The sequence below is a fragment of the Arvicanthis niloticus genome, chromosome 19 (assembly GCF_011762505.2).
Source record: "Arvicanthis niloticus isolate mArvNil1 chromosome 19, mArvNil1.pat.X, whole genome shotgun sequence".
NCBI lineage: Eukaryota > Metazoa > Chordata > Mammalia > Rodentia > Muridae > Arvicanthis > Arvicanthis niloticus.
In genome coordinates, this window is record NC_047676.1 from 11246425 (window position 1) to 11513529 (window position 267105).

Below are 267105 nucleotides of genomic sequence, written 5' to 3' on the forward strand. Positions count from 1 at the left end.
GTCAAGGACAAGGGACTGTGGAAGGGGCCCATAGAACTTTAAAATAATATGTTCATGAAATAAAAAAAAAGGAAGGTGTATCATTATACACCACAAATTCACTTAATCATGTTCTTTTAATTTACATTTTTTAAAATTTGGATGCCAAGAAACTTTCTGCTGAGTATCTATGGCACTCTACAACTAGGCATACTTATGCATAGGTGAAAGGGAAGGATCCACTTACTGGCATATGGCATGATCCTGATCAGGTATTTAATATGGGGAAGAGGGCATATTTGTGGGGTTTCTTTTCTGCAGGATGCTGAAGGAGCATGGTGGCTGCCAGAGTGATTGGTGAGACATGCTGATGCTGGAACAAAGAAGGATGCTACCTGTGAGCTTGATGAATGCCCAGACAATGGTGACTGAGAAGCTGTATTGGACACATGTTCCTGACATGCTTACCTATACCCCAAATGAGACAAGCTGTCCTGCCTCAAGTTTTTAAACCTTGTGGAACAGAGAATCAAAAAGAGAAGTTATAATGACTCCTGTATTTTTCTTAAATATGTCCAGTTCTTAAATATGTCAGTTAATCTGAATTCAGATTCAGTCATAGACTGGTTTAGAAATCAATCCAGTATTGGAAATAACAGTCTTCATTTGGAAGGCTGGTTCTGGACATTTTTGGACATATTGGGCATTCAGAGACATATTTGGAAGTTAGATGAAGTTCTCTATGATGTTACACTAGAAAGAGATAAAGTTGGGACAGGATCTGGATTTCAAACAACTTACATGTGTTAAGGCTCTTTCAATTGTCAAGTTAAAATTACTTTTGTTTCTTCTACAATACTTAATGTAAGTCGTATTGACTTTACACTCTCTGATTGTGTTAGTGTGTTAAATGCCAGCATGTCTCTTACAGAGGTCTATCAACCAGCTTTTGAATTATTGCCCTAAATATCACAGAACCTTGGTATTCTGAAAAAAAAAAATAAGCTTGCAAATGCTGGAAGAAGCCAGGCTTTAAGCAGAAGCAAGAAGGTAGTAGGCTTGATTATTGCTGGCATAAAAACTTTAATTACATTCATCGATAGCACCAAAGCTTCTGCAATTGCTTTGACACAAAAAGTTAAGGCAGCTACTTCGGTAGATCATTTAGCAAAAAATGTTACTAATGTGTTGAATATACAAGAGGATTTAGATAAGTATTTGAAAGAATGGATAGATGCCCTTTATCCTATTCAAATTATTGGAAGGAGGCTCAGAGTTTAAGAGTAAGGAGCTATCTCGAGTGTCATGCCAAATAAGATTGAATTCCTGTTAGTTCCAAAATTTACAAGGGCAGTCATTATAATTAGGAAAAAGTTTAAAGACACTTGTAGTATATTTGGCATAAGTCTAACACCTCTCTGGATGTTTTAACTTTGCATAATGAGCTTATGAATTTAAAGAATGCTGCTCTGCTGAGCATTGATGCAGCAGATACTGCTGATAAAATTACCCATGGCCTGAGGTCAATATTTCTGTTTTAATCAAGCTTCAAGATTAGCATATATAGCTTGATCTTGCTAGCCCTTTTTGTTCTGGGAATACTTTTATTCCTGCCCATCATGTTAAAGCTTGTCTTTAATATCAACATGTTAAACATGTTAACAGCCAAAGTACATGGCTTGGAACTGAAAATGGACCCCCAGATAGAGTTATTTAATTAACAGGCTGGCAAGCCAAGGATGGGTAAGATTCTTCATAGAGCCTTACCAACCTAAGACAGAAGTGCATTGCCTTTGATAATGCATATTCCATGACAGGTAAGAAAGGCATTGTTAGAAACAACCTAAGACAGGCTCAGTGTTGTTATGAAACAAACAAAAAATGCAGTAGAAGCAGAGAGCTTTTGAGGTTGCTTGGCAAGAATCTGACATGGGCCAAGGAGAATGAAATGGGCTTCAAGCAGGAATCTGACATTAGGCTAGAACAAAGAAGTAATTTCAGGCAGGAATCTAAATCTTCAGCTAGAACAAGAAATTAGGCTTCAGACATGAAAATGACTTTGGGCTAGGACAGAGAAGTAGGCTCAGATATTGTGGTTATCTTGATAAGTCCTTAGAAACAGTGATCACAAGAGTGTTCACAGAATTTTGCTTATTGCCTTTTTTGTTCTTTGACTAGTTGTGTTTATTTTATTTCTTGTTCCTTGACTATTTGCATCTATTGTATTGCTAGTCCCTCAGCCTAGAACTGACCTTAAGACTTGCATATAATTAAAATGACATAAGAGCAAAAAGGAGGAGGGGGAATGGGATAGGTGAATTTTAGGGAGGGGAAATGAGGAAAGACAATGATATCTAAAATGTAAATAAATAAAATATCCAATAAAATAAATAATAGTTACATTCTATCAGAGGGAGGCCAAGGCAGGAGCTCAGAGTAGAAACTTGGAGGCAATAACTGAAGCAGAGCCCATGCTTCCTGGCTTGCTTTTCACAGCTGGCTCAGTTTCATTTATAACCCAGTCTCAGCAGCTCAGAAGTGGAACTGCCCACAATGGGCTAGGCTCTACCACATTAATCATTACTAAAAGAAAGAACTTATATAGGAATGTCTGCCCGCCAATCAGATGGAGGCATTTTTCTCAATGAAGGTTTCATCTACAGAAATACATCTAGCTTGTGTCTGATCAACAAAGAGCCACCAGCACAGGCAGCAAGAGAGAAGTTCCAGCACTTGTGAGTTTGAGCTGTTTCCATTTTGCCTTGAGATCAAACTTCAGATATAACCTTCTCAAACCTATCATTCCATCTGTCTTAGTTACATTTTTATTGCTGTGATAAGGCACTATGACCAGGACAACTTGCAGAAAAGTTTATTGGGGGCTTACAGTCCACAACCCCTTACTCCTGTGTCCTTCATGTGTTATGTCCAGATTTCTGTGTCCCCAAAGACCACCAGAAGTCCAAATCTGTATGCAAAAGCAAAGAGCCTTTATTTGAGCTTAAGCTCAGACCCCCAGACTCCAACAAAGCAGTGGATTTGTGTTGAGAACACTTTGCCTCAATTAGGCGGAATGGGAGTTTGAGCTGGAGTCTCCAACCTGGCCGTTGCCTTAATTGGTCAGGGGTATCTTGGCACACAGGGACAAATCAGTGATAACTTCAAACAGCTTGAGCAGTTTTTACCTATAACCTCTGGAATTTTAAGCACTTTCCCTCGATTGCCTGATTGGCTTGGGCCCAGGACAGTTTCTTCCAGGAATTGTTTGTAGTATTTCTATTAATCAGAGTTCAAACGGAGGACAAGCAGGCTCAAGATGGAGTCAGCTTACAAACTGGAGTTTCTCCCATCACCTGTGTTTCTCATTCCTCACGTGACTCTAAGCCCAGAACCATGTGGCTTATGCTGCCATGTGGGATAAAAATAGATCCCCTCTTTGAATTACATTCACATAGGCTTTCATTTGTTGTTGCTCTTTAGGAATAGACAATTCCTTAGATAATCTATTAGAACCCCCTCCTTTTTTTTTTTTTTTTTACAGGTTACAGGCCTAGCTTGTAACCTGTCCTGCAGGTTATTTCTTTATTCCATTTTGCATCAGACCTCTCTTATTTCTTTCACACAAGCCTTGGTTCCACCATTATGGTTTTTGATGCTCTTCTTCTCCACAAATTGTGCATTTTTCCCTGCTCACTCTTTTTATTACAGATCTGCAGAAGCATGGTTACTAACAACCAAGGGAGAAAGTCAACATTGGGTTTTCTTTAAAAACTACTCTGCAAGTGAAATTAGTAAAACATTTCAATTCAGACTCTGGTAGATTCTGAGAACTAAGGAAGAAAGCAACCACATTCTCTGCCAAAATGTCACAAGAATTGTATCTTGTCTGGTTGCTAGAATTATTCCCTTCTGAAACTTCTTCAGCTGGGCCTCTATAGTCTATATGGTTCTCAGCATTACTATCTTCCTAGCTCCTTCTTGAGTGCTCTATTAAGGCCTGCTTATAGCATTAAACCACTTTCCCAGTCCAGACTCCCAAAGTCTACACATTCCTCACAAACAAAAACAAAACACAATGCAGTCAGGCTTGTCATAGCAACAGCCCATTCCACAGTTCCAACATCTGTCCTAGTTACTTCCCTATCATTTTGACAAGATACCATAATCAAGGCAGCTTACAGAGGCAAGAGTTTATTGGAGACTTACAGTTTCAGAAAGTTAGAGTCTGTGACCATTGTAGTGGGGAACATGGCAACAGGCAGACAGGCATTATACTACAGCAGTAACTGAGAGCTTATATCATGATTCAAAAACAGGAAACAAAAAATTAGTTGTTAATAGCTTGGACTTTTGAAACCTACCCCCAGAGACATACCTCCTCCATTTTATACTGCATCTTAGATTGTCAGTAGACGCAGCCATTTTTCTCTCCCTCAGAATATTGATCAACTTCCCATCAGCAGGAAAAGATGGGATGAAACCAGAGTGGCCAAGCAGAAAGGGGTCTTGTGCTTCATCCTGGCTTCATGGCTACCTGGTTTGTTTCTAACATTTTATAATTGTATCATGTCCTTTTCTATTTGTGTCTCTGGAACTTGCAAACCTATGCTAACAGGTTGTGCCACAAAGCTATATGGATTACAAATTTTCAAATTTGATAGACTAGTTCTGACAGCATATTTTCTAAGTTTTCAATCACAATTACTCTCTTTCAAGGAAAACAATAAGCAATCACAATTCAGCCATTTACTAACAATCTTTTATTAATTTACATCACATTCTAATTTTTATCATCTGCTCTTAAAAATGAGAAAAAATCAGCAATAATTCTTAAAGATAGACTGACATATTAATCCATGCAAGAGAAGTGATTTAAACAGGAGCAGTATCACCTATGACCAGTAGGAGTCACACTAACTAAACAGGCATAATGAGCACAAAGTAATGATGCTGATCACAGACCTGTATGTGGTGGGAGCAGACACCCTCCCCACCCACTGTACACAGAAAACCCATTACCTCAGAAGAAACTGCAGCTCATAATCAGACCTACCGCTGAACCGCAACTCTAATCATAATGCCGATTGCATTTTCTGGTCAATACATAGTAAACGAAGCAAGGGTCATTTGTAACTGAAACTTAAAACAAAATAAATGAAGAATTTCCTAGTTAATAAAAAGCCCCTTTGGGTTCCCTCACACACCTTGTAGAGCTTTGATCATCCCTATTCTTCTTCTGGCTACTACATTTTAAATTCTTGTTTTTAGTTTCTTAGATTGTTATTTGATTTTTGTCCACATTCAAACTCATTTTATAGCTGTAATAGCAGAGAGATCAATATGTTGTAGATGGTATCTTCGCTCATTCGTATGCTTGTCATTTCTTTGGATGAACTCTCCAATACCACATTTCATAGTTGTCTAATACCTCCTGGTTTCTGTTAGCATAGCTCTACAGTTGAGCATTTGGAGCAGGTTCATTTATTTCCTTTATTAAATACAACTTTATATATAAAATTTGCCTTTAATGTGTTAACCCCCTTGGTATAGAGCAATAAGGAGCTAAGCCAGTGGATGTTGTGTGTGTGTGTGTGTGTGTGTGTGTGTGTGTGTGTTTCTTTCTCTGTTTAAATTCTATTACAGTAAGATTGGACCAACTTACATTGTTCTAATAACGTGTGAGTGCATCAGTGGTACAGACTGCACACTTTTTGTAAGACATCAGTCATGATCTTCTTACTAATTATAAGTAACACTGAATGTTGCTCTACGTGTCTACACTCCAAGTTCACCTGAGTTGCCTAGTTACAATCTTAATCCAGCTTCTGTTTCCTGTTGTTTTGTAAAATTAATTTGCTGCTTGAAGCCTTGAATATAAGTCTCCTGACCTGGCCAAAAAGCAAAGGTAACGGAAACAAAATGCACACAAGCTTCCCATGTTACTTTAAAGAACCTAGCTGCTACCAGAACCACATTAACAGACAAGCAATTCCTTGGAGGCCAAAGCATCCATTTAATATAGACTTCAGATAGAAAGAAAAAGAAAACAGATTATCAGAGATTTGACGCCCACAATTCATTAGGAGGTTGTTAACTATGGTTTTAAATCATAAGTATTTTTTTAAAACAAATGCAGGAGTTAATCATCAATAACAAAACATGTAAAATGCAGCTGAGGTTCAAAGGAAATGTATGGGGCTGTGTCACCTCATTCATTGTGCACAACAGTCTGATTTATGCATGCCCAGCACTGACAGAGAAACAAAGATTAAAATACTTTGGATCCTGTGTTTCTGTTACTTGACATCACAAAGAAGGGCAACTCCACGGAGAACCCAGTGTTCAGGGGCCTGGGCTGTCTTGAGGTCCACAGCAGCAATGTAGTTCAAGTCGGTTCGAACTGGCTTCTTGTAGATGGGACAGCAGTACAACCGAGGATCTCTTGAGGCTACAAAACACAATTTATAGCAGAAAGGAATTTGATTCATTTCTAAGTGAAGCATCTCAGAACACAAGCCAAGTCTATATATTCTGGAGGTCATTCCAAGGATGGATAAGGCTGAGAGATGCAGAACTACCTTCTGAGACTAGGATCCCTGCATGTGGCAGGCCCTATCACATCAGCTGTAGCAAGCATTCAGCTTCATGTTGGTCTTGCTAGCCCCTTACCTATGACCTCAACAGCAATGTCTACTTACATTCTTCCCCTTTCACACCACATATGAATTCGGCATTCCTTTCTACTCATTCCCCTTGACCTCTATTCCTTGGGTCTTATACACCCACTTTCTCTTTCTTCACCATGCTTTTAAATCAGTAAGTGGTTGTCAAACAAATGCAAAGGGTCAGTCACCAATGACAAAAGAAGACAAATCCAACTAAGCAGCCAAGGGAGGAAGCATGTGGGACTTGCATTTGGCACAAGGATCCATCGACTTTTGGTTGTATTGTACAACCTTTATTTCATATTCATTTGTTATTCATAATCTCATTTGCAACCTTCTGTACTGTAGCTTTCATCACTTTTAAATCACAGGAAAGGGAATATCCCCAGCCAAACAAAGTGTTATGAATTTCCTTTATAAGCAAAGTACTAAACATAGCTGAAAAACAGCCATGGCCATGAGATTCAATTCTCCCTTGAGGATTGGGAAACAAAGAAACGGCACAGTCTGAGATTCAGTTCTTCTTTGTAGAGTACAGAGGTAATGCAATTTCCAAAGTCAACTATGCAGCCTTAGTGTCTATCTAGCCCTCAAAGATCCCCCTATAAATCACCCACAAGCTCTTTCCCTCCAGCTTTGGACACCCTGTGCTCACAGACAGAGCCAAGTCTGAAGAGCATGAAACCTACACAAGTTGTGTAGGCCCTCTTTAATAAAATGTGTGAAAATTTACAAATATTAATTAAACCTAGGAGCAGCCTGGGAAATCACATTCCGTTAGCACCTTATGAAGTCCGCTCTGCCTACAGCAGTTTACCTTCATGTCTGTCTAATGTCCATCTCAGAAAGTAGTGTGTTCTTCTATGTTCTCTTTGAGACTGTAACACCTTTAAGAACAAAAGTCTCACCCACACGAATCCCTGCAGTACTCTGGAAAGCATGTGGAGCACTATGTATGACCCTTGTAACTGCTGAGGGAGAGCCACACTTCACTAAAAGTGAAACTTGACTTACTGCATTAGTTTAATGCAGCTGGGCACTGGAGTAGTTCAGATTTTAGTAACAAATTACAAAAGCAAACTAAAATCTTATTTAACTGAATATAACCTTCATCCAGCTATCTACATGTTTTAAAATAGCCATTATAAATTATCTCAAAAAGTTTTTTCATATTATATTTATAGTATATCTTGACATAAAATAAATATTCTGAAGTACTGACTTGGAACAGAGGTTATTCTACCCTGAGTGAATATATGGGGGCGTTTAAGTTTAGCATAACTATGGACTTGCCTAGTATGTAGTGAGTGGATGCTGGGAATGTTGCAAACAACCTATAATTCAGAGAATAACAAACTACAATGGAGTTATCCAAAGCAAAAGTATACATGGTGTCCAACCTGAAAGACCTTGTGCTACAAGAACAGATCACAGTTACTACAGTACTTAACAGCTCTCTGTGGACTTGATATCATTAAAGTTATCATCAAAAATAAACAACAATATGATATCTAATAACTCTCAAATGTAGATGTTCCTCCTTCAGTTATTCTTAGGATATTGCTAGCAACAATAGTTGAGAAAATATGTAAAATGCCATCTCTCTCCCTCCCTCTCTCCCTCCCTCTCTCTCTCTCTCTCTCTCTCTCTCTCTCTCTCTCTCTCTCTCTCTGTGTGTGTGTGTGTGCGTGTGCATGTGCATGTGCGTGTGTGTGTGTGTGTGTGTGTGTGAAATTCTGATCAAGTAAATGGCTGGTAATGAAACACAGAATATTAACTAAACTGATATATTTAAATCCTTTAATTCTAAAACGTACAAGCTTCCACAAAACACACAACTAATTGTTCTTGTTGTAAATTTGATTAACAGTCATTTTATAAACCTTGAAGTAAGCTATTAGAGTCTTACCTCTTAGTCTAATGATGATTATAACAATTATACCTTGTACAATATTTGACTACTTGGATTTTAATTCCAAAATAAATTGGAATTATAGAATCCTTTCAGTAAGCAGAGGAAAACGGTTCTCTGAAATGTTTATTCAGTTTTTATTTATTTTTAATTGATTCTCAACTGAAGATGCTCACGCCAAGTCACAGCACGTAGCAAACATCTGAGACAGGATTAGAAGTCACCTCAAACATAATTTCATGGTGAAAATCCTACTACAAAACAGATTGTACGTGCCCAATACCCTGCTTAAACAAGTAACGTTGAAGATAAGTGTTCAGCTACATATGTTTCAAGCCTTAGGGTTCCGGAAAACAGATTGTGGGGGATGAAAACTTGTGGACTCCGCACTGAGGATCATAAATATCTTAATAAATTGTCTTGGAGAAATTCTGCTTTCTAGCCCCTCAACTCCCTTATCTATCCCATGCATTCATTCACATATACTACATATGTTTCTGCCGATACCCAAAGTAACCAGCTTCCCAGTTCTTAAGCATTTCCTTTCCTTTTACCCCATAAGTGTCACTCTTTTCATCTTAAAATCCTGTGATTTCAAATGATAATGATACATCCAAGATACAGTCACCAAAGGTAGACACTGATGTGGATGGCAGGAAGTGCATGCTGACAAGAGCCTGATATAGCTGTCTCCTTAGAGGTCTGCCAGAGGCTGACACATTCAGAGGCAGATGCTCACAGCTAACCACTGATCTGATCAAGGATTTCCCAATGGAGAAGTTAGAGAGAAGACTGAAGGAGCAGAAAGGATTTGTGGCCCCATGAGGAAAGCAACAATACCAACCAACCGGAGCTCCCAGAGTCTAAACCACCAGCCTGGGAGCACATACGGAGGGATCCATGACTCCATCTGTACATGAAGGGGACGTTGGCCTTGTTGGGTATAGGTGGGAGAGGAGATTCTTGTCCCATGAAGGATGAACACTGAGTGTGGCGGGGGGGGGGGGGGGATTATTGGGTGGGGAGGTGGGAGTTTAGTGGTAGGTGGGGACACATCTTCATAGAAGCATGAGGAGGGGGGATGGGATAAGAGGTTCCTGGGTGGTGGGGGGAAGGGGGGGTTAGGGGATAAAATCTGAAATGTAAATATAATATCCAATAAAACATAAACTAAATATAAAATAAACATAAACATAAAATAAAAATAAAATGATAATGATAGTAATACTAATAAAATTATTTCATTTTGCAGCTTCTGAATGGTCAACATGGTCAGTTCAGTTATGTAAATAACTCTGTTGTTGATACTGTTATTAACGAAGACCCTTTTCTTGCATTATATATTAGAAAGCTCAAGCCTAAGGAAGTCAGATATTTCTCCAAGATTGTAAAACCTTAAGAATCAAACTTAGACAGAAGGCCCACAGCTAATTAGGCTCTGAATCTTTGCAAAACTTAGCATGGGCCATATGGCTGACTCTTGGTCTTGTGCCATGTATGGATGACTTTAGTCTTGTGCCATGTATGGCTGATTCTTGATCTTGTTCCATGTACGGCTGACTCCTGGTCTTGTTCCATGTATGGCTAATTACTGGTCTTGTTCCATGTGTGGCTGGCTTTGGTCTTGTGCCATGTATGGTTGACTTTAGTTTTGTGCCGTGTATGACTGACTCCTGGCCTTTTCTCCAGGATATGATAATGAAGTAAACACTCCAGTTCAACTTGTAGCATATTCCAAAGCAAATGGTCAGCATTTGCATGCCTCCCACAGTGGCACTGCTGTTTGGTAGCATCAGTCACACATGGCACAAGACCAAAGCCAGCTAGCTGTACATGGAATAAGACCAGAAGTCAGCCATACATGGAATAAGACCAGGAGTCAGCCATTGATGACACAAGACCAAAGTCAGCAATACACAAAACAAGACTAAGGGTCAGCCATACATAGCACAAGACCAGGAGTCAGCCGTACATGAAATAAGACCAGAAGTCAACCATGCATAGCTTAAGACCAAAGCCAGCCATCAGCAAACCTAGCAACCTGAAACTTCAAGATCTGTTGTGAAGTTTAAATAAGTTTAAATATATGTGAATGTCCACTAAAATATAGTACTTGATGTCATACATGCCATTTGTTTTTTCAAGTCTCCCTTCAACACATACGCTTACATATGCATGTGCACATATTCTCATGCTCACACATGCACGCACACATGCATAAATACATGCATGCATACATATTCTTATGTTCACACAAGCATGAACGCATACAACACACACATGCACATATTTATGCAAACACATAATACACATATTCACATGCATGCACACACATGTATGCATGCATATTCTCATGCTCACTCATGTATACACACACATGCATGCACACACATACATGCACACATATATATGCATACACACAAATCAATGCATGCATATGCAGGTGCACACACATACAGGCACATTCATGCACACAAACGCATGCAAACACCTTCATGCTTACAAATGCATGTCTGCAGACATAGACATACGCACAATTTTACTTTTCACTAAGAAATTCTCCCCAGACTGATGTTCCCCATTTCCTTTATGGAGTTCTAGATTTGCAAGTTAGAAGTGGATTAAGTACTGTGGTGCTCCAGGAGTCAGGAAGTTGCCTCTCAGCTGCCTTATGTAGCTTGCCCTACCTCACAGATACCTCCACAGTCTTCGATGAGAGCAGGTCAAGGCACGCTGGTGAGAAATACATTTATCAGCATAAAATAACCTCCTAAGTTTCAGGAATGCTGAAACCTCTCTCATACCCTATAGTGGGTGATATTTAAATCTCCAACCCAAATAGGACCTATCAATGAAAACATGACTCAGTTATTATGAATATAATCTGTAAGCCTAGATTGGGCAGATACCCCTATACTACTCTGTTCCCCTTCTATGAGACCTTTCTACCTCCTTTATCCCAGGCGTCTTCTCTCTCTTCTCTCCCCAGCCTTTATTTCGCCACCTCCCCTTCCTCTGCCCAATCACTGGCTCCAGCCTTTATTTTACAAATTAAGATGGGCAGAAGGTTCACTAGAAATTATCTGTGTAATGACACACACCTCCTTTGCAGCCCTTCACAGAAAAGGGGAATTAGTATCAAAATACAAGGCTGGGGCTATCCACAACAACACCCTGCTGAGTGTTCAGAGGAGCAGGGCCATAATCCCACAATCATTCCAACCCCTCTGTCCCCTCCAGCTCTTTTTAGCTACAGCCCTGAAGTTTGTTTAAACACAGGATTCTGTCAAGACAACCCATTCTATAGAGTGGCATATTTTCTCCTGTATTCTCAAAGGAAGTTAGAAAGAGGCAGGTAGAAAATCTAGATTTTTGTTTGTACATAGTTTTCCCATTTTTGAGAATCACATAAAACTTTAGTGTTTTCCTGTGATGTCCACACGATAAACATGAACTGTCTAATTTAAAGATACGCCATTCCCATATTTTAGTGTTAAAACAAATATCCAGATATTTTCCTTTTGAAAATAAATAAATCAGCCCTGTTTCTGTACTTCAGTAACAACTTTATCTTGAAGTGATAAAATCACCTTCCTTATTAATGCAAAATTTACTAACTGAGATTTTTCATTTTAAAGTTCTACATTTGGGGTGTCATTTAGCCATTAACGACGCCACGCTTCTGTATCTCAATTAGAACCATATTTAGTTACCAGAATGAAATGAAATGAAATGAAATGAAATGAAATGAAATGAAATGAAATGTTGAGCATGAAGGCAGCAACCACAGTGTTAACTTTTCCATTAGCAAATATCAGTCTCTTCAACCACAAAGAAAAACAAGCTTCTACCAACATCGGCTAAAACCAAGAAAGGATAAAGAACTAAATTGTATTTCTACTTTCCATGCCCTGAAAGGGATCTTCTCCCTTCTGCTTCTTTTGTCACCCAGCCCTTGCCTGCTGCTGCTGAGTCTCGGCACTGACTAGCTCAGCAGGATGGATACAGCTTTCCTATATAAATATGTCATTAAATAATAAAAAAAAAATGCCCCCATGATGAAATTATGACTGTATTGTGGACATGCTGATAGGTTCAATGCAGAATTGCCTCGGACTTTTACAGCCTGGTCACAAGGAAAGAAAAGCAACACCCAGCTCACTGTAGGAAGGTAGTCTCTTTATTGTACGTGGAACACATTTTCACAACACGTTGCCTAAATATGATGATAGGATGAGGCAAATTTTCAAGGAAATACTTTGGGTAAAAGGAATGTGTCATTAGTAATTCTATAAAATAACTCCTGCCTCAGTTGCATCTTGGCTCAGCCCTTCCAGTCATAAGGAAGTTCAGCCACAAAATTTAGAGCAACACCTGTGCCAAGCCGTGTGCTGGTAGCCCACACCTCCAGCACTGGACTCCGCTCCTCCCTGTGGGTGCCTTCTCTTTCATGCTTTCAGATCCAATTCTCCCCAAGGAAATCCACAGCTACGTTCACAGGAACTCTCCAAGCTAAACTCTTTCTAGAAAACTTCATACAATTCATGATACCCAGCATAGATCTGAGGCTGCTTGATACATACCACAAATTAAAAAGGAAAGCTGGACTTAATTATAAGTTTTTTCTTTAATATTGTCATCATTGTTACAGTTATAGCTTAAACATTAAAGAACAACTGTACTGAATGTCTCCATGGCTCCTCCATATCAGGCTTTTAAACACTTGTGTACAGACTTTATGTCTTAGAATGGCCTTCTTCTTCTTCTTCTTCTTCTTCTTCTTCTTCTTCTTCTTCTTCTTCTTCTTCTTCTTCTTCTTCTTCTTCTTCTTCTTCTCCTTCTCCTTCTCCTTCTCCTTCTCCTTCTCCTCCTCCTCCTCCTCCTCCTCCTCCTCCTCCTCCTCTTCCCCCTCCTCCTCCTCACCTTTTCTTCTTATATAGCATCTCTAGTCAAAGAAAAAGATTTGCACTGAGATCTCCAAGATCATTCCAAACTCCACAGTCTTAACTCTGGATCTTAATTCAGAGTTCAGACAGTGGAGAACTGAGCTTTCTTGTATCTGAAAATACGAAGGTGCTGAAGGTCCCCGGGTACTGTTCTTCTTCACCCTCCTGGCCACTGCAAGAAATCATGCTATGATCCTGCTGTCCTTGGTTTTGATTTGACAACCAGCAATTATGTGTGGGATTATATTTCTTTTACCTTATACCAGCCCTCTGTAATCAGAGTTACATTATTGATAGGTCACAATGCGCTAGAATGGTGACATATACTGAAACACAACAGGGATGTGGCACAGCTGGGATTATGTTTCTCTCTCTCAACCCTGGCATAACTCCACCGAAAGCAACGCAGGCAGTTCTTGGAACACACACACACCAGGAACATTCTCTGGTATGGACCACAGCTGTCTAGTCTGTGACTTCATTTCTCTGCACTTCTGGAGCTTAGTTTGAGGAATTCTACCACCCAGGCCCACCATGGTGACTTGAATGACCAACTGCCCCATAAAGACATATATTCAAACACTTGGTCCCTGGTTTGATGGTGCTGTTTATGGAGGTTATGGAGCCTGGAAGAGGTAGAACCTTGATAAGTGTGTCACTGGGGGTTGGCCACAAGCATTTATGGACTGTATCTATTCATGAAGAGAGAGAACCCTAAATGAGTATCTCTCTCTGCCTCTCTCTCTTTCTCTGACTCTTTGTCTTTCTGTTTCTGTCTGTCTGTCTATCTCCCTCACTCCTGGACACACTGACACCGGCACATGCTCTCTGACACTGTACATTTTCTCTTACACCTGCACATGCTCACTGTCACTTCTTAGTCATCATCTCATTTAAAGCCATCAGTGCAGACTAACAGGTGATGAGCTCCTTTGAGAGATGTCAGGTTAGCTTCCTGCAAAGCTCTCAGAATATCACATTTATTATCAAGCAATCAATATATAATCCTGTTTATGTGTATTTCTGTTTGATAGCACCTTCTTAATGTATTCTGCTGATCCATTAACATTCAGTATCACCAGCACTATAACTTTCACCTAAAGGAAGCCTATCTAATATATACATTGTCTCCATAAATTATGTAATAGGGACTTCCTATCCTTAGGTAAATTTTCTTTAAGTACTATACTGGGGAGGAGTAATATTAAACAGAAAAATAAATTATGTAATATATATTATTGTATATAATATTTTCTGTCATGCTTCTATATACTTTATATAACATATATAAATGTATGCATTATATGTGTATTTATGTTATATATATTAGATATATAGAAAGAAGCATAATAGAAAACAGATCATGTAAATGGCATCTGTTTATAGTATAACAGCTCAAACCAGGAGGCAGAGCATCCCTGTATTCAGCCTCCTCATAGTCAAGGTGTTTATTAGGCAGCTCCAATATTGTGCTTCAATGTGCACACCTAGGGATGATTGCAAACACTGACATCAGTACTATGGATAAATCTTAATATAAACACCAAATATGCAAGTAACAAGACCTGATGGCATTTGCTTCTTGTATCTACCACAGTCTTTCAAATTAATCCACAGAAATGGTCATCCTGTCTGGTCTTTGCTGTTACAACATTACCTACAGAGTGACATTTGGCAGATGGCAAGAATCAGGTAGACAGTCACTGAATGACTGAGCAAGCTCATGCTATTTTCCCTCTACCAAGAAGAATCTTTCTTCAGCTCCGAGCCACACTTTTTCTTGTCCACATTCTGAGAATCAGCCTAACCTAAGCTCTCACTCATACTTGCTTCCCTTCTGTTTCAACACATATACATCGTAATGTTTTTCCAATTATATTGTAGTATTAATTATGACTGATTTTGTTCACTAGACTGTGTGTCCTTATGAGCAATATCTGGTTCATAATTGTCTTTGTCTACTAGCCTGTATGCTTGTAGCTAATATATGTTAAACAAGTTGTAAGCGTTTGCTTAGAAATATTTAGGTGCTGCAGAGAAAGCTAAGCACTTGCTCTTCTTGCAGAGACCGTGATTTCTCTCCTAGTACACACATGGCAATTTACAACCATCTATAACCTAGTCATAGGGCCCCCAGACCCCTTCTCTGGCTTCTGTGGATACCAGGCATGCGTGCAATGCAAAAATATACATAAAGACAAAACATTCATGCACATAAATAAATATTAAAAATTAAATAAGTATTTAACCCAGGTCTAGTGTAATGGGCCTCTATCTGAGAGTCTCAGAGGATAGATTTGGGTGGCTGGAACAGGAGGATTGCAAGTTTAAGATCAACCTTTACCTTGTACATGAGAGGTTCTGAATTCAATCACTAACACACACATACAGACACACATACACACACACACACAGAGAGAGAGAGAGAGAGAAAGAGAGAGAGAGAGAGAGAGAGAGAGAGAGAGAGAGAGAGAGAGAGAGAGAAGAAAAATGTAGTTCACAACCTTTTCTTCCTGAGCCAAGTTTCCCAGTGTGATACTTACCCATGGGATCAGAGTACCATCAAATTTTAAACATATGCTATCTCTTCCTTTACTTATTCAAAGAAAAATGCACTTATATCAGTAAAGCACTTCCTTCTGGAGAACCATCATCATGCCTGTCTCTGGAGCTTATAATTCATGCTTGCAAACAAACCCAGAAGACAGCTGGATGAGTGTAACCACCGCCTCCTGAAAATGGGAAACCTCAGTGGGAAACACTCGATTTTCATGTTTTTAGATTTCTGAACTAGAACTTTGATAATGTAGAGCAAATGAGTGTTCCATCAAAACAATATTATATCTATTGGATTTTATAGGAACCCAGCATTTTACATTTAGCTATATGATTAGGCCAAATACCTTCAGATGTCTATTTATATTTCACATCCTGACTCAAACCCACAAATTAGCAGTGCTACACTTCTTGGTGAGTCCTGTGTACAAATGTGGAAATATGGAGATGCAGCTCCCATGCAGGATCAACTAAGGACTGGTAAAAGGTGCAAGGAGGGGCTGGAATGCAGCCCTTGAGAAGAAAATGTTTTTCTTACTTGGCCTGAGTTATGCTCTGCTTTGATCTGGTTTTGTGGAAGCGGCTCTCAAAGACTCTGAGTTATGATAAGTATTGGGGTGATTTGTTAATTAAATGTTTTAAGATGAAGCATTTGTTTAGTCTTGCCTATATTCCTGGTATTATGGGAATAAAGATTTTATGATTTTAGCTTGCCAAAGGGAACTTGAGGGAACGAATGTTTTTATCTATATAAGGCTTAATGAAGTTTGCGGCAGAATGCGGTTGTTTCTGCCTTTGCTCTGCATCCCCTGTGTCCCGGGTTCTTTCATGACCAATACCCAGGGTCCCCAACGCACAAGACGTTGAGATACAAATTAATTGATTACTTTAATTAATTAAAAATAAAAAAATAACAACAAACAAACAGAAAACTATATTACTTGCCTCACTCCCTCCTCCTGTCCATTCCCCAACACCAGGCCAGGTTCAACAGCTCATGATATTCAGTTCTTGTTCTTTTTGTACCATAGTTATCTTATACTTCTTCCCTCTGTGTATTTCTTTCTGATCTCATTGGTGGAACTATATTTATCATGCATATGCTATCTGCTTTACCAGGGAGACAAGAATTTACTATTGTCTGTATAATAGCACCCAAGAAAAGGTCTGGAGATCAGTAGGTATTCATTAATCAGAGGTATGAATATGGAGTTGGTTGATACAGTAAAGCCATTATTGCCTGATAGCAAAATAATGAGACTTGGTATTTATAACATCAGTCAACCCTGTAATACCGACCCTTTTTGAAGATGCAACACAACTTACTATTGTTTTCTGCAAAAATCCTTATGACAGGCATCAGCTCGAAAAGCACTTTCGGTTTGGATTCAATGAGTTTCATGTTCCTTTTGTCCCAGCCAGCACCCTCAAGATATAAGCCATAAACATAGACCCCTTCTGTCGGAGGGGCAGAAATGTCGTCCTTCATAAATTTGGTGACTTCATTGCAAAGAACCATATTGTCCAAAGCCCATCCTTTGTTGGCTCGAGTTATTTCCTATTCAAGTGAACAAAAATACATAGGGAATAATTACAAGCTTTTCTTAACAGGAAGAGTAAAATGAAGATCAAGTTATTCCAAATGATCCCCAATCAAAGGAACTAGGGTAATATTTAAAGATTAAAAGATTCTCTCATTTAGAAATAAAAGCTCATGTTCTAATTCAACTATTTGTACTTTAAAGGGGGAACTATAAAATCAAATCAACATAGAAATAAATAAATAATAATAAATAAATGCTTGCAGCCTGGGAATAAGTAGCTATGTTTATCATCACAACAAGGTAAATGCTAGTACCAAACAGAGGTAGTCATTCTCTATCTTATTATATTCTTTAAAGCTATCAGGAAATAAGGGAAGATTATAGCAAGAAATCACAGTAGCACAATGAGTCCCAGTCAGAGCTATTACCTGTCTCATTGCAGTTAAGAATCCCTGGGGATTAAAGAAACCTGTCATCCAAAAGCAGTGGGGTCTGCCATTGGAAACCCAGGAGGTGAACTGGCAGTTTCTTTCTAGAAGTTCAGTAAACCAGAAGCCCAGGGTACTAGAAACCCATGATGCCTGAAACACATAACATTAAAAACAAGCCTTCAATCGAGGTTCAATTCAGCCCTGTAAACTGAGCTCAGTCAGAAAAACAAAGAAGCAACAACGTCATTGTTACAATGCAACTGTCCTTTCAGTCTTGAATTTCCACTGAGCTCTGACCCGTTAACTTTTCAGATTACTCTTTTTCCTTCACATTAATGATGTGAAGGTAAGTGAATGATGCAAATTCACAGAGCAGTGAAACATGACACTACAGCCACCCTCCACCTGCGGATATATTCACCACCAATTCTGAAGAATTTGAAGGCATCTATAAAAGAAAATTCAACAGGCTTCCGTCATGATCAGGCTACAAACAATAGATGCTGTATAAGACAATTTTTATTTATATAAGTAAACTAATGGCATCATCAAGATAGGTCCACACTTTAAAATGCATTCTGTGTGCAATGCATCATGGGAACCATTCTCTGTTTATCTTAATGAGGTAAACAACAGTTGTTCCCTTGAGTAGGTGCCCCATTAAAGAGCAGAAAGGGAGACCTAGTTTCCTTTACCACCCGCAACTCATTTGTGCTCTCCACAGCTAACTCCCCCCCTCCCCGAATTCACTTGAGTAATTTCCTTTATGACAACGGGCATGGATGTCATTAAGGCGGCAGGAGCAGCACCGTGGGGAAGAATCTGCAAATCATAGGTTATAACATTTCACTGTAATTGCAACATTTTCAGTAGGAATAAATGTCGTAATCAACCTGGGTAGGAATCCCACTTGAATTTCAAATATCATTACAATTAATTTTCCTATATTGCAAGAGTCTCTGCAATTCCACAGACTGATAGTAACATTAATAGAAGAAAAACTGCATAAAATGATCATAATTTAAGAATTAGGTAGCCCATTCTATCCCACCTTTATGGGTGTGTTAGGTAAAAAAAAAAAAAAAAATAAGTGCTAAAATCACATTTGGTCTCAGAAAAAAAGGAATACTATATGAGTGGCTGCTGCCTGCAAAGACTTGTCCTGCTCCAGAGCTTCTCTGGGGCTGGCAGGGCTGAATGAGAGAGCTTAGAGGAAACAAATATGAAAGAGCAGTGACTTGGAAGACTCTCCATCTGTTCACAGTGAGAAGGGGAAATTCAAAAGGGAAATGCTCCAGGCTTTACACTGAATTTGTGAAAGCTGAGAAAGAAGGAGAGGGGTTCCAGTCAATGCTAATTCAGTGTTCCTAGGTCATGTGACTCAAGTAATGCATAGTGACATCATCAAATAAGGTGGAAAACACACAAGAAGTCCTAGTTACCACACATTGGTCAAGATCTGAGGAAAGATTCATGAGGCTCAACTCGGAGAAGCCTTGTGAATGGGAGGGGTGTGTGTGTGTGTGTGTGTGTGTGTGTGTGTGTGTGTGTGTGTGTGTGCAGGTATGCTTATACACATGTACATACTTTCAAAAACCAGAGAAGGAAAGTAGAGTGTCTTGGTTTATTACTCTCCACTCTCCAACTTCCTACCCAAACAAGCTCCCTTGCTGAACTGTGAGCCTGCTGTCTCTCAGGATCTGCCTGTCTACATCCCCTAGTGTTGAGGTTACAGGCATGTGAAGCCATGCATGACTTTTAGCATGAGTGCTAGAGATTTGAACTCCGGTTCTTGTGCTTGTTTAGCAAGCACAATTACTTAGTAATAAAACCTCTGTCCTAAACATGTCTTTCCCAAGACACTTCCTGTTCTAATCCTGTCAAGATACTTTTCTATTTTGCTAAAGAATGTAAAGCACCCCAAAAATTCCTTCTCTAAATTATATCTCTGTCTGCTTCCTTCCTCTACCTTCTCACTCTGGCCCAATCCTCAACAATCTTGCTGTGCCAGTCCAGTCTACTTCATCTTCAGCATCCAGTACCATGAACAGAGAGGATACCGCTGGATCCTCCACCTCTTCCCTAACCATTGCCTCCCCACTCTCTGTACACTGAAGTAAGTCTCCTGCAGGACAGACTGCTGCTTTTGCAGTCTGCTATCTTCCTTGCACACCACAGCCCTCAGAACCAGGGCTGTGCCAGATCCCCTTGTACTTTTTGTTATCTGCTCTCCACTTGGAATCATGTTTTCCTTGGAGTCTTATGGCTACACATACCGTCTTACCCATCCTGGTTTCTGTGACTTAATGATGATCCCCTGGTACTCATGTTGACTTGTAATTATGCTGTGGATTGCTGTCTGTTTTTTCTGCCCTGTACCCTGTGCCTGTACTCAGGTGAGGTCAGGTGAAATATTAGTTAGATAAGGCTAGAGCCTGTGATTGGGCAGTGGAAGGGAAGGCAGAGCTAATAGTTTTAGAGAGGGGACAGAGAGAGAGAGACAGAGACAGGAGACACAGAGAGAGACAGACAGAGAAGAAGGAAACGAAGAAGAGAGGAAGAGGGGGAGGAAAGGAGGAGGGAGAGGGAAGAAGGAGGGGAGGCAGAGGGGCACTAGGACAGGGACTGGGATGGGGACAGAGACAGAGAAGGGAAAGACAAGATGGTACCTGAAAGAGAGGATGATGAGCCAGAACCAAGTGGTCCTAGGAGCCACAAATAACTGGGGATTTCTTAGATAGACAATTGAGTAATGCAGGGCACATTTTTCCAATCTAGGTATGCATCTATATCACTTGAGTTTTGAGTTCTTTGTGTGGACATTTGGGGGGTTGAGGATTTACTGTTATAAATCTGGCTGGTAAATTACAAGCCTCTGGAGTTTTCATTTTATGGGGCTAAGGGATTAGAGCCAGCAGCAGCCAGTTTAGGCAGGGTAGGTACAGGGTGCAGATGACTTGAGAAGTGTGAACGGTTCTGCAGCAGCTAATGGGGGAACCTGGGCAGACCGATGCTTGGGGATCCTCATGGGTTGGGGAGACTGCTGTTGTCGGTGCCTATCCAGCCATAGTGTGGATTTTTTCTATAATTAAACGCTACACACTTATACTGAGCAACTCAAACATTCAGAAGGCAATGGTGCTGACAGTATTGAGAGTGCTGGAGGTAGAAGCAGGGCAGTTGATTGTTGTGGCCACACTGGAGGAGGAAGTGGTGCTGGTGGTGGTGGCCACAGTAGGGGTAGTAGAAGCAAAAGTGTGGAGATTATAGTGGAAGTGATGCTGGAAATGAGTTGATGGAAAAACCGGCACTCATTAGTGATGGTCCAGCTTTGATAATAACAACCTCAAGCACGTACACGGTACTGGCCACATGCCACAAAATCTTACGAGCACTTTGAATCCATCTAATTCATTTAATCCTGGCAGAACTGCTAGGGTTCTACATGCCTGAAATTTCTTGATTGCCTAAGAGCTCCTTCCACATAACTCTCCTGATACTGCTCCATCTTTACTCTCATACTCACAAAGTAAAAAGACCGATTCGGACAAAGAGTGTTTCAAACATAGGTTATCAAACAACTCATGTGCTTTCTATGCTTTCTGGACTCCCAAACGGTTAGGTGGGGTCCATGGCTTACATACTGATTCAAGGACTGTGAGAACAAGATATGGGACACCACCTGACTAGGACGTCTACACCTAGTCTTCCTTGCCCAATCCATCTGCTCTCTGCTATGATAACTTCAGAGTCCATCTGTCCCAGGTGGTATAGCTTTCAGATGGCAGAGTCTCCACTAGATTCTCACAGGGTAATTTGGTGGAGCAAAGGACCCACTCAACCTCTGAGATACATACCAAAGTGAGTAACTGAGACAGCAGTATCTCCTAAGCTATCGGGAAATATGTTTCAATAGGTCATATATGGGCAGCAGCTTTTAGGAATATCACTGCACTTTCAGGAAATATACAGATTCTTATTAGGGAGCCTAGCTCTTCCTGTCTCATTAGGACTAACCTGTCTATAGGAAACACACAGTTTGCTCAATAGTTTTTAGATTAGCAGATTGCAGCGCTGTTTGTAGATCAACCTGTCTAATTTTCAGTTCTATCTTAAGAAACTCTCTTGTCAGCAAATATCATGCAACTTCTCAAACAGTGGCCTTTTCAGCAAATGTTCTACAATCTAGTTACTCTGTGTTGACCTCTTTTCTGAAACCAGGTAGAAAAAAAAGCTAAATATTTAACCTCCAAAAGCTGATCTATACCATCCTCAAAACTCTCTTTCCACATTCCATCCTCCAACCATAACTTGTCATTTACAGAATCTGTGCAACGTGAGGTGATGATTCTCACCCCTAGAGTTATAGAATATCTAGCAAAAACCTCAGGACCAAGCATGAGAAACCCTCTTTCAGGTTCATGGTCAGAGGAGTTCAACAGACCCCTAAAACAACACAGGGTACGCCTTTGCACTTGGATGTCTCCTGGAATTCAAAGTTAACGGTTTATTGCTGAAGACATGATGCACTTTTAATGCAGGACTTGAAGTAATGGATCAGAACCTGATCTGGAAGCCGTGGTCTGAGGACTAACTCTTGTGCAAGCTGCCAAGGGAAGAGTAACACTCAGTAGTCCTACCCAGCTTAAGACCTATGAACTACAACAACGACTGGGCTGACATTTCTAGAATGGTAAGATAGTAGCACATCCATCTTGGGGTGACCAACAGCTGCCTAATTGAATTTAAGGCCTGATCAGCAGGAATAAAATCATGTGATGCTATAAAGTAAGCCAGCTTACCTGAAGAGGACATCGACCTGTGAAGAAAACTTACTGCTGTCATAGTGTAAGTCCCTAAAAAATATAACTTCATTGTAAAAACCTATTCTTATAGCCATGGATTAGACTATATAGAAGTTTCTTTTTTGCTAAAAAATAAAAGACCATTACAGCCCTAGCTGATCGAAATGCAGAAAACAAAGCCATGGGATGCTCATCCCAAATTTGGTACATCTACAAGACAATTCCTGCATCTAAGGCTCTGAGAACATCACAGAAGATGGGAGTAGAATGATTGGAAGAGACAGAGGACCAGGAAGTCTGCCGTAAGATTGCTCCTTCTAGCTACGACAGAGCAGCTGTACCCATCAAGTCTCAAAAACATGGCTGCCTAAACAAGACGTGCACAACTTCAACAACAGTTAATATCCCAACTTACACGAAGAAATCTCATGCGGCTGCACTCCTAGATGAAGAACTGTAAGCGGTTAACAACTGCTGAGAAAAAGACAGTAAGTCCTTCCAAGAGATGAGCCCATGGTTGGTAATATAACATCTAGTGGTCAGTCTTGGAAACATATACATTAGGCAACATTGCCAGACTCAACAGACTATATTTTTATAGTTATTCATTTGTGTGTATATGTGATACCAATGGCTAAGGAAGAGGTATCAGGGAATAGGTGTGGGTGCATAGGAAGAGCAGAAGGGAAGAGTATGAAAGAACATGATGTCATTATATTTTAATTAAATTTTAAAATAATCAATAAGGGGAGAGATGGCCCAGTGATTAATAGCACTTGGTGCTCTTGCAGAGAACCTGGGTTCAGTTCCTAGTGCCCACATTTGGTGGCTTACAATTGACTCTAACTCCATATCAAGGGGATGTAATGTTCTATTGTGACTCTGGGGGCACTTGTATGTGTGTGAACCATCTATTTACACTTAAGACACATATCCACATGAATTAAATGATTTTAAATAGAATTTTGAAGACAGGAGAATCACTACTAAGCATCACTAAGCATGAGAACTATGTAACTCTTTGGTACAATTATAGCTGCTGACACAGTAAGAGCAGGACTGTATTTACCTTTTTCCACCTAGCAGGGATTCTGGCATCAAACATGCAATCCAGAGCATCTCGTAGATTTTCGCTCATGATAATGGTGCCATCGACAGCTAGTTTCAGCTCAGTCAGGGTGCTACGGACAAGGCTGAGTACCCTCTGCATCCTGTCAATCTCCTGCCTGAGGAAAATGTTCATGGGCTGGAATGGTCCCATCTTCTGCAATCTCTCCTTCACCTTCCATGGAGACATTCAAAGTACACAATAGGAATTAGATAGATAGTATAGGATTGTGCTCAGGGGCATCTAAATAAGCTCTGCTTTTTACAATGCCATAAATAATGTTTTTAGGGGTTTTTTTTTTTTTTTGATAGAAAAAAGTCAATATAAGAAAACAAATATCTTGTATATGACCAGGCCAACTTTTTGAAACATATGTGAAAGAACAGGAGTCATTAATTCAAAGAAGCATGCAAAATGTATATAGCTACAAGTACTCTATCAAATGAGCTTACTGGGAATTATTTATCCTCTGCCAACATGACATACATGTGAGTACATGCAGGCAGCATGTACCTGGACACAACCACTCTGCTGCTTGTCTCAAATAACTAGACATTCGTTTTTAAAGCACTCTGTTTTCCTCCATAAGCACAGATACCTATTCATTCTTTTCTATTTTAAAGATATTTATTAAGAAACTTCTGTATAGCAAACTATGTGTTAGGCTGGACTATTTTATGCTGGAGTGATTCTAACAAAATCTGCAAAAATAAAGAAAGAAAGAAGAAAGAAAGAAAGAAAGAAAGAAAGAAAGAAAGAAAGAAAGAAAGAAACTCTTCAAAAATCTAATTTTTATGTTCTGTTACATAATTATTCTATTCTAGATATTTTAATTGCTTCAGAAATATTTTAACCTCTAGTAGATGTAATGACCTCTCTTCCAACACTGTAATGAAGAAGGCTTATGAAGGCTGATAACAGTATTGATTTTCTCCAAGCGAGTGATCAGAGATTCTGCCAGGGAAATTATTCTCTTAACAAGGGGCCCTTGAGCTCAGTATTAGTAGATAAAACAGTCTGCTTGGTAAGAATAACAGGATGTGGAAGCGATTTGTGTGTTGCTAGGAGCTGTGTCATGAGTTTCTTAGACCATATGGAAAATAAGTCAGTTTTATCAGAGATTTATAAATCATATCACAGGAAATTTCTCAAGACATGCATTAAATGCTAAAACGTTAACTTTTGTAATCATAAATTGCTTAGAAGCTATTTATATACTAAAAGGATCAATTTTTAAAGTTAGTTATATGAAAAACCAGCAGAGAGGTAACATTGGAAAATGCAGCCTCTGTGATTGATAGAGGAGCAGGCCAGCCATTGACCTAAGTGATGAGAAAGTTGTTTTATGGGTTTTGTTTATGTGTTTGTTGCTTGCTTAAGTTTTTTATTTTTATTGGGGGAGATTACAAGGGTAAAGGGCAGATATGGAAAGACTAGAAAATGAGTGGTATTGGGGTGCATGATGTGAAATCCCCAAAGAGTCAATTAAAAAATAGGTGTAAAAAATGCAGCCTCCATACAATTAAAAAGGCCTGCATTGTAAGGTATGCACTATGTCACACACAGACACACACACACACACAGACACACACACACTCACACGCGCATGCAAACATACACATCTAAACACTGGTCCTTTACTCTGACAATACAGTGGTTTCATTTAAACCATGGCATTATGAAGTACCTCAAGGAAAGCTCTATAATCCAGCTAGACAAGTATCAGTTAGTAATAAGCACTGACATCCATGTCAGTTTCTCTGGCTTTTCTTTGGTGGCTCGTCTAGGATGTCCCTTGGTTCTGGGTGTTCATCTCTCACATTTTGTCCTACTTCTTTCTCCCTTACTCCCCATTGACAGCCAAGACTGAAATGTGAATCTCATGGACTCACTTCAAAGGGACTATAATCTTCTGGAAGCTTCTCCAGCATATCATCAGCAAGACGGGCCACCACAGCCTCCCGTGTCTCGTCCCCTCCACCAGAGCTGTCCTTGGGCTGGATGCCCAGAATAGTGTCCAGCACATCCTTGGCCAACTTGCTCTGGTAAGTAATGTCAGCATTGGGGTGGAGCCCAAACACCTCTGGGCTGTCATAGGCAGGCAAGCTCTGAGATAAATAAATAAATAAATAAATCATACATCACTAGCATATACATCAACTAAACTATGGAGTCAGAAAATATAAATGTTTTAATTAAGATAACCACTCAACTTACGTCTCACTTGCGACTGACTACAAACCCCCAAACCCCAATAACTTATCCACATACCCAAAATGAAAACTTGTAACATGAAAAAAACACAAAACAGACTAAAGCAAAATTTTAACTGGAGACTCCACCTTCTTATATGACATATGAGACAAAAATGGGATTTTTTGACTAGTCAAATTTTTGACCAACTAAAATTATTTAAAATAAAATTGTATAATTAATGGCTATTGTATTGCTACAAATAGCAGGAAATGAGAGTTTTTCGGAAGCATAGCTCAAATAAGACTGAGGGCAGAAACTGTTCTATCCTAGGGGGGAAAATGGAGACAGGGAAAAGGGACATATTCAAAATGTATCAGAGATTAGAGTGACAGAGACTGAGACATAGCTGGAGCAGAGCAATCAAGCAGGGAGTTTCTGCAGCCACTGGTAAAGAGAAAATGTATCTACAAATTGACAATTATTTCCACGTGTGAATCTCATCCTTTACTTGATTATCCTATTACTAGTCTCCCTCCCTTCCTCTGACTTCTGTTATTCCCTTCATACACCTTCTGATGAGCAATCTCTATCTCATTGAAAATGGGGTCTATATTTAGAAATACAGGTAAAGGTATCTATAAATTTATAATGTGTCAGACACTTCTCCATTCATTGCTAATGAGTTAAAGACACATACACTACAGGAAGGCAAATGTTATTTGTAGGTTTGAATTAATAATATCACCGAGGTGGTAATATGTGATAAACCCATTGAATTTATATACCAAAACCCATAAATAGACTGATAAATGCATCCCTTCAGGCTACTAGGCTTTAGTTTGTTTATGCAGAGATAAATCTGAGATAGAGACGAAAGCAACTGCTGAATCATGATCTAATACTTTCCAAGGTACAAAGATGGAATGCAGATGTCTTCAACATCAGATAGCTTTCCTTACATATTTACATATGTACATATATGTATATACACATATATATATATACACACATACATATATATATACATATATATATATATATATCAAAATATACATTACTCCATCTTAGAGTAACACTCCTCAGCCAGAGACAGTTTTTCCACCAAGGATCATTTGGTAACACCTAGAGACATTTATTGGCATTAAAATCTGGAAGAGGATATGCTAGCATTTAGTAGATAGAGGCCATGGGCCATGCAAGACATCCTGCATGCACAAGAGAGAGTAGCCTGGCCGTAAATGCCAATGCTGCTGGAGTTAAGAAATTCTGTCTTAAACAAGGCAGGTTCATGGATGCTGTACCTATACACAGCCTTAGGCCTGGGTTAAGGATGAGTGTCAAGGACTAACCATCTGGGTTAAATATAGAATAGACTGAGTCCAGAATCTTCCCTTGCTTCACAAGTGTAGTAGCTGAAGTCCCATGGGCAGAGAAATCCACATGACTTATGCAGATTCCCCTCCCGACATCCGCCCAATCTGTCACCTCACCAAAGAAATTCCACCCACAAGCCATTAAAACATAAAGAATATGCAAAAGACAGTCACACAAGACTCATTCTCAGAGCAAAACTAGCATGATAATCAAGAGGTGGCAAATATATAAAAAAAAAAAGCAGAAGTTTTTGCTTACTCCATCATTACAATTAATTTTAAAAGCAGTATGAGCAGTGTAAATAAGTCTTATAAGGGTCAAAGAGCTGCAAAGATTTGTTCTAGGGTCAAGATGCCAAAACAAACAAACCTGGATGTACTGAAGATAGCCATCCACTGTAGTGCATTTTGGAATGTTGTATCCTTGGTAAAAGGTGAAATCTGGTCCAAACATGTTTTCACTGAACCAAACCTTTGCAAATGTGTTCAGCAACCTCTTATCGTAGTCATCAGTGACTCTGCCTCCATACTGAATTTCTCCTATCATGTAGCGGACAGTGGTCCAGGATACCCCCTGGGAGCATAAAACAGTTGTGCATCATCACGTGTTCACCATCAATGCCCGCAATACAGTCATTCTTCAGTAATTTCAAGATACAATGCAAAAAAAAATGATAATAATCAAACAAGCTGAAGTGAAGTGTTCCTCTAAGGTCATGTTCATTATTTCAAATAGATTCTTGTGAGCAATTCATGTGTTCACACTTCAATGTTTTTAAAGTTTACTTTTAACCATTTATTTCTATTTTTAAATTATGTATAGGCATATGTCTTGATTGCAGGGTGTACATGTATGAGTACAGGTATTGGAGGAGTCCAGGAAAGGGTGTAGTCTTCTGGAGCTGGAGTTATGGGCAGTTATGAGTCACCTGATGTGGGTACTAGGAACTGAACTTGGATCTATTGCAAGAACAGTGTGTTTATAACAACTAAGTCATCTTGTCAGTCCCTAAAATTTTATCTTTTGAAAATACTTAGAAAAAAAATCAAAGGTCATCTAAACTCTTGCTTTTATTTTCAGAGTTTTCTTCTCCTCCACCCCTCACCCCATCCCCACCACTGGTCATTTGAGGCTGCCTTATGAACTGTAACAAATAAATTGATAATAAATACACTTCCTTTTTTATTCCTAACATCTAGAAGCGATTATGACCCAAGTGGACTTAAAAAAAAAGACCCTACCACCTTATCAAATTCTCATATGATTAGTCCCATTGTGTGAAGCTGGCCACATCTGTGTTCAGTACATGTCATGGTGTGAAGTAATAGGCAGAACCGTACCTTCTTGATATCCATATCATCCAGGTGGTTTTGAATGAACTGCACCGTGGCATTGAAGTCTGCTTGGTTAAATTCGTAGGGGATATTCCACCCTAGGGGACCAAACTTGCGCCTTTCCTGGACAGTAGAGTGTAGGAAGGCCACTGCATACAGCATGGGCTTCCACTGGGCCCCCACACTCACATCCAGTAGGTCCTGGCTCACACCTGTCATGGTCAGGGAAGAACGTAGTCATCTCTCATGCATTTCCCTTTGTTATTCCTTTTATAAAGAACCATTCCAACAAGTCACAGTTATTTTGTACTACTTTTCTTCCAATTATTTTGTAATTATCATTTGAATTTGGGCTGATTAGAGATCATTTATCTTTGAAGCATCTCTTAAAAGCCTAGGTCATGAGGACAGCTTAATAACATAAGACAACTTCTTACCAATACACCATGAGAGTACAAAGATAAAATAGAGATAAAAGAAAAATGGCTATAAAGTGAATGCTATTATTATCATTATGAATTATATGAATTAATATTAACTATATTAATATCTGAGGTATGTACTAGGAGTGTACACTTAACTTAAAATTAGTTAAAATAATGTATGCAAAAGTTTATTTCAGCCTAAGTGCATGCCTTAAGTAATTATCAAACATTATTAAATTGTATTATGCACATCAATTTCTATTATCTTTCAAGATTTATTATCCCATTATCTTATAAATTGGCAGAATTTGACTCTTAGTAGAAACTCCCTTAAGCGTATATGTAGTTTTTAATTGGAATATAACCATGTTGTTGTTGTTAAATATTTTCCAACAATTTTATCCTTCTATATAGCTTTTATTGAACCTACTATGTAACTCATGATTCAGCTGGACAGTAGTGGCATACACCTTTAATTCCAGCACTTGAGAGGCAGAGGCAGGTGAATTTTTGAGTTCAAGGCCAGCCTGGTCTACAGAGTGAGTTCCAGGAAAGCCAGGACTATACAAAGAAACCCTGTCTTGAAAAGAAAAAAAAAAATTGTAACTCATGATTCTCCTGCCCGCCTGCCACATGGTCCATATTCCATCACTGTTCCACTGTTAACTTAGCTGATGCTATGACGTACAGATCGGGCCACACTTTTAACTCAAACCTTCCTTTTGGAAGAGGCTGTACTACTACACTAATTCATGTGTAGACAGAGACCACAAACAAGGAAGCTGTCAATATATGATGTTAAAATAGAAAGGACGGTGTCTGGCACAAGCACAGTAGTACAATATTGAAAACAAAGAAAAATTGAAGGTAGAAAATTGTTGACTTAATTCACATCATTTGGCTCTATCAGGTAAAGGATGAACATGATCTGCTAATTCTGCTTTTAGAGTTTCTTTAAGAAAACAGTATTGTGCAAATCCTGCAGACTCAGAAGCATCCCTCAGCTTACCACCATATGTCCTTCTCAGGCCTGCCCGGAGGCCCTGAGGTGGCTCATTGGCAAACTTGATGGACATCTGAAGGAGAGTGATGGGGAACTGCTTGTGAACCTCAGTGGTAATCCACAGACGAAAAGTGTCATGCACAGTTTCCGCTTCTGTAATTACGTCCATTAGTTCATCCAGGAAGTCAAGTCCCAGGTGGCAGTTCTGTAGAAGTGCCCATCCCCCCTAAGAAACACCAGCAACAGATGGAAGTTAGCTTAGTTCCTTTCACCTGGCGATCTCAGTACAACTACCCTTAGAAATTAAATCATTAAATTTTAAAACAGAAGTATAATAACCACTTTAAATTAATCTAGGCCAACTCTAAGAGTTCACTAGTCCTTCCTGGAGATTAACAATGCAATTGTAAGTATTGTATACATTTGCCTCACAGCACACCGTCATGCCAATAGACATAATGATTCTTTAGAATGGTCTTGGCAAGACCCAAAGTAAAAAACAGAAAGAGGTAATACAACTTACAAGTAGAGCTAAGCTTAGTATTTTAAGTCATGAACCCAAAGACCAAGACAGTGAGACAATATTAATGACATGTACACAGATTCTGGAAAACTGAATCTTAAGCTGCACTTGGAGTATCCTGGGATGAAATGTACTTCTGGGAGTGGTCAAGAATGGTACACAGACCAAAAAAGCAAGACACTTGGCCTAGACTGAGAGGAGGGGGTAATCAGAGAAAAGGTTGTCTATCCTGTAGCATGTCCCCTTCTGTCCAAGAAAAGATGAGAGACTGAGTCTCTAGCAGGCAAACAAGACAGGGCCTAGACTGAAGAATCTGCACCTCAGGTGTGAAACAACCCCACTGAAAATACTTAAAAGAAAGTTACCTACAATATTTTGACAGTTGTTCCCACCCTTCTATAGTCTCAGAATAATGTTAACCAGACATATACCCTCTATGAAAGAAACTTCTCTTTGAATCTAATTAATTTAAAAACAAGACCCTTAGAATGCTCACTCTTAATGTTCATGCAAATTATTCTATAACTGTTAAGGAGACTTTTTTTTTTACGTATAGCAACCCAGGCAAATTTGTAGATTATGAAATAATTTCTCAAATGTCTCATCTATGAGATGCTTTAAATAAAATCATCTACAGCATCCGTAACACAATCTCAAGGTGCATTTTGGATCTAGACATTCAGACTTACATTTGCCATGGTCTGGTGCAACAGCTTCCTCGCATGGACCTCCTGGCCCTGGCCCATGGACACATAGCGTGTTTCTATTTTTAGTCTCTTCCCCAAAGCAATGATGGAATCTGTGGGGTCAGAGCCCATGGACAGGAGGCAGATGAGTGGTGTTCGTGGGTCAGATTCCTCCCATGTCTTTTCCAAGTCCAGAATAACTCCCTCTGCATAGCTTTCTCCCATGGAGTCCGTGATGTACTTGCGAGCCTGCCAAAAGTAGTACAAATCAACAAAAAGATTGTAAGCTCCTTCATGTATTACAATAAAGTGTGACTTCTGCGAGTTAGCTCAAAGATGTCCATCTGAACTGCCACAGAAACAGGACAGAGGTCTCTGTTCCTGGTATTTGTTGTTTAATTATATTTCAAAGCTATACTCACAAAAGCTGTGTTACTTGCTAGACAAAATTATATAGTTAGAACTTTAGACTCTACGCTGAATGACCCTGAGTCTCATTACAACACATTATGGCTTCTTTCTGTCCACAAAAGATTTGGAAGCTTTATTATTTAGGATGTTAACCCTAATTCCACATAGTTCAATAGTACAATGAGATGTAAGGAGTATTTACCAAATAGATAATCTTTGAATAACTGTTTATTATATTTATCAGATAATGAAATAACTAATTAGTTAATTCATTTTTAAAAGATTTACCTGATAATCTGTCTGCTCATAATTTCCATTATCCCTTTCCATGGGGGAGAAGGGGAATCTGTCTTTCTTCTATTAATCTTGTTTGAAATTTTAATGAAATTTTTGTTTATAAGATCAATATTTAACTTCATATTCTTCATTTAAAAAATGCCTGGTACTCTTTTTCTAAAAAGGTCAAAGAGTAATTTTTTTTTCAAATACCAAATAGTGTGTGTGACCCTTTATTCTCTCCCTCACAATAACTGGGATGCTCCTCTCAAAATAAACATTATCCTCCAATTCCATTGTCTTCTCCCAACTCAAGTTTGTAACATCCACAGGTTCCCATAGGGAGATTCCCCAGATCAGTCTTTCTCACTAAATAGGCAGAACCCAACTGTGAGCACATTAACTTAATCTCCATAAAAGGCAGTGATGAGCCTACTCAATCCTATCCCTAGAGGAGTGCACAGGGCACTTGCATTGCTCTGAGACTTCAGACAGACCTAAGCTGTGAGAATTACCAGTGTGAATGGTGACCAGCTTCCCAGGATAAGCTCGCAGACCTGAGCTGCAAAGTCATTCTGAGGAACGACAACCAAGATGTTAATGATGAAAAGAGAGTTACAGAAATCAAAAACAGGATACCTTCAAATAAAAGATGGCTTAATAAGCCCACCAGCTCCTGGGTACAGGTCATGACAAGGGAGCCTGGTGGCCTTTGAAAACATCTGGCATCTTCATAATAGAAGTGAGTGGCAGCTGAGACAATACAATTGAATACCCAGAATGCTCTACTTTGGGATTTTCCTTCTGAATAACGTTATCCCTCTCACAAGAAACTGAAATATGGTGTGAAAGAGTCATCTTCTGCATGGTGGTAAGGAGACAATAGGTTCACACTCCCCAAACTCACAGATGAGCATTGAGAAAGCATTGGACTATGGGACTATGGATCTTCTCTCCAGCATCTTAGTTCCAACCCTTCCCTATTACAAAGCATAATGTCCAGTTTACCACCAATGCAAGGTTTAAAATATGCTGATTTGGTACAGTGCACAGTCGTCTTGCTTTAACAACTATCTCTAAATGACATTGGGAAGAGACAGCTTGCCTTGTTTATTAGGGCACTGCGAAGTTTCTTGTCAGATCCCTGCTTCACTAGAGCTAGACCAATGGTAATAAAATAACCAGTCAGGACTTGTGTCTTTCGGTCCTAGAAATGATCACCCATTCAGACCCTCCACCCTTTGTGAACTTTAGTAGTTGAGAGATGTTCTGAAGATATGACATTCCATCCAGTTCAGTTTGAGATATGCCATATATCTTTCACAATGTTTTCTAAATTGGCAAGATCCAGTATGAGAGTCTCTAACTTTATTCTAAATGCCCACATTTTTTTCTGCATCTTTCTGTCAATTATTTTAAAAGTTTGCTTATCATGTCCACTGATATCATCAAAACTCTCCTCTATGTATACATTCAGGGTCACTAAACAGCTGCAGTCAGGAAGTAATTCAAAGACTGGGCATTTCACAGTTGCAGTTGCTGCTCAACCACAGGGATCAGCCATTACTGCAGCTCCTTACAATGTGCCTCAGATACATGCAAAGCTCAAATGTTTTCTATTTTAAGATAGTGGGGTACTCAATAACCCCCAAAACCTCCACACAAATCCATATGGACCCAATACAGTGCCATACAAGTCATTACAGTACAGTTGGGGTCAGAGGGCAAATCACTGAAGTTTCTTGGGTATATGGTCTCTGTTGAAATTATTTGACCCATCCATTGAGTCACAGAAGCAACTCAGTATAATGCATAAACAAAAAAGATAACTTCACAGCCTAATTTGACCAATCTACAATGTGCATTTGTAATGAAATCCTATAAATGTATAAAATCATTTGATAATTAAGATGAAATCACACTTTGATATGACTAATTTTTACATCATAAAATATAATTCTTCCTGTTGTTTTCTGGTATGAAGACTGTGTAAGTTATGTTTCAGTCACAAACTATCTGAGGCACAGTGATCAATTTTGTTGGGGAGGCCAAGACATCCTTTTATAACTACTTGATAAACAAAGCTATTTTACTTAGAATGGAAATTGTGATGGATTTTTAAAAATAAAATTCTTGTTCCTAGGAAAGAGATGTATTCTTGGGATCGCAGCCACGGTTTCTAATTGGCTTCAAGGCCAGAGGTTCCAGTTCATTGTGTGATGTAAGTTCATTGTGTGATGTAAGACAAAACTACAGCATGTGTGAGGAAAAACAGATATCCTTACCTCCATAACTTCAGTCAAACATATGAATTATCATATTGGACAAACAGGCATAACTGAGTCTCCCTGTGCCCATAAATCTCCATCTTGCAAAAGGTATAAAACTTGGTTTGCAGCCTCCTCCTTTGTCTAAGGATGTATGTCAGATGGCTTTACAGAGCAGTGACAGAATGACCCTGCCTTTGGGACTGGTACTTCACCTCAGGATTAGACATAGAATGACCCAGTAATAGTAAATAAACCACATCCTCCAGTGGATTGCAACAACAAAACCAATTAATATCTCAGAAATACACCAGAGCTTGCATGCTAACAAAGAAGCAATTAAGCTGAAGCATAGAAGCAGAAGAAAGTCATTCACTCAGTGAACACATGTGCAGGAATTTTGGAGCAAACAAAAATAAGTTGTCTTGTGTGCATGGAGGACATCCAGTATAATTTGTGTAAGTGACAATTTGGGGCAGGCCAACCCAGCTTCTGCATCGCCTGCCAACCCATAAAACCTTAACACCTCATTGGCACAAGTAAATATACAGGCTACATTCTTCACAGGTGAGACTGTCCAAGTCCAAAGAAGATTTTGTTCCATCTGGTCTCAATTTAACAGGCTCAAGTTTTGAGTAGGAGTGGGGAAACGAATTCAGAAGTCACCTCGTATGAACTGACCTTCCTTTGTGGCGTGTTTTCTTTTAGACATCACTGTCTATGTAGCATTGGATAGCCCCTAACAGTGCAGTATTCTTGTAGCCAACCCACGTGACAGCCCCTGCTGTGGACCATCCCACTAGACAAAATTAAAAACATCGTTTGTAACCTTAACTGATAGGGAATGGGGACCAAGTGAATCCACTTTGTAGAGCTGATCGAGCAATAAATTTTAAAAGGACTCACACAGATACAAATTCCAGAGGGTATGATATATTTCCAGAGGACCATCTAGATTTTATTTCCAGGGGGTATGATATATTTCCAGAGGACCATCTAGATTTTATTTAGGAATTGAGTGTTTTTGTAAGGGCCGTGGGAATCACCGAAAGACTTGGAAAGCTGATAATGGAATGTCTTTGCCATTTATTTTTAAAAGGATGCATCAGAGTGCAGAAGATACCCAAAAAAAAACAAAGTTGTAGATAGCAAAAAAGTCATGCTGGTGGCCCACCTGAGGATGACAGAGCCTTACAAAGATGGAAATGTTATAGAACAATCTTGGGCCTTCATTTTAACTTTGACACTAAGTGGTTTCTGGGGCAAAAGAGGAAGGGAGGTAAGGAGGCAAGAATAGATAAACAACGAGCTGTACCTATACTTTCCCTCCCATACCACCTTGAAAAAGGCAACTATTCGACCATTCATTAGGGCAGAGTCAAAATAATAAAGTTGAAAGGGGAAAGTGAGTAGCAGGGTGACCTCAATGCCTTACATGGCCAAAGTTGTTTTTCTTCTTTTAATAAGCCTTTGGAACTAGCTGTTCCTTTGATTCGTGGTACCTTAGACAAGTTGGGGGTAGTTACCTTGCACATTCTGTAACACCCGCTACAGACACTAAGGTGAATTGCAGAGTCCAGCAGATTTTGCTCTAATGATTGCTTTATGAAAGCAATTAAGAAGCAACCTGTGCTGAATTTTAAACATTCAGTTGTGAAAGCAAGACCCATGCCTTTTCAGTGGGTGAATACTACGATGTAAGACCAGAATATAAAAAAGTCTTGGAGAGAGAAGCTTTAGGGAGAAGGACTTCACATTAAATAAGCATGTGCGGAATTCAGTTTTAGGAAAGCCTGATCCCTCTACCTAGAGCTGTGGCGTTATGAGCCATGTCTGTCCTGCTAGGTGGCTCTCTCTCTTCTGCTTCTATGGGTTTCTTCGCTTATACAAAAGCTGATTTACAGCTAAGAAAATAGAGCAGCTATATCATTTCTGAGTTATTATAAAAGATACATGAGAATAATACATTAGTTTATGTTATTCTTACATGTCAAGCTCAGAATCATGATTTTCTCATTTGCTTTTGTTTTACCGCTAGGACCAAAAGGGTGTAATAAATCCTTAGGGAAGTATGCACTCAGTACTTCATTTGCTGTTTGTGTCTCCATTTATCACATTTGTTACTAGAAAATTGCTTAGAAGACCACAAGGAAATTCTGGTTGAGAATCACATTCAAAATACTTCTTTAAATTTAAAGGAAAATTCTCCTTTAGAACTTTCTCTGTTGCTTCCTTTGAATACATACTTTACCTGAGCAATGGTTCTATCGGGACACCAGGACCTAATAAGAAGGAGGCGTCTGAAACAGTCAAGAGATTTATCGTAGGCATTAGGAAGGGGTTCCTCTTCTGGATTTTCTTTGTCAAACCAGATTCTCCACATTTTTTCATTCCTTGATATCTGAAAACACCATGGGTTAAGAAGCGTGTCATGTACTACAAAAGTCATTCAGTGATTTTTCACGGACATTTTCCATCAAGCTTTCTAACCGTTCTAGGCATGTATAAGCTATATGCTTTCACTATTTTTAAGCTTTATATTCTAGGAACAAAATGTCTGACTATAGGTCACAGATAACTTATTCCCAAATCAGTCTAGGTTAGCACCAGTCTACAGCTAGCTGCCAAGGGAGGAAGAGTCCTGAAATACTTGATTTCACCTCTGCCTTTACAGTAATAAATTTATAAGAAAAGAAAAATCAATGGAGCCTCATTTTCATTATCTTGAGGAAGTCTGATTTGCTCCATAAAAATCCTCTTATAATCTGGCCTCATTCATTCATGTTTCCTCATTTCCTAGGACCACTCTTGACACAAAGGAAGACCCTTAATACATATTTGTTATTGAATAAACAGGTTTGAGATCAATATTCTATGGATCTAAAGTAATTTGAGATATTACATTTAATATCATCATCACACAAATAACCAGACACCTACTTTTTGTAGGCAACGCACATAGAGCACTGCCCTCTGGAGTCTAGATACCAATAGGGCACCAGCCTTACAGAGGCAAGAACATCAAAAGCTTCAAACCAATAACATCTATAAATTAACAGAGTCTTATATCTTCTGACAATCCATTTGATGAAAGCCTCAAGGCTTCCTGGTTTAGTCAAAGAAAGAATTCCCTGGGTTTGCATTTAGAAATCATCATGTAAGAATAAATATTAATCTGTTTCATGATGTATGACACATTCAGTTGCATGACGGGGCAGGATTTCAGACATGATACACTCTCTAAAAGGCAGCAATCTCTGACCAGAATGATCCAGGAATGATTCCTGGGTGTATCCTGATAGAGTACTAGACTACATTAATAACTAAAAATGAGTTATTTTACCTAAAACAATTGATTATACCAAAATTGTTGGTTAGTAATAACAAACACCAGTTATGAGCCCGGGGGCTCAACTTCTATGATTCCAGTATGTACATAGATCGTGGGCAACTAAATGGTTTAAAGAGCAGTAAAATATATAGATAAAGACACAAATGTTAGCATCAGTTTCGGACCTGCTGTTACTAGGAGTAACAGCAGAGGAAGAGGAAAGAGAGACAAAGACCAGGAAGGGACATTTAGTAGGAAAAGCTGTTTACATTTCTATTTAATCTCTAAAGAGAGCACACATGTATAATTATGTGTATAGTTATTCTATCTAATTGGAGTTATAACAGTCTTCCTGTGTATAGACTTCCTGTGTATTACAGACTCATATACAGACCTTCATTGATGATAGTGATACTTAGGCTGAAACAATTCCTATTAAACTTCCTAGACACAATGCTTCCCGAATAACTGGCCTTCGGTGGGAGCTGATGCTTCCAAACTGTGGATAAGCTGCAGGAAGGCTAAACATTAAACGCATGCAATACACTCTAAGACTGAGGGAGGGTGTGTGAAGCACAAACAAACACTGTAGCAATGGGTCTGAAAGCTGTTCACCATGACGGTAGCTTAAGTATACTCAAAGAACATGTTACCTGATCCAGGATGTCTGAAAACTGTTTAAGTTTGCTAAGTTCCACCAAATTCAGCCAAGTCATGTCTAGGATCCATTTGGATGGTTTAGGAGGACAGGCTTTAAGATCCAGTGAGGCACCACCTATAAAATTAAATATATAAAGTTGCTACCTTTATTGTTGCTTTAAAATAATTTGAACTCCCACAGACTAAACCGTCAACCAAAGAATATACAAGGGTGAGGGACTGTAGTGCCCACTCGTGGGGGCGGGTCCTGTTGGCTGTGTTGTGGTTCCTGCGTGTCTGCCACAGCTCAGGGAGGGAGAAGCGTGGGAATTTGACTGAGTGGCTCCACACGGTGCCGGGCAGACACTAGGCTGTGAGAAGCTGCCTAGCTCCTCCCGGGTGTGGAGGTCTCAGCCTGAAGTCCCCGCGGGGCAGAGCTTCTGGTTTGGAGGTCTCCTGGCTGAAGCAGCTGACCGGGAGACTAGTGGTCTCTGTCCTTGGGCTTTCAGACGCCGTTGGGAGCCGAAGAACGGAGATGGAGGGCATATGGTCTGGACTGGCCCACAGCCGAGAGGAAGAGAGAGAGAGAGAGAGAGAGAGAGAGAGAGAGAGAGAGAGAGAGAGAGAGAGAGAGAGAGAGAGAAAGAGAGAGAGAGACTCCAGCAGCACCTCGAAGGGTGGAGACTCTTGGTTACCCACTTGCTTGGCTGGGTCGGCTAGCTTGGTTGAGTTGGCAGGGCTCTGTGGTGGGAAGGTAGAGAAGTCTTCTAGCGGGAAATTAAGCAGTGGCTCAGTAGTCAAAGGCCTTATCCATGGTTCCCTATGGTGGGGCCCCAAAGACATGAGAAAGTCCATGGTTTTAAAAGGTTTATTGTCGTGGCGGAAAATAGATGAAGCTATACAACCCGCCCTCCCACCCCTGTTTCTCAGGGCTGGCCTGACTTATAGGGAGGAAGGAAGGTCCGGGAGAGGAATGTTTAATTGGCTATGCCCTCTGGCCTTTAGGCATCTCATTAATATGGCGATCTCTTGAGTCTCTGAGGCCTGTAGTCACACCCTCTACCTGGGCTAGGTGACACAAACCTCTCTTTGGGAGGAGCTGTAGTGGCATTGCCCTACGTGACTTGTGTACTGTGAGGAAGGACCAGCTGTCAAGATAAAGCTGATGGCCTACTAGCAAAAGGCAGGAAACAGAAGGTGTGGACTTTGGTAGTGAGACAAGAACTCTGGGAAGTCAGGAGCTAGAGATTCACCCTGGGCTCTGAGGAAATCAGGCACATGAAACTGAGGAGAGGTTACCAGCCTTGTGGCAGACATAGAAGAGTTTAAGTGGGTTACATAAGTCCTGAGCTCATCTAGGAACAAGCCAACGCTTATGACCTATGCATTTATTTATAAATAAATAAGCCTCCGAGGCACTATTCAGAAACTGGAGCATGAGTGGAAAAGCCCAAGGTTACATTAAAATTCTTTGTTTTACAGAGCAAGGTATAAACAAATAATGCTGGAGACATTTATTGAACCATGCTCTACTTAATCTAGACACCATGTACTATTAAATTGTATCCCTGTGCCAGATCGATCTTAGTTCATCTATAATAAGGTAAATGGGGCCTGGAAGCTATTTGAATGGAAATATTAGCTCACAAAGTGAAAACAGCTGGTTGTAATGCCAAGGAGAAGTTAAAGACCTAATGATAATAGCAATAAATGCTTCGCCAATTGCCATGACAACTGCCCATTTCCCAGCAAATTGGGAAAAATAAGGTACTTGCCAGTGAGTTAACACAAAACTATTCTTGGAGATGAGTGAGTGAGCCTCGTGGGTTGAAGCATTGTTCAATGTTTAGTATTGGGCAAATAAGCCGTGACTACCTTGGCTGCTCCAAAAATATACAATTAAGCACAAAAAATAATTGTATGTTGAGAGAAAAAAATGATTTTAATAACATGATCACAGATTAAATAAATTCTTTAATCAACAGCTGAGAAAGAAAAATTTTCAGAATAAGTACTCAGATGATCCAGGATTACGTTTTTATCTTCATTCCTTGAAACTTTGCCTTGGAGGAAAAAGCAAATGTCAATTTTTTTTTTATCCTAATACTTTTCTTTAAAATGAAAGATGTTCATAATTAAAACGTACCAGTTATTCCATTCTACCATAAAATTCAACAGTTAAGGAAAGTTTAAAACATCACAAAAGCTAAGTCATCTTAGAGATGAATATAAAGCAGTAATGGACGAGTGTTACATTTTGTCCCAGGCTGTTTGTGCTGCTATAATAGACTAACTTTGCTGGGTCAAAGTCTCCTTGAAAATTATAGAAATTACTTTGTCACAGCTCTTGATTTGGGGGAACTCTAAGATAACGACATCAGTAGAGACAGTGTCTGGTAAGGGTCCGCCACTTTCTGGTTAAAAGGGCTCATTATTCTTTATTCACACCTTAATTTTAAGTAATGGCGTGTTTAGTCTCTTACCTACTGCAAAAGAATCTTCTATGATGAAGGGAGAGAGTCTAATGATGGCTATCAATGTAAGTATTTAGGGTACAATTTATTTCTATGTCCATTCATTGGCAATTGAGTCGGCTCACTTTGGATGTATTCTGTAATAGACTACCCGCATATCACAATATGGCCCTACACTCAGGTAGCACTAAGTGGACCCCGTGGATTTAAAAAGAGTAGTTGAAGTTGGGAGGGTAAACTAATGGGGGCTTATATGGGAGAAGTTGGAGAAGGAAGATAGATTTGATATTGAAAAAAAAAAAACAGATTTGTGTGTGATACAATGTGTTGTGCTGTGCTGTGCTGGCTAGTTTTGTGTCAATTCAGAAAACCCATTCATAAAATCAGGCTGTAAAGCAAGACGGAAGAGCATTTTCTTTTTTTTTTTTTATTGGACATTTTATTTACATTTCAGATGTTATCCCCTTACTCCATTCCCCCCACCCAGGAACCCCTTATCCCATCCCCCCTCCTCCTGCTACCATGAGGATGTGTCCCCACCCACCCCCACTCCCACCTCCCCACACTCTAATTCCCCCACACTCGGCATCCAGCCTTCATGGGACCAAGGACTCCTCTCCCACCTATGCCTGACAAGGCCATCCTCCCTACATATACAGCTGGAGCCATGGGTCCATCCCTATGTGCTCCCAGGCTGGTGGTTTAGACCCTGGGTGCTCTGGTTGGTTGGTATTGTTGCTCTCCTCATGGGGCCACAAACCCTTTCAGCTCCTCCAGCTCCTTGTAAATCCTCCATTGGGAACCCCTAATTAGTGATTGATGTGGGAGGTCTCAGTCAATTTTGAGTGGGGTTGTTCCTGGTCTGGTAGTCCTAGCTTCTTTAAGAAAGAATGACAAAGCCATGGGAAACAAGCCAGTAAGCAGCATTCTCCCGAAGCCTCTACATCAGCTCCTGCCTACAGGTTCCTAGCCTCATGGCTTTCCTTTGATGGTGAACAATGATATGAAAGTATAAGCCAAATAAATCCTTTTCTCTTAAAGTTACTTTTTTTCGTGGTGTTTTCTAACAGCAATAGTAACCCTAACAAAGATGCAAACAATAAAAAAGAAAGAAAGAAATACATCAGCAAAGCAAATGAAAGTGCTCCTATGCTGTTCTATTGAGAAGATCTGTGTTAAGATTAAAATATATCAAAGACCTCAAAAAATGGAAAAAAGGGAAAGAAGTACATTATAATAAACATAACTAAGAAAGTAAAAGTTCTCTGCAATTAATGAAGATTGTAGGAACTCCAATAGTTCAGAAAATAAAATGAAAAATTCAGAAAAAAGATAGCATAATTAAGTATGCAAATCAAAAACTCATCAAGCCAAAAGAAAAACGACGGAATGAAAGAAAAAATCTTTGCAAGCTAGACATTAGAAAATTAATATGTAGACTATAGAAAGAGCCCAAAATTTAAATACCAAAAAAATTAAACAATCCAATCAATGAATGTGATGACAAACAATTCTGAAAAAGAATAAGAAGCAACAGCAACAGAAGAAGGAGGAGGGAGACGGAAGGAGGAGGGGGAGGAAGAAGAGAATGAGAGTGAAAATGAGAACGAGAACAAGAACAAGAACACGAACAAATGGCTAATGAGCAAATGAAATGTGTTCAACATCCTTAGGTGTCGAGGAAATATGAACTAGAACTATTGAGACTCAGTTACCACAGTCAGATGAGCTGCCATTAAGAAAATAAACAATGACAAGAACTGGCAAGGATGCACTCAGACATTGCTAGTCGGAATACAAATTACTCAAACCACTGTGAAAACGGTATTGAGTTTACTCAAAAAATAAATAAGTAAATAAATAAATAAATAAACAAACAAGTTACTGTTTATCTCAGCTAGTGCATTCTTGGGTAGATAACTAGAGGCCTCTAAGTTACCATGTCACATAAATACTTTCATGATGTATTGTAGCTCTATCCATAACCCAATTATGAACTAATCTAGGAGCCCTTCAATAAATGAAGACTACCACAAACACACACACACACACACACACACACACTCACATCACATCACATCACATACACATTACTCACAATGGGATTTTTTCTTCAGCCATTAAAATAAAATTATGTTGGTTGCAAGAAAATTGATTCAACTGGAGATCACATTTAGTGAAAGAAGTCAGATTCAGACTAATACCACATTTTACCTTCTTTGTCAATCACAGACATTTATATAAACATATAAAACCATGCACACACATATGTTAAGAAAGTAGAAGTAAAATTGAGAAAATGAAGGGGACTAGGAGTGAGGGAGAAATAGGAGGATACGCGGATAAATAAGAATGAAGTATATGACATACTTGTATGAAAGTATTTTTATGTGGCTGGGGAAATAGCTCAGTAACACTAGAGCAGTTGTCTATAATTATGAGATACTAAGTTCAATCCCCAGTACAAAAAGGAAAAAAGTCTTCCTGAAACCCATTTCTATGTACAGTATATGCATACCATTTAAAAAATATTTGACTACGGTCTGTGTCTTTTGGCTTTCTATTCAACTGTATATGCTAGTGAGCCAAAGGTCTACCTGTGATCAATGCTTCAATAAATACACAATAAAAAATCAATGTAATGGCTGCTGAATCACCTCAACCACCCAGCTTCCGAGACCCTGCCAACTTTGCTTTGTCTTCATCTCATTCCCATGATCCCACGGAAATCCCTTATGTCACCTTGCTCCCTTAGCACTCCTTCTGTAAATGTTTCACTGCTATTTCAAATCTTTAATCAGGTGCCAGTCGCTAATTGATATCTACTCAACTCAAGAATCAATTATATATACAATTTAAAGCTTTACACTATCATTGTAGCTCATACCCTATACCCATCCATGCCCTCCCTCATAAGTATTAGTTGTCCAACTTGTCAGGATGTGGAATCATGTAAGCGACAGACCTACACACACAGCCATGGTGGGGAGACATTTAGCCCCTGAACATACTTTTGAAAGACTATGTTGCTTAGGTTAAGAGAGATGGGCAGACAGACACTGAAAGTGGGGGTGGGGCACTATCCTCTGGGTGTGGATCTTGCATGGAATAAAAAAGAGCAAGTGACTGAGCACAAGCCTCCTATAGCCCTGATTTCTGGCTGTGGATGCGATATGAGTTGTTCCCTCAACTTCCTACAGCCCTAATTTCCTACCATGATGGACTGCATCTCAAATCGTGTGCCAAATGAGCCCTTTCTCCCTTGAGATTTATTCTGTGGGCTGGAAGGGCGAGGGTAGGTCAGGAAATTCTATCATAGCAAAATAATAGTACAACACTCATTCCCGTCCCCTAACACTTTCCCAGCTTCTCACATAGGACGTATTTTACTTGGTTCATTATTTTTTTCTATACCTTCCCCTCAAAACTCAGGCACTCTGCAAGTGGTTTGGTTCAATAAAATGTCTGTTCCGTACCCTGAGACATAGTACATTTCCAACGAATAGTCATTGTTCAATAAGTGATCAAATGAAATGTCTCGTGTAAGTAAATAAAAAATGAAATGCAAAGAAACTACTACAACTTAAAAAGTAAAATAAAGGTTGTGCAAAGAGCATTCGGAGCCCCTGCGATGTGTATAGCACTTTCTACTGACCTTTAATGAGGGTGAGAAACTCCTCATGCTTGACTAGGCTCCTCTGGATGTCAATCTTCAGTGTGAGCAACAAAGTGAACAGAAATTTGTGCTCCTCATAGAGGCCTCGGACAGCATACCTGAAAACCTCGTAGGTCATGTGCTCAATGATATTAGCAATCCTCTTGCTTGTGATTGGGCTCCTGACAGACCTGAGGAAGAGACCGTTTAAGACACGCTTATCCCGCTGCCCTTTTCACTTGTCTATAAACACAGTATCTCTGGTGGAGAATAAGTAACTTGGAGAGCTAATTTTTACTTTAACACATCAAGAGAGCACTCCTAAATCTAAACTAACAAGAATTCCCTCAACATGAAGCAACATAACAAAATACCTCGCTGTTGTCTAAATCAGTTTTACCCACAGGCCATTATTATCCACAACAATGTCTTGGAAAATTTCCCATTTAGCAGAACACATGAAGCCAAAAAAAAAAAAAAATCAAATCGATGGATGAAGGGCTGGCATAGCCTCCTCTGGGCATTTGATGACACGTTTGATGATTTGTTAACATGCTGATAACTACACTAATCTCAGACTTAAGAAAGGAAAATACTCTTACTGACAAGCAAAAGGGAAATTCTAATATCGTCCTCATCCACAGATAAAGAATTCAGCTCGGCTTCCTAGGGACAGGTATACCTGGCTAAGGAAAGGTCAAACAGGCCCAGAAACTGACGAAGCGAAGTCTGATACATCTCATTAACCAGACGCATCTCTGTGATGAGGAAGTAAAGGATGCTTCCCCGTGTAGCAACTGAAAGACAAAGAGCAGGGAGGCATGTAGCACAAGAATCAAAAGTAAGTGAGCTGTGCAAACACATCACCCCAATTTATTACTCAAAACACCTTTTTTTTTTTGCCTCATCAATAACTGCCTACTAACAATGAGCTCTATAGCAATGCTTACTATTTAATCTTCATTTATAAGTTTTGCATAGTTTACCAAACGCTACTAGTGAAACCAAGACAGTTCTCATTTTAGAATCACTACACTCCTTTAACATGTATAGTTTTTCTGTGTTTTATCAGAATGGAAAGAAAGGTTATTTTAAAGGTTTTTGTATTGAACACTCAGCAAAGGATCCAGTTGGTCACACAGAACCTTACTCTGAAGCTCATGGAGAGCAAGCCGAACATTTGCCTCAAGCTTTCATACAAGACATCACAAAGATGATGCCTCTGACTGTCCATCACACCATGAAATGGTCTCAACTCTTTTTCCCGGAAAATTAATAGTGAAAAGGATAGCAAACTGAATATTTGACACGTCTTAGATAACCAAGGAACACCTGTTTATTACATGGTCAGCTGAAGACAGCCAGATAAACACAACACCTTGTTGCTACATAATATAGAACTAATGCAAAGTCCATAATACTAATGTCTCAGGATTTATTATTTTATACCAGTATTTTAATCTTTCACTTTGAAATAAATTCATGAGCATCTTAAAGCATTTTCCAATTACTATAGATAGTACCAAAAGTTTACACCATTGCATTATATTTCTATTTCTAATTTACTAAACTTTTCAAAATAAATGGCAGAAATTATGATTGGCCACCCCTCCCCATTGCACAGTAATTGCATATAATGTAATGTAATGTAAAATGCATTGTACACTGTATAATGTCCCTGCTTTAATTGGTTGCTCTAATTCTCATCTCTGCCTGACTCTATTTTCTTGTGACATTTGTCTTTCATTACCAGACTCACCAGGTCGGTACTCCTCCCGGGCTGAGTTAATTTGAATTTCTGTCTCTCCAGAAATTTCCAGCTTCTGTGTCACCTCCTCAGCTGTCTTTTTTGTGTTGCTCAGCACAATGATAAGGCTCTCATCTTCTACCAGGGACCCTTGAGTGCTCGTCAAGCGATAAAGCAAATTATCTTCGAGCTCCTTCATTCTTCTTTTGTTTGCCGTTACATCCTCCAAGAGGTGAGTTCGTTCCTTCTCCAGTTCCTGTTAATTTACATAAATATATTCTCATTATAAGTGATCCTATTTTGAGGTCATTCCTTGTCGTAATAATTATTTCTTTCACACATAATTATTATTTCATACATAATTATTGCTTTCAGCTTCTTTGAAAGAGATCCACTGATTCAGCGAGATTGTCTCTCACCTGTAGACTGAAATGGTTCTCTCTTTTCTGAACAACAGCTCTCTGTGATCAGTCAAGTAACCTAACCTCTCACCGCAGGTAAAAATTAAAAAATACAAACAGTCCATCATGATAGCATGCACCTGTAATCCCAGGACTCAGGATGCTGAGGCGGAAAAATTACAGGTTCAAGGCCAACTTGGACTACATATCAAGCATCTTTCTGAAAAACATACAAAGATAATTTTCTTTTGAATTGAAAACATTTCATGGCCTGAAAATGTAACATTCTCTCCCAGATACTTGTATTTTTGGGACTGGGATGTTTGAACGATCAACATGTTTGCCTAAAATGCATGAAGGCCTGGGCCAAATGTCCACATCACCAAAAACCAGTTGTGGGTGAACATTATAGTCCCAGCACTCAGTAGTTGAGACAAGGGATCCACAGGTCAAGTCTTCCTCAGTTCCACAGTGACTTTGAAGCCAGCCGGTGACACTTAAAACCATATACATATACATATACATATACATATACATATACATATACATATACATATACATATTCGGGGACCATCATGAAGAGTACGCAGAAATATTACAAGACCCAGAGGGGCAGGGTCTAAAGTAAGACAGTAACTTCTGGATATGTTATGACACTTGGACCCATGAACTCCCAGAAGCTATAGTTGCTAGCCTAAGATCTGGGCAAGATCAAGCCAGTCCACATTCACATTCTAGCATGGAATGAGAGGGTCTTCATGAAACTCCAATCCTAGTGGAGAAGCCATATGAGATTTGATGGCTTCTGGGGAAGGAAGGGTCAATTTTCCTTTAGGATGTAGTTGGTCATGCCCCAGTGGATGACCCAGTATCAGGAGTACATGGGAAGCACAAGTTGAATTCATGAATTATTAAAATTTAAAAAGAGAAAAACACAAATTTGGAGGTGGGGTGGACCTGGAGGAGTTAGGGGAAGAAAATGATCAAAATACATTTCATAGAATTCTCAAAGAATTAATTATATATTATATATTAATTATAGTTGTTATATAATATATAGCATAGTTTTGTATCTTCTCTGAGATATAAATCTTACAGTTCAGGAGGTGAACAAAGATTTGGGCAATGACTATCAATGGTGGTCCTGTCCTTAGGAGCTCAGAGGCAGCACTGAGGAGATGACACAGGAGTGTGAAGCTCAGAGGAGAAAGAACAGCAGAGAAAACAGACTGACTCTAAAGAAAACTGTGCATGAAAGAGAGGTACTAATGTGAAAGACTTTGACGTTAAAGAAATTAATCAAACATGAAAAAGACCATCAGTAAGTTCTCCTTGTAATTTGTAAAAGAATCATGCATTCCTCTGAGTTTACTTGAAAAGCTTTCTAAATATAGTGGCAATTGACAATGTGACTAGATGTAACAGTGTATGAGTCCACATCACTGCAATTTTGGGAAACACAATCTTGAATGTGAGTTCAGCAACAAAATTACATGACGGGCTTTCTTGAGTCTGAATGTGACTTCCTGTAGCTTTACTCAAGTCTACACTATGCACTGCTCAGATTTCTAGAAAAGTGTAAAAAAAAAAAAAAAAAAAAAAAAAAGGTCATTACCCAAGTGGGTATGCAGGATACCCACAGCACATTTCCAAATTCTACTCCCTGTTGAAGAGGCTTAAGTCTGTGTGGCAATGAATCATTTGAAATAATAGGGCATAATGGAAGTACTAGTTAATTACTGGATGAGGTTACCTGTCTGTTAAGATCCAGTGCTCAAACAAGCCTCAGGAGAGAGAAGCCAGGCAGACTTAGAAAAGTGTCTTATTAACCAATATCCAAGCCCCTTCAGTTTTATGGGTAATATAATTCTTCATTCTAAGGAAGCATCTTATGACTGTGAGAAAAGAAACCCATAGCCAGTCTGCAAACTGCGCCTTCATTTGACTGCCATCAATATGCTAATCACTCAGCTGGGGATGTACTTCAGTTAATTAAGTAGCACTTCCTTACTACATACAATACCATGGCTTTGATCTTCTGCACTGAAAATAAAATAAACATGGTGAATGGATGACAGACAGACAGACAGATGATAGATTAGAAAGATCATACATACATACATACATACATACATACAGTAGGTAGATAGATGATGATAGTGATATAACAATAACTATTGGTAGCATGTACATAGATTATGCATAGATAGATAGTTGATAGGCCGACAGAGTAAACATAGATAATATATAGACAGACAAATATGTATGATACAAAGATGTATATAATAGGTACTGACAACTGCCAAGCTGTGTTTCAGATTTCCAGGAGCTCCTCATTCTATAACCTTGGGACTTCAAATAAATGATTTCTATTTAGCACTGTCAGCAAACTGGAGCGTAATCTGTCTGAAGCTCAAGCTCAGCCTTCCTCATCCCAGCAGGTGGAACTACATACTTCCAACTTCTCAAGCTAAAGTTTTTGAGTACTTTATTTTATATGGTGTGGGGGGAGGGGGGTTGTGTGTAGGTGACTGTGCCACTCACTGTCTGCATGTAGAGATCAGACGAAAATTCAGTGGGGTTGGTTCTTTTCTTCCATCTTTAAATGGATTTTAAGGACTGAACAGAGGATCTCCAGACTTACACACCAATCGCTTTCACCCACTGGATCAATCATTTCCCTGTCCCCAGAGTACTTCCTTTTCCCAAACTTCACAATAACTTCATGATCAAATTCTATCATCTCTGTGTCAGAATCCTATCTTTCTCACTGTCACCATTTTGGTCCAATCTCCCATTTTCACTTCTCCTCTGAATTACAAGCTGTAAGCAGGTTTTCCTGTACCTCTTCTTATCCCTATAACCTGTTCCAGTGTAACAGTCAGAATGACAACCCTAAAACATTAAAATGTGGTTTGTATCCAATAAATCCTTCACAGGCTTATCTCTGGGGCACTTGGTCCCTAACTTAGAAGGCTGTAGCATTTTAGGAGGTGAGGCCTGACTATTGAAAGTAGGTCACTAAGGATGGGTCTATGAAGGTTTCTGCCATAACGCTTTGCCATCTAGCCTACCACCATATGGATAAACCATCATTGCATACCTGCTGATATAGACTGGGCCATTTCATTTTGCCTTTCCCAACCTTGTTGAAAGTGTAATCCAGAATAAACCCTTCTTCATTCAGTTGTTCCTGCCAGGTAGTTGGTCCTAGCAATGAATACAGCTCTTCCCCAAAATCCTCCAGTACCAATCATGCCACACAGATTCTGAGATCTGTCTCATTAAATGAGACATAATCTGTTAATAATAAATGATCTGTTTCACAAAATGGTCTCTTTTCCAATTACTACAAGGACCACATTTTCTATTATTTTCCTTATACAACAGATACTTCCTACATCAAAAGTTTCCACTCACCCCTGGCACATTAGAATCAAATTGGAAGCTTAGTTAGCAGGCTTGGAGCAGGGTTGAGAAACTGGGATTCTAGTGTATTCCCAGACAATGTGGCAATGCTGCTTTGAACGTGAGATTCTGAGCCCTGTTACATCAAACACAGCAGTCCTTTCTTCTCTTGAGACCTCTTCACTGACTAGTGATTTACCAGGTATATTCTTCCTCTATAAAGTTCATTGTCTTCTCCAAGTCTTTCTTAGATGTGCCTTCTCAGTGAGGTCCACTACCTGCCCTGGATGTGCAGCCCACCTGAATCTCCATCTCTCCATTTTGCCATGCTTTGCATATTTTTAGAACATATAACACCTTCCACCAAACATGAATATTTTTACTATTTATTCTCTTAGGACAGTTGGAAGTTTGACTGTTGTTGTTGTTGTTGTTTGGTTTGTCATGGTATGTTTTGGTCATCTAGTAACATCTGATTATTCTTACAGTGATGCCTGGTACCTCGTGTGCACTCAACTAATAATATGGAACAAACGGCCTAGTGCTGTGCCTCTAACAAGCAAACTGAAATGGAAAGTGAACCAGAAAATCCAATCTCAGTGCCAGGGATACAAACAAGAACATTCCCTTTCTACAAAACCCAAAGTCAAAAATAAGGGCTGTGGTGACAAAAAGGCATGCATAAAAAAAAGCAAACATCAAACACCACTCACTCCACTTTATGTTCTAGCCCATGAGTCCTTACTGGTTGAGTGGTTTTGCTGGGCAGGGGCCCCAAATTCTGAAGCTCATGACTGAAGCCCGGTGAGACAGTCACCAGGTCAGTATAGAAAATAAATCAATCTTAGAGTAAAGGAACAGTTCAGAACTTGTACATGTCTACCAGTTTTGAATTTGCTGAGCTGTAGTCACTCAAGAAAAACGTGCTCTTCCCAACATCTCTGCCATCTGTCGTGCCACATTTGGAGCCTTCCTAGTCATTACTTTAATTCATTTATTCACTACATGAGAATTTCAAATTTGAGGAAATGTAGAGATTAGTATAAGCAAGTGACCTTTACTGGATGTTATACACTGCTTTCCATCCACAGTTTTCCTAAGGTCCCACGCTTTATGGCTACACTAGGAAATAAAGTGATAATAAATAGTAACACATCGAAATATATATATTTCACATGGTATGGCCTCTGATCTCCTAGGAGTAAGTGCTGTGAAGTCTTCATCTGTAGCATGTGCAGAAATAAATGTAAAAAGGCAAAAAGAATGTTACATTTAGCATCATAAAGACATATACTTAGATAGTTATCTACATAACACTGGCCATGCTATAAAGTTCCACAAGCCTTAAGATTTTCATCTGTAAAATGGACATGAAAATATCACATAAGTGAACAGTGAAGCTAAGAGAGGGATTACATGGCTGCTCAAATTATCTCTCTGCTTCTCTTAGAAATACATATATTTCTAGGAGAAATAACAAGTACACTATTTCTTAATAAGCAGAATAGTTCACAAAAATGTTTATCCAATAAATGGATGATTGATGGATGGATGGATGGATGGATGAATAGATGGATAGATGGAAGAAATGTCATTCTATCTACATATCTATTTAAATATCTATGTTTTCCAAAAATATTCTCTCTGATGAGAGAAGGGTTTATGACAAAATTGTTTTGATTTCCTTTAGGGCAGCACATTATTTGAAAAATATTATCTTCTTGTAGATTGAAATTCTATAATTCTGTGTCCACAAAGTACATAAACATGGCTGGTTCAAATGTAGTGACTTAGCTTACAGGAAATGACTGAGGGAAAAAAACATGTCATCTCAGATCCCCTTATTCACCACCCAAACTAAAAATAACTCAATCATATTAGAAGGCTCAAAGATACAGTGAGAAGAGTAGATGTTGGGGAAAAGATAAAAACAAAACTCCTTGAGAAAAATAACACTGTTAAAATGTGAGTCGTGGGAGAGAGCTTAGTCAGTAAAGTGCTTGCTTGAGTTCAATCTTCAGCATCCACACTAAAATGCCAGGTGGGGTGGAGGTGGAATGTCTGTAATCCCAACACGAAGAAGCTGCAGACAAGAGGATTCTAGGGCCAGCCAGCCTTACCTAGTTGATAAGTACCAAGCCAAGGGGAGACTGTGCAAACCAAGGTGAATGGTGCCTGAGAAAGAACAATGGAGTTTGATCACACACACACACACACACACACACACACACACACACACACACACACAGGGGAGAGAGAGAGGGGGGGGGAGGGAGGGAGGGAGGGAGAACACACAGGTCTTTTCTTCCCTTATTAGACTTTACTTTGAGAAAGTTAAAATAACTGTAATTATTATGGTGTGCTGGGGAAGATAATTCTTTTGTATTATAAAAAAATAATAATAAATGAAGCTGCTGTGCTATTCTGCCCCCAATGTTTGGAAGGGTTGTTTATTTTGAGTGTGTGACTTGATAATGAGGAGTTAGTAAGGGAATAAGTTCTTCAATTTTCCCAAGGAGACAGGAAACACTGGCACTGGATCCATACTGATTTTGTAAGGCTGGATGAAAGTCTTTTTAAGTCTTTCTAAAATCACCCTTGATACTGCTGCAATCCTCTCTGGCCACCAAAGCTGGATGCTGGTGTTTTTATGTTGGTTTTATTTTGTTTTGTTTTGCTGCAACCAGCATCATCCAGACCAAATCATTTTTTTCAGAGTAATTGTATTCATGTCAGTACAATATATATATATATATATATATATATATATATATATATATATATATATATATATAGCGCCAATCACATTATGCTATCTGCCACAAATGCTACTCATCACTGTAAAGCCAAGGCTACAGGTGACATCAGAGCCTAGTTGTTGTGATGGATGCTGGCCTAAAAGACTGTCCAAATTTCATGTGCTCAACAATACATTCTGCTGATCAAAACCTCAGTCCTTGCTAAGGTAATAAGGTGGCTCTGCTGCATCTCTCAAATTATTTCCATATGCTTTAAGTCGGGCCTAGAACATGAAAGGTACACAGTGAAGGTTGCCATTTCCTCAACAGCAACTCTGCCAGAATGTACACTGGCTCTTGCCACAATGAGGTCAATCACCCATATGAACTTACAAAGCTGGTTTAATGGCTCCTCAAACAAGTTCTGAGTTCATGACTGTGATTCATACGCTGCAATTAAAAACACAGAGGATATGGGGGAGGAGAGATGGAAGGAGAAAGAGACAGATATTTTCCCTTTCCCTTTCAGTGGTAGAGCTCAGAAGAGCAAGCCTGATACAGCATGAAGAAAGCATATAGACAGGAGGAGTTGCAGATTCAAAGAATTTGCCCATAGTCTTAACCTAATAAATCTTCGGGTCAGCACAGAAGGGGCCATAAAGCAAAATAACCTTATTGCTATCGAGCCCATGAGAAAGTCGATAGCAACTTCAGCCTCACCATGGTAGTGGTCTCATTAAAACCTCCCGTATCTCATTGCTTAAGCTTCACACATTCTCCAGGGGGAGTGCTGATTCAGAAAAGGGAAGTTTATAAATTATTGGTTATTTTTCCCTCTGAACACTAAGCTAGCTATCTCAAAATACAGTAGCAAAGGAAGTAGACACTGAGCTATGATTCCAGGGCTTCATTAAATAAGTGGCTGTCATGGCTACCTTGAACCGTCACCTTAACACTGCTTACAGTCATCTGAGAGGACAGCCTTAGTCCAAGAATTGCATAGATCAGACTGGCCCACGGGTATATTTAGGGGGAACTGTCTTGATTGCTAATTGATTTGGGAGGGCACAACCACTGTGGGTATTACTATCCCCAGGCAGGGTAGTCCTGAACTGTATAACAAAACCTAGCTGAGTATTAGCTGGCCTGGAAGCCATCAAGCTGCATGGTCCTGAATGTATTTATAATATTCATTATATTTATAATGTCTGTGCATTCATGCTTTGCCATCACTAAATAGTGGACTATGGCTCTAGAATTCTCAGCTGAGAGGACACCTTTCTTCCCTCACTTCTTTCCATCAGAGTCAAGAGTACTTATCACAGCAACAAGGATCAACCCAGAAGACGAGATGCCAGAGGCTACATGAGTTCTTCTTGATTTTCTTCTGGATTTATTTAACTGTGTGGAAAGAGCATGTGTCACGCACACGCATGCAGGTCATAGAACAACTTGCAGGAGTTGGTTCTGAGCTTCTATCATGTGTGTATTCAGGACATGCTCAGGTCAATATGCCTGACGGCAGAGGAATTTACGTTAACCCATCTCACCCACCAAAGTTCTAAAGGTTTACACCAGAGCCATGGAGCACACATGGAACTCTTAGGTAACAGGGAAGGAGGAGCTAGAGAGATGGCTCAGTAGCTGAGAGCATGTTGCTCTTGCAGCGGACCCAGGTTTAGATCCCTGAGTTCATGTTGGGTAATAACAACTGCCTGTAATTTGGTTATAGGAGATCTGACCCCCCTCTTCTGGTTCTGTAGGCATCTATATGCATGAATACATATAAATGCACAGAGGCACACTTATGTGGTCACACACTCACGTAAACAAAAAGCAAATAAATAAAAAGCTGAAGGTCATGTGTGGTCTAAGCACAAAGTTTATATCTTATATGCTATGAAACATCATAAGCAAATGAAAACAGGGAAGAAAACTGAAGGTCAGCAGGTAACTGGAATTCATAGCTTTTCATAAAAATAAAACAGTTGAAGAACAGAATAAACACAGAATAAAAACTATAACAGCAGTTACGTTGTCAGTAACTTTTATGAAAACATATTGCACTGGGGAGTTGATTGTGTCTGCAACACAAGTGTGGAGACCTGAGCTTGGAGCTCAAGAATTCATGGACAAATACGAGGCATTGCAACATGTGTCGACAACCCTGGCACAGGGAGGTAGTGGCTGGGGACAGAGGTGACGGGGGGGGGGGGGTGCACTTAGGAACAGGTGAATCACTGAAGCTGACTGGCTGGCCAGAAAACCTGAAGTGACCAGCTTCAAGCTTAATGAGAGGTCACATCTTAAAAAATACGGAGCTGGAAAGGTGGCTTTGCAGTTAAGAGCAGCACCTGTTGTTCTTGTAGAGGACCCACCCAGGTCTAATTCCTAGCACCCAAGTGGCAGTGTGCAACCATCTATAACTCCAGTTACAAGGGATCCAGTACCTTCTTCAGGCCTCCACAGGCACCAAAACATGCATGAGGGGTACAGATACAAATACAGGGAAAATAAATTAATAATAATAATAATAATAGTTATTGATTTATATACAACCTTAATACTAATAACATAATGATAATGATGATAAATTTGAAATTACAGTACCCATTTAGCAGTACCCAATGTCTATCTCTGGCCTCTACACATACTTACACATATATGAACATGCACACCCACAGACCACAGCATATATGTGTATATATATATATATATATATATATATATATATGAATTCATGTGTAAATAATTGACTAGCATGTTCCTCTTCATGGAAAAGAACTTTAGATTCCAGATTAATGGCTCCTAAAGCAATTTCAATGTTACAACTAAGATTCAGGACTCAGGAAAACCATGAGGGATAAAGGAATAATCAATAATAAATCAATCCCATGGCAATGTTCATACTATTTTTTATCAGCAAAATACAGTGCACTGCAGCGATGGGAGTCTGCCTTGGTTACCCCACCTGCTTCTCCGTGAGGATGACTCTACCCAGTAACTGGTCCTCCAGGCCTTTCAAGGTCACAGTGAAGTCAATGATGGAGGTCCGAGCACTTATCTCTGGGGTATAGGCTGGATTCGGCAGCTTGGTGGTGATGTAAAGTTTAAAGCCATCCATGACATCCACTTCTTTGTCGCCGACCTTCACCTTTTTTATAAAAAGAAAGTTAGACAGAGGGAGAGATGCACCTGGGTCTTTTTCATATTGGATCAATTATTGTTTTGAGCAATTTGTAACTGGATATAATTTATATATTAAGACATAAAAAGAAATTGTCACTAGGTACTCACAGAGCTTCAAGACACTGGGATATGAGAGAAGATTCGGGGAAGATAGGAGAGGCAAAGGGAAAGAGAAAGAGGGGGAAGCTAAGAGTTCGAAGCATACCATGTAATTGATACAGAATTTGTTGTCAAAAGTATAATGACTAAACCCAGAAGCTAAGAAAAAGCGAACCCACTGAAAATGATGAGGGGGCACCCGCATACTGAGGTTTGAGAAGTCACACAAACAAGACCCAAAATAGCAGGAGAGAGCAGGATGGGGGTCCTGGTTTACAGCAGTCACTGAATGGCGCTAAGAAGAGGATTTAAACACACATGGATTTGTGTGTCTTGAATTTCTCACCAGTGCCACAACTTAGTACCAAGGATTTCATAAGTGTGCCCTTAACTGGACAGAAGGAAGGTGGGACATGAAGGGTCTTAAGCTTTTCAACAGTCAAAGATCAAAATCGAATCCGTTTCTTTGCTACAGAAGTAAGAGAGATAAGCATGACAGGGTTCCTAATCCATCAATAATTTAGCCTCTCTTCAGAAGAGCAGAAAAACATCTCCCCACAATTGGCTCCACTTGCAGCCTCTTGAAAGCTCTGTCTCCCCTACCAGGATGCACAATTACTACATACTGGCACCAATGCATTTAACATACCTTAAAAGTAGATCCTGTTTTAATAAAGTTTTTTTCCAAAACGTTGTCCAGAGCAGGATCTAATTCCTCCCCAACATCTTCGATGAGCAAGGGCCTTCCAAGGGAAAGGCTGTCCTCCAGGTGGTTTCTAAAGTACTTATGGTTTAGAGATGTGATCTAATGGGATGGAATCATCAGGTTATTTTGGATAGACAGCCTCATGATGGGATACACACTAATATCATGTGACCTCTAAACACTCTACTATAGGAAACAACTTAGAAATCCTGGATTTGCAGCCGTGCTAAGTGATATGGTGCAGAAAATACACTGTTTCCATTCTATTTTTAACAGACAAGTCACCTACCATGTAACATGGGAAGGTAGTATGGAATAGCCCTGCTTCTCCCTGCCCTCCACCATCCCTGTTGGTGAACAACTATAAGTCTGTATGTAAGCACTGCACAAATAGAGTGATCTCCTTCTTCCGACTAAAAGAAAGCTGTGAACTTAATAGATGATCTCTGACTCACTACCATAGTAGTACATGTGCCCCAAAACACAAACAATAAGGCTATGGAAAATATTTTTGTTATTATATATAAGCTTACATGTCTATTTAGGATTCCAAACAAAACATGTAAGATCTTCAAATATTTCTCCTTTTTTGTGGGGAGGAAGATGAGGGGGCTCTATATAAAAAAATATATAATTTGATGTATATAAATGTACATGAACAGAAATCACCTGGAGTTCATTTTGGCTTTCTTTATTCCTAATCCAGATCTTGCCTTGCGTCTGAGGATCGATTAACAAAGGATAGCGTGATGCTTTTGTGACAATGATTCCGTTCTGGATGGACAGGTCGTCGTTTGGAAGGCCTTGTAGGTTCCATTCGCTGATAGTAGGAGCATCAATCAGCATCTCGCTGAGATTTAGATCATTCCCAAACGGGATTTCACGGGCTTTCATTTCCTTCTTCCAATCATGTAACAGCAGATCCCGAAACTCTTGGTTAAATGGACCGGAATATGATAGAAAAGCCGTTGCCAGCAACACATCCCCTAAAGTGGAGAGCAAGCACCCCTAAAATATTTTGTGACTCTCCAGGCAATTGCATAACTCACTAAAATTAAAAGGGAAGTGTGAATCAACAACCACTCTTTTGAAGTCTACAGTCAACCATTAAGCACAGGCTGCCGACTTTGATCAATAAGAGTGAGTTTGATTGACTGTTGAACAGACTCGAAATCTCCTATCAGAAGTGAAATATCGGGTCATCATAACTTTGTTGTAAAAGAGTGACCTCTAGCTCAAAAAAAATGTAACTTTAAAAACCAGACAAGTCAGAGCTGTCATCAAAGTGTCTGTGATCAATATCCCATACTTTTAGAAGTGTTTAAAAGTGAGCTAAAAGAGGTTTGAAGGTCACTGACCCATGAAATCAGGACACGTGTGTACCAGACAATTACCCACCTCGTTGAAATGCTTGTAGACACACAAACACACGTATATGAATTTGAAAATAAGCAAGGGCTATTTGATTCAAGCTTAGGGCCTCTGACTCCATTACAGTCACCACACCGTCTCGTTAATGAAAGAGTTTACAGACCTACGAGTCGTTTAGTTTGTGCAGCAAACTCTTTACTTTGTTCCGTCCATCGCTCCTTTTCACCTGCCAAACCGCTGATGAGCGTGGACGCTGTCTGCATCTTATTCCTGCACCGATCGGCGTCTTCAAGCAAGGTCTGAAGAAGGCCAAAACAAGAAGGAACCCTTTCCTCAGACAAAAGAGCAGCTACTCATTCAACTGTGTGACTTCAAAGCATGCGTCGTCTGCCTTCCTTGACACATGGAAGGCCTGTATGTCTGTGCTCGCTCTGTCTTGTCTCTGCTTCTCTGCCCAGCGCCTTGAGCCCAGCAACCAAACCCTCCCCAGTATTAGTACCAGGAAAATGATGGACATTTCTGTCACTCATTAGTAAGATCACACGTGACAGTATCATGTAATACAACATATGTAAAGAATGACAATTCTTAAGAAAATATAATTAGGAGTATCTCTCAGGTCAAACCCTGCTGTCTCCAATGTGTCACCTAAGGACACATCACATTTCACATCAGAAGCTTAAGTTTTCTTCACCTCTTTGGACGCCAAGGATCCTGCAGAAATCTTAGCCTGGTATAACTTACCATATATTTCTTAGCTGTTCCTTGAGACAGCAAAAGGACTTGAAAGCAGACTTCCATACATTATGGCCACTCCAAACCTAATTCCATCCCCAATTTATGGTGCTGGTGACAGAACCCAGGGTCTTAAGCATGCTGGACCTCAGGCATGCTGGACCTCAGGCATGCTGGACCTCAGGCATGCTGGACATGCATGTTGCTGAACTATACTCCCAGCCCCTAAGACTTTTCATCTTCTATGTAGATGTTTAAGAGACGACTTCCAGTTCTACGTGTAAATGTATAGGAAATAAAGTAAGTAATAAAGAGGTGGACATCAGTGGATGTCTATCTGTAACAAGCAGATACTGCACATTTTTATAAGACACGTTCAATGGGAATAGCTATAATGTTATGGAAAGTTTAAACTGTTTCAATACGTTTTTAGTGGGAGTACTTAAACCTCCATTTAAATTATCACACGGTACTGACACAAATACTCTAGACTGATCAAAAACGATCTTGCAATTTTTCTGCCCCAAAAATATTGAGATATTTTATTAAATTAAAAACTTAGATAATAAAACAGTATTACTAAGCATTCTGCTTTTAAATGGGCTTAAAGTATATGTAATGTTATATATCATGTGTTCAGATATAAGAGCAAGGCAAGGCATTATTCATATTCCTCTCCAGGATTTCAGAAATACATTTTCTATAATGAATATATTGCTTTTGTAAGAATAACACAATACAGTGCCTTGGGAAAAAAAAAGATACTTAATCCAATCTGTTCTCATCTTCCTTCTGGAGTTTTGTCTTCCTTTAGTCAATAAAAAATAACCAAAAACCTTCTTCTATGTTATATCCCCAACATATATGTCTATTTGCTTCATCCCAACAATAGGGATACCAGCTGTATGGTATTTGATTTAAAATAATTTATTTTTTTCTCTTTTTTTAATGGATATTATATTTACATTTCAGATTTTATCCCCTTACTCCATTCCCCCACCACCCAGGAACCTCCTATCCCATCCCCCTCCTCCTGTTTCTATGAGGATGTGCCCTCACCTAGCCCCCCACTCCCACCTCCCTACCCTCGAATCCCCTCCCCCCACACACTCAGTTCAAACAAAGTTTTCAATGAAAAGATATTCTTAGTTGCATTTTGTCAGATTTCCTCATCCTTCCTTATATCCAGCCGATTAAGGAAACGGTTAGGCCCGACTTCCCTGTCTTTGTTCTCTGGGTTCGCAAGTTCCTCAGGTGATTGCACTATAGGCAAAGAGCGGTTGATGCTTACGGGACATAGAGAGAAGTAGATAGGTCTGGTTGGAGGTTGGGTATAAAACACCCTGGTCCAACTCTGAGGTCTGGTCTCTGTTAACTGGGCAGTAAGCCAGCTAACTCTTCAGAAAGCCAGAGAGGTTGGACCCTAAAACAAGACACTATGCTCTTTGTGGACAGTGGTCAGGACTTTCTGAAGAGGCCGTGCAGACCTCGGTTACAACAACTGCACACCAGAACAACTTTGGGAGATCCACAAGCACTTTTTGGCTTCATCCAGCCCTGGGGATGAAGAAAGTGGAACAAAAACTACTGAAAATAATAATGTTCATAAGTTGATGTCAGTAGGCTCATGGCGAGTGTGTTCTCAACCTAAAGAAATCTGAAATTTGTTGAAAATAAAGTTTTCAAGCTATGGTCATATGTTTACAATAGCGGTTCTCTGTGTTCCTTTACCTAAACTAATAAAATAATAATGAAGTAATAATCCTTATCTAAACTAATAAACAGATGCTCCAGGACAGCAATGACAAAGAGGACGAGCAACTGCACACCTGCTAAACTTTAAACACAATAACAACAGATAAGAATGTCTTATTCAGGAGTGCTTCTGGATACAAATGAATATCCAGAAAGACAGAAATTAATACTCTTTCCTCCTGCTTTTTTTTTAAATTTTATTTGTTTGTTTGTTTTATCTCTATGAGAACACTGTGGCTGACTTCAGACACACCAAAAGAGGGCTTCAAATCCCATTACAGATGGTTGTGAGCCACCATGTGGTTGGTGGAAATTAAACTCAGAACCTCTAGAAGAGCAGCCAGTGCTCTTAACCACTGAGTAATAATCTCTCCAGCCCTCCTCCTGCTTTTTAAAGTGGACTCTGTAGTTGCAGTGTTAATTTTCTCTTTATGTACGTGAACCCCCTGAGTAGCAATACGCAAGGCCATGCAGGTGCTGCTGGCTTACTCTTGCAGAGCATCCTGAGAGTCTCACACAGCTCTCGGGGGGACTTTGATCTTCAAGAGATGCACTGTGTATTCTGCCTGCCAAGAAACTGCAGAGTCACAAGCAGGTGTCTTAATCTGGACAGGGGACACTTGCATAAAATATTTAAAGAAAGATTCAATATGGCTCTTATATGCCAAATAAAATACAGAGTTAATCAGATATAAATGAGGTGGGGCTAAAAGCTTATATAATCTGGTGTGCAGAGTACTGTAAATATCTACTATCTGTGGCTTTCTGCTACTATGAAATATAAAAGTATTTAAAATAGTGAGAAAATCATTAAAATGCTTTTTATGACTTAGAAACTCCGATGTTTTTTTTCTCTGCAATCTCTTCAGGCATTTTTACCTGCATGTTAATTTACAGATGTCTGCTGAGTCCAATCTGGCCTCCTTTCACCTTAAGACTATAAGTACTGGTAACCTGAGCACTCGAGCCACCTATGCAAGTAAGGAACCCTGAAGCTTTATCTGCATGCACTCTAGATTAAATCCACTTTGATTTTAGAAGGAAAGAGTTCCCCAGGAGAACTGGGATTTGTATAATTTATGACAAGTCTGTAAGCCTAGATGCTAGCCAGTATGAAATCCTTTCCCCACACCTTTCTCTGTGTGTCTCTCTCTGCCACTCTCCCTCTGTGTGCATGTGCGTGTTCATGTGCGTGTGTGTGTGTGAGAGAGAGAGAGAGTTGAAAATTTGTAAACAATCACTGTGCATCACTTCTACTGTCAACTACATGCATGTAACAAAGAGACCTTAAGTAAACATCAAAATTTCGAAGTCCTGCCCAGGCTGTGACAGATCAGCTTAAAGCCAGAACTCTCCTTTGACATTTCCATGCTTTGGCTGCTTTATGAAAAGTAAAACGATTTGCTCCACAAACTTATTAAACTGTTTGAAAGATTAAATGTAATGATGTAAGAAGAGATGACTTCAGATGCACTGGTGTCCTCACTATCCTCACGCATAGAGTGACTTGAATAGTTATCCCCAGAGCCAGCTTCTGCCTGAGTGGACCATCCTGACACTTACTTATCAATGGCTGAACAAAAATATCAACCAACCAGACCCCCTAGAGCTCCCAGGGACTAAACCACCAACCAAGGAGTACACATGGAGGGACCCATGGCTCCAGCTGCATATGTAGCAGAGGATGGACTTTTCGGGCATCAATGGGAGGAGAGACCCTTCGTCCTGTGAAGGCTCGATGCCCCAATATAGGGGAATGACAGGGTGGTAAGGTGGGAGTGGGTGGGCGGGTTAGATGAGTACCCTCATAGAACCATGGGGAGATAGGAGGGGATAGGGGGTTTGTGGAGGGGAAACTGGGGAAGGGGATAACATTTGAAATGTAAATAAAGAAAATATCCAATAATAAAGAAAAGAAAAAAAGAAAAGAAAATCAAGGCCTTCGCGAAGGATCAGGATGGTGTGCTGTATGTGCATTATAAAACTCACTGAAATCTTGCAGGAAACCAACCCTTCAAAGAAAGATGTGACAGGAATGAAAACTCACGAGAACAACAGAATGTGTAGGCATCCCTCCTGTGCCGAGTGTTGCTTACCTGCTTTTCAGTCATGGCCTGTTCATACTCTGCCTGCACCACATCAAGCTCTGCTTGCTTGTCATCCAGCTCAGCTTGGGCTTTCTGCAGGTCCTGCATGGCCAGGACATGACGATTCTCTTGAACTATCAAGTTGGCCTGCAGGGAACATAGGGTGAGGAAGAAGCAGAGGGCCCCCAAGCACCCCCAGTTTAGATGGTGGGGGTTCCACCATGGTACACGCTTACAGCTGTGCTTTGTTCTACCTCTGTAATCACCTCAAACTGCATTAACCCAAGCCCAAATATTAACGTCAATTTTTATCCATGCTTGTAAGCATAAAATTATAAATCATTAGAATAGCAGTCAGCAAATTTAATTTCTGTACAATTCTAGACAAAATATCTAAAAAAAAAAAAAAAAAAAAAAAAAAAAAAAAAAAAAAAAAAAAAAAAAAAAAAAAAAAACTATTTTAGGCTACAGAGGCCAAATGCAAAATAAAAGCTTTTAAAGATTTATTAAAAAGAAAATTCATAAGCCAACTCTATAGATGACAGGCTAGACTTGCCCTTCAGTAGCAGCTGAAATATAAACCTCAGAGAAAAATTTTCATTGTTCTCTCTTTCTGGGGGGGGGGGGGTTGTTTAATGATTCCAGTTTTCTATTCTTAAAATAAATACAACAAAACAAAAAGTATACATTATTGCGTTTACCTGGAAAATATAAAAAGAGTGCCATACACTTCACATGACCAATCTTGAGCTTGCTGGAATCTCCAATGATCGGTCTCCATAATGTCGACAAGCATGACATCAATTATTTGCTCTGAAATTCTCTGACTTTGAATGAGTCTTTGATGCTTTACACTGTTCTGGAAACCTAAGACTTGCTGTCTAAATCCTGCACTATCCCCTTAATACTCTTCATTATTTCATCATACTTATTAAGTTTATTGGGTAGCTAATAATTATAAGTCTTGGCTTATAGTTGGGAAAGATCAAGTGTAAAAATCAAGCCACAAAAAAAAAATGATTGTTAAGACATGAATATTAAGGCTTGTGTTTTTAAAATGTACTCACCTCTCTGTTTTCTAAAGACTGGGTGTCTTTGTAGTAGTGATGGCCAATATAGAACTAACACTCATAAATTCAGCTACTTGGGGAAATGTAAGGTTAGGCTCAAAATCACATTTAATTACAAATAGCTGACATTTTTGCCTGAGGTGCAACAAATGGAAAGAGAAGGCTCTACCTTCCTTCTTCAAAGACCAGAATTTTCTGGCACCGTTATCTATGCCTTAACCCTGTCTCATTCTTAGTATTCCTTTCCTTAAGATTTTAGACATTGTTGGAGAACATTCTGTGCCTCAATTTTCTGTTTTATGTTTAAATAACTCACAAAAGACTCAGTGTCTTCAAGATTAATCAAATCGTGCTTAAAAGCCCCTGTAATTTTGGAGCCATGTTATAAAGACGAAAGAAACATCTTGGTCTCCATCGTTCAGAACCTCCCTCTCTTATGGGTCTGAGGACAGATACACTGACTGCCAAAGCTCCTGAGTTGTACAAAGACCAACTGACCCAGCAGTTCTCCCAGGCACAGGTCACAGGGCTCACCCTAGGATGCCTACCTTCAGAGGGAGCACCTCCTTGTTTATAGAAAAAAAGGAAGCCATAGCTTTGGTCCAGGAACAAAGACCAGCTACATTCCCACAAACGCGCTTGGCCGTCTCGATGTTGTAGTCAGCCATTTCAAAGTAAGGACTCAAAAATTCTATCACTTCTTCATTGATCGTGTCTTTGGGGAACTGCTGTAGAAGAAAAAATGTGAAATCATGTCAAAATACTGATTTTGTCAGGCATATCTAAGCGCACATTTTGTTTTCAATGTAACTGAAGCTAGTAAGCATACAAGGCTAAACAAATGGTTTGAGTTTGGGTAGTTTGTTTTTGTTTGTTTGTCAGTGTCTCAGGATGTTGGGTGAAAGTCTTAAAGCTGAAAGCGCAGTGTGGAATCATTGCAAAAGAAGTCTACCAGCATGCACTCTGTCCCTGGAGCAGACACCTGCCCTGGTTAAATACACTGGGATCCAGCAAAAGAGTAACATATTTAGGTGATGAACACTATTACAGTAATTAGAATTTCAAACGCGATAAGAAAAAACTTCTCTTCATTAATCCTAAATACGTGAATTATAAACCCATAATATCAACAATGAAAAAACAAACACACACAGCTATTTTCAGGCTAAGGACATATAGATTTAACATTTATCAGCAACTAAATGCTTAATAGATTCAGACAGAAGTTCTATTAAACTTACATGAAATGTGAGAGTAATAACTTGGACATTGCACCTTGAGAATGATGAATTAATTTTTAATCATAGAGCTTTCACAAATATGAAAGAATGATTATCTCCTGGAGAAATACAATTTTAAGACACAGCAGAAATGGATTTAGAATGCCTCCCTGCTCCAGGAAGGAAAGTCCAGCCACGATGAAATTGAATGCTTAAAAAAAAAATGTTTTCTCTTCTAAAAGGGTGATTATTTTCCAAGTATAAATAAATCTAGCAACTGGCAATTGCATGGAATAAACCCTCACAGACCATGTATGGCAGAGTAGAATACCCTTGCATTCAGACCTTGCTTGTCACAACTTTCTTTCATGAGACTTAGAAAAAGGTGGAGACAGAGATCTTGTAAGCAGTGAATGTCCATCAAACACACAAGGGGAATGTAGATTCATTCACAAGGAATGCACTCAAAGTCCAACTGCACTATCGCCTGGTCTTGTAACTACAAGTCAACGACCTACTGATTTCACAGGCTACTCATCTCTGTAGCAGAGAGAAGGCACCTTACGATGTCATAGCCTCAGCCATCACAGAAATGATCCTGAATTGAAAACTGAAGGAAAGATGGTGCTGAAGGTGTGGCTTGGAGAATGGGCATAAAGTAGGTATTTCCAATTAGTTGTCTCAAGATCTAAATCTGGAAGATAAGACAGTAAAACTTCTGGAAGGAAATGTGAGAGGATTTATTCTTCCTCAGAGGGAGCCAAGATCTAAATGGAACACAGAAAGTGCTATTAAGGAGAATATCAATAAAGAGTCCTACACTAAAATTAAGAACCCCAGGTTAACAAAAGACAGCAGTAATAAAGTGAACAAGCCAGGAAGTGGCCAAAGATATTTGTAGCATTAGTAAAGTATTTGAAATCCAACAGACAAAGTTTAACAATGGGCTGGAGAGATGGCTCAGTGCTAAAGAGTACACATGGCTCCTGCAAAGGACCCATGTTCTTCACACCCACAAGGTGGCTCAGCCATTGGGGAGTCCAGGTCCAGGATCCTGACTTCCTATTGCAGCATCTGTAGGTATCAAACACACTCATGCAAGCAAACACTCATAGGCATAAAATGAAAATGAGTAAATCTTTAAAACAGGTTTTAGCAGAAGGGGGCAAAAATATTGTAAGAGAAAAAAAATCAGAGTTTCCAGTGAGATCATGTCTCCTAGGAATGCCAGAAACTACACTAGACAAAGTTTCATGACCCACATGACTTGCCCAAATGCAAGCTGAACAAAGAAGATACCAATACACACCAAAGTGGCCAAGGGAAACTCCATAAGGTCCTAACGCTACACAAAAGAGCTAAGGAATGCTGTGAATGAGAGAAACAGTCTCTCCCAGGGAAAAGTAAACTAATTTGTTATCCAGTACCTAATGGTCCGCCTTGAAAACACATATATTGGTAACAGTATACAAACTGAACAGGTTGTGTTTACATATTTAGTATTACAAATGTATGTTCATATGCACATATAACAGTTGCTAAAAATGAAGACCATGAATTTTAAAGAGAACAAAGAGGGGTGTATGAGAGGGGATCAGAGGAGGAAAGCATGAACAGGAAAGATGATGTAATTATAAGCTCAAAAACTAAAAGAAATAATTACAGAGAGGGAGGGGCCCAAATAAGCACTTAACATAAAAATTTCTGAAAGGTTTACAAATGCACCCAAAGATTTCAGCATCGTTAGCTGTCACTGAAATGCAAATTAAGCCCATAACAAAGGGAACTCCTTCTATCTCACACAAGGACACTGAAAAGCAGAAAACAGTGGAGCTATGTGGTGAGCTCTGTAAGTCTTCTGTTGAGTACTGACGGAACAAAAAAAACAAAAAACAAACAAACAAAAAAACAAACCTCTTTCCTACAGTCTACAAAACTTGGAAAATATGTATAATCTATGTCTCAGAAATCTGACTCCTACAAATATGGCCAACAGAAATGCATGTGTGCAGTCCCCAAAGGTCCTGTATGTCAGGACAACAGATTCATTTGTAATAGTCAAAACTTAGTGACAACCCAAAAACTCCTTCAACGGCCCAGTAGATGAACGGAAGTATTCACATGATTCACTCTGGGGTTGATTCAATGATATCATGGAAATGATGGAAAATATTCAGAAAATCTAAACGCTAGTTGTTATGTGGCTATTTAAGGCTGGTTGCATTCACTCACAATTAAATATGTGTATTTAAAAATAAAGGCAACCTGTGGTCGAAACTCAGTTTCTTCTGGCTTTGCCAGGTTTCCTATCACCTCCACTTTGTAGGTCTTTGGTACCAACTGCTCCTGTGTGGTGTAATTCTACAGGACGCCATGCCGTCTGCGTTTCCCAGACCTGCATCCCCAGCATCACCCTTAGAGCTTGAAACTGGTCTTCCTGGACAAAGTGTGTGCAAACACTGAAACCAATGTCCTTGCTCTCTTATTCTTTTTTCTTACTGTCTTCCTCAAGACAAAGCCTAATTATTATATACTTACCACATGGCACTGCCCAATCATACACTGGGAAGCTACAACTGAAAATGAATGCAAGGTGACCTTTTACCACAATAAGAATAAATCTCATCTAGACAGTGAATGAAGGGCAAAGCAAGACCTCATTCCGTGTGATTTCATGTGATCATTTCCAAGCAAGCAATGGTGATGAACGAGAGGAGAGAATAACATTGACTTCATGTGAGGAAACTGACGCGCTTTAAGCTTGGAAGAAACTCTAAATCCATTTTTCTGCTTTCGGTGATGATTAATATGTGTATACATATCCATTAAGTAGGACTCTTAAAATTTGAACATTACATATACAGCAGAATTACAAATTTACGAATGACTTCTCCAATAGTACTATTGTCAACATCAAATTGTAAATGTGAGCACAGGCAGTGGATTATGGGTATCCATAGACCCCTCCAAATAAACCAAGAATATTCACGAGAAATATCATGTCTGTACTGAACACATACAGAATTCTCTCTCAGCATTATCCCCTAAATGATATAGTGTGACAAACTGGACGTGACGGCACGTGCTTGTGATCCCAGACCTTGAGAGTCTGAAGCAGATGACTCATGAGCTCAGGTAGGATATATAGTGAGGCCATCTAATGAGAACAAAACAGATAACGACCAGGCAGCATTTACACGGTGTTGGCATCGTAAATAATCTAGCAGTCATTTACAGCATACAGGAGGATATTCAAGGATATACATAAAGCCTGTGTGACTTTACATAAGGAACCTGAGCATTCTTGCATCTCTGCATCCACTGGGAGTCCTGAAAATACTGAGGCTAACCTTATCCGATTTTATATGCAGGTAGTACATCCATCTATGTAATCTCATTAGAATGGCTTTGCCAACTTTTATTGGAGTTTGCCTGTCAACATAGCTGAAAATGGCCAGGAAAGTTCTACCACTCGTGTCTTATGTTTGAAAGAGAAAACTCTACTACAAAAGAGTACTCGCATGCATTTCCAAAATCATATATGCAGAATTAAATTATTTTTAGACTTGAATTCTATTAAAAGGCTCAGCTATGACAGACAACTGGGTCTCTTCTTAGTCCATTTCTATCGAAAGACCAACCTGTAGGTTCTGGAGAAAGTTTCCTGCAGTCATCAGTTTCAAAGATTCCTGCCAGGAAGGCACGGTGCAGCTTTTGTCCAGGTCAATTTTCACTGCATTGACCCTCCTCTGAAACAGCAGCAGCACGCAGTCCATGATCCGCATGATGAGGTGGGGGGGTCGGCCCAGGGTGCGCACGGTGGCGATGTCGGAGGGCTTGATGGTCTGTGGGATGGAGCATCGAGCTCAGATAAGAAAATGGAGACAAACTTTCGCATCAAATGCTGGTGTTTCAACAGAAGACAGACAGCACTTTCAAATTAAGAGTCATAAGGTGCATTCCACATTCAAGCCCAAAGAAATGAATGTCCTGCAAAGTCAAAATTGTTTACAATTCTCTTCATTTTTATTTTTTTGACTAGCTTACAAAACCTGCAAGTTTCCTGCTTGTTTTTTAAAATACTTTATTTTCCATTATGTAACAGGAGTTCTGTGTGCATATTGAGTGCAGGTGTCGGTGAAGCTTACAGCATCAGATTCCTCTAGGGCTGGAGACACACACAGTTCTGATCTACCCAACAGTGTGCTAGCAACCAAACCTGAGCCTTCAGCAAGAATGGTACATGCTTTGAGCTGCTAAACAGTCCTCTTCAGCAAGCTCATCACAGGTTCCTTAATGGTGTTTTCACACATACTTAGCTTTGGCTGGCCCTTGTCATTCTTAGCACCCTCCTCCCAATTTTCCTGCCCCCCTTTTTGAATACTTATACCCCCAAGAGTCTTCCATTTTCATATCACACATATCCCAACACCCTCTCCACTTTCTCCCCTTAAAACTTGGTTTTATAATGCATGGAACTGGAGGTTTTTATATGTAGTGAGACACCTCTGTCTCAGAAAGACATACACTGCATGTTCTCTCTCGCATGCAGATCCTAGTTTCCTTTATATGTGTGCACTTGTGTGAGGTTAGGTGAGGATAGAGGGCATATTTTTACAGTTTTAAGGAGCAGCAAGAGGAGAGAAATGTTGGTGAGGAGATATGGAACTGTGACATCCCTAAAACTGTACAGACTTCTTTGTGTTTAAAAAAAAAAAAAAGTAGTCTAAAACAAAATACTCAGCACTTAAGTAGTTATCAGGGTTTGAAATGAGGAAAACTACTGTATTCACAGGGCCTTTTTGCTCATTAGCTATGTAGGTCAAGAATCTGCCTCTCTCTAAAGCAACTGAGACTGTCACAGTGGACTGACACCAGAGGGTAGCCTTGGGGCTGACAGATTGAATAATTAGAGGTTTCTTAGCTGGGAACTGACCTTTAAATGAAGAGAGTTGGGCACTTCGAATTTCACACAGCTCTCAGGAAGGCTGTATTCCAATTCTAGCACAGATATTCTTCTGCAGCAAATTACTTAATAATCAGCCTCTTCTAGTTGGTAGAATTTTCTCAGCTGAACTTTTTATGAAGTCAGTATTGGAGAAAGATGAGTCTAATGCAGGCATACTTTTAGGACAAACAGTGCATGACCCTGTGCATCTGTGTCTTAAAGCCTTCTTTCTTATCTGCAACCCCTGTCAGAGGATGACCGTTCTCTGAGATGGAGTGCACACTCACATCCAATTTAATGATTTGATGTGAAGAGCTGCGTTTCAACCTACCAGTGTTTCTGAAAGCTAGGAGGCTAGAGAAGATAATTGGAGGTGACTAACTGGAAATGCCAGAGCCTTATTTGAGATGTGTAACTTCTGAGGAAGGATGGAAAGAGAGCAACAACCAGTGGGAAACTAGGATTAAGTTACACTTGCATAAAAATGCATCAATTACATATGTTGACAGTTGTGTGCTTATGTCAGGCACATGACTAAAGGAGCTGGTGCTGATACTGTATATAGAGACCAATTTGTTTCTGGTAACTATTGGATTCCATTCTCTGAGTCTGCAGTTACATGAGCCTGTGTAAGACCTTATACACCATGGCAATATAACAGTTCCTTACCATTTGAACACACTTTATTTTTGTTGCCATCTAGTTAAAGTCTGATTAAACATTCAAGTGGAAAGGGACACATTCTTCTTTTGATAATTTATCTATTTATTTTATGTGTATGAATACCTCCTGTATGTATGTGAACTGCTTCCATACCTAATTCTGACAGAGGACAGAAAAGGAAGTTAGTTCCCCAGAACTAAAATTATGGATAGTTATGAGCCACTGTGTGGGTCTTAGACATGAACTGGGTGATCCAACACCAAGATCTCTAAACCACTGAGCTACCCTTTCAGTCCCATGCGACATATTCTTTGTTATGGACTCTTCTCAGATTGGCATAACCTGATGATGCACTGTTAGGGTCTAGCTGCATCTAGACTTCTCTTAGAACAGACTGACTGTTCCACTTTTCAAGATCTCAGAAACACAAAGACACTGTACTATACACATAGGATAGATAAAGAAAATTATAAAATTTTCTTTTATGCACGGTCTTGTGGCTTGGAAGCTTAAGTGTCCTTCAAAAATCCAAGATTGGTCCCCCAGGAAGATACTATTAGAATATGAAGGAGCCTTTGGGAGGTAGAACAAAGGACAAAGCCATTATTGAGTCCTGTCCTTTTGAAGGGGATACTGGAACTTCAGTTCCCCTCCTCCGCTTTTGCTTCTTGGTCATAAAGCGAGCACTTGTGTGCCATGTGCCCCGGCCACATTATGCTGCCAGACTCAAAGCACTAAATGTGTAAGTTAAAACAGGCCTAGTCTCTTCATACAGGAATTATATCCAGGATTTTGTTATACTAACATGAAGTTTACAAACACCTCAGCACCTCACCTCTGCTCCCACATATGCCTACAGCAAGGGTTATATGATGCCCAGGATTTTAGCTGTGGAGAACTGCAATTTAGAAAAATACTAGAAATATCCTACAATGTAAGCAGATGATGCTAACACTTAACTCTTATTGAAATGCTGTCCTTCTTTTTAAAAGCAGTACCCGAGAAGCCTTATGCTATACTTCTATGATTACAGGTATCCTAAATTCAATGGTTTTAAAAGTTCTTGCTCAGTGCCCTTGTCTTTCTCTGTTGATCAAAAACTCTCAGTATAGCCAACATGACAAAATTGTGGGAGAGGAAGGTCTACATATCCACAGATCTCAAGGGCTAATGATGCAGGAGAGCTTGAAATATAGAGGAGGATAGCTTAGCCAGAGCATGGAGAGCCTATCAAATGTGTATAGTATAGAAAGTCAAGGAGAAGAGAAGGCAATATATTCATTATCTCAATACACAGGAAATGCATGTAACTTTAGTTATTGTTGTTTGTGATCCTGGGGACTAAACCCAAACCTCACATATGCCAAGCAAGGGCTCTACCACTGAGTGGTCTATTCCACTGGGTCAAAAATGCCTAAAGGAAAAAAAAAATGAAACAAAATCTAAAGAGTTGGATTAAAAAAGACTTGGAAATTTCTCAGACATCATGCTAAGGAAGTGGTAAGAGAACATAATCTCATTATCAAACTTTGATTCATGCCCAAATGGGGTCAAATAACCTGCATTAGCAGTGGGCACACAGCGTAATTGTTTTTATTTCATCCATTTCTAAGCCAAGGATCAATAGCCTAAGGGAATAAATGAATAAGAATGAATTAAAGATAATCTTTAAAAGAGAATCCTGCATCGATCCCTCAAGACTGACCTACCTACCATAGAAGTCAGGGTCTAGCTCACAGAACATATTACATTTCTCAAAATACCACTTGCTTTGATATGTTATCAGTTCTGTTAAGGCCACACGGTTGCCATGACCATGTTAGAAGTCACTCTACCTCTGTCATTAAGGGACTGCATTAAATCAGCAGTCTTCATTTGGATGACTCACAAACAGACTCAGAGGAAGCTTCATCTCGTAGACTGCTCACGTCAAAGTCCTCAGTGTGTCCAGAAACATTTTGGAAACTTCACTCAACTTTCCCACTGACACACAGACTATTAATGAAAAGGTTGAAGTAGCAAACCCGAGACTCTTGGCTGCTGTTCTGTGACAGGGCTCATTATTTCTTAACAATGAGCACAAGATGTTAATCTGTCTGTGTGAGATCTATGGGGCTGATAGTCCCTGAAGACACAGCTAAACCAGAGGCTAGAGCTCTGGTCCAGTCTACGTCACTTCCCTGTGAGCACCTGCCACTTCGCGCACATTCACCTGGAGTGCTGCTTCTGCTTCTTCTAGGGCTGGCTTTGCCGCCTCTAGTTTCTCTTCTGCGATGGCTTTGTCCTTAGAGATGCTGTCTACAATGGCCTGTGCTTTGTCCTTCACCTTCTGTACCTCGGCCTTGACCTTCTCGGCAGCCTGTGCTTTCATTGTGACTTCTTTCAAGACCTAATGAATAGAAAGGAAAATATCTCGTCAGGCTGTGCAGGCAACACGTGTTTCTCGCCTTGGTATGTTGATTTTTGTCTACTTTACTCAGTTTTCATACAGACAGTAGTTTACTATAACAGAGACAGAACTCAGTGGCCATCCACCTACCGCGTCAGCTTTCTCATTGGCCACCTGCAGTTCCTTTTCCTTTATTGCCAGTTCTTTGCTCAGGGCTGCAACCGATTCTGAAGCTTCTTTTAGCTTTTCCAATCCAGTATTCATTCTGGAGTTGAAAAATCCATACAAGAAATGTTAAAAAAAAAAAAATTGTGGCAAATGCCCTTGTTTTCAAGTGTCACTTCACTAGGAAGTACAGCAAGGTCATACTTAAAGAATGAGAATAAATAAAAGTCAAACCTAAGACGGCCTGGCCTAGGAGGTCTGTGGAGGTTTAGTTCCAACTGACAGGTGCATGTTCTTCGTCAATGATATATAGAAAGTGAATGTAGAAAGACATGAGCACAGCATGAGAAGCCACTGAAATCTACAGCACATCACCCAGGGCCTAATAGCAACACTCTCAACATACTCAAACTTCATTTTGGTAGAAGAAAAATAACGTGGGTTTTTTTTTTTTTCAAAACAATCCAATGAAATTAAAAGAAGATTTGAACTCAAGAAACAAAATAAAATTTGAACTAGAACAGATGTGAACTAGTTACCTGCATAGACCTAAAATAATATTCTATAGAAGATGAGAGGCCTTAGAGCCATTGAATAACCAACCTATGAACCCCTTACATGCAATTTAGTCTCCTACCCAGGGATCCCTTGCATGGCTATCATGGCTACTTCTGGTTACTTTATGGCAGAAAATGTGAATGTTGGAGAAAATATGGAGCAAAGGGGTGATGTTTGGGTCCAAACCTCAGTAACAGGGTATTCACTTTGCAGTGATCACAATCATTAGCCAGACCCGTCTACCCTGGTCACACAGAGGATTGGAATTTAAGGCTAAGAGAAGGTGGAGCGGGGTATCTGTATTCTCACCTCACTTCCACATCTATTATATAATTATTATATGTCAATCAATATCATAAAAATTGACAGTCCATATAAGACACCAGGAAATTTTATCATATCAGACAACAATCAAACTCCCCGGAGTCCAGGAAAGTCCTCTATATGGCACTTGAAGAAGATTCCCAACCTCAGCACTGATGGCATTTGGGCTGAATGATTCTTTGTGTAGAGTTGCCCAGACCTCTGTTCTATGGCGATACAATACTATAAAAATATTTCTTACATTCTAAGAGACTGGAACTTTTTCTCAACCCCACATATACCTTGGGGACACTTAAGACTGACTACTGTATAGTCTGCCTATTTGTTTAGCCCACCTTTAAGAAAAAAATCGAACAATAAAGTCTACTTGCCTTGGACTTTGCATTTAATCAATGTTTACAATCTAAGCTAGCGCATAGCTTTAATCCTTTTTTTTATTAAGTTATTTATTTACTTTACAGCTTGATCACAGCTTACTCTCCCTCCTCTCCTCCCTGTCCCTCCCTATTTTCTCCATTCACCCCCTCCTCCCCTTCTCAGAAAAGGGGAGACTTCCCATAGATATCAGCCAGCCTTGGCATATCAAGTTGCAGTAACATTAGGTGCGTCCCTTCTATTGAGGGTACACGAGGCAGCCCAGTTATCGGAAAGGGATCCACATGCAGATGACGTAGTCAGAGACAGCCCCTGCTCCTGCTTCATGCTCGACCCAGCTCCACAGCTGTTACATCTGTGCAGAGGGCCTAGGTCCATCCAATGTATGGTCTCAGGTTGGCAGTTCAGTCTCTGTGAGCACCTACAGGCCCAGGTTAATTGATTCTGTAGATTTTCTTTTGGTGTCCTTGACAACTCTGGCTTCTTCAATGAAATGCACTTTTCAATGCTCCCTGATCCAAAGAGGTACCTGTATATCTATGTTATGGTAACAAATGCTGAAAACAGATAATGTTTTAAAGGCAATACTAAATGATACTCACCGTAAATGCCGGAAACAGCACACAGATAATTGACAGTGTTTATTTGTTTATCTGTGTCAATTGTAGTCGGTTGTGGTCAGTGATTTAATACTTTGTAAAATCCTGTTAAAGATTTCTACACAAGGACCTCTTGTTCTTTGCCCCATTTAATTCTCTCTGCTATTCAATAAATAAAGAGAAAAAGCCCTTTCTTAGGGACAGATGTGGACACTGGGAAAGACAAGAAAGCAGAAGACACCACCCAGGCAAGTGTAGATTGAAACTCACACAACACATAGATTATAGACAAAAGAGACAATGAAGCCATGCGGAGAGAAGTTGAGAATGCAAATCTGAGTTCACTTTTGGCCCAACTACTCCAAGGGGAAGTGCTTTGACTTCTTTGCTTTGTGCAAGACTAATGAATTTTTGGTACCCTGAGGTTATTAAAGATGCATTTGAATTGATGTGGGTTTGGTGGTACATGTGGGGAATGTGTTTAAACTGATGCAGTGTCCTTAAGATAACCAGGAGTGTTGGCCCCATGCTACCCGCTACCTTAACTTGAGAACCCCATTGTGACAGCCATCAGTGTTTCTGGTCATTTCAAATCATATCCAACCAACAATTTGTCTCTGGAATGAGAGCCAGTGCCTCACCATGACTTTTCTTTGACCTTGACACTCACCTGTTGGCCAGGCTCTGCACTTCCACATGTTTTTCTTCGTAGATGAATTTATAGCCCTGAATGAAGGAGAGGTATGATTTGGGCGTCACGTGAGTAGAGCGTCGGAACCTCTGGAAGTAATCAGCACATTTCTCAGCTACCCCATCCTGAAAGGAGCCCATGCACTGGACCAGTTCCTTCTTGATCTCCACAGTGCAGTCAATGGTATAGGATGAGAGGAAGTGTTCCGACACTGGGAAGAATAAAGACGACACTGTGTGAAACAGGTGCACCAACGGCGTGTTCAAAGTTGTCTGACTGTTGTTTCCTAGGCCCACATGCAATCTTTGTTGCCCCAGGGAGGAAGATCTCTAGGTACTTTCGGCAGTTTTATTGTCCCTTTTATATTTAATGCCTTAAAAACTTTAGACTTAGCGTGATTCCCCATTTTCTGTAGCTTGGGTAGAGAAGTCTCTTCTGGGTATCGGCAGAGTCCAATGGCAGCCGGCTAGCCAGGTTTATGGGTTACATAAGAACGAATTGATGCAGGGTGGTGGTGGCGCATGCCTTTAATCCCAGCACTTGGGAGGCAGAGGCAGGCGGATTTCCGAGTTCCAGACCAGCCTGGTCTACAGAGTTAGTTCCAGGACAGCCAGGGCTACACAGAGAAACCCTGTTTTGAAAAACCAAAAAAAAACAAAAAACAAAAAAAAAAAACCCGAATTGCTACAGATAACCGAGCCAGCAGTGCCCATGAGTCACTCAGACTCATTCTTTTGTTAACTATGACTGGTCATCCCTTTAATTCACATTGACTGGGCCATTTCTCATGCAGAAATGTCGTCACTACAATTGACTTGTTGTTGATGTTTTTTTGTTTTGTTTTGTTGTTGTTTTGCGTGGGAGGGGGTTGTTCTTTTGGGTTTGCTTTTGTTTTTGTTTTGTTATGTTTTGTTTTATAAATGCTAGTCATCTTACTCTCAAAAGCAGTGAGTGACTGGCTATTTGTGATCAGGCCTTATTTACAGCATCCCTTAGAGACGTTTGGGTAAAAATCTAGTAGAGACTCTTACCTTGTCCACAAGTCTAACAGTGAATCAACTATAAGACACATTTTCCATTATAAAAAACAAGCCAGTTCTGGGAATGATGGCATTCATCTTTAATCCCAGTGCTGAGGAAACAGAGGCAGGCAGATCTCTTGAGTTCAGGATCAGTTAGATCAGTTAGGTCTACATACGAGCTATTGTACACTATAGTACAATCCCATGTCTCAAACAAACAAAAAGCATGGGCCATAAAGCAAGATCAAATCTATTGCCACACATACACTGTGTCAACACTGAAATGGATGAGGGAGAAATATAAAACCCAGTCTTAACTCCATACATGTTTTAAAGATTATATATAATGTATATTTTAAATTAATATAAGCGTTTTGAGTATCTTATAAGAAATAGCATATGTGCACAAGGCTCAAAAATAGAAACAGGACTAGCAGAAATAAGATAGAAAAAAATCTAATAAGCTAGAGACTGACAATGAGTGAATTAAGTTCTCAGTGGAAGACAACAGAGACCATTCACCGAACTGCTTGAAAACAAAACGTACTAAATAGTAAAAGGTAATAAATTAAAATATCTGTGATTTGTATTTCCCAAATAAGTTAATCAGGGACTGTAAGGAACAGCTCAAATTTCAATATCCTTATAAGTTTAAATCTGGACACTAGAAACATGAAGAATTCATACCTATGAAAGAATTCTTACTTACTTATTTCTGCTATGTTAGGCAGGAAAGTGGGGGCTCGCCTGTAATAGATAATTGTCCTATCACTGAGCTACACCTTCAGACACTCCTGGAAATTGTTTACAGGTATTAGCCAGAATAGATGGAACATTTATTGTGTGACAGGTATAACTCAAACTGCCCTAGTTGGCATTATGGGATGGTTTCCGGGACTTTGCCATTATCTTCAAACTTCTTTATACTCATTATGTAATGAATGCATTTGAATGAACCAAATCTCTTGGTGAAAACATATACTGAAAAATATGCTTTATGTCATAAAACACTTGAAATCTTTAAATGCTCCCCAAAGCTGCCTGGTGGCTGGGCACTGAAGACTGCATGCCAGGGAGTTATCCTGAGGGGATGTATACTGATCTGTGTTATTTAATTTTTCCTGTTCTGGAGGTGTCAGTAAAATAAAAATGTAAGTCCTTAGAATTCATCTCATTTTATTTATTTTTTATTTTAGAAGGGACTAACAGACAAGTGGCTACATAAATGAAAGGTAAGCTTACTGATGTTTCTGTTCCCATAACATAAATAATAATAAACATCCATTGGTGTTGGCCAGGGTGTAGATAAGTGGGGGGACACTAGGTGGCAGGAGCTAGTTCTAGGTTTAATCATAAGTGTGTTCACCTTAAGCCATGGAAAGGGAGGGAGGAATAATAAGTCTTTTAATGAGATGATGTACTTCTTTTTCCCAGAATTCTCAGCCCTAGTGCACAGCAGCTCACTGGGTGACAAACAAGCAGCTCCGTAAGTCTGCCTAGTCTTCTTTTCTTTCTATCTCTTTTCTTTGAGTCTTTTTATTAATTAATTATTATATTTATTTACATGCCAAATGCTTTCCCCCACTCCAGTCCCTTCTATCTCTTTTCTATGCACACTTTCCCAGACACTCTGGGCTTCCCCAACATCCTCGAATTTGACCTCCATGACAGCTTGACCAACATGAGATTTTACCTTTTCTCCTGCACTCTCCTCTTCTATGCAGCTCCTGAGATATATAGCTTGCCTGTCCTGGGTTTGTGTTTTCTTTTAATATCTAATAAAATTTGTCTCTAAGCTTCTGTTTGAGTCTACTCTTAGGTACTCTTCATTAGTGAGACTAAGATTTTCAGGAGGAGATGTGGATTATATCACAGATATGATTATAAAGCATGATCCACTGAGTCACCTGCCAAGCCCAGACTTCAACTTTAATAAATATCAACCTAATGTGTGTGTGTGTGTGTGTGTGTGTGTATACACACACACACACACACACACACACACACACACACACACACATATATATATATATATATATATGCAAAACACAACAAACACCCAGCTTAGTGTAAATCACAAACTATGATCAAGGCAAAGCCTTTGAGTATCATTGAAAAACTGAGGTCACTGTATATTTAATCAAAGAAATATAAATGGAAGTCTTTACTCTCTGACAACCATACTTTAGTTTGTTTTTTTTTCTACCAAGTTTAAAATTTAAAAGAGCAGAATCTCGTAGAAAAAGTCAAAAATGTTCTAACACTGGGCAGAGACAGTTGTTCAGTCCAGCTCAGAGACACTGGTAGCAGAGAAAGCAAATGAGTAAGAAATAAGTAATATAGTAAACGAAGCCTCTGTGAGCAAGAATGCATGCATGACAGCGTTATTTTTATCACACTAACCAGCAACTAAAGCATCCTTGGGCCATCGGCTGAACCAGTCGATTGTGCATCCTGAAATGAGGGCAGGGAACTTCAAAGCTCGGTTTCGAAATTTCTCTCCCACGGGCGAAAAGCAGAGCACAACGTGCAGGTTCCCTCGGACCCTGCTCATGAAGTACTCATACAGGTTGTCATTGGTGGGCGGGCACTTGGGGTGTTCCTTCCTCATGATGGATGTCAGGTCACTATTGATTTCGTCAATTTCATCCCTAGCAAAGAGGTTGGAGACCTCAGAAAGAAATACAGACATCTAAAGTCAGTACAGGCATGTATGAAACATATCAAAATTATACTCAAAAGTTCCAGGGTTCTCCATTTGTGGTCTTAAGTTCAGTTTTTTAAAGTAAACTTAAATCTTTCAGGATGAAATGCATCCCATCTCAATGCACAAAGATGGTTCTATGACTGACTACTGCAAAGCCACAGCCCTCAATTAGCGGTAACTGGACACACCAAAGCCTAGCCTTCCCCGGCCCCTTCCAGATTCATCGTTTTTCACATCACTGTTGTAAATGCTTAGCTTCACATTCTAATTGGGAGTTTATTCCTTAAAAACCCAATAGAAAAAAAAAAAAAAAAAGCATTCTTCATGCTGATTGCCAAGTTCCTAAGAACATTAATTTAAATTTCTAAAGGACAAAGAACGCAGACTTCAACACTGAAAGGAATTTAGAGAAGCAAAGATATGAAAGTAAGTGAGCTCCCACCTCGCCCGATGACAGAACATTGTTCATGTATTCCAGAAACGACTCCTCTTTAATCTCATTGTCTGTGAAAATGAAAGTGACCCCTTTGCCTTGCTGGCCAGCAGTCCTGTACAAAACCTTCAGGTCTTCCATCAGGTTTGAGGTGTTGTAGGATCTGAAGAAATGTAGCCTTTGGATCAGTCACTAAAACATTTCCATACGAAGGCCACGGCCTTGTGCTACCTAGTCCTCAAACAATGCTGGCTTTATTGTCCTGTGGATACATACTGTCTATGGATATTAGCTAGGTAACTAACTTTTTAACTTCACAGATACTACAATTAATGCTTTGGCACACAAGAACATCCCTAAGGAAAAGTTAAACCTGAAACAATCAAAGCAAGAGCAAATATCGCTTGTATTCATTTATGTCATGTGACTGTGTATAGGTGCCATTTTGAAAATACACAATGATGGAGGTAATATCTTAATAATAATTAGAAGATTTATTAAGCATTCATTATCGATGAGAATGTTAGAAGATACCTTATAGACTGAACTAAATCCATTCAAGCTTTTGTGATATGGGAGCAAGAAGCCAAATTATTACCCACAGAGCCCTTCTCATCTCCCAAAATCACTGTTATCTTCATATCCCTGCATTCCACATAAAAGAGTTAGTTTCAGAACAACCAGTACACTGTATCAGACTAGCTGGAAACACTTGAAATGCACCATTAATCTCCTTTCATTCCCCAAAGCAATCTGCAGTTAAAAGCCATCCTACAATCAAGGAAGGTTAGAGCAATATCCACACAGAGTAGTCCATTACAGCCAAGAGCATAGACAAAAAGGTTTTCTTTCTGGAGACTTAGACTTACTAATTTATCCTCTCTCTCTCTCTCTCTCTCTCTCTCTCTCTCTCTCTCTCTCTTTCTCTCTCTTTCTCTCTCTCTCCCTCCCTCCCTCCCTCTCTTGTTCTCGCTTTCTCTCTCCTTCTCTCTGTGTATGTATGTCTGTGTATGTGTATGTCTGTTTATGTATTTGTGTCTGTGTTTCTCTCTTCTCTCTCTCTCTCTCTCTCTCTCTCTCTCTCTCTCTCTCTCTCTCTGTGTGTGTGTGTGTGTGTGTGTGTGTGTGTGTGTGTGTGTGTGTGATTAAAATAAATCGGAATTCAGAGTAAAGAATAACATAGTCACTTGATTTGGTTGGTTGTTTGGGGGTGGTGGAGCAGTTTTGTTTTATTTTGTTGTGTTTTAGATGATGGTGATGGTGGTGTTTTGGATTTTTTGTTTTTGTTTTGTTTGTTTCGAGTTTTTTGTTTTGTTTTGTTTTGTTTTTGCTTTTGTTTTTCAAGACAAGGTTTCTCCATGTAGTCCAGGCTGTCCTGGAACTCACTTTATAGACCAGGCTGGCCTCAGACTCAAGAGATCTGTCTGTCCCTGCCTCCTGAGTGCTGGGATTAAAGGTGTATACCACCACCACTTGGCTTCAATTGACTTTTTTCTTAAGATATTAAATATTTGACATCTACTCTGTCTTTTTAATTTTCATAAACTAAGTCTACAATCGTTGTATGAGTTATGGTTTCTATTGCTATGGTAAATACCATGACCAAAGCATGGAACCTGGAGTCAGGAACTGCAGCAGAAGCCACGAGGAGAGTCACTGGCTCCTTCCACATTGGTCCCTCAGCTTGTTTCCCTACACCATCCAGGACTACCTACCAATGTCAAGTTGACAAAACAGTAACCAGGACAACCATGCATCGATATTTTTAGGAGACTGCTAGAGAAACACGGGCTAAGTGATCATAAAAGTTTTTTTTAAGACAGTTCTCCCTTTAATAGAAACAAAAGGGAGACTTTTGTTATAACAAGGAGGCACATGCAGATACATCAGAAGAGGCTTTCTGGAAGAAATGATGTACCAATGAAACCTGCATCTGAATAAAATTCTAGAAGAACCTCTGAGTTTCTGGACAAAAACATTGGCATTGTGAGGTGAATATTAGAGGAAGAGATTGATGACATCATTAGGGGAGGAGCTTGATGACTTTAGAGGAGGAGCTTGATGACATTAGGGGAGGAGCTTGCTTCAAGAGCCAATGAGCTGGATCTCTCAGAGCTCATGTGTAAACGATAGTTAAGGGCATCGTCAACAAGACAAAACGGCTGCCACAGAATGGGAACAGATCTTCAATAACCCCCACATACGACTAAGGGCCAATATCCAAAATATATAAAGACACAAAAATTTGACATCAACAAACCAAGTAACCGAGTTGAAAAATGGGGTACAGCTAAACAGAGAATTCTTGGCAAAGGAGTCTCGAATGGCCAACAAGCTAGTCTAGATGACATGATAAGCTCTGGATTCAGTGAGAAAATCTGTCTCAAAAAATAAGATAGAGGAAGATGCCTGAGATTGACCTCTGACCTCCAATGTGCACATGCACCGCACATACACACACACACACACACACACACACATACACACACACACACGAGGTACAGAAAAGCAAGCAAGACAGAATGCAGATCTCATCTCAACCAGCTTCTTGAATGGACAGGCAAATTATTGCTCTCAAATAATATGACCAATGGTTGTGTTCCCCAGCTGGGATAGTGCCTCGGTCCAGCCCTGGCCAAGCATCTCTGGCTTATGGAATTAGATAGTCTCTAAGATAAGGAAAGCCTTGCCTTTCCTCTCATTGGTAATGGATCGTTTTCAGTGTAGCATGCGGAGGAACAAATTTGTCACTGTGAAAGTCAGTCGTGGGTGTTTACTGAGCCACTGGGTCGTGGTAGGAGTCACACGTGACCAGACACCTGGATTGATTACAAATCCTGCAGGTGCAATCAATTCCCCTGCACTGCCTGATGTCAGGTAATTTACAGGCTTTCTGAACTCTGGATGCAAGATGGACTCTTGCTACCTGACCACCTAACCAACTTCATTAGAAAATCCAATTAACTCAAATATGTAAAAGTGACTTGAAAATAAGAAGGTATTAGGTAATGTCGGTAACACAAATACGAATCAAATTTCCTTCCAGTGCAGGTTATCTGTTTCCCTAGCTTGGCTTCCACACATAGACTAGAATTATAAACATGGTAGCAAGGGCTATCTCTGTCAGCCTCCTACATGTGTTACATAGAAAACTTTGGATTTATTCTCCAAGGAGAGTCATATAATTTAGACCAGCTATGACAGCCTCAGCTTGAATAACAGGATCTCCAAATCCAATATTCAATAACTTCTATCCTCCAAGCTAGCAGTGACATATGGCTCTCTCTCAGTGAGACGGGTCAGTGGCATGTTTCCCATGGATGCCAAATAATCAGGACTTCTTACCCCCATTTGTCTGGATTAACTGCTAATGAATTCTTCTCAACCAAACTTCCCAAACTGGCTTTCTGAAACTGTTTGACTTCTCTGAATCACCTCTACTTATCTCTTCATGTTTTCTGTTCGTGTGCTAACTCAGCTTTCCACCTATCCATCTATCTATCTACCTATCTATCTATCTATCTATCTATCCATCTATCCATCTACCTATCTACCTACCTATCTACCTATCTATCTATCTATCTATCCATCTATCTATTACCTATTTATCTACATATCTATCTACTTATCTATCTATCTACCTATCTATCTATCTATCTACCTATCTATCTATCACAGAGAGAGAGACAGAGACAGACAGAGAGAGACAGAGAGATACAAAGAGAGAGACAGAGAGAGGAAGGAAGAAATTCATCTGGGGTTCCCTCTCTTCATGAACAGTAACTATATAATTTTGTATCCCGAAACCAGAATTACCAAGAAGAGCTTCAGATTGGTAAAACTCTCATGCATTTCCACTGTGCATCTTTTCTTTCTCTCTGCCGTGTCTCATGGTACCATCCATCATGTCTTCCCTAGACTCCTCATATATCTTTATAACTATGACAGTTTTGTTTTTTCCATCCATTTACCAGAGTTGCAAATCGCTCACACACACATATATACACACACATATACACACTCATATACACACACACTCACATTCACACACACACTCACACACTCATACACACACTTGCACACACAGTCACACACACATACACACTCAATCACTCACAAACACTTGCACACACATATACACGCACTCACAAACACACACTCTCACACACTCACACACATTGACATTTTAGCACTCTCACACATTTGCACACTCACATGTACACACACACACACACACACACACACACACACACACACACTCACACATTACCGGTAACCCATCAGTGTTTTCCTATTACTCTCTGGTAACCTATCAACTGCTTACTATACTTTGAAATGCTTCCATGATTAATACATTTCCAATTGCCATCTCCCATTCCACATTCAGCTACATTTAATTCTTCCAGGGATCAATAGGAAGTTACCATGATGTTCACTTTACAATGTCAATATTTTTTTTTGGCCTGGAAACTCACAGGTCCTTCTAGAATCCCTACTCAGACACAGATTTCTTTTTAACATCATTACTTCCAGAAAGCCTCTTCTGATGTATTTATTTCCCTAGTAGACACAACAGTGACTACAAGCCATATTTTATTGAGTGAAATGTGCATCACCTGTCTCCCTTGAGTTGCTTATAAGTGCCATGATGAAACTGGCCAAAGTTATCTATCTATTCATTGGTTCAGGACTGTCTCCCAAAGACCATGTGTTAGTTAGTGGCTTGGTCCCTAGCCTGTGTGTCATTGGGTGGCATCTTGCAGAGGGAAGTTTGATCACTAGGCCTTAGGGGCTCTTCTTGAGGGGAATATTAAGTGTTCTTTCTTTCATGCATATGTGCTCCTGTTGCTGTCTCTCAGGGTCTCCATATCTCTCTGTGTCTCTCTGTCTCTATCTTTCTGTCTCTCTCTCCCCCCCCTCTTTCTCTCTGTGGTGTGTCTATGTGTCTGTCTCTCTGTGTGTGTATCTCTCTCTCTCTCTCTCTCTCTCTCTCTCTCTCTCCTTCTCTTTCTCTGTGGGGATGTGTATCTCTCTCTCTCTCTCTCTCTCTCTCTCTCTCTCTCTGTGTGTGTGTGTGTGTGTGTGTGTGTGTGTGTGTGTGTGTGCTCTTTACCTCCTTATTTCTCATTCTCTGTTACTATCTTTTGGGCAGTCTTGTTCTACTACATACCTATGAACTACTTGTCATGATTTCCCCTCACTGAAAATCTATAGCCAACAGAGATAACCAGACATTATTTAAAACCATGTACCAAATAAATCTTTCCTCCTTAATTATCAGTTATTTTCCCCTAGTAACAGGGAACTAACAAAATCGTGTTCCCTCAGCCAGTGTTGAGTATCTACTCAACATTCAACAAATATTTAAAGTGTTTGTGTGTATAAATTTTTCATTTATTTTTCCTTATATTAATATTGCTGAAATCTACACTAGCACTTAGGATACATAAGTGTCTTCTAAGATGTACAAAGGATACAGTTAATGCTTATTCTCTCTGAAACATAAAACCAAAGAAGCACTGATGTTCTATAGTGAGAGAGGCTGCGTTGTTAAAAAAGAAAAAAAAAAAAAAACAGGTTAATAATAGAAAATGTTCTGGTCCATGACAAAGGTTGAAAGGCGAAGACATGTCAGTATTCAAGGAGAAAAACTATTGTGATTCGTAACGTACATAAGAAAATGCATTCTTAACTGCTGGTGACCTCTGAGACCCTTTCTTCAAAATCCATTTTATGGTAACACAAAGGCTCTTACCTTGTCAGAGTGATCTGGAAAGAGGTATAACCAGCAATGAACGAAGCCAACCTTGTCAGACTCTGCTTTCCTGATCCGCCCACACCAACGAGGAGAGCATTTCCCCGGGGAGTGCGGATGACTCGGGAGATCTATAATAGAAAGTAGAAATGACTCCTGTCTTTCAACATGCAAATTCACCCTATGGATCATGAGAGCATACCTCACATATATCATGCACTTAGAATAAGGCCACCTATAACTGATAATTGCTGAGACAGGATCAGCCTCTCCTTGCGATGAGCACTTATTGGTTATCTGGTATAGAATGGTCAGCCCTGAAGTCACACCACACACACACAATGAACTCGACTGATTCTACCCATAATATATATATTATATAACATATAATATAATATATATATTATATACATATATATGTTATATAATATATATTATATATTATATGCATATATATTATATACATATATGCATATATATGTATATACATATATATATTACACACACATCTATATGTGTATAGTAATAATAATCACAAAGAGGCTGTCAGTTTGAAAATAGAGGGACACTGAAGAGAGTAGAGTACCTAAAAGCATGGACAGAAAAGGGAAATAGTTCAATTCTATTTGAACAAAAATATCAACCAACCAGACCCCCCAGAGCTCCCAGGGACTAAAGCACCAACCAAAGAGTATACATGGAGGGACCCATGGCTTCAGCCACATATGTAGTGGAGAATGGCCTTGTTGGGCATCAGTGGGAGAAGAGGCCCTTGGTCTTGTGAAGGCCCAATGCCCCAGTGTAGAGGAATTTGAGGGTGGGGAGGCAGGAGTGGGAGAGTGGGTAGGAGAGCACCCTCATAGAAGCAGGGGTAGGGGAATGAGATGGGGAATTGGGGGGAACTTGGGGAAAGGGTAACATTTGAAATGTGAATAAAGAAAATATCCAATACAAATAATAAATAACTTTTTAATGGCAAATAATCACTAGGAAAACAAGGGTTTCTCTGAGTCAGACTAGAAAGCCACACTGCTTAAGAAAATGGAGCACTTCTCAATGACAACACTACAACAACAACGTGGGTTGCACTACCAGGTGGCAACTGTGGGGTATGCTCTCATGATCCCATAGGGTACCCACATATTCCAGATTGTGGCTGGCTCTGTTTACAAGAAGAAAACTAAAGGAGACTTTGAGGTGTCCTTTTAGTATGTACAACCTAAAGCAGCATGCCAGGAAGGACAGTAACATGCTAAACCAGTGCCTGTGCTCAGAACTCACAGCATGCCACTCACTACAATATAGTCCACGTGTGAAAACAGAGCTCAAGCCAACGGGAAGAAAACTATCCGCAATAACGGAGATGATGCAGGAAAAATGTGCACAACCCTCATACTGTTTGATAAGATGATTAATGCCCAAGGTCTCTACCAAGAAGTGATGAAAGATAGGTTAGGAAACTACTCTGTCCTTCTCAGTCGACACAGACTGTACGGGCTGGTTTTGTGTGTCAACTTGACATAAGCTACAGAGAAAGACACTTCCCTTGAGGAAATGTCTCCATGAGATCCAGCTCTAAGACATTTTCCCAATTAGTGATCAAGGGTGGGAGGGCCCAGTGCATTGTGGGTGGTTCCATCCCTGAGCTGGTAGTCTTGGGTTCTATAAGAAAGCAAGCTGAGCAAGCCAGGGGAAGCAAGCCAGTAACTAACATCCCTCCATGGCTTCTACATCAGCTCCTGCCTCCAAGCTCCTGTCCTGTGTGAGTTCCTGTCCTGACTTCCTTTGGTAATGAACAGCAATGTGGAAATGTAAGCTGAATAAACCCTTTCTTCCCCAACTTGCTTCTTGGTCATAATGTTTTGTGCAGGAATAGGAACCCTGACTGAGACACAGACTATCACCCCTGGTCCCCCTCCTGGTTGATTGATTTATCTTTTCGGATGTTGGATGAAGTTCTCCCATCAGGCTTCTGGCTACTTCTAGAGAGGAGCCGGGATAGAACTCTGGACAATCTCTTCACCTTACATAGTAACCCTTTCTTTCCTAAAATACACATTTAACCTAGAATATTCCTTGAACATTTGCTTTTTCTAAGCCCAATGACAGTGAGAGGTCCTGCTAACTCTGGCTAGGATTTCTGAGGGTTTCCATCCTGACAAGGTTTTCTTCAAGAGTCTTCCTCAAAGTTCCCTTCCCTTAGCTCAGTATGTTCCCTTCCTGCTTGGAATATCACTGGGTTTACAGCTAGTCTCCCAAATTTCAAACATGTGAGAAATGAGACTATGCTACCTGTCTCTCTATGGACCTAGAACCTGAGGGCAGATGTGTGTTTCAGTCTTTCCAGCCTCCTGCTCTCAGGGTGTCTCTATGACTCTACAAAGTCATGACACAGTCATGGAGCGCTGCCATGTGTCTTCTCACACCTTCCCTTAATGTAAATTCAAAATGATTAAACAAAACAGATGAGTGGCAACCAGAACCACACTATGTCCCTTGGTCATCACTTCATAATGATAACCTTGTCCTGTGTCTGATGTGTACACTGTATTGGGGAGCTTTGCATTTTTTGAGTATTTGGTTTTAGGAAATCTTTATTATATTTTTACCCTGGTACAGGATAAATTATCACAACATTAGAGAGATAAGCAGGTATATGAACAAGCAAACAGACAGTATTAACGTGAAGTTGAAACACAAGCCTGTTAAAATCAAAGATGATGGGAGAGCAAACACTTGGGTGAGAGCCTTAAATGGGACTAGTTCTTCCAAGGTGTGGACTGAGATGAAGATGTCCATGTTTGGATTTCATTAGAAAATCTATAAAACACTTAATGATGTCCATCATGTCCTGAAGTGCACATGTTCCCATGGGGTGTGTCTGTGGACAATGTGGGAAATGGGTGAGTGTCTGAGACAACACAAGTACAACACTGGGAGCAAGAAACTCCATAGAAGCATCATTGCCTCAGAGGGGCAAGCTCAGGTATGTGAATTGGGTTTAATCTAAGCCTTGTAATGACTAGAAGTTCACAAAGAAGGTGGCTTGCTGGCTGGGGATGGAAGCACACACCCATAATTCTAGTAAGAAAATACGGGGTTTGAGGCTGGTCTTTGTTACACAGTTGAGTACAGGGCCAACTGAGCTACACAGCAAAGACCTTTGCAAAAACAAAACAAAACACAAAGGAAGAAAAAAAGGAGGAAGAGAGGAAGGAAAAAAGAAAGAAAGGAAGGAAGAAGGAGGAAGAGAAGAAGGAAGGGAGGGAGAGAAGGAATCAAGATGGAAGAGAAGGAAGGAAGGAAGGAAGGAAGGAAGGAAGGAAGGAAGGAAGGAAGGGAAGAAAAAAGTGTGAAAGGAAGGGTGAGAGAGAGAAGAGGAGGGAAGAAGAGAGGAAGGAAGGAAGGGAAGGGGAGAAAGGAAGGAAGGGGGAAGAAAAGAAGGAAGGAAGGAAGGAAGGAAGGAAGGAAGGAAGGAAGGAAGGAAGGAAGGGTGGAAGGGTGGAAAAGAAGAAGGGAGGGTGAAAGGAAGGGTGAGAGAGAGGAGAAGAGAAGGAGAAAGGGAGGCAGGAAGGAGAAGAAGAGAACCAAAAGAGGAAAGATGCTGGGACACAAATGATCAGAGTCAGCAAAAGGCCAAAGGTGGTCCCACCAGGGTTGGAATAAGAGGTGGAAGTAGATGAAGCTGCAAAGTATTGTTGGAGACACATAGGGGTTGTTTAAATTCCAAATAATTTGTCAGAATCTTATGTATTTGATCATCTCTCAATACTAAATGTTCATACCCAAAAATATACATGTAAGTAACATACAAACTGAACAGGTTATAATGATGAATATATATGTATATGCATATCTATATTTGTATGTAACAACAATTAATAACAAGAAGAGGATGTGAATTTGAAAGAGAGCAAAGCAGGTAAACGGAAAGAAGAAATAGGTAATTGTATTAGAAACTCAAATATTTTTTAAAAAAATAGTATTAATAAGGATACATAGCACAAAGACATAGTCTGGCATTTTTATGAATAAAAGAACTGGACCTCCTTCACAGCCCATTTGGACACAGATTTTTTTCTCTATTCTTTCTCTGACTTCAGTCATGTCTTATGACGAGCTCAAGCATTTCAAAGCTCGTGCTCTCATGACATAGAGCTCAGATATGCTGAATGAACACACACACATACACACACAAGTATTAAGGAGAGAGTGAGCCCATAACACAGTGAGAAATGTACCATTTTGTCTCAAATGTTCTGGACATGTATTCTTTGACCAATTCCAAAACAACCAAGCTATGGGTTGAGAATCAAGGAAAACACCCTTAGAGCTGAGGTGCTGTGCCTTCGATAGCATGCTCAGACAGATGAAGAAAAGCTTTTCATTTGTTTTGCAAAACAGAAAGTTTTGTGACTTCACAGTCCTGGCAAAAATGAACTCAATATCAGTGTTACTGCTGAGCAGTCCCAGGCCAAGCAGACCATGTCTTCGGCAAACATTCAGTCATGGCATCATCATTTGCATCATCATTGTGAAGTGTTGGGGGATTTGTTTGTTTAATTTCTTTGCCCTCCCTTTCCTTTAACTATTCAATATGGCACAAGTTCTATTCTTAGTGAAACATTTGACTCTTAATCAACTATAAATTTGAAGTCCATTTCACCACTATTTATTTATATTAGAATTTGGAAGAACACTGGATCTTGCCATTCAGTCCAGAAAGATGTCACAGATTCTAAGAATTCACAGAGACACTGAGCTACATGCCCCCATGCTTGGGAGCCCCAATCTCCAAATAACCCCTCTGTCTTCCTCTTTGTCCCAGGTTCATTTCAATCCTGCAGAAATATCCTTGCCCTCATATGGAGAAAATGCACAGGTGAGCTAACTCCAGATCACAGGAAAGGCCCACTGGATTTACTTTCAATCCACCTCCTCGATCAGATCCAGTAACTAACAGAGGAGAGAACTTGTATTTATGAGGTCATTCTTCACCCTTATACCTAAATGACAGAAGACAGTCTCAAGTCACCTGTTTTCTACGTGAAAGTATGTAGTCTGAAAGTAACTTATGTCAACAAAGTAAGAGAATCAATGACATCTGTTTAGTGGAAAATCTAATGACATAAATTAGTTCGTATATATTTTTATATATAAAATATACTTGTTTTTACTTCCGATGTTTGAGAACTGAGCAACTGTCTCATATGACAAAGTAAGATAAAATTCTACTTCCCTGGTGGAATTCATTGTACCAGAATTTTCATCTTCTCCAAGTCAATTGTTTCTGCACTGTTTTTTGTTTTGTTTTGTTTTTGTTTTGTTTTTAGAACTATTAACTTTGAATTCAAAATATATGAAATGGCTAATCCTGATTTTGCAATTCAAGTGAATTTATAGCCACTACAGAACTACATGTCTAAGTGTACTGTGAGAGATTTTCTAGATTAATTGGATGGAAAGACCCATCCTAAACTCCATACAGAGTTGAGAGGCACCTGAGCACCAGGATTCTTTTCTCTCTCTGCTTGCTAACTGCAGGTGCAATGTTTTCAGCAGCCTCAAGCCCTTGCCACCATGACAGATTATATTACTTCAAACCATAAGCAAGAAACAAAAATACTCTCTTAAGTTATTTTTTCTCAAATATTTTGTCATAGCACCCAGAAAAGCAGATGACACAATCAATGCATGTAACAGAATTTACTATCATAACTAATTAAAATGTATAATTTAATAATATTAGAGGTGCACTGTTGTGCAACATCATCTACTTCCCATATCTCTTTTCATCTTACAAAACTAAAATCCTACCCATTTGACACTGCCACCCAATCCCCTTCCCCGTTCTGTGTCCACATTCTCCTCTTGGGTTTCTCTCCCTGTGAAGGACGACACTGGGAACCCAATGTGCAGGGAATGAGTGGTATCGGACACACTGATTTCACTGCGTGTACTTTAGACTTCTGCACTATTTCCAAGTGCTACTGTTTACATCATGTAGATATAAACAGACTGTGTTCTTTGAACTCAGATAAACCACATTCATCCTGTGCAGCAAAAACACTGAGCTAGAGGCGGAATACCAACGCTGAATAAAATTTTCACATCTCACGATGGAAACATGAGTCCTCTTATTTTAAGCCTATAATGTGTGACACGTTGCATTCAGCTTAGAAATTCAATTGGGATATAACTTGGAGTTAACTTTTAAACTGAGTCTCTTGTAGGAAGAGAAAATGAAGGATAGTGGGGGTTATTCCGGGTGAAGCCAAGTGTCTGTCACTGGTGAGGAGCCTCTGGGTGACTGTACCTTGACTAAGTGGACCATTGCGTCTGTGAAGAACACCATGTCCATGCCAGTGCCACGAATGTTCTCATTATAAAGCTGCAGGAACACACTCAGACGCTCTCTCAGGTGGTTCAGGGATGCAATTGGCTCATAAAACTTTGGCATTTCAGTATCGGCCTCCTCAGATGTCTCACCTTGACAAGAAGCAATGTTTCTTCAAATCACTGAAGTTGACTACTTTTGCATAAATTAACACACTAAAAGTCTAATTTTAGTGTGTTGATATTAATATTACACATTTTATCAAAATATCATATTAAGTTTTTAAGAAAACAGAAAGCAGGTAATAATAGAAATATAGGATTTTCATAATCTAGAAAGAACCATCTCCAAATGATTTTTTGTTATGATTTAATGAGAACTCAGAACTAAACATTTTGTCTTGAAGATCATTCCAGAGACAGGAGATTACTGGTTATAATCAAAATCCAAAGAAATGGGGATAACATCAAAATCTTGAGAGAGGTAAAAAAAAAAAAAAATTGCATGGCTTTTTAGGACAACTATAATAAGAAAGCTACTACTGTAAATGTCCAACTCAAGCTTCAAGAAATAAAGTGTTCTGAAGTCACAAGCAGTTGAACATTTCCCAATGGCCCTTGCCCTCCTCAGACGGAGCAGTTGCACCTTGACCCTTTAAAAGCTCAGTCTATTTACTCATCGTTCTCAACTAGAGGATGAGAGATAGAAATGAGTCCAATAAACACAGGATAAGCCCCACTCATTTTTTTTCCAAATAGTCTTTCCAGATTTTATACATACTTGACCTGCTTTACAAGAAGTCTTTCTGACTACAGGGGAAACTGTGATTTTTGTTTGTTTGTTTGTTTGTTTGTTTTGGGTTTTTTGGTGTTTTGTTTTGTTTTGTTTTGTTTTTTTACCTTTCACTCAGAAACTTTTGATGGATCACACATATGGTTATCACCACAAATCAGAACACAACTACATTAGGCTAGAGTGGCCTATAATGATGGCCTTAGCTCCAGTCTCTACCTCCCAACTGCTGGTATGATAGGCTTGTGTCTGTGCTCTCTGTTTATGAAACTTATGAAATCTAAAACTTCATGTGTGGTAGGCAAGCGCTGTGCCTATCAGCTGAGCTATACCCCCCATGCCAAGCCTATCGGCTGAGCTATACCCCCATGCCAACAACCTTTTTAAAATGTAAAAATTGACCAAACATCTATTCTCAGTTTTAGAAAGGATCATTATTTAATGAATTTAAAGAATAATGTTTGTTTTCAAACCATTTAGTTCTGATGTGGAAGTCAGGGCAGTGTGTCTATTTTCATAAATAAAAGTAATAGTTCTCCACTTTCAGTGAATCCAAACACAGAAGGCTGCCTGCACACTACTCACTTTTTCTAAGTTATATGCACTGGGCTTCTCATAGAATTTAGATACCTGGATAAGAATAATTATTGTCAATTTTGTCACTGTTTAGTTGACAGTAGCTATGGCTACAGATGCCTACATATCCTACAGATAAGACTTTGGTTTTTCCCCATTTCCTGTGATGTGACAATCACATTTTTATTTGCAAACATGAAGACAATAATATTCAAGAGACGTTCAGCCAATAGATATTAAATCATCTCCCTCTACCTCTGACAGACAACAAGTCCTGGACATGTTCTGGACTGACCCACTCCTCCTGTACTTACTGAGCACATACTTTTCCCAGGTTTGTTTTCTTCACAGGAACTGAAACTCCACAAATGTACAAACCTTCTAGCATTTGATCTCGCCTTGGAGAACTTGAAACTCTTCAATAGTTTACCTGTAGCTTCTTCTGGTGCATCCCTCAAGAAATCCACAAAATAAGCATCAACTCCACAATCCACCACCGGTGTTCTCTCTTCACCAAACTCCTCTTCCACCAAACTGACAACAGCCTTATCGAACCAGGTCACGTCACTGGACATGCTAAAGCGGTCAGCTATCACACGTTTGCACTCATGCTTCCACAGCCTGAGCAGTTCCTGTTGAGGACATCATTAAATGCATCATTAATTCCTACTGTGCCATAATTGAGATTTCAGGTTGAGATACCACGGAGCCTCGTCTCTCTGGTTTTCAGATACAACACTTTAAAAATAGATACGATATACTCACATCTCCATTTATGCTGATCTTATTCAAACATAATAAAGGGAAGTAGAATTTATTATTTTGTGGTCTTAATTTAAAACTAAATATTCTCAGATAAAAACATTACAAATTTATCAGATCAATCAACAAACTAACATGTTGCGTAAAAAAGTGTTCGTTTGTTACTAAATTGGTTGCAATGTTTTCTTTCGTGGGTCATATATAGTATAATGTACAATATATGAGCAACTCTAACATATATGCAATTAAGATTTACAAAAAGCATATTTAATTAGCATAAGTAAGAAATATTTGCTACAAAAATAAATCTAGCATATCTGAATGAAAAAACTCAGAGACCAAAATTCATTGGTAGCTGAGGAAAATGGATTAGACAACACTCCTATTCTTTCCAAGAAAAATAATATTTGATAAAGTTCATTGTTTGCTTTAAAATACTCACAGAAATTCCTTAGCTTCCAAGTAAGGTTTGTTACTAATGGCAAAAGCTATCTGAGTTCCAGAATATAAAAGTTTAAGAAAATGTTTACTGTAGCATCCATTTCTAAAGCTGTTTGCATTGAGCTAAAATAAGTGACCAGAATGACTACTGAAGAATAGGCATTGAGACTCACATTCCACATCCCATTAGTTTATTAATAACACTCAGAGAGGAGAACTCAATTTGAGAGCAGGCCAGATGGCTGAGAAAGTAATGGTACTTGGCATGCAAGCTTGATGACCTCAGACTATCCCTTAGGAGCCACCCAACGTGGAAGAGAGAACCTACTGTACACAGTTGGCTTCTGACATCCACATGGGTGCTGTGGCATGCTTGTTCCTGTGTGTGTGTGTGTGTGTGTGTGTGTGTGTCTACAAAATGAAAAAAAAAAACATTTTGTTTTTTAAATCCACTTGAAATATTTACTACTGCCAAAGTAAGTGTCACTTTTGTAATATAGATTATGAGCTTTCCCAAAAATGTGTCTAGTTTTCAAAAGTTAGCAAGTGTGCCTGCCTGTTGGCGGGCATCTGGAGCAGAAATGAGGGGATTTGGAAGTGAACACTTGACATGCTTACTGACTATTTTGTTAGTAATCCCACCCTGTGAGTGGTTTTGTAGCCAGTACTCCTGAAGGCGGTGGCCAAACTACATCCCCAGCTCCAGAAAGGCCAGGAAAGAAACCACCTGTGACTGAGACTGAGCACACAGTCACACTTTAAAGGAAAAAAATAGCGGAATTTTTAAACCTATTGTTCTATTTTGAAGGGAGTTTTTACAACATGGGAAGGGGCATATTCACATACATCGACAAATACTCGTTTGGGGTTTTATAGTAGATGAATTTTCTACTCTGCTTCCTCTTTTCAATTGTAGCAGAATAAATAAATTTTTTTGCTTCATCTAGTTACAAGGAAAACTCACGGGTGACTAACAACAAAACAGTTTATTTTCATTCTGGCTGCCTATTTATAAATACAATTATGTTTTTTAAATTTTAAATGTGAAGTTTTAATTATGAAGAGTATTATGGAATAAAACCAATCATAATTGTTCCCACTACTGATTGAAGAAAAATAAGAGATTATGAAAAAAAAAAAACAGTTTTTTCTCTATTCTAGCCTCTGATTAATAGCAACTGTCAACTTGATAAAATCTGGGTCACCCAGATTACAAGCCCATGTCGGTGTTGAATCATCTAGATTAGGTCATTTAAGGTTCCACCTTAACTATGGATTATACTATTCCTTGGGCAGAGGTCCTAGACTAACGAAGAAGAAAATTTTCTTGAGTACCAGCATTCATTGCTGTCTGCTTGCTGACTATGGATACAATGTAACCTCCAGCATCCATTGCTGTCTGCTTGCTGACTATGGATACAATGTAACCTCCAGCATCCATTGCTGTCTGCTTGCTGACTATGGATACAACGTAACCTCCAGCATCCATTGCTGTCTGCTTGCTGACTATGGATACAATGTAACCTCCAGCATCCATTGCTGTCTGCTTGCTGACTATGGATACAACGTAACCTCCAGCATCCATTCCTGTCTGCTTGCTGACTATGGATACAATGTAACCTCCAGCATCCATTGCTGTCTGCTTGCTGACTATGGATACAATGTAACCTCCAGCATCCATTGCTGTCTGCTTGCTGACTATGGATACAATGTAACCTCCAGCATCCATTGCTGTTTGCTTCCTGGCTATTGGATACAATGTAACCTCCAGCATCCATTGCTGTTTGCTTCCTGGCTATTGGATACAATGTAACCTCCAGCATTCATTGCAATCTGCTTCCTGACTATGGATACAATGTAACCAGCAGCCTCACACTCTGCTACCATGCCTGCTTCAACCAAGATAGTCCACACCTTCCCAGTAAGAGGCAAAATAAACCCTTTCTCCTTTAAATTGCTTATATCTGGATATTTTACCAAGAGAATAGGAAATAATACTAATACATACCACTTAGATAATAATTGTATATATTATTTCTTTAAATATAAATTACTTTAATTGAAATTACAGTTTAAACTTTCTAATGTAATATGTAGTTTTTCTCTCATTGATGTTACCCAGACACAGATGAAGAAAGTATGTAAGAAAATCCAATTTTTTTTCAGACTTCACATAAAAATCAAATTTAAGATAAGAAAACAGCAATGTGCATTGTTTTTATGTCTTATGTATCACGTACGTCTGTGTCTTTGATGACCTCTGAAGTGATGTTCAGCATGCCCTGCCAGATCCTGGAGAGATCTCGAAGGTTAAACACATAGTGGAATTTCGCAGGTGTTGGGAGCATCTTCAGTTTGGTCATCTGCCACAGGCGGCGTGTCAGGGGTACCAGCTTTATCACCGCATCCTGAACTTCCTTGGAGAAGCCCCGCTGGGCACAGTAGTAGCCTGCCCCAATTACACCTGGGATGGGAGAGGATCATAATCTGACTAATTGCTGCACTCAGTTCATGAGAATGAAGACTCTGCACAGATGTACTAATATATTTTAACAGATGGCCATGCAAAAACAATCACGTCAACTAATGGTGTGTTAATTTTTCAAATACTCAAAAACTAGTGATAGGTTTAAGTAAGTCAGCATCCAGTATGTATATCTGAGTATTATTTTAAAAGTGCTGTCAAGGGAATGGAGAAAAGTGTCTCCGTGGTAGAACATTTGCCTAATATGTGCAAAGCTCTAGATAGATATCCCAATAGGGTATGATGATAGTGATGATGATGATGATGATGATGATGATGATGATGATGATGATGATGGAAGCAAATAGTACTGAAAATTCTGGATACAGTAATTTAATATTACTCAATGATTAACAGTGATAAATATATAAAATTAACATAAAAAGTTAGGAATTTTTTGCCCTCTATAGTTTCCTCTTATTGTGTTGACTTTCCATGCAATGCCAAATAATTTTCCTTTTCATAGCATTTTCCAGGCACCAAAGAATACTTAGATGTGATAGAAGTCATTCCCTCTCATTGACTTTATTTTCCCCAGATTGAGATAATTCAAATGTCATTTGGTCTCCAAACCTTCCCACTGCTGTGACTGAAGGCAGAGTGCTGTCACACTCTCTAAGCCTGGGGTGACAAGATGACATTTTATCCTGCCAAAAATTAATTAGGGTAATCTTAATGAATTTCGTGTCAGTTGCAGTTTTGGAAATTGTAAATTAATACCTAACAGAAAGTTGTTTATAACTTTGCACTCTTTTTTTTTAAGGGAAGAGTAACTTAATATATTTCCATTGCTCAAGGAAATATACTTGGCTATATATTGAGCTAGAAGCTCTTCACTTAAATTGTCCCTGGAGTGCTGCATATTTAGTACATGAGGAGTTGATGACAATTCTGTTGAGTACCCCATGGCCAGATGGGAAATTCTTATACTCTGTGTACACTGTCATTCCTATGACATCACTAGTTATTTTGGTTGGACTATTAGGCACCTGTTCTTTTTTTTTTTTTTAAGATTTTTTTTATTTATTTATTTATTTTATATATATGATGGGTACACTGTAGCTTTCTTCAGACACACCAGAAGAGGCCATACGCATGGTTGTGAGTCACCAGGCAGTTGCTGGGAATTGAACTCAAGACTTTTGGAAGAGCAGTCAGTGCTCTTAACCACTGAGCCATCTCTCCAGCCCCTAGGCACCTGTTCTTAACAAAGGAATATATAAACCGCTCATGTGAAAACCAGCTCACATATGTGTCATGTATAATTTTTTTACACGAAAAGCTGGTAACAGCTACTTAAATGAAAGTAATAGTAATAATAATAATAATAATAATAATAATAATAATAATAGAATAAAACATAAACTAAGGCATCTACTTCTGTAAATATCTATAATTAATCACTGTAGGAAACAAAGTAAAACAGGAACAAGGCTGCAAACCAAGAGCTCCTCACACTTCGTGTTCCCCTCTGGGTAGATACTTGCTAAGAGCAGATACCGCATCCCTCTTTCCCCTGGCCCTCTAACAACCATTTTACCAAAGATCTTGTCCATGGAAGCATCTGAAGGCAAGGTACAGTTGAATATGGAGAACTGTCTCTTCAGCCTCTGTGGTATGTCATTGCGTCCACCCCCAGGATGGATCATGGCTGCCAAGAACTGGATGTCCACAATGCTAGTGAACTCTCCAGGCTTCTCCAAGTTATAGAATCCATTTTGTTCCATCAGCTGCCGGACAATCTCATTAGTAACCTAAGAGAAATAATTTTTTGAATTAAAATGCCATTTCTTAGATTAAGGAAAGGTTCAGTGCATAAGGCGCTCAGTGCAAAAGCATGAGAACTTGAGTTTAGGTCTCCAGCTGCTATGTAAGAGCCCAGTGTGTTTATGTGCACCTCAGAGCCGGGACTAGGGGTACAGACAAGCAAACTCTCAGGCTTAGTGGCAAGTCTACCAAAATGTCAAGGCCCAGGTTCAGAGAGATCTGTCTCCAGGAAGGTTGGAGAGTGGTGGAGAAAGCCACCTGATGACAACCTCTGGCCTCACAAGTACAGAGAAAGAAGAGAGGACAGATGGACAGACAGACAGAAAGACAGACAGACAGACAGACAGACAGACAGACATTGTTCCTAGAACAATTCCTTAAGCATATTTACAGAAGAGAGTTTGCTGTAACTCAGAAATTGCAATATATATATATATATATATATATATATATATATATATAGAGAGAGAGAGAGAGAGAGAGAGAGAGAGAGAGAGAGAGAATCCATCAAAGAATAAATCAGTCACAAATCAGCAAAAGAGAAATGTGCATTAGGGTCAATATACCTGATCACCCCATTCGTTGATTACAGGCATATTTAAATCATCAATAAAGACAGCCATTTTCTTCCCCGCAGGAGGACCATATGTTGTGCCCATTCGTTTATCCACATAACTCTCTATTGTCCTCTGTGAAGCAAGAACACCAACAGAAACATCCGTAAAGCTTTCACTAAGACTTATCAACTTCCACAGACAATAAACAAAAGGAGAACTTTAAATGACAGGGGCTACTTACTTACCAAAAGCCAAAATGTCCTCCTTAATTTGGAGAAGCTACTTAGTTCCTAAATTGTTTTGGCATAATATTTACAAGCCTTAAAAATCTGATTTCGTTTACCATTTAATCCAATCAGTGTAAATTCTACTCAGAATCTACTCAGATGATGCTTTTCTGCTGATATGAGGATTTACTGCCATATCCTGGTGCCTATACCAACAACTCCTAACTTCAGTCCTGTAAAAGTTTTATCACAATCAGAGATACTGTTAAATGGGAGGCAGGGCAGGGTATTGATTGTTAAATGGGGGTTATTGACTCATAAACTTCAGTCCATAGCCTGAGCTGTACAGCTTGTCTTTGACTGAAGGCTGCTACACTGCCTGTTGAGTCCAGTAGCCCCATGTGATCCAGATCCCCTGCTGTGGGGCCCCTCAGCTGTGCCAACAATGGGTCTTTTCCTATTCCCCAATAGAGCATGAAGAACAAAGCCCACTCTCTCCTATCACCCAACATTCCTCAATGGTAGGAGAAGGGGCCATGTTTTGCTCTACCAATCCAAGACAATGTGGAAAAGAATACCAAACTTCTTAAAAGGAGGCTTTGACGGAGTGAGGAGAGTGTACAAGAAAGATCTCAAAGTCTTTATTTATTCCTTATTTATTCTTTGAGAATTTTGTACAGTATACTTTTAGCATATTCTTTCCTGACCCCCAGCTCCTTCCAGAGCCCCCTCTCTACCTTCCCAACTTTGTCATCTTTCTCTTTCTTAAAAAGAATCGCAGATTCATGACACTGGTAGTACATTTGTTTCCATGGCAGTCCACAGTGGCTTAGAAATAAACCATCAAATGCACTGCTTAGTTTGATTTTAGTGATCTGGTCTTCGCCTTTGTCTTAGGTTGCTACAGGAAACAAACTACAGTGAAAATCATTTGTGTTTTTCAGTCTTAGCTTATTTGGTATTGCTATTGATAAGTACCAACTTTACTTAAGTTAAAATAAATGTATAGCCCAAGTAACCAGAATTTAGCATACAAGAACAAACAGGAAATTCAAAGTTCTCCAACTCTACAAGCTCAGAGTTCTATTGTACATAGGATCTATCCATGCATGGTTTTAAATTCTGATAGAAGTGCTGAATGCATGCACAGGGAGGGAAGGCACACTGAAATAAAAATGAATTCTTCTATCCAAAAGTGATTTCTTACAATTCCTATCCGAAAGTATTTATTTTCTTGCAATGTGTAAAGAGTAAACCAGTTAAAATTATTTTTATAACCAATACATAACTATAAAGTGTACTAAAATATAAGGAAATGGCTATATATTTGCCTCCAGAAATCTTCAAAGTAATTGCAAATTGTAAGTTTCCATCATCATTTCAATAAGCAATAGAAAGAGATGTGAAAATGTTTTCATCGTTTTTGATAGAAATACATGTAAACATATCACAACTCATCCAATTATAAAACAAATCTCCCATGGAAATTATATAATAGAAAAGAGAGTGTCATATTCCCCTGACATAAAAGCATGCTGTGTAAATGTACTGGGTTAAATTTAGCTCTGCTTTTCAATGAATTTAAATGCATAAGCCAATTAATAACCTCCTGACAACCCCCTATGGCAAACCAGAGCTCCCCATCATCCCATGCCTATTAATAAAACCCTTTGTCATGTGAAAATTTTATGTTTTCTAGGATTTTTCAAGGCCGAACGTCCATAGATGGGGTAATTAGAATAATACAGAATAAGTCCCACACGTGTACACTTTCTCCCTCATCTCTCTGACCCTCATTTCTTTGAAGTGGCAGGAATAATAAATACACTACATATCATAAAAAGGCCATGCTGGCAAAAACAAAAAGGAAGAGGGAATGAGTTTGTAAATGTGGAGCTAGTTTAGTAAACATCTCGATTTTCTTCCTGCTGCATAATCTTCCAAAATGAATTTTCAAGTTAGAAAAGGTTGATGTTAAACTGGTATCAACAACTAACTAAATGTCTGTAGAGGAAGCCCAATGGCCAAATGCTTGTCATGCGAGCATGAGGATCTGAGTACGAAGACACATGCTTGGAATCTCAATACTGAACACAGAGGGGCAGGCAGCTGCCTGGTAGCCAGCCTTTCTCATTTGGTGAGCTACAGATGTGTGAGGCAAATGCCGTCTTCTAACTTCTATGTACAGGCCACACGGATGCACATATGACTCCTCACACGTGTGCACCTGAACACACATACAAATGCAAACAGATAAAGAAATAACTTCCCATCCCCATGCAGGTGCCCCACAGCATCACGAATATCAAGACACGCAGATATAACTCCAAACAGGTATTCTAACATTTAGTGATGATCTCTCTCTTACTCTAGAATGAAATCTAGAGTATACATCTTATCTATATTATTCTTCACTGTACCTTTAGTATCTAGAAAATAACCTGAGACCATACACATTTGCTATATTAGTAAAGAAATATAGAGTCCAAGAGTCATGGTTGACATCTCCCATTCTCCTTCAACATCCATGGAACTGACCATAAATTTTGTTTAATCAAGATGAGATGAATCCATGTGTTCTCTTTGCTCTCATTTCTGCATCTTGGGCCAGACCAACCTCCCCGTTGAATAATTACTGTCAGATATCTCTTATGAAGCCATTCTCTTCCATCTTGCTCTCTGCTCTACGGTCAGGATAGTCTTTCTAAAGGGTGGCATAACTCTGCCCATCACTACTCAACAGGCTTCCCATGAGTGACCTGCAATGATTTCCATAATGCTAGCTGCTTACCCTCCTCAGTCTCTGAACTTATACACAGATAATAAAACATACATGGTGAAATGATGCTCATTTTATAGGTAGTTTATTACACTCATGGTGGGAAACTTGTTCACATACTCCTGGAAATATGTTCCATGACATCTCCCAGATGTGCACTAGCCAACAGTAAAAGAAGTAATAATTTGTTAGACTAATGATTTTCTGTGTTGCTTTCTCCGCCTCAGCTAGTGATTTAAAAAAAAAAAAGTCTTAAAACTTTAGCAGAAGACCAAATGCTTCTTTGATAATCAATACTTTATTCCGAAATTAGAAGTTATAGTCACCATGAGTTCACCAATCTATACGGCCTAAACAAAATTCTGAATTCATTGTATATCTATATACTATAGAGACATAAGAAATCAACATTACTGCCAGACATAGCTGTGACTTTTAAGTTGTTAAAACTAGGTGGCTAGAAAACCAGGTGGGCTTAGGAATGGAGTGAGGAAATCTCTCAGGCTTCCATCTAAGATAAGACTCAGTTCAGCTTTCTGAATAAACTTCTCAGGAGGTAATTCAGTCTTCATGGTTCCGAAATATCATTAAAGGCAAATGCTAACTCCTCTCATACTGGGACACAAAGTAATTCTTCCATTACATACATCTACATACATTTTCCTGAAGTATGCACACTTGTATCCTTTGTGGTTTACAGTCCTATCTTGTATCATAAGCAGTATTTATCAAGTCAGTCAACTGGCGTTGTAGTGTGTCTGTTTCTCTAACAACAACAACAAAGGAAAAAAACTAATGTGGGGGCGGGGCTCTGTCACATCAAAGGATTGTTCACTGATAGTTCGAGGAATTGCCTTTCATTCACACAACCGTCCCTGTGAATGAGACATGGTGTAAAGCTGCATAGTTCAAAAGGCTTTCCATAACAGCTCTCACTGGGCTCACAGACGGACATCAACTACAAGGTTAAGTAACTGCTTCTCCCACTAGCTCTGTGGCTTCCTCTCTCTCTTACTGTGTCTAAGTCACAGCCCAGGACCAGTATAAACACATTTTACAGAGAATCGAACATATGTGATACATGAAAAACGGAATTAAAATTTAAAGTTATTATAAAATTATACAGGTGTTTTATTATATCAATGGGAACACCATTCAGGCTGTTAAGTCATTTTTCATAAATATCATACACAATTACATTGAAATATAAATCTACTTGACTTTACATTTCCATCTATGTGTGAAATATATCTAAAATGTAAATATTGAGAGGTTTTGCTCATTATTTAAAACTATACAAGTAATAGAATCTTCCCACTTTATTGTAAATTATTGAAAACACTCTTACATTGGCCAAGTTTAAAAGGCCAACCAGGGTTACACAGCAAGACCCCATCTCAAGAAAAACAAAAAGCAGGAAAAACAAAAAAAAAACAAAAAAAGATATATTAAAAAAATGAAGACAGATATAGATGAAAGACAGAAAGACTCAGGCAGATGGATATATATATACAATGTTCCATGGTGTGGGGTGTTAAAATGTAAAATACAATACTATAACTGACAGAGAAATGTAAAAATGCCTAACTAAAAGCTAACAATAAAATAAACACCTTATTGATAAATCAGTTGTGAGTGTTAAGATGGGTGTGGTGAGGGGCAGCAGAGGACAGAACCTGGCTTTCAGCTTACCCTTTGCTGCCAATCAATGGACAGTTAGTATAACAGTGTTTCAGCACATGACCTGGCATTTAGCCTACACTTTGCTGCCAACCAATGGACACTTAGTGTTTGAGCATGAGTTAGGAATCTCCCCTGGAAACTAGTGTCATGTTGCTCTGAAAAGCCAAAAGAATTCTCTTTACAGGAAAGAACACTGTAGGAAGCCAAGATGAGTCTGAAGGGGCTTGAAGGACCCAGCTCCATGATCACCCAAACAACCTATGCTTCCATGGCCTACACAGATGGTTCTGATGCCTGAAAAGACATAAGATGTGTTGTCAGGCTTTATGGTTCTCATTTCTAAAGTTAAAGTTTATGGATGTAAGATAATTGTTATATTCAAAACACATTAAGATAGTTTTTAAAAGAGATTAAACTTTTTAGAATTCCTCTTAACTGTCATTTTCATCTTTCCACATTCTTAAATTATTTAAATAGCAAAGATATGCATCAATAGTTTTCAGAAATAGAAAAAATAGCTCTAGAAAATGGGTCATCTGTCTTCTAAAAAAACAAATTCTCTTTTCTAAAATGTAATTTGGGCTGAGTATAAATTTTTTATCCAAACTAGACACCTTGGATAGCCTTAGGGGGCACGATTGATTACTGAGAAGACATGGTGTCCCAAGCAGAGAGGAACATGTGATTTCCCACTGATACAAGATGCTGAAACAGCCGGAACCATCATGAAACCGGCCGGCACAAGCAACGCTCTCAGATTGACTGTGCACTATCATGGTAGCAGACAAGATGTGGGCAGTCTCTACTTTCTCCTTTACAATTCCACTTCGCTTGGGAGCCGCATAAGTAGAAGACTAAGAGACAAATGCCCTCTGCTGTGTCAGCTCTGTTTAGCAGGAATGACTGGAAATTACAATGAGAAAGTTAATTCAGGAGTTTGGCCAATTGAAAGCTTTCTCTAGCGAGGCTAGCTTGATAGGGTGGGACAGTGTTGCTCAGCAGTCAAGCCGGCCCTGGCAGGAAGCAGGGTGGGCAAGGCTGTGGTATTTCTGGGCAGGAGAAGAAACAGTGACGTAATGAAATACCAACAAAAGACAGGAGGAGTCTTCCTGCCCTTGAACACTGAGAACATAAACATCCCTGTGGATACCTGCCAGACCTCTCGGTCCATCTCTAACAGTGATGCCCCAGTCATATTGAAAGCCAAAGATGTACTAAAGTCTCAAGAACAGTAACTATGTAGATAATTACCCTATGTGGTTAAAAAAAATCAGTTTCTCTTGTTCTCTTGGTCTCTTGCCTTCTTGCTCCCACTTTGTCCCCTCATCCCCATTTCCATCTGCCCTCTCTCTCCACCTGCTCATGGCCAGCCTCTACTCCTCTACTTCTCTACTCTCTCTCTTTCTCTGCCTCTACTACCCTCTTAACTCCCCTCCCATGCCCTGAATAAACTCTATTCTATACTAAAAAGAAAAGAAAAATCACACTTACATTTTTTAAATGTTCATTCTCAAATGAGGCTATAATAATAAGCCTTAAAGAGAACTATCTTTCTAAAGTAAAACTGGTGAGAATTATTTAAATATAATGCAGTATCAGTAACATATGTGTGTGCTGATAGTATGTGTGTACATGTGTGTATGTGTGTATGCAGGGGCCTGTGTATATGTGCTCATGTGTGAGTGTATGTGTGTCTGTGTGCACATGTGTATGTATTGTGTGTCTGAGTGTGTGAACGTATGTATGTGTGTATCTGTGTGTCTGAGTGGGTGCACATGTATATGTATGTATCTGTGTGTCTGAGTGTGTGCACGTGTCTATGTGTGTATCTGTGTGTCTGAGTGTGTGCAAGTGTGTATGTGTGTATTTTGTGTCTGAGTGTGTCTATGTGTGTGAGGAGAGAGATATAAATGTATAGAGAGATATGTCTATTACCAGCCTAGGATAATTTAATGATCTATCACACACGCAAACAAACAAACACACATACACACACACACACACACACACACACACACAAATAAAAAACCACTGTTGAACATCTGTAATTTGAGATTGACATTTCATCTAGACTTCCATGCTGAGATACTGTAGAGATGGCATTTATTTGACAGAAGGCTAGCCAGTATCGGAAATTTCATCTCCAGCACAGGACTATAATAAAGTTGACAGTCTTATTTAGAAGCCGAATCAATGGTCTTAGAGTATTGACTCTGATGCCACTGATTAAATTAAGCACTAAGAAGTCATGAATTATCCACGCCCTCAACAATTTTCACTGAGCTGATATTCTGATTTCCATAAGCAAAGGACAGCAAAGTGCATCAGAAACAAAGTTTCATAAGCTTCGCTTTCGATAAATATTTGATGAGCATCATGTTCAGATTTGATTAATGTTCTAATAGAAACATTAATTTTTTTTCAACTAATTGAGACATAAGACTGAACATTAAGAATTTCTTCCCCAGGACCTGGGTGGGAGAGGGAAAGGAGAGGGGAAAGGGAAAACAGGATCAGGTATGTGGTGGCAAGACAGAAGCAGAAGGACAGGAGGATGGATGGAAATATGCAGCCTCAGGGGAGCTTGGGAGGGTGGACCTTCTAGAAAGTACCAGAGACCTGGGAGGTGAGAGATTCTCAGTATTCAATGGGAGTGACCTTAGCCAAAATGCCCAATAATGGGGAGAGGGAACTCAAAGAGTCCACCTCCCATAGATAGACAGGGCCTCAAGTGGAGGGATGGGATTACCAACCCTCAGCCAAAATTTCTGACCCAGAATTGTTCCTGTCTAAAAGAACTGCAGGGACAAAAACAGAGAAGAAACTGAAGACAGGAGTCTAGCATGTGGGTTCTCTGAAAGGATCTACCAGCAGCTGACTGGTGCAGACACAGATACTTAAACCCAACTATTAGATTAAAGTCAGGGACTCCCATGGTTGAATGAGGGGAAGGATTGAAGAAGCTGAAAGGGGAGGATGATCCCAATAGGAGGCCAGCAGTCTCAACTAACTCAGACCCCAGGGAGCTCCGAGAGATTGAACCACCAGCCAGGCACAGGCTGGTCTGAGCCCCTGCCCCCACCCATACATATATATCAGAGGACTGCCTGGCCTGACCTCAGTGGGAGAAGATGTGCCTTATCCTCAAGAGACTTGAGGCCCCAGGGAAGTGGGAGGCTTGGTGTGTGTTGGTCAGAGAGAAACACCCTCTCAAAGACAAGAGAGAGGAAGAGTGGGAGGAGGAACTGTGAGAGGGGCTCTGGGGGAGTGACAACTAGAATGTGAATAAATTTTTTAAATTTTTTTTTAAAAGAATTTTGTGCCCATAATTTCCTTCTCAGCCACCATAGGCTAGCCAACAAAAAGCCAAGTGGCAGGTGTTACTTTTAAAGTTATTGGTCAGTGGGGTTCTCCTAAACCACCAAACATTACAGACTAATGACATTGATTTGGATTGCCCTCCATGACTTAAGGGTGCATCTGATTCCTGGCGGCACAACTTGAGTTACATGCTATGAAGAAATCAAGCTAGTACCAACCTAGACTGACTGGCTTTAAAAGTGCTGGAAGGTACTGTACATGCTACCGTAAGAAAAAGACAGTCTTACCCAGACGTGAACCTTGTAAGCGACATTAATGACTGGCTTGGAAATGCACACACTAGTGGCATAGATATTATGGAAATAAGCAAACACTTTCTGCTTGAACTTAAGGCCTGCCCCACGAGACGGAATGCATGCTCAGTACTGTCAATTTAACCGAGAACCTGTGGCTGAGTAAGTCATAGGTCCTAGGGGAGAACGAACCTAATAATAACATTCTGTAAAATGAACATAGGATTGAACTGACTGCTAAATACTTACCGCTAAACCTGTAGATAGGAGCAGTTCTCAGGGCTTATCTGAGAAACTTCTTTTTGTAGTATACAGTAACTAATACACAGACTTACAACTGGTCAGTGTGCAGGTAAGAAGAGTGGATGCTCAGCTCTAAATGGGATCGATCTCTCTCTGCCTCTCTGTCTCTATCTATCTCTCTATCTCTCTATCTCTCCGTTTCTCTGTCTCTGTCTCTGCCTGTATCTCTCTCTGTGTGTATGTCTCGCTCAGTGTGTCTCTCTGTGTCTGTCTCTGCTTCTCTCTGCTTATCTGTCTTTCTCTGACTCTGTCTCTCTCTGACTCTCTGTCTCTCTATCTCTGCCTCTACCTGTCTCTCCTCTCTCTCTACCTCGCTCTGCTTCACTGTCTCTGTCTCTGCCACTCTGTCTCTTCCCTCTGCTTCTCTCTGCTTCTGTCTCTCTGTCTCTGCCTCTCTATCTCTCTGTCTCTCTTACCTCTCTCTGCTTCTCTCTCTCTCTCTCTCTCTCTCTCTCTCTCTCTCTCTCTCTTTATCTCTCTCTCTGATACACACACAGAAAGGAGGGATCAGAGCAAGCAGAAATCATATTGAAAGAAGGAGAGGCACCAGAGGACCACTGCAAAACATCAATCTATTTCCAGTACTCAGACACAACAGAGCCATTACACACATGACTGCCCAGCACCGTAACTGTACGCACAAGGCCTGCACAAAATCTTGTCAGCCAAAAAATCCCAGTGTGAATGGGAGGGACACTCACAGAATACTATCTCTAGCCAAAAAGCTATTGGCAGCTGAAGGCTGCTGAGGGAGGGTGTGTGTTAGTTTGCTTCAGGGATGTGAGCCCCTGGTAGGCTGCCCATGCTTCAGTGAGTGGCCCAGCGTGCATGCTGCCTGCACTAAAAAGGTTCAGTAGGCTTAACAACAGCACACGGGGTTGAGAGGAAACCAAGTGAGGGGAAGAGTTGGAGGGAAACTTGATCAAGGGACATTATATACATATATGACATTCTCAAACAAAATTTAAATATATATTTTTACTTTATGTGGTTTTGCCTGTATTCATGTATGTGCACTTTATGCATACATAGTGTCCATGGAAGCCAGATTAATGTCAGATACCCCAGAACTGGAAACATTATGAGTTACCTACCATGTGGTTGCTGGAAATCAAACTCAGGTTCACTGTAAGACCAGAAACTATTGGTAACTATTGAGCCATCTCTCTAGTCTCTTAAACAATACATTGGGGTGAAGATTTTAAAAAAGAATGTCTTTCTTTGTTTGTCAGATAGAGACCTTTAACACTTGTGTTTGGGAGTGAGAGACAAGAGCATCTGGAGTTTGAGACTTGCCTGGAATCCTTACTAACACTAAGGTCTAGGTCACATACCTGTGACATGTGAAACCTCTTTCACGTATCTACACATCTTTTCTAACAAATAAAAACGTGGACGAAAAACAAAAAGAGAAGTTGAGATACTGCCCAATTTGCAACACAGACTCATAAGAAAATGTGTGACGTAATATGATTTACAATGAATATATACAATGACCATGGTGATAATTAACAGCCATCACATGGACTTCAGCCCTGCTCAAAAGAGAGAAGTTGTGCCTGGTGCTAGAAACCTAGCCATCCATCAACCCAAGGTTGGAAATGCTGTGGGCCTTAAAGAAGAGCCTACTGCAGCCACTTTAGTAGCCTGGCATAATTCCGAACTTATCCTTATATCCACAGACAGAGCTCATCCATGGTCAAAGAAAAGAAAATTATCAAAATGCACACAAAGAGATCAGTGAGTGCCTGTCCCCAACTACAGCACAACCCCTGCAGCAAAGGCTCAGGGAGCATTGAGCAAGTGGAGCGGAAAGAGTGTAAGAGCCAAAAGACTGCAAAGTCTGCAGTAACAAGGAAGCTACACCAATGACACTTAACAATATGGCTGCCTAACCAAGGCCTGAACAACGAGTACCAGCAGCTGTGCTAATGTGGAAATGGGAAACCTCACAAGATCCCTAGACCAAGGACTTAGGCAACCAGTGACTGGGGGTGGGGGAGGGGAGGTTAGTTCTTCCCTGGGATGAACCTGTTAACTGTTATTCTAATACAAATTGGTTAACTCTGAAATCATACACACACAAGCCACACTATGTAGATTTGGAGTGTGTGTGTGTGTGTGTGTGTGTGTGTGTGTGTGTGTGTGTGTGTCAAGGATAAGCAAAGTAAAAGAGATTGGCAGTGTGAGAAGGGGTCTCTTAGAGGGTTTGGAAGGAGGGAGCCTGAGAGGAGCTGGAGGTAAGAAACAAAAGAAAGGAAGTAGCAATCTTTTATTTTAACATATTTTCTTCAAAAAATTAGGGGGCTGGAGAAATGTGGCTCAAGGGTTGAATGTATACTGCCTTTTCCAAAGACTTGAGTTTGATTCTCAGCACACATGTCAAGGTATCTGATGGCTTGACCTCCACAATCACTACCACCATGTGCATACCACACACATGCACACACACACACACCACTACCACCACACCACATGTGTGCACAGGTATGAATGTATAATGTAAATAATAATAGTAATAATTAACAGTTGTGTATGAAAGACACTGAGAGAAACCTCTCTCTAGTTGAATAGTTTGATGCAATTTTGTATCTGCTTAAGAGGAAACAGTCCATCATTGCAGACTTGGGTCAGTCCTTGAGGTTTCACCAACTAAAGCAGTCCACATCTAAGGGATTTGTTGTCATCGTATGATGGGAGAATATATGACACAGTACATCTCGTCTGGTAAGAATCTAAGGTTTTATACCCTCTTGCAATTTATCATGAAAGTCCTGTTAGAATGCTATACCAGTGCAAGACAAGACAAAGTGGCAATTTAGGAAATAGCTTGGAAAGAGGATAAAACCTAGTCTAGAAGAAAATTAGGCTTGAACCAAGAACAGGCCATGGCTCTTACATACTGAAACTCTGGAGTGGAGCCAGGAGATGTGGGTCATGCAGAGAAACAGGAAACAAAAGAAGATTCAAAAAGTATCCATCAAAGATGACTCTAAAATCACCGAAGAATAAGAAATAATAAGCACAGAAAAAGCAAGTATTATGAAGAAGGTAGAAGTTGTTACAAGAAATTGAATGCTGACAATATATATATATACATATATATGTATGTATATATGTATATATACACATATATGTATATATACACATATGTATATATTTATGTATATATGTATATGCGTATATATTTAAATGTTTTTAATTCCAATTCAGAATCAGAATTTTTTTAAATTAGTGGTACAAAGTAAGTAATTTCACCATAGCATTTCTCTGTGTGCATATTATTTTTACTACAGTCATGCTGTCTGTTACCTTTTCTTGATCTTTTTGCCTCTTTCCCAGCCCTAACAGTCAGCACTTCTTTCTCATGAATGTTCCCTCACTAGACTCTACCTACAAGAAGGGGGTAGAGTGTGTTCCCGCTGCTCCTGGGCATGTACATTAGCACAGTCATTATGGAAATCTGCAAAGAGACTCCTCAAAATATTTAAAGCAAAACTTCCATATGGTCCAGATTTAACCAGCAGTAAGTGTCTACACCATATCACCTCCCCACCCCACCCCCAAAAATATCTAAGTAGTTTCTGAGTGTATCCTTCTGAGTCAGGCTTGTTTCACTTAACATAATGATATAAACTCCATTTCCATCCGTTTCTTTTTTTTTTTTTTTCTTTATGGTTAGATAAAACTCCACTGCATATGTATGCCGCACTTTATCTGCTACCTCAGCCACTTCCGTAACTTGACTGGTAGAAGCTGTGCATGACTAAATATAGCAAGTGTACATAATCCACTCACTCTGATCCCTTACACTGTGTTCCCAGAACCGGCATAGCTGGATCAGATGACAATTCCCCCTCTAATGCTTGGGGGCCTTCTTGCTGACTTGCATAGTCACGCAATACTCCACATCCTCACGAAACTGTATATAAATCTTCCCCGTGCCCCCTGCATCCTTTCAAATACTCGTTTTCATTTGTTTTTCTGAATAACAGCCATTTTTATGAGGGTGAGAGAGAAGCTCGGTCCAGTTTTGATTTGCATTTTGCTAATACCTAAGTACATTGAACGTTTTCTCGTCATGTTTCCTTCGGGTTTGCGTCTTGTTATTTGACAAGTATCTGAAAAAGTTATTTTCCCAGAATACTGGATTATTTGGGCTTTTGTTGGTTAGTTAGCCTTTTTTTTTCCGAGTTAAGTATTCTAACTGTTGTTTATTCATCAGATGAGTAGCTGCCAGATGTTTTTCCTGCATTCTGTAGGCTGCCTCTCTACTTTATAATTTATTTTCCCAGACAGATATTTAATATCAAAATCCTACATGCCAATTCTTTTTCCCCTGAGTTTTCAGTGTCCAACTCAGAAACTGGGTGCCCAGGCCTCAGGTCAGAATGCTTTCCTATGCTGTCCCACATTTCCACACAAGTATTTAAAACACCACTGAGACCTGAGGCACCTTACATACCCTTTTTATCCACTCTTTGAATTTTTATTTCTTCATCATTTAAGACTATATAGTATAACCTAACCAGAAAGGGATTTAACTACATTTGAATGATAGAGACAACAGGAGACATTGTTCGTGTAATGTCATGATTACGGAAATCTCACAAGGTTACACCACCCACCCACATGAAACTGACACAAGCCTGTTCCTGTGAGCAACATCAGAGGCAGTACCTGAAACATCAGTGGGGTCGTCGCCGAAGAAAAGTTCAGATTCTTGACCATGTGACTTTCAGGGTCAAATTTTGACATAAATCCTTTGATTATGACTGTCTTGGCTGCCCCTTGTTCACCAATTAACAGCACAGCCTAAAGTAAAGGAGTTTAGGAAGAATGAAATAAACAATATGAGTTGAATTGTGCCCCTCCGACCCATCAACCCCTAAACTGAAGCAGGAATCCTTGGTACCTTCCAATACATCCATAGCTAGAGAAAGGGACTCTACAGACGTGACGACCCAAATGATCCTGCCTAATGATGGCCTTATAGAAGCAAAATATCTAGGTACACAAACCATAGGTGCATGCACACAGAAAAGGGCCTCGGGAAGACACAGGAAGGAGACACCATCTGTAAGCCAAGGACTAGGGACTATGGACGAACCAACCTCGTCAAAACCTTGATCCTTGGCTTTTAGCCTCCAGCACTGAGGAAACAAACTGCCATGATTTAAACCACTAAGCTGTGATGTTTTTTTTAGGACAGCCATGGCAAATTAAGTCAGTAACCAGAAGGGAAAGAATGATCTTAGCAACACAAGTCAAAATTCATCTCAATTGAGAATCAGGACTTTTCGACACATGAGGTTGTCCTTTGGAAATAACAAAAGGAGTTCACTCATTCAGGTAATACCTTCACTCATTCTAAAGAGAAACACAAAAGTAGTGTGAAATAAATGCAAGGTTCTTTTGTATTTTCATATGACCTTTTAAAGTAGACTCTTCACTGGTTTAAAAGTCGTACCTTGCCTTGTTTGGCAATAGTTTTGATTAGGAAGTCGGTCCGCACATTGTCCACATTTGGCACAAGGATAGATCCATACTCTGGGGTAGTATCAGGTGGGTACACATATTCTGGTGTACACGTGCTCCAATGCCTCCAAGTACCTGAGAACAACAGGGGGTTCACACCTTCTAGCTAATATTGTATGTTCCTGTAATGATCTTCAAATGTAATGACCTTCAAAGTGTCATAAAGATATCTCCAAATGCTCACCATAAAACAGATCATTAAGGGGGAACGGATATAGCCCAGCTGGTAGAATCATTTTCTAGCATGGACAGTTTCCTGTGTTCGACCACTAGCACCATATAAAACAGGGTCTTCTATTTTTCTTTCTGTTGCTTTAATAAAAAAAAAAATCTGACCAAAAACAACTTAGAGGAAAGTTTTTTTTAATTTTATACTTCCAGATCTCAGTCCACCACTGTGGGAAGTCAGGACAAGAACTCAGAAGTTCATGTACAGTTCTTGTACAGCTCAGAATCACTTCCCTAGATATGGTGACTCGCACAGTGGGCTGTACCCTTCTATATCGGTTGATAATCAACACAGTCCCTCACAGATACATCCACAGAGCAATCTGTTCTAGAGGGTTCTTAAGTTGTGATGAACTAGGATACCAGGTACAGAAGCACACATTTGTCACACAAGCACTTGGGATGTGGAAGCAGAAAATCAGATGCCGACTGTCATCTTCAACAACATAGCAAGGTGAAGGCCTATCTGAACTGTGGAAGACCATGTACCCAAAAAATATTCAGTAATAGATTTTGATACCTGTCAATTAGCTTCATCAAACCTTTCTAAGGAACTACTCCAAATGGAGTCCTATATTTGGACATATTCCAAAATGTTAGAACTGTTTTCTTAGTATGTAGCTTTTCAACAATATAGTGTACATAAAAAACATAGAAGACAGTGTAATGGCTTCACATAAGTGAAGCCATTACAACTTTTAGATGACAAATCTCACAAGCTTTTCATTGGGGGAAGATACTAGATGATATGTGTATGAATGCCCATAAAAATATAAAATTGCTTGGGTCTATTATTGTATATATGTGTATATGTATGCATGTATTGTATGCATTTATACACATGTAAGTCATTTTAAAGTATATATGGGTGTATATATAAAGATATATAGGTAAAGTAAATAGACAACTGTAGATATAGACACCAATATTTAATGTAATTTTTACAGCAATTGTTGGTTTCATTGAATGACTGATGTGTATCTAAGTAAGAAATTGATGCAAATTGCTTCCAGTTACTAAAGGTCTCCCTTGCCTTGCAAATGGAACTTGTACCTGGTACCCAAAGTAAAGCTCAATTACTATATTTTTTTATATGTTAAAATTCTTATTTCAGATTTGCCAGCAAATGGATAACACTAGAAAATATCATTCTGAGTGAGATAACCCTGACCCAGAAAGATGTGCATCATATGCACTCACTTATAAGTGGATATTAGCCACAAAGTACAGGATACCCATGCTACAACCTACAGAGCTAAAGAAGCTAAGTAACAAGAAAAGCTCAAGTGGGACATGTAAATCTCACTGAGAAGGGAAAACAGAGTAAACAGCACAAACACTGTGGGTGGATGGGGAGAGAAGACTGAATGCAGATGGGTTGGGGATGGGAATGAGAAGGATCAGAAGTGGGGAGGATGGAGGGAGAGAGTACTGGGAGAGACATCTGGAATCAGGAGGCATCTTTGCCACAAGCTAGAAACCTGGGGTAATGGAAACTCCCAGAATCAAGTAGAGTGACCCTAGCTAAGACTCCTAGCAATGTGGGGTATGAAACCTGAACTGGTCATCTCCTGTTATTCTCACTGGAAGGTAAGACTTCCACTGGAAGGATTGGGAAACAAACCCAATCACAAAACATGACCTACAATTTGTCCTGCCTCCAAGATGTGCTAGGGAAAAGGTAGCACAGAAATTGTGGGAGTGGCCAACCAAGGGCTTGTCCAACTAGAATCCCAAGCTATGAGTGCAAGCCTGTCTATAATGCTGCCCACAGGGTTGGGAGCCAGAGCCTGGATAGCCCAGAGACCCATGAGAGAAGCAAACACAAATAGCATTTTCAATGAAACTATTCCTAATGATATTCTGCTATACTGACAGATTGGAGCCTAACTCAATTATTATCAGAGTCTTCATCCAGCAACTTATGGAAGCAGCTGCAGAGACACACAGCTAAATACTAGGCAGGGCTTGGGGAATCCATGAGAAGAGAGAGGAAGGATTGTAAGGAGCCAGAGTGACCAAGGACAACACAAGAAAACCCACAGAATTAACTAACCTGAGTCCATAGGAGCTCATAAAGACTGAACCACCAACCAGAGAGCATGCAAGAGACTGTCCTAAACCCTCTGCATATACATAAACATACATACATACACACACACACACACATTATATATAAAGTGTGTGTGTGTGTGTGTGTGTGTGTGTGTGTGTGTGTGTGTGTGTGTAATAGTTGTGTCACTTGGTCTTCTTGTGGAACTCCTAACAGTGGGAGCAGGAGCTGTCTCTTTCAGTTGCCTGTCTTTGAGACTCTTTCCCTCTGCTGAGTTACATTGTCTAGCCTTAATAGAAGAGGAGGTACCTAATCTTACTGTAACTTATAGTTGTAGTTGGCTGATAGCCAATAAGGAGAAATGGAGGAGAAATGGATTGAGGAGGGAGAAAGACCAAAGGGAGGTGATAGGGAGGGACTAGGAGGTGAAAGAGGAGAGAAAACTGCTCTCAGAATGTAAAATAAATAAAATTTAAATTAAAAAAATTCAAGAGTTTAATTCTCACTTTAATAACACAACCCATCCTTGCACCCTACATACAGAGCATGCTCACCATCGGGTGCGACATAGTAGTCAAACATAGTGTCCCCAGCATCCGTCAGCTGTGGCAGGTGCAGTGTGGACCCTTCTCGAGAGCGCAGCCAGAGTTCCATCCTCCGACGACCCTCTAACTCCAGGACTGCACCCACGCTCCACATCATGGCAAAGACAAACAGCCTCCCCAGGTGCTCTGGGTCCACCTCTCCAGCCTGCTCCTGAGGATGCAGACAGCATTCTCTTTTCATTACTTGATCCTCCATCTAAAACAATAAATCTAGGAAAATGATAGGAGCTGTCCCCAGGAGAAGAAAAGAATGGTTCAATGGAGGAACGAATGGGAAAGCACATTCCATTGGTGCTGACTGGTTTCTAAAATAAATGAAAACAAGCAAGCAAGCTGTCTCAGTGGGTAAAGGCACGTGGCACCAGTCCTGATGGCCTTAGTTCAATCTCCCATACCCACATGGTAGAATGAGACAACCAGCAACCCACAACTTGTCCTCTGACTTCTATAAACACACAAAGTAAATAAATAAAATACAGTAGAAATGTTTTTAAACAAAAGTAATGGCATTTCTTTTCTTTCTTCTTTTTTATTTATTAATCATCCCATTTGTTTACACCTCAAATGATATCCCACTTCCTGGTTACTCCTCCACAAGTCCCCCATCCCACAGCCTCCCTCTTCTCCCTCCCCTTTGCCTCTATGAGGGTGTTTCCCACCCACCCACCCTCTCCCACCCCACCTCTCCAGCATCTCCCTATACTGGGACATCAAACCTCCACAGGACCAAGGGCCTCCCCTCCCATTGATGTCAGATCAGGCCATTCTCTGCTATCTATGTATCTAGAGCCATGGATCCCTCCCTTTACACTCCTTGGTGACATTTATTATATAGTTATGTTAACCAGCAACACAATTCAAATCAATGGCTTGCTTCATTCAAAGAAAGCAATAAGGGAAAATTGGTATGTCTGAAACCTCTGAATCCCTACCGCATTCTCACCAACCAACCCTAACCAAGCCTAGTTTCAAATGCACAGTGCGCTCAGGAGGAAGTTGCAATCCCTTACCTTTGGGGGTATCAGGCCTTGCAGCATGTGGGTGCTCTGTGTGATCACAAAGGCTTCCAGTACCTCCATCTTGAACTCCAGGTTCTGGATGCTGAACCGATACAGGTCCGGGAAAGTCTCTGCATACAGCTGTCGAAGGATTTCAGCCTCTTGAGGAGACCGTCTCTTGAGAAAACCCTGTGGGTTCACACACCCGTGCATTGGTGAAACCAGGAAAATGACCATTGGGGCATAAAAGCATTTCTACAGAATTATTAATTAATTAACATTGATTAACAATTAATGGTGATGCCAAGTGGTTGTATTGTGCTTAAGATGCACCAAGCCTGACTATGAACTCTTTCTTATAATGATTTATTTAAGCCTTTAAAGCAACTCTCTGAGATAGGAACTATCCTCATCCCCCTTTGACACTTGCAGCTTCAGTAAGTCACCCAGCATCCCTCTGCTGTTAAGTGACAAGGCCAGAATTAACTCTCAGAGTCTGTCTACAGCATTCACGTGCAGCTTCTGACATTAGAAGACAGAATCTTACGGCAGGCTCCTGATCCCCTGAGGATACTACATCATTTAAATGCATGTGAAGATGTGATTAGTTCTAATATTACTGTAAAAATCCAGGTAAGGTATAATAGAAGGGCACTATGTAAGGAGCAAGCTACATATTTGTGTATTAATACAATAAAAGTATTTTCCAAACAACTTTATAAAATTTAAATATATTGGGGGAGGAAATTATATAATTACAATTGACTTGTATTCTGTTGTACCTATGGTCACCAAGTACAGTTACATAAAAAAGAAAAAAAATCTACTGTGATAGTTTAAGCATAAAGAGTCCTTGGTCTCCTCCCCGGAGAGGTAGGATTCAGATCTGACACATTTATCTGTATTTTTTTAATTATTACTGATGAGTACTTTTGAATATCTGAGAGCACCTGTACTTCATTTTTAATGGATAGAAAAATTAATTATGCAATATGGAATCTGTAAAAGGCAATTTAGAGTCATACTTAAGGACGTCAGTATCATTTTGCTATAAAGCAGGGTCTTTTGTATCTCTCCATAAAGGTTATGAAGTCTAAAGCTAGCCCAGACTCATGTAGCTTTTGAAAAGGCATTAATAAAAGTTAGCATATCCCTATACAGATATGAGTATAAAAATATAATGGAAATTTAAAATAATACCTATATAGGTTAAATTAGAAAGTTTTAAAATAAAATCATCTTCAAAATACAAAGACAAAAATTTTAAATCTACCAATTAATGTCATAAAAGTCTCATGATTAATTAATTACCCAGTAGCACTTACTCTTAATCTAATAGTATGGATTTAATAAAACATATAAGCATGCAAGGTATGTAACTATAATAAATTCTAATTAATGTATTCTATAATATACTGACAGTAATAAGCTATTATACCTGATCATGAATTGAAGTAACATTATATAAACTGTTATTTCTAACCACAAAGTTAAAATTAATATTATGGCAACTGAATCTCATAAAAAATAATCTTTGTGTAAGTTTAACAAATCACCTTTAAGTTAAAATTCTAGGATGTTTGTTCTCAAATTTTATGTAAACAAGCACCTTTCAAAACTTTGCTATGAATCCCCAGAGTGATGATATTAAATTTTACTTTTCAATCCTCAGACACAGTTTGGCAGGAATTCATGTAGGCCTGACAACTACCTGAAAATCACAGTTCTAAGTGATTAGAAGGAGACTGAAGAAGCCTGTGAGGGGCAATCAGGGTCTCTGAGCATTCCTGAACATTCAGGGTCTGAGCAGCCCCGTGCATTCAAGGGCCTTTCAGAAACAGTAGCATAAAAAAGATATTGTCACCAGCTGCAGAAGAATCATCATGCTTACGAAGAAAGCTAAGGATGCCTTTCCCTTTCTAATTATACAAAAGAAAGGATTCAATCATACCTCAAGAATAGGACTCCAGTCGAGGACGGAGGAACTCATGAAAACCATCCCATTTCTTGAGACGGTAGCAGGAGAAGCATTGTCAATGTTATGAGGTTCAAAAACAATCTTGCAGTTTGGAGCCATGGGAATCCGGTCGCCATTGGCCAGAGTCAGGGTTTTATTATCATCCAACACAGAATTCAGGTTTTCAATCCAGATGGCATCAACTGGACCATCAAGAACGATCCAGATATGTTCCCCTGGATGCCACCCAAAAGAAGAGGAAGAGAGCACACACGCACACAGGTGCCTGTGTAAGTATCTATGAAGCTTGAGAGAGCACTATAACTCTCAAGAGTTCAGGAACAAGTATATAATGCCTGTTAATTTTAAATAAAACACAATTTTCAATGACGAAAGATCCTTACATGGCTGTTATGTTCAAACCATAATCAAACCCAAGACTCCTTTGTTCCTTGGACAAATTTTAAGTACCTTTCTGTATGTACCATTGTTCTAAGGGCTGAGACGTGACAATGGGTGAGATAATGTACCACTTTCACAGAGTTTACATTCTAAGTGGGAAAGACAGACAAATAATCAAAGAAACAACATAAGCAATTTTAAGCAGATTCAGAGAAGAAGCACTATTTTGGATAAAGTGTCAGTGAAAGATTTTACACAAAGACCGAAGTGATTTAAAGATTTAGACAAGTCTATGATCTTATCCATGCCGCATCTGTAAACAGAATGTACAAAGACCCTGAAGCAGGAACAAGCTTCAGGTGATAAAATAGACTGAATGCTTCATACCCTCCAAGGTGAAATATTGAATTCTTATTCTCTAAGATTAAATAGCATAGGATCAGAGGATGAAGGAGTGTGTTCAGGAATGAGCTGTCCTGATACAAGAAAGAAATCCCTTACCTCCCTATCCATGGAAGGATACAACCAAAAAGTTGAGACCCCTCAAAACAGTGTAAATTAAATACCTGTCTAATGTCTGTGGACCATCTTTGTTCTGTTGTATTACAGCAGTTCAAAGGGATGAGGAGAAGAAAATAAGACAGTAGGGCATGAAAAAATCAGACCTAGCTAACAAGATAAGGGGTAGTATATCAGTGCAACAGGAAAGGCCACAGGACAGGTCAGGCAAATTCAGTCTTGCATATGTCAGTACCCAGCAGAGATCCCTAGAAGTAGGGAGAAATCAGGACTTGATGTTAGACATGTAGAAGCTTTGAGTTTCGAAGTAGCAATTAAATCTGTGGAGGCTGTATAAGTTTCTACTAGACAAAAAAAAAAAAAAAAAGCCTGAGAACAGGTCATGTAACATTTAGATTTCTGCAAGGGATGCCACTGGTGTCCCTCCGCCCTTCCACCTTTTTAAGGCATCCCTTTCCAGTGAAAGTGGGAGTGAGCTCAAGCAGGCAAGATTCAGGAAGAGAAGCAACCAATCTTGTGGAGACCCCTGAAGGCAGAAGTGTAGTGAGAAGAGAAGGCAGTTAGTGTTTTAAATGCCTGAAATCTTCGAAGTTCTTCAGAATGTACCTCAGGAGACAATGGGGACCAACCCGATGGGGGTCACATAAGGAGATAAATGGAGCTAGAGAGTGACAAATGGAGGGAGTCTCGGCAAGAACGCAAATTCCAGTGAAGGTTACATGCCTCAGTTGTAGCTCTCTCCTTGTGTCTCCCTCTGCTACTCACCAATACCATCTCAGTCTGGTTCTAAGGCTTCCTTGCTGTGCCTGACAGTGAGGATTCCACTCAGATTAAGTGGCTTGGGATCCCTCATGAAACCCACTCAACTAACAATAGGTAAAATGCTGGTCCTAGCATGGGTCACGTTGAAAGACAAAGCTTGCCTCCTCTTCAGAGAAGCTGCCCTCTGAGCATTCTGGGAGTTAAAATTCCATCACTGTGTCTACATTTATGCTGGGTTACTGAACGTGTTAGAAGCAAATTTTTATTTTCCTGTAAAATAACAGTTCCTAATAGGAGCATTTTTCACTGTCCCTTGATTACAAGTGTTAAAGGACAGGCTCCTTCCCTTTCAAGAGATCCTGGATGATGCTATCTTAAAACACGTGACAGCAGGGGTCTGCTGCCCAGCGTGAAGGCTGGCAGGATCTGCCAAGTGCTCCTCCCTCCCGAGTTCTTTGCCCTGCACGTTGTCCTTTTCTCTCTCTGAAGTGAGAACACACAATGAGAGGTGAGCCGCTACCATTTCTTCCAGCTGAGGTGATATTCTGAGAACACTGTGCTCTGTTTACAGTGTCTATGAAAGAGACAACCGCAGACTGAATAGCCGGCTCTTAAAGGTTTGCTTCAACAATCCAATGCCAGTGTCCTCAAAACAAAATGATTTGGCAGCTCACTTTGGGTATATATAATTTTCTGCCCCCAAAAATGCTCAGTTCTCTACATGATTTCATAAGAGAATCAGTTTAAAAAAAAAAAAACAAGCTGTGCAGAAGCAAATGTTACATTTTCAAACTCTGTGTTGAGCATAATAGAACAAATATCGCCTTGTTCAATGCTTTCAGCCTTCTTAACAGCTCTTCTGTCGATTTTATTCTAAAGTATTACAAGAATGTGTAAGTATTGTTTTAAGAAACAAACATCCTTTAAAGAGCAGGTGTTTAGAGCCAGCAAGAGAGCTTAGCAGATAAAAATGTCCTACCCTGAAACCACATGGCAGAAGGCATGGGTCTCCAACAGCTAAAATGCTGTCTTCTGACTTTACATTGCACACTGTGACTTATGCACACTCACATACACATGCACACACATACACACACACACATGCACACACACACACGTACACACATACATACATGTACACATACACACACATGCACACACAAGCACACATGCACACATATACATACATGCACACAAACACACATGCACACATACACACACATACATGCACACACACAAGCACACACCTGCACACACACATACATGCACACACACATGCATGCACACATGCATACACACATACATGTATACACACACATGCACACACATGTATACACATACATGCATACACACACAAGCATGCACGCACTCATGTGCACATACACATACACGCATACACACATACACACACATGCACACACACATACACGCACACAAGCACGCACCCGCACACACATACATGCACACACACATGCATACACACATGCATACACACATACATGTATACACACACATGCACACACATGTATACACATACATGCATACACACACAAGCATGCACACACACGTGCACACATACATACAAACATACACACATGCATATACACACAGATGCATACACACACATGCAAACACATACATGCACACATGACATGAGCACAAAATAATTAAGTCAAATCCAATAAAAATGTTAAAGGTGAGGCTTAAGTGTACTAAACAAAACTTTGATTACTTCAACACTCAGAAATTTAGTTAAATCTTTTACTTAGTCTTGGCTAACACATATATGCACAACACCACTGCTTGGTAATTCTATCTAGACATCTATGATCTTGTTTAGAAGTGCATGTTTAACATATTATTTATTCATCTACCTTTCTTTGCTTTCAATGTCTTCCTCCAAAGGGTAGAAAATATTCCATCCGTCCAATCGTTTGTGGCCACATCGAGTCGACCAAACATCTGTGGGGCAGTAATTGCTTTGGGATTCATCCTCATTTCTCTGTGCGGTTTTCCACAATCTGCAGCAAGTGCATCCAAATTTTAAACATCTCGGATGTGGCATGGACCAACATGAAGCAAGATTGCACTAATTTGTGGTGGACTGTCAGCAAGTGGCCAAAATATGGACAGTGAAAGAGTAAACTAAAATATATGTCATTCTGCATTCCAAGTTGTAATTAGCCTTGTTATCCTTTATTGAGCACGGCACTTTGCTGTGTAGGAAATAAATTCATATTGCCTTGGGGGCAAAGGAGATGCCATGCTGGAGCTATGCAAGTACTTTCTCAGTGTGTGTAAGAACTACCCAGTCCACTGGAGGGTCCTAACTATAGAAGATATGAGGGGCGAGGAACACCTCTCCTTCATTTTCTCTCTTGTTACTGAGCTTAGGTAGTTGTTCATATTCTGCAGTCTTCAGGCTGGGATTTATACTATCTTAGTCCCCTGATTTCAGGTACAGAAGTACAAAACCAGCTGTTCTGGGTCTCCAATTTGTGAATAGCAGGTGATGAGACTTCTTAGCATCTACTAGCATTAAACCAACACAAAAAATCTGTCTCTCATGTGTGTGTGTATGTGCGTGTGTATGTGTCTCTGTGTGTGCATGTGTGTGGCTCTGTGTGGCTCTGTGTGGCTCTGTATGTCTGTGGGTGTGCATGTGTATGTCTGTATGTGTCTCAGTGTGTATCTGTGTATTGTGTGTCTCTGTGTGTGTCTGTGTACGTCCCCTACTGCATCAGTTTCCCTAAATAATCTTAAATAAATACCACTTAAAAAAACAGAACCATGTTTCTAATTTCTAGAAATCACAAAGCTAATTGGGGTAATTATTTGCAGTATCTTATGATGCAAAAGTTCAACCTAACCACAGTTGAGCTTTTGCAATAGGTGACATCCATAATACTCTGGCTATACTACTTGTTTTTAATATAGTCACACTTTATGAAAATCGTTAAGTGTATGTTGGTCATGTTTATGGGTGAAAACTATTTATTCTGTTGCACATAAAATATACATCATCAAAAGACATCCAGTAGATAGTAGATAGGCCTTTCAGTTTTGTTTATGATATAATACACACACACACACAGTATAAGAATAAATCTTTGACTTTGATAATGTTGCTTAGATGCATTCCTCTTGAGTCTTCCTCAAGGTGTTTCTTGACTGAGTCCTGATCATTCCACCATTGTAGACCTAGTGTGAACACCTTTTCTTACACTCAATCCTTATATACCTCCCTCCCATAATCTCTTCTTTCCATGGCCATCAGATGGTTTTCTGCAAGCAGGGGTGATGATCATGACATGCAAGCTCAATGGCTTCTCCAGACACACAGAATGAAACCCAGGTACCTAGTATGGTTAGAAAACTTCCAAACTTCCAATGGGGATGGAACAGATACTGACTGCCCTTATTGGGGCACCATGAAAGCAGGGAGAGGAGGAATTGGATTCTCAGAGTCTTGAATGAAGGGACAAAGAAGCAGAATAAGCCAGTAAATAGCACCTCACTTAAGTACTCAACTATGGAATGAACATCAAAAGATTATGGGGTGAAACGCTGGCCATTAGCTCTTCTCCCCAACTAGTTAAGGATATAGCTGTCTTGAGGATATTAATTCCTTTTCTCTGAGTCACTTCCTCATATTGGGATAAATATGGGACTAAAAGTTGAGAGGTATTTCTGAAGCTAGAGTGGGCTCTCCGAGACAGTGACATCTACAACAAGGGACTGCTAAGGGAGAGTGACACTTGATGCCAAGACTAGCACTTACTATACCTCTCCACGTAGCCGTATGACACCCATCCCCACCACCACCTATAAACAAATCGTATTTCAGCCATGCTCAAGCACCACTCCTGAGTATCCCACACTTCCCCATCACTCATCCTTCACAGGCTCTTCCTTCTGTGACTAATGCCTGTTATCCATCAACTACTCAAGCCTTAGATCTCAGAGGAAGCAGCACCTTCCCTGTAAGGCTCTTTATAACAACTTAGAAAGTTTCTCGTGCCCTCTTCCTCTGTTCCCCTTCTACCTCAAACCTTCCTCCTAACAATGACACGATCAGTCACAATTATCTGTGCCTGTGCCTGTCTCCTTGCCACACCATTAACCTCTTACACACTTTTGCATGCTTATTTCCCTGCTTCTAATATAGAACATGGACAACTGCAAAGTACATAATATTAAATAAACAATTCGCAGGAATTGCACTGTGAACCAGCTAACAACACCGCTCAGGTCTTGCACTTCTCTGATAGAAGTTCCGCCCAATTATCTCCTTCATCTTTTGGATAATTAAACTTTCCAACCTGAAACAATGTGGTGCTTAATATAATTAATGTTTATCCTATATACTAAAGCCGAGAGTAAGTTAATAAACACCAAATAGTCTAATAATAAATTTAGCTTTTCGTGGCACTTCTCCCAAAACAAAACACCAAAGAGATTACATAACCCTAGTGCAGCACACACAATGTATCTATATTGTTTAATATTGTTTAGTGTAGGTATATTGTATAATATTGTTTAATGTTTCTATATTGTTTACTATTTAGCAGATCATTTTGTTCAAGTCACTGTACCAGGTGCATTCGCAGTTGATTGTTAACAGAAAACAGCTTCGACTGTAATAAAAATATAGAGCATAATTATGAAAACATCGTCATTTACAAACATTTACCAATCCCAAACCAAAGCATACATGAAAAACCACATAATAAATCCTGAAGATGTAAGTTGTCAGTTTGGAGCAGGAAGTCGCTGGCAAAGAACACAGTTCGTTACCATTTGAAGATTGAGCCCTCACATACAAAAACTCACATCTTTATCCAATAATTTCTAGAAATGAGACCAAATGTCTCATATAAAGAACCCTGACATAGACACTGTTAGTCTCCAGCAACAACCAACAGTGTACCAGTGTCAGTGAGCTGGGCTCCGTTAACTGGAATCCTACGGCACCTTCTCCAGCTCCAATGCTCTATTCCATTCCAACAGACAAAGTTCATAAATATTTTGTAATTTAGTTCTGTCACCACTCAGGCTGCTAACATGTTTAGAGGCATCAATGTTCAATGAGAATCGGAGAATACAAGGATAATAGCCAACAGGGCAATACCCATTATCCTTACCACCTAAGGTAATTACCACCTAAGGTAATAAACTTGAGGGGCATCTGGAAGTAAGGTTCACTTATTAAACCTCACTAGAAAAATATCTGCATAACTGTTGGGCTGTAGGATTAAGATGACTCTTCATGACAGAATTTAAGAATTGAGATTGGAATTATTTTTGTTTACTCCATAGTAACATTGCATTATGGAATTAGTGGAAAGTGGCATGGTGTATTGGGAATTTTCTGATGGACCCTCACCCTAACTCTCTGTCCCATCAGCTACCATTTTCTGACCTTGGGCATTTCTGAATCTGAGTCTTGGTTTTTATATAAAATAAACATCCTCCTCTGGAGCTGAACATGAAGAGGAAATTAGATGTGTAAAACATACAGAACAATGAAAATGACACTTTAAAATGTTTCCTTTCTGTGGTGCGTGAACACAATACATTATTTCTTAAATGTCCCCAGTCAGCAGTAAACAAGTATTCCTTCCTTTAAAAACGTGTTTGTCTCTCTGCCTTCACATCTCTCTTGAGCACTCAAATGTGCTACAACTGTTGAAATGTGTCACCCAGGGCAATGAAATGGCTGCTCCGTACCTGTCATGGCTTTCATCAGGGTGTGGATGCAGGTGGTCTTCCCTGATCCACTAGGCCCCAGGGTCATCATCCCATGCCTCACCCTCTGCGTTTCAAACAGCTGGATGACTTTCAGTTTCCAAGGAGGATGGTTAATTAAGCCAGCTTCCTCAACCTGAAACACAGCAAAATCCCTACAGTAGGTAACATTCATGGTCATCCAGACTTACAATGATGAAGGGTGGGAGAGAAGAAATGGGAGGTCAGGGGTTGATGGCTATGGAGCTTCAGTTTGGGAAGATGGTAAATGATCTGAGGATGGAGAGTAGAGATGACTACATAGTAAAGACCCAGGAGTGGGAGGATACTGACTGCCATCATTCTGACTCCTTCACAGCCTGCAAATTAATAAACTGGATGATGTGCACCCAACCACAATTAAAGAAAACCTACCACACAAGAATAATGTATGCAAACATAGACAAAGAGTAGACCAACATACTCTTTCATCCCAAGCTAGTAAGAAGCATATGCATTTCTCTTCAGGAACTGACTTCATAAGTACCAATACTTGATTGAATATAAGTCTGAGTGTAAACTTAAGAATAGAGAATTTAATAGCAAAATATGTCTTAAACACTTCATTTAAATAATGATATTTGTAACCAGAAAAACACATGGTATGTCAGATTGATTGAAAATCCATGTAAATTCCAAGCAGCCTAAACACTAGATATCATGTGTGTGCATCCAGGGTTTCTATCCACCAAAAGCATGGAGTATAGAAGTTTTTCAATCAATGTTATAATATTCTGCAAAATGAGATGATGAAGTTGGTACTCTGAACAGGTTAGGACATTGAATCATAGAATGACCAATTTTCTATGAGGTACAACTTGGAGCCATTAAGTTGGGATCTAAGCCCAAAACATCCAGGTCTAAGACCTATTTATAAAACAACTATATTATGCTTGAATTCACTGTAAGTCATGATTTTATTTTGACCAGAATAACTTTGAGCTCATGAATGCAGGCGCAACAGCTTCATTGAGCCCAGAAGACCCTATTCCACAACCTTCTGTTTTCTAGTTCGTGCATTCTTCCTGTGTCCTCTTCCATAATGTTCCCTGACCTATAGAGAGGAAGTTATGCACACACTTCCAAATACATGGTCACATGGTCAGCCTGGGTTAAACTCAGTAAGTTAGAAAGACAAAGAGAAAACAAAAAGACATTAATCTGGGAAGGGGATTGATGGGAAAGATGGAGGTGGATGGGGTGAGAAGGAAAGGAGAAAAAGCAGGGATTCAAGTGATTTGAGTTATTGTATATGTCTGTGAAATTATCAAAGAACACACTTAAGTGATAGAATATTAGAAACACAAAGTAACTTTGAATAATGATCATGTATTTGTATGTAACACACACTCTTCAGAAAGTTCATGCTCCAACTAGTATCTGACATAAGCCATCTTATAAATCACTCAGCCCTTTAGGAAGACTAAATCATTAATTTAGCCAAATGATAAGAAAATATTTTTGCAGAATGAATTATTACTCTTTATGCATCGGTAAACTCAGACATTAGGGTACTAATCTTCAAACAAAAAAATACAGGAAGTACTACTATATTTAAACTGTACTCCAAATATTTTCAAGAAAATCAATTTTATGTTATAAACTAATAACTAATTTTTTTTCTAAAATTCTTCTTCAAGGAAGGTAAACTAAGGTGTAATGTTTATACTGTTCATCTCCACTCATAGACTGTAGTCAATTAAACAGCAGCAAGTGTCCATAAATTCAGATGCTTGACTAGGCACATTGCTATGGAATCCTCCATCACAGAGACTATGGAAGATTACACTAATCTTCCAGAGGAAATGAATGTAGAGAAGTCACATGACATCACTGCAAGTAGAATACAGAAACATAAGTCTGGAGACTCCTGTGGCAGATGCCAGAGCCAAACTGAGGTCCAACAGAAAACCCATCTGTCTTAGCGTTTCTATTCCTGCACAAAACATCATGACCAAGAAGCAAGTTAGGGATGAAAGGGTTTATTCAGCTTACACTTCCACATTGCTGTTCATCACCAAAGGAAGTCAGGACAAGAACTCACACAGGACAGGAACTTGGAGGCAGGAGCTGATGCACAGGCCATGGAGGAGTGCTGCTTACTGGCTTGCTTCCCTGGCTTGCTCAGCTTAATTTGCTATAGAACCCACGACTACCAGCCAGGGATGGCACCACTCACAATGAGCTAGGCCCTCCCACCCTGGATTACTAATTGGGAAAATGCCTTACAACTGGATCTCACAGAGGCATTTCCTCAAGGGAGGCTCCTTTCTCTGTGATAACTCCAGCTTGTGTCAAGCTGACACACAAAAACAGCCAGTACACCATCTGAATCCCTACAGACTCTGCCAACCTGTGACATTTTATTTCTAAATCTAGTGGGATGGTTCCCAGTAGTCCTGGCACCATTCAGATGTGACTTTCTGGACATGTGGCTACGCAAAGGCAGAAGAACTTTGTTGGGGGAGCTTCATCAATGGCCAGCAGTGACCTCTCCTTTAGAAAGGCTGCAGCCTTGGTGTCACTCTTGGGGCCACAGTGAGGGTGAGGACACTCTCCTTCACTCCCACCAAACTCAGACAGCTCAGATACAACACTTAGTGTACGCACCATGAAATGCATTACCTGTTTACTGATTGCTGTCTCCAGCTCAGGGTAGCCTGCTTTGTCCAAAAGAATATTTGGAAATAGATCTTCAATCAAACTCAAAAACAGGGGCTCGTCTTCATCAATCTACAAAGAACAACAGATAGAAAAGAGAGCAATGACTCCAACAACACAAACACAGAATATGCAGAAATTGTGAAAATGCTCAACACAGGCCAGGGGGACCATTAGTATATGAATAGAAGTTTATCTAATATGAATGATATGTTCTTCATGTTTCCCATAATTAAAAAGTTAAAGTGAGTAAAGAAAACAAAAATAAACAAACAATAAAAGAAAACCCTACCAACATTTCAAATGTTTCATAAAACCCTCCATTCAGAAGACAGAGGTCTGTAATTCCTAACTTAAACTAAATAAATTCTCTCAATAAAAAATATATTTGTAAATTAATTAGTTGGAATCTGGTTCTTAATTCTCTTTTGAAACAAAACCAGCATTATGTTATTCTACATATAGAGACATTGATGTTAGATATTGATCGCCAGTAGTTACTATAAGAATAGGAAATTATTACATCCTTGTAAAACTTAATACAACTCCTTACCAGGCTCTGAAGACTTTTTAAAAGCAATATTTTTATTTACCACACAGAAATGATTTCAACTATTTAGATCTTTATTGTATGAGTTTTTAAAATTATTATTGTATTTCATGGACATGTTTTGTCTGTGTAGCGTGTTTCCTGGTACCTGTGGAGACAATCACCATGTAGGTTCTGGGAATCAAACCCGAGTCTTGTAGAAGAGCAATCAATGGTCTTAGGTGTTCTTAACTGCTGAGCCATCTCTCCAGCCCTGTATATAGTTTGTTTCTTAATCAATTCAATTCTATTGAAATAGAAATATTTCTGACTAGATGTGAGCCATTTGAGGAAAAAAAAACTTCTGAAAATGAATAATTTAAACTCTGCTCTCTAGCACTTGATCTGAGAATCAAGCATTTAAATAAATTTAAATAAATAGTTCTAAATCTGATTCGTTAAGTTCATACTTAAGCAGGTGAACTACTTCCCCCTGTGAGTCTCACCAGTTTGGAAAGATTCATGTCACGAAGCACACGCATTACGATGGTGGATTCTGTATCCGTGGGACAGGCTCTTTTTGCTGCACCCAGTGTGCGCAGAACTGACAGAATGTTACGTAGACCGAAGTCATAGTGAACCTGAAGAAATGGAAATATTGGGCTTATTTCCAATAATATCCTATCATGGAAACAATATGAATTTAGTTGAAAACACATTCATGATAATAAATTAATGCTGACACTTTAAAAAAAAAAGTAAGGATGTAGGTGAGCAGACTTTGAAGGTGTGTGAGCTTAGGCGAGCTAGCTCTACCTCCCCCTGTGATAGGTCAGGAAAGCTGGTCCTGTAGCACTCAAAAGAGAGCTCCTCCATGCCACACCCCCACCCTCCACCTCACCTTGATAAAGCTGGCCCTGATGTTGTAGGCACAGGATAACTGGTGGGCTGAACAACTCAGCTACCACCCGCTGAGATCCAGGGCTTTGAGTTAACCCAAGCCAACAGCTACCCCATCTAAGAACTGCTAGAGCACATGAAAAGGCTGGTCCTCCAAAACCAAAGCTGTAGGATTTCCATGACATGGGAAAACAATAGAATATCCAAGATGAGTTCCCAGTGAGAACCCAGTACTGATAGTGTATGAACATTTGCAACTAAAGCTATTTGGTCAAAAGGGTAGACTGTGTGAAACACTGGGACACACCACAGCTTCCACTGTGAGATTTTGTGTTATTTTGGTTTGGTTTGGTTTGGTTTGGTTTGGTTTGGTTTGGTTTGGTTTGGTGTTTAGTTTGGTTTTGTGGGAGCAGTTTCCAAGGATGGAGGACAGATATGGAGCAACAGGAAGATGACTGTGATTGGGTGCATGATGTGAAATTCACAACAAATCAATTAAGAAGTCAAAAAATAGAACAAAAATGTTCTTTATCGATATGCTTGTTGAAAAGTAAAGACTATCCAAGAGTCTTTTCTTATACCATCATCAGCTTAAGTCCTTGGGTTAAAACAGGGATGTGTCTAGATAAGGGGAAAGGTACACATTTCCTCTTAGACGCTGACATTCCTTTACCTTCCTCTCAATCATTCATACATATGAAAATGCATTTGTGTCACTATAGCTAAAATTCAAAAGCAGAACTAAACTCAGACATAACACTCTCAAACTTTTACTAATAATGTAAGAATATTAAGCATAAGGAAAAGAAGTTACATGCCAGGATCACCTGGAGAAAGAATCCTGTTAAATCTGGAGTGATGCCCCAGCTTTGTGCTTAGTATAATAATTGTGAAAGTTCTACATTCCAAATGTTAGCATGTATGAGGTGAATAATTAAAATTCCATTATCCAACCACTGTGGAATACAGCTGGCAGTTCTAAAAATTAAAAATGAAGCAATCAGGCCAGGTGCACGGGCAAAGGCCCATCCCAGCACCTGGAGAATGCCGAAGGATGTCAACTTCAAGACTCAATAGCAAGTTGCAGGCCAACCTGTGTAATAGAGTGAGACATTGTCTTAAAAGCTTAAAAAGTAGACCTTCCATATGATGTAACACTCCCAGGGGAAGCCCAATCTCAAAGCGACATTTGAACAATATATAATATTCATACCCTACTGTTCACAAGAGCTAGAAGTAGGGAGCATCCAGGATACCCAGATGCCCTACCACAGATGAATGAAGAAGAAAAACACAGCCCTTTCACACAGTGGAGTATTACATAGCCACACAAAGAAGAAATTCCATACCACATTGTCGATGAACCTGGAAGGTATTATCGCCACAGAAGAACAAACATTGTATTGTTTCATGTACGTGAGTAATCTATTAAGTTGGCAGAAAATTAGAATAGTGGCTACCAGGGTCAGGGGGGTACAAAAAAGGGAGCTGTCCAATTACAGGGTTTAGTTTTGCAAGGAAAGAAATTATGAAAATGTCTATAGATCTGTTATAAGTATATTTAACACTAATGAACTGTGCAGTTTAAACAACTGATATAGTAAGTTACATGTTTTACAAAATAAAATTAAAAGCCATTGGTTAATGTAACAAGGAGTGCCACACAGTGCTCATGTATTGAGGGTAGAGCACAAAACACATTCAAGGTCAGTTTTTGTTCATAAGAAGAACAAAAAGGGGCTGGAGAGATGGCTCGGTGGTTAAGAGCAGTGACTGCTCTTTCAGAGGTCCTGAGTTCAATTCCCAGCAACCACATGGTGGCTCACAACCATCTGTAATGGGATCTGATGCTCTCTTCTGGTGTTTCTGAAGACAGCTACAGTGTGCTCTTTAATAAATAAAAGGAAGAAGGAGGAGAAGAAGAGGAGGAAAAGAAGAAGAAGAGGAGGAGGAGGGAGAAGAAGAGGAGAAAGAGGGGGAGGAGGATGGTGGTGGTGGTCAGCAGTAGCAGCGACAACAACAAAGAAATAAAAGTCTAAGTAAATGTGCCCAAAAGTAGCAATAACTTCAAAGTGCCAGTGGATGAAATTAGCATGGGGGCTTTGTGGGTGTAGCCATAGGAGTGGAGTACAGAAGCAATGAAGACAAGGGCTGGAGTCAGGGACACAGAACATTTTCTATATCTGAGGAACAGGAGGGAGAGAGAAGATAATTCACTAAACCGATGCCCAATCAAGAGTGAGATGGAATCAAGGCTCTGGCCAGCATCTTCACTGCAGCCTTCCGACATATATTGGACCCACTGAAGGTGACTTCAGTTCCTCAGACATTATGAAATGCTATCCACTCTTTCAAGCCTTTGAGCTTGTGACTAAAATTGTTAGTTGGTGATAGATAATTAATACAGATGTGATATGTGATTAACTTCTAGCCATTAACTCTCATGAAGGCTTTATCTGATATCCCAAACATATAAGAAACTATCAAGAATTTACAACAGAAAAAGCAATTAGTCAACAAGCTCAGTTAAATATATAGGCAAACTTGGGGGGGGGGGGGAGTCAATAGACAGAAGATCCCAAAAACTATGTCATCGCCTCTGTACACCATAATGCACACACAGGTTATGTAAACTGCCAACAGCAATATCATTCATAATATAGCTCATAAGTCAGCTTGCAGAATAACCACGTCACTTCTGTACTAAAAATAGCTGTTTCTTTAAATGTACTTCTTAACAGAAGTCTAGAGAAAATCAATTTTGTTGGGTCTTGGGAGATAACTCTGTAGGTCAAGTGCTTGCTGTGTAACCATGAAGATCTGACATCAGTTTGAAAACCAATAGCGGGGAGAAGACAGGCATGGTGGCACACACATGAATTTATTGCACTGGAAAATCAGAGACAGACAGGTCCCTGTTTCTCACTGGTCCTAGGTTACTCAGCAAGCCTAAGGCCAGTGAGAGACCCTGTGTCAGAAGCCAAGGTGGACAGTACCTTAGGTACAGTTCATGAAGCTGACCCCTGGCCTCCACACGCCTGTGTACGCACAATGCACATGTAATTACACACGCACACACACACACAGCTTTGTCATTGTATATTTAATGCAAAGGTACATCGTCAAGAGTTCTAGTGTAAGCTGAAGAGCTATAGGTAATTGGCAGCTTCTGGGAGTGGGAGAGTTGGTTTTTAACAAGCATCCAACCTGAGAGGCAACCCATGCTCCAGCAGATAGCTCTACATCCATGCATATACTGGCAGCACTAAGGAGCCTCAATTGATTGTTTTAAGAGCTCATAAAATTTGGAGAGAAAAGTAGTGAAGGAGAGAAAGGGGGAATTGGAGGGGACAGAATATGAGGTAGATTCGTCAAAATACATTGCATGTCTATATGACATTCCCTAACAATCTTTAAAAGAAATGGAAATAGTCCAGTGAACAGAGAGAAGAAATGTGTCTAACTCCACAAAGACCTTCAGAGTAGCACACCTGCTTCGAGAGCTGCTCCTCACACAGCTGGTAGAGCGTGAAAAATTTCCTGGCCAGAACTACGTTGTCAATGAAGCCGCAGCTGGCTAACTTCACCCTGATGATAATCTGCCGGTCAGGGACCATCATGGCCACGGATCGAAAGTTGATCTTCAAGTTCTCAGGGAGCTCCTGGCGCCCAGCATAGCCAGGGTTCTGAATGGAAGCAAAACCCAAGGATAAATGACACACTCCTGGGACGGCTAGGACATGCCGGCAGGATACTAAGAGATTCATTATGCACACAACACAGATCTGGAATGTCAAGTGGGCAGCTCATTTACACACCTCACTCTTCCTTTGCCTGGACCATCTAAGTCATGAGTTATTAATACGAGCTTTGTTTAGCTCTTAAAGGTTTTCAAACAGAAATGATAATTACAATCTCCATTTGCATGCATGATGCTCAGGTGACACAGGACTGGGGAGGGGTGAGAGCGGAGATGACAAGGCTGGGTTGTATTTCAATGGCTGGCTCTTCTAGCAACGCCTTACTTACCATGGTTAGAAAAAGTCCAAATTCTGGGTTCATGGTCACGTTGTCTCCATCAGTAAAAATAAAAGATTTTTTATGTTCTTTTTTACACGTGAGAATAATGGAGATCTGCTGGGCTGCAACCGACAGAACTGGTAGATCGATACGGTTGAATTCATCAAAGCAACCCCAGGACCCAGACTGTGCCAGCCCTTAGAAAGGAAATTAAACGGAAAATCCAATTAGTACATCATTTCTAAAGACCAAGAAAACGGATATTACTCAGCTGCCCAAGTGAACCAGAGACCGGTTTATTCAAAACTGGGGTTAGAAAATAAATGGTGTGTCCAAAGGCCCCAAAGAGCAGAGACGTTAGCAGGCTGTCTGTGAACATCCAACCATATTACTGATGACAAGTGCTCTACAAAGGGGAAATTACAGGAGCATTCCATCCACCCAGTGCTACTAAGACTGAGCTTGTCAAATAAAACAAGCGGGGGAAAGTGACACCAAATGTATCTCTTAAAAAGAATATAGAAACCTTTGGCCGTTGTTGCTGCACACTGAATCAAGTTTCCCACAGCCTAAGCATGTGCCGCCAGAAAGCTGCATTGACCACCCTGAAAGATAAATCTTAACAAGAAATTTCACCCGACCTGAAATTTCTCAGTCACTGAGAAAAAAGCACAGTGCTCACCTTTGAATATCCGCCCGAGTCCTCGGAAATCCATCTGGTCCGAGCAGTTGAAAACTACAACGTATTTCCCAAGACACCGACCCATGTCCTTGGTGGTCTCTGTCTTGCCTGTTCCTGCAGGACCAGCAGGGGCTCCTCCCATGCTCATGCCCAGAGCTTGAGCCAATGTGATGTAGCACCTGCAGAGCCAACCTGTCATTAGAAACTTGCTAGGGTATCCCAAAGGCACCCAGATATCACAGAGAAATGAGCCTGTGTGTGATTAAAAGATGCAGAAAGAGGACCAATCCCCTCATAGATAATTCCCTAACCTATATCCTAAGACAAATGTCCTCATGTATGTTAGCATGTGCTCTGGAAAAAGAAGGAGGTTATCACTGGCCAAATAAGTGTAAGAAATCTATAAAAAATTAAACAGATTTCTTCACTGACATTTTTCAGGCTTTGTGATAATATTTATTGTAATTATTCAAATGTGTAAGCATAAGAAAATAGCATAGGGAATTGACATTTATCTGACAGGCCTTCTCTAAAGTCTATTCATATCAAAAGACTAACAGTGAGTCAGGCTCGCTGACTAGGAGGGAAATGCATATTGCTACATATCACCCAGCACCCTAAAGGATGGATGTTACCACAAAGGTAAAAACAAGCATTGGTGAGGGGGTTGTAACTGTTGGTGAAGATGTGACTTGATGAAGTCATTGTGGTAAATGGTATAAACTTCCTCTCCGACAAGAAAGGAAGGGAGGGAGGAAGGAAGGGAGGAAGAAGAAAAGAGAGGGGAGGGGAGGGGAGGGGAGGGGAGGGGAGGGGAGGGGAGGGGAGGGGAGGGGAGAGGTGAGATGAGATGAGATGAGATGAGAAGAGAAGATACACAACTGTCAGCTAATGAATGAATGAACTTTTCAAAATATGGTTTTATGGAAGGGAATACTTTTTAGTCTTTAAAAAGAAAACAACTGAGAGTCCACCTCACACCTGTCAGAACAGCTAAGATCAAAAACTCAAGCAACAGCTCATGCTGGAGAGGATGTGGAGCAAGGGAACACTGCTCTGTTGCTGGTGGGAGTGCAACCCTGTACAGCCACTTTGGAATCAATTTGGTGGTTTCTCAGAAAATTGGGAATAGATCTACCTCAAGACCTAGCTATGCCTCTCCTAGGTATAAACCCAAAGGATGCTCTATCATACTACAAGGACATTTGCTCAACTATGTTCACAGAAGCTTTATTCATAATAGCCAGAACCTGGGAACAACCTAGATGTCCCTCAACTGAAGAATGGATACAGAAAATGTAGTAAATTTACACATGGAATATTAATCAGCTTTTATAAACAATGACATCATGAAATTTTAAGGCAAGTGGATGGAACTAGAAAATATCATTCTGAGTGAAGTAACCCAGACCCAGAAAGACAAACACATATGGCCATAAAGCACAGGATAACCGTGCTACAATCCACAGACCTAAAGAAACTAAGTAACAAGGAGGTAACAAATAGGGCCCAAGGGAAGATGCTTGAATCTCATTGAGAAGGGAAAATAAAATAGATATCAGGGGTGGAGAGAGAGAGGAAACTCGGTAGGAGATGAGATGGAGAGGGAAACAGAAAGGGTCAAGTGTGGGGAGGACAGAGGGACTGAGAGCTAAAATCAGTAGGAGGACATCTTTGGAATGAGCTAGAAAGCTAGGACAATGGAAACTGCCAGGAGAGTGACCCTAGCTAAGACTCCTAGCAATGGGGGATATGGAGCCCACACTGACCATCTCCTGTGGTTACAGGAATGGAGAAATTCCAATGATGGAATTGGAACATCAACCCAGGCACAAAACCTTTGACCTATAATTTATCCGGCTACAAGATATGTTAGGGTGAAATGGAACAGAAATTGAAGGAAGAGCCAATCAATGACTGGTCCATCTTGAGACCCAGACCATGAGAGGGAGCCCACCCTAACACTTACTAATGATATTCTGCTATATCTGTAGACAGGAGCCTACCAGAACTATCATCAGAAAGGTTTCACCTAGCAACTGACAGAAACAGGTGCAGAGACCCACAGACAAACACTGGGCAGAGCTTGGGGTATCCTGAAGAAGAGGAGAAAAATAAAGATTATAGGGGCCAGAGAGATTGAAGACACCACAGGAAACCCTACAAAATCAACTAAGCTGGGTCTACGTGGGCTGGCAAGAATGAACCACCAACCAAGACCTGCATGGGACTGACCTAGCCCTTCTGTACATATCTTACAGTTGTGCAGCTTGGTCTTCATGTGACACTCCTAACAGAGGGAGCAGGGGCCGTCTGTGATCCTGGAACCTGCCTGTAGGACCCTTTTCCCCCTACTGGACTGCCTTGTCTGGCCTCATCTTACAATAACTTGGTATGCCAGGGCTGGTTGATATCCATGGAAGGCCTCCCGGTTTCTGAAGAGAAACAGAGGAGGGATGGATACGGGAGGACAGAAAGAGGAAGGACTGGGAGGAGAAAGGAGAGTGGATAATGTAGTCAGATATAAAATTAATTAATTGATTAACTAATTAATTTTTAAAGAAAGAATCCCCTACCATTTGGTGCACATGACAGAGGAAATTTTGCTAAGTAAAATAAGCCAGACACCAAAAGACACATGCTAGGAAGAAGGTAGGCAGGATACATAGAGAATAAATCAATAATGTCCAGAGGCAGAAATGGAGCTAGGAAGTAAGATGTAAGGTAGATGATTCATATCAATTTTGTAGAGTCAGCAAATATAGACAGTATATATGCAATTATGTTACAGGATTATAGTTAGTAAGACTATATTGGGCTAGGAGTCATCATCAAAATTTGTAGGTTATAGCTGAACTTCTCTCCAAAATAAATAACTGTGAGCTGTCAGCTATACTCATGTACATTGTGGTAGTAACCACTTACTATCCCTGTCCACTACATTGGGTTGTAAACCTCAAAAATACATAAGAAAACTTGTTTTTGAAAAAGTAAAAATAAATAAACTGGTCGTGATAACAAGAGTTGTATTCGAAGAAGCATAATGACCATGAATTCAAGACCAGCTGGGGTACATAATGGGTTCAAAGTTAGCTTGAGCTGTACAGGGAGATCCTGTCTCCAAAAAAAAATCAAAATCTTGGGATGCAGCTAAACAGAAGTGTTGCCCAAGACTCTAGGTTCAATTTGAAGCATGAGAAAAAGAGAAAAATAAGTACATTCTATTCATAGGATCGGGAGTCATTTAAATAGATTTGTTGTATTTAAAATCTAAGAGCTCATAATTCCACATCCTTGATTTGATTTAATTTAATCTAATGTGTTTTGAGTGTGAATGTAGTGTGTATAAGTTTATGTGCACCATGTGTGAGCAGAGCCTACAGAGGCCACAAGAAAGAAGGCACTGGATCTACTGATAGTTGTGAGTGTAATGCAGAATTGTAATTGTAATGGGAAGAGAACCCAGGTCCTCTGCAAGAGCAGCAAGCTCCCTCAACACCTGAGCCATCTCCCCAGCCCCACAGAATCTTGGTTTTAAACAACACATTGCTGGATAATAACATTGCAGGTTGGCCTTCAAGCACCTGCAATTCCTTCCATTTCTAATATGAGGATAACACATGAAAGACCTGGTGAGAAGATATAAGAAAAAATTTTATCCTGGAAATCTGATGATAGATTACTTGATTCCCAGCACCACCTGGTGTTGCCAAAGAAAATAATTCATAAGCTGGCACAGTTTTGTTTCCCATGGCTGAAAAGAAAAGTGTTCATATGGACCTGAGAAATAACTCGGAAAAAAAAATGCAGGAGTATCAAGTGCGCAGACTGGGGTCTGTCAGGTTCTCTACTAGAAATAAGTTCTTGAAAACCAGGTGAGCAACCAGCCTGGCCAAGGAGGAAGAAGCCTGGTGAGAAACCAGATGGACACATGCCCTCCCATCAAGTTTTTCTTCTAGCTGAAGACCTAATCCCCTCCTTGCATGTCATCATTCTTTCAAAGGAGTCTTGAACAACCACCACCCGATACAATGCTCTCCATGTTAACTCATTAACACCCCCCAGAGAAACCTGCAAGAATGGAAGTCCCATCTCACGAGTGAGGAGAATGATCCTTCAGTGGAGTGACTCTGCTCTGCATCTCTGGAGAAGAGCTGATGCTTAGTCTAGCCCATAGCTGCTTAGTCCCTTCTGTTAGACTCAGGGCACACCCAGCCTCTAGGGTAAGGAACCAGCTCCAACCACTCCTTGCTGTCCTGCAGAGCTCCTTAAACCTGTGATCAATGCTGCCATCGCTGATGAGCGTCCATGGCATGACAGATGCTTCTTATCACATGTAAAGAGATGTACTTTCCACACACGCTGGTTCTAAAATGCTCAAAAGTTTCTGAGGGAAAACAACAGGGTATGTGCACCAGCAAGGATCTTCCTTTGTTGAGAATTGGAGTTAGTTGCAGACTTTGAGCTAGGACACACTTATGTGTTTAAGGGGAGCCGACAGAAAAGGTCACTAAACAATGTGTATTCCATGATTAAGAATAGCAATGAGTGAGGCAGAGTAGGCCACTCCTGTAATCCCAGCACTCAGTAGGCCAACACAGAACAGATAATGCAGTAGACTATGGCAGGATGGACAATGATCAAGAATTGAAGTCAGCTGGGCTTCATATTTCCAGGTCCACCTGAGCTGTATGGTAGGATCACACACACAGAGAGAGAGAGAGAGAGAGAGAGAGAGAGAGAGAGAGAGAGAGAGAGAGAGAGAGAGAGAGAGACATGGACAGAGACACAGAGAAAGGGAAAAATGAGTGACAGAGAAAGACAGAGACAGAAACAGAAAAAGATGAACAGTAAGAGACACAGAAAAAGACACAGAGAGAGACGTAGAAATGGGGAGAGATAGACACAGAGAGTCAGAGATAGAAACACAGAGAACGAGAGACAGTGAGAGACAAAGACAGAGAGACAACAAGAAGGGGAGGGAGAGAGGACCATCTCTGTGTTTCTCTGGGTACATACAATTCCTCCTTATCTGTGCATTCATCTTCTGAAGTTGCCATTTTCTCAAGTCTATGAAATGAATATTTTAAGAGAGATAAAGATATATTTGTAGAACTTTTATTACAATTCATTTTTTCATTAGTTACTGATAGTCTCCTGCTATGCATAATTTATAAATCACATCTCAACATGAATTTGTACATATAGGAAAAGAATAATATCCATAGTGTTGAATACTGTTCGTGATTTCCGGCATCTGCTGAGGATCCTGGAACATATCCCCCCACAGATAAGGAAGGTATTGTGATTTTAATGAAATGCCCCCCCCAGGCTTATATAATTGGTGGTACAGCTACTAGCTGATTAGCCATGAAGCAATGACTGACTCTTCAGGCCTCTAACCTAACCCATGGATTAATTCCCTGATGGATTCATAGTATGCTGGAATTATTGGGTGTGGTAAATTGTAGCAAGTGAGACCTAGATGGAGCAAGCAGGTGAGTGCAGGTGTTCTTAGTGGATATAGCTTGCCTTGTTCAGCCTACATTCCTCCCTCTGCGGGCCTCCTGTCCATCATGCAGTGAATAAGCTCACCACACAGTCTCATATTTGTTATGCTGTACTCAAGTGCCTAGGGGAAGGTAATTATGGACAGACTGTCTCTCCCCTGCCTTTTGTCTCTCTCTGGCTCTATCTCTCTGTCTCTGTCTCTCTTCTCTGTGTCACTGTCTATGTCTGTCTCTCTGTGTCTCCTCTGCTCTCTCTTCTCTCTGTCTCCGTCTCCCTCTCCCTCTCCCTCTCCCTCTCCCTCTCCCCCTCCCCCCTCCCCCTCCCCCTCTCCCCTCCCCCTCCCCCTCCCCCTCCCCCTCCCCCTCTCCCCTCCCCCTCCCCCTCCCCCTCCCCCTCCCCCCTCCCCCTCCCCCTCCCCCTCCCCCTCCCCCTCCCCCTCCCCCTCCCCCTCCCCCCTCCCCCTCCCCCTCCCCCTCCCCCTCCCCCTCTCCCCCTCTCCCCCTCTCCTCCCCTCCTCCCCCTCTCCCCCTCTCCCCCTCTCCCCCTCTCCCCCTCTCCCCCTCTCCCCCTCTCCCCCTCTCCCCCTCTCCCCCTCTCCCCCTCTCCCCCTCTCCCCCTCTCCCCCTCTCCCCCCTCTCCCCCTCTCCCCCTCTCCCCCTCTCCCTCTCCCTCTCCCTCTCCCCCTCCCTCTCTCTCTCTCTCTCTCTCTCTCTCTCTCTCTCTCTCTCTCTGTGTGTTTTATGTTGGATCCTACTATGTAGTTCAGGTGAACCTGGAAATATGCAGCCCAAGCTGACTTTAATTCACAAGCCAAAATAAGCTCTCTGGATTCTTCTATCAGATTTATGTCACTTCTACTCCAAAGCAGCTAAGGCGAGAAGATTTTCATGCATGATCCCATATAGTCCATATAAATATTCCAAAAAACAAGTGAGAGGGGCCAGGGATCCTGCCAAAGATGCCACAGCTGTTAAGGGCGGAGTCAAATAGTCTTAGAAACTATTTTACTGTATCGGGAGAAAATGCTTTGTGCTTTTCTGTACCTCTGTCAACAAGGATACTAAGTGTGCCCTTGGTTTCATCTGGCCTCTGTCTGCATAACAGCAGTAGTGAAGACAATCCAGCCTCGTCTGTGTGTGCTCAGAGTGGATGGAGAGTGGTGAGTTTTAAAGGAAGGTCAAATATATTTTTATCATGTCATGATGGCCATTTGGCCATCTGAAATGTCGACAGGTGTATGCATGTGATGTGAAGCTCCTAAGAAAGAGCTGCCATGGCCGTCAGACTTCACAGCTCAGTCAGCACACGCTGACAGTGTGTGTCAGGGCCTCCAAAATTATACCTTTATAACGTGTTTGTTTTAGTGAGGAGCTTTCTTCCTGTAAAAGGGCAGAAAACCTTATACTCTGAGCCATGAGCCGCAAACGATGCTTCACTTCTCACACCTTCAAGCTGAAGAAATGCAGGAGGAGAGCATGGGGGAGGAAATCTAAAATGGATTTCAGAACTATCCACACTTAAATTTGCAAATACTCACATTGCTCTCAAGCTTCTCTGGTTCTTGATGGTGAGATGACCAAGTAACAAAAGAGATCAAACCTCACACATGTATATGAAAATTCAGATTTTGACAAGTACATATCTAATATGTGCATAGGAATACAAAATGACTAATAACTTTAAAAACCTGAAAAGTTTCTCCATCCCAACCTTCTACTTTCTCTTCATCTGTTTAACTTGCTGTTGTGAAAGAGCTGATATCTTCTGTTCCTCCGTTCCTCCGGGAATTATTTATTTAGCAACTATTATGTGACAAGTATTTCAATGAGTACATCAATTTCAATGTGAAGCCTGACTCATGGGGCTTGCATTTTCAAGGAAGAAAACAGGTTCATAATAATCTGTGTACATGTGTTGTGGGGACTAGGACCTACTTCATCTGTCTAATGTGAGTCACAAGACGCTCCGTGGTGACATCTGAGTAGAGAAATGAAGACAGTGAAGAAGTCAGGCTATTCTCTCAGCTCCAAGGCTGTGTACAGGGTCTGTTTAGGAAATCCCATAGAGGGTCCTGTGGAAGATGGGGGCACAGAACTGAGCAAGCTGGAGGGGTCAAGAACAATACAAAAACACCTACAGAGTCAACTAAACTGGACCGATGGGGGCTCAGAGAGACTGAACCACCAACCGAATACATGCATGGGCTGGACCTAGGCCCCCTACACATTTGTAGCAGATGTGCAGCTTGGTATTCATGTGGACCCCTAGCAATTGCAACAGGGGCTGTCTCTGAATAGTTGCCTGTAGGATCCCCTTCCCCAAGGTGGGCTTTGTTCAGCCTCAGTGGGAGAGAATGTGGTTGGTTCTGCTTCAACTTGATGTGTCGGATGGGTTGGTGAGGGGGAGGGAGAGGGGGGACCTTCCCTTTCTCTAAAGAGAGGGGTAGCTGGGGGAAGAGTTTGTGAGACTGGGACTGAGAGAAGAAGAGGGAGAAGAGGGAGGCTATGATGTAAAGTGAAGGAGAGGGAAGGGAAGATAAGAGGAAAGGGAAGAGGAAGAGGAAAAGGAAAGGACGTCTGTACTGCCTGGTTTTGTGTCAACTTGACACAAGCTGGAGTTATCACGGAGAAAGGAGCTTCAGTTGAGGAAATGCCTCCATGAGATCAAACTGTAAGGCATTTTCTCAATTAGTAATCAATGGGAGATGGCCCATTGTGGGTGGTGCCATTCCTGGGCTGGTGTTTTTGAGTTCTATAAGAAAGCAAGCTGAGCAAGCCAGGGAAAGCAAGCCGGTAAATAACATCTCTCCATGGCCTTTGCATCAGCTCCTGCTTCCTGACCTGCTTGAGTTCCAGTCCTGACTTCCTTTGGTGATGAACAGCAGTGTGGAAGTATAAGCTGAATAAACCCTTTCCTCCCCAACTTGCTTCTTGGTCATGATGTTTTGTGCAGGAATAGAAACCCTGACTAAGACAACCTCCAAAGAGCATGTGGATGAGAGTGACTAAGGAAGGAACGACAGATGTGACCAGGGTCACCTGTGCCAGGCTTCCTAAGCTGATGTAACAGTAGCCTTGACTCTCTCAGATGAAGCCAAAGTAGAAGGCTAGAGGTAATGAAATGACACCATGTTGCTTGCATTCTGCTGTCCGTACTGGGAACAGACAACAGGGCACAATGTAGGGAATCCAGCTGAGAGACTATGCCAATAGTCTAGGTCAGAGATTGTGGTGTATCACAAAAGGTTTCAGAAAAGTGTTTTTAAAAATTCTGTCACATTCCAGATGTTGATTGTGATCTGAGTAACAGAGAGCAAAGGAGGACAGACATCAAGACTGCACTAGGGATTTCTTGCTTGGTGAAGTCGGGGTAGAAGATTCCAGAGTTAGGATGTGGACACCACGGGGATGAAATAGAATGGCCAACGACTAGAATGAAAAAGATGAGAGCTAATCAAACATACTGTAGCAAAATAGTCTATAAGCATCCAGATAGGCATGTCATGTCAGCAATTGGATAGATATATGTGCCAGGGACTTAGGGAAAGCACTGTGGCTGTGTGTAGTCCGGGATCCTCATATAGATGCTCTTCAAAGCCATGTGAGATTGTGCAATGCAGCTGGAGACAAGGACTCCGATGTGTAATGGGGCAGCAAGCAGCAAGAGGATGCACATGAAGAAACATTAGCAGTGTGAGGATGCTGGGCTAGACAGATTATCCTGGGTTGCCTGGATTCAGTGTGTTCTGGGGAAGCAGGAGTCAGAAAAGCATCTCAAAGACACAAGACGGGGGAAGTTGGGGTGCTGGACATCAGAGTATGAATTCAGTCCACTGCTTGTGCTACTCCAGGTGAAAAGAGAGATCACCAGGCAAGGGACAAAGCAGCTTCCAGGGAACTGGAATGACTTCTGCTCAAAGGTGGGAAATGGTGCCCCCTTGTGTCTCTACAGAGGAATGGAGCACTTAAGATTTCCAAAAAGGTTAAAATAGATTTGTGTGGTTTAAGCATCTGAACTGATGTTATGTTTTATGATAACAGTATAAATTAACACAAGTCTGAAAAAAGTACATTGGAGACAAGCAAGGTAGAAAGAAACTGTATGGCGGGGTGATTACAGAGAGCACAGAAATGGGTGGGAAAATAGAGGGAACCAGGAGGATTTTCCAGACAGAAGCAGCCACATTAACTGTAATACTTTCTATGACCTAGAAGGTGGAAACTGACAGCTCCCTCAGAGAGGAAATCCTGAATCTCACTGTGTCGGGGGAGAGAGAGACGTAGGAGCTGGTACTCTGCTTGCTTTCTCTTTATTACTTACAATTCATTCTGAGACCCTAGTCCATTCTCAGTTAGCTCTCCGTGGGGAAAGCCCTAAAGACAACTCGAGGTGTTGATGATGAATGGGCTAGGTGTCTCTTGCTCCACTCAAACTGACAACTGTAATTAACCAGCATAAGTGGCAAGTGACAGGCAAAGGGGAGAAAAATGACAATGCCCACATCCTCCCGCACACCAGTCTTCTGACTTCAACTGTGCTTCCCCCGATTTTTCTTCTGCCTTTTAGAAGCTCAGAATACCCATGACACAACTCACAGACCATATAAAGCTCACCAAAAAAAAAAAGCAGACCCAAAGTGTGGATGCCTCAGTCCTACTTTAGAAAGGGGAGCAAAAAAAAAATCGAGGGAAGTAGAGAGAGGGAGGGAGAAAGTGGAGGGAAATGGAGAGGCAGGATCAGGTGTGGGAGGAGACGGGGGAGAAGTACAGAGGGTCAGGAAATTGAACAGAGGTGTGTCACAGTGGGTGATGGAGAACTGGGGGTAGTCACAAGAAAGTCCCAGATGCCAAGAAAGCAAGAGGCTCCCAGGACCCAACGGGGATGACATTAGCTGAAATACCCAACATAAGGGGAAAGAGAACCTGTAGAGACTGTATCCAGAGGTTAGGCACTGTCTTTGGTTGAGGGATGAGGCCACCCACCCACCTCAAAAGTATTTACCCAGAATTTCTCCTGTCTGAAGGAAATACAGGGACAAAGAGTGAGCAGAGACTGAAGGAAAGGCCATCCAGAGACTGCCCCACCTAGTAGGGATCCATCCCACATGCAGACACCAAACCCAGACACTATTGATGCCAAGAAGTGCTTGCTGATAGGAGCCTGGTATAGCTGTCTCCTGAGAGGCTCTGCTAGAGCCTGAGAAATACAGTTTCGGATGCTTAAAGCCAACCATCAGACTGAGCAGAGAGTCCCCAATGGAGAAGTTAGGGAAAGGACTATAGGAGTTGAAGGGGTTTGCAACCCCACAGGAAGAACAATATGAACCAACCAGACACACCAGAGCTCCCAGGGACTAAACCACCAACCCAAGAGTACACATGGAGGGACTCATGGCTCCTGCTGCATATGTAGCAGAGGACGGCCTTCTCAGGCATCAATAAGAGGTAAGGCCCTTGGTCCTGTGGAGGCTCGATGCCCCAGCGTCGGGGAATGTTAGGGTGGTGACGTCGGAGGGAGTGAGTGAGAATGAGTGGGTTGGTAGGAGGGAGAGAGGGAGGGAGAAAGGGAAGAAGAAGGAGGGAAGGAGGGAGGGAGGGAGGGAGGGAGGGAGGGAGGGAGGGAGGGAGGGAGGGAGGGGGTGGGTTGGTCGGAGGTGGAACACCCTCATAGAAGCAGGGGAGGGAGGCAGAATAGGGGGGTTGAGGAGGGAAAACCGGGAAGGGGGATAATATTTGAAATGTAAATAAATAAAATAACCAATAAAAATAAATAAAAACACCTTAATTGTTTCTCTGAAGAAAAACAGGTGCTGAAGTTAATAAAGTAGGCTTTGAGGCCCACTGTGATTCACACCAAGCGGCACACCGTAATTAGTTCCTTCCTTCTCACCGAGCAATTTCCACTTTGCCTTTGTGGGACTGAAGGCCAAAGGAACCAGATTTGTTTGGACAACCAACCCGAATCCCATGAGAAAACACAGGTGCAAACACAGAAATACTAACTTTCAAAGGCCTTGCTATAAAAGAGCTGTTGGCAAAAAGTCCCCCCAGCCACCCAAGAGACGGAAAGCTGGACGGAGGAGAAAATGGCCGTGGAACCGCACAATGCCCCCATCACCTGTCCGTGAGCGGAGTTATGACAAGTCTGTCAGTGCAGCCTAAAAACTCATTCTGGTATATGAAAGCCACGTCTGTGATGTGGATCATCGTCTTGTCAGAATCCTCCTTAAAATAAAATCTGCACTGTTTCAGCCACTCAAAGTCCGTGGGGCTCTTGACATGCATGTGACACTGAAATTCAAAGGGTATGCTGCGTTAGACCTGAGGCGAGTCGACACGTTAGCACTTGCACAGACCACAAAGTGGGGATAAAGGGGGGAACCCAAGTGGGTGAGAGACGGAAAGCCTCTCCTCATATGACCCGATCAGTTACTGATAAACCAAAAAGAAACTTGCGCTAGGAGAGTGGGAGGAGTCAAGGCCGCTCCAGCTCCGCCCCTCAACATGAAAAGGCGTTACAGTTCAAATAATGAATCGTCTCTATAACTGTGCATCGTGCATCGTTCCAAATTAACTGAAATGTGAGATTCAATCTATGAGAATACAAAGACAGAGCTACAATAATCTCATTACCAAAAAAAAAAAAAAAGTAACGTTGATAAGATCAAATCTTTTGGGTGTGGTTTTTTTTTCTTTTTATGCCATTTTTTTTTTTCCTAACATTTCAATGCCAGGTTAATACCTGGCGATGGTTTTGTCTAAAATTTTTACTAAAACTTTAAGACACTTTAATTATTTCTTTTGGACAAATAAGAAGTCTAAAATTACCCTGTGAGTGTGCTTAGCTATTTGGTGACAAGATTAGCACGAAGCGGTCTGAAAACGCAGTCTTTTGATTCCACCACATCAGGACCAATCTTTCATAAACTTTTCTTACACGATGGGGCTGAGACACAATCCAGAAAACTGTGCTCGTAAGCGCTTCTTTCTTGCCTCTCACCTAATATTACATTCTATAGAAGAGTACGATCCTAAGATTTTTACTGTAACTATGCCTCTCCCCTTCCATCCCACTCCACATGACATGTGCAGGAGTATGAAGGGCCACTTTGCAATCAAGGAGATAAATAACTTAAGTTTGCAAACCACTTGTGAGGGATGGGTTTTGTCAAATCTGCCCCCCCCCCCAAAAAAAATGTTACAAACAGCTCTATTACCAATGTGCTTCTCTCTGTCCCCAAGAGATCAGTGAACTAAGAGGGAAACTAGACAGAGAAAAGCTTTTAGGGAATGCTGCATGGCATTTTACCATCTAAAATAACCACCAAGAATTTTTTGAGCAATCTCTCATTGCCCCAGTGAAATCCTATAGATCATTGGAATAGGACTGAAATTCCAGCTTAAGGCTGAAAAGACAGTTTGACACACGTGCATTCTGATATCAGTAAGCCTCTGCCTGAATCTGACCTTTTCACGAATTCAATCTAATCAATCCAGGAGCTGAACACAGATGGCGTCTAGGGTTTGTTTTCTGTATATAACACAACGTTTATAAAGCATTTACCAGGTCATCAAAGATGTCCCTTTGGTGCACATGAATAGTAATCAGAGTCTCATATTTAACCCGTTCCACGGAACTCAGATCCTTTGTGGTAATCTCAATCAGCACGTTCAGTAACTCTAGGAAGGACTGGTTGGTCTTCTGCATGATTTTCTTATCAAACTTGGCATTTCGAAGGGCTTCTTCTGAGTCCCGGGTCCACAGCATTTGAATTCCTAATAATCCGACCTTGCAGAGGTTTTAAACAAGAAAGGCTAAGGCTTCATGAGAGTGTACACAGTATAGTTACAACTTGCATGGAATTCAAAATTTATAGAGAAATCACAGCATAATCAATCACCATAGTTAATATACAAATGGATGGTTGGATTATATCAACTTCTTTTGTTTCAAAGTCCATGGACTCAATTCATGTTGTTTATCTAATGGGTTAGTATGGGAAGGCCTCTGAGGGGACTGTGTCTCTCCTGGGATCTTCAGTCACACATGTTGAGTTCACGCTTCAATCCAAATAGATTTTAAAGTCATTTTCAGATAAGGAAATGAATTAAGGTGCCCTTACACAAATGGGCACAGTGTTTGTATATAGTAGAAACCCATAAAAATCTTTATTGGTCACAAGGACTAAAAGAACTTGTTTCCTGTATTTTTATACTAAAGAATATTTTTCTAGTTAAGTGTGCTCTGCATACATGTTTATAATCTATGTATATTGCTACATAAGGAGATTTCATAAGAAAAACTGTTATTAGTTAAAGAAAATGTTAAGTATCTGTCACCTCAAGTCATATTTAAGTATACAATTATATATCACCAAATAGCCAATAGTTGAAATATTTAAGTTTATTTATATTTGTTAAGTCCTTATGAAAAGTCTTAATATTTGGTAAAAGTAAAAATGCACCATCTATGAGGCATTTATAGACAATATCTAAGATTTAAAATGTTTTATCAAAAAAAAAAATACTTTCCAATTTGAATCCACTGACCTGAGCAGGGAAGGAAGAAAGAAATTCAATCAATTGGAAACCGGATTCTTGAATATTTGCAGCTGCCTGGCGAATCACAAGATGTAATGAGGACTGAGATTCCTCCAGCAGAGAATTAAGCCAGACTTCCACATTGCCCTCTGCCACCACAGGCTTGTCCAATTCAATTGTCTCGCCCTCCCGAGAGGAAATTGACAGAATCCGGTCATAGATCTATGTTAGAAGATGAAAAAGATAACTATGTTAATATAAAAATAAGAAATACCTTTCCTCGTGCCCTTTGTCAATGTTACCCTTCCGTTACAAGTTAAGGCGCAAATCATAAAACGAAGGGCAAAACAAGACATAAAGTCATTTCAAATCAGCAACCAAAAGCTAGCTTTAAAATCTGTAGGAGAAACCTAAATCAATTCCAACTCATTCCAACTCTAAAGGGCTGAACTTATTTCTAAAAGGAATACTTAATGCAAACATGCTAATGGAAGAGAAGAAAATTCTAAAATCCTCCAAGCAACATGGAGCTCACAAAGAGGCTGTAAACCCACACCGCATGGTTATTCTGTTGGCATTAGGGACGGCCTGATCAATATGATGACAAGAACAAAGCCATGACAAAGTAATTCTGACTCTGTGCCAAGCCCAATGCTCTCTCCAGGAGAGGAGTCTCATGTGTCTTCTGATCAAAGCCAACCTGATCCTGTTCATTTCTCTTCAGTCTCTGGGCAGTGCAGTGTCATGAGAAGAGCGTGCGGTCTAGAGTTCAAGACCTAGATCCTGATGGGACTCTTTATGGAAGACAGAACTAAGACCAAACTCCTTGTATGGATTAATCATTGGAAGAAGATACCTACTCTGCATCTCTGCCCATATGCATGACAAGCAAAATGGCGTCAAAGCAACGCAAATGCTTGCTGTTGTTTCTGCTCTTTGGTTTAAAAAAGTAACCCAGCAACACACCACTCTTTGGCGCTGAAACATAGCACTGTGTTAAGTCCTCTTCCATTGTATATTGACGAACTCTACCAAGAGGCCAGTGCGTCATGAGCTTCGGTCTCCTCACTTGCATTTGGTACTTATGATTTTATAAAATTTAGAGCCCATGAAATCAGGACCTGATTTTGTACATTTTCCTGGATGACCTTAGCAACTTTGCAGTGGAAACAAACAAACAAGAAAGCCAAGGCGGCATTACCTGCAGAAGTGACTGTTATACAGAAGCTACAGATAAGTAGGCATTTAACCTACCAGATAGGAGACAAACAACCTTTGCTCCTTAACCTGAGACTGTAAAAGCTTTTCTGTTGAAGGCAAAATCCCAGTAGTACAGCAGAAAGATTGCCCCAAATGCCATGAAGGATTTTTTCTTGATATATAGGGGTTTTTTTTATTATTTAAGAATTGAGTTGTTGGTAAATATAAACCAAAGACAAACTACTGCCAGAAAAGAAACACTAGTTTAGACCACTTTCAGTGTTGGCCTTCATAAAAATTCTTAGACATGCCAGCTATAATTGCAAATGTCTGTAATCCCAGGATTTGGAGGGATAGGGTAGGAGAATTATAATCTTGAAACCAGCCTGTCATGCAGAACGAGTTCTGGACTAGCCTTTGTTACACAGCAAGTCCATATCTGAAAAAATTAACAAAGAGAGAGAGAGAGAGAGAGAGAGAGAGAGAGAGAGAGAGAGAGAGAGAGAAGAAGAAGAAGAAGAAGAAGAAGAAGAAGAAGAAGAAGAAGAAGAAGAAGACGACGACAGAGGAGGAAGAGGAGGAGGAGGAAGAGGAGGAGGAGGAAGAGAGGGAGGGAGAAAGAGAAGAATAGAGGCAAAAGTAGAATGTATAAAAAAAAGAAAGAAAAAATGCATACATTGAAACATAGTGCCAACTCCATTAGGAGACAGAACATTAACCTACACATTCCATAGGTTAACAAGAACACTGTCCCTGAGCATTAGAATCCACCTGTCTTTGCTTCTGTGGCCCTCGTGTCAAGCATACTGCAGCAGGTCTCCCTTCCTCGCCCTTGCCTCCTTCCAGTCCACCCTACAACTGCACCAAACTGCCTAAAGCAGGAACTGAGTGTCTAACTCAGAAGCCTCCATGTTTTTCTGTTACACACTAGAAGGAATGCACAGCTCACGTGACCTTTGTAATCTACCCATGATGCTTTGTTCTTTTGCTCACCACTTCCTCTTGTGACTTGAATTACATTAAAAAAAAAAAAAAAAAAACATAAAATTGCAAATACCAGTGCCTATGGACTTGAAATTACTGGAAACCAGAATCTTTGCCTGTCTCACCAGATTACAGTGAGGTTAGGATGAATTAGATTTCCTGATAAAAAATATTTAGCCTTTTGACCTTACAAGAAGAGCAGATTTGAGACACAAAAGGCAGATATTAAAGTGATGTGTGGTGGCCAAAGCACCAAGGGCTGTTAAAAGCTGTGAAAAACTATGGCAGAAGCATTATACAGTTTTCTCTCAGGGTCTCCTGATGGACATCAAGTCTGCTATCATCTAATGTCTGTGAGCCTCCAGAATTGAGAGAGAGCACGCAGCTTCGGTTTTAAGCCATGGGAACCTTAGCACTAGTCCACACACCTAGTTCTGATCTGGGTTTCACACACCTCTGAGCTCTCACACATACATCTTTCTGACCAAACCACACTCCCCTTCTTCACCTACCTGGTTATGGTCCACTTGTCCTCAAACATCAATCAAGATGAGTTTGCCCACATTAAACATGCACCCACATTTGGTCTCCCTGGCAGGCTTTCTTATGTAACATGTGTTCAACACAAACACAATAATAATTCGGTTAATAGTGGAATCTGTATAAGAAAGATGATCCACTCTCCCTGGCAACAACACAGCCAGCCTCAGTGTGGCACATAGCAACGTGCTTGACCACCATGGCTGGCTTCTAAATGCTTACCATGGGATAGGTCTAGCACTGCATTAAGTGCACTCTGTAGACTCCATCTGTCTACTTCTCTGTCTTTTCCATCAGAACCTGAGTTCCCTGACGATGGCTGGGATATTCCCATTCTTAAACAAAACATGCGGCACATGATAGCTACTCCATAAATGAATCTGGCTGACAGGGTGAATAAATGCACATCACTGAGATTGTTAAGAGGCACCAGAGGATGCCTGAACACAACATCAAAAAGGAGAGGTCATTTTCCTAGGAATATCGGATAAAGGATGGACTGAACAGTGTCTTCTGTAAGCTGTGCACATGTATTCTCCACCAAGTTGGATAACATACACAACTCCATGATACCATAAACAAATTAGGAGTACAAAAGAAAAGAAAAATGATTCAAGGGACACCAAAAACTTCTGAAGCGTGGCAAAAATACTCAAATCCATGAACTCTGTGTAATTGCAACAGTACATATAAGAAACTGATTTCTTTAACCTGTTGGATTTCTGAATGCTTAATATGTAAAACCATAAATACTATAAAATATTTTTCAAAGTCAATGTTTTATTTTTTTTCTTGCTTATGTGTTTTGAGATGAGGGATTTTAGTATAGTCCAGGTTAGCTTTGAATTTATGGTACAATCCAGGCAGGCCTCATATTTGCAGTCCTCCTGCCTCAGCTTCTTGGTGCTGTACAATACATCCTTGATCATGTTTAATCTACATTTTGGATACTAATAAACCATGGAAGTGCAAATGTAAATCTGGACCCTGGAGTTTGCTTTTAATTACTGGCCAAGAGTTAATAGCAAGGAAGGAAATCTTCTGTAAACACAGTATTACAGAAGTACTTCATAGCAACGGTTAACACTCTGACACACAGAGATTACTGGTAGTGATTAAATCTGGGCCGACCTTGTCATGGAACTTGACAGTTTTAATGTTGTCAAACACGTTCAGCAAATGGGCCTGGATGGTGTGGGAGTCTGAAGCCTGGCCCAGAATCTCCAGCAGAGCGGGATCCGAGACAAAGAAGAATCGAGGAAAGCATAGCCGTTTCTTCTCCAAGTATCTGGAGGGAGGGAGGGACAAGGCTCTGTCAGTATAGGTACTGACCTTCTCACCAACTCCCAGGATGGAAAAAGGAGGAAGACCATGCCACCATCTGCTTTTCCCACGCTAATGCTCCAGTGTTGGTCTGTGCTATGTTTTACCAAATAGCATGTCATGTTATAACAAAGAAAGGGTGGGTGTTTTCAGGGTAAGTGGTAGAATTTCTTTATTCTTTCATAAATGTTAGCTTCATACACAACTTAAGCTAACATGTATTTTCTTGATAGAGAGCAAGATAAAAATGCAGTTTAGGAGTTTCTTTGGGATTTTGCTTTGCTTCTCAGTGCTGAAAAAAAAAAAAAAAGTTCCCCATCATCTTAGGAGAGAAGTGAATACATCCTTTCCTTGGGACAGATGCAAACTCCAGGGATGGAGAAGCTCAGTGACAAGGCTCCTGCCTCCCAGAGATACCAAAATCCTTTGACTATCCTTATCCCATCATTTGGCAGATGCTCAGACAGCTTCTCCTCTGAGCTTATATCAGGATTTAAACTTCTCACAAGCTATTCATGCAAGCCAAATGACATGAGTTCAATCCCCCAGACCAACATAGAAAAAAAAATAAAGCCCAAAAGTTGTCCACTAGCATCTATAAGTATACTGTGGCATATGCCCACTATGTGCACAAACACAGAGATACACATCATCATCATCATCACAATAAATAAAACATAATTAATTTTTTTATAAAAAGCTCATGATTGGGTCTGAAGAGATAGATCATTGGTATGCTGCTTATGATCTGAGTTAAATGCATACAAATCATGCTTTTTACAAAAAAATACAGGAATGATGGAATTCACTTGTGATCCCAATGATAAGGAGAGGAAGACAGCTGGATCCCTGGGACTCTCTGGCCAGCCAGCCTATCCTATTTGTTGAGTATTAGGCCAGTGAGAGACGTTGTCAAGAAATAGATGAACTGCACCCAAAGGAAAACAGCTTAAATTGTTCTCTGGCTTTCACAAGCGTGTGTGCACACATGAACACACACATGCACACCAGCTCATGCTTGAACTAAACTGTGGTGGGCTAGAGAATACACAACAGAACTTCCCCCAAAGCCTCCACTCACGGACACGAACGGAAAAGAAACAAAAACAAATATCTTCCTGGAAACAAGTGTGTTTTATACTATGAAGGACCTAAATATGTATGGTCCTTCGCATTCCTCCCAGGCAGGACCGCTGTCACTGGACTAAGATCCGCCAGTGGGCGGGGTGCTCCAATGCTACCCTCTCATGTATTATCCTCTCTTTTTCTTTGACCTTAGCTTATTTCTCAACAGCAATCTCAATGCTGGTTTTGAGAACCAAGGATAAATAAGTGAGCCATAGTTTTTGTTCAAGTTTGATGTTCATCTTTTTTTTACCTCATTAAAATAATTTCAAAATTCCACTTGAAGCCCAGTGTTCTTAAATGTCACCTTTGACAGTGAATGCAGCCCAGCTTGGTTCCTTGGGGGCTCGGCACAAGCTGGTTTGGACTGTCACCAGTCATGAGGACACAGAGAAGAGAACATGGGCAAAGGGCATCTGTCTCCCAGAGTCAGCCAAGGAGACATCATTGTTCAAGTTAAATTCAGATAAATGTCTGCTGTGAGTGTTGATATACACCTAGAAAATTACTTTCATTGTGTTTCTAGTTTGGAATTTTTCTCAAAGTCATTGTTTGCTGTTTTTGTGTTATTGAGGTGGTGGTGGTGGTAGTGGTGGTGGTGGTGGCGGTGGTGGCGGCTACGGTGGCAGCGGCGACGGCAATGGTGGCGGTGGTGGTTGTTCTTGCGGGTGGTGATGGCCTGGTTTGGTTGTCTGGTTTGGATTTCATTGCTTTTCTTTGGTTTGTATATATGCGTGTATTGTTTATTTGCACACGGGAGCTGTTTTTGTTTTTAGTGTTTCTTATTGGTTTCTGTTGGATGTTCGTGTGTGTGTGTGTGTGTGTGTGTGTGTGTGTGTGTATGTCATCATACCTAGCTTTAGATTATTTTATTTTAAAATCAGTAAGAGAAAAGTAAGGGAAAATGTTATGAGTCTTTGAATTTTTCAAAGCCTACCTGTGTGTCTATGCATACACCTGCACTGGTAGATACTACTGCATACACTCATATTTCTACAGTCTTGACTGCTTATCTATATATACAATTTCATGCATATTAATACAATGGAATATTTCAGTTCTGTATCTATAGATATAGAAAAAGACAAACAAGAAAAGTGTCAGAGAGGAGGTAAAATAGTTTTCAAAATGGGTACTATACAAGAATGTTTACAGGATCTTACTCCCTTAAGGCAATATCTGAAGTCCTTTGACAGAAGGATGTGTGTTACATGTGAGGCTCCAATGAAAACCTCATCTGTGCAAGTTTTATATGTGAAGTCACTCTTAGCCAAGAAGCACAGATATGGCTTTTATCACCTATTCTTTCTGTTCTTTTTTCTCTCCATTGTCCTGAGAGCTTAAGAAAAACCAATGAACTCACCCTGTGAGCGACTTCTGGCAGATTTCCAACTGGTCCAGTAAGTGTGGCAGCAGCTGCCCCATGGTCTCATCTCCAACACAACACTGAACCACATTTGGTATCTCATGTGCCCGTGTCATGATCTTCACCCAAGACTTATCTATATTGGAAAAGCGCTTGGCTTCCTATAGAAAGGATACATTGGACAAGTCTAGGGTCTCAATGATGAAGCATCTTACATATCTCCAGCTGAGTCCATCATTCCAACCAGAGTAAACATCTAAGCTGTATATGTCTGAAGTCCACAAGTCTATTTAAGGCTTCCTTGTGTCTTTCTCATTATATCATCTCCCTTTTCAAATAAGAGTTTGTAGCTCAACCCTGACATTTCCATTATGGTAAATAAAACAGAAACTGAATGCAAAACTAAAGGCCTGTACAAGATGACTTGGGAAGAAAGACAACTCCCAGTTGTTCTCATGGGTGAGTAGAGTGAACTTATTATTTTTCAAGAGTTCTGCAGAGGATTAGATTGCTTGTATGTTTAGAAAGCAAGTATCAAATATTTAAAAACAAAAACACACATGCAGAAACTCATAATTAGCCAAAAGAATGCTGAGACTAAGTGTCAGCGACGAGCCCAGCCACAGAAAGAACATCTGAATCACAGCCCTTTCCCACGAGACTCAGACCCATAAGGACTGTAAAAAAAACCAGGGGTTGAAAGACTAGGATGAAACTGTGTCTTCTGAATATGACAGGACCAGAGCATTTACTAACTCATAGTAGCTACTGTTGCCTGCAAAAGGCCCACACAAAATCAAGTCAGTCAACATTATAGTATGGAGGGGGGGGCATGAAACTCCCATCCTAATAAGGTGCTATGAACAAGTTGATGGCTTCTGAGGGAGGGAGAGTCAAGTTTCTTTAAATATGTGGTTTCTGACATGTCACCATGCACCCCTGGATGGCTCCACACCCATGAGTATATAGACAGCATAGATTGGACTCAGTGGGTTATTTGGAAAGAGACAAAAAAGATGGAACAAAAATTGTGCACAGGGTAGGGCAGCAGATCTGGGAGAAGTTAGAGAAGGAGTGATGACTAATGATATTCATACAATATTTTTAAAAATAACAACACAAAATTATTTCTAATATAATATGGTCAAAAAAAAGACTTTTTTCAGGAGAAAATGTAAAATGTATACGTTATTTTGGGATTGTTTAAATAATTATTATTCCTTGTCTTCCTTAACTAATAATGCCACTAATAATCCTAGACTCACAAGCCTGAGAGAAAGAAATGTCACTTTAACTCTTAAATATTGTACATTAATGTTTCCACTGACACGTGAAAAAAAACTAAAAATGTATAAATAAACATTTTAAGTATTTAGCATATGAAATCATTTCCTGCTGACCAAAAGATAAATATTCTGCCTTACAAATGGTTAACAGATCTGCCTACTACAGTTCACTGAAATAACCAAGGAGAAAATTTAAGACGTTTGTGATAACAGTGGACATAGTCATGCTTCTGAGATTCAAACATGAGGTTAAATGTCCAAACCATACAAGCAAACCAAAGCAGTTAAATAAGATTTTTTTAAACTTTAGTTTAAAATGTCTTTTAGAATCTTAAAATATGTCCAATATGTGCATAGTTAGGTAATTACAACTTTGTGAGAAAAATATATACTCAACATCTCAGAGAGACAGTCTTTTCCTGCAGATTTCCTACCCTCAATTTTGCAGCATGGATATAATTGGATGTATTCTATAGTGTGCATTATTTTTTAAATGTCAGTAGTAAAAGAACAAATTATCCTACAATTGTCAGGATAACTATCCCATAAATTTACACTGCTCCAAACTCCACCTTCAAATTATCTGAAGTATCACACAATGACACAGAGATTCATGCTCTGAGCTTTTTGATCCTCAGTTTCCTATCAGACATCACAGGTTCACTGCATTTTCACTCCGTAATTACTGTCCTTGTCTTTCCCATAAAGCCCCACTTCCTTTGAAAAGAAAATAACAGCATCAGAAAAGAAAAGAAAGCTAAGTTGCTAGAATCAACAGTTCAATGAAGATTAAGGAGTTCTCAGTTCTTAGATGTTTCTCAAATTGAATAACCTGATGAAATCACAAAGAAACTTCCAGAACCTTGGGCAGCTGCTTGGCAATGTCTCCTCCCACGAAGACAGCTTCTAGATAAATCCACAAGTTTTGGACGGTCATCCAGTTCTCAATGATGTCTGTTGAGTTGGAGAGGCACTGAACCCATTTTTGAATCTGGGCTTTGAATGGCATGTTGTACCTAAAATAAGAAACACTTATTTTGATTATGTTGTTAAAACAAAAAAGACAGTTTTTAACTTATTTTTTTTTAACATTTACAATGATGCCACGTTAGCAAAGTAAACAGGATCCTGATGAAGGCTTTCAGCTTGTTTTTTACAACTTGGATCCAAAGTATAGATAGCAACAAGAGACAGATTATCTAAAGAAGAAATCAGGTATGAAACAACTCCACCCAGATTTCAGAGAATGGTTGTGATATCCAAGATCATAAGATTCTCTCTGCTGAGTTTCTGTGCCTATTCCACTGGAGATGCAAATTGTCATTCACTGGTGGCACCCTCAAGATTATCGATGGAGACTGAATAACATAATATCTGGGCTCTCTTTAGCCTGCTTCACCCATGTCTCTTCCTAACTTGCTACCCTCCTTTTGCCCAGCCATTCCGGTGTATTCGTGCATGTGTGTTAAACTTTGCACTATTACAGAATCCATAATATACATATACAAGGCCTATAACAAGCAATCAATAAATACATAATTGATTAAATGTTTCTCACACAACTCTATAGGATGTCACCATTTAAAAAACAACAACAACAAAAAAAAAAAACCCTTCCTGCATCCTTAATACAGACCCTTGTACTTGATATTTATCCTTTTCCTGTCTCTCTAAGTGTGCCATCAATCAAATAACCTAACCTTCACACTCTCCAATTACAGTGTACGGTGTCCAAGTTTCTTAGAAACTTACCAAGGGCTGAACAGCCCAAACCAAACTCTACCAAGGGCACGGAGACTAAATCCTGCAGCCAGTATTATTTACTCAGACATGGTAAATAAGTGAAGATAACAGGAATTTTATTTAAATAATATTAAATACATAGTGTTTCCTATATTTATATTATTGATTTATAGATGGTGAATGCCTGAAATCCCAGTGTTCAGAAGGCAGAGGGAGGAGCATCATGAGATCAAGGCCATCCCGGACTACATAACAATATCCTGTCTCAAAAACCCTATTATTAGACATACACATGAAGTGAAGTTTTAAACCCAGAATGGCACAATGCAGTCTTATCTCAGTGATAGCCATGCAATCATCATATCATTGTGATTCTAGTGTACAAGAAATTACTTGAGGAAGAGTATGGAGAAGTGAGTTCATTAGAAAGTATGAGCCTATGGTTTTTATGTCAACATGGGATTGCACTGAGACCACAACCAAATGGTCAAACAGAGGTATCAGACTGGTTTCTGGCTGCGCCACTGTTCATTCTGTCTTGACCATCGGTGAAGTATACACAAAGCTAAGGGCTTCTAGACCATCACTGTGAGAACAAAAGGTTTGTCAAGCCAGATGATTCTAGAACTCAGAGTAGCATCCAACTGGAATCTGCAACTTGTTGCCCTGTCAGCTCTGCAGGGATGTGTGCCAGCAGCAAAGATGGCAGGCTCAAAGCAATCCAGGGGGCTAACTACAGGTGGCCATTCTGTCCAACTGATGCCTCACATTCCACAGACAGAGAATGATGCCATAAAACTACTGCCACTGTAGAGCTCAAGAATGAGGGAAATGGTTTTCCTACCTGTTGCTCAGGAGAGAGCCCAGCAGCATCAAGCTGTCCTCCATGCTGGCGATGACTTCTGAGGTACTGTCTCCTCTCAGGAGGAGTTCTCCACGGGTCTTAAAGCTGCTGAATGTCAAAGTTTTGTTGTCCCACTCATTGATCACTTGCTTCAGCTTTTGTTCAATGTCTCTCTCCTTCACTGCACTGATGCAAATGTCCTATCAACAAAATAAGCTCTCTGTTATCCTGGGGGAGTTACATCTTATTAGTAGTCAAAGTCCACAGGCGTGCCTCTAATTCATATCACACGCATTTAAAAATTCTGTGTATGCAAATATCAAATGCAATGTTATGAACCGTATGAATGTCTAAATAAATACATATAGAGGGAGAGGAGGATAAAGGCATATCTAAATAGAACTTTAATTTTGAAAATTTTCCATCTATGTCAGAAAATAAGTGACAATAAACGTTCAATATCATTTTGCATTTTACAATATTATGACAGGCTCAAGACTCACTGTCCTGATTTTCCTCTCAGGTCAATAGATGCAGTGTGAGAGGACAGAATCAGCAGACATCTGAGTCCTTCCTGCTCTCCAGTCACAGGCTTCATCCCAGCATCTTCTCCTGGATGCCTTGCTGAACCCCATCTTTACCCTCATTTTTTCTCACAGTGTTCATTTTCTGGGTGACTTCATCTCTGTCCAGGTGTTCAGTAGCTTTTATATCTCCAGGCAGAACCACATATACTTGCTTCCTTGTGTAATTTTGTGGATGTTTCAACAGAACCACAAGCACAACCCATGACCCTGCCCAAGTTCAGGCTCCATCTTTGCACCTATCACCCAACCTGACTTCTTACAGCATTCATTGTCCATCTCTGTGATACATGGGCACCCTGTGATCCAAGCAGAGCTCTCAGAAAGGAAGCTAGAGTTCTTTGTTGTCCCACCTTACTACCTCGTCCCACCTTTCCCATCATGCCCCCTTTTCAAAAAATTCTGTACAATTTTACTCCCCAAAAATCTCATAGATCTTTTCTTAATTCTTTAGCTTCAAGACCTCTACTCTCTGTCGACAAATCATTCCCTCATCCCTAATCTATCACAATCTCTAAGTAGGTTTTCCCATCATTCTCCTCTTATCCTCATCTTTCTGCACACCATTGTCAGTTTGATCCTCACAAAACGCAATGCGATCTCATCCCCCAATGAAGACACATCTCCCAAGTGGCTTGACATTGCTCGGGAGACTGAAACCACTGACATGCTCAACACACACTCCACTTTCTTGGCCTCAACAGTTCCTTTCTCTCCTCACCCTTACCAGCTGGCCACAGAGCCATCTTCTGGTTCTTCAAATACAGTTCAGATACTTCACAAATGATGTTCTTTCTTCCTGGAAAGGTTTCATTTGCACATTCACAATCTCTCATCTCCAGAATACAACTCTATATTCCTTTCACCCAGACAGACTTGAACCAAGATAAGACAAATCCTTTGTCACAGGCTTTTCTGAGGCAAGCAGCATACTTCCCTTCCAGGTCAATTTGCTACAGCTTGTAGCTATCCCTTCATTTGTATAAATAATTACATTATTATATACAATCTAAAAAAGCAAGAATACATCTCTAGATTTCCAACATAGAACCTGTAGCGTTCAGTAAGTGAGGAGTTGGTAGCTGGGTGACTGGAATGCATTGTTCTACTTTCTATCAGCTATACCTCGATTTCCTCTTTGTATTTCAGAAGAGGGGCCTCCATGATACTTCGTAACTTAAAGGTTTCATTGCCCACATCCAGACTGTGCCCAGTGAGAGCTGTAACCCTCTGCCAGTGCCTCTCTACCATGGCATTACTGGCCATGTACTCGAGCAGTGGGCAGCACTCGCTAAAGTCATCAATGATCTTCTTTAGATCCAGAAAGGCCTGCCAATCTTTCAGGGCCCTGGGCAGCTTCCGACACCTGTGAGAGAAACCAATGGGAAGGACCATTGAATTATTCAAAACCCAGACATTACCATCTACAGTTATCTCCTCAAATACTATCTCATTTTTAAATTTCATGACAGATAAGCTATACATTAAAATAACCATCTTATAAAAAAACTTTCTCTAAATCAGAGAATATATTTTTTCGATCTTTCATGACATTTGCCTAAATAGGGCTATTATCTTTAAAGGATAATAAGCTTCTTTTAATTTATTTCAACTATATGAGCATGAAATTGAGAGCATTCCAAACACAGCACAGCATAAAGTTCCTACCTGTTAACACACACACACACAACCAATGGCCTTCCACTTTCCTTGGGCTCAGCTGTATAAAAAATGCTAGGAAAGAAAATGTTGACCTATGCTTTTATTTCAGGAAACTACCTAACAAAAAAATTCAAATAATTTTAAATGTGATACAAAAAAATCATCTTTCTTCCAACTACAGAAAAGACCTCTATCATACTTGACCAGCTTTGAAGAAGGTAATTCTTTCAAAGTGGACTCACAGGATGAAACAACAAAGGAGCATTTCACAAGGAGAGTGTAACAATGACAGAAGACAGAGACAAGGTACAAGAAGACAGACATTTTTGAAACACCTGCAGTAACAAGAGAACTTGAAAGTCTATTGCACACGTAAGTCCTGTGGGCAGGTAAGAAGGCTCGGAGGGAAAGTGCTAGCAAGCATGAGGTCCTGAGTTCAAATCTCCAACTCTCACATAAAAACCTTACAATGTGGCCAATGTCTGTAATCCTAGAACTGGGAAGGTGGAAACAGGAAAATCAGAGACTCACTGGCCAGTCATAACTAACCAGTGAGCTACATGGTCAATGAGAACCCCTGCCTCACAGAAAAATGGGTAATAAGAGAGGAAGACACTGACATAGATCACTGGCTCTGATCTCTCAGACACAGAAAAAAAAGCCCTCTCCCCCGCCCCCCGACATAGATATTAAATCAAGAATTCATAATCTCTGGGGATGCAAAATAGTTTCTTTCTTACCTGTTTTGGAATTCTAAGAGTTCACTGTTGATTTTTTCAATATTCACTTCTGACCAAAGGGTATCTTGATAGCTGTTCACAGTCTCTATGACACTGTTGTACAGGCTATATATTTTCTGTAGAAGATTTAGCTGCTTCTTTATCTCAAGAAGCTGAGGATACTGTGTAACTGGCAAACCAAAAAGTTCCTCTCCTCCGGTGTAGGTGATATATTTACGATATATGTTATCAAATTGATTCTGATAAAAAGCGTAAGTGAACTCCATCAGAATGATTTATACATGGGCTAACACATTGGCAAATAAGCAAGAATGCACAAGCCAGGGGTACATGTAAGTACAGTTGTAATTGAGTATATTTATCTGAAAATACTTCCAATTGTAACAACAGTTAAATTACATTTTTACTCGTAAGTACATCCTCAGTCATACAATAGAATTTTTACCCTTTACGTGTACTATAAACACAGGAAGACAGTCATTGGTTAGGAAGTTTGTAGGAAAGAAAAGGTTTACCTGGAATATAATAAGCCTGTCGCTGGCTTCCTGGGGCTTCAATCCACTTGCCATCGGACCATTCTGATGCAGATTAAACATAAAACATAAAACAAAGTGAAGCATCTATACACAAATTTCATGAGATCAACATACTAGGATATCAAAGTTTCCATGCATGATGTATACAAGATGTAGGACAGTGTGTTTGTTGTTGTTTATTTTTAATTCTCAAAAAGAACTCTGAATGTAATCCACTTGGGAAGATGTTTCTAGTCTGAAAAGCCAAGGCCATACCACAGTTCCAGAGCTTAAGAAATCTTGAAAGTTTTTAACCATTTAACGTTTACCTCCTAGACGGTACCGACAAGGAATGATCAGTAGCTATTCTGGGGAAAGCTTGCAGTTATGGTTTTGAAGTAAAGCACTATCGTCATTAGTTTGTAGATTCTGCCACTCTAACAGCTACTTGGAAAATGAAGCACAATCTATGCAGTCCAGCTCAGTGCTCCTCAATTATGACACCTCAAGTAAGTTGCCTTGGGCATGAATTGAGTGCATGGACCCCTGCCATTATGAGCTTTGCAGTTTGAAATGCCACCACCTAATAGATTCAAAACTGACCCCATACTGACACACTTCCTTCTGTTGCACGTTATAGTTGGCCAGAAATGGAGATCACCACACAACACATTTACACCACAATCCTTGCACTAAAACCCATGTACATGAGTAAAACATGGATACCGGAGGAACAGGGCTCCATTAGCCTCGGCTACCGCTATGCATGTCTGCAGTACAAAAGTCCGCACCTACACAGGCTGAGAGCTTGAAGAATTAATGTGTGCTATGAAAAGGGGGGAATTGTGTTTACGTTTAAATAGTATTATTCTATACAAACTTAGAAACCATTCCGGTTCTTATTTTAGTTTGATACAGGCTCATGCCCGGGGAAGCAGCGGAACAAGTTCAGATCTTTTCAGTCCTCACTTCATGATAAAATGATATTCCCAATTAACTCTTAAGGGGAGGAGTTCGAAAACAGAAATATGTTTGCCCTTATAAATACAAGATTGTTCTTCCTATGACGTTGTATGGAATTTAACATACAGTTTCCTGTCTGTTCTCCCCTAAATTCTCACAGAGTTAAAGGCAGAGCCATACCAAATCATAGTCCAGGTAAAACTGCTGACAGTCTTGGAGGAATGCCTCCACTGTGCCGATCAGCTCTTTCCGGAAACTGGGCTGCAGAGCGCCCAACTCATTCTGAACATCACTAGCCCGGGACAGCAGCTTCTCCCAAGCATAGCGCAGAGTGTCCACTTTGTCCATCTCTTCCTTGGCTACCAGAAGTCCATACTTGTTAAGGAGGGCATAGGATTCCTATGGACAAGAAGAAAAAGTGTATTTCTAGCAGTCAGATGTGTAAATCATCACGCAGTCACAGACTGAAGCTGAGAATAGGGGAGCAGCATGATGGAGCAGCCACCCTACAGGCTCTAATTATTCCCCTCATGAACTTTAAGGACCTAAGTGAGCAAGGGATCCAGTCAGATCCAGTTCTCTCATCTGTGAAATGCAGAGAGTCTAGCTATCTCACAGGATGTGTGGAAATGTCCAAAATCATCATTTTAAATGCACTTTCAAAACTGTAAAACATGACACAAAAGATATTTTTACCAGGTCCCAAAATTGCATTTGAACAATATAAAATTATATCAAGTGAATGAGAAAACATAAAACTTAACTTCTAAAGTTAGGATAACAAAATAAGACACCATTTTAATACAATCTTAGTTTTTACTTTGTTCAGTAGGAGCAGGGCTGTCTCTGACTCTTTTGCCTGCTTCTGTGACCCTTTTCCCCATATATATGTCTTAGTTGGGGTTTCACTGTTGTGAACAGACACCATGACCAAGGCAACTCTTATAAGGACCATATTTAATTAGGGCTGGCTTTCAGGTTCAGAGGTTCAGTCCATTATCATCAAGGCGGGAGCATGGCAGCATCTAGGCCGGCATGGTGCAGGAGGAGCTGAGAGTTCTACATCTTCATCTGAAGCCTGTTAGCAGAATATGGGCTTCCAGGCAGCTAGGATGAGAGTCTGAAAGCCCACACCCACAGTGACACACCAATATCTACTCCAAAAAGATTACACCTACCACCTACACCAACAGGGCCACACCTAATAGTACTACTCCCTGGGCCAAGCATATACAAACTTTAACAGTGATTCATATATATAATGTGTGTGTGTGTGTGTGTGTGTGTGTGTGTGTGTGTGTGTGTGTGTGTATAAAGTATCATTTTGAGAGAGGAAACATTAAAAGAGTTGGGAAGGTGGAAATAGTGTAAATACTAATTGTTAATAACACTAACTACTAATATAGGGAAAATTAAATTCAGATCACCAAAGTTGGTAATTCTTTTATCCTTTGTTTTATTCTTTTCATAATTTTATGAGTATATTCATTGTACATGGTTCTGTGCTACACACACAAGGACATTTTCATATAATGATATGTAAGCCAGTATCAGAAACACAAATAGTGTGTGTTCTCTCTCATCTGTGTTCCTAGATTTTACACAAATTCTTATAATGATGTGTGTGTTTGTGTGTGTGTGTGTGTGTGTGTGTGTGTGTGTGTGTGTGTATGACATGAAGGGGAAAGGGGAATGTCTGGGGAAACAAGGGAGCTGAAGAGGAGGGGCAAGAAAATGAGATGCAGAAAATGGGTGGGGCATATGCTCAAAGTTTTCTGTTTTGTTTTGTTTTGTTTTGTTTTATAAAACATCACTTTCCCTGAGTACCCCTGGCCTCTTCTCCAGCACTGTCCTCCCCACATGGATCTGATATTTGACTGACAGTTATGAAGTAGAGAACACAGATTTAGGCAAACATAACCCATGCCTTTATCCTGTTCCTCCTCTATGTTTCAGTATAAACAGGAACAAAGTAATAGACACACCTACAGCTGGAAGTCCCAGAATTATATACTATATCACAACTTTCAAATAAGACTCTACTATTGTCTTAACTCTCAAGTGGGAAAAAATACACTATCTTCAGACTCAAGAGACTCTTCAATATCACACAGATAAGGGGCCATTTGCTTTGATAATTGCAGTCCCAAGAAGATGATAGATCATATAATTATCTTTAGATGGCAAAATATGGATAGGCCATGGTGTATACCATTCTCATGGCAATATGAAATTTCTCAAAATTTAAAGGGAAATGAAAGAAATTCAAGGGTCGAATCTCTCTTCACCATGAAAGTAGAAGTCCAGACACTTGAATTAAGTTTGACAGGAGGTAATGTTCTTACATCTGAATTTTTTTTAAAAAGATTTATTTATTTTTACTTCATGTGTGTGAAAGTTTGCCTGCCTGAGTTTTAAGTGCACCTTACACAAGCAGTGCCTGAGAAGAGGCCAGAAGATGGCAGTGAATGCCAGAAGATCCCTTGGAACTGGAGATACTAGGGGCTATGAGCTATTATGTGGGTGCTGGGAACTGAACCTGGGTCCTCTGCAAAAGTAGCAAGCACTCTTAACCACAAAGCCACATCTCCAGCCCCTTAAATCACCATTTTTAATGCCACAATTACATTTAACTACAATTATACTGATACATTTAAAACAACAAATACAGTGACCCGCTTTTAATAAGGCTTTTCCGCGGGAATAATTAGTGCAGCGTGCAATAAAACAAAAGTCGAGGATGGGTGGGGGACTCGGTGTATAAACTGCTCACCATGCAAGCATAAGCACCAGAGTTTGGATCCCCAGCATCCTAAAACTATCCAGACATAATGGTAAGTGTCTATAATGTCAAGGCTGGGGGCTGGGACAGGTAAATATAAGAGTGCAAACTGACTACCAGTCTAGTTGTCCAGACCTGACCATTCGGGGTCAATGAGAAACTATATCTCAAAAAATAGGCAGAGCCATGATGGAGGAAGATATCTTGACATGAAACTTGGGCTTCCACATGCATGCACATGGTCAGCCACACACTATGGTGCACAGATTCATATCATACACAGAGAGACAGATAGACAGAGAGAGTATATGTAATATAATACTAATTATATTGTATTATATAATTTCTTTGACCTGTTTCTTTATGTGGACGTAGAACTTCATAACTGTGGGACACACACACAAGCCTAAGAACTGTAACCGTGGGATGAGCACACACAAGTCTGGGTGCTGTAACCATGGAATGAGCATACACATGCCTGGATGCTATTAGGCTGACAGCAAATATCAAACTCCACTGACCACCTGGGATTCCCATCCCCAGATGCTGAAGATATTGATGTTAAGCACAACTGCTTCCTCTTCTGGAAATTTGCACTGGATGAACAGGAGTCTCCTTACAGAGAGACTACAGGCAACAACCCACTACCTCAGAGTCACAATGAGCCAGAATCTCATGCCTCTGGGAGGATGTAACCATGTGGCAAAATTTATTCCATAAAGTCCACTTCACTCTGTGGCATGAGACTGAAGATGGGCTACAGCTGAGTTGCCTCCCTCACTTAGCTTTTCTCTTGTTATCTTTTTCTTCTTCCATTAGCCCCCTTGCCCCAGAAGCATCCATCCATAAATCACTTACCTAGGAACATAAGCCTGACTCTTGGGCACATAAGGGAGAGTGACTAGAACCTAAAACATTCCCTCATGAAGGGAGGCCTCAGTGCTGAAATCACTGCTTTTAGCTTTAATCCCTATCTCTTGTGCCAACACAGACCCATTAATACTCCTGTTAATGGCATCCAAGGTGTGAAAATATTTCTGTGACAGACAAGCTGCCCATCTACCTCAATGGGTCCCACTTGGAAGTCGGTGGAGATCTGCTGCTCCCTGATTTCTTTCAGGGCTGCCATTGCAATCCGAATATCATCCAAGTCTTTAATCGGCCTGTTCAGTTTCTTCTGGAATTCTTCAACAACTGCAAAAATGTTTTCCATCTCATTCCTGTACTTTCTGTTGCAGTGACGGCCTATGACCACCATCCAGGCTTTTGTCTCTGTGGTCAGAGAAAACTTCAAATCAGCTGTAAAAGCAAATCATGCACAGGTCAGTCTGGGAACCCTGAACTGACATAAAGAGGCACATTGTGTTCTTCACTCGTAGTAAACACTGTGAGGTTAGAAATATGTAAAACTAGAATTTGAACGTGGTTTCCAAGCCGGGGATACAGCTCCGTCGGTGAGAGCATGTGATGTCCCCGCACAGAGCTGAAACCTGCCAAGCTTGAGGTTCAGAGAGAAGCCCTACCTCGAGGGTATAAAATGGAAATCAGTAATGCAGGACACCTGATGTCCTCTGGCCTCCATGTGCGCACACAGATACACCACACAGGCAAATTCTACACACAGAGACGCTTTCTTAATCATTAAAACTCATCTTATTCTTACAATGTGAATAACATTTTAAAACACACACAATGTATATACATGCCTGTATGGGATACGCTTCAAATGTTTGGTGTTGTTACTTAAAACAGCTAAGTCCTAATTCTAACGACAACAGACTCATCTGCTTTCTCTAACCTACCCCTTATGTTCAAGTTGAACAGCAAAGTGTTAAGGTAGAACAGAGTTAATAATTATGCAGATAGGAACTAAAAATGAATCTTCAAAATGGTCTTAAATTTTGAAGTCTATAAAAGAAATCTAATCCTGAAGAAAGCTAGAACTCTCTGGAACTCAAATCTAGGGAAAGCGACAGAGTCAATACTGCTGGATTTACATGACGGTCGGAGAGACAATTAACCAACCTGTGTATAGAGCAATGGAACCCACACGGATGCATTCGGGCTCTGCATTAATTTCCTCCTCCAGGCTTTGAAAATAAAGAATCCTGGACTCAAATTCAGAAAGCAAAGGGTTTTGTGCAATAAATGCCATAATGGTATCTTCTTTCTCCTTCTGCCAAATGTGATTATAGCGTTTGAAGCGATCCATGGATGTGATAACTTCCTGGAATGGAAATAATAGATTTGTACAGAAAAGGAAGAGTCTGAAATGGCATGGTGATACAACTGAGGATTGGCTATTTGACGGCTGCCACGGAGCGCTAACCATGATAATTTAGTGATACGGGATGAAATGGAAAAGACATGGAAATGAGCTAAAGCAATGACATTAACAGTAAGTGGGGGCTAGCATCTTGTCATCCCTAGTCTAAAGGGAGAAGAAAGAACTGTATTCAAACTAGAAGGAAAGAAAATTGGTCATTGGGAACAGGAATATCTTAATTAGAGGTTGACCATGGGCTAAAAAGAACAAGCAAGGTGTGCCATCAGGAAACAGGAGAAAAATCCTGTGGGTCCTTCTTTCTCTCCTCCAGTCTCCTCCACGGATCTTCACTGGTTAGACTCGCTGCTACATTAAAGAAGACTGAGATCTGTATATTTCTTTCCTATAGTTGATACCACAAATTAAGAAATACCACCAATTGTTTTGTTGCTAGCCTTAGGTCGTTAAAATTACTGGGCCTCATCCTTAGATTTCCCTGGTAGTGACGGTTATATTCAGAGAAAGCACTGGACTCTACTTTGTGGCAATTAGTTTTTATAGTCAATTCGATTGGATTTAGGATCCCCTAAAAGACACATTTTTGGACATGGCTGTTAGGATGTATCTGAGAAGTTTAAACGGGGAGAGAAAACCCACCCTGCATGTGGCTATCACTATCCTATGGACTGGGAGTCCTGGACTGAATGAAAATGGAGGAAGGAGAAAACAAATTGAGGACCAGCATTCATCTCTTGAAGCCTCCTGACTGCAAATTCATTGTGACAAGCACCCTTGTGCTGTTGCTACCACATCTTCTCTGCCATGATGAACTGTATTCTCAATCTATGAGAGGAGATCCAGCCTTTCCTAAGGTTCTGTTGTAGGTTGTCTCCTCATAGCCAAGAGCAGTAACTAACATCTCCTCACATCTCCTCACATCTCCTCACATCTCCTCACATCTCCTCACATCTCCTCACATCTCCTCACATCTCCTCACATCTCCTCACATCTCCTCACATCTCCTCACATCTCCTCACATCTCCTCACATCTCCTCACAGCCAAGAGCAGTGACTAACACAAGTACAGACTTACTCTGAGGTGTTCACTATAATTACTGAGGCAACTAAAAATAGATCTAATTGTTCATTTCCATAGACTACCTTTTCCCCTACCCTATAGTACAGCACCTGATAAACTAAGCACTAGATAAATAATTATTGAATATGTGAACACTGTCCCTAGAGGGAAGTTAAACACGGGATCTTCGAAATGCTAAGAACAAAAGATTAAATATGAATAAATGCAAAGACTTGTCGTTCCCCGGGGAATACATTAAGCACAACTTAACAACATTTTTTTTTCAATCTTATAATAGCAACAGCAGCTTTTTTGGTGCTTTCAAACAAATGTAGCTCATTCTATTAAAAACAACCTCAGAAAACATGCACTTACTGAACAACTACTTGCTCAACACTGAGAAACACCTAAGAGTCAATTGGTTTTATTAAATACGGGCGTATAGGAGGCAGCTTCCTGAACAGAACACTAATGGCACAAGCATTGAAAACAACAATTAATAAATTGATGAAACTGAAAAGCTTCTGGAAAGCAAAGAACAAGGTCACTAGAACAGAACAGCAGACTACAGAATGGGATCTTCACCAACCTTCCATCCATCAGAAAGCCTATATCCAAAATATATAACGAACTCAAGAAATTAGATATCAACAAACCAAACAATCCAATTAAAAATGGAATACAGAGCTAAACAGAGAATTCTTGACAGAGGACTCACTAATTGCTTGGAAGCACTTAAGGGAAAGTTCAACATCCTTAGTCATCAGGAAAATTCAAATCAAAGTTACTCCGAGGCTCCATCTTACACCCATCAGAATGGCTAAGATCAAAAACTCAACTGACAGCTCATGCTGACGAGGACGGAGTACAGTGAACACTCCTCCACTGCTAGTACGAGTGCAAACTTGTACAACCACTTTGGAAATAAACTTGATGGTTTCTCAGAAAACTGAGATCGTTCTACCTCAAGACCCACCCGTACAACTCCTGGGCATATACCCAAAAGATGCTCCGTGATACCACAAAGACACTTGCTCAACTATGTTCAGAGCAGCTTTTTTCGAAACAACCAGAAATTAGAAACAACCTAGATGTCCCTCAACTGAAGAATGGATAAAAAAAAAAAAAAATGTGGTATATTTTTACAATGGAATATTACTCAGCTATTAAAAACATCATAAAATTTTCAGGCAAATGAATGGACTTAGAAAACATAATCCTGAGTGAGGTAACTAAGACCCAGAAAAGACAAACAAGGTATGTACTCACTTATAAGTGGATATTAGCCATAAAGTACAGGAGAGAGCTTTGGAATAGATAGAGGGAGGCATTCCTGTCATGAGCTAGAATCCCAGGACAATGGAAACTCCCAGGAATCTATGAGTTAACCCTAGCTAAGACTCCTAGCGATAGGCAATATGGAACCTGAAACAGCTATGTCCTATAACTAGGCAAAACTTCCAATGGAGAGATAAGGATACCAACCCAGCCTCAAAACCTTAGTCCCATGATTTTTCCTGCCTACAAAGATAAAGAGGGAGTAGAAACTGAGAGAACAATCAACAAATGTTGGCCCAACTTGAGACCCATGCGGTAAGAGGGAGCCCATTGTTGACACTACTAATGATACTCTGCTATAGTTGCAGACAGGAGCCTAGCATAATTGTCTTCTGAGAGGCTACATCCAGCAGCCAATGGGAACAGATGCAAAAAGCAAAAGCCAAGCATTAAGTGGAGTTTGGGAATCTTGTGGAAGAGCAGGAGGAAGGATTGAAGAAGCCAGAGAGGTAAAGAACAGCATGAGAAAACCTACAGAATCAACTAACCTAGGCCCACAGGGGCTCACAGAGACTGAACTGCCAATCAGAGAGCATGCATAGGACAGACCCAGGCCCTCTACACATATGCAACAGATATGAAGCTTGGTCTTCATGTGGAACCCCTAACAGCAGGATCAGGAGCTGCCTCTGACTCTGCCGCCTACCTTTGGAGCCCTTTCCCCTAACTGGGCTGCCTTGTCTGGCCTCAATAGAAAAAGAGGCACCTAGTCCTACAGCAACTTGATATGCCAAGGCAGGTTGATATCCATGGGAGGCTCCCCTTCTCTGAGGAGAAAGGGATGGGGGAGGGGAGGAGGGAGGGAAGAGTTAGAAACTGGCAGGAGAAGAGGGAGAAGGTGTGATCATGATGTAAATTAATTAATTAATTAATTAAAAATAAATGTGTGCATAGCCTTTAACTAAAACTCAATTTCAGTATCTTAAGTCTTTTTACCTACAAGGGCAAATTTGTCTGAATACAAAAGGAAAATTGAAGTGGGGTTGGGGAATCAGGTTGGAACAAAAAAATTGAACTGGCTTTACAGACAGCCAGTTTGAGTCTGTGTCGATGGTAGTAATTAATACTCTATTTTATCTGAATTCCATGTGGCGATATATGTATAAACTGTCCTCTGATGATTTGTGAATTTGCCTACCCACATATAAGAAAGTGAGAATACATCATCTACTCGAGGTAATTGCTGGGATGGGAACTCAGAAACTCTGAGTGAGATGACTCAGTGGGAGGCCTGCCTGACCCTGCTGTTCAAGCAGGAGTCCTGAGTTTGCATCCCCAGTATCTGCAGAAAGCCTGGTGCAGCAGACACCTCCATAATCCTAGCGGTACAAGGAAATTCCAAGGGATTTCTTGGCCCGATCAACCCATGCCAGAGTGGAGGCAGGAAGAACGTGAGCCTCTGGTTCAGTTAGAAACTCTCAAAAATAAGGTGAGAAGCAATAAAAAAAGACCATGGCAACCTCTGACCTCTACATGTGCACATACAGGCAAGTGTGCCATACAAACACATGGATGGATACACACACACACACACACACGCACACACACACATACACACTGACTGCATGCCTTATCCTGTTTTACTCTTTGAAGGAGAACTGGGGAATTGTCACCTCACTCTAAATTGTGAGTTTGAACAGAACAGATTTTTTTTTTTTAAAGTTAGATTCATTTACGGTAACAGAAGAGGATGAAAAACATTAACCGGAACACGAGATGAAGCAGGGAATTCACAGCTCTCTTCCCACTGCAGTCTAAATTAAAGGGTCTTTGGTGAGCTTGCATTCACTGTACGCAGACAAGATAACTCTCATTGCTGGGGGAAACTATCAGGGGTGAAATCGGGCTGCGTGCAGGGTGAGCTTATGATGGAGTTCGTGCAAGCACACGCTGGGCAGCCCAGGGCCTGTAACTGCCTCGTGGCACACATACCTTCTTGGTGGAGCTGATGGCTGTGCTGAGCACAGATACTAACTTTACAATCTCTTTGTTGTCAGAAATATTCTTATAGTAATTCTGGGTTTGCACAGGAATGGGCAAGTTTACAGATGCTATCTCCAGCGTTTCTAAAGTGAAAGAGAAAAAGAAGAGTATAAATGTTAATTTCAACAGTCTATAGAACATATTTTGGGGGGGAAAGGGTAGGTTTCTATAATGATGGAGATATGTAAAATCTGCATAAAAGCAATGACAGCTTTAACTGGTTTGGGTACTAATAATATTAATCAAAGTGTGTAACCATCCAAAAAGTGTTCCTTCAAGAAGAACTGCTGGGTATCAGTGGCGATAGCAAGTTCTGTTCTCTGTGCAGGGATGCAGCTGTGTGACAGCCTTAAACAACGGCAGTCTTGAAATCCTAGAGCTGGGAAAACCTGTAGCACAGCATTCCTTGGGGGAGGGAGAGCGAGATTGGGGTCTCCTTGGCAAGTTCTGAAGAACTGTTGCTAAGCAGCATGGCTGGGAGCTTCCTGCAATAACTGGATCCAAAGAACTGATCTTTGTCTAGCCAGAGTCAGGGCATCACTGAATGGGGCAAGGGAAAACTTCAGCCATATGGTATTCGTCCAAAGAAAAGAAAGAAATTTACACAATCGCCCCAGTCACTTAACTTTATCGGTATCTAAAACAACGGCGTTACTTTGAGGTGAAGAAAATTGGGGTCAGTAGAGTTAGTTTGGGATGGAGAAAGAGAGACCTCAGCAATGACAATGACACAGAAGGCTCGTCGAAGGCTCTGGGACTTTTGAAGTACACACACAAACACACACACACACACACACACACACACACACACACACACAAGCTGTGCACATGCCCAGGAAGGAGGGGAAATGCCCAGTCTTCATCTCTGCCTAACACTGAGGCCATCATAATCATTATGTAAAGCTTCTTCGGTGGTGTGCCTGCCCTACTGAACACGGGGCCCCTAAGCAAAGGGTGAAACTTCTGGACTCAAATCAGTAAGGGAAATCTCCATATGCTCTTCCTCATCCTCCTCCTCTTCCTCCTCTTCTTCCTCCTCCTCTTCCTTCTCCTCTTCTTTTTCTACTTCTTTCTCCTCCTCTTCTTCTTCTTCTTCTTCTTCTTCTTCTTCTTCTTCTTCTTCTTCTTCTTCTTCTTCTTCTTCTTCTTCTCCTTCTTCTTCCTCCTCCTTCTCCTCCTCCTCTTCCTTTTCCTCCTCCTCCTCCTCCTCCTCCTCTTCCTCCTCCTCCTCCTCCTCCTCCTCCTCCTCCTCCTCCTCCTCTTCTTCTTCTTCTTCTTCTTCTTCTTCTTCTTCTTCTTCTTCTTCTTCTTCTTCTTCTTCTTCTTCCACACTTCCTTTCCTCCTTTTTTGTAATCTAATGTATATTTTGTCCCACTGTATGTGGAAAGTATGTGCTCTTATTTTTAATTGGATATTTTATTTATTTACATTTCAAATGTTATATCCTTTCCCCATTTCTCCTCCTGAAACCCCCTATCCCATCCCTCCTTTCCTTGCTTCTGTGAGGATGCTCACCCACCAACTCCCACCTCTCCACCCTGGCATTCCCCTATACTGGAGCATCAAGCCTTCCCAGGACCAAGGGCCTCTTCTCCCATTGATGCCTGACAATGCCATCCTCTGCTACATATGCAGCTGGAGCCATGAGTAACTCCATGTGTACTCTTTGGTTGGTGGTTTAGTCCTTGGGAGCTCGGAGGGGCAGGGGGGGGGCTGGTTGGTAGATATTGTGTTCTTGCAAACCCCTTCAGCTCCTTCAGTCCTTTCTCTAACTCCACCATTGGAGAGAACTTCATGTTCCTTCTTTCTTTCTAAAAACAAAAACAAAACACCAAGGGCTGGAGAGATGGCTCAGCAGTTAAGAGCACTGACTCTTTCTTCCTGAGGTCCTGAGTTCAAATCCCAGCAACCACATGGTGGCTCTCAACCATCTGCAATGGGACCCGATAACCTCTTCTGGTGTGTCTGAAGACAGCTACAGTGTACTCATATACATAAAATAAATAAAATCTTTTTTTAAGAAAGAAAGAAAACCAGAATCTAAACAACTAAGCAAAAGCCCAATAAGACAAAATGTGCCAAAACAAGAGAAAAAGTATACATACACACAGACCACATACAGACACACACACACCACATACACACCACATACACACCACATACACACCACACACACACACACACACACACACACACACACACACACACAGTATTCATTTGTTGTTGACCAACTACTTCCAGGCATGGACCTGCCCTGAATTGTGTGATCTATACACCCACTGATGCTCCATTGGAAGAAACTGACTTTCTGTTTCCTGGCAGATATTAATTGCAAATAGCTTCTTGGGTAGAGATGGGACATGGTCCACTCTGTTGTCTCAGTGCTGTGACCTTGTCCGGCGTGGACCTGTGCAGGCCTTGTGTGCGCTGCCACCATCTCTGTGAGCTCACGTGTGCATCATTCTGTTATGTGATCCTAGTGACAGGCTTTGTGTAATTTAAATCCTTTTAAATTGCAATATGCCACAAATTTATGTACAGATTCAGCATATCCTGGTTTAAATGTTTCAACTGATTTTTTTTTTCATAGAAACTAACAAGCTGATCTTAAAATTTATATAGAAATGTGACATATCTAGCACATCTTAAGTGAGTTTGAGAAAATCTTAAAATGGTACAGGACTCACACTTCCTGACTTCACCTCTCCCAAAGGAGTCAGAGATAGTGGGGGTGGGGAAGCTATATTCCTCCCTCCTGTGGCCCTGCTACCACTCAAACAGATGAGCGTGGCCACCCATGCTCACACAGACAGCCTCTATTATATGTTATGGGTCACACAGAAAAGAACGTCATGAAATGGGGGGGGGGGCACTTTGGAAAAAGAAAGCGTTTAATGGGAATGGAATGAGAGAGAATAATGAGACAGAAAATTGAACAAAAAAAAATAATATAGGTGTATGGAATTGTAGAACAATAAATAAGTTATTTTTGAAAGCTTACTACAGAGTTATAGCAGTAAAGATAATGTCACACTGGAATTAGCAAGAACTGCGATTGATGGAACAAAACCGGAAGTCCAGAAATAAACATTTGGATTTACACTCGTGTTTAAGTGAGTTTCAACACAGGTCTCAAGAAAATCCAATTACAGAATAAATGGTTTCTTAGCTTAACAGTGGTGGTACAAGTACACCCACATTGAAAATAATGACTTTGAAGTCCAACGTCGCTAAAAGCGAATCATGGACTGGAATGCAAGCGCTAAGCTATACAACTTTAATAGAATACAAAGCTCCCCCACCTTATACCAAACGACTGTCTCTTAGACACACGATGAAAATACAGCTGAGTAGAACTTAAGACTCAACTTTGGATTTTCCAAAAGATATCAATAAGAAACTGAGCAAAATCTGTAATGTAACAAAAAAATTTATAATTTTATCCAGAACATAAAAAAAGTCTTACAGATATTTGAATAAGTTACTTAATTTTTAAGAATATGAAAAAATTAGACACTGCTCCAAATAACGCACGAATGATCAGAAACCACAGGAAAGGGTGCTGAGCGTCACTCCGTCATTGTAGAAATTCACGCTAAAACTACAATGACACATGGTTCTGTACCTATGACAATAGCTATAGACAAAAGGCAGGCAAAAGTGTGATCAGTGACAATGGAGAGAAAAAGCAATGAACCCCTCCTGCACTGCCAGTGGGAGGAGCAAAGGATGCTATACCTTCCAAAGGTTGCGTGGCATTTCTTTCAGTGTTAAACATAAACTCACTATATGCCCAGAAATCCCACTTGTCAGGCCATCCCAAGAGAAACGAAAACATTTCCACATAAAATCGTGGGGTTGGAAAGTGCCTCCCTTGGTAAAATGTGTGCCACTCGTGCATGAAAGCCTGAGTTTGTATCCTCCTCATCCCTCCCAGCGCTGGGTTTGCAGCATGCATGTGCAACCCAGCACTGGGTGGGCTGGGGAAACAGGTGGATCCCTGGAGCATCCTGGCTAGGCAGTTTAGCCAGTTAATGGTCCCCAGGATCTGTGAGAGACCTTGTCTCAAAACACAAGATGCAGTGCAATTGAGAGAGACACCCAATATCAGCTTCTGACCTCCACATGTGCATGTACATTGGTGAGCAGACAAACACAAGCACATGAATAATAAACACAAGCACAGCTACATATTTACTGGAATTCTTAATGATGGTGGAAAATGGAAACAATCCAGCCGCTCACTAACTTACTAATGCATAAATAAAAGATAGTTGATCTGTACTGTGAAGTACAATTCAATGATAAAAAGAAATGAATATTACGTGCCCGCAATCCTCACACTCAGAAGCTAAGGGTGGAAGAATCTTGAGCTCGAGAGTAGCCTGAGCTATCTAACCAGTTCGAGGCCAGCCTAAGCTACTGTAAGTTCCTCTCTCGAACAAATAAACTTAAGAATGAAGACAGCAGCACAGCACTTGCCTGGCATGTGCAGGACCTGGGGTCCCATGTACAATGCAATGACAGGAAAAATGTGACACAAATGCTATACATTGATGAAGATGAAAATACCATGAAAATGGGGAGAAACAGTCACTGAATCCCACACATAGAATGCTCGATCACTAGGGATGGGACATAGATCAGTGGCTTCCCAGAGATGAGCAGAAAGAGAAAGCAAAATGAATGCTCACTAGTGCAGGGGTTCATCCTGAGATAAGAAAAATGTTCTAAAATTATACAATGATAATACTCGAAGTATACAAAACAACACATCACACCCATCACACACATGCACGTGCACACACACACACAGATAAACCCTCTGAACTGTACAGTTAAAGACAGACAGGCTGCAGTCTGTTGCTTCAGTTCTTTGGTCATGTTTTCAGTACATATTTTTTTTTCTTCTCAGGCTGTGATTCACGATTGAACATACTCTCAGTAGAAGACTCTGAATTCTAAATGATTCTAGGAGATAAAGCAATGTTTCCAGATTAAACTGAAGCTAATACCATAATATCAGGACTGTTTTCGATCTAATTCATGGTTCAGTATTATGTATGTGTTGGGGGGTTGTCACGTGCACATGAGTGAATCTGCCAGTAGAAGCCAGAACAAGGTCTCAGATGCCCTGGAGCTGGAAATGCAAGTGGTGGTGAACTACCAGAAAGGGGTGCTGGGAACCAGAGTCAGGTCTGCAGCAAGAGCTGTATCTCTTCCTAGACAGTGAGCCATCTATCCCGCTCCAGATAGTGCTTTTCAGCTTAAGCTAAAAATTAATTAGTTAATTAATTAATTACGGGAATGTATTCTCAGATCTTTCTACCTTCCTCACTGGGGCTATTTCAAAGAGGTACTGGTTTCAGTTTGTTGGAGTCATTTTATCATCTCAGGGGAAAGCAACAGCAACAAGATCATATTGTCTCTGCTCACCACCGCGGTACTGACCGAAAGGGAGAGTGAGGGCTGCAGAGGACTTCTGGGATCATTAGCAAGGTGGATGTCTAGTGCTCCCCAATTTTAGAGACTACAGATGAAAGCCGCAGGATGCACAGCAGCACTCACTCGGGGTGTGTTAACAAAACAGAACCCACAATAGGCCAAAAACATCTGCAATGTGCCAGGAAATACTGGTTGTAATGAAAACCAGTTTCTCGGTAAAGTGTGAAATGAAACGCATTTCCTGTCTTCAGCCATTAATAGATCAGATCAGACTCCAGCAGTTGTGACAGATGCAAGAGAATCAGGAGATAACGTGACACTGATGAATCAGTATGTGGATCTTAACGTTTTTAAACACAAAATGGGCTCAAAGATTAATACTCTCATTGAACATGATTTGAAAACTGCATATGGTGCAGGAGATACTAGAGAACTCTGTGAAAACGTGGCTTGCAATGACGATGTTTTAAAAGTTGGGAGCATGGCTCAGCAATTCAGAGCCCTTGCTCTTCTTGCAAATGACCCCAGGTCAGTTCCCAGCATACTATACCTGTGACTCCAGCTCCCTCTTCTGGCCTCTATGAGTATCTGCATGTACACACACACACACACACACACACACACACACACACGAGAGAGAGAGAGAGAGAGAGAGAGAGAGAGAGAGAGAGAGAGAGAGACTTTCAACTTTAAAACCTTTAAAGCATACTTACCTTGATGTTCACTTTCCTCCACCTCAGCATCAGAATCACTGTCTTCATTGTTCTGCATGGCAGCCATTTTTCTTTCATGCATCTTTCTCTAGAGTGGAAAAAAAAAAAGATGCTTTTCAACTTTGCCCCATCTTTAGGAACAGCAGCTTCCAAATGAATCAATATTTCATATTTTACCAACCTTGGGCAACAGCTTGCTGCTCCACTGTCTAACCCCCTTGGGGACATTGATGATACATTCCACTGCTTTGTTCAGTGTGTGCTGTATGTCTTCCAAGGCAGGAGTCATAGCAATGTTGGGAATGGCCAGGGTGACATTTGCCCGGAAAATGGGGAGATGGTTCTGTTTTACCTTGGACGCATCATGACTGTCTGAATTAATGCACCACTTTTAGTTGAAAATGAAATATACTTAACAGGCTCTCCCAAAATTAAGGCATAAATAATATACGTGTACTTAGACAAACATTTGTCAAACCAATGAGTGCATAGATATTTGAAGATCTAATTTTGCTCAACAGAACAGTGATTCAGTGGATGCCAGGCCACTCTGCTGATTGTAGCTTGCTGGTACATCCCCATCAAAACAAACTTTCAATTAAGAATCAGGATTAAGTATAAAGTCTTACCTAAGATTTTAAAACTGATAGTGGCAAGCAAAGTCATGCCAACAATGAGTTTAAGGCAGAGGAAGCAAACAAGAAATAAAGAACAAATGCTATAATAAATGAAAGTTAAAACAAGCAACTTTCGGAATTTTAAATAAAATACTTTCCACAATGAATATATTCCAAACGTTGGAGCAGTTTCACATGCAGGAAAAAAAATGTAAATTATAACTCATTATCTATAACAAAGAGGCTTTTAAATTTGGCTCTACAGGTTTAAGTATTCAGTCAGAGATGCATGTGTATGTTCACATGAACCACAAATAACTATATATAGTTGAAGATACCTGCAATGCACAAAGCTATACAACGGCTATGATTTAATGTATTAACATATGAGCCAACATTTGATGGATCCTTCCAACAGCCTTGTGTCTAAGGAAAGAACTGCCTTTCATTATGAAGTAAAATAAAGCCATGCCCCAGAACATTGTTTCGCAGGCTCTGCTTTTCTTCATCCACTTTAAATACAATAGTATGCTCCCATTGCATTACTAATCTTCCACACAGGTAAGGTTTTACTATCCTATTTTGTTTCAATTAGCTACTATTTCCTTCTCTGTTATTCTTAATTTAGATTTTAACTTCAGAATACCCCTACCATTTGCAGGGCTTTGGAGCACAAGTAGAAAAACCAAAATCTTTTTTTTTTTTTTAGAACACTAGGAAAAAAACAAGGACATTCAGAATGAAAGGCTGAAGTATCATGGAAATAGTAAAACGAATTCTAATTTTAAATGAATGATATCAATCTTTTATCATTAGCAAGACTGGCTAATAATTAATAAGATTGGTTAAGAAATTTCCATTGACAACTCTCTCATGTTTTTCCTCTCTTGGATTCAATAATTTTCTTTATGCCTCTGTCTTATTACAGGAAATTTTTAAATTATGTTGATTTTTTTGCCATCAGTTTTTCAGTAATCTTGGCAAACTAATCTTTCTGGGCCCCGGGTGTCTCAGTTTTAACATACATAATGAGAGGATCCACGACAAAGAATTTTCTGGGATGACCACAGTTTATGCTGCTTACAATTATAAGGAAGTACTCAGTACATGGCAGAGTGTTTAAAATTATTTAAATCTAATAGGAATGTACAACACAACACACCTTACCTAACTAACCAATAGGTACATTGCGCAAGAACATACCCCGGAAGTTAATCATGTGGGAGAATTGAATACGTCTACGAATGGCCTCAAGTGTATTCTTGGTCACTTTCAAAAGAGCGTCCGCGTTTTGATGGTTAAAATGGGAGAGCAGCTCACAGGCTTCCTCTAACACCTCAGTTTCTTTCTTCTTTCTTGCAACTGCTGTCAAAGGCACAGGACTAGCCCCAGCATTAAAGGAAGATGCCAAGGCCTCAGAATGCCCTTCTCTTCTTCCTGAGAGAGAGATCGATCCATTACATTACAGGGAGAAAATTAAGATAAATTACATGCAAGCTCAATATCAGTTAAATGCCCTACATCTGAGGAGGAGAGATCACGGAAGAATAGGAGATCGTCTCTGTGAGAAAACAGCCAATAACAGTTCCAGGAATATAGGTTAAAAGTTACACTGGACCTCAACGACCTGTGTACTAGCGTGTTCTCTCCCAACACTAACCCTAAAGACCATTAGAAATAACATCTTCCCCCTCCTGTCTGTAGGAAAAAGTTTGTATAGTTTGACACAAAATATTTAGGATAAGCAACCAATCCATTTGTGCAGAATCATAATTTCAGATTCATAAATATCACCATAAAATTGAGGTAGTGTTTATAGACGTATAAAACCAACTGCTGCATAGAAAATTAAATTTTAGTTTTCAGCAAATATCCTGGAAACAAAAAAGCCTCCCTCTTGTCTCACCTGAAGTGTCTCCGTTAGGACTGGTGTTCTCATGGCAGACATTTTCAGTTGCTTCTTCGGGTGGGACATCCACGACCAGTAACAGGTTTATTAGTTCATTGACAGCTTCCTCCACTAGGGAGCTTTTAAAATGGAGTATCTGTGCACCGTTCACACAAAGATCCTAACAGCAAGAAGAACAAAAGATGACAGTCACACGTTTTTAATCTTGCCCTTGAAAGTTTATCAGAAAGAGCAGAAAAAGCACTGACTTAGCCCTTAACTGACACTTTAGTTTTAGTGATGGCTTGGCACTGTGGTGGTTAATCTCAATTGTCAGTTAGAGATCTAGAATTACACTAGGTAGGGAAATCTGTCTGGAGTGGGTCGTTCCACTCCCTAGGCTTGAATCCTATTGTAAAAATGAACACCATGAGCTGAACATAAACATCCATCCCTCTTACTTCTCGACTGTGAAAGCGACATGGACAGCTGCCTCAAGCTCCTGATGCTCTGACGCCCCTGCCAGGATGCACTGTAAGCTGGAACTTAACCTACAATCAGCCCTTTCGCCCTTAGGTTGCTTTTGTACTGATATTTTATCACAGCAACCAAGAAAATAACGAAAACAGACACATAGTCCTCACTGGCCACAGCCAGGTATCCTGAGAAGAAAGCATTAAAGACAAGAGACCCAGCTGGATCCAGGCAAACAGGCCAAAGCTGCAGGGGATTTTTGTTTGGTTTGGTTTGGTTTTTGCTTTTTTGTTCTTTTTCCCTAGCATGGAAGAAGCTATTCCCAAAGCCATCAACAGCCTCTCCTACCATGGAATTCCCATCACATGATGTGAACCTGTCCTTCACGTGATGTGAACCTGTTCTCTCCAGTTGTCTTCCCGTCTCATCATTTCTGACAAGGCACTGCCATGTACCTCATTTCAGATCTACACTCACTTCAGCTAGGTTGTACATTTCTCAGAAATGAAATCAGACAAATGTAACGCCATACGAAGCACTGCAGTAGATTCTGTGACAGATACATAAAGAAGGGTAAACAACAGGGAAGTGTCTTTGTACTGCCTACTTGAAGGAAAGCCCAGTGAATGCAGACTTTGTCAGTCAGTCACCGTTTCCAAGTCCATTTCAATTTACATTGATTTATACATTGAGGCTCTAAGATGTTCATGGACTGTCCACATCACACAGTTCATGGTTCTGATACCTCCACACTCAGCATTCTTGACTTCTACCCACCCCTCTTCTACAGGAAATGTGACATTCTGATGCTGTTAATGTGTGGAACAAACTTTTAAACTTGGTCACTCTAATATCTCCTGGAACAGGTAATGGGTAAGCTTATCCATTACCATGAAAAATATCAAACAATAACTTCACCTAACTACACATCTTTACCTGGTATAATTTTGTTTTGTATTTGAAGCCAGAAGATAGGGAGTCATACTGGGAGATGCTGGTCTGTATCTATAGATGATATGACTACTATTATACACATAAACTCACAGCAACTGTAGATACCTACAGAAGACCAAGCCAATCAAGAGAGGGAGAACCTCCTCAGGCTCCATCCCTAGCTAAGAGTTGATAGCTGCTGAGGGAGGGAGAGTCAGTTTTCCTCAAGGAGTGGCCACTGGCAGGTTGCCTGTGTCCTAGTCGATATGCATCCAACATGTATATATGGGGGATATTTATTAGACTCAGTGTCTTATTTTTTTTAAATATTTATTTATTTATCTTATATATATGAATATACTGTTGCTGTCTTCAGACACACCAGAAGAGGGCATCAGATCCCATTACAGATGGTAGTGAGCCACCATGTGATTGCTGGAAATTGAACTCAGGAACTTTGGAAGAGCAGTCAGTGCTCTTAACCACTGAGCCACCTCTCCAGCCCATCAGTGGTTATTTTTAAAAATGACTTAAAGGGGAACACAGAAGTTTGAAGTCAAAAGCTGGCATAGATTTGATTAAGATGCATTATGCACATGTATAAAATTTTCTAAGAATAAATTAAAAATACTTCATGTAGGTTCTTTCCAGCTTCTAGTTATTATAAATAAGGCTGCTATGAACATAGTGGAGCATATGTCCTTATTATATGCTGGAGCATCTTCTGGTTATATTCCCAGGAGTGGTGTAGCTGGATCATCAGGTAATGCTATGTCTAATTTTCTGAGGAACTGCCAGACTGATTTCCAGAGTGGTTATACCAACTTGCAATCCCACCAAAAATGGAGGAGTGTTCCTCTTTCCCCACATAGCCAGAAGCTGGAAAGAACCCAGATGTCCTTCAACAGAGGAATGGATACAAAAAATGTGGTACATTTACACAATGGAGTATTACTTAGCTATTAAAAATAATGAATTCAAGAAATTCTTAGGTAAATGGATGGAACTAGAAAATATCATCCTGAGTGAGTTAACCCAATCACAAAAGAACACACATGGTATTTACTCACTGATAAGTGGATATTAGCCCAAAAGCTTGGAATAGCCAAGACTCAACTCACAGACCACATGAAGCTCATGAAGAAGGAAGACCAAGTATGGATGCCTTGGTCCTACTTAGAAGGAGTAACAAAAATACTCAAGGGAACAAATATGGAGACAAAGTGTGGGACAGAAACTGAAGGAGGGGCCGTCTGGAGATCATTCCACCTGGGTATCCATCCCATGTACCGTTATCAAAGGTAGACGCTGATGTGGATGGCAGGAAGTGCATGCTGACAAGAGCCTGATATATCTGTCTCCTTAGAGGTCTGCCAGAATCTGACACATTCAGAGGCAGATGCTCACAGCTAACCATTGAGCTGATCAAGGGTTCCCAATGGAGGAGTTAGAGAGAAGATTGAAGGAGCTGAAAGGGTTTGTGGCCCCATGAGGAGAGCAACAATACCAACCAACCAGTTCTACCCAGGGTCTGAACCAGCAGCCTGGGAGCACATAGGGAGGGACCCATGACTCCAGGAAGCACTCCTGGCCAACAATATTAAAGCCATCATGGAAGAGTCCCTATCACCAGAATACCCACAGGGAATGTTATAAATGAGGCCAACGTGTCATTCCCAAAACGTATAGAACCTCTCTGACAGTAGCTTGGTCCTAACGTAGGAAGAAAGCACCTCATTTGCAAGGATACTTGGGAAACAATGGAGACTTTCTGAGGGGCTTATTTTTATATATTGATATGTGATAGACCTGTAAATACAGTCTCTGCCCTGAGTAGTTTAAACACAAGCCTCTGATATTTCCCAGCTTTCCTAGGAATAAGTACAGAACTCTATACTACAAAATACTAGTGTTGAAACAGCTCTTTGAAGGTCCTTGAAGAAGACAGCTTGTCCAGAAGCTACCCCCACCCCCTTCCCGGCTATGTCATAGTTAACCCTTGCTTACTGAAGCTCTTCTAAAAAGGAAAAAAAAAATCTGCCCTTCATAAAAATGTGGAAATTTTAGAAATGTATGCCACAGCAATGTCCCCTCTGGCAGATCTGAAAGAAAGTAAATGATCAGTAGCTGCTTAGATAACACTCTCTTTATCTTCATTTTGTCAGATGGTTCTACGTTTGAATCACTTCTATCATGGAGCAGAAGAGAATATTTTAATTCCTAATTTATGCTTCAAATATTCCTTTTATATTTTAAAACCTTAATTCAAGAAAGTTTTTCTTTTAAATCAGTCATCTGATAACCTTTGTCATCTGGAGGAATTCTTCACAAGTCAGGGGGTCATCCTGAGGGAGCTGACAAAGTGCCACGCTGCTCATTTCTTCCAGGATGGCGCGGATGCGGAACTCAATCAAGTCATTGACTCGGTCGAGCAGGAGCTCCAGGTCCTCTTTGGGAGAAACAAAACGATGACAGATTAGGCGAAGCCTTTCCTTAGACATGGACACATGGTTGGATGATAGCGGGAATGTTGGGGTTAAAGATGCTTGGGTTATACATATCTGTCTTAGTTACTCTTCTATTATTGTCAAAGGACACCATGACCACAACTTATATAAGAAAGTGTTTAATGGGGGCTTTCTTACAATTTCAGAGAGTGAGTTGGTGATTATCGTGGTGGGAAACATGGGGAAAAAACGAGTCAGGAACAATGCTGGAGCAGTAGCTAAGGGCTTAGATATTGAGACACAACCTTTAGTCAGAGGGAGGCAGAGAAAGCATGCTGGGAATGACATGGGCTTTTGAAACCTCAAAGCCTAACCTCGAGGACACACCTCCAAAAAAGGACCCACTTCCTAATCCTTCCCAAACAGTTCCACCAAATAGGGACAAAGCATTCAACTGTACAAGCTTATGAGGGTCATTCTTATTAAAAAGCAACAGTGTCCTTGGTACTTTGGGCTGTTACACATGTGGCTATTGTAGACTGTTCCTCCTTTAACAGTTCCCAGCTTTCCACTCTGCCAGGCTCTGATTCATGTTCCCAGGAGGGCACCAGTGACTGTGTAGAGAGTGGTCCTAGATTTCCTATGGCCTCATCTTGCCGCTCTTGTGTCTGCTCCTTTAATAATTCATGTTTCCACCGTTAAATCTTGAATAGTTATGTCAGTGCCAATTCCAAACAGTGCCTTCCACAACTGTGATTGAAATGAAATTCTGCTACTTTGGACTCTTCCTTAAATCAATACCTTCACTACCTAAAGAAATGCCTCAATTTCGATAATTTTCAACCTAATTCATTCAGGCAACTGTTCGATATACCAGATGATTCTTCCTGACAAAGTTATTAAGTGCAAAATGAACCAAAACTTCTGCTTAAGTGAGTGCACACAACAGAAATCTTTTGTTTCCTCCTAGTTCTTCACAACATCTTAAAGACATTTGTGAAAAGTTGAAAAAAAATATATTTCCCAAGGAGATCCCTAATTCTCTGGAAATATTACCTTACAGGACAAAGGGGACTTTGCAGCTGTATTAAGGACCTTGAGATTTGGAGACTTTTCTGGATTAGCTAGGTAGAGTTGTCATAAGGACAACTGGAATAAGAGGAAGCTGGGAAAGGATTAAGTGAGATAGAGAAGATAGTGACCATGGTGGAGAGGGACTGAGAGAAAACAGGTTAGCCATGACACACAGCTAGCTCTGAACATGCATGGTCATTCTCCTTCAGATGTAGGAAGTCTATAAAATCTGAAAGGTGTTAAGGAAAGGTTTCTCTGCAGAGTTTCTGGGAAGAACCTTCTCTGAAGATGCTTTGATTTTAGCCATATGCGACTCTTTGGATTTCTGACCCCTCTAATTGTGTTGGCTCATTTATTCCAATGAAGAATCCAAGTGTTCTTGACACTTAACACGGTTTGTTTACTCTTGTCAACTCAGCTTCTCTAAGCAGCAAATTGAGACCATCATAGAAAGTCACAAGTGGTCAAAGGATAGAGAACTACTGACCAGGTGCTCAACTACAATGAGTGTATCTACAATGGTGCTCAACTTTGTTCTTCATTATCTTCTTTGTTTAAGTTATATAAAGAACACACAATTTAAAAGGGAGAATCAGGATTTCTTTAGACCCTGTCTACTTCTCTCTAGCTAGCATCTAATAAAATATACAAATTGCTGATGCTCTAATCCTAATTCCTCTCTAGGGAAAATACTGCTAAAGACTACCTTAGCAGCTTGTTCTAATTTGATTGTGATAACTCTCACTATGAAGGCTTTATATACCTTATAAATGCCTCCTTAGAGATTTTAGCTCATTTACTCTTGTTATATTTCCTACAGAGAGATACTTTGGAAAGAATATTGGCTTAGAGGCAAGGAGAGTCATCTTTACTGCTTCTGTCTGTTCAACACTAGATGCCGTTTAGCATCTCTGGATTGGTCCTTTCTAATCTTTAAATTGAGGACTCTTTATAAAACTGCTGCACAGCTTTCCCCATCCTCCTAATGCTATGGTTATCTAATTGTGCACTTTTCTGTATCCCATTGCAAACCGTGGTGAGCCTAAAATACACTTCATTAACATGCAATAACAACACTGTTAAAATTTATCATTGAAACTAGTTCCCACTTAAGCAAGCAAAGTATGCAACTGTCTTAGGTAGGTTTTCTACTGCTGTGATAAAACGCCATAACCAAAAGCAACTTAAGGGGACAGGGTTTATTTCATCTAAGAGCTTGTATAGTTCATTATCCAGGGAACTTAAGACAGGAAGCTGGATGAAGGAACTGAAGCAGAAGTCATGTGCGAGTTCTGCTTACCAGCTTGGTCCTCAAATACTCTTGAGTAGAATGTGCTTGCTAAATTAGTATATATTAAGTAGTATGTAGACATTTAGAAGGTACAGTAAGAAATGTACTAGGAAGACAAGCTCCTAGTAATTAAAGTTATCAGTAAGTCAAGTCTTAGTTCAGGGGAGACAGAGAGAGAGAGATGGAGGCATACAAAGAGAGGCAGAGACATGCAAAAAGAGATGGAGACATAAAGAGACAGAAAATAGTATCACAGGAGTTACCTAGAAGGGAATCCCAGGAAAACTCAACCTAGAGAGGAAGTAACATGACAAAATGGATCAGAAAAAAGGTCAGAGAAGTGAAGAAATGGAAATTAAGCCCTTTGCAGTCATCTTGGGAGAAAGATGGAGATAAATTATACCATTAGGAGACATGTGCAATACAGAACCTCTGGGCCCAGCTATCAGCACAACAAAGGCCCTGGGAGGAAGCAGACATGAGATAATGTAGTCAGAGGTAACTTCTTATCCCGGGCCACAAAAAATAGGCAAAGTTGAGCCTTGAAGAAGAGAGGACAGATAACACTAGATTGGGGGGGCGGGAAACGAATTAAAAATGTCTCTTTAAAACAAATTCTACTATTTTGTTCTAATCTGCACACCCCTCTTTACATAGGAGATCTGGAGCTAGTATGTTCTAGAAGGCACCTATGAACTCTGGGAAGTATCTCATGGAAGAGCTCACTATTGGACAGTGAGAGACTCTGAAAAGCCTTATGTAAAGCAAACAATTCCAACTGTTTAACACCCAGAAGGACTTTTTGCGGCTTTTTTTTGAGCCTAGTTTTTCTGTTTGTTTTGTTTTGTTTTGTTTTGTTTTGTTTTGTTTTGTTTGTATGTTGGTTGTTTGTGTGTTTGTTTGTCTGTGGCATTCCTGGCTTATTCTTGGAAACTGGAGTCAAAGGAGTGTGCCATCTTACACATTGTAAGTACTGCTCCCTAGTTACAGAAAACTAGCACTTGCTTAAACTTGTCTCATTCAGAATGTCCTGTCTTTCAGCACACTGCTGCATCCAAACCCAGATCCCCCAAACTGCTGAGAAGTCTGCAAGAGAGCTCAGTGGTCGAGCATTTGTCTACTGTATGCACACAGAGCTCTGAGTTTGACCTAAGAGATAAGGATAATGAGGAAGACTAGGAAGAGCAGGAAGTGAAAGGAGAGAGAGAAGGTAAAAGGAGGCAGAAAGATTAAAAAAAGAAAACAATCTGAATGAACTAATCCATTAGTACAGAAGTTAAACAGCCTTAAAAATCATTTGGATACTAAAAATAGCAAGAAGAATCCACAAAATTGCTGGGCAGTGGTGGCGCACGCCTTTAATCCCAGCACTTGGGACGCAGAGGCAGGTGGATTTCTGAGTTCGAAGCCAGCCTGGTCTACAGAGTGAGTTCCATGTCAGCCAGGGCTATACAGAGAAACCCTGTCTTGAAAAACCAAACAAACAAAAACAAACAAACAAACAAACAAATGAAGAATCAACAAAATTATAAGGATAACCTCTGGGAATAAAATTAAATAACGAATATTTATATCCTGAGTTCCTTATCCTTAGCTGTTGTTCCCTGTGGAAGTTGATCCTTATTTCTCATTTCATTATTTATAACGGCATATTAAATAACAAATTATCCAGTAGGCAATAAGAACTGAGCTCTTAAAGCTGAGAAATGAAGAGCATGTAGACAGACTCACTGATCTTTGCAAAGGCGTTTTCTAAATAGGCCCCAATATTCAGAGACGTCCAAGTGAGGACAGCCAGGCCAGGCTGGAGGGCTTCATCCACTCTCGCCAAGTGCGGGACCATCAACGGCTCAATGGCGGGAGGCATTTTCGACTTTACTCTATGGTATTCAGACAGCATCATCTGCAAGGGAATGTGATTAAATAGCCGGTTTCCATGTCAATTTTAATATCTATTAGTATTGTTATCTAAGAAATTTTGGACAAACCATTGTGATCTAACATCCTGGCAGGAAGAATGTGGCAAACAAAATATTGTCTCTACACCCACCAAATCCTAACCCAGTTAGGTCAAAATTCAGAATCAAAAAGAAATTGAGGATCATTCCTTGGCATCTACCCAGCCCAAAACAGAGAAAGGCCAAGTAACTTTTCTAAACTATGTAAAGTTACAGAGCAGTATGTCTATCTGTGCCTCAGTGGGCTCACTCATTCTGTTTCTATGGCGACAAGGTACATCCTGCTCTTTGAGCATCTCCTGTAGACCATATTCACCATCACAGTTGTCTGTATCATGAAAGCCACTGCTAGACAGAACTATCAACTAAATGTTGATACCAGACCCATAAAGCAGAGGAATAGTCAAGAATCAGTGTTGATTTCAAACGCTCTAAATATCACCTCTTGGCTAAAACAGTGGACACACTGAAAACAGAGCTGGCTATGACATAATGGTCACTTAAGTGTAATAAATGCATTATTTACTTACAGTACTTTCAGCCTCACTATGTCAAGAGCAACTGCATAAACAATACAAAGACAAGATTTTTAGCCTGTTTTTTTTCCCCCAATTTCCTTGAAACATTAGCTACAACACGGAACAGAATCCATGGGCATCTATCTAACTAACCCGTTAGTTGCTAGTTGTTATCAGAAAAAATAATCTGTGATCTAAAATGGGAGGGAGCATTTGAGTTCTCCATGAAAAGTCAAGGTTAGTTCCGATTCTGTCCTTTTCAAACATGCTTAATAGTGCACACTCCTCACAGAACACATCTATGCGCCTCTTAAAGACAAATCGTTTTAAAATCATACTTGTACAGAAACTATTGGTATTACATGATATTAGATCATTGTCTGCCAAAAACATCTTCATTGGTACACTAGAACAAAAATGATCCCTGGGCGGATATGTTTGCCAAATTTTATATACAACTCTGTCACACTAATATTCATAATTTTGTAAGAAGCTGTCAGAAGGGTATAGGAAGTCCTGGCGGGCTTTGAGAAGGCAGTTAAACCTAACATCTCCCAAATGAGCTCTAGCTTTCTATAATGCTTTTCTATGGTTTCCATAAGACTCTTCCATTTTCCACAAAAGCTACTTAAACAAAAAAACTGAAACAAACAAACAAAAAGCCTACATTTGATGATTCCATTAGCAGCTGCTTCCGAGCTGCCTAAAGCTTTTAGCCACTGCTCACTGCTCTTTTCGCTTTTCAGTGTCCTTATTCTATTGGAAAAGTGGTTCTCGGAGTCTGCATCCAGCAAGCTTTCTACTCTTCACTTTAATCTTTTAAACCCAGGGAGCACCATCCATCCCTTTTACAAATGAGAAACTGAGGCTTAGGAGGGAACGGTCGTTTACCCAGAGATAACACTTTGGATCCAAATCATACCGGTTTCACGATCTGCATTCCTCACAACAGCCCACAGGAGCTCATCTCTTTGCAGTTTCAAATATATTCCAAGAAAAAAGATGAATAAAGCAAACAGCCAGATATGTTTGCATATCTGTAGAAACCGTAAGACTCCCAGCACAGTAACTCTGAACCTGGGGAAAGCTTTACATGTCCCCCAAGTTTCCCAATAAGTCTGCTTTCACCAGCTAGCCGTGTTACACAAGGACTTCTAACTGTTTCCATCCCCAAGACATCATAAATGCCAACCAGATAACAGTTTGCTTATTCAAACTTTGAGTGGAACAATAGCGGCTTTCACAGATTCTTTGACCCTCCTCTTCTCATGGAGTTGGAGATATGTACCCTTCACTGAATCTGGATGTGCATTCAGAGAACCAAGCGGGTCAGGGGGAGGTCAACAGAAAGATCCTGTGAGACACCTGAGCTACCATTGAGATCATGTGCCTTTCTATTCATGATAGCACTTGTTCCTAGGGGTATAAGTTATTCTACTAGCCTGGGGAATCCATACCAGAAATTCTTGTAGAGATACCTCAGTCTGCAATCCCAGGTAAGTACATCATTCAACACCCGTTCAAACCCTTTAACACAGAACCATGAAAAGTTTGCTAGAAGCTCCTATATTTTGAAGTTTTGTGTTGCCTGCAACACATAACAGAGAAAGACTCTGTAGGGAAAATTAATAGTAGTAATTGTGTAACTGTATAAATATGATTTCTTTAAAAATCATTGCACTTATAAATATGTAAATTGACCTGGTGGGGTTTTTCTGACACAAAAGGATATAAAGAGAATATGTTTGCTGAGTAGTGTTTTATGGGTCTAGATTAGAGCACTATCTGCTCATGGCTGATTTTAACTTTTTAACACAATAAGAGTAGTAAGAAGACAATAAAGAACAATAAAGAACAGTCCTGGTCCTGATTCTATCACTTAGCTATGAAACATTGATTCTGTCCATTTCTCTGAGTCACATGGTACTTTGCCCCACCCATCTTTCATGGTAGTATGAAAGACAACATTAAATAATTCCTATGGAAAGACTTTAAAGAAACTGAGAATGGAGGGAGAAGTCTGTAATCCCAACTTCTAGAAAGACTGAAACAAATGAATTGGAAGTTCAAGGCCAGTCTGGATTACAGGAATGAAGGGTGAGCTGAGGATACAGCTGAGCAGTAGAGCACTTGTTAGCATTCATACAGCGCCATATTCAATATACAGTACAGAAAAGTGAACAAGGGAGGGGAGAAGAAGGAGTGGTAGGGAGAAAGTGAGAGAGGCTTAAATCATAAGGCACTGTACAGGCGCATGCTCACAGCGTCATCATACGCTGCTAAGCATTGTGATTTGAGACAAGGTCTTGCACATATTAGGCTAACCTCAAACTTGTCTCATAGTCGAGGATGACCTTGAACTTCTGATCCTCTTGCTCTACTTTCCAGGTGCTAGGATTACTGCATACGCCTGGTTTTCTATGACATTTTACTGACAGTTTGTATGTGGTCCAGTACCAAGGCTGTATCTTTGAATGTTTTTTTTATCCTCTGGGCAATGGATTTGTCAGTAGTAGCCAGTCCTTCCTTGTAATTGTCCTTACTCTTGGTTTATTTTTATTTTTTTTTTATTTTTTTATTTATTTATTTATTTTTTATTTTTTTTATTTTTTTTGGTTTTTCGAGACAGGGTTTCTCTGTGTAGCCTCGGCTGTCCTGGAACTCACTCTGTAGACCTGGATGGCCTCGAACTCAGAAATCCACCTGCCTCTGCCTCCCAAGTGCTGAGATTAAAGGCGTGAGCCACCACCATCTGGCTCTTGGTTTAATCTTATCTCCAAGTTCACACCTATTTTTGTGGCCTGTCATCTTCTGCTAGACCCAGTAATACTGGAATGCCCTCAACTGTTTTCTGTCTCTATCCCTCCCTAAAAGTTCTCATCCAGGACAAGGTCATTAATAGTAGCTACAGTCTAAAAAGCTACCTCTAAAAAGTTTACCTCCAACTTTGAATGCTCTACTGAGCTCCAGGCTTCTGGCTCAAATTGCATGGGTACCATAGCCATGTGGATATCAAAAAGCCATCTTAGACATCTTAGACTTAAGATAGGAACTACATATTCTAATGGGCCCACAAAATAGGCTATTTCAAGCCTTTATTGTTTCTACAAATGAGACTTAATAGTCAACACCACTGCATATTATTGTGCAAGTTGTGTACAGTACAAACTGGCCATGAATGGTAGACCCTCTTCAATAACCTTTGAGTTCCCTACTAACCTGTCTATGGACATAACCTTAATTGTCCAACCAAGTCTATGGTCATTCTACTCAAGCTACTGTCTTCATTCTCCATCCTGGTCAATGCTACACACCCAAATACTGGCTTCCCACTGGCAGTCTTAGCCCAATTAAAGTTCATTTCTGTCTAGCCACCAAGAAGTAAGGGATGATACTTAATATAAGAGCGACCATGTCTTTTATCCCAAAAATCCCCCAATGACATCATCCTAAAACACTCAGAGTTAAAGCCCAGACTTTCAATCCTAAGATCTGGAATTCAGTTCTTAAGAACCCACATAAACAAGGCAGTCCACCTGTAATTCCAGCCTCGGACAATGGAGACAGGCAATCCCCAGAGCAAGCTGACCAGTGATATTAATCATATTGGTGAGCACTGCGTTTGATTCAAATACCCCGATTCAATGAATAAAGTGGGGAAGTGATGGAAAATGATTGTTGACATCAGTCTTATGTCTCCATGTGCACATGCGCACATGGGCTCACACACATCAAAACAAAAACAAAACAAAAGAATAAATGTACTCTAGAGCTGTCTGGCAAGGGGAAAGGAAAGTGTTCTACCTTCATGGCACTGAAGTTCTGTTTGTACATGTCCCGCTTCTGGAAGAGAGCAGCTGCAAACGGTGACACAGGTAGACCCATCTGAGACATGCACTGTGTTTCTCTAAATAAGATTAATATCTGAGGATCAAAGTTAACAAACAACTCCCCTGTGCCTGGAGCCTTCACCAATAAGGAAGCCTCAAGACCTGCGTGAATTTCTTCAATCTGTGGGAAGAAGTCAACATGATTACGACAAGAGTGTAGTGTGCACTCAGTATCTGACTCAACCATTTCTGGGATTTAGTGAACACTTATTCTGTATTCTCCCATGGATTTGACCTTGCTAAATCCCAGACAATGGGGTCACCTACTGTTCTCCTAAATTCCTTCTCAGAAAACAGCTTTCAGGTTCTTAGTGGTGATATTGCATAGTCAACTGAATGTATCCTTTTCATTTTTCAGACTCACACATGACATATAGGTAGGCACTGAAGTAGCCTAGGTGATTTAGAAAGCTTAAATTTAAAACGTTCTGACACAAAACACCCAGGAAGTTTGGGACACTATGAAAAGAACAAACCTAAGACTAATAGGAATAGAAGAAAGAGAAGATTCCCAGATCAATAGCCCCACAAAAATATTTTCAGCAAAATCATAGAATAAAATTTCCCTAACCTAAAGAAAGAGATGCCTCTAAATAGAAAGTCTATAAGCTTATAGTCTATAATCTACAAGAACTTTACAGAACACCAAATAGATTGATCCAAAAAGATATATAGCACTTTATGCCTAACCAGTTATATTTCCTAATAAAAGTTACACAAACCCAGCTTTTTATATATTTAGAAATTCAGTGGACATAAATACACAACTATTACTTGATGCTGATCTACAAAGATACAAAAGTATTGGTGGGCTACATCTTCATGCACTATTAATGCAACCAAATAAAGCATAAGACTTCTTCAACAAACATACTTATTCTCTCCCCCACCCCCGCCTCTCTCTCACACTCTGTGTGTGTATGTGTCTGTATGTTTGTGTCTGTGCATCTATATGTTTGTATGTGTATCTTCATCTGTGTTTACATGTCTGTTTGTATATCTGTGTATGTCTGAGTGTGTATATGTGTCTTTGTATGTGTGTGTATCTGTGAGTGTGTATGTCTTAGTGTGTGTGTGTGTGTGTGTGTGTGTGTAAATGCCTGTGAAGGTATATGTGTGTGTCATGTGGGCGGGTGTGTGTGCTTGTGTCTGTGTATGTATCTGTGTGTGTCTGAGTGTGTGTGTGTGTCTTTGTATGTATATGTACCTGTGAGTGTGTCTGTGTGGGTTTGAGTGTATGTGTAAATGTCTGTGAGTGTATATGTGTGTGTGTCATGTGTGTGTATAAGTGTGTGTGTGTGTGTTTACTGGAAATAAAACCCAATGTCTCATGCATGTTAAATAAATGCTCTACCATTAAGCTATATAATCAAGATCTTACTGAATTTTTAAAGGGGTAAAGAAAAGAAACCCTAACTGACAGAGTGGTGAAATGCTGGGTGACTTTCTCACTTAGGGGATCACAAATTAAACAGTGAGCTTCTATTACCTAGCTTATTACTTTTTCAATACTAATAAGTATTTTCTTTCATGGCTACATTATATACTTTTATTTATTCAATTCAACCAAACTGATTTATAAAATATCCCTGCCAAATTCAAGCAGAGGATTTCCTCTACCTAACAGTACAAACTACTTTTTTATTGGATATTTTATTTATTTACAATACAGATGTCATTCCCTTTTCCCATTTCCCCTCCCTAGAACTCCCTATCCTATACCCCCAATTCCTTTAAATTTTTATACCATTTTGATTACATGCATGAATTAAGGTCAGTTCTAGGTTGATGGTCTAGCAATACATTAGCTGCAAATAGTCCAGTGCAAACTACTTAAGGAGCATCCGTTCAGGAATTCACCTGCTGAAGCCAGGCCCTGTGGTAGAGGACCTCAAACTCCAAGAGGACCTTGGCTATCCTGTTATAGCTGCGGATGACAGGTTTGGCATCCGCAGTCCTCAGCACAAAGGGACGCTGCTGGAAGAGTTGCATTGGCTGCTCCAGTCTGTGGAACAGCTGCCGGGCCCACAGGATCTTCCCAGCTATAGGAGGCTGGTTGCGAGCCAAGGGAGGATCATACTTCTGTTTTGTATACAGCTTAGAAATCATGTCGATGTCGGCCCCAAAATTCTGGAAAATTATTTGGTACTTTTCCTCAATACCAAGGTTAGGTATATTCAATCTGATTGAGACACACACACAAGCAAACAAAAAAAGCACAAAGTTTTGAATTAATGAGAATATATACACATATATGTGTGTATATATATATTATTTAATAACATTTATTATAAAACAGTCCAAGTGAAAGCAATGGAGTACTTATGAGACATTTTATAGAGCCAAATTAGTATCAATCCTTACAAGGCAAAACCACTAACCTGGGAAGAATTATGTCAAATTATTCAGACATTAGGCAGTATTACTACAGGCGGCTGCAGCCTACTTCAAAGCTAAGAGTATTCTCTACTGGCAGAGATGAAGCAAATCCCTAATCCCTTCCAGGGATTGATCCTCTTCAGCCTCTGAAAACTTAAAACGTGTGACCTTGTGACTCAGACTGCGGAGAGAGGCTTTTCTTCACATTATAATTCGAAGTTATAATAAGAGTTATAATTACAATGAAAGATAAGCTATAAAAAGAAGCTAAACTGTGCTCACTCGTATTATCCCAAGTTTAGAAGACAGAACTTGGGAAATTATTTCAAACCTTTACCTTTCGAATTTCTTCAGCGTGCTCAGAGCTTGCCTCGTGCTTGGAATCTTTTCGAATGTGGTGTCCATGAACCTCTGCAGCTCATTCTGAAAACAGAACAAAACTCTAAAACGAACAGTGAATTAGCACTAAGATTTTTTTTTTTTTTTTGAGACAGGGTCATCCTATGAAACCCACGCTAAACTCAAATTCACAGGCCTTTTACCTCCATCTCCCAAGGGTTGAAATTAAAAATACATTTCACAGTATTGAGAAACAATGAGGATTTTCTACTTATCAACAGAAGACAAGAGATCCGCGTTCTTCATGCCTCTTCTAAAGGGTAGGGAAATTACAACAGAAAATTAGTAAGCATAAAAGGAAAATAAGTGTCCAGAAGCCAGAAAGAGAGACCTAGCTGTCCTGAGAACATCATAGACATGGGCAGAGCCAACCCCCATGTCGGCATCTAGTGGGTGCTAGGACCTGCACATCTAGCTAGCTGGAACCCCAGTCAGAGCCAAGGAGCAGTGGGAACATGGTGGCTGCCTGGGAACAAGCCATCACCCCTACAATAGAGGGCTGAAGAAATGGCTCCACAGTTAAGAACACTGACTCTTCTTCCTAAGGTCCTGAGTTCAATAGCCAGCAACCACATGGTGACTCACAACCATCTGTAATGGAGACGCCCTCTTCTGGTGTGTCTGAAAACAGCTACAATGTACTCATACACATAAAATAAATAAAATCTTTTTTTAAAAAAAATATTAAGCATAATACGTTGGTTACTTGTCTACTATTCAGTTGGGATTTTTATTTAAATATAAATGTACTCAAAACTAGGAAAAATCATTGTATTGTTTCTTATGTTAAAAAAGGCACGTTCACTCAGCGGGCATGTTCACTCACCACTTCTCTGGAGTCACTGGGCGCTTGGTTTCACAACACTGCCCCTCCTGTGCCAGCACAGGCCTACGTCAAGACAGGACTCATCCCCATCACTCCAGGTCCCCTGAAATCCTACGTTCTTTCCCCATAAACCCTACCTCCATTCCTTATCCCTGAGATCCATCAGCCTACCTACCCCATCCAGAGCCTTGGGGACATGGGTATTTTTACCCCACTTTTATAGAGATGCAGATTAAATTCAAGAAAGTGGATTTGTTTAAAAGACAAAGTGAAAAATTATTAGTTAAAGGAAAGAAAAGGAGAAAGAGATGAAGAGATCAAAGGTCAACTAACCAGTAAACCAAATCCAGAATCGGGTTATTTTTTAGATAGAAGACGAGAGGGACATATGTTGAGCTTTAAATACGTATATGTGTGGGCATGTAGATATGCAGACACATGTATATGAGCAAGTAAATGGACTCAGCAGGTTGTGTATATACATAAATGCATACATACACACATGCACGCATGCACACACACACATACACACGAGGATAAAAATGATGAAAACATGGTACTAAGGTATGACAGTCTTTTAAAAATAAACCTTTTCCATTCAAACAAAGAAGAAAAATAAGGCAGGAGATAGAGCGTGTAACTAATATCTAATGCCAGAACATTCGCACAGCCCTCTCTGCGCACTGTGGGAAGACCCGTGCCTCTCATGTCTCTCGCTCGCTCGCTCCCTCGCTTGCTCGCACCTCACACTAGGGGAACTCTCCCACATCAGTCACAGCCTCCGGTTCTTAACCCCAGACAAACAGGAAGACAATGTTACCTCCTCCCAGGCTCACATCCTGTCCTGTGAGGGAGAACAGTGATCTAGTTCTACGGCTGTGTTGTAGGCCTGCCCCGCCCCCCGGAAGTTTCTATCGGACTGTCTTCTTACCTTGGAATTCTCGTTTTAGACACAGGATCAGGATAGTGTTCATTTATCGTGGATCATTTTCCCTCCTCCCTCACCGTTTTTGATGTCACTCCCACTCTTCCCCTTTGCTTTCATTCTATAACCACGCGTCTCTTCTAAGTTCGTGCATGCTTATATTTAAATGGAACCGGTGCGAGCAGTGAGGGCAAATCCAGTTTCAAGAGTGAATCTTTCTCCTTTGGCCAACCACAGTGTGGAAGCCTGACACACTGCTGCCCAGAGTAAGGGACTGCTGGGTTGTTTTGTTTGTTTCTTTTTGGGTTTTGTTTTTCGGTTGGTTTTGTTTGTTGGTTGGTTTTCTTTGTTTTTGTTTTTAGACTAACGCCACATCTTCTTATTAAGGGATTGAGGCAAAATATGGTTCCTCCCTCCAGATGCTCATCTATCTACATCCACAGAGGAGTTGCAGACGCATGGTTAGACTCTCCAGAGAAGCACATAAACACAAGAGTGACTTAGAGCCATTCTGCTCCCCTTCTGAGTAATGAGAGCAAGGAGAGTACTCACTTTCTAGGGTTTTCGTGACTATTAAATCAATTCACAGACGTCAAAGAAAAGTGTCTGGGAGTGTCTTATATCTCCCTCTCCCTTGAACTCACTCATCCCAAAACCCCTCACAGCATTTTCCCTTTATTTGCACACATTTAGTTCAAACAATAAATTTCAAGAAGAAGGAAGCAGAATGGGCATTTTACACTCTTGCTTCAGGAAGAAGTTTGTGTGTGTGTGTGTGTGTGTGTGTGTGTGCGTGCGCGCGCGCGCGCGCGCACGTGCACACACATGTGTATATTCATATGTGTGTGCATATTCACACCTGTGTGCATATTCATATGTGTGCAGCTATAAATAGAAACACAGGTGTGTTGTGAGTGTAATGCTTGCACAGATTAATATTTGTGCGTGAAAAAGCAAAGAATAATGACTTTGGGTATTGTGCATCAGTAACTATCCACCTTTTGTGGAGACAGAATCTCTCGCTGGCTTAAAATTTACCAAGTAAGCAAGATTACTGGCCGGAGAGTCCCAAGGATTCTCCTGTCCCCATCTCCATAATGCTGAGTTTACAAGCTTACACCACCACACCTAGCTTTAAATATGTAGAGATGTAAATATAGGTAGGTAGATAGATAGATAAACAGACATCAGTGCTGGGGCTCACATTCAGGTGTTCCCACTTGCAAGAAAAGCTCTTCACAGACTGTGCTATCTCCCCATCCCAATCTTATTCCTATAAATAAAAATATGCCCCTACATCTCCTAAGGGTGAACGAATTCTGCATCTTAATGTGGTAGAGAACTGCCAAGTTGTCTCCCACATTAGCTTCCCTGACTCCCATTTCCTAACTACAAAGATCCTCCTTGATTATTCCCACTGTGTCGCAACTACCTTTTATTTATCACGTGACCCCACAACCGATAGGCTCTAGGCTGTGCACTTAACCCTAAAGCTGTCACTCAAACCCTTTTCCCGTGACCCTAGAGCTGGACTGCTTCTGTGATGTGTTCTCAGATGCTATTAAAGGCTATGCTGCCCAGAGGGGCTGAAAGTCAGGATGGCTGGTGTGTACTGAGTAATGATGACTAGAAAGAAAGCAACTGAAAGCAAGAGGGGCCCCAGCACCATGGTCTCTAAGACCAGCCACAGCCCTGCCTTTAGAATCTGCCAGGCATAGCTGACGGTTATGTTACCTCTGTTCACAATCATCACCCCATAGTAACAAAGAGAAATGCATGCCACAGCCTAATGAAGCTACAGGACATTTCAACAGAGGATGAAAGTTAACTTCCTAAGAACTAAGACAGAAGATGTCTGTGATTGCGAATCATTAGCCAAAGCTGTATTTATGATGCTTTAATCTAGGGAATGTGGAGCCTTCAGTTAGTCATCCGAAATCACAAAACGAAGGCTGAGATTGCCGCCAGCCCCCCTGTGATAATGATGCCTCTGCCTTTCGAATTGGGAATGGTGAGCAGGGTAACATAGAAAGCATGTGACTGTCACCAGGGATTATGCTATGCAACCTACATGAAGCTCATTAGTCCTCTTGCAAAACTCTTCATAATCTTGGTCAAAATCCATTTTCCGTTGATCTAAGAAGTTATACTCCTTCTTCTTTATGGCAGCAACAATGTCCTGAAATAGATGGAAGATACGAGACAGTCTTTCATTTTCCTCTCGGTACTCGGGACTTGTAGCCTTTAAATGGAGAACTTTGTAAAGTGAGTCCCTCAAAGATGTCTGTTTAAAGGAAACTGTATCTTCTACCTCTCATTGACTGGTGCTATTTGTTTTACACACAGTGAAATTCTGCCATCCTTCATCAGAGGAATCATCCAGAAAGCACCATCTCATCACACAGTTATACAGATTATGGGGACCAATGTATACAATTAAAATCATGTGCTTTCTCAAAAGTTTCATGCAGTGATCACATCTGAAATAAGCTAAAAGGAAGCTCGGAGTTGAATTTAATAAAATGTCGTCTTTGGTGACAGGCTTAAATGATCTCAAAGAATAAAGAGACAAGACTTTAACAAAATAAAAACCAGATAGGAAGAAAGTGGGGGAGCTTCAATAACCCCACGAGAGATGTAACCCCCCCCCAAGTCAAATACTTTAATGGGCCATTGAACACACTCTACCGCTTTCCAATGCTCTAGAACTAATTACTTCTGTTCTCCTGTACACCTACAGATTGTGAATAGGAGGGTAAAAATGAAGCGATTCAGCTCCTTGAAGACACTATTATCAGAAGTTCTGTTTGCTCAGAATGATGAGCCGTAATGACGTGTGATCATTCTTAACCAGGCACTAAGCCGTCCTCAAACTCAGAGGCCCGCACTGTTGACAGAGCGCGTAATCTTTAGGAAGAGTTTTGGGCCTCCTTCCACGATCTCCTCTTCAAAGTCGTTTCCACTTAGGCATCATTCAAATCTCTGAATATACAAAAGATATGCAAGCCGCTCAACTTCTGAAATTAAGTCTGCTAGTGAAAACAAGGCACTCTTCCTTGCTGTCCCACTGTGGACAAGAGTATTTACATATGGAGACTGTGAGCATGCGTGCAGTATGTGACATGCTTGAGACAAACGTGGGGAAGCTGCGCTAGTTAACTTTTTCAACATATATTCTTTTTTAAATTCAATTTTCTTATTTAAGAATTTTATACAGCGTGCTATTATTTTGTAATATCTACAGACCTCCTTCTCCCACTTCCAACTCCTTCCATGCTACCTACCACCCCCTCTGAAATTCATAATCTTGTCTTCTGAAATTATTATTACGTCTATGATGTACATGTAGCATATGTCATATGTACTTACGTATACATATATGTATGTATGTGTATGTGTATATACATATATATGTATGTGTACATATGTATATGTGTATATACATATATGTATTATGTGTATGCATATACATGTATGTATATGTATGTGTATATATGTATATGTATGTATATACATGTATGTGTGTATATATGTATATACATGTATGTTTATAAATGCATATATATGTGTATAGATAGATATAGATATAGATGAAATCACACACCTAGCAAGTCTATTTAGTTCTGTTCATATGTACTTATGTTTAGGGCTGACCACCTGGAACTGGATAACCCATCAAGGGGTTCATCCCTGGGGCAAGCTGATTTTCTTTCTCTCAGCAACCATTTGTAGCTCTTCAGCTAAAAGTACGGCCTGTAAAATCTCTCTCATCCACATAGGCATTGTCGACTGGCATGGTCATTTTGTGGGACTTGTTTAGGCAACCATTGTTGAGACTGCATGGATGCAATATCCCTGTCATGTCTAAAAGGCACAGTGGTAAGTACCAGTCCTCTAGCTCTTATAGTCTTCCCCCACCTTTTCCATGCAGCCTCAGCTGTGGGGACTGTGTTAGGATGTACCAGCTGGGGCTGGAAACCCAGTGATCTCTCATGCTATGGCTTATATACACAGGTGTGTTAGATAGATGTGCATGACACTGCACATCTGTGCTTATCACAGCCTGCCCGTGGTAGCCAGAGAACAACTTTGAGACTCTGTTCTCTCTTTCTACTGTGTGCTTTGAGGATCAAACACAGGGTATCAGGCTTGCAGGGCAGCCATCCCACGGGCTCTGTATAAGCTGCTAACATGTGTACAAATAAAATGTATACAGATACACAGATACTTACACGTCTTTTCAATCTTCACTGGCTCTCTATATACCACTAACATGTATACAAATAAAACATATATAGATACTTACACGTCATTCCAATCTTCACTGGCTCTATATACTGCTAACATGTGTACAAATAAAATGTATACAGATACTTACACATAACTCCAATCTTGGTGTCAAATAGTGCCTGAGATACACTGTGTTCTACACAAACTATTTTTTATGAATTAAGTTTTTTAAAAAGGGAATATGAAAATCTATATATGAAGGGATGAAGTAAAACTGACTACAGGCAATGGTCATGGGTCTGAAAGAGGACATAGAGCTGCATGATTTCTAGTTCTAGTCACAGCAAGCATATCTGGGTCTTGGTGGTATGTAAGTATATAAAACATATTTAGTACTGGACATGTAAAATTGAATGTGAAGATTCACGGTTTCTACCTCAAAATCCAGTTCTAATTGTGTATAAGTTCAGTAAGTTGTATGACTTTGGGTCTTGTAAATTTTGGTGTGTCATGATTTTATTTATTTGTAAGATTTTTTTAATAAAAAATATTTTTAGAAATTAATTTTTAAAAGAAAAAATTATATTTTAACCGTTCTCTTGTGTTACTAATGAAAATGTTTTTCCTTAAAGATGATTAACTTGAAAGTATTGGGACTTCATCCTTGTAACCACACACCTGAAAAGAATAAACTAGTACCATTATGCAATTCTCAAATAAATCCAATTTCCTTATTATTAAAGAATCCAACATATTTTATATTGTGTATTCATGATTTGTCTAAATAACATTGTTCTGTAAATTATTTAAGTTTAGTTCTGGGCCATGACAGGAAACCGTATTTAAATGTGTACTACCTGGTACTTAGTCGCCATGTCTTCCAGCCCCTCTATGTTGGAGTCTTGCAGGACTGAGTATGTCTTGAAGGTAGTGAAGATGTCCATTATCTTGACCAGACGTCGGTGGAAAGTTTCAAATTTTCCAAAAATATACATCTCACTAAAGTCAAATTGTTTTTCACTTGGATTTTGCTTAAGTTTTTGTTTTGTCTCCTGAAAGCAGGACTGGTATCCCTGACGGTCAAGAGCAAAGACTATAAGGAAAGCAGGACTCAGGCAGAGAACATATCTAAGGACTGCAAAACCTGGGTTCAACCCTTAGCATGCAAGGGAGGGAAAGAGAGGGGAAGAGAGAGAGAAAGAAGGGAGGGAGGGAGGAAGGGAGGGAGGGAGGGAGGGAGGGAGGGAGGGAGGAAGGAAGGAAGGAAGGGGAAGAATGGAGGGAGGGAAAGAGGGAGAGAGATAAAGAGATGGAGAGAAGGGAGGGAGGAAGAGAGGAAGGAAGGAAGGAAGGGGAGAAGGGAAAAGAGGGAAACGGGAAGAAAGGAAAAAAGGAAGGAAGGAAGGAAGGAAGGAAGGAAGGAAGGAAGGAAGGAAGGAAGGAAGGAAGGAAGGAAGGGGAAGAGGGAGAGAGGAAGGGAGGGAAAGAGGGAAGGAGGAACAGAAGGAGGGAGGGAGGAAGGGAGATGTGAGACCATGATAGGATGCTTTGGTTTCCGGTAGAGCACTGGCTTAGAGATAGCCAGAGACCCAACAGGTGTCCATTGCCTGTGAGGGACGACACATATCTTGCCACTCCCCCGGATTCCAGACTCCTGACATGCCATCTAAGACCCCCATTGACCCACGCTTTTCAATCATGTAGGACAATACAGCCAGCCCCTCCCTAAGAGAAGTTTGCATCACCCTCCACAGGTAGAGGGCGTGACTTCAGGCCTTGAGAGATTTCCATAATAATGAGATACCTAAAGGCCATAGGGCGTAGCTAATTAAGTATTCCCCAGACCCTCCTCCCTACTCCTTCCCTATTTAAGTCAGGCCTGCCCTGACCTAACTGGGGGTGCACATCCAGATTCATCTATCATCCTCCATGTCAATAAAGCTCTTGGAACCCCAGACCTCGTGTCATTAGGGCCTGCTGTCATGGAAAGTTTCTCTGTTTTCCGCTGCAGGGGCCCACATCTTCCTCTTCCCCCTTGTCTCTCAGCAGGAATCACAACTGCCTAACAAGATTCAAGAACCCATGTGCACACCAAGTTAATCATTCTGCACAGGGAGAGAGAAGGGAAGAGAGGGAGAAAGGCAGGGAGGGAGGGAGGGAGGAGCAGGGGCAGGGAGGGGTTCATCTAGTTCACAAATGAAGGTGGTGACAAAATTAGACTGAGAATCTTTTCATAATTGTATTCCTTTTACCTTTCCCCATCTTCTAATCTAACAAACTTCTATTTTAGTGCAACTCAAGCCTGTGTCTTGTCCTCCTTGATCCCACTACTTCAGTAACAGAATCACCTTATACCATCTCCCCTTGGTCTATATGATACTTAAAACTACCTAAGATTAGTTACTAGTGTATCTCAGAACCTTAGTAGAATAAAGGAATAAACTTTCTCGGCAGGTTTATTAACACTCAATTTTCTTAGCAGTGAAGTTATTTTGTAAAAAGTAAATACACTACTATTCTGTTTAGCAGCCAAACATATCATTGTCGGATGATTTACTATGGTCCCAGAAATGTAACACAAAGAACAAGACACCGGGGCACACTACTGAGCTCCACTTACCTGCTTAAGTTTAATGGCAGCTGCTATTTTTTGCATGACAATGTCCTGAGGCTGGCTCCAGATGGTGGCAGTCCCATTGTTGGTGATGTGGGCTTTACATGCAGATATCATCTGATTTGTCACCTGGAATTTTCCAGAAAAAAAAATGTCAGGTACATAAAACCCTCATGAATTCATGAATTGTGAATCTGAATAGAGCCTTCGAGTCTTCTTCCTCTCAGAATCCAGTCTGTGGCCTTCATCTTCAGCTTTGTTTTTTCCTCTGGACTCTGATCAACCATAACCCTCTGATACAGTCAAAATCCACAGTCTGGATTGTACTTCGCAATCCCAGAATGATGGAGGAAAAGTCACTGTCTTCAGTGATGTAGGCAGTGGTAAATTACTCCGTGCAGTGAATGCCCCCCCACACACACACACTGATGCCCTGAGAGTCACAAAGCAAAAATAAAGGAAGATTTGAAAGTAGGATGGGGATTTTATAGGAGTGGGGATTTGTAGGGATAGGAGGAGGATTATACAGGATGGAGAAGTGAACGTGGCCCAGAGCTATCATACGGGCATGGATCATCAAAGAGCATGTCTTAAAGTGATCTGTGAAACCAGCATTGGACACACCATGAAAGGTCAATCACGGGGTTCACACATTTATGCAAAACGGAAGATCTTAAACAACCAAAGGATTGGCTCCCCTGTCTAAGAGCCACGAGAATTTCCTCTGCAGGTCCCCTTCTCTAATGTCTACCTCATAGTTAACTAGCACTGTGTAAAGTGCAGTCCCACTTGATAGATCATGTCATCACAACCTGCAGTGAAAACATCAGAAAAGGGACATCAGAGAAACACGGGTAAAGCTAATGTCGAAAGCCACTAATATTATATTCACCCCTCCGGACTTCAACGTATCTCCTTCAAAACCTTCCTTATTTTTTGGAAATAAATCAAAAGCATAATTAAATGTCTGTACAATATAAAAGAGATGGTACCAATCAGGTCAAGAAGTGAGAATATGACTGGAAAGATGGCTCAGCAGTTAAGAACACTTCTTGTTCTTACAGAGGACCCAGATTAGGTTTCCAACACCCACATGATGACTAAAAACCATCTGGAACTCCAGGTCCAGGGTACCCAATATCCTCTTCTAGCATATTCAGACACTGAGAATGCACATGGCACATGCCATCATACATGCAAGCAAAACTTCTATGCAAATAAAATAAAAATAAATAAATCTTAAATATGAAGGCAGACACAGAGCAATATTAGCCATATGTTCTTGCCCATTGGTTTTAGGATTGTATTGTGTGCTGGGAGCTGGGTCAATATATAATTTCTTCTCTTCTTATACTATTTGAAAATGCCTGTTCCAAAAGCTTCTGATCATTTGGTAGTTTCATAAGCACATACAAATAGTATGCATAAAATATCAATTAATCATACAAATTATTAGACCTTTGTATGTCATTTACCCAGGAAATATCCCCCTCTGACCCAAAATACCTACAAGTCAGAGTATGGTCTTACAGTTTTAAACATCATTGTGGTTTAATTAGTCACAAAAATTCTTGTCTCTTTATCTCTGAAGCATGTGGATTACAGCCATGAGCTTCCATAACTGGCTAAGTAACATTTTTCATGATTAAAATTTATACAAGAGGAAATAATGGTAAGCTAAAAAATCACACAGGAAAATTCTGAAAATAATCTTAGTTTTTAATATATAAAATAATAGAATATTTATTGTAGTAGTCTGTAGCGGGAAATTTTCCCCACAAGTTGGGAGGAGCTAAGGTGGGAGGAGTAAAGAGAGGAAGAGGAGGAGTAAGGAGAGGAAGAAGAGAAAAAAAAGGAGGAGCTTGAGGCAGAGACGGTAGAAGGATGGAGAGCCACGCATGTATGGAGAGCAGTCCTGTGTAACAACTTATATCTAGGTTAGTTAGTTGGGAAACACCTCCAATTGTCTGGGCATCTTGTTATTGAGCATTACCAAACATATAAAGCCTTTGATAATCTTTAAGCATTAGAGTCCCATTCCTACGGGGTACCATGTGGATGGTGGGATAGTCTGGGCTCAGCCCAGCCTTGTGGAGACAGCGTGGAAGATTGGCAGAGCCATCTCACACGCTGGCATCTTATGAGTGGCAGGGCTTGTGTCTCTGGCCACCTGAGCCTGTGGCCTGAGCTGAGCTGCAGTGATAATTCACCACTGCTCGTGACCTCAGGCCTAGCCTAGTCGGGAACATGGTAGCTCCATAACTACAAGTCAGATATTACCCTCAACAGCAGCATTGTTTCACTTTAGGAAATAACGCCTTTGTTTCCTAAAATCCACCTGCCACATGAATTTAATTCTATATCCGTAATATAGAATTTAATTCTATATCCGTAAGTCCTCCTAAATATAAAGAGCACAGATCAAGCCAAGCTAATAGATTTGTATTATCCAAAAGCTGGCCATTGGCAGCGAGGTATCCACAAACTCTCTCCTACACACTCACCTTTACAAACAGAGACGTGATCTTCTCGGAGGTATTATAGTAGTGAGAGATGCTGTAGATCATCTTAATTGCATTTATAAGTGTAGGAATAGCATCTGTCATAGTTATCTAGAAGAGATTCCAGAGGTTTCCAAGGGAAAAAATGTCAAATTAAGCAAAATTCCAATTATGAGAGTCTAATCATTCTATTTTCATTAAAATAAATTTAAGATTATTAACAAAAATATCTTAAACAGTACCTCACAGTTTATACAGATGTATCTTATAAAAAATCATTTTTATTATTTTGGTCATTTGTGGCGAATCAAACTTTATTTCAGTACAAAAGGCTTGCTTTCATGACAAGTAGGTTATGCTAACTGTTGTTTTTGTAATGTATGCAAGGAGGTATTTCCTAAGCTAACAGACTTATTTAGAATGTAAGCCAATGACCTTCCCCATGGTTCTTTGGTGTAAATTCTAGACTATCAGCTTCAACATTGAATGGAAAATGTGATGCAATGCATTTTCAAATATACAACATTGAAAATAGATACGTAGATAGGTAGATAGAGAGATAGATAGATAGATAGATAATCAGATTATTAATAGACAATTGATAGATTGTTAAATAGAAGATACATATATACTAGATAGATGATAGATAGATAGATAGATAGATAGATAGATAGATAGATAGATGGATGGATGATTGATAAACAATTGATAAATACATAGAAGATACAAACATACTGAATGACTGCATGAGTGGATAGAGAGATAGATAGATAGATAGATAATCAGATGATTGATAGACAATTGATAGATTGTTAAATAGAAGATACATATATACTAGATAGATGATAGATAGATGATAGATAGATAGATAGATAAATATGATAAATAATAGATGAGGACATAAGATATAAACAAAGCTATGCAAATGTATTTTTGAGCATATGAAATTTCTAAAACCTTTACAGCAGTCACATTTGTCAGCTAAAATTCAGCACCCTGTTCTGTTACTGCAGAAAGTGTCACCAGTAGACAAAAGGGGCAGAAACCTTAACTCACAAGGTCACTGCTGTACAGAGGGTCACAACATTTCTCCAGTGTGTACAAATACTTGACATTGTCCTTTGCTTCATTGGCTGCATCAGTGATCCTAATGTCTGTATCCCGCCAGACCTAAGCACAACACAGAAAAACAGTGTTCACACACTTATCCCAGACGATTGCAAAATAAGAGCTACTAAGCCTTGCTCCAATCCCCTCAGCATCTCCAATTGCTTCCTGCCTCCTGCAATTTAAATAATGAATCTTAGAAGGACGTGGAAGAGTAAGTCAAAAAAAAAAAATTAACTAAATGTTTCAAGGCATTTATTTTTGGATTTCTAGCAGAGACTAGCACAGCCCTGCAAAACTACAGCTGCCTGCAGTATGGCCACCAAACCTATTTCCTGTCTCTTGCTAACGCGTTCCAACCTGAGTTCTCCTTCCCCGGTGGCCCTACACTTGTGTCCATTTGGTGACACAGCAAGTATTTATTTTAACTACCAATTATCTGTCAAGACATTAAAATAGAAAGTGATCTAAATATTAAAGGGGATACAGCATGCGGAATTGATTTTATGCAAATCCTAATGGAAGTAATTCTGAACTGTCGGGCTGTGGAAGGTTATCCTGGTTCTTGGGTTGTGAGTGTTCAGCCACGCCCCCAGAACCCAGGCTCCTGACACGAGGTCTAATCTCCATTCAACCTGCACCCTTCAGTCACATAGGACACAGGTAAAGGGTGTGATTAACAGGTCTCCACTTCCAGAGATTAAAATATTAATGAGTAATCTAAAGGCTGGGAGCATAGCTAATTAAGTTATTCCCTCCCCTTCCCCCCCCCCATAAAAGCCAGGCTCCCCTGGCTTTTGGTGGGGAGTGCGAACCATCTACACCCATTCACCACGCCATGAACAATAAAAGCTTTGGAAAACTGGACTCCACGTGTCTCCTCGGCCTGCCACCAGGTTCCCAGCCTTTGGAACCCTGAACCTTCCCGATGCAGATGCTGACCTGCCCGCCCTCGGTGGCTGCGTGAATGTGGGACCCTCCACCAGTGGTGTGGGAAGCCCGCCTGGGACCCCGCCACTGGCCCTCACGACTTTGTCCCCGCCGCCAGACTCCCCGGTGAGTTTTTTTCCACACTGAACTGTCCTGTATCACAATATTAAAAGTCACTGTAAAGCACGTAACATAAGAAGAATGACTAGTAACTTGCTGCTAATGACTAGAGTATGACAGAAGCGATGATGCTTTACTCCCCGGATTAGCTGGCAAAGACTGTGCCTTCTAGATTGAAAACCGGCTTATTCATTCTGTACTTCTCTTTAAAGAAGCCTGGAACCCCACCCGCTAGCTGCCTGTGGAGAGTAGCAAGTGGTGAGAACTGGAGGATGCCTCTGACCAACAAAGAGCAGCCATGTCATGAGCAATCTCGGAAGCAAGCCTTTCCTGTGTGAACCTGCAGAGAAGCCAACTGCTCAGATGCAGCCATAGGAACCTTGAGTCAGAAGCAGCTCGCTCAGCTACACCACGGTCCCTGGTCTGAGGTTAAAAATATTGTTTTCAGCTGATGACTTTGGGGACTATTTGCTTTGCAGTGTAAAAGTAATATAGGAGGACTTGAGACTTCACAGTTGCTGCATCTGTATTGTCTGACATGTGTGCGTGTGTTCTTGCATAGTCTATGGCCACATTACATCTCAGTTACTTGCACTGCTCGCTAATCCTACATATACATGCAAGTTTAACAGCCAACCAAATGTCTTTAACAGCCAACCAAATGGCTTTAACTCAAAGGCTAATTCCCAGTATCTTAAAGATTTTCATGTTGGTAAAATAACAACTTTCTGATCCTAATTGCTCTGTGGAGTTGGGGGTGGAGAACTCTCCTATTCACATACTGCAAATCGTGGCAAAATAGCTACGAACCTTCAGAAGCTTGGACTTGGCGGCGGCAAGCACTGCCAGCAGAGCCTTCGCATCGGGGCTTTTCAACTGATCTAAAAGGTAATTAAATTTGGAGAGCCTTTTTTTCCAGTGCTCCAACTCTGCTCGGGGCCCAACATCGTCTGCTTCCTTCCGCAACTGATTGTTCTCAGCAAGGATCTGCAAATGCAGAAGAAGAACAGTTGTATGAGATCTGGGGTATAAAAGCCCTGCATGAGTGGGAAAAAAAAAAGTAGGAACAGAAAAAGGACACTGTGTGAATGACGTATTTTATTCAGTTCCATGACTCTAATGATGGCCTCTGACTAGCCCAACATGCACCCTTTTTTTCCCAGGTGACTTTCACTAACAATGATTTAGGTGATGACTTTGAATGAGCTCCAGATGCCATGAATATATGCAGTTTCCTTGCCTGTTCTTTAAATGCATAAACTGAAGCAGCACAAGCTCAAGAAACCTCATGCCCTGAGCAGGGCGATTCCATATACACATATTGTTTGGATGGAAGAGTCACCTCTGTTTTAGAACTTTTCCAAAACTTTTGAAAGAATTTTTTATTCATGTATATGCGTGTGTGTGTGTGTGTGTGTGTGTGTGTGTGTGTGTGTGTGTGTGTGTTGGGGGCAGGGAGGCTGCAAGTTAATGCAGGTACTTTGGGAAGCTAGATAAGGGTGTTGGATACCGTGGAGCAGGAGTTCCAGATAGTTCTACATCGCTTGATGTGAATGCTAAAAACTGAACTCAAGACCTCTGCAAAAACAACAAATGATTTTAGCCACTAAGAGCCCTCCACCAATATAGATATAGACACAGGCACAGGCACAGGCACAGGCACAGGCACAGGCACAGGCACAGGCACAGGCACAGGCACAGGCACAGGCACAGGCACAGACAGGCACAGGCACAGACACAGACACAGACAGGCACAGACAGGCACAGGCACAGACAGGCACAGACACAGACAGACACAGACATAAATATAGATACATGCCTGAAGCTTTCGGTTGAAGGACAGAATGAATTGGGGACCTCATCCGTATTTCTACAGAAGTTTTCTCGAGAGGACTTAGCAAAGTGTAGCTTTGGTCACTAAGTTCACAAACCACCAATTTCTACTTGCTCAGAGCCCTATCTCTCCTTATTAATGACCACAAATAAGCGACCTTCTTTGTTACTAACAACCGTAAGTAGAAGTCACACTGAAGCTCCCTTCTTTATAAGAGTTTGTGGTATGATAAGGGAATAAGTGAGAATACCAGCATAGAATTCTTCCATCGGCGACTCTGGTGTTGTGGCTTCTGAAATGACCAGAGGATTCTGGGAGTTACCTGCTCCATTTGTTTGATCCACACTTTCATGCAACACTCCACTTTTTCCACAGTCTCGGGATTACTAGCTAGAGCCAAGTAGTCCGTGGGTTCCTTCAGAGGTTTTAGTTCAACTATGTCACATTTTTGAAGGTTCACCTAATTAAAATTAAGATTACAATAAATAGAAAATGTTTAAAAATTCCTAAATACACTTTTTGGTCAATCTGGGTCTAATTGGAGCTCAATGGAATCTTAACATCTGTACTACCGTGATCACTCAAAATGTTTATTGAAAGGGCAGTAACTAATAGTGATAACAATAATAATACCTACTTTTCTCTATGTCTTTTTTCTTTATGTCTTTTCTACAAAAGATTCTAAGGTCAAATTTAGGGGTGGAACATATTAGAGAGAATATATCATGAAACTAATAAAAATAATTAGAATATTCACTAAGTTATAATATCACAGAGAAAAAAATAACCTGAAAAATTAGCATGGGCAGGGGAAGTGGGTAATTCTCAGTTTATCACTGAATTCCTTCTTGGAACAAATGAGAGAAACAGATCCCTATGCCTTTATGGTTAGCAAATTCAATTGCAAATATTTGGGTAGAGTTTAGAGGGCACCAACCCACAAATAAGCACACGTCACACATCAAATCATAATATGGCCCTTTCTGTTTTGATATCTACTTTCCTTATGGTAAAAGTGTTTCTTAAACTTATGTGCATCTCAGAACTCAGTGCTTGAATTTAATTTGGTTTTTTACCCTCAATAGAGATATGAGTCATATCCCAGCATGTTCAGAGCCAACAGAACTGCCATTGCTATTTGTCACTTACACGACATCACATAGCATCCCTAAATTAAACAGAGCAGCAAAGAATGCTCAACAGAGATGGACATGAAAGTATGTGGAGGTACCTCCCACTACCAGGGTCTGCCCTGTTGCTTTAAACATTCTTATAGACCCCAAAAGCATTAGGCCATGGACACTGTGTTTAAATCAAGCCACAGTCACATCTTAAGAAGACGCTAAACTTACTGACAAACACTGTCAAGACTTTCAACACAGTAGAATAAAGCCTGTGTACAAAAAGCATGGATGCCCCAGTGTGGAGGAATTTGAGGGCAGGAAGTTGGGAGTGGGTGGATGGGTGGGGGCACATTCTCATAGAAGCAAGAGGAGGAGGGATGGGATAGGGGGTTCCTGGGTGGGGGTAAATGGAGAAAGGGGAGCACATATGAAATGCAAATGAAATAACATATATATATATATATATATATATATATATATATATATATATAGAGAGAGAGAGAGAGAGAGAGAGAAAGAGAGAAAGAAAGAAAGAAAGAAAGAAAGAAAGAAAGAAAGAAAGAAAGAAAGAAAGAAAGAAAGGCATCTCCCTCATACTTTGTGTTGCTGGGAATCCAATTGTTTTTTAATGAGCCACTCGCTTCTTCTTACCTTCTCCTTCAGACTGTTCTGTGCACCTGACAAGATGCCCACAAAACCTTCCAGAGAACTCAGGAACTCCTGCTTAAGGCTGGGTGCATCCTGTAGTCCCTCGAGCTCACCCCAGCCGTGGCTTGAGGCCCTGAGAGCTGGGATGAAGATGTCTGAGAGCAGACGCCTCACGCTGTTCAACAGGCCCCCGTCTGCAGTGTCTAATGTATTAAAGCTCACCTCCTGGAAGACAGGTTTGTCACCCTGTATCAACAAATCAGCCTCAAACTCAGCATAGCAATGAAGTCGCTGAACATGTTAATTAACCAGACAGTGAGCGAATCGCTTTTTTTAAAATACCCTGTTTGAAAAGGATACCTTTGTACCAGTTCAAATTATAACCCTCTAAATTAAAAAAAAAAAAAATGAAATAAATTGGATTCTAGATGTTTACCGGTTTATTTTGCTACAAGAAAGTAATGAGGTCGCGCAACCTCTAAGAGAACAGGGAACAGCTATATGGGTGCGCTTTGCTTTACACGGAACATAAAGTTGTATATCCACTGTTAGAAATCTTGTCAGTAAGTAAATTATTTGGTGGGAGACTCTTTTGGAAAGAAAAGAGCTCCCTCAGTACACTGATACAAGGTTGTGTGGATATTTTATTGGTAAATTGAATATCAATCCCACGTTAACAAAAGAGAAGAAGACAATATCTTAATTGGCTGTCTTAAGTTCAAATAAATAAATAAATAAATAAGGGGCTTTTCTTGCTCTCTACCTATGTCTTTATTCGTACATGTAAAGTATCCTGGGGGTGAAGTGAGAACCTCACCTATGCTAAGCAAGCACCTGACCACTAAACTAAAGCCCCAGTCCTTGACTGAAGCTTTACGTACTTAAAATAGCCTGTGCTTATCTCCACAAGACATGCGGTTTGGAGATCAGAGATAAATGGCTGTCTCCTTACCCGGTGGATGTTCTCAGCTGTGATGGCTTTGGCTGGGTCAGATCTGATGAAGAACACACATGCTCCCATAAGAGCAACATCTTTTCCTTCGGTCACGAACACCTTGGGCTTTTTCGTCTTTCCAGAAACAGGATTCACCCCTCCTGAGGAGCCAAACTGCCCTACAAGTACAAAGCCATTTCAGTCTCACAAATGCTGCCTGTGGCGGATGAGGTTGCCACCGTAGGATGAAGATTCCTTCTGGAAATTACTGTGGCTGATCTGCCCATGGGCTTCAGACAGACCCATCACACAGATAATCTCTAGTCTCATCCTGAAAGAGATCTAGAGTCTGCTTCATTCCAGATCACAGGGGGCGGGGGCAGTGAGAGAGACTGGGGTGAGGATAGGGTGGGAGACAAAAACCACTGATTGGCATACACTGTGTTCCAGGATCTCCCCTGTGCACCACCTCTACACTACTAAAGTTTACAACCCTGAGGTACCTGTGAGCTTTCCTAAGTTGTGCCAGCCACAAATGGCAGAAGCAAGGTCAAAGACAGCTTTGACTACAAAACTCAGGATACTAACTTCAATGACACCATCGTAACCCAGGCAGCAGGTTAGTTCTCTATATTGCTAGTTTCAGGCCGGGGCAGAAGTAGGGTGACAAAGAAACTGATGTTCTTGCTCTAGAGTAACGCCAGGGCTTTAGCTTCCATGTTTCCTAACTACATGACCTTACCTAATAATTTCTCATTTTATGTGTATGGGTATGGGGCCAGGGAGACATGGGACCAGGGGAAGTGAGGGAAACAGGCCTAGAACAAGATTCAGGTCAAGATATTGAAGAATGAAAAATTATAAAAATCATTTTTATAGAAGATAGATAGATAGATAGATAGATAGATAGACAGACAGACAGACAAACAAACAGATGCCTTTTAAGTTCTTTTAGAAACATGGAAATTTTTTCTTTTAGGGATATGGAAAATTTTCTCTGAAACAAGCCAGGCCAGTTTCAGGAACTGGCTGTAAAGAATGAAAGTCATTCAGGTGGCGAAACACAATGACCGGGCTGTGGCTCTATGGCTGGAACAAGTGAAAAATAGTTAATAAATAGTTGGTAAATGACAGGGTAGGGCACAGTGACGTGGTAAAACCACATTTTTGAGAAGAATGAGTGTACTGAGTAATTTTCATGACTATAAACCATTCAGGGTGGGTTTCTCTAGAATATTTTGCTATTCTTATGTTATGTATCCTTGGCAACCCCTCACCCTCTTCTCACTCCCCTAGTTTGTGGTTTTTCTCTTTAAAAGACCCCTTAGGTCGCCACTCGTGGTCAAACTCTGCTCTTGAGAGAGCTTGTGGTTTGACTGCTGGCCAAATTTCCCTAATAAAGCCTCTGCTGATTGCATCCAGGTACGGTGTCTTGTGAGAGTTCTTGGGTAGCCGAGACTTCCCGAGACTTGAGTGAGGGTCTTCCTAATTTGGGGGTCTTCAGTATGTACAAATCCCAGAAATCTCATTCTTAGATTGGCAGAAGGACAGGGAGGCAGGTTAAACTTCCTCTCCCCTTATAAGGTTTTGTCCAGCAGCACCTGGAATTCCTCCTTATGTAAATGAAGCATCCCTAACCCCAGCCAATGATGTACACTTGTCCCAACAGCCCCAAGGTTTTAACATCCACCAAAGGTTTTAATAGACTTTGTTCCCCACATTAAATTGACCTGCCTCCCAAGAATCTGTTCTCTATGTGCTTACCTCACCTGAGGTCTCTTAGCTCTGGCCTTCCTGCTCCGCTTTCTCTCTGTGATCACTGGCCAATTGTAAATGGCAGGGTGTTCTTCCTACCTGTATGTTCCCACATGTGTGCCTGCTGCCCAGAGAGGCAGAAGAAGTGTCAGATCCACTGGAACTCAAGTTATAGATGGCTGTGTAGACCATGTGGACACAAAGGGCTTGACTTGAATCCTCTGCAAGGATAGCCAGTGTTCCTTACCTCAGCAACTCCTCTCATGTTGTTTAAACATGGGATAGGCTATTCTAGCTTAACATATTTTTTGTAGAATTTATGCAGGATTATTTGTGTAATGCTTAGAGGGGTTTATGTGTGTGAACCACTTATAAAATTCTGCAAAGCCTTCTAGCACATCAAATATCATCAGGGAAATCTGAACACTCATGTTGGTTGTCCAGGAGTGCTGTCCGCAGAGTGGCTCAGTTAGATACAGCAGAACATGCTCTGTCGTGTCTCTTTGTGTTCAAGTAAATTATATGTCCTTAACTGAATTGACGGTTCCACTTACTGCCACTAAGAGTGAGGGTGGAGCTCAGGGAAGAACGTGAGGTAAGTCAGTGAAATGGAAACTGTAAACTGAACCCTAAGAAGAGACCAGCTCCTCCCTCTAGGTTCATCCTCCTTGTGGTGCTGAGCTTCTGAGTAGGAATTTGGTGAAGCCCCTCCCCCCCAAAAAAAGGGGAAAGCCAGGTATTCAAATGAGGCACACCTCTCGTGACTGCACTAGCAGACTAGAGACAATACACAAGACAAGGAATTTCAACCAAGGCTCCAAGATATGGGAGACAGCAGAAAACAGAGTCTCAAGAAAAGTCTGGGGTGTGGGCAACAGTGCATAGGAAGTGTGAAATCCTTCCAAGTTTGCTTCATGTGAAGAAGGAAGCATTTGTTGTCCTAGCTGCCTCAGAGCTGAGAGGCTTCCTGGGACACTAACCTCCCAGTCAGTGCTAGAGCCATAAAAGTCTCAGGCAAGGAAAGACAGCTGCCACCCTCAGTAAGAAGCAGGGTTTCAATCCAGCCTCCTGGAAAGTCCGAGTTATTTATGCCTCCTGGACCTTAGGAAGTCAATGGGCTGGGATGTGGTGCTTGTTGCCAATAAATGCAGACCCAGCATACAACGTACAGAGAGAGGAGTGAGTCTGAGATGGGAGCTAACCTAATGTCTGCAGGGGAGATGATGTAAGTACTTCAGTGGAGTGAGTACTTCTGTTGAGTCAAGTGAGGGGATCTCTGAGACGAGAACGTGCCATGCAGACGCTTTCCACTGCTCAAGAGGAACTCCAGGAAGGTGCAAAGCAGAGATAACCGAGCTGCCATGCACAGTGAAACACTGAGGCAGAAGGCTGAAGTTCTATAATGACAATACATCACTGTGGGCTTTGCAGCCACTGCTCCATGGGAACCCGCCTTTGGCTACAAGGGCATGAGCTCACTGAGGTCAGCAGTAGCAGTCAAGTATGAACTTCCCCCTCACCCTTACTTCTTGCCTGAGCCTGGCCTCAGATCCGATGCAGACACCGATGGACCAGGGCTGAGTTAGGAAATCTTAAGTTTCACTCATGCCATGACTGAAAACCTTTAGAAGCCCTGGATGAGGGTCAGAGGAAGGGTCAGAGAGAGTGCAAAGAGTGAGTTCACTTCTGGCCAACTTGTTTTGTTCAACTGGATACTCTTCTTGTTTTAATCAATACTGTGTTTTCAATTTGAAATGACCTTAAGATTTTTTTTTCCTAAGAATGTCTCAAAAAGTCATCCAAGGGCTTGATTCTTACTCCAAGGTCAGAAGAACTATCCATGCCAAAAAGGTTGAAAAGAAGAGTGAGACAGAAACACAAAGTCTTGCTTATACGTCGAGACGCTGTATCTTCTTGTTTTGTGCAGTTTCACCCTGGGCATGGTTATGGCTGAATATGCTTCCTGGTGTAGCTCATGGTCTGTAATCTGAGATGAAAACCAAATCTTCTATCTTTTGATCCCCTTTACTCAAAATGTAATGCACTTTTTGTGGAAAAAAATCAAATTTATAACTAAAGAAATGTCAGCCATTCAAGATTTTCACATGTGATTCATTTCTCCCCCATCCTCTGTGTGTGTGTGTGTGTGTGTGTGTGTGTGTGTACACATGTGTGTGTACGTGTGTGTAAATCCACATGCATGAATGTGTACACATGTGTGAACACATATGTACACAGGTCAAAGGTTAACATCGAGTGTCTTTTTGTTTTTCATTAATTAATTTGTTTGCTTTACATCCTGAACAGAGCTTCCCCTCCCTCCTCTCCTTCCAGGCTGCCTGCCTGTGGATCTTCTTCCCTTAACTGGGCTTCTTTGTCTAGACTCAGTGGAAGAAGATGTGTTCAGTTCTACTACAACCTGATGTGCCCGGGTGGGTTGATATCCATGGAACGGGGCATAGAGTGTCTTTATTAATTGTTCTTATGACTTTTAAGTCAAACTCTCTCACTGATTCTAGAGCTCACCAGCTGCCTAGGCTGGCTAGCCAATGAGCTCCAGAAATATTCCTGTTTCTTCCCTCCCAGTGATGAAATTATGGGCATAGGCTACACCAGGATTTTTAACAGGGGTCCTGAAGATAAGAACTCGGGGTCCTTCTGCCTGCGCGGCGAGCATTTTACCAATCAAAGCATCTACCCTGCCTCTATCCACCAACAATTCTCTGTGAAACAAAGAAGCATGTTCATGCTACCTGACAAGATAATAACTATTTCCAATTTTTAAAAGTCTTTAAGGGAAGTATATAGTACTATAAGCATAATATTATTTAGTCATGCCCCTACCTTGCCCTTAAAATAATATTGACCTAATTAAAAGTATAATGGGATACAGAAGCTGAATTCATTTAAAGACTTACAATATTTTCTTAAGTGCAAGTCTTAAATCGATCATGCAACATTACACATTTGAATAAAAACCCACAGAAAATAAATATGATGTGGTATTTAACTGACAGAAGTTGATGGCATGTTTATTGACAAGAATTCCTCTGTTCAAAACCCAGTGCCTATTGGAACTTCTAGAACATGATTACACAGAAGGAACTAACTAGCACAAAAGAAAAGTAAGTCTCAAAACAAAATCTGCCTTCCCAATTGACATTATGGCAAATCAAAAGGAACACAAAACAATTAGAACATCTAGGCTAACTACTGTTCTCTATCCCCTAACCTGAAGGAGAAAATGGGCATCCTTCCACAGTTATACAAACACACACTTTATACACACACCATACATACACACTACAAAGACACTAAATACATATACCACACACACTACATAAACACAACACATACATATACACAAACACAACATAGGCACCATATACTACACACAAATACATGTGTACCAAACATACACACCACAGAAACATCACACATGTATACACACTCACCATGTGTACACACTGTAGGAACATCATACACACATAAACAACACACATACACATCAAAAAGGCACTACATATCACATACACAACACATACACAGACCCCCTAACACACCAAGGCATAAGCCTGTTAGTTCTCTATAACATTTCTTCTTTTTGCCACTCTCAGATGAATTGAATGATATCTCTATGTTATATCATGTCAGATATTAATACCTGCTTCTGCTCCCTCCACATCCTGATAATAAAACATGAGATGCCGAAGCCCTCCAACAGCAAAAAGCTGATCAATTCTTTCAATCTGAAAAAAGGTAAAGAAACATTGTTGTTCTACATTAGAAAATGTATTTAATCAGTACTGATGGCATAGCAAATCAATTCACTGTCACCTTCTTATTCAAATGGTATTGTACCAATTATATCTCCTAGACAGGCAGTATTTTCCTAATTCAAAGAAGTAATTTCACTGATTATAGAAGTATTTGCTATGTGTGTGTGTGTGTGTGTGTGTGTGTGTGTGTGTGTGTATATATATATATATATATATATATATATATATATATATATATATATCTGACAGACTTCTCCTTCCATTTCTGCTAATTCCCCCAAGCAGTCAGCTGTTGAAGGCAGATATAAATATAAAATAATATTTTGTGCTCAATAAATTGCCAAAAGAGAAAGCAAATCTTGACTGCATAGTCAACACATTAAATAGAATTAATATTTAAATGTAATAATCTTCCAAAACTTCTTTAAGAACATATATAATAACCACCTGGCAACTAGTTCCATCACAAGAGCCAGTATACATCAATCTGACACATGGCCTGATAACAATAGAAGCACTTCTGGCAAGTAGTCTACAGCATGGTTCAGGATTCCTATGAGAAAATGAAGGGTAGACTGAGAGATGGCTCAGTCTATAAAGCGCTTGAACAATCTTAGTTTGAATTCCCAGAACTCTCTCATAAGAAGCTCATTATAGTGACCCAAGCTTATAACCCCAGTGATAGGATGCCACATCCCAGCTGAGAAGTGAGATGAGATGAGAAGGAAGCTTGCAGGTTACATGGTAAAGTCCTAGGCCAATAAGAAACCTTGTCTCAAACAAGAAGTAGAAGGCACCTAAGGACCAACATCTGAGGCTGTTCTCTGGCCTCCACATTTGCACTGTGTATGCATGTACCCAAATCCACATGTGTGGTGGGCACGAATGAAAATATACACACACACATAGATAGATAGATAGATAGATAGATAGATAGATAGATAGATAGATAGATAGATACATACATACATACATACATACATACATACATACATTCATACATACATACATAGATGATAGATAGGTACATATATACATACATACTACATACATGGATAGATACATAGATGAGATAGATAGATAGATACATACATACATACATACATACATACATACATACATAGATGATAGATAGGTACATATATACATATATACTACATACGTGGATAGATACATAGATGAGGTAGAAAAGAGGAAAGATCTTGTGGTGGTTTGTATATGGTCAGCCCACGGAGTGGCACTATTAGAAGATGTGACCCTTTTGGAGTAGGTGTGTCACTGTGGGTGTAGGCTTTAAGATTCTCATCCTAGCTGCCTGAAAGTCAGTACTCTGCCAGCAGCCTTCAGATGAAGATGTAGAACTCTCAGTTCTTCCTGCACCATGTCTGCCTGGATGCTGACATGTTCCCACCTTGATGATAATGAATTGAACCTTTGAACCTGTAAGCAGCTCCAATTAAATGTTGTCCTTCTAAGAGTTGCCTTGGTCATGGCGTCTGTTCACAGCAGTAAAACCTTAACTAAGACAAATCTGCACATTCATTAGGATGGCTACTACCAAAAACTAAGTCGTAGCTACATCATGGGAATGTAGCCACTGTGGAGAACAGTACAAAATTTCTTCAAAAAGTTAAACTTGAAATTATCATGTGATCCATCAATCCGCTCGTGGTTATATACCACAAAGCTCTGAAATCAGGATCTCAAGGGGATATCTGAATTCTCACATCTACAGTGTCACCTGTGCTGAAAGAGAGAGAGGAAGGAGAGCTTCCCTCTTCACAGGGTCTTGTCCTCTTCATTTTCCTCTAATTCCAATTTAATCATTCCATAGACTGCATTGTATAAACCAACTCTGTGTTTATACCAGTCCTTTGTTTATACAGAGGCTGCTGGTGCCAGCTAATGAACGAGTCTGGGTAGTCCTGAGGCTCAGGAATCAGGGTTTCCAACTCAGGGTTTACAGCAACATAATGGCAATCCAAAGTCAGCCATGGAGCCAAACAAGGCTACACCACAGAAACTGACTCTACCTCAAACTGGCACTGCTCTATTCTGCCCCTTGTCCATGAAAAGGCAGAGGCTAGACATTTACTCGCTCAACACAGAAACATGTTATCAACAATCTCTACCTTCCTCTCTCCCTCCCTCCTTTCCTTTCTCTCTCCCTCCCTCTCTTTTCTTCTCACTCCCTCTTTTTTTCCCTCTGACTCCCCTCTCACACCATGTGTTTATGAAGTTAAGCCTTTGGGAATCATAATGGGGTTCCTAATAGGACTTCCTGACTTGCAGAAACTCTATCTTCTCATCAACTTATCCTTCACTATCAAGGTCATGTCACCAGAAAACACCTTAACCCAAAGTTTTTAAAGGAAGTTGTAGCAGAGAAATCAAAGTTAGGAACAGAAGAAACCAGATGCTAAATCAAAGCCACAGTTAGAAAACCATGGCACTGTTCAGTTGGCAAACGTAGACTAGGATCACTATAAAAAATTAACAATTAATTAATTAGTTCTTAGAAGAGTTGGTTTTCTTTAAAGATTTAGTCCTTGAGAGCCATCACCAATAGATGGTTCCACACCAAGGCACATACTGGCAGCACTAAGCAAGCTCAGTGGATTAAAAAAAAAAAAAAAAAGGAGATAACAGTAGTAGGGGGACACGGGAGAAACTCAAAGAAAGGAAATGGGGGTCGACTTGATCAAAATACATCACACAAATGTACAAAATTTTTAAATAATAAAAATAAATGAATATACATGCATACATACATACATACATACATACATACAAACATACATACATACAAACATATATACATCAGCAACTTGAAAGATGGTTTTACTCCCTAATCTCAGGTTCAAAACTGGCACTTGAGCTCAACCTCGTTGGTTATAAAGAGATGTAGGCATCATCATCGAACATCGAACGGTGGAACTCAAATAAGGACTACAAGTACCATCATTCAACCTGGAGAGCGAGAGAATTTTCTGCCTAACCCAGAATGGAGCCCCTGCACATTAGGCTGGCAGCTCTTCAAAGGCATAGCATGGGTGCTTGCAACAGGATGGTGAGGAGACAAAAGCTTCCTACCTGATTACCCTCAAGAAGAGCATCTTCCACTTCCGGTTTGTTCAGGTCCAAACAGGAAGCTACAATTGCAAACAGATAGTCATGCCGCCCATCCAGACGAGCCCTCTTGGCTTCCTTCTCTTCTTTCAGTCGTTGCTAACAGAAAGGAATAAAAATGTTTTATTGCAACCGTTGCTCTCAAATGGCTCGTCTTATGACAATTTCACACAATTGTGGCTTTCAAGTCTTAGAGACTCGCATAACAGGCGGCTTAATGGTACCAGTTTATATGTACTCTCTTCTATTTTTAAAAATAAACTTACTTCTCTTATGAAAATAAGGTGCGGCCACTTTTTTGAAGTCGCACAATATAGGCAAACAAAAAGAATCCATAAAAATCATCTGCCATCCATAAATTATTACCGTTAACGTTTCATTCTGTCTTTACAGACTTATTTCCACACACATAAAAGAATTTAACAGACACATGCAAAAAGAAAATCCATTTTTGTAAACATTTTTCTTAGCCGTAATGTTCTTATCTCTTATGTTATGTTTACTGTGTACAGGTTCAGATCTGGTCTTAGAATTATTGTCATATTTACAATTTTTCCAAATACCCTGACAGTCAGACCGTGCACTTTTTTGAGGTTACTGATAGGGTTTATGGCTATAGTACTGACCATAATACTGAACCATATAATACTGAAAATAATTTCTGACCTCCGCTGCTCATACTTTTGACTGTGGGCTGTGAATTACAATAATGGGGAATGTCTGATGTAAGCAGGGTCAGCAGCTTAATCCTTACCCTTCTGCACTCTTTGCTCATACAACCTATGCAAGCATTTGGACATGCCTGTGTTTATATCATGACATGAAAATTCTTCATGTGTTTCTTCCTTAACAATGCATCAGGGTTCTAGGTAGTTTGGTAAAGATTTTTTCCAGAACTTTGTAATAACTACAAAATATTGGATATGGGTATACCACAATTTATTCAACTATGTTGCCATTAGTACACCTTCAGTTTCCAATCCATTCATTAAATAAGTACTTTACCTTTCATGCCAAGCAGTAGCTCCTAGCAGCAGAAGAAAAGCTGTCCCTTTTGATCAAGAAACATTTACTAAAGTATAAGGCATGCCAATACTATAGCCATGAACACCATCAGTAACCTCAAAAACGTGCATGGTCTGACTGTCAGGGTATGTGAAAAAATGTAAATATGATGTTTTTATTATATTATACAGATTAAAAAGAAAAATAAGAGTTGTGGGTGCCAGAAGATGGGCGGGGGAGGCTCTAGGTCTTCAGAGAAGGAGCAAGAAAAGGCATCTCCCCATCTAATCTACAGTTTGAAGAGGGAGAGAAAGAAGTATGACAGAAAAGCTTTTAGGAGAAGATAAGAAGGAAAGTTGACATCATTTCCTAGGAGGTGAGAGGCATAAAACAGCGCATCACCTTCTGGAAACACAAGGCAGCCAGGATGGGTGAGAAACAGACTGAGAAGTACACTGGGAGATAAGAAAGAAGTCTTGAGATGAAAAACTTCATTGGACATAATGTCCAAACATTATCTAGAATCAATGACACAGTTTGAGAAAAACAGACAGATGTTAGCTCTCTCTGCACTACAAAGCTCCATCATCCTGACATCAGTGTGGAGAACAGATTGTACTGAGACAAGCCGAGAGGCAGGCAAATGGATCTCTGCAGCATCTCTAGTCTCTGGCATTGTATCAGAAGCTAATTGTGGCATCATCACCAGTGGGCTTGTGGATGTGCTGGGTTCAGGTATATCAGTACACATGTGCAAGAAACAGATCAATCATTGGGAATGTAGATCTAGAGTTCAAGGTAAATCCATCACATACAGATAAAGAGATATGGATATAGCCTCCCAATCCAACATAACAGGCATTATGAGCCAGACCATTCTCATAAACTGCCTGGTACTCTACTTCAAAGATGTCAGAAGATCCTTCTCACCATCAAGATATATAAATTAAAAATGTCTTCTGATACTGCCAAACATGTCCTGAAATCACACCCCACTGAGAACCACCATAGACACATAATTAGACACACACATGGTCACAGACATATGCAAAACATAAGATTATTGACATTAAAACAACCATTAGAGGTGTTATGTGTTGTGACTGTGAAAACCAGAACCCGTAAAAAACAAATATCAGGCAGGTAAGTTGGCTCCGTGGGTAAAAAGCACACACTGTACAAGACTGGCAAGTTGACTTGTATCCCTGGATTTAAGAAAGGAGAACACCTACTCTGGAAAGTAGTCCTCTGACCTCCACATATGTGTTGTGGCATGGGCCAACACGCATACACACCACATCATACACACATCAAATATATACCCCATACATATACAAACACCTTAAATATACTCTACACACTCATGCACATGTGCATGCACACACTCATAAAAACACACACACACACTAAGTCAGCAGCACTTTCATTCAGCATAGTAACTATTCAGTAAATGTTTAAGAAGTAAATGATAAAATCAAAGTTAAAACTATGCCGGCAAATCAGATTCTCCAACAAAGAGGCGGAAGAAATGAGCACCCCAGTTAAGAGCACTCACTGTTCTTGTAAAGGACCTGGACTTGGTTTCCAGAATCCAGATGACCACTCACAGACACCTGCAACTCCAGGTACAAGGGATCTGTTGTCATCTGGAATCTGTGGGATGGCACCAGGCATGTCTATAGTACATTTACATATTTGTAGGCAGAACACTCAGATGCTTAAAAATAAATAAATCTAGGGAGGAAATAAAGACTTTCCAACAAAGATATGGAGATGAAGAGACAAGGGAGTGAAAATCTTGAAGCAAGGAGCGAACAAAGTACAAACAGAGAAGGCTGAGTCTGTGCAGCAATGTGGATTCAGGAGACAATAACATCCATCAACCATAGCCAGTGGCCAACACTGTAAGTCGCAGAGATGATTGCTCACACTAACTAGCATGTCTGCAAGGACTCTGTTTACAAGTTGGCTTGAGCATTGCACAGCTGTTTTGCAAAAGTGAGGTAGTTAGATAACTTGGGCTTTGCCTTTTAGCTGCTCAGCCAAGGTCGTAAGCCACTGAACCATACATCTGAGTCTACTCACTCACAGAGCCAAGGGAGGTGATTGTTGCTGTTTTAGACTCTCAAGCTTTGATATGGTTTTGTAAGGCCCCCATGAAGGGAGGACCTCACCCAAGCCTCGGGAATTCACAGCCACCCATTAACTCACAAGACACCAAACTTGATGCAATCAGCAAGAGGTATATTTCGATCAACATGTTGAGGTCAAGACCCATGACCCACACAGGGGCAGTGGAGTCTGACCCCTGGGCTTTGGAGACAGAGAGAATTTAAAGCCAAAAACCACAACTCAGGGGGGAAACCACAACCCGGGGGGGGGGGGGTGTGAAGGAGGGTTATTGGAGAGTATCTGTGGAAAGTCCCAGCCCATTATTCAGTTTGTGACAGGGTCCAAGGAACAGTCACGGGGAACATTTTGTATAGGCTATTTCTCTAAGAGCCTATTCATAACCAACCATCTATCTTGTGGTCAGCCAAGTTCCTGAAACACAGAGCTCATGACCAAGCTGACCTGTATTCTTGGTTCTGCTCAGCTTGTTAGGAGTTTTTGAAAATTTTTAACTCTCAGTTTCTAATGCATCGATGGGTAACACAGTGATAGCATCAGGAAATTTTCATCCAGGTGGACAAAGAGCAAAGAGTGCGTGCCTGATACATGGGTGCTTCGGGGAAAAGAAATACAATCAAACTAAATGCAAGCTGCTCTTTCCAGAAACATCACTATATTGGAAAAAAAGGACATTGTATTATTTAAGGTCTTGGACTCTCAGATCCAAAACCAGGGGATGTGCTCCCCAAGAGACACACAGGGACAGAGGATTCCCTGCAACAGCACGAGGTTTAATGATTCCAGTGCACTGGGGTTCTCTTGCATGTAGGCAAGATAACCCCCGATCAAAAGATGGGAGCAGTTCTTATACAGAGCTTACGAGGGCAACCGAAAAGGACCACAAAGGCTGACTAAGGTTAAGTGACTGAGATTCGCACATTACTTTTATGACAATGAGTGTCTTCCGTTTGCCCAGGTTTATAATGTTCCTGGAATGTGTCTCCATGCTCTGGGCCTTCCCCACCCACAGGTGGGTTCCCTTCCCTGTGGTCTGAGGAATGTTAATCAGCCTCTCCCTTCCTCTTCTGAATGTTAATCCACCAAGTGTCCTCGGACTCAGGAATAATGTACTCCTCCAGGAATTCAGAATTGGGGCAGTGAATTCTAAGTTCAAACTGAGACCTGAATTTCTCACATTTGGTTCTTACAAACGATTAAGAGTAAAGAAAGAACTTTTTTTTATTGGATATTTTCTTTATTTACATTTCACATGTTATCCCTTCTCCAGATCTCCCCTCTGGAAACCCCCTATTCCATCCCCCCTCCCCCTGCTCCCATACCCACCCACTCACTCCAGCCTTCCCACCCTGGGATTCCCCTACACTGGGACATGAAACCCCCAAAGGACCAAGGACTGCTCTTCCCCCTGATGTACAAGACCATGGGTCCCTCCATGTGTACTCTTAAGATTGGCAAGAGTGTAAAGATGAAAGTGTTGGGAGTTTCAGGACTCTGGAAGGCAATGAAGCAGGTAGGAGGTGCACCTGCATCCCAGCATTCTAGGAAACATAGCAGGCAGCTCTCGGGAACAAGATTGAACCCAGAAGCCAGCCAGGACTACACAGGTGTGAAAGAGAAAGGGATGAAGGCTTGAAGCAAAGGGAAGAAGGGCAGCAGAGAGAGTGGCAAGGAGGCAAGTTGGTGGCTATTGCTCTCCCTGCTCAGTTGACACTCACGTCTCTTAACCCGAAGGACCCACTGCAGTCAACGTGAGGGAAAGAGTACACACTGAGGGTTAAAACAAATAAACATTCTACCAATTTTCCTGCCGTGCCTCTAAAAAGGTCTCGGCATAAAGTATACATTCCATAAATGTCAATAGAAGATCACGTAAATGTATTTTTAAATGTCACTAAAAGCAGGAAGATACCTTCCCCCCCACCCCCAACTGCTTTCTACCTTCCTGGCTGGGAAAAATAAAACACTCTTCTCAGAGTGATGTCTTGGAGTCTGTACTAAGTGTTCTTAACAGCTTGAGAGCTTGGGGCCAACTAACAACAAAACGAGAAACAAATGTGCAGTGGCCAAGGAAGAAATAAAAGGCACGGAGGCAGAGCATTCAAGATTCAATGCATCCAAAGGCTGGCAAAGATGGCACAACATCCTAAGTAAGAATCCAGCACCACAGCACATTACTCCATGACCTGATTTTACAAGATTCCAGAGAGGGAAAAAAAATGTGGCAAAAAGAGAGATTGGTCTCTAAAACAGAACTCTAATTATTCTATTTTTGCCTAACTCTCACAGAAGGAAAAACTTCCAAAGCAGTTTTGTAGATACAAAGAAAGTGGTCAGCATGTTTTTAAAGCAAAAGTTTTCAAAGGCTATTTTTAAGTGTGTTCACTTCCTAAAGACAAGAAATATGAAGTTAGTCCTGGCATCATCGAGAGGAAAGTTTGCCAGTCTCTGTTTTCACTGCCTTCCCTTAGGTACATCCTGGTACAATGAGAGGTTTTGGATCCTGTTTAGTTTCTACTACCATGATAGAGTCAGTAACATTAGGCAAACACTTAGCAATCAGATCAGTACACTACCAGGCTGTGAAGTTAATCTGCCCCCTTCTGGTTATTCAGGGACCACAGCAACAAGGTCACCAGCTGTCTGGACTTGATGTTTCCTGTTGGACACTTGGAGAGTGAAACAGAATGTGATTAGGACACCAAGAAATGCTGTAGGAGGTGGTGCACCCCTATAGCCCCAACACTTGCAAGGCAGAAGAGGGAGGATCATGAATTTGAGGTCATCCTGAGCTTCAGGTCAAGTTCAAGACCAGATGACTACCACAGTGGTTTGAATGAGGATGGCCCCCCATAGGTTCATGTGTTTGAATGTTTGGTCCCCAATTGGTGAAACTGTTTAAGAAGAGATGGGTGGTGTGGCCTTGTTAGAGAAGGTGTGTCACTAAAGATGGACTTTGAGCTTTCAAAAGCCTATATCATTCCTAGTTAGCTCTCTGCCTCACGCTTGTGGGTGAAGTATAAGCTCTCGGCTACAGTTCCAGCACCATGCCTGCCTGCCTGATGCCAGGCTCCATATCATGATGGTCATGGACTCACCCTCTGGAACACTGAGTCCCCAATAAACTCTTACTTGTATACGTTGTCTTAGTCATGTGTCTTCTCATAATAGAATATTTTCAAAGGCAACACCATAGTGGGACACTGTCTCTAAAGTCAAATGGCAAGAAGTAACCAGTGATAGTTAATCTTGATGGTCAATTTTATGAGATTTGTTATTGTCATGGAAACATACTGTGGGGACAAACCTCTAGGGGGAAGGGAGGCCCGGGCGGCGGGGTTCCACAGCGGTCTGGCAGAGGGTCCAGGACGGACGCGATTCCCACACCGCCGGCCGGCGGAGGGTCCCACATTCATGCAGCCGCTTCGTGCAGGTGGCAGCTGCCGTTCGGGGTTCCAGAAGTTGGCAATCTGGCTGCGGCAGGCCCAGGCGACACATGGAGTTTCCCAAAGCTTTTATTGTTCATGACATGTTGAGTGGATATAGATGGTATGCGCTCCCCCCCCCCCCAAAAGCCAGGGGAGCTTGATTTTTATAGGGAGGGGGAAAAGGGGAGGGAATAACTTAATTAGCTACGCCCCTGGCCTTTTGATAATTTATTAATATTTAAATCTCTGGAGGTGGAGACTTGTTAATCACGCCCTCTACCTGTGTCCTACGTGATTGATGGGCACAGGTTAAATGGAGTTATCTCATCCAAGGCCCAACAACATACTTCTGAACATATCTATGAAGGTTTTTTTTTTTTTTTTTAGATTAGGTTAACTGAAGCAGGAAGACCCTCCCTAACCATAGGCATCACTATCCCACAGGCTGGGGTCCTCAACTGAATAAAACAGAAAGGAGGATAAGCCTCATCAGTCCTTTCTATCTGCTTCCTGACTATAGATACAAAGTAGCCAGCTGCCTGATCCTTTGCATCATATTGTATGTTGATGGACCATACCGAAACAGTGAGGCAAAGTAAACCCTTCAGTATTTAAATTGCTTTTGTTGGGTAATTTGTCACAGAAGAGTAACAGCTATACTATGTACCCAATTTCTCTCTCTCTCTCTCTCTCTCTCTCTCTCTCTCTCTCTCTCTCTCTCCCACTCTCCCTCTCTCTCTCTCTCAACTGAGAATAAACCTTCACAGCCTCTCACATGCTACTGCTTTACCAGTGAGCAACAGAGATGGGTTGTTTTTTGTTTTGTTTTGTTTTGTTTTTTGTTTTGTTTTTTGGTTTTTTTGGTTTTTTTTTTTGTTTTGTTTTTTTAGCATTCCATAACAGTTGTTTTACACTGAATAAGCAAGCACTGAATTAAGGGATCTGGGGATAGACAGAAACATAGTTAGGATCCAAGAAAATCTAGATGGCATTAAAACATTTGTGCTGAGGTTTGCTGCTGATGCCTTGGGATGGAAGTGTGGTTAGGGTACTTGCCTGCACTACATGGGCGCTACTTCTCAGGCAAGGTGGCTCCCTGAACAGAGAAAAGGTGGTGTCGGGGTCATGGATTCTACTTTCAGCTCTTCCACCAATTACAATCCCTCAAGCCTGTCATTTAACCTCTCTGGCCTGTAATTCCCTCAACTCCAAGATTCCAGTATTGCATGATGTAGCAGTGAAATTCCATTCCTCCTCTCATGTGGACTATTTCTCAGGAAAGCATAATAGAACCTATAGTCCTGAAATGTTAAAATCCAGATCCCAGGCAACTTCCTAATACTGTGCACCGAACAAAGCTCCGTGCTTTTTCTCAAAGCCAATCTGCCCATTTGGTTGTTTTAATTAGTGATTATTTTGCCCTGAACTCCGCAACATAGTGAGCGTCTGCACTTGTACATGCAAACTGGGGATGAACTGCACACAGTCTTCCATTTTGCCTCTGACAGGGAGTCATTATAGGATCTAGACAAAAGTTCTTATAGAATGAGGATCACCAAATCACCCAGCACATGGATTAAAACAGCATGACCAAGGCTTTGGTACAAAGATCAAAATTTAAGTAAAACAGGACTCACAGTAATGATTTTTCAATTACATGAGCGTTTAATCCCTCTCTCCATTGGCTCTGAACATGGACACTTGGGTCGCTACCTAGACTTCTGCTTTACATTGTTTGCTATGGTGACACCAAACACAGCCTGCTGGGCAGACACTGCTCTCTGCACACCAGAAACTGAGATGATGGACCATCTACAGCTTTCCCCACATGGGTTACAGCCTGGGAGTCGAGTGGTACAACCAATGGGACACGTTGAATGACAGCGTTCCAAGGGACACTATGACTGGTGAATCCATTCTATAGACTTCTTTTTTAAATTAGCAGTTAAGGGTTATTCTAGGGTGCTGTAGGGTATTGAGGGTCTGTGTGCAGGTTGTAGGGAGCTGTGGCAGACAAGTACTTATAATCTGAGGTGTTTACTGCTACCTGGGTGCTGTCTCCCAGCTAACCTGCCACGTTCTGTCATTCTACTCCTGAGTTTCCCAGTTACTACAAATTCCCCCATCCCACACTTAATGCCTAACAATTCTGGAAGCTGAGTTCTCTGCTTGTGCATTCATGAGTGGGCTTTGTGCTTTCTTGCCTCCCAGACACTTCTTTTCCTTGCTATTGCCCCCAATGGAAAGATTTACTTTTTTCTACATTGTATTGTATACAGTATGGTCAGCCAATATCTTTACAGGAGAAAGTGACTGGGCAAAAGAATAGATTCAATATAATAGATTAGATAGATGATACATACATACATAGATAGATAGATAGATAGATAGATAGATAGATAGATAATGGATAGATAGACAGATAATAGACAGAATGAAAGATAGATGATAGATAGATAGATAGATAGATAGATAGATAATAGACAGAAAGATAGATGATAGATAGATAGATAATAGACAGAAAGATAGATGATAGATAGATAGATAGATAGATAGATAGATAGATAGATAGAGTACATGGGAGATAAAAAGATAGATAAATGATAAACATAATAAATAACAGAGATCTTTGTTCAAAGCTTTTCTACATAACATGATTAGCCCATTACTTGTCTAAACCTGAAAATTCCACTTTAATAAAACCCAGTTCTATATTTACTAAGTAAACACACTTTTACTTGTTTGATATGGGTGTTTTGTTCTTTTATGTGTATGTACAGGTATGACAGTACAGTTGCTATGCAACTTGGGTAGCATGTACTAGACATTAAAGTCCCTACCTTAGATAACTGTAAACAATACTGAATCTGCAGATTGCTTTCAAGTTCCTCATCTTAGTAAGTAAAGTAAATACCCTGATGATTGATTTTGACTCAGCTGTCCATATCACTCTGTAGCCTGTGAATAGTTGATCACTTGACGATTAGATTTCGCTAAGGAGGCCAAGGACGTGGGTGTGGTCAGGACAGTCAGCTTTACTTTACTCCACTTTCCCAGCTAGACGAAGCAGGACAGCCCACGACCTTCTGCTCATGGGAATTTATAAGAAACACCTATCCGGATGGAAAGGCTGCATACTGACAGAATATGTATTTCGTTGTTGGGTTTTTTTCCTATCTATGCCCCAAATGACCCACCCGACTTAGCTTATCTCCCTGCCACAAACAAACATCACATGATCCTTCTTATCTGTCTCCTGAGCATTGAAGGAAAACAAATCCCAGCTCGACATTGTCCTCCCTGCAAGGACACCAACACTGTAGCAAATGGTGGTTCTGTTTGGACTTTTGTGATATCCTCAACGCCCAGAATAGTGTCTGGCACATACAAGAACCTCAAGTAATGTTGCAGGGGCTCTCAAAACGGTACTGTAAAGCGACAGTTATCAATCTGTGAGTTGAGGGTAGCATATAAGATATCCTGCATATCAGATATGTACATTATGATTCATAACAGTAGCAAAATTGCAGTTACAAAGTAGCAACAAAATAATTTTATAGTTGGTGACCGCCATGGCACAAGGGCCTCCACGTTACTTAGGTTGAGAACCACTGCTCTGAAGTGTGGTGCCTTCTGAGAGGGGAAAGTGGACACAAGGTCCCACCACTAACCAAGGAGCTATTTTTAATTGATGCCTGCTAAGGAAGGGAATGTCAGTATTCTCCTGTGGAGTGTCACTGGGTGTATGAACCACACACCAGTGTAGGTCCCATAAAAACCAGTCTTCAAAGTAAGCCATAAAAACTAGAAAGGCCACTCTACTTTCTGTCTCCTTCCCCGGAGGACTTCATTCTTGAGGAGTCTCAACCCATATCCCATACCTAAGAGGAAGGAAAGATACACACAGAAACCCAAAGGGAGTTAGCTGAGTTTCTCCACTTAGGAGCTCACAGTCTTTCTGCCCAGTTTATCATATTTCCACCTGACTGTCTACAAAAGAGAAAGTTCCCTTGGGTCCTTGATTATTTCTGAAGACAGCTATGTCATGCAAAATTTTAATTGAATAACTCTGCTTTGTTTTCCTCTTGTTAATCTGCCTTTTTGTTATAGCCTGTGATGCTGACCTTTAAAAGGAAAGATGCCACACCATTCTGCCCTGTGATTTGTATAATCAATGGATAAATTAACTGCTGAATTACTTTACATGTCACTTCCAAGTAAGGGATGGAACCAGTTACTTCAGATCAATGTGGATCTGAGATTGCAGACCAGGATTCACTCTGACGCTGATGGAACCCAAGTAAAAATTATCCACCCCACCCCTCAAAAATGATGCCAACTGAACCAACTTCCTGGTCAAGTGCCTTGAATTGTAGACACTGAGGAGAGGAGATAAATCTCTTACACATTTCAGCCTTGCTCTTTGTCTTCCAGCCTTTTGTTTTTAACAGCCGCCCCCTCCCATGCCTTCCCGCTCCCCTCTCCCACCCCCCTTCCCCCCACACCCCCCCCCTCCATTTTCCAGGCCACCTGGTCCTGCTCTTTAATTGACTGGGATAACCAAGTTAGAAACTCTTCTCACACCTTCCCTGTCTCACTCCACTTTCCTTTTATTCCTCCCAGAGAAGGGCCACAGCTACCCAGGAGGCAGGGCTGCTCCTTGTGAATTAAGAACTCTTGAGCAAAGTGGCTACAGCTAAGCCCACTCACAGCAGGTGGCTTGGTGAAGCCTTCTTTTATTCTGCACAACTGTGGTCCCAGTAGCAGGGACAGCACTTAAACAGAGAAGGTGCCCTCCAGTGTGTGTGCCAGAGTATGCTTTGTAATTTCATCTTTTTCTTTGGATTTTCAAGAAGCCCTTAATCTGCTTGCTTGCTAATTCCCTTTTCTATCATTTTTTTCAGTCGAATAAGAGGTTCTCTACATTTAGAAAGTATTCTAAAGATAGCTTTTACACACACACACACACACACACACACACACACACACACACACCAGAAGGTTAAGAGAAAGAGCAATGTTCAGAAAGGCATACCCAAGAGCATGGGAGTGGTCTTCCCTAAGACACAGTCACACCTCACATACCGTACACAAGGCTTGTATAGGCTTCAAAGCTATTATCTTCTAAAAATGGCAAAGAAACCCAGATGACATCACAAGATGACTCCTAGGACACCCAAAGCAACAAAACTGATGAGGTAATCTCCAGTTCACAGGGGTACTGGAACCTAAAAGAGCCTCACTCTGAACAAAAAGGCTCATTCACACTCCCCAGAAAGCCTGTATCATTGCTATTTTAACATAATGATCTCTGTGTGAACATAAGATTATCTCTACATCAGCAGCCGTTACAGCAAATGTGGTATCTCTTCATTATTTAGGATAAGTGAATTTCCCCTCCAAAGTAACTCTAAGCCCGTAGTAGGAATATTACCATCACCAAAACCCTGTCCCCACCCCAAAATTTCATCCTCCCAACTCAACTCTTTTTAAGGGAGGTAGGGGGACCTCAATATATCACTCTGGCTAGCTTCAAACTCAGATCAGAGGTCAGCCTGCCTCTCCCTGCCCAGTGCTGGAGATTAAAGCAGCATGGGCAACCATACCACACCCATCCAGCCAAAGGGGATGGCAGAGTTATAGGTATTAATGGTATTGGGGCTAGGACCCCAACATGAGTCCTTTAGAAAATCATTTTTAACCCCTGAGTCATCTCTCCAGCACCCCTCTCAGCGCTCACCGTCTGCTGTGTGCACACCAAGTATCTGGTGTAACAGATTTAGTGCACTTTCACACAGCCGTTTATTTCACACACCCCCATTCAACAGCGGGTTTTCCTCCGAAATCAGAACTACCTCTCTTACAGAATTCTCTTACACAGTTTCCTCTGGCAAGCGGGGTCATTAATTCAGGTGGCTCTGGTCCAAGCACTTAAAATATATATGTGTCACTATTCACATTCTATATGACACCAGGGTAAAATTTCCAAACTTCTCTCATTCATAAAATAAATCATTCTGCTTAAAGCCATCTGTCCTCCAGAATTGCCCAGAAACTGCTAGTGCCCGTGCCTCAAACCACAAGAAAGCCTGACTTGCCTGTCAGGAGCAGAGCTTGAGTAGTTCTCAAAACTCCCCCAGCAAGTCTGTTGACATAAATCATTCTCTGAAGGGACAAGGGTTGATTGGTGCTACCAGGTTATTGTTTGAATATGAGCTTTGGATGGAAGGTCTCAAGAATTAGCAGGGTCCAGAAAATTCTTAGCCCCTCTTTTGCTGCTTCCTAGAATTACAATAAAAAAAAAAAGAATGGAATAAGGTCATCTTTTCTGGGGAGCCTTCCCCTACTGTATCCTGGAGCACAGTGTTTGGCACAGGGTGGGCATGTAAGTGCCAGGTGTGAAATCAATGGAATTTGACATGTTCTCTCGAGTCTACTTTCCTACATGGTTACAATATGGGCATCTCAGGGCCCTAACTAGATCAGACACAAGGATACTCACCTACCCATTAGCAAGCAATACCCACCCCTTCTCCACTTCCCTCAAATCCTCAAGCCAATTGCTTTCGTTGGTTCCAATGAAAACATTTTGACATGTCCAATGTGAAATGTGATCACCAAGCCAAACAAGTCTAGGCTTGATTAACAAGGGACATTAGCGTGGTCTTAGTGGCAGAGAACAACAGTACTGACCGCCTCAGCTTTTGCCAGGAATCAGACAGCTTGGGTTCTTTATGTCTTGGCCTCCGCTCTACACCACACTGAAAACAAGCTTTGGACTCCTGCAAAGCATCTCAGTAGGAGACAGTATGACCCCAAGGGAGCACTCCCATCCCCCTCAACCTCCTCCTCTCAAGAATCCCTGTGTAAAGAAGAATCCTTGAGAGCAATCTGAGATCTCTCCAAACAACAGCATTACCTAACATGAATGCATGCAAGACTTAACAACTGGTCTCTCTGCAGCTGGGAGATAACATCTCCATTGTAAAATCTTCCTCCCTGGAAGATAGATGACTTCAGCGGTCAAGATGACTGTCATCTTCTGGTTGTACCTTTTCTTTGGCGTTAACAAAATCAACTCACAAAATCACGCATTTTGATTTCATTTTAGAGGAATAAAAATGAGTTATTGGGTCTGTGATTCATGTCTTCAATGTCCATTGGAAATAAATACTAAGCATTTTTTTTTCAATCTGAGAAAAAAGGAAAGAAGGCAGGTATAACTGGACTGAGGTTTTGCTGGTAAATGAGTGACCAGATACAATTATCTAAAGTATTTTTTTTAAATTTGAAAGCATTCAAATTTATTAGGTAAGAAAAGGAAGAGATGGCCTGTCTTTTTCATGTTTACAGAACTTCTGCTCCATTTTGTTGCTGCTGTCATGGTTACATGTGGATTGAAAACAATTAACATATCATTTTAACCTAATTATAATACAGCCACAGCATAGGGAAAGCTCCAGCTCAAGGTTAAACAAACCCCTGTCTATAGCTGTTATGCCACGTGTTATTCTTTGGGCTCTTTTCCATTGAGCATTTCAGCTCAAAAAGCTATTTACTCAATGATTATCATATCAAAGGACCAAATAGACAACACATATTTATGTAATATGCTGCAATATCATTAAGACAATGTTGTTCCCACCATACTTCAGTGGGGTGACCATAACTAGCATTCAGGAAACATAAATGAAACTTCCCAAAACGATTTACTCCCTAGACATAGCACCCGTTGAGGAATTTAGTTCGTTAATTATTACGTTTGTTTCTAATGTCTTAGACATGGTAAAGGGGGACAAGAAGTTTTTAGACATAAGAGAAGACCAGCTCACTCTGTTATATCACAAGCATTATCGGTATTGTATCCCAAGCTGTATAGTAACAGGTTATTTAGAAAGCAGAGACGCCAAAAGAAGTGGTGGTATGCAAGTGAGGGACATGCTGGGTTGCCTCATTCTCAAATGTACGCATGCATCAAAACATCTTACATTCCCCCAAATTTACAATTTTTTGCCAATGAAAAGTTAAAGTTCACAGCTAGAGGTGTATCTTAATTGTACCCAGCATACACACAGCCCTGGATTCAATCTTTAGCGTAATATAAACTGGATGTGGTGGTGGCAAAGGATCAGCAGTTCAAAGTCACACTCTTGGTTACACAGGGAGTTCCAGACCAGCCTGGGATAGAGACCCAGCCTCATATAATAAACGAATCACAAAATTGGTAAGATGGCTCAGCAGGTGTGATCAAAGAAAAATCTGCATCGAAATCTCAGGGATGGGTGGCAAGTGTCAGAGGGTTCAGAAAATACAGGATTGTCATGCCTACTCCTTCATAGCCACAAAACCGGCTAGATGGCGTCATCTGGCTTGTTCCCAAATTCCAACTTAGTATAGCTCATCCCTGGGACTGTTGACTTAAGCTTTGTGACTTGCTGTTTTGTGGCCCCATCTGAGTATCTGCCCATTTCTCTGCTCTACCGCAGGGCCTGAAACAAATGCTGGCTCATGGCAGGCATGAATACTTGCGAGATCAACCCAGTTGAAGCAACCATCGGCAAAGCAAACAGACCTCTGGCCAGATGTGGAGCATCCATTGCAAAATCTGGCTCGTAACCTACTAAACTCTGTCTAGCTGCTTCGAGATAGGAATTACAACATGTTCACCTTTCTGTCACACTAGGCTAGGTCTGTCCATGACTACTTGAAGGGAGACCCCTTCCACGAGTACTCAGACATAAAGATGCTTGGCCCAGCCTGGCAACAAGCAATAGAGTAATGTTGGAGGGGAAGTCTTTGGAACACTGACTGGCAGTAGAAGGTTCAAAGTCTTCCCTGTGAACAGCTTCTATGCAGGAGCTGAGAAAGTCTCCATGTGGGGAAGATGCTTCTTGTTCCTTCATCTCCCTGTCTATGGCTTCATTTCTAGAAACATTAGATTTAAGAGGAGTCAAAGATCCTAAAATATATTGTATCCTAGAATCTGCCTTAACCATATCTAATAACCAGCAAACGTTTACATGCCTTAGGGAATATACAGAGACCAAAGCACCAACCCAAATGCATTTTCAACCCTAGAATAGCATCTCTTCTTAAAGATCACTCATAAATGTCTACGTGTAGTTATACTCAGGGAGAAATCTGCTGTAAAGTCAAAAGGCACAGCTTTTCTTTTACATGTGAAATATCAATGCATGCAGCATGTCAAAAACTTAGTGAGCAAGCATGCGTTTCACAGATTCACCAGCGTATAGCTCTGAAATAGTTTCAGATCTTTTTCTACCTGGTATTAGAGGTGTTCGTGCCAGTTCCTTACCGTCAGAACCCGGGTGACACTCTGCTTCCAGAGTTGTCTCCTTCCAATCCTAAACATCCCAGCAATCTGTCTGCTTTATGCAAGGGCCCAGAGTCGGCTCTTTTAGAATGGTCTTCTAACTCCAACGAAAGCTGTTCATCCTCCAGTGGAATACCCCACATGAAGTCTCTAAGACGGTCACAGCGTCGCTCTGCTGTTTTTCATGCATGTGAGTAACTCTCCATATTCATAGAATTGAGACAAGAAGTCAGTCCATCTGTGTTGCTCATATATCCTTCCCAGAGCCTCTGCCCTGGGGCCTTTCCTCACTTCCGTGGTCCTCTGTTGTTATGGTAATACTGTTTCCATGCTGTGCCATTTAAGCACGCCTCTTAATCATGTTTAGCAACAAGAGAAAGCAATTTAACTGCTGGGTTGCAACCGCAACTTCTAATGTTCCATTCTATACACTGCCCAACAATAAGCTTTGAGTCAATAAAGAAGTTTAAATTATTTCTCTGAACAATGAGAAACCTTAAACCAGATGAAAGCAGAAGGCAGACGAGTCACGGCTCTGGATATATTGCTCAAGTTAAGAAATTCAGTCTTACTACGTCTAAACAACTTTGTGTGCACAATTAACTGCCAGCATGGTGACTAATTGTGACTAATTGCTTGATAGGCTAATTGAGACCCAAAGGAGCCATTTTCTCTCCCATAAAGAACAAGCAGCCTATTTCATATGCAAATGGCAAATGGTGTCCATAAATTACTCCTGTTCACATGGCTGCCCAAGCATGGAGAGCAAAGAATTGCATTCCATAGGCTAAACATCTAGATCGTCCTCTCTGCACAGCCAAGATGGGGAAACATGGCCGAGTACTTGAGAAATCTCTCACCTACAATTCTGCCCATCAAAGCACATAAAAGGCAGAAGAATATTTAAGGTCAGTGCCATTGGATGGTTGGGATCCTTGAGATTTAAAGTCCAGCAACTAGCAACTACTCAGGAGATAGAGGCAGGCTAATCTCTGTGAGTTTCAGGCCAGCCTGGTTTACAGAGGAATTCCAGGACAGCTACAGCCATATAGAGAAATTCTGTCTCGAAAAAACAAAATAAAAACATAAAATAAAATCCAGCAAATAAATCTTATCAGATTATTCAAAGATCAGCAGGAAATTGAGGAGTGCCCTGCTATTCAACTTCATCAGACACAGAACTGACAGCCAGGGTATTACCGTGGTATCAGGATAGGAGATTCACCTAGCCAACAGCCAAAGGTAGGGTGTGGCCTCCATGTGTAGTTTTAATACGAACACAAACATTTGGAGCTGAATATGGATGACAAGCAAATAATAAAAGCACATTTAAACTTAGAAGTACAGGCACAAAAGGACTTTCTATTTTCCCTTGGGAGTTCAGTGTTTGAGTCTGATGGAGGCAGTAGACAGATTGACAAGGGAGAAGCCTTGCAGAGTACAGCACACTCAGGAGCCACACAGGTGCCCAGCAGTTCCGTAAGATTTAGAGGCTTACATCTGTTCTTCTTAGAGGAGAGAGAAGAAGTATTGGGCAATTTTAGCGGAGGAGTAAATTATTTTGAGCAGAGATGAATTGACTCAAAGAACAGACAATGCCTTGGGGTGATGATCCTATGGTTGCCATCACTCCTGCCTGCCATTTGCATGTGTTTCTTCTTCCTGCTGAGATGGCTGGGGAAGGCATTTGCAGCAAATAATGTCTCCTGGGCTACTCGGACTTGAAGATAGATAAGGAGAGAAAAAGCCCTCATTGAATGTGTGGCTCTTCATGTGTTCTCACTTTAAACTTCGAGGCTATACACTTGGGAGTGTATACACTTCTGAGACAACACTGTGTGTAAATACATTTGGGGACACTGCAGACTTAACACAGAGACTCGTGCGAATGAAGTGCACACTATACCTGAGTTATACCAGCTCCAAAATAATTTTCAATCAACCTCTGTGTGTTGATAAGCAGCTATTTGTTGTTATAATTGTGAATGGTGGCCACAGGTCACAGGAGACACAGACAAAATAGTCTGATTGTCCCTGCTTAGCAGTTCAGATCAGTCCCAAGAGCATTGTCAACATGTGACCCTCAGGAGAGAAGTAAGGCTTTGTTAGGCAATGCACATCTTTCACTCGTGTTTTTTTTTTTTTTTTTTTTTTTTTTTTTTTTTTTTTTTGTTAAAGCAGTTACTCCATTGTAAATGGGGTGCCACCCACGGTTCAGTAGCAGCCATTCACAATGTGATCTCCGGGGCCATTACTACTTGGGAAATTTTCTGTGGCTGGTACCATTCATTTTGTGTTTTGGCGTCCAACTCTCCTGAGGTTTCACGCAAACTTCAGAGTCTTCAGCCACTGAAGCTCAACTTCAACCCCTTTGAACTAAGTAGGAGAAGACTGGGCACCTTGAGGATCCTCTTAAGAGTCTGAGCCAGAAAGAGACTCCCCTGAGAGCTGCCATTAAGTAGAACAAACAGAGCAAATGTATAACCAAGTTAGCCACTCTCAAGGGAAGCTTCTTCTTTTTATTTCTGGTAGTAGGAAGAGAGGTACCCAACATTTACCAATAGCATCGTCAGGAAGGTTCTTCTATGAGCACATTCCACCAGGCACTATATAAAAAATGCGCCTTGTAGGGTGAAAACAGTTAGCCATACAAAACTCCTGTGCTAGGAACGATGGAAAAGCAGAACCAGGAAATGGTCACATCTGGGCAGAAGACTTCATCTGGAAATCCAAATACCTTCAGAAAACGTGTGGCATTTCACCTTTATTCATTCATTCATCCAACAAGTGTTTGTGTGTGCCTTTCATGAGGTCAGACATTGGACTCCATATTACAGATAAAACAACTAATTAAAAAGAAATTTACTCAACCCTTTAAAAATATTAATTGCGGAACTGGAGAGTTGGCTCGGCACTCAAGAACATTGCTGTCTGTCCCTCCTGAGAATCTGAGTTGAGTTCCCAGCACCCAAGTTAGAGATCATAGACCATCTATAACTCCAAGGATCAGATTCCTTTCTCTGCCCTCCATGACCTCCCCACACGTGCACATGTGTGGCATATACTCACACACATAGACACACATACACAAAAAGAAAAGGACATCAGCCTTTAAAAAGTAATTGTAAGATACATAGCTATTCCACACTCAGAAAAAAAAATGCCTCTGTGTTTTACATCCTCAAATTTATCATGCATTCCAAATTCACAGCTCTTAAAAACCAAAAATATGCCGGGTGGTGGCGGCGGCGGTGGCAGAGGCAGTACACAGCTTTATTCCCAGCACTCGAGAGACAAAAGCAGGAAGATCTCTGTGAGTTCAAGGTCAGCCTGGTTTACAGAGTCAGTTACGGGGCAGTCAGGGCTACACAGAGAAACGTTGTCTCAAAAAAACAAAAAGAAAAAAAAAAGTCAATTTCTACCTTCAAAGCAAGCTGATACTAAATAAATAAGTTTATTGTCACAAATGAAATAGAATTTTATTACAAATTGAATAAAAGCATCATTTTAAGAACAAGTATAAGCTTTACTTGAACTTGTATGTTTTAACTTGAAATGTTTTTACATAAACATTTCCTGTTTATGCTTACATTTCAAAGAAAATTCATTAAGAGCCATGTACTTTGGGCTTTGGAACCCTGTATGTGAAGACCCCCATACTCGGGAGACCCTTCCTCAAGCCTCCGGAATCGCGACCACCCAAAGATCACAAGAAACCATACCTGGATGCAATCAGCAGAGGTTTATTAGGGAAAGAGCTGGCAGCCAGCGGTCTGACCAGGTACTCGCGCTGGAGTCAAGGTCCGACCCCCTCGGCCAGTCCTTGGAGGGTTTTAAAGGGAAAAACCACAAACCAGGGGAGTGGGATGGGGTTGTTAAAGATACAAAACATGAAAACAGTGGAACAATTCAGAGGTATTCACTCTAAATGATTAGTGTCATGTGGAAATCGCCCTGCATTCTTCTCAAAAATGTGGTTTTTACCATGCCATTGTGCCCTATCCGGCCATTTCAGATTGCTATCTTTACTTTTTCCGGCTATAGGGCTAGGGCCCCACCTAGGTGGTAGCATCTTTATCTGTAATCAGGAATGCCTTCCTGCCTTGGGCGAGGCTTGAGGAATGTAATCCAGCAAGTGTCCTTCACCTGGAATGTGAAGGCCTGAAATCTTATTTTCAGTTCTGTAAGGCAAAAAATCTACACATATTTCATAAAATGGCCTTTATAATTTTTCACTCTACATATGTATTACCTATTCTATGTGTCATGACCCTGTATGTACTACCTACTCTATGTGTCATGACCCTGTATGTACTACCTACTCTATGTATCCTGACCCTGTATGTACTACCTACTCTATGTGTCATGACCCTGTATGTACTACCTACTCTATGTATCATGACCCTGTATGTACTACCTACTCTATGTATCATGACCCTGTATGTACTACCTACTCTATGTGTCTTGAAGGGAACAATAACAGGGTCCAACAGACCTGCATGTAAATCTCAACTTTGTTCTCTTCCTAGCTACATAACATGTCTTCTTCCCAGCTACAGTGTCAGAACTTATGTTTGCTAAGAGGTTGTAAGTGTACGTGTGTGTGTGTGTGTGTGTGTTTGTGTGTAAGTGTGTGTGCATGTGTGTGCATGTGTATGTGCGTGTGTCTGCATGTGTATGTGTGTATGCATGTGTGTGCATGTGTGTTCATGTGTGTGTGCATGTGTGTGGTGCATGTGTGTCTGTTGGTCTGTCTATCTATGTGTATCTGTGACTATGTATGGTACATAAGTATGTGATTATGTATATCTACATGTGTGTGATCGCCCATGTATATGTGTGCTTTTGTGCATGTGGAGGCCGGAAGTTGACTCCCGGTGTCTTCCTCAGTCATTCTCCACTTTATTTATTGAGGCAAGGTCTCTTACTAAACCCAGAACTCACCTACTCTTGCTAATCTAGCATCCAACTTGCCCCAGGGATCCCCATCTCAGACTCTCAAGTGATGAAATTACAGTAACCACTATGCCTGCCTGGTTTGTCAGTGGGCTCTGAGGATCTGAGCCCCAGGCCTCACACAAGTGTACTGGGTATTCCATCTACCGCCTATTGAGCCGTCTCCTTGCCTTTTGCTAGGTTTTATAATGGAACTAAAACTATCTGTCTAATAAACATTAAAAACTTTTGTATCATGTATCCTCAATAAATCAAACATATCCTCTCATTTTTAATCTACAAAAGAGTTATAACCATAATTAGCAGCAATAACAACATAAGAAGCAAATTCCCAAAGAATGACTTTAACCCACAAATCCTAGCCTAGAGCTTCTTGGAAGCTTTAGCTTCTGACTAAGTCCCAAGAAAGAGATGAATCCATGCTTCATCCATTACCATGAATGTCCTTCTTTCAGAACCAGGGGCAAATGCTGGGAGGGGGGTCAACATTTGGGATGTAAATAATCAGTGAACAATAATAAAATTTTTAAAAAAGGAATGCTCTACTGAGGTCCAGCACACTGAGCCTATAAATAATGATACAAGGGACATCATATAAGATTGCAAACCCATTCTGACCTGCACATTATTTGAAATTTTTACAGTATGGAAATTGAGTGTTTTTTTTTTTCTGGGTGCTGGAGATAGACCCAGCATTGTCCACATGCTAGCCAAGGGCTCTACCACTAAACTACATGCAACAGTCATGCTATAAGGCAACAGTCATGGTATAAGTGTCACAGCTGGTGCTTGTACAGATTCATTTGTCACCCCAAACATTGGGGCCACTCCGGCACCTTATATGATGGTCCCCAAGCCACTGACAGTCCATTTAAGGAAGGAGCATGTGTCTTGACTGTTATCTAAAAATCTTCACTGACACCTTCTGGGAAGATCAGGAAAACATCAGCCTTGCAGCTTAGACACTGCTGTCACCGACTTTGAAAGAAAACCCAGAAGAGTCAGACTCTAATGTGAATAGGCTTTAGAAGTTTCTCAACAGATTCAATATACTTATCTTTGCATGGATCCACAGGGTAGTGTATGAATGTCTTAAGTCTATGTTTAAGTCTAAAGGGGATTTTTTCAATTATGGTGAAATGCAATCCTAAGAGGTGCATACTGCACCTGGTTTAATCGATAGCTGCACCTCAGTGCTGAAGGACATAGTGGTATGTCTCTCTCTGATGGTGGCCGAGGTCAGATGAAAGACAGTTTTATGAGCTCTTATGATCAAAGAAACATACCAAAAGAAGGCAGAGCTTAAGGCAAGCCTTGAAGCACGGTAAGAGTTTTAAAAGGCCGGGCATGAGAACATGTCTGGAAAATATCAAACACAAGGCAAGAGGCTGGAAACTCAAGAGAGCCTGTCTTGTGAAACATCTGAGGAACAAAAGTAATTGATTAATCTCTGAATGATCTGGAGGTTGCACAAGGATGTCTACCTAAGGGAGAGGCCTTCACAGGCATTAGGAAGTTGATGAAGAATAAATTGGTAAAAGTCTTGTTCAGGAAGATTACACTGGTAGTTGTGTGTGTAGAAGCAGTACAGTGGAGAGACTCAAGATGCTATCCAGGAACATGGAAAAACAAACAGATTGTGACACAAGAAAATTAGTGGTCACCAAATCTACTTAAAACTGAACAAGCATACTACATTTTAAAAGTAGGTACCACTTCTTCCACCTAACACTTTACACCTCCTAGAACCGGTGTTGGGCAGACGTGAGAAGCAGACCCATGTACATACACCCAGTAGCGGGTGGGAGTGAGTAAACAAATGCATTGTTATAAACTGGCAACTAACAGAAGAGAGAGACACAATGTTGCAAGGTGAATCTATGCTGTCTGGCTTAGGCAGGCAGAAATAACAGCTCTAACAGAAGGAGAAACAGGCAAAAGGAAGGAAGAAAAGCTCAGTTTGGAGAATAGATGACAGTGACAAAGCTTCAAGTACTGTCCCACCTGCTTTCCATGAAAACGTGAAGTGAGTGATAGTTTCATGTGACACCTAAAACATGAAGTATCCTGTCCTTTCACTTCTGTCTTAGTTTGGGCTTCATTGCTGTGAAGAGACACCATGACCAATTGGGGCTGCCTTACAGTTTCTGAGGTTAAGTCTATTACCATCATGGCAGGAAGCATGGTGCAGGTAGGCAGACTTGGTGCTGGATGAGCCAAGAGTTCTACATCTTGGACCCTAAGGCATCCAGAAGGAAGCTCTCTTCCCTAGACAGTCAGGCGAAGGGTCCTCAAAGCCCACCTCCACAGGGACACACTTTCTCCAACAAGGCACACCTCCAAATAGTGCTGCTTCCATGGGCCAAGCATATTCAAACCACCACAAATATTTTTGGTATTTTTTAAAATTCAAATGATTATACCATCTCCAGCTCCTCTTCCCGTTCCTCCATCTAACCCTTCTCATGTACGCTGAACTCAAATTTATGCACTCTTTGTATGTAATTGTCTATATTATAGGTATGTATTATAAATGCTAATGATAGAAATATATCATATAGTGTAAAACAAGTATTCCTCGATATATAAATATAACCTGCTCAGTCTGTATAATGGTACTTAATGTATATGATTTCAGGGCTGACCACTCAATTCTAAGTGCTTTAAATGGAATTGTTCTTGCCGCCATTAATGTGAACTGGATTTGCGCAGGGAAAGATTTTAGGGTTAAAAAAAAAGATACACAGTTTTTTTCTAAGATATCCTTTGATTGAAATTCAAGGGAGGGAGATGTAATAAGAGAAGGATCTCAGAGGACACAGAAAGCTGATGCATTGAGGGAGAGCAAGGGCTGATCAGGGTAGCCCAGTTCTGTGGGATTATGATGGAGTGAGAGAGACTCCATACCAAGTACACACTCTGGGTGTGACTTGGAACAATGTATTTCATGTCAAAAGCCTGATAATTAGGACTGCCTTGTTCTGAAACAGATAGACGCAAGGAAACACACTCTCAGGGGCACCCTCTGCCCCCTCTCTTCCTGTCTTCCCTAATGACTCTGAATTCATCTCTGTAGAAACAGTGTTGCCTTGGCAAGAAAGGCTGAGTGTTCTGATTCTGCCTCATATATACTGTTTGGTTTTATAGCCCTTGATAAACCTCCAGTCGTATGGGCTCCATTTCACCCATGAATAATACGTAATGAACTTTAGGGGAACCATCCAGCTCATAGGAAAAAAAAATGAACTCAGATAAGTATGGATCATGTATAAACACTTACAACATTGTCTCTTTCTTCATCAACTTTTTATTTCTCACTTTACATCCCAACATCAGCCCTCCTCTCCTCCCAGTCCCCTCTCACACAGATCCTCTTCCCATTCCTCCTTCCCCTTCTCCTCTGAGAAGTGGACACCCCCGGCCCCAGCATCACTGCCCCTCACTGGCAAATCAAGTCACTTGCAACATTATCTTAACTTAAATGCTATGTGCATCATCTAGTAACTCGGCATAGGAAACGCTGGAAAATGTATGGCACTTGAATCATCTCAACTAAGGTTGATAACTGTCTTAGTTAGGGTTTTACTGCTGTGAACAGACGCCATGACCAAAGCAACTCTTATAAAGAACAACATTTAATTGGGGCTGGCTTACAGGTTCAGAGGTTCAGTCCATTATCATCAAGGTGGGAGTATGGCAGAATCTGGGTAGGCATGGTGCAGGAGGAGCTGAGAGTTCTACGTCTTCATCTGAAAGCTGCTGGCAGAATCCTGACTTCCAGGCAGCTAGGAGGAGGGTATTGAAGCCCATGCCCACAGTGACACATCTATTCCAACAAGTCACACCTACTTCAACAAGGCCACACCTACTCCGACAATGCCACATCTTCAAATAATGCCACTCCCTGGCCAAGCATACACAAACTATCACAATCCTTCTAACACTGCAGTCCTGTATCGGTTACTTTTCCAGCTGATGTGACAAAATATCTGACAGAGGCTTCATAAAGATGGAGGCATTCATTGCAGCTCAAAGTTAGAGGGCACAGAGCATCATGGGAAGGAAGGCATGACAGCAGAAGCAAAAGGCAACTGTTCTCATTGCACCTGCAGTCGGGAAGTAAAAAGAAATGAATGTTGCTCTTGGTTCATGTCCTTCTTATACTGTCTGAAATCTCAAACAATAGTATGGTGCTGTTGCCCATGATTAGGATGAATCTTCCCACTCTACTTAATGAATCTAGTAACTAGATCATAGACATGATCAGAGGTTTGTTTCCATGGTGATTCTAAATAGCATCAAATTGACAATTAAGTTCAGTTATCACAGTCCTATTACCTCTGTGGTAATATTGGTTTTCCCTAAGAACATTTTTTCTTTCCTGATGCCTATCTCTTATGAAAATGACACACTCTTTCCCATGATACCTACTGAAGTTCTTTTTAAAACTCATCTCACAAATCACACAAAACTAAGAGTCCTGAGTAAAACTATGGAAATCAAACTTGAGATGTAGCTGGGTGTGGTGGTGCACATCTGTAATCAGAAGACAGAGGCAGGTGACTCTCTATTCGTTTGAGGATAGCCTGATCTGTATAGTGAGTTCCAGGCCAGCTGGGGCTGCATAGTAAGACTCCATCTCAAAAAAAAAAAAAAAAAAAAAAAAAAAAAAAAAAAAAAAAAGCCTTGAGATATCCCAGTAATCAATTACTGGGGTTGATATAATATGTGTGTCATTCTGCTCTTGGTTCTGTTACTTAGCATGTTTCTAAGGTCAGGCATTCCAGATACAAGAACCTGCCATTGAAAATGCTCCAAAATCCTTAACCATTTTTAGTGACACAACAAGTAAAAGACCCCACAGTAGTCCTCTGAGCCAATATGCATGTGCATTAAAAATATTGTATAGAATTTACTTTCTGTGTGTATAATATCAACATAAAACACAAATGAAGTTTTTACTCAGACTTGGGTTTAAGAGACGGTCAACCTGTACTTGCTATACTAACATAAAAAGACATAAGTTCTAATCCCCAGTGCCCACATAGAACTCCAGGTGCAGAGGCATGTGCCTACAGTCACAGGACTTGGGAAGCAGAGACAAGAGCATTCCCTTGGGCTTGTTAGTGGGCAACTGAATCACTGAACTCCAGGTTCAATGAGAGATATTGTTCTAAAAGTTCAAGTAGATAGCTATTGTGGGAGAAACCTAGCATGGGCCCTACACACACACACCACACACACACACACACACACACACACACACCACACACACGAGAGGGGGTGTCCTATTCTGAAGATGTGTTGTTGTGTATACAACTATTCAAAAAATTTTAATGCAAAATCTTAAATACTTCCAGTCCCAAATGTTCCAAATACAGAATGACTAACCTATAATTTCTCGTGTTGAGCCTGTTGGGCTTATATGGTATAGCTTAGTTGCTCAAAATGTTTCTTTTTTAGAACAAAAATTACAGCATTACATCATACATAACAACACTGTCCAAATAAGAATCTTGTTGCAATTATAAATGGGAAGGGTAATTAGCGTCTTGGGACTGACCTCACTCCTTAATTACTTGTGCTTTCAGAAACTCAAGATTTAAATATATGACCAGTATTAATTAGAAAACTGGGAAGACCTTGACTAAGGTGGTAATTCTCACCTTTTGAATGCAATGGGTGCTAATAATCTTTTATGCTTTCTATTAATATTTATTATTACATTCCAGGATGAGCATTCTTTTTCCCGTTTCCCTTTGTGTGCATGAACACATCCACATACATATATGGATGCACAAGCACATGTGTGTTCATACGTGCAGGTAGAAATCAGAGGTCAATGACAGGTGTCTTCCTTAAGTACTCGCCACTTATGTTTTGAGATGTGATTTCCTATTAAACCTGAAGCTTAGTTATTTTAGCTATGCAAGCTGGCCACTGAGGTCCAGGAAGCCACCTGACTCTACCCCTCAGGGCTGAGGTCACAGGTGGTCACCTCCATGTGCTGGGGATTTAAACTGAGATCGTTACCCTTGTGCTACAACACTTTATTGACAGAGCCATTTCTCCAGTCCCCCATTTCATGAAAATTCTAAGATATCAGAGTACAATTATTTGCCCAAATAGAAAGAAACAAAGAAAAAAAAAACCCTATGTTCCCTTTCTTGGAGGAAGAGCAAATTCTCATTTAACCCTTATGTTTTCATTTGGGGAAAGTATACATGTCATTATTGAAGCCATATGTTTATCAACATGGTGATGTATCTGTTATAGCCAACTTATAAATATGAAAGGTGCATTATTTCACAGCGTTGGAGATTCCATGCAAGATCAAGTAAATCCACCACTTATGACCAGTGGTGGATGGACAGGTGACAAGTGGCAGGTCAAAGTTTTCACCCCAATAAAAAAGAAGCAAGAGAAATAAAGACTGGTCTGAGGTCCCACAACTCTCATTAAGAGCTCACCCTTAGTGAACTTAAAGCTCTCTGTGAGGCTCCATCCTATAATTTCTACCACCTCCTAAGAGAACTAGCACAAGTCACACTTAGGACATATGGACCTTCAGGGGAACACTTATCCAAACTGAAGGACGGCCATATCAAACTTTGTCCTGTGGTGTAGAAGATAGGAAGAGTGGTCAACACTAAGATCCTCATTCAATGGACTGCATGCACCAGCTCTTGCTAAGCCCCTCCTACAGAGCCATGACCCTGCAAGACACCCCAGATAAGATCCATGGGAATAGAGACTGAGGGTTCAAGCTTCCCCAGGGATCACTTTCAGGCTGTCTTTCCTATTGTCATCGTCATTCATTTTCATAAGTAAAGAAAGCAAAAAGTAGTGTCAGGTTCACTTCATGTTTAACTCTTTTACACTATCAGGAAATCATGAGGTCTAAATTGTGTTTATTTTCTGCATGAGAAAAAAAAGAAATCAAGTGTCATTAAGTGTAAACAAAAATCCCAGTATTAAGAATTGTTAGCTGTTTTGCTCGTGAGATTCTTTATAAATGCAGCAAAGAATTATCCTGCCTCAAGCGTCAACCCCTCAGAAGCACATTGAGTATCCAGAACACATTAACAGAGGAGGCTGTTGAAGAGCTGTAGCTTGACTTTGCAACTCCCCTGCTTTTTCTCATAACTAAACCCTTTAAAAATAAGTAAGATATTGCAATAAATACCAAGGGGGTTGGCAATAAAAAGGTACACGTTGATCTGAGAAACAGAAAACTTTTGATTATTAAGACTGCAATCAAGGATACGAAATCCACTGAGCTTAAACCAAGCAGTAGTTTTTGCAAAGAAGGGTTGCTGTCTTTGAAAAGCTTAAAAATAGGAGCAGTAGACATCAAAGAAAAGATCTTTCAAGCCAGGGAAAGAATGATTTCATCATTTCAGAAACTGAAGAGTTGGAGGACGATCCAAGATCCAGAGGAGACCCAGGAGCTCTGCTTACAGGAACCTAAATACTGTTGTAAACTCAGAGGGTAGGGATCTGCCCATTGTCATGTCTGTGTGTCTGGGTCTTCATGACGTTTATTAAATGAATAAAGAGTGACCCCACTTTATGCCCCTCCCCCCATCCTGGAGCTAACTGTCCTCAAACTCCAACTGCCTACAGTTACAAATTATATCAGTTCATCCAATATTGACGAAGCATAATAATACTACCAATGAAGACAAAAACAATTGTTTACTGGCTAATGCTGTCTGTGTTTTACCTTTTTTCAACACCATAACGTAATGCAAAATAAATATCATGACTACCTAAAGACATTGCAAGACAAAACTCACAGTGTCCTTCCCCTCAACAGCAACAACATCGCAGTATTAGTTTGGACATCAAACATAAATCCCGTTCGCCACATGCGCAAAGGATAAAACTCATATGATCGCTAGAAAAACTAGATTATTGAAACTCCATACAGATCAAATGTGCCTTCTGGGCTTTGAGAATGATTGTCCATGATGCTTCTGCAACAAAATCAACAACACAGCTTCCCAACAAAGCAGAGGCAGAAGAGCATTATGGAAATGTACGGCATCCCCCTTACAAAACAATGGCTAATTCCTGTCTTCTGCCTACATCCTGACTCTTCTCCATTTGTAGGTCTTCCACTAAAAATACTGAAGCTAATATTCAAACGTAGCTCCTGTGTGCACTCTGACATACAGAGAAAATGGCGCAATTAGCTGCACCAATTAACCTTCCTTGAACGAAATGGGTTCCAAGCAGACATTTGAATGTACCTACAACAGAAAACAAAAAGGTCAGATAATTCAAGGATTCTTTCAAATGCAGCCCTATACGCTGATAGAGTAATTGATATATAAATTGTTCAGAATGATGTATTTGAACCATTTTCATCTTAAAATTATACAACACCAAAAGCATAAAAGGGGCAGTGTTTTCTACAACAGCGTTGTCCAACTGTTGCCAGTGGTTAACTCATAAACAACTAGAGTGAGCTGCATTTTTTTATTGGATATTTTAATTACATTTCAGATGTTAGCCTTTTTTTCCTCATATTCCCCCCACCCAGAAGCCCCTATCCCATCCTCCCTCCTTCTGCTTCTATAAGGATGTGCCCCTCACCCACCCACTCCCACCTCACAGCCCTCAAATTCCCCCACACTGGGGCATCGAGCCTTCATGAGACCAAGGACTTCCCCTCCCACCTATGCCCAACAAGGGCATCCTCCCCTACATATACAGCTGGAGCCATTGGTCCCCTACCTATGTGCTCCCAGGCTGGTGGTTTAGACCCTGGGGAGCTCTGGTTGGTTGGTATTGTTGCTCTCCCCGTGGGGCCACAAACCCCTTCAGCTCCTTCAATCTTCTCTCTGACTCTTCCATTGGGAAAACCATGATCAGTTAAATGGTTAGCTGTGATCATCCACCTCTAAATATTTCAGGCTCTGGCAGACCTCTAAGGAGATATCAGGTTCCTGTCAGCATGCACTTCCTGACATCCACATCAGCATCTGCCTTTGGTGACTGCACATGGGATAGATATCCAGGTGGAACAGTCTCCAGACGGCCCCTCCTTCAGTTTCTGTCCCACACTTTGTCTCCATATTTGCTTCCTTTGAGTATTTTGTTACTCCTCCTAAGGAGGACCGAAGCACCCACACTTTGGGTTTCCTTCTTCATGAGCTTCATGTGGTCTGTGAGTTGTATCTTGGGTATTATGAGCTTTTGGGCTAATATCCACTTATCAGTGAGTACATGCCATGTGTGTTCTTTTGTGATTGGATTAACTCACTCAGGATGATATTTTCTAGTTCTATCCATTTGCCTAAGAATTTCATGAAATCATTATTTTTAATAGCTGAGTAATACTCCATTGTGTAAATGTACCACATTTTCTGTATACATTCCTCTGTTGAAGGACATCTGGGTTCTTTCCAGCTTCTGGCTATTATAAATAAGGCTGCTATGAACATAGTGGAGCATGTGTCCTTTTTATATGTTGGAGCATCTTCTGGGTATATGCCCAGGAGTAGTATAGCTGGGTCCTCAGGTAATGCTATATCCAATTTTCTGAGGAACCAACAGACTGATTTCCAGAGTGGTTGTACCAGCTTGCAATCCCACCAACAATGGAGGAGTGTTCCTCTTTCTCTACATCCTCGCCAGCAGCTGCTATCACCTGAGTTTTGATCTTAGCCATTCTGACTGGTATAAGGTGGAATCTCAGGGTTGTTTTGATTTGCATTTCCCAGATGACTAAGGATGCTGAACATTTCTTTAGGTGCTTCACTATTATTTGGTATTCCTCAGTTGAGAATTCTTTGTTTAGCTCTGTACCTCAATTTTAATGGGGTTATTTGGTTGTCTGGAGTCTAATTTCTTGAGTTCTTTGTATATATTGTATATTAGCCCTCTATCGGATGTAGGATTAGTAAAGATCTTTTCCCAATCTGTTGGTTGCCGGTTTTGTCCTATTGACAGTGTCCTTTGCCTTAGAGAAGCTTTGCAATTTGTCCCATTTGTCAGTCCTTGATCTTAGCGCATAAGCCACTGGTGTTCTGTTCAGGAACTTTTCTCCTGTGCCCAGGTATTTGAGGCAAGTTGGCTGCATTTGATCCTCACAAGACTAACACTAACAACCATCAGTCAATGAAGGTGGAGAGGCTCACAGGGCCCTCTCCGTCACATCTCAGCTACTGGCTCCTGATATACTCTAAGAGACATGGAGTTAGTGTCTCTAGTTATGTACCCACAGCTGAGTCCATCAGGCTCCAAGAGATATTTCCAAACCCATGGTCACACGGGTGTCTCTGGCTAATCTCAGCAGATCACAAAATAAACTGAGTATACAAGAACGTGAAAGGGATTCCGAGACCCGTGAACTGGGGAGGGAAGGAAGTGCAACGTCAGAGGCGTCAGTGCGCATTGTGTACATGTGAAAAAAAAAAGTCAAGGAACAAACTTAATTAGTAAAAATAAATTTTAATTTATCAAAAAATTAAAAAGAAAAAGAAAAATGCTGGGGACAGAAGGAAGGCTTTGAATGTGACTCCGAAGCTCTCCAACTCTGTGGTATAATTCCGTTTTAGGTGATCACGGCTCTTACATATTCTAAGATGATTCCAGATTGAGTCCATGTTTCAACCAGTACTTTTCTACTGCAGTGCTAAAATGCCGCGAGCAAACCAACTTATGGAAGAAGAGTGTATTGAGGTTCATGGTTCCAGAAGGGTAAGGATCTGGTGTGGCAGGGCAGCATAGCAGGAAGCATCTGAGTGGTGACTGCAGCAAGAAGGTCAGAAATCGTATCTCAACCATGAGCACAGAGCAGAGCAGAGCAAACTGAAAATGATATGAAGCTTGCCCCTAGTGATGTACTTCCCCACCAAGGCTATACCGCCCCAACCTCCCCAAAACAGCATCACCAGCTGTGGACCAAGTGTTTAAATGCATGTGCCTGGGGGGCGGGGACATTTCTCGTTAAAAAGACTACAGGTATGATTTTGATAGAATATTAATGGATTTTAAGAAAAGTATTTACTGAAGCTTGTTCATCTCACCAAAGGCAACCAACGTGAATGTAGCCACTGAGCTTTTATAACACGTTGAGGGTGTTATTCAAGTGTAGGACCACTTGCTGCCCACAAAAGCTTATAACAGAGCAAAGATGTTCTCTGGATTCAGTACCCACCCACCTTGCAACACACAGAGAGAAATCAAAGCTCGTTACATGAACCTCGTGAAGCAAAATGTGCAAAACCTATCCTTAAAATGCTTGAAGACTTACTGTTTCGAAGATAATAACATCTCATAAAACTCAGTTTCGAAACCAAGCTAAATCATGTAAATGGGTAGGAACAGTAGCAAATCTGAGAACGTGAGGGGGAGATTAAAAAAAAAAATGAGATGCGGTCGGTGAAAAGTTGCTTTCAGTTTAGCAGAAAATGTGCATCAAGCAGGAGTTCTAAAGCTGAACTAGAAAGGCCTGGGAGAAGATGGTTTCTCTCTTGATTTTTCCATTTCCTTCCTCTTCCCTAAAGCAGAGGCTAACATTTGGAAATCTGCCACTTTGGAAAATGAGACGGAAGTTTCTCAGGAAACCCCTCAGTGTTTATGGGAAAGGAAGAGCTTAAGGAACTGTGATAACTCCCACATGTTACCACATGGATGCTACACACCGGTCCACACGACAGGTATCCACTCCAGCCAGTAGGGATACAATTGAACTCCTAGGGGCATCATCAGCATCTTCCTGAAGCACTCTCTCCTCTGGTGCTCATGCCTCATCTGCATATCAGAAACCTTTCTGCATCCTTTCTTTCATGGGATGTTTCAGAACCTCACAGCATTCCCTCTGAAGTTGCCTTGGCTGCTCCTTGAGTCTGATTTGAGTGCAATAGTTTTCATAGTAAATAATGGGGATGATTCTTTTTTTGAGACATAAAGTCCTAGACCTTAAACTGATCTGAAATTCAAGGGTGTCACTGAAGGTGATCTTGAACTTCTGATCCGCCTGTCTCTGTGTCCTGAGTGCTGGGGTTACTGACATGCACCATATGCCTGAAGCATGCGGTGCTGGGAATCAAACCTGGGACCTCATGCACCATAGGCAAACACTCTACCAACTGAGGCGTATTCTCAGCCCTATAATGATATTTTAGAACTATAACATAATGAGCGATTTTTTAAAAAAACAGTGACTTTAAAATATTGTCACTAACACAACACCTGGCACATTTCAAGAGCTCGTGAAATACACAACGAATAATCTTTTTTTTTAACTGTCTGCATTGCATATAATAAATCAAAATGAGATTTCTTTTGGTAGATAACAATCTCTGTCTTTCAATCCCTGCGACAGTGTCTCTCGGGTCATTGCGGTTCTCATTCTTCTTGTTTTCCTTTCTGATTTGTTGGGATAAAATAACCAGTGACAGAGATGTGGGACATAGAAAGGAAGACAGTGCTGAGGGATGGAAAAGCCAAGTCCAGCCCCTCCTACAAGCCTGTCTTTCCTACGGAAGCCCTTATCAAACAGAGGGTGGAAACTCAGAATTCTCCCTTCCTGTTCTCTTGTGTTAGCATGAGATTACCACCAAGACTGACTCCCATACTCATTCCTGCCTTGGAAGACACAAGTAGTTATTCTTTCCTCTTATCAAATGCATTAGGAATGAGAGGTAGCTTTTATTAATTGAATGTATCGTAAAAGTGAATTTCAATGTAATGAGCCTCAACTTGCCCTCGGCTTTTCCTTCCAGCCTGAGTTTCAGACTTTCTTTCAGAGAACCATTGAATGCTGTTTGTGGTACAGGAGTGTCATGTTGGGAAAGGTCTGTTATTAATGATGGATCTATAAACCCACATGAAAAGAGCGCTGTACCCGCCATGAGCAGACAGCCTTGTCGGGGCTTTCTCCTTTTAAGAAGAAATCTTTAGAATTCCAGTTACAAGAGTTACAGCCTTTCAATCTCATGCCCTATAAAGTCTTATGTTCGGAGGTTAATAAATGAGATTAATCCGGAGATACTACATGTTGTGTTCTTTTCTTCATCCCTTTCAAGCAAAATGCATTAACAGCAGCACAGTCTGGGCTGGGGAAGGGACGGCAGCACAGCCGGCTGCTCATGGAGCTCAGCTGCCCTCCAGTGGCGGAGAGGCCAACACGGTAAACACAGTGGTCATGGTGAAGGAAATAGACCTGGCTCCTCTCGGGAGCATTGCTGAGATTAACCTTGATTTATATCGACTTTCTCACATTTACAAAAGAGATGGCCCAGCAGGAGGTAACGATGCTGAACCCTTTAATGAACGAGAAGCCAACGTCTCTTGTTTGACAGGTCTACGTCTGGAAGCACATCCTTTATGCCTGATGCCTGGCATGTTAAGGCATGCATGTAAATCTCACTAGTCTAGAAACTAAGGCAGGAGGATCCCAAGCTTGAGACTAGTAGGAAGATCCTATCGGAGAACAAATCTTTGTCTATGTTCCAGTGATCTCCTTTTCAAAGATCCCCAGTTTAGAACTTTCGCCTGTTATCAAATGTGCTAAGAGAAACAATAATAAATAAAAACACATCTTCATGCATGTATATTTAAATAGTTAGGTTTCTTTTTGCTGGAGGACCAAACCCAGGACCTTGTACATGCTAAACATGTGTTCTTCTGATCCACATAGAGACATAATCACTTCTCTAAAAACACAACTCAAGAAAAGGTTCAGTGATCAAAAGCACTGGCTACTCATCCAGAGGACGCAGGTTCAATTCCCAACACCCACACAGAGGCTCACAGTCCCTAGAGGCTCCAACTCCAGAACTAAGGAATCCGACACTCCCTTCTGGCCTTTGTGGGCACTGCACCCACATGGTACACAGACATGTACTTAGGCAAAACATCCATACACATAAAATTTTAAAAAACAATTTTTTAAAAAATCAACATGTTAAATATATACATAACAATCCCATTGTTTAACTTTCAATTGGTTGTTTTCCTGTATGTAAAATATAGTGTTCACTTTTTTCCAGTAATTTTAATACTGCTTTTGAAAAACAGGATTTTTCTAAACAATTTAAATTTTATTTTTTGTCCATTGATGTCTTGTCTGCATATATGTTTGTGCAAAGGTGTCATATCCCCTGGAACTGGAGTTACAGACAGTTGTGAGCTGCCAGGTGGGTGCTGGGAATTGAACCTGGTCTTCTGGAAGAGCAGTCAGTGCTCTTAACTGCTGAGCCATCTCTCCAGTCCCTAGGCATTTTGTTTTGTTTAAAAAAAAAAAAAAACTATAATTTTTCACCACAGTCCTCCAATCTGTGTGAAATGAGCTGGCTCTAGCTTCCTTAGAAGAGAGGGAAAGACAGACCTAAGGGTGTGAATCAGAAGAACACATGATTAGCATGCACAAGGCCTGGGTTTGATCTCAGCAAAAAAAAAAAAAAATGCAGATAAATACTTAATTGAATAAAACTTAATTGTGTTTATAAACACACACACATTTTACCTTAAGAAGTATGAAAACTTTTTGTCACTAAATATTTAACAGATTGTGAATTAGTGGTTATAGATTGTGTTGGCCAATACTATTTATTTTACTTTCACGTTGGTTCTCATTTCTTACCATTATAAATAACGCTATAATAAATACCCTGGTATGCAAATCCTTGCATAGATCTCTGCTTATTTATTTCAGTAAGTTGCTAGAAAAAAATCATTTATTAAAAATTATGCACTGGCTCCCATGGGATTCATTTTAATGAGATTTTATTTCATCTTTGCCAAATGGGAGATGAGAGACAGTATGTCACCATCATCCCCTTGCAAATTTAATCTGTAAGCTCTTGACAACAGCAAAGCTCACATTTTAAAAATATTTATTGGGCATTTGTGTTTTACATTTGGCTTCCTTTGTACTTTTGTGAATTGGCTGTTCATGCCTCTTCCAGTTTTTTTCCTGATAATTTTTTTCTACTGATTTGATTCTTTAAGATAAAAATACAGGACACATTCAGAAAATAAATGGCTACATCAATACTAGTATCATACGAAGTGGAAGAAAGACAAAGGACTTAAAGAGGTTGGGGGGCAGGAAATGGCCCCAAACAGGGCCCTAGGCACACTGAGAGCACTGAACTGGAGGGCAACCTTGGAAGCAGTCTCAGAGTCAAGGTCCATCTGTCCTTCTCTGCCCACTTGTCCTCTTGCCCCTTCATCTCTCTGGGGCAAACTATTCAAAGCAGAATTCCTCTTCCCCAGACAAGGGCAAGTCATAAAAAAGTGAAATCACTTTTCCCCCAAAGCCAGCTGTAAAAACTAGAATTATTGCTTTAAACCTTTCCCTGCCTCCCTATCTAGTCTCTTTCCATGAATAAGTCTCTGACCTGCTCTTGTCTAGTAAGTCATGAGAGCCTCATTCCCAGAAGGCCTTGCCAGTACCCAGGAGAAAGGGCTGTTGCTCAGACAGGACCGGGCCCCTTGGGCTATTGCATTAGCTCAAACCTGTTTTGTCAATCACATTTCCACCCGATTGTTCCCCACCCCCCTTTCTTACAATCAAACCTAAGCACAAAAACAAGTAGTTTTTAGGGATGTATGGATGCATCTTCATGTATGTAAGTGTACAGGTGAGCATGTATGAGTAGGCATGTAGACACTGTTGTGTTTTATAAAAAGATGAGAAGAGAAGAAATATGTTTGGTGGGGGCTTGATAAGGTGTGGGGGAAGGGGGTGCCTCCACAGGCCCTTGCTGAGGCATTTCTACCCCCTGAGGGACCAGCCACAGGACAGTATAGAATAGAGTTTATTCAAGGCACAGAGGAAGCGGGAATTGAGAGGGTAAGTAGAGACAGAAAAAGGCAGAAAGACAGAGGGGAGAGGGGGAGGGGGAGGAGGGGGGAGGGGGAGGGAGTGGGAGGGAGAGGGAGAGGGAGAGGGAGAGGGAGAGGGAGAGGGAGGGGTAGGAGAGGGGTAGGGGAGGGAAGAGGGAGAGGGAGAGGGAGAGGGAGAGGGAGAGGGAGAGGGAGAGAGGGAGAGGGAGAGGGAGAGGGGAGAGGGAGGGGAGAGGTAGAGAGGGAGAGGGAGGGAGAGGGGGAGAGGGTGAGGAGAGAGGGAGGGAGAGGGAGGGAGAGGGAGGAGAGTAGAGGCTGGCCATGAGCACTCAGAGAGAGGGGATGGGGAGAGGGGGGGACGGAGAGAGGGCAGAGGGAGAGCAGAGAGAGAGGAGGGGGCAAGCAGCCCCTTTTATAGTGAGTCAGGAACCTCTAGCTGTTGCCAGGTAACTGTGGGCGGAGCCTAGACAAAAAAAATCCGCTACCAACACATGAAGATCAGAAGACATTCTCAGGAGTCTTCCTATAGAACACCATCCACCTCTTTTGTGTCAGGATCTCGCTGATTAGGATGGGCTGGCTGACCAGTGAGCCCCAAGGGGTCTTCATGCCTCCAATTCACTAGCAGTGGCGTTACAAGTGTTGCACTACCATGGCCAGCTTTTTACATAGATTCTAGAGGTGGAAGTCTCGGGTCCTCCTGTTTACAAAGCAAGCATTTGACTGACTAAATTGTCTCCTCAGATTTCGAAAACAGGAATGTTCCCGAACCTTTGCGTCATTACTTCTGAAGGTTCCTGCATCATATCAAATCTTTCTTACTAAATACATTCACCGTTCTTTCTCCTGTTCACCAGTTTTCCTGCTCCAGAAACATCATCTACAACTCTTGGGGAGGAGTAAGCAAAGGTGTCGTGCATTCCCTGCCCCTACAAAATTTTGGAACAGGTTTTATTTTATAAACTATGTTCCTGGCTAATTGATTGTCAACTTGACATAAGTTAGAGATAGCTAAGAAGGGAGAGCCATAACTGAGAAAAATGTCTCCCTAGAGATGGGCCTGTAGACAAGCCTGTGGGATATTTTCATCTTAGTGGTAAATGTGGCAGAGCCCAGTCACTGTGTGCGGTGCCATCCCTGGCAGGCCCTGAAATGCATAAGAAAGCAGGCTGAGTCTACGGCCATACCACCCTGAACACACCCAGTCTCGTCTGATCTCAAAAGCTAAGCAGGGTCGGACCCAGTTAGTACTTGCATGGGAGACTCCTGAGAAATACCAGGTGCTATAGGCTTTATTAAAAATAAATAAAAATCGGGCTGAGCAAGCCACGTTACAAACCGCGTTCCTCCATGACCTCGGCTTCAGGTCCTGCCTCCAGGTTCCTGCTCTGATTTCTCACAGTGGTGAAGTCTGACCGGAGTGTAATTATAATGTAATTTACCAGGTTCCTCCCCAAGTTGTTTGGATCATAGTGTTTATTACAGCAATAGAAACCCTAACTTAGATGAGGTATAATCTTCTATGAGTGCAGAATAACTGTATGCTTAAAGGTTGTGTCGCAATAAAATGGGTAAAACAGTTAGAAATACAGGCAACATCAACAGAGCCTTGAAAAAAGGGAAGGGCTGACAAAATGTTTTAATTCAACCAACGTTAAACTTCATATTCTCTAAAGCACTCTTTTTCCTTTGCCGTGCCATGGGTGGTTATTAAAGCCAATCATTAGAAACACAGGAAATGTCAGTGCATTTTAAAGCACAAAAGTCACACAGATCCCTGTTTTCTAGGATAATGTTCTAAGGTGGAAATCTAATCGAGAAGCAGCGTTATGTCTCCTTCTCTTTCTGTTTCTCCTCTCTGGCCAGCACTGCAATAAGGCATTTCCTACAGTACATAGGATAGGCACTAACATGTCTGTGCTTGTAACCAGAAAACAATTTATATCCATGCAGTATGCATGTTAGACTGATTACAGCTTCCTGTTTAATTAATGGTCATTGTTCGGGGTGGGCACAGTCATTCCCACTACGGAAACCCCATGCTTCATATGTGGCATTCTCTTCTGTAAAGGTGATAGGCTGTCGCTATGGCAGGACTCTACTGGACATCTGCTCATTTCTTATGTAATCTGTCCTTTCCTCTTCCTCCCTTGACACCTCTACATCATACCAGAGAAAATAAATTTCATTCCAGACTCTGGGTCTGTACTTTGAGCACAACTTAATCAAATAACTGGCATTTGGTTAAATATTCCCTCTTTTATAAAAAGAAAAAAACTTTTTATTGATTCTTTATGAATTTCACATTATGCACCCCGATCCCACTCATCTCCCTGTCCTTCTATATCCACCCTCTGTCCTTGCAACGCCCCCTTCAAAAAGAAAAAGGGAAACAATAAATAAAGAAACAAATAAAAATAAACAAACAACAAAAAATGCACGGTCTCACCATGGAAGCTGCAGTGTGTCACAGTGTGTCACGCAGTGTACCCTTTTTGACAGCGTTACTGACAAATTTTTCATTGCAGTGGTCTCGTTTGAGGCCTCTGGCTTCTGCTACATTATCAATTCTGGATTCTCACCAGGACTCCTCTCAGTTAAGTATTTCCAGTAAATCACTACCGTATCTTTAAAGAGCTGGAGATTGCAAACATAACACATCTTAGGCTCTGCCAACATAGCCTGTTCAGGAAGGCTGTAGAGGAAAGGCAAAGGAACGCCCAGGACCAGGAAATGGCAGGTGGCTTCAATCTGAGTGGCTAACAGCATCTTCAACTCAGAAACAGGCTCTCAGTCTTAATGCCCAAATGCAGGTTCCTTTTAGTTCAGCCCAGGACTCTTCATGCTCCCTGGGTGGATTCAGATGCTTTGAGATTACATATGTTGGCCCTTTTATGTATATTTTATTCATTACTTCGAATTCAAAATCAGGTGCCAGTATGTGCAGATGATAGGAATCTTTTTAATTTTAGGTTTTTTCTCTATTATTTTCGTTCATTGAAATACATTTCATATTTTAAACTGCACATATTGCCAGGCAAGTGGTGATGCACACCTTTAATCCCAGCACTTGGGAGGCAGACGCAGGCAGATTTCTGAGTTCAAGGCCAGCCTGGTCTACAGAATGAGTTCCAGGACAGCCAGAGCTACACAGAGAAACCCTGTCTCAAAAACAAAACAAACAAAAAAAAAAAACTGTGCATATCTAATGCATGAATGAACTCACATTCATGAAACCACCATTCAATGAATGTTTAAAAAAATGTATCTATCATTTATTTCATTTACTTTAAGTGGCAATGGCAAGTCATGTTCTGATAGCAAGCTTCTCAGGGGCTGGGAGGAAGTGCCTGCCACAGAAACAAGAGGACCTGAGTTTGGATCCCAGCGCCCCATGTAAAAGTCAGGCAAGGGGGCAGATCTGTAACCTCAGAGCTGAGAGCACAGAGACAAGTAGAGCCTTGGAGCTTGTTGGCCAGCCAGGGAAGAAGGAGGAGGAGGAAGAGGAAGAGGAAGAAGGAGGAAGAAGAGGAGGAGGAGGAGGAGAAAGAGGAGGAGGAGGAGGAGGAGGAGAAAGAGGAGGAGGAGGAGGGAGGGGGAGGAAAAAGGAGAGGGAGGAGGGAGGGGAGGGGGAGAAGGAGAAGAGGAGGAAAAAGAAGAGGAGGAGGAATAAGAAGGAGGAAGAGGATGAAGAAGGGGAAGGAGAAGAGGAAGAGAAAGAAGGAAGATGAAGAAAAGGAAAAAAGGAGGAGGAGACGAGGAGGAGGGGGAGATCACAAAACCTTTAGAACTTTGAAATGTCAGCAATATAAGAAAGATTTGTGGGGTTTGTAGGTTTTGGGGTTATAGGAAATCAAATTAAAATTTAAAAACCATTCCATCCGTCTTCAAATTGACAGAAGCAAATCTTCTAGTGTCTTACTCCATAAACAAAACAAGCTTGTCTGATGAGCCCGAGCCTGGTGCATTGCCCTGTCCTTGGTCTACCAAGTCTCCGACACAATAGGAATCCTTATTCAATTCCAATAATCATGCGCACTCCTTGTCCTCAATTTTAATGTGTTCCACTAATGAGTTCACTTTACATCCCTACCGCAGCTCCCTCCCCTCCCAGTGCCCTCTCATATGGCCCCTCCCCCATTCTCTCACCCCCTTCACCTCTGAGGAGGAGGAGATCCTCCCCCTCCCCCCCCCCTCCACCCCTGTACCAATCCACCCTGGCACCTCAAGTTCACTGCAGGACTAGGCACATCCTCTCCTCTCCCATTGAGGCCAGACAGGACAGCCCAGTTAGGGAAACAGGATCCACAGGCAGGCAACTGAGTCAAGGTAAGCCCCTGTTCCAGTTGGGGACACTCATGAAGACCAAGCTGCACATCTGGTACATATGTGCAAAGAGGCCTAGGTCCAACCCTTGTCTGCTCTTTGGTTGGTGGTTCAGTCTCTGGAATCCCCCAAGGATCCATGTCAGGTGACTCTGTTGGTCTTCCTGTGGAGTTCCTATCCCCTTCAGGGCCCTCAGTCCTTCCACCAACTCTTCCAAGACTCTCCGAGCTCCATCCAATGCTGAGCGGTCTCCAGTTCACACTGATTCACAGGAATGCCATAGAATGCAATTCTTTGTCCAAATAAATTGGGCATGTGGTAATTTTCCTTTAAGGTATTGATGAGATTTCAGTGATTTCCTGTACTTGAAAAAATAATGTTCATAAATTTCACATAAATTATAGTGTCCTGTATAAATACATAACTTGATACATAATATGTATACAGCCCGTCATATAAAATTTAAAGATAAGGTGTTTTCCAAAACAGAGTTATAATATTAAAATTCAAATGTATTTTATTAGAGTTAAGTCTGAGATATGTCAGTAGAATGTTCCAGATTTCTCCACAAGATGGAGCTGCTCTCCAAGCTACTGTACAGCTAAGCGGCACTGCTTAGGTATTTATTTTGGACATTTCAATTGGTGTCACTCACATTAGCATGTGGACAGGGCGCCCAGCAGCAGCGACTTTGAGAGTCATAAATGAAGGCAAAATGGCAACACTTCTAGAACCGTCTTAAAACTCAGCTTCCCATTCTCTGTTCAGTGGAGCAAGGGGGGCTCGTTCTGAGGCGTTTCCTATGACGTCACCCAGGCTTTCCGGCGTGAAGGATATAAGATACCATTGCTCTCCTGTCTATTTCCAGTGTCTGTCACCTCTCTAGCCCTTGTCTTAGTCCTGTAAGATGCTATAATTTATCCCCACAGACTGGGTAACTTACAAACAAAAGTCATGTGTCTCATAGTTCTAGAAGCTAAAGAACCACGCCACGTCCTTGCTCATAAATGTTGCGCCGAGAGAAAACTCTCTGAGCTCTCCGCTAAAAGGACAGGATCACAAGGACTCAGCCCTCGTGACTTATCACTAGCCAAAGGCCCCACTCGCTAATACTCTGAGGGCATAGGGTTTTAATATCACACGCTAATACCATTACTCCGGGGCAAGGGTTTTAGTCCGACTAATTTGTAGAAGATACAAACATACAGTCCTGCAGCACTCTGACTCTTTACTAAGAAGCGCTGTGCTGTGGGGCACTGATCTTGAGAACACTTGTCCCATTAGCTCAGGGAATGCAGAAAGTGTCCTCAGGCCTGGTGGGTAAAACGTACCACAGAATTGGGGGGGGGGGGGGGTGTTGGGTAGTACCCTGGCTCAGCAAGTATGATGTGGCAAAGAAAATACCTGCTTCATCTTCAACTTCTTGGAGCCCCAGAGCTACTTAGCATTGCAGCTGGACCCCATCTTACAGAGAAGAAAAACCCACAACTTAAAAAAAGCATCTGTCTGTAGATCATGCAGCTGGTGTGAAGGGTCAGTCTGAGGACAAAGCCTTCACACTT

At 40.7% G+C, this 267105-nt stretch overlaps 1 protein-coding gene and 1 pseudogene across 1 annotated transcript; one reads left to right on the forward strand and one right to left on the reverse strand.

Moving 5' to 3' along the window:
• Positions 1 to 4716: 4716 nt before the first annotated feature.
• Positions 4717 to 240775, reverse strand: Dnah5 (dynein axonemal heavy chain 5). Its single transcript, XM_034523461.2, has 79 exons — positions 240434 to 240775; positions 224519 to 224653; positions 221311 to 221395; positions 215910 to 216070; positions 214961 to 215182; positions 213508 to 213645; positions 212162 to 212338; positions 210251 to 210364; positions 209198 to 209305; positions 206700 to 206822; positions 204937 to 205152; positions 201921 to 202028; positions 198037 to 198122; positions 197181 to 197502; positions 195235 to 195441; positions 190686 to 190857; positions 186446 to 186591; positions 182754 to 182916; positions 182051 to 182284; positions 180412 to 180602; positions 180231 to 180318; positions 174021 to 174154; positions 169432 to 169633; positions 168470 to 168705; positions 164805 to 165023; positions 163662 to 163724; positions 163147 to 163385; positions 161870 to 162110; positions 160161 to 160360; positions 158436 to 158589; positions 156285 to 156448; positions 153605 to 153761; positions 149759 to 149971; positions 148773 to 148997; positions 147327 to 147499; positions 135699 to 135877; positions 135026 to 135213; positions 134488 to 134682; positions 130603 to 130737; positions 129532 to 129639; positions 126850 to 127003; positions 122994 to 123140; positions 119431 to 119672; positions 117492 to 117668; positions 116431 to 116632; positions 113528 to 113670; positions 112738 to 112872; positions 99461 to 99583; positions 98668 to 98881; positions 96844 to 97067; positions 93831 to 94032; positions 92012 to 92184; positions 85696 to 85826; positions 79950 to 80103; positions 79204 to 79471; positions 75758 to 75989; positions 73217 to 73331; positions 72890 to 73066; positions 68708 to 68911; positions 64395 to 64574; positions 62786 to 62923; positions 58363 to 58498; positions 57498 to 57814; positions 56772 to 56927; positions 55806 to 55988; positions 46300 to 46543; positions 45223 to 45337; positions 44541 to 44731; positions 38426 to 38547; positions 36693 to 36842; positions 31491 to 31736; positions 30285 to 30504; positions 28857 to 29062; positions 27886 to 28089; positions 25839 to 26054; positions 23908 to 24120; positions 18031 to 18183; positions 17385 to 17616; positions 4717 to 6427 (listed from the first exon to the last, which is right to left on the reverse strand). The coding sequence occupies exons 1-79, from the start codon at positions 240488 to 240490 to the stop codon at positions 6276 to 6278; spliced, it is 13869 nt and encodes a 4622-aa protein (XP_034379352.1). The 5' UTR covers positions 240491 to 240775; the 3' UTR covers positions 4717 to 6275.
• Positions 240776 to 262390: 21615 nt separating this feature from the next.
• LOC117724078 (5S ribosomal RNA) lies at positions 262391 to 262509 on the forward strand (annotated as a pseudogene).
• The last annotated feature ends 4596 nt before the right edge of the window (positions 262510 to 267105 follow it).

Bases quoted from the DNA above. Each gene is read 5' to 3' on its own strand.
- Dnah5 (XM_034523461.2), bottom strand. From the start codon at position 240,490: ATGTTTAGGATTGGAAGGAGACAACTCTGGAAGCAGAGTGTCACCCGG. The intron at 212,339-213,507 runs GTAACTCCCAGA...CTGCATTTGCAG, and splicing joins GGATCAAACAAATGGAGCAG to ATCCTTGCTGAGAACAATCA. The intron at 6,428-17,384 runs GTAAGTTGTGTT...TGTGTTTTGTAG, and splicing joins GATTTTTGCAGAAAACAATA to CCTCAAGAGATCCTCGGTTG.